Source organism: Gobius niger (assembly GCF_951799975.1).
Source record: "Gobius niger genome assembly, chromosome: 24".
NCBI classification, from domain to species: Eukaryota; Metazoa; Chordata; class Actinopteri; order Gobiiformes; family Gobiidae; genus Gobius; species Gobius niger.
Genome location: NC_136875.1, coordinates 8,226,586 through 8,462,789, shown reverse-complemented (window position 1 = coordinate 8,462,789; position 236,204 = coordinate 8,226,586). Strand labels below are relative to the sequence as shown.

General features: G+C 41.3%; 4 protein-coding genes and 1 long non-coding RNA gene across 9 annotated transcripts in view; 2 read left to right on the top strand and 3 right to left on the bottom strand.

The window, feature by feature from the left end:
• Positions 1–2,310: 2,310 nt before the first annotated feature.
• ppfia4 (PTPRF interacting protein alpha 4) lies at positions 2,311–144,516 on the top strand. Of its 4 annotated transcripts, none has more exons than XM_079582139.1 (31): positions 2,311–2,534; positions 5,076–5,389; positions 89,661–89,762; positions 92,328–92,492; positions 92,610–92,684; positions 97,118–97,180; positions 99,338–99,559; positions 100,988–101,122; positions 107,349–107,483; positions 107,854–107,937; positions 111,028–111,159; positions 112,490–112,552; positions 114,470–114,561; positions 114,646–114,772; positions 119,896–120,071; positions 123,976–124,198; positions 125,429–125,464; positions 125,553–125,674; positions 127,131–127,243; positions 127,382–127,463; positions 127,551–127,632; positions 130,209–130,409; positions 131,839–131,901; positions 134,680–134,706; positions 137,073–137,248; positions 137,398–137,495; positions 140,031–140,206; positions 141,256–141,324; positions 141,486–141,675; positions 141,979–142,075; positions 144,120–144,516. In XM_079582139.1, exons 2-30 carry the CDS (start codon positions 5,132–5,134, stop codon positions 142,035–142,037), a joined length of 3,546 nt encoding a protein of 1,181 aa, XP_079438265.1. In that variant the 5' UTR covers positions 2,311–2,534; positions 5,076–5,131; the 3' UTR covers positions 142,038–142,075; positions 144,120–144,516. The 4 variants fall into 4 exon arrangements, with proteins under 4 accessions (XP_079438265.1, XP_079438264.1, XP_079438263.1 ...); XM_079582138.1 differs by having other exon boundaries at positions 127,370–127,463; XM_079582137.1 differs by having other exon boundaries at positions 119,875–120,071.
• An 11,456-nt stretch (positions 144,517–155,972) lies between these two features.
• myog (myogenin) lies at positions 155,973–162,315 on the bottom strand (the record flags this gene model as incomplete). The annotated part of the gene is made up of 4 exons (XM_079582508.1): positions 155,973–156,217; positions 158,043–158,139; positions 161,485–161,945; positions 162,228–162,315. The coding sequence occupies 4 exons, from the start codon at positions 162,313–162,315 to the stop codon at positions 156,099–156,101; spliced, it is 765 nt and encodes a 254-aa protein (XP_079438634.1). The 3' UTR covers positions 155,973–156,098.
• Positions 162,316–196,858: 34,543 nt separating this feature from the next.
• mdm4 (MDM4 regulator of p53) lies at positions 196,859–210,009 on the bottom strand. Of its 2 annotated transcripts, none has more exons than XM_079582193.1 (11): positions 209,872–210,009; positions 209,350–209,438; positions 209,202–209,276; positions 207,041–207,174; positions 206,920–206,960; positions 206,578–206,642; positions 201,238–201,316; positions 200,930–201,090; positions 198,425–198,610; positions 198,276–198,344; positions 196,859–197,534 (listed from the first exon to the last, which is right to left on the bottom strand). In XM_079582193.1, exons 2-11 carry the CDS (start codon positions 209,419–209,421, stop codon positions 196,962–196,964), a joined length of 1,455 nt encoding a protein of 484 aa, XP_079438319.1. In that variant the 5' UTR covers positions 209,422–209,438; positions 209,872–210,009; the 3' UTR covers positions 196,859–196,961. The 2 variants fall into 2 exon arrangements, with proteins under 2 accessions (XP_079438319.1, XP_079438320.1); XM_079582194.1 differs by having other exon boundaries at positions 198,425–198,595.
• The window catches only part of LOC306982336, a 284,342-nt gene continuing 255,884 nt past the window's right edge, over positions 207,747–236,204 (top strand). Inside the window, exons 1-2 of the long non-coding RNA XR_013794189.1 lie at positions 207,747–207,790; positions 207,830–207,955. This is a non-coding gene — a long non-coding RNA (uncharacterized lncRNA). The remainder of the gene's footprint in view (positions 207,791–207,829; positions 207,956–236,204) is intronic.
• LOC306982451 (sortilin-like) overlaps positions 216,620–236,204 on the bottom strand; it is a gene marked incomplete at its 5' end in the record, with an annotated part of 38,170 nt that continues 18,585 nt past the window's right edge. The window contains 17 exons of the mRNA XM_079582387.1: positions 216,620–217,003; positions 218,547–218,673; positions 218,752–218,864; positions 219,151–219,259; positions 222,242–222,358; positions 222,494–222,680; positions 224,551–224,735; positions 224,819–224,987; positions 225,462–225,564; positions 225,634–225,746; positions 227,038–227,193; positions 229,006–229,150; positions 231,157–231,284; positions 231,353–231,402; positions 233,049–233,122; positions 233,503–233,664; positions 236,120–236,204. The exon at positions 236,120–236,204 is cut by the window's right edge and continues 18 nt beyond it. Coding sequence (XP_079438513.1) covers positions 216,989–217,003; positions 218,547–218,673; positions 218,752–218,864; positions 219,151–219,259; positions 222,242–222,358; positions 222,494–222,680; positions 224,551–224,735; positions 224,819–224,987; positions 225,462–225,564; positions 225,634–225,746; positions 227,038–227,193; positions 229,006–229,150; positions 231,157–231,284; positions 231,353–231,402; positions 233,049–233,122; positions 233,503–233,664; positions 236,120–236,204 — 2,038 coding nt within the window. The 3' untranslated portion in view covers positions 216,620–216,988. The remainder of the gene's footprint in view (positions 217,004–218,546; positions 218,674–218,751; positions 218,865–219,150; positions 219,260–222,241; positions 222,359–222,493; positions 222,681–224,550; positions 224,736–224,818; positions 224,988–225,461; positions 225,565–225,633; positions 225,747–227,037; positions 227,194–229,005; positions 229,151–231,156; positions 231,285–231,352; positions 231,403–233,048; positions 233,123–233,502; positions 233,665–236,119) is intronic.

Sequence of the window (236,204 nt, the reverse complement as noted above, 5' to 3'; positions counted from 1 at the left end):
TGTTTGGCTTAGATTTTCTTGTACAGCAGGAGTCAGGTCAGTAAAGCGTTGGCTAGTTTCTTATTCAATCACAAGTTCCCCATTGTTTTTTCCTTTTTTAGCGCAGCCTAGCCTAAATCTGATCAATTTCAAGTAGGCTATAGGCTAATACGGTCAAGGACAGGTCAATGGTACTTTAATTAATGAATAGCTAATCGTTTACAATTAAACTATTCACATGTTGTTCCTATTTTATCCGCCAGATGGAGACAAACTACTATCCAAATATTGCGCAGTTACAAAATATGTCATGCGCGCAGCCTATGAAACATTCGGATGTTTTCAGTGTGTTTCAGTCTCAATTGCGTTCATAAAAAAGTCACAATAAGTCACAACATGTACAACAACAATAGCCTTGGATTCGTCGGACCGCCTTTTTTCATTTGCGTTGTGCGTCTCAAAATGTTGCCTATAGCTCTTTTTTTCCACGCCAAGATCTTGAAGCTATGAGGTGTGATGTGAGAGTCGAACCACTGTGCGAAGCCTTCTCCAGTATAGGCTATATCTGAAAGATCAATGGGGGTTATATCATGGTCTGGACGCCGTGGTGGCCAATCCATCCTGGGGGGGAAATGCTCCCTGAACCACAATTTGTGCGCTATGAATCCTGGCATTGTCAACTTGGAATACTTAGGCTACTAGACCTAAACAACTGCAGCAACATTAGATCATATCCAAGTGGCAACCTTTGTACTGGCCAGGCAGGTTTGACTCCCTCCACATAGCCAAGGCCGTGGGAACCCAGGGTGCTGAGGGCGCTGCAGCACCCCCTGGTGGATAGTTTTACCCCAGTCCAAAAGCTTCTGGAAAAAAAGGTGTGAAAATAGCAACAAAACTGAGACGAAAACAAGGATGAAAATGTGAAAAAAGTGAAAAAACGTTGACGAAAAAGTGACAAAAAATGTAGAAAAAATGACAAAAATTGACAAAAATTGGACAAAAAAGTGATAAGAATTTACCAAAAAAAAAAGCGAATAATTTGACGAAAATGTGACAAAAAATTTAGAAAAAGTGACAAAAATGGAGAAAAATTTGACAAAAAAGTGAGAAAAATTTAGGAAAAAATGGACGAAAAAGTGATAAGAATTTAACAAAATTTAGAAAAAATGACAAAAATGGACAAAAATTTGACAAAAAAGTGAGAAAAATTTGACGAAAAATTTAGGAAAAATGGACGAAAAAGTGATGAGAATTTGACAAAAAAATGCGAATAATTTGACGAAAAAGTGACAAAAATTTTAGAAAAAATGACAAAAATTTAGAAAAATTTGACAAAAAAAGTGAGAAAAATTGGACGAAAAAGTCACAAAAAATTTAGAAAAACTGACAAAATTTTGACAAAAAAGTGAGAAAAATTTGACAAAAAAATGAGAATAATTTGACGAAAATTTGACAAAGATGAGACGACTGCCCAGCAAAACAAGTGCTGAAAAAGAATCTGATGTGAGGAAAAAGATTTAGTTTTGTAGGTGTTGCAGTGGCCTACAGGATAAAGCTGAACCGGAGAAAATCCTCTCGGTTCAGGCGGGAGTCAAGAGGTTAACAAATAGGATTTACGCACAGAAAAAGTATTTTGGGGGTAAATGTTGTCCCTCAGCGCCCCCTAACTAAAACATCTTCCCACGGCTCTGCACATAACCTATATGGACGGGCTTGTACGTGAATATTACAGCCTACTACGATTTCCACGCTCCTCTTGATCCTTTAAAATGGTGGCTACGCCCCTAAACGTGCCTCCGTTTCGTGAAGTTGACACCTCTGCGCTCTTCCCTCCCGGGGGTGTTGAAAGATGCAATGAAATCTAAAGGCTGGATAAAGTAAGACAGCAGCGCCACAAGGAAACCGCCGGTAGCCTACAAGACATGTTCTCATTTGTCGAACTCACGGCGCGATGGGGATTCTCATTCTACTAAATAAATATCCTTAGGTCCCCCCCCCCCCCTCCCTCCCTCCCTCCCTCCCCTCCCGCCCGTTACCGCCGCTGCTCCCGGTTCGCATACGCGCATATGCTGCAAGCGCTAACAGGCTGGAGGAGGGTCTGTCTCCGAGCGCACAGTGTCGCCGAGCGTCGCGAGAGGAGGAGAGGAAGGGGAGGAGGAGGAGGAGGAGGAGGCGGAGGAGAAGAGCTGGAGTCGGTGCCCCGAAGATGCCAGCGTGAAAAACGGATGCAAAAAAAAAGGGGGGTCGTCGATCGTGCTCGCTCCCGATTTTTTTTGGGGGGATCTTTACAACCGCGCATTTTGGATACGCACCGTTCGCTCCACACGCGCCGCTAATGTCGCGCGTTCCGGCCACCACCCCTCTGAACGTATAGCCTCCCCCTTGTCAATCATCCGGGAGACGCGCGCTCCACCGGCGGTCGGTAAGGCTACACGTGAGGGGGGGAGAGTGCATGGCGCGCCGGGCTGGGCCGATCCGCACAGAGGCTGAGCCGACGCTGGATGGTATGGACGGAAGGTCGCACGTCGCCTCGCCGTTTCCATCACTTTGATAAGGTAAGGCCGCGCGATGTGGTGAAGCTTATGTGCGCTCGTGCCGTGATGATGCCGACATTCTTTCGGGATGGGGGGGAGTGCGCGCAGATGCAGGCTCCTGGTTGCCACGCGGCGTCAAAAAAAAAAAAAAAAAAAAAAAGGGGACCCTGTTGTATCAGTTATTGTAACCTATGTGTAGCTATAGGGCCTTGCGCGTTCCAATCGTATCAATGTATGGAGACAGATCGTTATTGCTTTTCTGGACTTGGAGCCCCTGAACAAGCCTCACTGTCTCAATAAGTGACATTACTATGGCACATTTTTTCCCTCTGAATTCACGGGCTGTGTGGTGTGCATGTTTTATTGACGACGCGGTTCGAAGGTCAGGTTGAATCATCGGAGCGAAGGGTATGTCGCCTCGTGAGACAGTGGTCCTCAAACGTGCAGTACAGGAATCGTGGTGGTTCCTCTGATCTATTTGGAGTAGATTTTGAGTCGTATTCTTGCCCCTTCCGAGTTGTTTATTAAACATTTATATCGTTGTCCCACTCCAGGGTTTCCCAAGCGAGGGGGTCTGGGGTTCCCCGGGTTGAACGTTAAACTGTGGTCAAATTATTACAACCCAGTCCTCGATTCTAGCCATCAGCACTGGGGTGAAACAGAAGTTGGGCCTTGATGTGTAGTGGTGAAGAACTCGGATGAGGCAACTGTTGAGGAGGTTGATGAAGGTTCTCCCCTCTTCGTCATCTTCGGCTGAAAAGGAGAGAGGGTAGAAACCATCAGTTTGCCAAAAAGTAATGAATCCTGTAGCCAAGCCAGTTGTTTTGTGTAGATTTGTTAATTTGCGGAACAATTTAAATCCGATCATTTATCAAATTAATGCGAGGCTTTAGCTTTGAGACAAACTCCCTGACCTCTCCGCTGAAGTATTTACATCCGACATCAAGTATTTAACAGCATCCTCTACCAGGAACTTGCTTACCACCACGCAATAGAAAATGTGATTATTTGAATGGTTTTGAAGGGCCTATCTCGCCGGCCTGGAGACTAGTGGGAGACTAGTTGGAGACTCCAAATTTTTGAATCCAAATTTTAGCTGTTTTGACTAGGTAAGAAGTTCTTGGGCATTTGTCCTAGATTATTTCACTTGTTCTGAGATGTTTCTGACTCGTTTCGATACATTTCGTCCTTATTTCAGGTCATTTTCTTTGCCAATGGGGTAAGAAAATTGGTCTTATCTCATTGGCAATTTTACTTTCTTATTTCAAGTGAGATTTACCCTAGAACAGGTCTGAAATGTCCTCAAACAAGCAAAGTGAACTAGGTCCGATCAGGAAAAGTGTCTAAATGAGTGAAAACCGCTCAAAACAAGATACATTTCCTCAATTCAAGTCATTTAAGCCAATGCTTTTGGCTTTTTTGTAGTGAAGGAGAGCTCAAAGAGACACCATACCACTGTTTGACAGCTCTCTGAGACATTGCAGACGTCACAGAAATGTATCACAGGTTGAGGGCAACAAATAGTATTAAACACTATATACTGCATATTATTAAATACTATGTACTGCCACAGCTGCTTGAGACCACGTACTGGACCTCTCGGAGACCGCACGGAGACTCCACTGACTCACCGAGAATACCTGGAGACCCACCTTATTGCCAGGGGACGTATCAGAGACATCTCCGTGACCAGTCTCCATTTAGTCTCCAGGCCGGTGAGATTGGTTCATTGTATTTGCCAGTCACGGCATTCTCCACAACGTCTCCGCAACTGTCTCTGGTGAGAAAGGCCCTTAAGTGAATGAAGTTAAATGAAGAGGAAGTACTTGAGCTCACAACTTCAGCTCAGCTGAGCTAGCGTAGCCACATTGTGCAATTAGACAATTAGATTTAATGCGTGTTTTGGGTTGATTGGGGAAACAAGATGCAAACTAAACTCAATCTAAATGGACTGGGAGCTGAACCTGAGACCTTATAGTTCTGCAGAAAAAGCTGTTACCAATCAATCACTGTGCTATTTATATTCATTATTAAAGGAATAGGCCACCGTTTTTACATACTGAGATATGTTCTTACCTTAGCTTTGATGAGTTCTTCAGGACCTGTCTGATCTTCACCCGTGCCTTCAGTCACGTAAACACAGCACAGACGGCGTTAGCATTTAGCCTCTCCCTCTCTCCTCTATAGCTCCAAAACTGGTCAAGATAGAAGCTACCAAGCTCTTCCACGTTTTCCCTATTTAAATATGGTTACGTGAAGTGTTACACTACAAAGTATAATTACACAAAATTAAACAATGTGGATTTTCTAAGCGGATAAAAGGGGGAACTATATTGTAAGGCGTAATAATACCAGGAGTAGTTTGGCATCCGCACAGTAAAGTGAAGATTACTGCGCGGATTTCGAACTACTCCTGGTATTATTACGCATATATATCTCAGTATGTAAAAACGGTGGCCTATTCCTTTAAGCTAATGTGTCTAAAAAGTATTTCAAAAGCTAAAAATACAGTAGGTTCTTAGATGATACCACTCTAATCTGTAAAACTCGTATCTCCCGCAGTGACCGCCGCCCTTTAGCGCAGCCTTTGACCCGCGGACGTTGGGGAGGGGGGCAGGATGATGTGCGAAGTGATGCCCACCATCAGCGAGGGCGACTCGGGCGGCCCGCCGCGCAGCCAGGCCGGCGTCCCCAACGGGTCGGAGCAGGAGGCCAACTTCGAGCAGCTGATGGTCAACATGCTGGACGAGCGGGACAAGCTCCTGGAGTCGCTGAGAGAGACGCAGGAGACACTGATCCAGTCCCAGAGCAAACTGCAGGGGGCGCTGCACGAGAGGGACGTGCTGCAGAGGCAGATCAACGCGGCGCTGCCACAGGTGAGGAGAGCAGAGAGGTTTCTCCTTATATTATATTAAACAAGCGCGTGTGACTGGTTCGGCTGGATTTTTCACCAAGAATCGTATTGTAAATGGGCCTAGTTTGATTGTTTGGGATTATATTGCTTCCGTACAAAGTTGAATTGCGCTCCTTGTCTAATTTAGGTCTATCTTCCTGGTTTTAGAGCCACAATAGTTGTGTTGTTTTTATCTGGGTTGTACACCGTGTTCCAAATTATTATGCAAATTACATTTTTCTCTAATTTTCTAAATTGTCAACTCAAATGAGAGTCAGCATAATTTTCAAGTTTTTAACTGGTAGAGGATCATTTAAATGTGGTCATAACAGTATTTTTTAAAAATATATATATATAGTGAAAAAACTTGTTATGCAACTCATCATTTAAAAAAATGTTTTAAAGCTTAGAATTAACTGAAAATGGTCATTTGTTGAATTTGTAGCATTAGGAGGTCATATTTACTGAAATCAAAAGCTATTTAAGTCAAAAAAATATTAACAGGTAAAGTTATATTTTACCATGGGAGCCCTACTTTGATCAGCTTAAAAAATCTTAAATCTATTAAACTTGGAGAGTTTCTGCTTGGATTTCTTTGCAGGATGTCAGAATAGCCTCCCAGAGCTGCTGTTTGGATGAAAACTGCCTCCCACCCTCATAGAAGTTTTGTTTGTGTGGCTCCAAAGGTTCTCAATAGGGTTGAAGTCAGGGGAGGAGGGGGTCCACATCATGAGTTTCTCTCCTTTTATGCCCATAGCAGCCAGTGATGCAGAGGTTTTCTTTACAGCAGGACATGGTGCGTTGTCATGATGAAGAGGATTTTGTTCGGGAAAGCACGGCTCTTCATTTTGTAGCATAGAAGACAGTTGTCAGTCAGAAACTCCACATATTTTTCAAAGGTCATTTTCACACCTTCAGGGAGCCTAAAAGGGCCTAATGGGGCCGACCAGCTCTCTCCTCATGATTCTGGCCCATAACATGACTCCGCCTCCTTACTGACGTCACAGCCTTGTTGGGACATTGTGGTCATTCACCAACTATCCACTACTCCATTGATTTGACCATCCAGGGCTACACGGCCTCATCAGTGAACAAGACTGTTTGAAAATGAGTCCTCATGTATTTCTGAGCCACTGCAGACGTCTCTGTTCATGAACATTCAATGAACAGTTTAGGGGAGGCCCGGATAGAAGGTTTATGCACAACTGCAGCCTCTGGAGGGTCCTACACCTTGATGTTCGGGAGACTTCAGAGGCACCAGCAGCTTCAAATACCTGTCTACTGCTTTGTAGCAGCTGTTCTATTAATCTGATGTGTTTGTCTGGCAGAAACCGTCCATATTGTGCCTTTATCTGCACAAACCCGAGTGTGCTCTGAATCATCCACAAATCTCTTATCAGTATGATGATTAAGCTTAATCTTTCATGAAATATTGAAGGTTTTCATAAATAGACCAAGGCATTCAACTATTTTACGCTTTTCATCAGCAGAAAGACCCTTTTTCTTTCTCATATTGCTTGAAAATGATGGTCTGCTTTATAATATGGAAGGTCCTTTTTCAGTAGTTTTTTCATTAACTGAGCTTAACCTGAAAACTAATCATCCCAGGCGGCTGAGATTAATGTCAGTGATTCATAGAGCCCTGAGACACAAGACCATCCATGAGTTTCATTGAAAAACTTATTTTGTTTGACAATTTTCACACTGAAATACAATTTGCATAATAATTTGGAACGCGGTGTACTGTGTGAGAACCATTGTGTATTTTGTTTTGCTTTCTCGTTGGCTTCGTGGTTATCAAATTATTTTCTTGTAGTAGAGTAAACGTCATTTGGCACCATAGATCTACATTGTAAATGCGACAATTGTCAGACAATCAGACTCCGGTGCGCTGTTGTGCGTCAAAATACAACGCGTGTTTCTCCAGCGCGAACCAGGAAGTCCGAGGCTTCTTATTTACTCAAGTGGACAATCCTTATGGGGAGATCGCGTTAAACCCGGGAAGTGAAACTAATGGATTAGTTTCCTCGGTTTTACATCAACGTTGCATTTTCCAACCAACAAAGTGGAAGGTGTGTTTAACATTATTACCAAATGCAAATGCTAACAAATGGCTAACAGACAAACAGTATGACTTTGCAAAAACACAGTGAGTCCGACAATGGTTTAACCTGTTAGAAAATGCCGAGGACACTTCCAGCTTCTGTGTATTACAGGTCGTAAAAGCAACAAAAGCCCAGGAAGTAAAAGTTGGAATGATTCAGCAGCAGAAGAAACCAAATGAAACAGGATTTCTTCAAATCTGCATGAATGAAGTAAAATACTCGTACACAAAGCACGTGCTTCAAAGAGTGCATTAAATAACGTTTTAGGCAAATTTAATTAATAAAACAGTTAAGATTTATTTTAAGTAAAGAGGGCAGATAAAACACTTTTGGTTGTCTTATGCAAAGCTAATTTGATCTGTTTTCAGCCAGGATTTGAACAAACTTTTCCAGATTTCGGCAGTATAAAACTGAAAGGCAGCCTCAGTGTGTTTAGTCCTGACTCTGGGAAAATTGGGAGAAATTGTGGCCAAAATGAAGGAAAAATTGCATTAAAAAAAGAAAAAAAAAAGTGGAAAAATTGGGCAAAAAAACTGCAAAAATGGGGGGGAGGGATTTGGGAAAAATTTGGAGCAAGTTGGGAAAATACTAGTATTAAAAGATTTACAAAAATTGGGGCAGCAATAAGGAAACATTTGTAAAAAAAAAAAAAATAGAGGATGGAAAAATTGGGAAACAATTCAATTCAACTTTATTCCGGACTCGTAGGGGGACATTTATTTGAGGTGAACCATAACCATGTCAAACAGTACCTGCTTTTAATACCAGTAGTACCTAAACTCTTTTTTTTTCTGAAAGCCACACCGGTTTAATGGTACCCAAGCCCTAACTACAACCATAGATTCCTTCAATATCCTTAACCCTCATATACAGGTGATTATTATTACTTTATTACTCTATCGTATCCATACTCTGGTTGTGTATCTGTACATTAGAGTGAGAGATGAATGGTTTGAAAGCCGGGTTGCATAGTAGAGCCATAGAGAGAGACTGCAAGGTCCAGGCCACATGGAGAGAGCCACCCTTGGGCAGGACTCCCATCATTATCTGGAGCAGATCGCAGCCTCACCTCTGAAGACCCGGCCGCTGCATCTCCCCGGGGGAACAGAGCAAAATAAGAACATGATTAACTACAGTGTGCACCTCCTCCTCCTCCTCTTCCTCCTCCTCCTCCTCCTGCCGGGGCTGAGTACATCCAAGCTTATAGGTCAATATTCAAGGCTTGGGTTTGCAGGGTTTTGCTGCTGTGTGAGTGAAGAGATTAAAAAACAAACAAACAAACAAACAGAACATATATTACAGCAATTTCATTTTGAAGGGGAGACACTCGAGTTTTGGCTTAGATTGATCTGACCCAATTTTCCAGCCTTGTACTTTTTAACAAGGTTTCTGAAGTTTAGTTTAGTTTCTCTTTTCACCAAAGTTGATATACAGGTAGACTTGTTGATATATGATTGCCTTGCCTTGTGCGAGCTTTATTAAGCTTTAAAAGGCGAGGCTTTGGTCAAGCTTGTTGTTTTTAATAGTGCTTTATAAATTACCTGGATTGGAGATTTTAAAGGCCGAAAGATATAGGTTTAATTAAGGCAGATTTTAGGCTGATTTTTCTTGTCTGGTCCACAATCCTTTAAAAACTTGGTCACTTGGTCACTCCCGCAGTGGCCGATTTTATTTTTATGACTTTAGGGCAGTGGTTCCCAAAGTGGGGTCCGAGGCACTACAGCAAAGCCAAAGCTTGTCTGCAAAACAAGTACAACGCAAAAAGTTCATTTTGATGGGAAAAATACATTTGTCTGGACAAATGTACAAATTGAAACCAGTATTTAGCCGACTGTCATTACTAGATGTTACTTTTTATGTCATTATAGCTGTAAAATTATTTAAAAATCCTTTAAATGTAGTAAACTATTATGATTTGGGGGGCAACAATATAAAACCATATATTTAAACCTTGGTCAATCAATTATTTAGATTTACTTGTTGGCCATTATTATGCAGATTTTCACATTTATATTTCTAAAAAAATAATAATAATAATAATAAATAACAATATTATTTGTTCCAAAGGATCTGGTCGTCCTCTGTGATTGTGTGATTGTTGCGGTTGGGCAGGAGACGGGAAATAATGACTTTGTAATATTGTTGAATAAAGCACCATTGCTCATGTCTACAGAGACATGCATCTTCCTCCATCCCATAATTCGTCAGAGTCAGCAGCAGCAGTGCATCCCTGGCACATCGAGTGCAGTTACCCTATGACCCGCTGATCTAAATGCGTGGCATGATGTCACCTCTCTGAGAGAGAGAGAGAGAGAGATATGCAGCGTTGTGTCTTTTTCTCGTGGAGTAAAAATGGCCGCCTCTGTGCAGCGCTCGGGGACATGCATCTGCTCGTGCGCCGTCGGGAAACGAGGAGGGAGAGAGCAGCACTACAAAAAAGATCTGCTCTAGATTCATGTTCATTCATGTTGTTTTATTTTGAGTGATGATTTTCATCCTTCTAGTGATATTGTTTACACAGATTATTTACACACTGTGTAGCCTCCCCCTATAATAGACACACGACCTGTTACCTGAACTTCTGCTGCTTCAAGGAACAATCATGATTCCAAGACAAGAAGCTTCGTCAGCAACTAAAATGTATTCGGTAGCAGGCGACCCAGTGGGAGGGTCTTATCGAGTCTGCAACACTTTGACTGTCAAGTGCAGATGGCCGTTCACAAATCTCTGTCTATTCAACCGAGAACTTGCACAAACCAAGAATTAGATTTTGATTTTGCAATTTTTTGTATATAAATGTTGCATTTCTGTTTGGATTATCTGAATAAGTTTAAAAATATAACGCATCAGGTTTGTGCATCGTCCGGTATAGTGACGGCTCCGAGTCTTTGGGGATCTGTTCATTTCACTGAGCTGTTCGATAAAAGGCACACTTTTTGTTATTTAAACAATCTAAAATTACAATGGGACTGATATTTACACTGTGAAAAATGTGTTTGTGCATCTGGCTTTGACTTTAGTGCAGAAAGCTTTCACTCTGCTGTTGGGCTGATGCTTGTGTCCGTTCAGGGGAGCTCTGGTCTGGGTTAAATTGACTGAAAAAAAGATGAATCTCTTTTCACAATTGAGATCCGGGTCGAGCCGTTCACCTTAAAGAGCCTCTTGGCCATGAACGTGACATCACTAACCCTTACAGTAGTTACTTTAGATCAGGGGTGTCAAACTCATTGTGGGCCGCAATTGACCTCCCACGGCGGGTCGCAAGCCGCATAAAATAGAGAAAATGTTTCCAATAAATGAATAATAATGAGCTGTGATTTGGTCAAAGCCCCAACTTGACTGTAGCTTCATTAAAAACAACGTCTTACACTTGTATTGCACTTTACAAGCCTGTGTCACAAGTTCCTCAAAGTGCTACATAGTAGTCATTATTCATTTACTCCACACTCTATGGTGGTAAGTTGTATTTGAAGCCACAGCCACCCTGGGGCAGACTGTCCATTTACCACGTGGCTATATAATGTGTTGTTCATATCCTGAGCTCTTATTATGTCAGTGCCCTCTGCTGGACACGTGTGGAACTCTTTCCTTGTTTTAAATGTAAGGCCCCCTAGTGGCTAGAATGAGAAATATGGTTGTTCTTCAAAAAATCATAACTCCGCACAGGAATGGGCCAGAGACTTACTTTTTTTTTTTTGACATACTCTGGAATTTATGCTCTACAGGGCAGGGGCCGGATTAAATCATCTCGCGGGCCAGATCAGGCCCGCGGGACGTATGTTTGACACCCCTGTTTAGATCATTAACAAACAACGCCAAAACAGCATGCAGAAAAACAAATATATTAAAAACCAATACATTACATCATAAACATGATCATAAACGTCAAAGTATTCAAGAGCATTTTGATGTATAAGATGATGGGGATCTAAGGACACTAATCAAATCAGTAAGGTGTTGATTTGATTGAAATTCACTACGAGATGTCTCATTTATTTCTAATGATCTGTATTGCAGTTATTTCCAGAGCAGACATAAACGCCCAGTAGAACTAATCAAAATCTAACAGGCACTTCACTTGTGCTGCAAAATGGGTTTATAATATCATGATAATAAAGTTGAAATGACACAATTTATAAATTGGGAATTGCCTCGGCGACTGGATTAGAACTCCAGGGGGAGCTGGATGTGGCCCACGGTGGTCATTGATAAAAAGTCTCATTCTGATTCATAGAGAATACAGGGATGTTTTGGTCGAAGCAGAACACGTCATATCACCTAAATAACTACAGGCTTTGTCATCAATCTTCCATCGATTAACTCATGCGGCGAAAAGCGACGCATGTTTTTGTCAGATTTGGACTAACGCAGTGTTTCGTCCACGCGTCTTTTTTGGTGAAAATGCCTTCAATCAAGGCCGTGGGAACCCAGGGTGCTGAGGGCGCTACAGCACCCCCTGGTGGATCGTCAATGCATTGCAAGCAAGATTAACCTCTTTACTCCCGCCTGAACCGAGAGCATTTTCTCCAGTTCAGCCTTACCCAAATCCTGTAGGCCAGTGTAGCGCCTCATTTGAAAGCGAAGATCTACAAAACTCATCTAAATGGATCTTTTTCCTCACGTCATCAGATTTTGTTTTAAAAATTTTTGAGGGGGGTCTTCAACTAATTTTTGGACATTTTTTGTGTCATTTTTTGTCACATTTTTGGTCAATTTTTTGGTCAATTTTTTGGGTCATTTTTTGTCCATTTTTTTGTGTCATTTTTTTGTCATTTTTGTCAAAGTTTTTTTTTCATTTTTTTGTCTTTTTTTTCCATTTTTTGTCAAAGTTTTCTCACTTTTTTGTCACATCTTCATCATTGTTTTCGTCTCAGTTCTGTCGCTATTTTCACACCTTTTTTCCAGAAGCTTTTGGATTGGGGTAAAGCCTAGATCTACAAAACTCATCTAAATGGATATTTTTCCTCATGTCATCAGATTTGTTTTCATTTTTTTTCGAGGGGTGTATTCAACTAATTTTGGAAATTTATTGTCATTTTTTGGGTCATTTTTTGTCATTTTTTTTGTCATTTTTTTGGTCTTTTTTTTGGTCATTTTTTGTCAAAGTTTTCTCACTTCACATCCTCATCATTGTTTTCGTCTCAGTTCTGTCGCTATTTTCACACCTTTTTTCCAGGAGCTTTCGGATTGGGGTAAAGCCAAACTGGAGAAAATGTGCTCGGTTCAGGTGGGAGTTACGGGGTTAAACAAATAGGAAATAAGCAAAGAAATAGCGTTTTGGGGGGCAATCTTGTCTCTCAGCACCCCCTAGCCAAAACATCTTCCCACGGCCCTGTCTTCAATCCTTCATCCCTCATCCGAAAGCTCGCCGCGCTCGCTCCCACAGACGCATCGTTTTGCAGTGTACGGGAATAGCTCCTGTCATGCTTGTTTTGCCTCAGTCCTTGGCGCTTCACGCTGATGTTTTATTCCGGTGATAATGCAAGTATTAGTTATAGCGAGGCACACTTCAGGGAGCCCAGACACGCGCATAAAATCAACTGTCTGCTGCAAAGGCTCCGAGTGTTTCTGTGAACGAGAGAGAGAGAGAGAGAGAGGGGGAGGGGGGGGACTACGGGAGGAAGGGTAACCTGGAAAAGTTTGGTTTTGTACTCGAATAGGAGTCGGATTGAGTGTTAGCCATCTTTAATCTCAAGCCACTATTCAACGTCATGCTAGCAAATCAAAGATGCCGTGATCAACGCGATGTGAGGGTATTGGACACTTGCGGAGGACACTTTTGGGTTCTATCTAATACGTAACAAAATCTTTGAAAGTCGAACAAGAGCAAAAATTTAAAAAAAGCAAACAGGATTATTCAAACTTCCATAAATAAAGCCAAATACTGTTGGCATATTTTGCTCGGAAAGTAAAGGCAGTCAGTGAGGCATATTTTCTTCAAATTGAGGTGCCAAAAGATAGAAAGTTTAGTTGGCCATTTTATACTCACTGCTGCCACCTCAGGTCATACGTGTAACTGCACCTTCTATATTACCGTAAATTCTCTAATACTGGCCTGTATTCCATTAGCGGCCGGGTCTCTAACAGTGGCCGGGTTTGAGGCTGGCGGAGGCAAATTAAAGCCGGTCTCTAAAACAGGCCGGGGCTTTTATTAGAAACTATAGTGGTGGAAATATTCCCCATGTTAGGAATTTGTCTCATGCTCATGTAAATGAAAACCCACGTGCAGGAAGTAAACAAACGGGAACCCGGGCCGAGGGGGACGCTGCGGAGTTAAGCTGATCCGAGTGTAACTTTGACACAGATTTAGCCACTTTTCAAACCTCTTGTGACTATATTTGGAAACAGGGCAAACAACAAATGTTGTGTGACCCTCCAGGGTTTTAATAAAGTCACCATCGCGTCTTCAAAGCACGTCCAGCTGCTCCGTGTGCAGGTCAGTCCCACGCCTCAAAATAACTCCTCTGATCAGCGCGAGCGTCTCGTCTTCTCTCGGGTCAGTCTCATGATCGATCACAAACACAAACGCTCCGTCTTAACTCGCCTTTACACAAGATAACAACAAATAATCCGGTCCGCGGTAAAAACGAAACAGAAACCTACAGTGACATTGATGTCAAAGCTCCGCTAACAACAACGAAACACTTCCTGTTGTCCCGACAAAATAAAAGACGTCAATGTTCCAGCCGCTGGGAGAGGGTTTGAAATGTTAATAAATAAATGAATCTAATATTTTAGGTGCAAATGGACACAAATCTAGTTTTTCTTCGTTTTCCTGGTCTTCCGTTTTGCTCAAATAGAAATAAAGGCCTGTCTCTAATTGTGGCCTGGTTCCAATAAAGGCCTGGTCCTAGATGCCCTTGAGTAAATAAAGGCCTATATTAGACCATTTACGATAAGCTCGTGCATGACGCCAATTCGGACCGAAGCAGCAACGTTTTGAGTGACAGTGCAGGATTTTAGAGGCAGTTGGGGTGATGGGACCTATCCTAACCTAAATATACATGTAATGCTTGTTCAAGTCCAATTTAATTCTTTTTAGTAACATTTACAGCCATTTGCAAAATTCATTAAATGACTTTTAAAGCTTTTTTTTAATGTCTCACGGAAATCGAGATATCGTAAGAAATGTCAACATAACACGGAGTATAAAAAACTTCAGATGCCAAGCGTTGGTGCACAGGGAACGAGGAGGGTCTTTCTTGTTTCTCTCCTTCTTCTCATTCTGCAAACTTTCACATTATCACTATTTAAAGCAGCATGAATACGAAACACAAAGTCGTTCCAGGTACCAGCCACCATTAAAGGATCTGTACCGAACACATTTCTACGAGCACCCAGCCCTTGTTTTGAGTCAAAGTGCAAAGGGCCTGTGTTAACATACATTCACACCGAGCGTGGATTTAGAAACATTTGCTCCGGATTTGCACCTGAGCCTTTTGTTGTCGAGCCCCTGTTTGTGTTTAACCCAGTGCACATTTCCACCGCCGCAGAGGGAGGGGGGTGATGCAACAGTGGCGGGTGAAGCAACAGTCTGAGCTGAAGAAATAATCCTGACATATTGCTATATTTACCTTTGTCCCAGTATCACACAGTAGTCTTCGGTCTGTACAGAAAGTGTTTGTTGATGATACAGATAGAGAAAAATGTGTTTTTATTTATCTTTTTTTGTGTGTGTGTGTGTTTGGCCCCTTCCAAAACGAGCAGATTGGTAAGAGGTCTTACGCCAAACCGGATGTGCGTCAGCGTCCGCCATGATAAGAAGCGTCCGAATTGGGCTGTCAGTTAGGAAGGAGTTAGGGAAAGAAGCCTCAATGCTAACTATCATGGACACTTTAGCATAGGGACCTCTGATGCTAACTAACCGGTGATTAGGAGCTATGCAATCCCATAAGCCACTGCGCCAATCCCCCCACCCCCCTCGGCCCCGCCCTCGAGTGATTCATGCGCAACCATTGTTGATTGACAGGAGCACATTTAATAATAAAAATAAAAATAATTAAAAAAAAAGATTCTGCACAAATAAAAGTGACAGAATACATGTTGTCGTTGCCACAGCTCAGTCACATGTCAGTGTGTGTGTGGCTCAAATGAAGGCAGTTTGTGCTTTTGTTTTCATCTAGTAGAAACTTAAGCCACATGAATCATTTGCATACTGTAGTTTTATGAAACAGATGGGGAGATAGAATAACACTAAAAGGAAATGTGATGGCTCATTTGGATTTTTCTTCTTTTTTTTTGCCTTAAATGTCATTATTTTGTTGGACACTATACAGTAGGTGGCAGATGTGCTTTTGTTTGGCCTGCACTCCACCAATGACTTTAAAGAAGAAAAACAGCTGTTGGTGAAGTCACTTCCCCTTCCCCTGGGTTAGGACGGTCGAATTGGGCAAATGCTGCTGAAGCTCTAGTTCACTCACTGCATAGAGATCTAACAGTTGACACCATGAAAGGTTAAGGACTAGTTGCTAGCTTTAGTACTTAGAGGCTATAATTTAATGGTTTCAGACGCAGCCTCTGTGCTAGGCTCTGTGCATGGAATGTTTTGGCTAACTTCCTGTTGGCGAGTGAAGGGTAAAGACGACTTCCTGTCCACATTTTAATGTAAAGTAAAAAATAAAGCTAAAGTAAACCACAAACCGAATATGTTTCATAAAAATATGTTCAAATGGCAATGCTATTTTACCATTTGTTTGCGCTAGATTAACGTTAGCCTTTAGCTTCGAGGCTAAAACACTTAGAAACACACAAGTCTCCGGTTAAGCATTTACTTTTTAACATGTTGTAAGCACTTTTTCTGCCACGTATTATTGAAATATTGATATATTTCAGTAAGACACAGCTAACTCTCCACACGAATAAGAGAGAGGAACCGGTTGTTACCCTTGGACGTTAGCATCATGTGCTTTTGGGCTTAGCACCTTTCCTCAGGCCTCAATGTTATTTTTTACTCACACCAGGCTACATTACACTGGTACCTAGTAAAAAAGGCTTGTGAGAGTAAACTGAAAGTGTTTTTTTTTTTAAATCATCACGTTATAAACACACAGCGCGAGTACTTGTAGCAGGTGGTTAAAGCTCTCCCGCTTGTGTCAGCTGGGATTAGCTTGAAGTCTGTCTCCGCAGCACTCGAGTTAGCCGTGAGTGCGCGCCCCGGACCGTGATACAACATGATCGCATCACAACTGCCGTACGACAACATGGCAACAAAAAGACGCACACAAAACTGCACACTGGACTCACAACATCCTGCGGCTGTGTGTTTGGCCCCGCCACCTCTGCTGCAACCTCCCTCCAGCCATCACAGCGACTGCCTGCACATTTTGTTCCATCCTTCTTAATGTTGCTATCTGTGACCATTTCAGTTTTCATTCCAATGTGATTTATTCCTCAGTTCTAAGCCCGATTTGCATGGGATTAGCAAAACCTAAGTTAAAATTACTGACGTCCTCGTACTTTCTATGGCAGTGCCACTCCGCCATGTTGGTCTTTGGGAAGGTAAATATTTCCCAGATTCTTCCTGTGCATTTGTCAGGTATTAATACTTCTGAAAATATGACTCATTTAGATGGATAACACCTGTTGTAAGTAATAATTATAATTTTATTTAATTGAAGCAGTCATTTTAATGAGAAATGTTGGGCGAAAAGATAGATACAGACGGCATCTCTGGAATCGCCCATATATGGTCATGTTTGAAGCAGTTGAGAGGAAAACAAAGAGGAGAAAAATTTAAACTTTCTATAATTACTCCAAAACTACTTAAACAAATGCTGAATTATGAATATATAAAGATACAAAGACATGGAGAGGAGTGGTTCAACAGCCCACAAACACCTAGATAACGGAGAATGTCATGTTAGCATCATGTTACGTGCTAACGCTAGCTATGATGCCGTTTTTTGCTTCTACTGAACAATCTGCTGTGAAAAAACATCCACGGACCCGATTTAGACTTGACTTTTTTGCGTAATAAATAAGTTTATATGAAAGATTGTGTTGTGTCTTCCCCCTCGGCCACGCCCCCTTGTTTGACGCGATGCCGACTGTACATTGGCAACCGTTTAAAAATGTTTACCTCTATTTATGTCACTTCCTGTCCAATAAGGTATCTTCGTTGCAACGTAGATACCGACGGCATCTTTGGGAACGTTTGTTGTTAAGTTCCTTAGCTGCCAGAGGGAAAACAAAAGGGGAAAATAACTATTTCACCGGATGCTCCACAACCACTTTAACAAATGCATAGTTATGGATGTCTACCACATAAATATACAGAGACAAGGTGAGGAACAAAGGGGTTCAAATTTGTACATATAACCGGATGCGTTTCTAACATTAGCTTCATGCTACATGCAAAACAGCTAGCTTTGAGTGCCGACTTTTCTGCTGCAGATTTTGGACTTTATTTGTGTGTGCTCTATGATGTCAAAAAATTGTGAAAAAAAAGGAATAATTTTCATAACTTGTCACCGGTTCTGTTCATTACCTTTATGGACAGAATTTCTAGGCGCAGCCAGGGGCCGGAGGGTGTCCAGTTTGGGAGCCTCAGGATCTCATCTCTACTGTTTGCAGACGATGTTGTTCTGTTGGCTTCGACAAATCCCTAGCGGCCGGGATGAGGATCAGCACCTCCAAATCTGAGGCCATGGTTCTCCACCGGAAAAAGGTGGCTTCTCCTCTTCGGGTCGGTGGGGAGTCCTTACCTCAAGTGGAGGAGTTCAAGTGTCTCGGGGTCTTGTTCACGAGTGAGGGACGGATGGAGCGTGAGATCGACAGACGGATCGGTGCGGCGTCAGCAGTGATGCGGTCGCTGTATCGGTCTGTCGTGGTGAAGAGGGAGCTGAGTCGGAGGGCAAAGCTCTCGATTTACCGATCGATCTACGTTCCCACCCTCACCTATGGTCATGAGATCTGGGTAATGACCGAAAGGACAAGATCGCGGATACAAGCGGCCGAAATGAGTTTCCTTCGCAGGGTGGCTGGGCGCACCCTTCGAGATCGGGTGAGGAGCTCAGTTACCCGGGAGGAGCTCGGAGTAGAGTCGCTGCTCCTTCACGTCGAAAGGAGCCAGCTGAGGTGGCTCGGGCATCTGTTCCGGATGCCTCCTGGTCGCCTCTCGCGGGAGGTGTTCCAGGCATGTCCTAGTGGGACAAGGCCTCGTGGAAGGCCCAGGACACGCTGGTGGGACTATGTCTCCGAGCTGGCCTGGTGTCGCCTCGGGGTCTCCCCAGACCAGCTGGAGGAGGTGTGCATGGACCGGGAAGTTTGGGCATCTCTGCTGAGATTGCTGCCCCCGCGACCCGGCCCCGGATAAAGCGGAAGAAAATGGATGGATGGATGGATTTTCGCCCTTCCTTCAACCTCGCTAGGCCACGCCCCTTAGCTTAACGCATTTGCTGTATGTTTCTATGGAAGCTTTTAAGGGAGGGTTTGGATGCGTTGGGTGCAAAGTTAAGGATTGACGAGGCGGCGTCAGTGTGAACGGATTAAAAGGGAGCGGCAAATCCCGGATAGCGTGGATGTCATTTTGTCGTATAGTGTGTGGCTACTGCAAAGCACACACAAACCTAGCTTAAAGTAGATGTAGCGTGAGCAACATGAATATTTAAAAGAATTGTCATTATTCAGCGTCATCATCTGTTCGTATTTCAGAAAACAAGTCGGTAAGAAATGTGTGGATTCCTGACAATGCTTATCCCATGCCAATGCTGATAAAAATGACTGACATCCTGGAGGTATTTTTAGTTGTTCCTATAGGTCCCCAGGTAATTCTTCTCCCTTGCGAACAGGGCTCTAGTATTTCTCGGTGTTCATTGTTGCAGCGGAGTTCCCCTTTTTTGGTCCTGAGTTATGGAGTGATGGATTAAGGCTGGCGTGGCAGAGGAGGCTTTCTCTTTCCTCCCTCTGATCTCTCTGTCCGCGCTGAACAAACATGCTTTTCTCTTTTCCGAAGGTGCTGCTGTTACTGAACGCTGCTCTGTGCGGACTCCTGACTCTGCTCCTCTGACCCAGAACTGTCAGGTCCCACAGCGCGCTTTAAATGCCCACACATTCACTCCCGGGCAACCAGACTGTGGAAGCGTCGGAGACACTGCTCAGAGAACCACGGCAAGGACGCTGGAAACAGAGCTCGATGGTTGGAACGAAATCGAAACGAAGCAAACGTTGTCTTTAGATGTAGCTCAGAACAATGTGCGGCGGGGTCACTGCCGGTAAATCCATCATCCAAATGCTTTTGCGTAAACGACAATGAACCCACAATCCTAAGATCTGTTGGGCTGACGTTGACAATGTGTTGGACAACCACAAGTAAAACACAAGCCATAACCCCTAAAACCCACGTATTTCTCCCTCACGACCCACCATCATCCCAAAATGGCAGGCTGCGTTCCTATTAATAATGTTTTTTCATCCTTTAAAACAGTTAGAATCCGTAGTTTCCTATAAGGATTGGAAAAAACAAACAAGCAAACAAACAAAGAACGTTGCACGTGCCATTGAAACCACTGCTTTTTCAGTGGTAGACAAATATTGTTCGAAAGACTTGCCACTCACTTTGAAAACGGTCACGTGACGCACCTTTGGGTCCCCGCTCACCAATTTGAGGACCTCTGATTTAGACCAAGTGAACAAGTTGACAATCCAGTATCTCAAACAGCTCTGTTGATTCAATCATTGATCATATTCACAGCAATTTGTCAAAAATCCTTTTTTGGCTAAGGTTCGCGACCCTCTGAGACTTATGCTGCGGACCCCTTGTGGACCGCGACCCACCAGTTTCACCTGAAGTCAGCTGATATTCCGACGCAAGAAACAAAACAAAATGTTTCAATGACTGGAGGGAATAAAACTCATCTTTCAGGGGTACAGGACTGGACGATGTGTTTTTTTTAAATTCTCATATTGATCAATTTAAATTTTCGATTTAATAGACTTTTGTCATATTAAGGAAACAGGCCACAATTTTTCCATACTGAGATATGTTCTTAGCTGGAAGAACTTGGTTGCTTCTAACTTCACCCCGTTTGGAGCTATAGGAATACACTGGGAGAGGCCAAATGCTAGCAACATCTTTGGTCGTTTCGCGTGACTGAGGGCACACGCAAACACCCGACAGGTACGCATCAACTCGTCTAAGCTCAGGCAAGAACATATCTCAGTATGTACAAACGGTGGCCTGTTCCTTTAAAATAAATACATGTAACCGAGTCATGCACTTAGACACATCGCCTCAGCTCAAACAAAAGCAAATGCCTTTTCCTCCGGTTTCATTCGACCCACAAAAATCTCCCATCGTCTCATCCAAACTCCAAAACTAGGAGCTGTTTCCACAAAAGAAAAGACTGTAAACTTGACGATTATGAAGTTCGATGTCAGTTATTGAGATTGACCAAAATAGAGATTGCAATTTCAATTAAATTTTATTAATGGCCCTTCAAGGGACTGTCTCTGAAAGATCCTGTACGCCTGAGCTTACTCAAACAGGTATAAAGGGATATGTTTGCACTTTTGTAAGCCTATTCTCCTTTGTGAGCTTAACAGTTTTTATTCTTGCCTTTGTGATCTGCTCTCAACCACCACACTGAGACGCAGGCTAACCACTCTGCCACTGTAAATCTTCCCAAAACACATACATTTTCCCTCCGATGCGGCGCTGCTCCACCCTGCAGTGAGCTTTCAAATTGAACACTTTTCCACTGTTGTGAATAAATAGCCTCGTCATCTCAACATCAGAATTGTGTCGCGCTCAGCAGCCCCCCCCCCCAAACCGTGAGATGTTTGAATTTGCCACACGCGCGCCGTCCGAGATTAGGATGGATATTTTCATTAGCCGAAGAGAATGGAGTCTCAGATTAACATGTCAGGCCATTACGGAGCATAATGCCTCTAATACAGCCCATAGAGAGGCAGGGCTCGTGCTTTCTGCTTTAGACAAATGGGTTATTGCAGACACACAGAACTGAAACCAACACAGATGAATCAAAACAGCACTCCAGGTGTGTTTTTGCTGAGGGTTTACCATTATAGCATAGTCAAAACCTAAAAACAAACAGTTGGTTTTTCACAATATAGTAGTCACTTTAACACCTGTTTACAGTAAGAGTTTGTATGATTACAAAATGAGGGGAGAGACACAGAGAAATGTCAAAACTAAACATTCAAGTTCCCCACCCTCCTCTTTTCATTGGACCTGAAAGCCACTCCTATTTTGCAAATTAAGGAGAGGGAGAGAGACATCTCAAAAGTAAAGATTAAGCTCTGTAAAGAGACGGGGAGGGGCATGGGTGAGTGGGGAAAGACAGGTGAGGGAGGGGGTCTGAACATTGTTTACCACTGACACCTACAGACAAAACTAATTCCCAGATTACCCATAGCTGAAGGCAGCTATAGGTAATCTAAAAGGATTTAAAAAAAAAACGAAACATTTTCTGGGAGCAGCCCCCCTTGAAGCCCTGTCCATACGAAGTCAAGCTCCAGTGTATCGTCCATACGAGCCCGGCGTTGTGGAGGTCTGTAAGCGACTAGGTTCCAGAGTGGAAAGATCTCAAAACGCCGTTTATGTGACGCCGTTGTTACGACATCTCCACAATTTTTACTAAAACGATGACATCACAGCGCCAGAGTGGTGTTTGTTATCCATAATCTACTGACCTTATAATGACTCATGGATCTATGATGGTTTTACTCTGCTCCTCTTTGCTCCACTGCAGTCCACAAGCATAAACTGTAAAAAATAATGGACGTCTTATGCTCACTCCTCCCCGTTTACCATAATGACCACGGTCGTGGGGGAATTCATGGCGGATTTACAGACTCCCCCACCCCAGCTCTGACGAAGCATGTTCCTAAAAAGGACATACGGGCGGGATCTTCACTGTAGACTCGGCCCTTGCGTGATGTGTAGCTCGCGCTGCTCCAATGCTAACCTCATTAATACGAGATTTCAAAAATTCTTTTTACGAAAACCAGCCTGGTTTCATAAATTGTGATTAACCCAGCGTTATCTCAGGAGGAACATCTAGCCTAGTCTAGTGTTGAAAAAATTGAAACCAGGCGTTAAAGTTGTTTTTAAGGTGTCTAAACTCCAATGCTTTTCAATGGGGGCCTAGTGGCGATATGGAGGTACTACAGCAATGGCGGCCCCCAGTGTCGTGGTCATAAAGCAGAGCAGCCAGCGCCCATTGTCCACAAGCCACAGGTGACAAGTAGAAAAACACGGAGTCAGTCTGTGTTTTTGGACTGACAGCAAAAGTCACTGACAGGTTATTCTGCTTTAGTCCTGTTACGTCTGAAGAATAAACTCGTCTCTTCTGTAGATCGTAAATCCTTGAATCAGTTTCATTTTCACTGTTTACGTTCCACAAAAGTTTACTGCGCATGTGCCCTCTACATGTTGTTCTATTATCTGTGTTAGCGTCACAGCGCCTCACACAGGCCTGGAAGATGAATTGCGCTTGCAGACCTGAGACGACCCATGTGGACGCGCACGTTTACTAAGCTGCTTCGTGCTTACAAACAGTTTCTGAAAACGTTAGCGTTTTGTCTTCGTGTGGATACAGCCCAAGTCTTATTGCGTGCGTTGTGCGACACTTGTGGAAAATGGTGTTGGGGGTGAGGGTCGCCGTGGAAAAGCAAACTTGCCTCCTCCAGGCAGGGGCGGACTGGCCATATGTCCATTCTGGAAGAGCACAGAAGGGCCACTGGCTCTAGGGCCACCGGTCCCGCCTCAACCGAGCTTTACCCAAATCTAAAAAATAAAAATAAAAAAGCATCAAAATAGCGAGAAAAAGAGGATGAAAAGTCAACAAAAACATGAGAAAAACATGGACAAAAAAAACCCTACAAAAACATGAGAAAAACCACACAAAAAATGATGGAAAAAATAATTTAAAAAACAACTAAAATATGACAAAAATGTGGCGACGTGACGAAAACCTCTCCAGTCGAGAAGCTTTTAGATTTGGGCCAAAAAAAACATGAATCTAAAAGGAATTCCGTGGAGTATGGTGCACCACAGGGTTCAATTTTGGGACCATTATTATTTATTATTTATATTAATGATTTTGCTTCTGTTTCTACGACCACCTTTCCCGTTCTTTTTGCTGATGATACCAATCAAAAAAATAATAATAAAAAGCCGAACTGGGGAAAATGCACTCGTTGATGTTACGGCGGGTGGTGAGAGGTTAAAATATGTTTTTGTGGAAGTGCACAATTACGCTAATTTGGGCCAGGCTAGTCAGAGTCCAGGGCTGTTTTTCAGTCCCAGTCCAGCCCTGCCTCCAGGTGTCCGCGCTGCTTTCAACCACATTCAGCAGCGACTTGTGACAAATATCATAACGTGTCAGTAAAACCGCTGACCCTCTGATCTCCTAAATTCATTGTCATAAACCCTCTAGTGCATGACATAGACACACAGTGAAATTTGACCTAAAAAATTGTCAAACCACGTCAAGTTTGCACAGCGAATGGCCAGCTATTATGCAATTATTCAATAAAAAATAACATCAAATGCCACAGAAATAGATAATTGATGAGATAAGTAGACTGAACGACATGTCCCAACTTAACCTGTGCCATCCAGTTCAAATGAAGACGGCCCATAAACTGCCATCGGTTTGTCCTGGATCAGAGGTGGGCGCTCTGTAAATTAGTTTGGGCCTGTTTGGACACCTGCTCCAGTCAGACACAACACCGCTATTTTTAACCGTTACATACAAATACAAAACACGTACAGCGCGAGGGAACGGGATAGAGCGGAGTCCCACTGTTCTTCCAAAACAACATTTTTTTCTCCTTATGTTTTAAATTCTCCTCAGCATCCCCGCAAAGATACAGAGTAAAACCTTTTGCCAGACTTTGCCTTTTTCATTAATATTTGTGCTTTGCTCAGACTGCGCACTGGCCCGCCCTGTTTGGCCTCATGATTCCCGAGTTTGCCCCGCTTTAATAAAGTCTCGGTCTCCAGCCTCTCCCTTTGGTTTATCCAACTCATCAATAACCCAACACTCCATTAAAGAGCGCTTCACACTCCTTCAGCCGAGCTCCGCCACAGCCCCGGAGAGAGACGTCCACCATGAGAAGCTGCTAGGACTGAGGACCAAACAATAGGGCGCACCAGATAATCGCAATCGAATAGAGGCCAATAGCAAACTACAAAGATTCCAGATTTTTAGACAGTACAAATACATTCTTCAGACTCAATTAAACAAACTAAACCAATCAGCGAAGGGCAGGCGTGTGCTGGTGTTATTCAGTTCTGTGTTAATATCGAACAGGGTTATAAATCACAATATCCTTGTGTATAAAAAAGTACAGACAGGTATTAATATGGACTTGCCAGGCTGACAGGACACCCCTCTCTGTGAGGTTCTCACCGTGTTTAGTCCTGACTCTGGGACCAGCAAGACACCACTCCCTCAGGTTATCATACATGTCTGATCTGTACTCTGGTGCCAGTCCATGAAGAGACTCGTGCACAGTCAGAGCTGTTTCAAAGTCTATAAGCCAGTGCTGGGACCTGAGCACTGGACTAATGTGGTGGTATTTCCTGGTTTGCAGCAGCGTTCCGGATGTACTGCAGCTGCCTGACAGTAGTGTAACCTACTGAAGACAAATGGATTTAGTCTGGTGTAAGGCCCTTTCACACCTGGTCGGGCAGGTTTGGTCGGCGTCGGGACGTGTTTGGTGTGGACCGCACCGTCTGTTGTAAATGGTGTCTGTGGAGGTCAGTGAAGCCAGTTTTGGCTGATTGTGTTTGTCAAATCGGCGACTCTCGTCACCGCACTAGGAGTGCTGTGATCGAAACAGCTGGATATTAGAAGAAGAGTTTATGAGTGTGTTTATGAGTTATTAAACTCTCTATATTTGGCTCCTTCGTGCTAATTTTGCCTACATGCACTGCACACTTTTTTCAACTATCTGAAAAAATACAAACTTTTTTGTGACATAAACAGAAATTAAAAGGTGACGGGACTCTCTGAGAAAACAATTCACTCTCCAGAGACGACCACCACACAGCGTTTTTTTTTTTTTCAATTTACTACTTAACATTATGTGCACGCGCACAGTGCAGCTATCAGCTCGATCTGGGTTTCAGGTCGCTTCAGTGTAGATGTTGCTCTTAGCCGGTGAGACGGGGGCAGACGAGAGGAGACCTGAGCAGACAAATAGTTGCCCTGCCCCCCCTAGACAGCGACAGTACGTCGGGTTGGTGTGAATCCTCCTCTAGACACTACAGTATATTTCTAATTCTGGATATGTTTTTTTATGGTTAACAGCATTCAGTGTTATTGATTTTAGTACCTGTTAAAGTTCAGGTCAAGTTCCAGAGTCCCTTAGTATTACGCCTGGATTTCTACCTTGATTTTAAGGCAGGGGTGCCCAAACTTTTTGTCTCCGAGGGCCAAAATGTAAAAGTGCCTCCGAGTCGCAGGCCAAACACGGCGATGTCAAGCACGAAAAACACATATAACTGCAAATTATAAAGTTACTTTATTTTATTTACTCTTGATGTTTTCGAGAGCCTACATTTGCATTTGTTTCTATCTATGCAAATAACATGCTATAATAAAACAAATGGTAACAATGGCAAAAGCCTAGTTTTAGTAAAACAAAATCAACCATTGTAGCAATTTAGTGCAAAAAAACCCACCTGTATCTACAGCACCTACAGTGAAGAAAATGCCACATTATTAGATTATTTTGAAAGTGTCAGTTCAGCATCAATTCTTTTATAAGTCAATTTTAACATGTTCTGTTGTTGATCTCAACAACTTTTGCAATAAAAAAACTGAAAAACTGTGAAGGTTGATGCTACAACGCTCTGTTATTGATAAATACCAAGACACCACAGTGTTTCTTTATAACTTTGAAAGGAGTGAAACAGCGCCCCCAATTAGACGCTGGTGGTCAAAAAGTGTACTGCATCCATATTTACCATTGAGACACTTTGGGCACCCCTGTTTTAAGGTTTTAGGGACAGACTCAAGGTGACACTTCACTGAAAGATCAATGCTCTTGGACACATTTAAACAAAAAATTGCAAATAGACATCAGACAATTACGCAGCTAGCTTTGCAAAAATAGTCTTTACTCATACAGCACATGGAAAGGCAAGGCAGGTTTATTTGTAGAACAGAATTCATACACAATTCAAAGTGCTTCACAGTTGCATAATACTCCACATACTTCTAGTGTTTGTACCTTTTCCTACTCAAGTCTACAAAAGCTGAAAGATCTCTTTTGGCAATCCACATTTTTCCTTTGTGTTTGTCTAATTGCTATTTCCGCCTATAAGCCCTGCCGTACTTGTTTATGCAATACAAACCCTTAGGCGTTTTCTACCCAACCCCAGACATCGCCGTGTCCCGCTTCAATCCAATTACACACCAAAAACAACATTACATCATATTTAACAACAGCAATCAGACATCAGACCAGGCTTCCTCCTGCCTTTATGGGACAATGTGGTGAAGAAGGTTGGGCTACTGCTCTAAACATGTGGGGGCCGATTAAAAAATAAAACATTGCAATTTCTTGTGTTGGACGTTTCGCTTCTCCTCCAAGAAGCTTTGTCAGCAATGAATGATCGATGAGCCTTGTTTGGCAGCAGGCATCTCCAACCCATCACACATCGTTTCTTATGGTCAGTCTGCTGTGTGAACGCTCCAATGTCCCATGATGCTTTGTGCACGAGAGAGAGCTTGCCTGTGGGCAGTTGGCCTCATGCATGAACGCCCAGGTCGGCTTTGTTCCTCCATGATGGGGGGGGAAACAATATTGGAGTAAAGTGGAGAAGATGCATCTGATTGGTCGGTCTCCTGATCCAAAATGTGATCGTGGCTGTGGAGAAACACAGAGAGAGAGAGAATCACACACACATGAAAGTAAGGGGCTGCGGAGAAGAGGAAGGGAAGAGGGAAAACTGGGTTGTTGCGGGAAAAGTGGAGCATGAAGTGAACAGCTGAATGTCAAGGCAAGTTTTAGGAGGCAGATGTTGAGAGTGGAATTATTAACGTTGATTTCCCCCAAAATGAAATACATGGTTAAAGTTCTGATCGTTGTCCCTTTGTCAGAAACATACCTAAAGTGCTCCATCTGATAGTATTAACGTGTCACACCTTTCGGGCGACTCAGCATTGATATGTTTTGTTATAGCTTTGAAGAACAGAAGAGTGACCCTAAAACACTGAGGTCAGGGCTGGTGAAGCGTTTGCCTGGAGCTCCCCCTGCAGGCGTCATGGCGTCAGGATGAACACACATTGAGCGCAGAACTGCTCGGAACCGATCCATTGTTGGATTTTGAGCTTTAGAAATCTGGAGTTGGACAGTTTCAGGTTTATAACCAGGAAGTAGAGATGGGAGCAAAACATTAGTAACAGAAAAAAACTGTGAGAATACAGTGAAATAAGCTTCAAGGGATGTTTTTGACTTGTAAACAATGTTATAACATGGCCTGGATTGGTGCTTGGTTTTAGCAGCCTCCACAGGCAGCGGTGTGAATTGTCAGTCTTAAACTGAAAACAAGCCACCATTTTTAGCTGACGACATGCTATCTAGTCAATAGCGCTGTGAAGAATCCTGTTTGAGTGCTCAACTGCTCAGAATTCTTTAATAAAATTCTTCTCCAGATATGCTTTTGATGGGAAATACGATAAAAAATGATTTTAAAAAATGTCAATTGTGCACAAAGCCGTGGGAAGATATTTTAGTTAGGGGGTGCTGAGGGACAAAATTTACCCCGAAAACGCTTTTTCTGTGCATATTTCCTATTTATTAATATTGCCTGCAGTTCCCAAACTATTCACCAGGGGGTGCTGCAGCCCCCTCAGCACCCTGGGTTCCCACGGCCTTGATTGTGCATGATGTTTCCTATAATACCCGCAGAGAGTCCATAATGGTCCTGAAGAAAGCAGCTTATTAAAAGTAAACAAACAGCTAGCTTATGAGCTAAAGACCTACAAAATGTCTTCTTCTGAAACACTGAAGAGGCACCAAGAGCCCCCACACCTGCAGCACAGTGGAGGCGTCACAAGAGGAGCTACAGGAAACAAAAAAGGGACAAACGAGGAGGTATCCGGGCAAGACTCGCAGCCACACATGCCATCCATCCCTATAGAGTTCGGGAATGTGACGTCATATCGCTAAGCATTATGGGATTAGCAGCCATTGTAAACTAATGGAGATTTTAGAAGTTAAAATACTGGAGTTATTATTCACATTGAAACACTTGGACACTACAGTGAGTTAGATGTATTTACCAGCAGTAACTCGGCAGCTAACGGAGCTGTTCCATGGCTATTTTCTCCACTTTTTATATTGTTTTTAGCTAATGTTAGTCAATGGAAATGTATGCTAACAGCTGCAAAGATGGCGGATCTCCATGGTAACTGTGGACTTTCCCGAACTCTATTGTTCTGGCTAATGGACGTTAACTGGAGAATAAAACGCTCGTCACAGAAGATGGTGAAAGACAGTAGTGGAGCGGAGGGAGCTGCGCAGGAGGAAGAGGAAGGCGTAGGTGACCAGTGCGGGAGTCGGGACACCACGCACCGAAACAGGGACCAACCCAGGAGGCGGTGCACCGTTTCAGAGAATCATTGGAGACTGAAGGCAGCCAGCCAGGTTTACTCCGGGTGCTATGGTTTCCTCGAGCTTCAAAACCATGCTGGTCAGGTTGGCACAGTGGCACCTACCTACCTACCTACCTACTTACCTACCTACTTACTTACTTACTTACTTACTTACAATAGATACAGACGGCATCTCTGGAATCGCCCATATATGGTCATTTTTGAAAACAGTTAAGAGAGAAAACAATTTTGAAAAACTGTAAATTTTCTCTAATTATTCAAAAACTACTAGCCTGGCTAACACCAGACTAAAATCACAAGTGATATTTAGTCTGGGGACCACCAATGCATTTTCTCGTAGGAGAGGTGTGGTTTACGATCGTCCATACTGGTTTATTGGGCGATACGAAAAAAAAAGAAAGAAAAGTCTTTCATGCATCTGCACGTAGCCATGGCCAATCGTATCATCGTATGAGATGACGTATGACGTACCCGCTGTAAACTTTTGAGATAAATTAGAACAAGGTCTAAAGCTTGATCGAAAAATACCATTGTGTCTGCTGCTGTCATGTTGGATCCGTAAATAAACTTTTTTTTTTAATCCGTAAATAAACTACAAGCTTCCGTATATCGAAGAGCTTGCCGTCCCTCCTCGCTCTGTGATTGGTTCCCAAATCCACCGGAAAATTTGGGCCATGGTCCCCAGGCTGTTGTGCAGTTCGAAATAATTTGAGCGCACACAGCAGCCTGGCGTTAGCCAGGTTAAAAAACTACTGTAACAAATGCTGAAATATGAATATATTTTTCTACTAAATAATGAAACAAAGACATGGACAGGTGCAAAGTGGTTTAACAGCCCATAAACACATGAATAACGGCGAATGCTAACTTGATGCTACATGTTAGCATCGGGCTAATGCTAACGGTTAGCTAGCGCTTGCTACAACTGCCGTTTTTTCACTTCTACTGAACAATCTGTTGCGACAAACTATCCATATGGGCCCGATTTACACTTGACTTTATTTGTGTGTGATAAATAAGTTGATATTCCACCAGAAAATGGCTAAAAAGAGTGAAAAATTGTGTCTCTCTAAAGATTCTATTTTCCCCCTCGGCGAAGCCACGCCCCCTTCTATGATGAGATGCCGTCTGTATCTATACCAATCTTTTAACAGGAGTCGTTCAGGATTCCTAACAAACGGACAAATCAGCATTTGCCTTTTTCAGTATTTGTAACGGCACTGCTCTGGCTACAACAGAATCATCCAAATGACTGCTTTCTTCCCTGTGGTGTGACATATATAAATAGTTAGCATGAACGCCAAGGGAGAACTAGAGTGGAATGAATGCCAGTTTGCCTTAGCGCGGTTCAGCATGGCATGGTCTGTTTGATAATTTGGTCAAAGTGAAGGAGAGAGCGAGAGAAATGACCTCAAAATAATGTTTAATGAGCTGCTCCCCCTCTCTCTCCTCCAGCTGCTGCTTCGGTCTCTCTCCTCCCCGAACCTGACCGGGCCTTTTTTATGATGAAGTTATGTTGTCCATGATTTGTAATTGAGTGAAAAAGCGATGAAAAAGAGGCAAAAATGCGATGAAAACCCGACAAAAATGCGATCAAATCAAAAAAGCGACGTCTCCCAGCTCAGGAATTAAAGTATATACTGTCAAAAAGATTCGTATATACATCTGCAGCGCTCATTTGGACAATAACATCTATTTATAAAATGTCTCACAATAAAACGCTCAACAATATGGCCACTTGGACCCGTCTTTGAACACTAATCCCTTCCCATATTGGCCAAACCTTCTCAGGGAATCTCTATTCGGGTCAAACTGGCCCCATGGCTATGATACAGCAGCCCCTATAGCCTCCTGGGAGGTTAGCATGTGGTGTTAGCTCGTATGCTAATCTTTACCAGGGCTACGGCAGTCTGGGCTGAGCCTGTGCCAGCGCCATCTGCCTCCCAGCACCCCTCGCATTTAGCTCAGCCGGGCGCCAATTTGTTCCCCTGCTCCGGCCCACGGGGAGGACCAGGCATATATCAAATCGTTACTTTGTTTGTTAGGACAGGAAACAGTTTTGAAAATGGAGAAGAGAGCAGAGGTCGAACCGATGTGGGTTTTTCGATATTTTTAAAAATGTTAATCCTGTATATGATGCTTCCAAACTGTCAAATGTGTCAGTGTTGAACTGTGTCAGCTTTAGTAGAGGCATAGAGCTCATTTGTTCAGGACATTCATGTTTAGTAGGTTATTCTGCCTTTACTAGTGTGTCAACTAGCTCTGCAGATAGCGAACAGTCTCCAATAAAAGACCAGGAAGCGTCTTGCTGTTTTGGTGTTGATTTACTGAAAGACTGTAAATCTGCAACATACAGAAACACAAAGGGTGCATATTACAATCTGATTTGGTCAAATATCCAGTGAAAATATAAAATAAGTAGCTCAGAGATAACTAAACCAAAAAAAAAACGATCTCATTAGCGAGCACGATGCTAACTTACATGGCAGTGATAAAATCTCTTGTAAAAATGAAAGTATAAAGAATAAATATGTGATTTTGAGATGTTTTGTTTGCAGATGCATTCCCTTATATACTGTATCAACAAAAATCTGCATGTCTGTTAGTTTTAAAAAGTTATAACCTTAAGATCCTAAATCCACAAATGCTATGTCATTGGATGTACCTCCGCCTTTTTACTACTTGGTGGTAGATTACGGTTTGCCACCCAATATGAAGTGAATTAATATCCACAAAACCATTATTTTCTTATCCTGGACATTCTAATTATTCGGTGTGTTTGTATTTTTAGTAACAAAATATGACACACTATAAAATAATCATGATTAAAGTTAAGTGTCCCACTTTACCCATATTCACCCTAAAATACGATCTGAGGTGCACAAACTCGTGACCGATTTTCACCGCAATGTTTCTCAGCTCCCATGAGGCCTAGGAATTTGTGGGCGGGCTCATTTTGGCAAGCATGTGGAAAAGTCTATAGCATTGGTGGGTCGGGACCCAATAGTGGGTCACGGAACCATTTTCAGTGGGCCGCGAGCCTATTCCAGGGAACCATTTTGCATGGAAACACTATCTGTTAAGATGAATGTTGCTGTCAAAATTTCAGTCTTAAAGTAGTACTAAGTAACTCATGCCCCTACACTGCAGGTGTCGTAGCGTGTTGAGATTTTCCACCTATTAATTGTCCGTGAGAGTAAATACTACGCTGACAGAAAAGACAAAGGGAGAGACGGATATTGTACATCCAATTACACGATGGAGATCTTTTTAACTCAAACTTGGCTGTAAATACTGTTTAAGTGGCACTAGCTAGTTAGCTTTGCCCGTTAGCCTGTTAGCTTCTTCTTCGAGATTTCATTTGTGTGTATTGGTGACACCGACCCGGTGGCAGCGAAGTTGCAATTGTGGTTTTCTGGCCAGACACCAGGGGGAGATGAATTACCCCAGAGGGACTACGGAAAGGATTTATTAAGATAATCAAGTTACTTACTGCTTAAATATGCTTTAAAGCCATATTTACTGCTTGTAGAAACGTGTCTAAAGACATGTGTTAGAAATACAATAATTTATACAATGTCTGAGAAATTGCATTTTTATTTGGGTATAGCGGCTTGTAATGGTGGGTCCTGAAGCCATGAACCACTGGTCTATAGAGTTGCCTTAGACTTCTGTTTATTAATGTACGTAGCTAGCAGTTTTAGCCTTGAAGCCAGAGCCTAACTTCAATTTGACGCTAACAAATGGTAAAATAGCACCATCATCTGAACTCATTTTTAAGCTTGACGCTTATTTTAAAGCAGTACTAAGTAACTTGTTTACCTTAATAAATCATTTCCGTAGTCCCTGTGGGGGTAATACAAGTGTTTATGGGATGATTGGAGGGTCTTTCATCTCCCCCTGGTGTCTCTGGACAGAAAACCATGTTTGCAACTTGACTGCCACCGGTCCGGAGAAAGCAATACACACTAATGAAATCACGAAGAAGAAGCTAACATGCTAACGGGCAAAGCTAACTGCGGGCTAACGTCACTTTGAACAGTATTTACTGCAAAGTTTGAGTGAAAAAAATAATAATTCCATTGTATAATTGGATGCACAGTAACCCTCTCTCCCTTCGCCTTTCCTGTCGGCGAAGTATTTACTCTCCAAGACAATTAATAAGTTAAAAAATCATAACTTGCTACGACACCTGCAGTTGCGCTCATGGCCTCTAGGGGGAAGAGTTACTTAGTACTGCTTTAACTCTTACTTTGTTTTTTTTGTTCAAATTACAGTGCATAAATATTGTGGGCCGGAAGTACTTTTTACCCCATACTGGTCAACAGGAAGTTATCCAAAAACACCGTGCAGAGAGGCTACGGCCTCCTCACTGAGATACAGTGGAATTTAACAGTCCTGCTGCAATTCTTTATTAATTAATCTACATATACTTAGCTGTGTGGTAACCATCGACCGTAAAACACGCCATTTTAACTAGGTTATTTATCAGAAGAATCACGTTCAAGTATTTCACTGTATAAGCAATTGGTATTTCATTCATTTGTCTATTTTATTTGAGCACCTAGTATTTCCTATTGCAAGGTTTGGTGGGATTGATACAGACGGCATCATGTCATAGAAGGGGGCGTGGCTTCGCCGAGGGGGAAAATAGAATCTTTGGAGAAACACAATTTTCCACTCTTTTTTGCCATTTTCTGGTGGAATATCAACTTATTTATCACACACAAATAAAGTCAAGTGTAAATCGGGCCCATATGGATATTTTCTCACAGCAGATTGTTCAGTAGAAGTGAAAAAACGGCAGTTGTAGCAAGCGCTAGCTAACCGTTAGCATTAGCCCGATGCTAACATGTAGCATCAAGTTAGCATTCTCCGTTATTCATGTATTTATGGGCTGTTGAACCACTTTGCTCCTCCCCAGGTCTTTGAATCATTATTTAGAAGAAACTATGTTCATAATTCAGCATTTGTTACAGACGTTTTTGAATAATTAGAGAAAATATACATTTTTTCAAAATTGTTTTCCCCCTTAACTGTTTTCAAAAATGACCATATATGGGCGATTCCAGAGATGCCGTCTGTATCTATAATGCTAGTTTAACGTAGCAAATGTATCAAGAGAAGTTTTTATAGTTTATGTAATGAGAGCGACCTTGGGAAAGAAAACTCAGTCATGGCCCATTTGTACAGCATGGTAGAACAGTAAAAGTTAGACCTATGAATATTCTGCCCATATATTTGTTATATTCTGTACCCAAAGCTCTATAATAAGATCGCACATATGCCCTTATGAATATTTGAATTTTGGACCTCGATAGTTGGACCTTTTCAAAATGCAGAACATCGTTTCACAACCTTCCATTGACTTTTGCTTTTGGCTTTGAATCCTCTCTTTTTCGGCGAAGTCATCCAAAAACCCTGCTTTGAAATCTCAACACCTAACGTTTTTTTTTTTTCTTCTTCTTCTTTAGCGGGGCAGTGAAAATGTATAGGAGACATTTTGAACCCCACTTTCCCCACTTTTTATTGAATCTGTGGCGGCGGAGGCAGCGTCAGAAGCTAAGTCCCCGGCCGGACCCTTAACGGGATTTAAAAACTTCAAAATGCCTCATCTGCGCCATGAAATTCAGCCTGTCAGAGCCTCCGAGTGTGGCTAACCCCCCGTCGCTCACTGTCAATAACAGCGGCAGCGCAGCAGCAGAGAGAGAGGAGGGGGGAGGGAGGAGGCAGGCTATATGTGGATAAATACAACTGGATGCAGCTATCCATTTGTCCAGAGTGATAACCGTCGCAAAAGCAATTTCACAATTCTAAACTAAATTTTCTCTCTTTTGAATCATGGGAATCATGGAAGCGTGTTTCGTTGAACAATCTATCCAGACTCTCTCCACAGACACCAAGCCCGTCCCCATGTAAAAGCACTGCGTGTTGATTTGATGACATTTATTCGTCAAAACATCTATAACTTACAATTTGCAATGCGTGACGGCTAATGCTAACAGCTACAGGGGAAACACTGTTCACTCACGTTAAACTGTAATTCTGGTTCTCCTTTTTATAGCCGGGAACAACATCTGCTCACTTTTGTCGGGTTTCCGCCCCGTCTGTGTGAAAACAGCTTCTGTTCCTTTATGGCGCTACGTAAAAAAAAATATCTTATCTTTTCTCATTCTGGGGATAAAGTTTTCCGAGTCAGTGTCAGAACCACAGGAAAATGGTCAGTCTTGCTTACGAACAGTTCGCTGTTTGCATTTGGCCTAATTTATGATTCACCAAGTCTTGAAACGTACTTTAGCAATAGTAGCTAGTAGATTAGACTAGATCATGTGTTGATTGAAACATGGAAATGCACGTAGGCTAATATTTTAACCTATGTTCAATTTCAGTGGGTCGATCGTGGGCAATCTACTTCACGGTTTCCTGATGCTGCTATCGTAAGAGTCTGGAAGAAACTTAATGTGCTATTTGATGAGATAATGTCACAAGATAATGTTTTGCTTCTTCCATAGAGTCTGGGTATTGTCATATTCCACTTTGAAGCTTCCCCTTATTTTGGAGCTAAGCTTTTTTTACCAGTCTATATTAAGCTACAATGATGATGCAACCTTATGTTGGTCTGTAAATTAAAATAACTGCCTTGAATACATTTGTTCTCGCAAAATGGCGTCAGCGAACGTCTTGAAATAGGCCTCTGTCTCTTTAAGAAGGCCTGACCTTTCCGACACGCCCCCTCCACACGCTGTCTGTGCTATCATCACAACACTACTGCATGCAGTCTCTCGTCTCCTCCACATGCATTGAAACTATGATCGATTTTCTGTGCATTTTAATTTCACTTTTTGGACTTTGTGAACAATGGCCACGCAGGATATGATTTGATCCTGCGTCTGATCTACCGGAAAGTGACTTTGGAGACAAAAGTTTGAGAATTCAGAGGCTCTGTGTCCACACGGAAAAATAACTGCTGTTTGGAGGCTCTAGTCCCTCTTTGCTACTGCCATGCCCTATGGATCTTTAACTATACCCCCATGGACTACACCAGGATCTCCCCAGGGACATGGTCAGGTTACCGTTAGCATGTTACAATCGACTACGGCTCATTGTTGTTGAAAAGTCTGCAATAAACCACAAATTTGTGAAGCCTGGCTCATTGTGTGATCATCGTAAAGACTGCTTTAAGTAGTTTCCTGCTTTATTGACATTACTAGTGCATAATGCTGCTTGTTTTCTATGAATCGTTCCGAGCTAGCTGTTAGCTCCTCGCGGCTAGTAGCTTGTTAGCTCCGGGAGAAAACCACTTGGCTACGACCCATTGTAGATGAAATGTGAGCAATAAACTTCAAAATTAACAAGCCTGGCTCAGTGTGTGATCCTTCTTAAACATTTTTTTTTTTATGTAGATGGTGTTTTTTTATGGAGGCTGTACTGCCTTTGCTTAGCCTGATCCCGTCAGACCGTGGAAGCTAAGCAGGGAAGGGCCTGGTCGGTACTTGGATGGGAGACCGCTTGGTAACACAAGGAAGCCGAGCAAATGTAGTGAGTGAGTGGTTGGTGGTGGTCAGAGGGGCCGATGGCGCAGACTGGTTGCCTCGCTTCCGTCAGTCTGCATATTTCTTGTTTTCACATGATGACCGGAGCTTTAGCTTGTAGCATTAGCATTTCTCCAGAGGGAATGCTATCAGGGCATCATCAAGGCCCAAACACATAACCCAGCGCAGAAGTCTACCTTATGTGTTTAACCAGTCTTACAGTTAACCTACAAGAGCGAGAGGAAACATCTGAAGAAAAGAGTCCTCACCGTCCTCAAGTCAATTGACCCAGTCCAGTCTACGGCGTTTGAACATCCCTGTCACCTGTCTTCCGCTGACACTGCCTGGCTTTGCGCGTGTCTGCAGCTGCACCAGCGCTGGACTCAAAGACAGCGGACACAAAGACCTCCTTCAGTGAGTTTGGGACAGGGCCAGTCTCAGCCACTGGTCCGCTGCCTCTCCTCAGCGTAGGACAAACAACGGGACACCTCAGCTGCAATCAGGGACATACTCACTTTGAAAATATATCTGGAAACGCTCTAATATTTCATTGGATCTTTGATTATGGCATGTATTTGCTGTGGCGTCTAGACTCCAGATCTAGATGGAGACTTATTTTCTTTTGTCCCGGCACTGTATTTTGTTTGCTTCTTCTTAAAGGTGCATTATGTAACTTTTTATGTGGGGGGAAAAAACAGCGGCTTTGACCTTTGCTGGTGTTTTGATCATGTTTCTGCTGCATAGGGTTTGGGCGGGACCCACGGATATATTCTCTCTCTCTCTCTTGGGACATGGACAGTGTTTAACTCACAGTGGGAGAAATAGCTATTTTTTAGTCGCCTTAGCCGACTCCTTTTTTTCTCTAAGCGAGGTCCTCAGGCTACCGGCAAAAGCACTGGCACACATTGTTGCTATGCAAGATATCTATTTCGCCTTGAGCAGCGCTGTTGTTGTGCCAGGCGGAGGATCAGGCCCATTCAGTGTACGTTATAGTTTGTTGTATCGCAATAAGTATCATATCGGGACCTCTGTTTTGGGATTGTATGTGTAAGTGTATATGTCCCAGCACTAGTGGCTAGCATTGCGCCTTTACTTTCCATCCCTAGGACACTCAAGGATCAATTGTTTGGGGGGTTTTGGTTGGTTTTCTGAATGGTATTTATGTATAACCACAGAGATGGTACCATCAGCAGTGGAAAGAAACCAGAGAAACAAGTGATCCTTGAGTGTCCTAGAGGTCACTGTTATGGAAAGTAAAGACCACCCATACAGCCGCTGAATCATTGAAAAGTCAAATATGCACAATATCAACTTTTTTCCACATCTTTAAAGCATCATTATTATTTTGATTGGTGAAAAAAAACATAAAACAGTGAGATTTTAAAGTGATGAATTAAACTACATTTTGAATCTTTAAAAAATGAAATGTTGATTCGATTTACATGCGGTTTTCCCATGCAAGTGAGTCCTTAAGCTGATTTATTCTGTTTATCCACTCCAATAGTTGTGCGCGATTCCTTCGAAACACACAAAAAATGACGCCTTTGTATTGGTGGTATTCCAGAATGTGTGTGTGTGTGTGTGTTTTTTTAAGCGTTTTGTACCGGATTTAAAATATAATGTTGCTCAAAATAGCCCATTGCACAGTAATTGGGCGTGCTTGTACAGTAGTACTCATACTTGTACTCCACAGTTGTTGGAAACAGGTTGAAACTAGTGTAATTATAGTTCATTCCGAAAGTTGTCATTTGTACCAAAAGTCCATTGGTGTTTAAGTTTCAAGTTTAATGGTTTTGTATAGCCCAATATCACAACAGAAGTCGCCTCACGGGGCTGCACCAAACATCAAGGCAATAAAACAGAGCAATAAATATGACAATTAAAAGTTCAGGTGAATCCAGGCAAATATAATGTCCAATAGGAGGTAGCGACGAGCGGCGTGGGCGTCCCCCGTCCTTAGACTCTCCAGCACGGCGAGGAAAAACTCAAAAACCCGGCGGGAGAAAAGAGAAACCTTGGGGAGAACCACAGAAGGAGAGATCCACTCCCATGGACGGAAAGATTATTTTATAAATAAAAGTTAAAGCAGTACTAAGTAACGTGTTTACCTTAATAAATCCTCCCCGTAGTCCCTGTGGGGGTCATACAAGTGTTTATGGGATGATTGGAGGGTCTTTCATCTCCTCCTGGTGTCTCTGGCCAGAAAACCATGTTTGCAACTTGACTGCCACCGGTCCGGAGAAAGCAATACACACTAATGGAATCACGAAGAAGAAGCTAACATGCTAACGGGCAAAGCTAACTGCGGGCTAGCGTCGCTTTAAACAGTATTTACAGCCAAGTTTGAGTGAAAAAAATATATTTCCATTGTATAATTGGATGCACAGTAACCCTCTCTCCCTTCGCCTTTCCTGTCAGCGTAGTATTTACTCTCCAAGACGATTAATAAGTTAAAAAAATCGTAACTTGCTACTACACCTGCAGTTGCGCTTATGGCCTCTAGGGGGAAGAGTTACTTAGTACTGCTTTAATTGCCTCTGATCCCTCATCGTGTGCGGTGTTTGTATATAAACTCGCCACGTCCAGAGAAAGGAGGTGGACGTCATCAGAGAGGTCGGATATTGATTATATTTTATTCATGAAGTCGGTTGAGTCTTGCAAAAACACCGGGAGGTTTTGTGCATGACTTTTAATGAAAAAGTCAATCATCATCAAAAAAAATTAAACAAATGGTACAAATGGAAGTAAAATAAAAATCAAAAAAAATGACCCAGTAGTTGTTCTTAGCTCTCTATAATGGCTGTATGGTCTGTTGTCTGTCATGGTTTGGAAATGTCCTCAGATTTGGATAAAAGAATAATAAAACAGGAAGTAGAGCAGTAGTTTTTTGTCGGCGGTGCAGTCTGCTCTCTCCGCAGTGCTCGGCCTGAGTGTGCATGTTGTTTCTCTGCACGTGTGTGGCTTCTCTGGGCATTCCGACACTCGCACACGGAGGAGCTGAGTCAGAGCGGGCCATTCATCACGGGACGGATCCATTTTCCTATACGTTGGTTTGCCCACGCCTATAAATAGGACAGGAAGGAACTGACCAATTACATGGACGATATCTCGCGATCCCGTACAGTGACCACCAGTGCTGAGTATGTGCAGCTCTAATGGTGATAAATGTACTTTTTAAGACCTCACTTGCCATGTTATAATGTTGCATCCTCATTAAAACACGCCTAGAGTTCGGTTTTGGGTCATTCACTCGTAAGTCGCACCGGCAACCAAGAGCGGGACACTTGAAATAAGCCGCTTCAGCTTGTTTTTTAAAATGATATTACACTTCAGGGTTACGATGATTTTGGGACCACAATTAACACATTTCTAACATCCCAATTCACCACAGGGATGAGTTCATTTACATTTCCCAAGTTTGAGCGTGACACACTGCCACGGTAACGCAAACAACACCTAGTCCTTACTTGAACTACGTAGTTGCACAGCACGCAAAGGTCTTTTTTCCTACACAAATGCCTGCTGAAATTTCAGCAGGCAGAAGCTGAAATTTGCAGGTCTCAAATGTCTTTAGCTCATAAGCTAGTTGTTTGTTTACTTTTAAAACACTGCTTTCTTCAGGACCATTACGGACTCTCTGCAGTAAAAAAAAAAATCTGCCGAACCCCACAAAAACACGGCAAAGACGCACTACAGTATCCAGTAAAAACAATGTGGAACACAGAAACCACAAGTGCAGTTTGCAGAAAATAGCACAAAAAAAAACACAGTTGTACCGAGAGAGGGGGGGGTTGCTGCTTGTTTGCGCATCGCCATCATCGTTATAGCGAGAGAGTCACCAAAAATATTGTGATACTGATATTCATTATTGTCAACATCGCCCAGCCCTATTTGGCACCTTTTATCGCTGTCTTGGTTAGAAAATGTAACATTGATCTAAAACAGCTGAAACAAAAATATCCAGTCGTTTTACTTCCTGATTTTCACCCGAAATTGCCCTAAGCCCCTCCCACCCACATCCTCCTCGGCTGAGTAAAATGAGAATGACTTTGTGAAATGGCAAAAAGCCGTAAAAAGTCAATTATACTTAAACTTATTATTCTAAGCCATTCAAAAACTACCGGTAGCAATGTTGATTTATTTGGATGTGCAATTTGAAGTAATTTGCAAACAACTATGTATAAAAGCTCTAGTATTTGCTTTTAAAAGGGCTGCGTAGGACAGCAAATCTGGTCGCAAATGCAACACGTGTCATAAAAATTGCCATTATACATTCTCCGGTGATCGTGCGGCTCCAGTTCACGGTGCAAAATGATTCCGAGCGACTTGCGTTTGGCGTTTGAACTTGTGGCGGTGAGTCTCGGTAACCGCCGTGCCCTCTCGCGGTCGGGATATGAATAGGATGTGCATTATCGTCTCCGTGGTCGGACCGTGTATTGAAGGTCAGTGAACATTGCGGGGCCCATTAGAATAATTGGATCTTGATGTGGCTTCGTTCACACTGAGCTGCACTGACTGCCTGTCCGGCGCCACATGCCTCGCTCGCCTTCTTGACCTCATTTATTCAACACTGCTGTTTCGCACTCGCTCTTTCTCTTTAGACACGCTTTTCCGACGCTCTTTAAAAACAGTTTCATGATGTATCTGCGTGGGGGGAATGCTATAGATTTCGTTGAATTGATCAGAATTTGTCCCTGATGCCGAGCAAAGAGACATATCATGCAAAATCTACTTCGATAATAGCAAATATTTTAAATTTCTTCTCTATTTCTTTTGTATCATAGATGGAAAACTAAAATGTCCTCCACAAAATGTCTGTGAGCTTAAAGTCAGAGCGCCGTTGATTTGCTATTATGCCCAATAAAGTTTTCACTGTTTTTTTTGATACGTGTGGCAGGCAACTACTGGAAGGATGTTAGGCTGTTAACACCTGAGCCAAGAATATTTTCTCTAGTTTAACTTTACCCTTAAAAGCTTCTTTGTCAAAATTGGCGAAAATGTGCCAGAATAGCAACAATAACATAATAAAAATGTGACAAAAACACAAAAGTTATGTAACAAAAGAGTGACAAAAATTGACACAAATGTGATGAAAATGCAAATATAAACAACTGACAAAAAAATTCAAAAATTAGACAAAAATGCCTCCCCAATGCAACAAAATCTTTTTCAATCAGTGATAAGCCCTAGGTAGCACATTGAGTGCCACACTGTTTTGGGGATTTAGCTGTTTTTTGTAGCACTACAGCATATTCTGTGTTATAGCTATGGACACAAGCTCTGGCCCCTTTGAAATCTGAGACTCTAAACTTTCCATAGGTGAAAACTGTTTAATTCTACGTGCTTCGGTTCCTGAGAAATCTAAGCTAAACAGAGGCTAGTTTAATCAAAATCACAGATTTTTTTCTAGATTCTGAGAGAACGGGGGTTTATGCAACACTCTCCTTTCTGATCAACTCATCTCTCCTTCTCTCTCCTCCTCTGTCCTCTCTGGACAGACACTAACGTTATGGGAAGAGGCAAATGCCTAAATATCTCCATTTCATGTCGACATGTTTTGAAACACCGTGCGTTATCGATCGCAGCCTGATTCTCAGATTGAAGACTTAAACAGGATGTTTCTCAGCTGTCTTTGGACCGATTTTGGCCATTTAAAAACTCAGAGATATGAAAATCTCAACTGTTTCGATCTTTCCATGTGAAGACACGCCCCGCGAACTAAAACAAGAAAAGAAATGCAATAATATATATGAAATGTCCAGATCGTGACTTTTCACAATTTTTTGATCGTCATTTATTTCACTTCTGTTCATCACAGAGCGACCAAAATCACACGTAAGGTGCATTAGAGTGTCTAGTTTCGTAATAAAACAACAACAATGCAAAAACCTGTTTTTCCGTTTCTAGCACTCAACGCATGGGAGCGAAAAACGAGTTTGTCCATTTTTGGCACTCAGTGTGTTAAGAAGCTCTTAGATTTGGGTAAAGCCAAACTGGAGAAAATTGCAAAAATTTAAGACAATGGGGTGGAATAAGGAAATGTTAGTAATAAAAAATGAACAAAAATGAGGGGAAACCAAATGGGAAAAGGGGCAAAAATGGGGCAAAAATCTAAAAAAATGTTTTTTGAAATGGGGCAAAAAATCTTCTATTTGACCTGAAACAACTAAGTCTTTTCTTTAATCCTATCCCTGGACCAACAGCATCAAAAGTTGGATCTAAAGAGATACTTCGATACTTGCATTTTTTTGCTCGGTTAAGGCGCAGGGTAAGAGGTTAAATCGTAGCCCAGTCAGGCAGACTGCTTTACCTTTTCTTTACCAAGATGTTTAGTCTGGGACCGGCCTTGATTTGACCAATCAGAAGAGAGAAGTCGGATATGACACAAACGGCAGGAAGTTAGTGGTTTTACGATGGCGTGAACGATGTGTCACAGAAACCTGAGGATACAAAGAGTCACGAGCCGCTCTGTTCGGATTTTGAATCGTAGGAGAATTCCAACAGGTCAACGCAAATGTGCAACAACAAGAAAGAAATACTTCTGCTGAGAGTAATGAAAGAGAGTGTTGACTGAGCTCCAAACAGTGATGCTTTTGAACAGAAACAAAAGCAAGAGTAGCCTAGTTGGCCAGGTTTGTTAAATAATACTCCTGTACCGCTATACCAGTATTGGCTCTAGGAGAAGTCATCTGGTTAATCATAAAACGTTGGCCGTCGGTATCAAGAAATGTCCAGCTGTCTCGATTTGTTGCATGTTGTTCATCTGTCTTCGTGGATGAATTTGCGTAATTTAACACTTTCCCATTTTATTCCTCAAAGCCCAAACAATGAACCTGTGACTGCCTCAGCACAGCCCTATCCGACCACTGTCCCCTCATATGAATGCCGTGTATGAGTGATGAGTAAAGAGGTGGTCGAAGAGGCCATCGGTGACGTCGGTACGAGACTTCCTTGTCGCCGAAAAAGCATCAGCTCCCCGAAGGCCTCCCGCCGTCCTCCTCCGCTAAGTCCTAGTTCAAGAGTGAATCATTTATGGAACCAAAGTCTCTCGTCTGTTCGGTTCCTGTCGTTACGTAAAGGTCAGAAAGTACCACCTCTCCCTCCTCCCTTTCTCTCCCCGTGCTCTCCATATTCCCGTCTCTTCCGCCGCTCTCCGGTTTCGTGTCATGTGATCTGCACTCCTTCCTGTTCCCCTCTCCTCTCTGTGCCTCTGCCCTGAGCGTCTCCGGTTAAAATAGAAACATCCTCAAAAAATATTGATCGGGACATCGCGTTAGTGGGATGCATGAAACGGAAGGAACTGGTCCCAGATCTAAACCGATTAATTTGATTCTAAAGTATCCACTGACTTGAATTCATCGCCGTATCGTCATGTAAAGTCGAACATGTTGTAAAGTTCTCGCAAAAACAAAGTTCAAAACAAGTACATTGAAAAATACAGGGTTTGATAGAACATTTCGGTAAGTAAGGGCTTTGTTTGAAATTGTGCAGATCAGATGTTGGGTCCTGAGCTGCGACCGAGTACACCGCCTCCTGGGTTTGTTCCTGTCTCAGAGCATGGTGTCCTGCACTGGTCAGCTCCTCCTCCCTCCCCTCACTGCTTCTGGTGATGCCTCCACTGTGCTGCAGGTGTGGGGGGCTCTTGGTGCCTCTTCTGTGTTTCAAAAAAAGAAATCTGTAAATTTGTAGCGAGCTAGCGTTTACTAAAGTTGTTTCCTTTATGGCCAGCAAGGACAAAGGTTTTTATATGTATTTTTTTAATCTTACTACTTTCAATTGTTATTTAGCGCTCGTGCTTCACAGTTAGAAGGTCCGGGTTCAATTCCCACCTTTCTGTGTGGAGTTTGCAAGTTCTCCCCCGTGTCTGTGTAGGTTTCCTCTACCACAAAAAACATGTACAATAGGCTAGGATGAATGATGTGTGTGTGTGAATGCATGGTGGTGGTCAGAGGACCGTTGGCACAGATGTGTGCAGTCGCAACAGCGTTTCTGTCTGCTCCCCAATAGTATCACAGTTTGTTATTTATTAAAAAAAAGTTAAAAATCATGTATAAATTTCATTTCACTTCATGGTTGTGTGTCACTTAGTGTGTGTCTTTCACATAAAATGTATGTTTATGCTCCATAGCATGGCAAAACGTCGAAAAGTTAAAAGAGAGTTCTTCCTTCATGATGTCATCTATTTTGTGAAGTGCACCAGTCCCTCCCGTAGCAAAACAACCCCACAGCATGATGCTGCCCCCCTGTATTTCACAGTTGGGATGGTTTTCTCAGGATTGCAACATTCCCACTTTTCCCCCCAAAACGTCATTATCATTATGGCCAAAAAGTTATTCTTTTTTTCCCATCAGACCACAGGATATGTCTCCAAAAATTAAAGTCATTATCCTTTTTTTATTAAAAACTCTAAACTGGCTTTTTTGTGTTTCTTTTGGAGTAAGAGCTTCTTCCTGGCAGAGTTCCCTCTCAGCCCATGTCGGTCCAGGACTTGTTTCACTCTGGATAATGACAAACTCTTACCGGGTTCAGCATCTTCACCAGGTCTTTTGGGTTTGGGTTGATATTCTCATTTCAGACCACAGTACATTCATATCTTGCACACAGAACCCGCCTTCTTTCTAATCTGTACGATGACTGGACATTTCCATCATTGTTTTAACCACTGAACCTTCAAGAGTCTTGAAATTGCACCCAAGGATGAACCAGACTTGTGCTTCCAAGGTCATGACATCGGAATAGTCATATTAGTGTATGTAAACTTCTGGTTTGTAAAAAGTACTTTAAAAAAATGTGTAGAAAACCTTTTGTTAAAATTCAAATTGACCTAAAGAAAATAAAAGTTAATTCAGACAGTGAGAAAATGTGTCTTTTTATGAAGAGTATGCAAACATATCTCACGGTACAGTGTTACTCCAGCAGCACATGTAGGGACAAGCATGAATAGTGGGAAAATATGAGTGCACTATTTTGTTCAGGCGCCGCTACACAATGGCGTGACCCCTCTATAGTGCACTCTATAGGGAACAGTGTGGACATTCGGACACGGCCCTCGTCCCCTACTCTCCTCGCCTCCTTGTTATGGGTGACACCTCATCCCCGCGGCAAACACACAGACGGTCTGTGGGGAGAACAGCACATGCCGCTAACGCTGACCCAGTGACATCCCATGATGCTTTGCTTCTCCCTCGGGTCCCATCGGCGTGCGAGTAGCTATCACCTGCATCTGAAAGATTACAGTGTATCCAGGGCTAGGCCTTGATAATAGGACGTACCGCTACACCTAAGTCATTCATATCTTTCCAACGGAGCAACTATGCACTTCAGAGCCGCAACATTTCACCCGATAAGTATCGTAAAGGAATGCCTGAGTACAGGTTTTTTTGTCATCTTGTTAGAGGAAAATACTCATACTCTCTGAAGTTTGCGGGAAAATAACTTTGTGCTCTGTGCATTGATAGTGAGCTAGCTGTTGTTTTAATATGAGGGTTTTAATGCTTTTGAAAATATGACTTATTTAGATAGATAACATCAGTTGTAAGTAACAATTGTAATTTTTTTTCACCGAAGCAGCATTTTAAAGGAATAGGCCACCGTTTTTACATAGTGAGATATGTTCTTACCTTAGCTTTGACGAGTTCTTTAGGACCTGTCTGATCTTCCCCCCTGCCTTCAGTCACGTAAACACAGCGCAGACGGCGTTAGCATTTAGCCTCTCCCTCTCTCCTCTATAGCTCCAAAACAGGTCAAGATAGAAGCTACCAAGCTCTTCCACGTTTTCCCTATTTAAATATGGTTACGTGAAGTGTTCCACTACAAAGTATAATTACACAAAATTAAACAATGTGGATTTTCTAAACGGATAAAAGGGGGGACTATATTGTAAGGCGTAATAATACCAGGAGTAGTTTGGCATCCGCACAGTAAAGTGAAGATTACTTACAATATGTAGTTCCCCCTTTTATCCGCTTAGAAAATAAAGATCTTCTTCTTCTTCTTCTTCTTCTTCTTCTTCTTCTTCTTCTTCTTCTTCTTCTTCTTCTTCTTCTTCTTCTTCTTCTTCTTCTTCTTCTTCTTCTTCTTTACTAAAGTCGCTACTTCCGGGATTAGCGTAGCTGCTGCGCCGACGGACGTAAGCATTTTTCTCCGCTATACTCGGATGTACCGATTTTGGTAAATATTACTTTTATAGCAGTAGGTGTTGTAGGTATGTTCAGTAACTCTCTGTTGAGGTTCAAAAACATTGATGGTATTGAAGAGTTTTTTTCTAACTTCTCGCACATCTTCTGTCAATGTCTAAGCAGAGCTATGACGTCACCACTTAACAAACGTATAGCAAGAACCCGTTTTGCCTGTGTACATGTAATGTTGGCGTTTTTCTATTTTGTATTTTTCTTGAAAGCACTTTGGTCTGCCAAGGTGTAGTTGTAAACTGTTATTGAATAATCTCATCTAATCGTCTAACTTCCATAGCAGTTTGACTCAGTGATTTCCCATTGACATAACATGGCTGGCATGGCATCAGTTTATAATAGTTTGCCTCTATAGATACAGACGGCATCTTGTCATAGAAGGGGGCGTGGCTTCGCCGAGGGGGAAAATAGAATCTTTAGAGAAACACAATTTTCCACTCTTTTTAGCCATTTTCTGGTGGAATATGAACTTATTTATCACATAACTAAAGTCAAGTGTAAATCGGGCCCATATGGATATTTTCTCATAGCAGATTGTTCAGTAGAAGTGAAAAAACGGCAGTTGTAGCAAGCGCTAGCTAACCGTTAGCATTAGCCCGATGCTAACATGTAGCATCAAGTTAGCATTCTCCGTTATTCATGTATTTATGGGCTGTTGAACCACTTTGCTCCTCCCCATGTCTTTGTATCATTATTTAGTAGAAAACTATGTTCATATTTCAGCGTTTGTTCAAGTAGTTTTTGAATAATTAGAGAAAATATACATTTTTTCAAAAATGTTTTCCCCCTTAACTGTTTTCAAAAATGACCATATATGGGCGATTCCAGAGATGCTGTCTGTATCTATCTATGTCACTTCCTGTCAATGTCCAATAAGGAAGGGAAAATATAAACATCACAAAAATGGTCAAACTAAAGCGGGATATTGTCTTAACTATGTTTGAATAAAAATTGTCATATGCACTTTAAATGATCGTAAAAGAGTTTCTCTCCGGACGTTATGAAACAGGCTTATAAACTCATCCCTGTGAAAAATTGGGATGTTGTAAATGTGTTGAAAATTAGGAATGAGTTTGGGCCACAACTAATAATTTAATTTGTTAGTTGATTGATTTTCACTTTCTCCCTTGAATATTATTAACGAGCCTCCAAATTGCAGTTTTGATTTGATTTGTCATTATCTTTGCGGGACGACTCTTTACCTTTGCTACTCTGTGATGATTTATACCTCCACACTCCCGGTCTGTTCCTCTTGTGATCGTCTCTGCCTGCACTTGCGGACTCAGGGCTTTCTTCTCACCTCAGTTTGGTCTCCATGGAAACGAGAGAGTACGGAGCGGGGGAGCGAGCGCTGACTCCCTGACACCTTTGGGTCCTCGGGGACGCTGCTCCGTGAGCTGTAGCCGTGTCCGCATTTCCATAAATGTGATTAACCCAATAATACACGCGGCGTGCACCGAGTTACCCCCATGTTCTCATGGGGCTAGCATTAGCACAGGCACTCTGAAACGAAAAGAGGGTTAGCATTAGCACAGGCACTCTGAAACGAAAAGAGGGTTAGCATTAGCACAGGCACTCTGAAACGAAAAGAGGGTTAGCATTAGCCCAGGCACTCTGAAACGAAGAGAGGGCTGCACATTATTACACGGCTACAGTCTGCAGCTGAGTTATTCATTGTTTAGATTCAATTGCTTATAGCAGTGGTTCTCAACCTTTTGGAGCCGCGACCCCCATTATAAAAGTTCACCTCTTAACTCCCACCTGAACCGAGCACATTTTCTCCAGTTTGGCTTTACCCCAGTCAAAAAAAAAAAGCTGTGAAAATAGCAACAAAACTGAGACAAAAACAATGATGGAAATGTGACAAAAAAGTGAGAAAACATTGATAAAAAAGTGATGAAAAATTGGTGAAAAAGTGGCAAAAATGTCACAAGAAATTGACCAAAAAAAATAAAAAAAATAAAAATGTGACAAAAAAAATGACCAAAATGTGACAAAAAAATTACAAAAAATTGACAAAAAATGACAAACAAATGTGACAAAAATGTGACAAAAATGTGACAAAAAATGACAAAAAAGTTACAAAAATTTGTTGAATACCCAACAAAAAATTATGGAAAAAAAATCTGTTGACGTGAGGAAAAAGATCCTCTCTGTTCAGGCAGGAGTTAAGAGGTTAAAGGGGTTCGGGACCCCCCGCCCGGGTCACACCGTGAGAAATTGGAACATTAGCCGACATAATTCTGAAAAAACAAGGAAAAAAACAAATGGCTAAAATAAAATTCATCAAATTACAAACACATAATGGCACTCTGGTATAATAGCACTTAAAAAATATAAAATATAATATTCGCTAATAAAAATATGTATATGTTATCTACATGATCTGGCGACCCCCCAAATTTGTCTCGCGACCCCCTTGGGGGTCCCGACCCCCAGGTTGAGAACCACTGGCTTATAGGACAAAAAATATTTCGGTCATTTTAAGGCATGATTTGATTTGTATCTTTAGGGTGTATTTAGACCAGAAACTGCTTTTTTGGTCTGGACCAAAAGCTGACTTTTTTTTTCATTTGGTGCAGTTCGTGTTCAGACTGTACTTTTTGCAAGCAAACTATATTTTGTAAACACATACACGTCGATGCTCCCATTGGAGAGCAATGACCACAACAAATGAAATAAAAATGAATATTTGACTCTTACAATGATAATAAAAGAAACATAGGAGGCTAAACCACTGACTGTTAACCTCAGCTTCACCGGAGCAGCTGGAGGAAGAGGTGTTTGTGCAGATGAAGGGTCGTCTGCTGAGCTGTTTGTTTCTATTATGTCCACGGGACAAACTGTTGGTCTTGTTAATCCACTTTTCTTTAATGCTTCTCGTAAGTTTGGTGAAGTTTTTTCCACTTTGACGTCACGGCTGTTCAGGAGACACTCGAAGCCCCTCTCCTTCATTTGTGTGTCTTCTATAGCATTTGGGTTAATGTGTATCTGCACAAATATCCAGGAGGTCCAGTGTCTCCTCATTGCTCCAGGTGTGTCCACGGCTCATTGTTTGTAGCATCCATCCAGTATTAGCGTTAGCAGCAGCAAAGGGCTAACTTTTCCCACCGTGTCTTGCTACGGTGGCTTGTCAAGCCCAAAAAGGTGCATGTATACCGCAGTTGTTTTGGATCAACAGTGGTTTGTATTCACACCTCAAGAGAACCGCACCAGAGTCCGCTTAGAACCGGACCGAGACCACCTGAAAAAGTGGGTCTCGGTCCGGTTCTTTGATCCGCACCAGGATTTGTTTGTTGTATTCACACCTGCATCAAAGGTCCGGACCAGCGTTTCAAAACGAACACTGGTCCGTTTCAAAGTGGACCAAACAGTGCAGGTCTGAATACACAGACATTTAAAGTGGATTTATGGATTATTTAGGCTAAAAGGAACAGAACAGCTTTTCCATACTCAGAGATGTTCTTACCTCAGCTTAGACGAGTTGATGCGAACCTGTCTGGTCTTTGTGAAGCAAAAAAACAAACAAAGACGTTGTTAGCATTTAGCCTCTCCTCCTCTCCTCTATGGACCCAAACGGGGATGAATTAGAAGCGACCATGGTCTTCCACATTTCCCCGATTTTTCACGCAGTGGTTAATGTTGAGATTTTTAGGTATAGTTTTTAGCTATAGTTTTTGCCCATAACATCTTAGTTTTCCATTCTTGGACTTCATATTTTGAAGGTTTTCCTCTGAGGGATTTGCTAATATCTAATTCCTGGCCGCGGTTATTGAATATTAAATCCCCAAAACACAAGGCAAACTATGACTTTTTACCGATTTGATTGATTTGGCTTGTGATCGTGTGCTTTTATCTCGGAAATGAGGGATTTTGTCTGCGTTGTTTTTCTCGCTCCTTGAACGCCCGTCAAATCCAGGCATTTCTCTTGCACTTCTTTTTCTCAGAGGTTCGACAACACATCCCCATAAACTCACGAAAGCAGCGGCGTCGCTTTACGGAAACGCCAAACGTGCCGAGTCGCACCTGGACTCCCACGTCAACGCGGGAGTTTTTCGTACATACTCGAGTCATTTCCAGCGATGGCGCTCCTTGTTTTCCCCGACCCCGCGAGCGCTTCCAGGCTTCTGAAAGGGTTAGTGCTAGATCGTATGCTCCGGAGGGACGGTCTGCTGTGATTTTGTATAGATCTATGAGTTGGTTTGTCTAAAAATACAAATAATCCTAATCCTAGCCCTAATCCTTAAGGTTAACCTCTTAACTCCCACCTGAACCGAGCACATTTTCTCCAGTTTGGCTTTACCCCAATCCAAAAGCTTCTGGAAAAAAGCTGTGAAAATAGCAACAAAACTGAGACGAAAACAATGATGGAAATGTGACGAAAAATTGATGAAAAATGGATGAAAAATTGATGAAAAAATGACAAAAATGTGACAAAAATGTGACAAAAAATTGATTAAAAATTGATGAAAAAATGACAAAAATGGGACAAAAAATTTATTAAAAGTTGACGAAAAAATGACAAAAATGTGACAAAAAATCGACGAAAAAATGACAAAAATGTAACAAAAAATTGACGAAAAAATGACAAAAATGTGATAAAAAAGTGACAAAAATGTAACAAAAAATTGACGAAAAAATGACAAAAATGTGACAAAAATGTGACAAAAAATTGATGAAAAATTGATGAAAAAATGACAAAAATGGGACAAAAAATGTATTAAAAGTTGACGAAAAAATGACAAAAATGTAACAAAAAATCGACGAAAAAATGACAAAAATGTAACAAAAAATTGACGAAAAAATGACAAAAATGTGATAAAAAAGTGACAAAAATGTAACAAAAAATTGACGAAAAAATGACAAAAATGTGACAAAATGTGACCAAAAAAAATGACAAAAATATGATAAATAATGACAAAAAAGTAACAAAAATTAGTTGACAAAAAAAAAATGTTGGAAAAAAAAATCTGATGACGTGAGGAAAAAGATCCTCTCGGTTCAGGCGGGAGTTAAGAGGTTAACCATTTCCCATTACCTTAATTTGTGTCATGATATCTCATGTTTTCACAGCAGACCGTCCCTCCGGAGCACACGATCTAGCACTAACCTTCTGAAAGCCTGAGTGTGTCAGTGGGTCTGGACGCGGAACAAAAGGAGAGGACTTCCCCTTTGATTCTGGAGAGGAATCAAGGAAACGGCGCCCGGGAAAGAGATGAAACGGGCAGAGAGAGTGAAGATCGTTCTGTTGGATTTTCACCGTCGACAGGGAGGCAGAGATAGCGTTTTAAACATCGATTTCTCGGCTGAACATTTCGCGGCGTGTTGGCACTCGGATTGGTTTTTCATTGTTGCACTTGGACGGAAGATATTTTTGGGCTTGAGGATGTGCGGGTGTTTTAAACCTCGTAGAACGTTTTTAAAAACACAATTGTTGGCACTGTGCTGTACAATATAAAGGTCTTGTGTCTTATACTTTGCTGTTGGGAGTCGTGAAGAATAATAACCAAAGCAACCGTCGTTACTGCTTAATCCAGTGGTCATATTCTGATTTTTGCTGCAGTTTACATGGACGTGCGTAACCGGGTTATTGCTTAATACTCCGGTTATGAAAGGCAGGGCCGTGGGAAGATGTTTTGGCTAGGGGGTGCTGAGAGACAAGATTGCCCCCCCAAAACGCTATTTCTTTGCTTATTTCCTATTTGTTTAACCCCCTTAACTCCCAGTGATGTACCTGAACGCGTTCATTGAACGAAAGTTCATGAACGCGTTCATATTTTGGGCGAACGTGAACTGAACGCACAGTGTTACTGCCTGATGAACGAAACCATGAACGCGTTCATTCTGGTGTCTGTGAACGGCATTTCCCGTTCTTTTTACGTTCGTTCATCATGTTGCCAGATTTCTTATATCTGTGGTTTAAGACCGCGGATCAGTGAATATAATTATAAAACCTCGCCGTGTCGTCAGAGTTTCCCAGCGGTTCTAAACTCTGGCGGGTCCACGGTGTAGCTCTCGCGCTAGCACCGCTCCGCCTCCGCGCCCACGGCCCGACTGTGTAAAGTTCTGTGGCGGTGACTCTGCTGTTTATGGCCCCGGCACATGTCCTGGCACACCGGTAACCTGCGGGTCCGCACGGTGCCCGCGAGCAGCCACAGTGTGAGGCTACGAAGCGAGTTTCCCTTGTTTAACGTCTGTCTCTCCAAACTCCTGTCTGCTCCGCGCTGCCACTCATTTGCATAAAGTCACAATGCGGAGTTTTTTAAACTAAAAATTAGCTCCTAAAACATTTTTTTTTCCACATGATAAATTAACAAATCAACACAAATGCAATTGAGTATCTATAGTTTAATTTTCCACTAAGAATTTAAAAATATGAAAAAAAAAATATGATTAGCAAAGATATCCAAAATCCACTCCTAAAACAGTGACAGGCTGACATAAAATAGCTTTAACACTAAGTGAGGAGGCCATGATATTTTTGACTCATGGCTGAAGTCAACTTTCTCCAGCTCTCCCAAGGTTGGCAAAAATGCATCTCAAAATACATCAGATTGTTGCTTTAAGATATGGATTTTAAAAATATTTCCCTGAGAGAGGAATATACTGTACTTCTCACCTTTTTCATGCCTGAATAATAGCTCGCAGCAAAAAATAAAAAATAAAATAAAAAAGAACTATGAACTAGTTCATTTTTGGAACCATGAACGAACTATTAAGCATGAACAATTATGAACTATGAACGAACTAGTTCATTTTGAAATTTGTGAACTGAACTTTGAACTAGTTCATGTAGGAAATGAACTTTCCCAACACTGTTAACTCCCACCTGAACCGAGCACATTTTCTCCAGTTTGGCTTTAACCCCAATCCAAAAGCTTCTGGGAAAAAAGGTGTGAAAATAGCGACAGAACTGAGACGAAAACAATGATGAAGATGTGACAAAAAAGTGAGAAAACTTTGACAAAAAATGACAAAAAAATGGACAAAAAAATGACAAAAAATGACAAAAAAATGATTAAAAAATTAACAAAAAATTGTCAAAAAATTATTTAAAAAATTGACAAAAAATGACTAAAAAATGACCAAAAAATGACCAAAAAAAAGACAAAAAAATGACCAAAAAAATTACAAAATATGACTAAAAAATGACTACAAAATGACTAAAAATGACAAAAAAATGACAAAAAATGACCAAAAAAATGACAAAAAATGTGACAAAAAATGACCCAAAAAAATTACAATAAATTTCCTAAAATGAGTTTAATACCCCCCTCAAAAAAAATTGAAAAAAATCTGATGACGTGAGGAAAAAGATCCATTTAGATGAGTTTTGTAGATCTTCGATCGATTCAAATGAGGTGCTACACTGGCCTACAGGATTTGGGTAAAGCTGAACTGGAGAAAATGCTCTCGGTTCAGGCGGGAGTAAAGAGGATAATATTGCTTGTAATGCATAGACGATCCACCAGGGGGTGCTGTAGCGCCCTCAGCACCCTGGGTTCCCACGGCCTTGATGAAAGGGTTTTTGGCCACATGTAAACGCAGTCAGTGATGGTTTGTTCGTAAATTGTTTTAATCACTTGTTAGAAGTTTTTTTTCTGAAAAATTAGATGACGGTGAATAAAGTGACGGCAATAACACAAGGAAAAAGATCAGTTCAGATCAGTTTTGTAGGCATATGGGTAAAGCTGAACTGGAGAAAATGCACTCGGTAAAGGCAGGTGGTAAGAGGTGAACCAAATATGCAAATGCAGATCCTAAATATCTGATAGCGAAAAAGATTTGGAAGATTCCGGATATTTGACTTGGTTGTGATCCGTTGTTCAGCTCTAATGCACCAAAGTGTAGGATTGCGGGGACTGTAGAGTTTCTCCAAAGTGCTCCATTAGTCAAGACATATTCTTTCATCGTCTGTTCAAATCTCGACACCCCGTCTGTACTATTCCTGACGATCCCACCCTCGGCCCGGCGTGACTCACGTCGCACGCTCCCGCCTCATTACGCGCGGAGCATATATAGACACCGATGACTTTACCGGGAGAGAAGTGCGGTTGGTTGTATCGCTTAAACTTTACTTCATGATAGGATCCTCCCACACGCGTCAGTGAGAGCAAAGCAAACGCCAGTGACATGTTCTCATTAAGGGACTGGCAACGAACGGCGCTGGCGAAACCAGAGGACCCGCTGAATCATGCTAAAAGTTCACTTAAAGGAACGCGTTTGTGGTTTGTAGAGGCTTATACTACTGTGCGGAGGCGGCTGTGGGGGAGAGCGTTTCAAATTGTCCCAAAGTGATGATAGTGGTGATTAAACTACGGCATTAGCCATCTCTCTTACTGACGCATAGCTCTATAAATATAAGTGTTATATCCCTTTACGGTGCGGCGCGTCAGCACCTTCTCCACACCAGTCCGTTGCCATAGAGAACCCTCTGTCACACCTAACCGTCACCATGAAGACGGCTTTTACACAAACCTGTGCATTGCCTTGTACGCTATGGAAACACCCTGTGTGCCACACCTACATGGAGTCTCTGTCACTCCTATAGATACAGACAATTCTCTGGAATCGCCCATATATGGTCATGTTTGAAAACAGTAAAGGGGAAAACAATTTTGAAAAAATCTAAACTTTCTCCAATTTAAAAACTACTTAACAAATGCTGAATTATAAGTATAGTTTTCTACTAGATAAAGATACAAAGACATGGAGAGGAGGAAAGTGGTTCAACAGCCCATGAATACATAAAAAAACGGAGAATGCTAACATGATGCTACATGTTAGCATCGGGCTAATGCTAACGGCTAGCTAGTGCTAGCTACAACTGCCGTTTTTTCACTTCTACGGAACAATCTGCTGTGAGAAAATATCAATATGGATCCGATTTATACTTGACTTGATTTCTATGTGATAAATAAGTTTATATTTCGTCAGAAAACAGCTATACCTTTCTTAGGTATGAATTATAATTTAAAGTTTATATTGTTATTTTAGTCACTTTATTTGATTGCTACAATCAGTTTGACAAAACGTTAACGGCAGTTTGTGTTGCTGGTTTGTTTACTGATTATCAAAATTAGGCAATTAGGAAATAGGAATAATTAAAGTTAAAATATAAATATAATATAATATGTGATGTTGATGTCAAGGCTGCCATCTACTGTTTGTATTGGTCAATTACAGGTTAATTATTGGCTGTTCGATCAAAACTTCATAAAATATATATATATCATTTTAAAATGTGGCAAGAATTGTTAAGATGAGTTTTTAGATTCAGATTCAGATTCATTTATTGGCCTTTTGCAGTTTGAAAAACCACATTGGAAAAAAAATGTGCAAAGAGCTCAAAGTGCGATATGTAAAACACGTAAAAAGACACAATATAAAAAACAGAACAAACAAACAATGCCTCATTAAAAGCCTAAGGGCAAAACATTGTACAATAAAAGTCCACACAGATAAATGTAATAGAAGTGCCTGTTTAAAGTGCCTTGTTTAAAGTGATCACAGCTTGAGGAAAGAAACTGTTCATATGTCGATCAGTAGAACATATGATGGAACGATACCTTCTCCCTGAAGGAAGCATCTCAAAAAAGGCCTTAGCAGGGCGGTCTGAGGCATCATTTGCAAGTTGTAAAGCTCGATTCAGTAGTCGAGCTTTATATGTGGCCTCCAGGAGCGGCAAAGTGCAGCCAATGGTCCTGCTGGCTGAGCGAACCACTTTGTTCAAGTGTTTTAGGGTTTTATCAGAAAAAGGCCAACATTCCATTACATTACATTGGCTGGCTTAATAACATATGCTGGACCAAGATGGCGGCGTGGCGTCCATATTGCAACATTGGAACGAAGCCACTAAGGAAATTTCTTTTTATTTCTATGATGTCTCCTGGCAAAATGAAGATGTGTTTATAAAATAAGCCTTCAGAAAAAAAACAGAAAATGCATAAAAAAGAGCGACAAAACGCAAGCAAACAAGTGACAAAAAAGTGAGGAAAAAGCAACAAAACAACGACAAAAAATGGACAAAAACTACACAAAACAGAGGACAAAAAAATGTTAAAGAGCATCAAAAAGAGCGACAAAACGCAAGCAAACAAGTGACAAAAAGTGCAACAAAAGCAACAAAACAACGACGAAAAATTGACAAAAACTACACAAAACAGAGGACAAAAAACGCAACAAAACTGGCAACAAACAAGTGACGGATACGGTGACAAAAAATGCAACGAAAATTAAACGAAAAATTGCCGACAAGTCTTATATCAGTGTTGTAGGCCTACAGGCTGTCAACTCCCAGTCAAGAAGCTTTTAGATTTGGGTAAAGCCGAACTGGAGAAAATATGCTTGGTTCAGGCGGGGATTGAGAGCTTAAACTGATAACAAACCCATCTGATCACCCATCTGATAAATGATCCAAAACTGGCGAACACACCCACCCCTTCATTGCTTCACCTGTACGTTGCTGGGGAAACATCCTCGCTCCCACACCTGTCCGTCGTCATGGAGACCGATCCCAGGCTGCACGGCTGTGAGCTCAGCGCCAGGAGGGTGACATCATACTTCTTCTCTCTGCAGCGAACGTGGCTCCTGTAATATTTATAGAGGCTGAGCTCACCGGCGAACAGGGGAAGAAAAAAAAAAAACATCTGAAGTGGCAAAAAGAAGTTCCTCACGCAATCGCCGTGGCCACCACCCACGCCCACGTCAGGGCTTAGCGAGGACTTACAATCCAGGTTAACCCGTGTCTCATCCAGGACAGACTGGGTGTGTTTGACATGTCTTTTTTTTAGGTGTTTGTCCAGTTGAAATCGTACAGCAACACCAGACACCTGAACACATAAAAAAAAAAAATGCAATAAAGGGCATTAAAAACACAATAAAATTACATTAAAAATATTACATTAAAAATATTACATTAAAAATATTACATTAAAAATATTACATTAAAAATATTACATTAAAAATTACATTAAAAATATTACATTAAAAATATTACATTAAAAATTACATTAAAAATATTACATTAAAAATTACATAAAAAATATTACATTAAAAATATTACATTAAAAATTACATAAAAAATATTACATTAAAAATATTACATTAAAAATTACATTAAAAATATTACATTAAAAATTACATTAAAAATATTACATTAAAAATATTACATTAAAAATATTACATTAAATATATTACATTAAAAATTACATTAAAAATATTACATTAAAAATTACATTAAAAATATGGTTGAGGTGGTTCATAAGGCTGTAACATGTCCGAGATGTACCTTGGTGCCTGACCATGAAGAGACTTATACACAAGCAGAGCTGTTTTAAACTCTATTCTCTGAGTGACAGGAAGCCAGTGTAGAGACCGGAGCACTGGACTAATATGGTCGTATTTCCTGGTTCTGGTCAGGACTCGAGCAGCAGCGTTCTGGATGTGCTGCAGTTCTCTAACAGCTCGTTTGGAAAGGCCATTGAACAGGCCGTTACAATAGTCTAACCGACTGGAGACAAATGCATGAATTAATCTCTCCAAGTCCAGTTTAGACACTATGTTTTTTTTTTTTGGCAATGTTTTTTAGATGGTAATAGGCCGCTGATGTAATGGACTTAATATGACAGTTAAAATTAAGGTCTGAGTCCATGATTACTTTGAGATTTCCAACTTGACTTCTCGGTCCTAGTGAAAGAGCTTCAAGATGACCAATGACAACCTCTCTGTGTTTTTGTGGGCCAAAGACAATTATCTCAGTTTTATCTGTATTTAACTGGAGGAAGTTGTTTTGCATCCACACATTAATCTGTTTGATGCAGTGACACAGTTAATCTACAGGCCCGTGTTCACATACTGTCAGTGAAAGATGCATTTGAGTATCATCTGTGTAATTGTGATAGGATACATTGTTACTGGATATCAATTGACCCAGTGGAAGCATGTCCAAATTGAACAAAAGGGGCCCCAGAATCGACCCTTGGGGAACCCCACAGGTCAATGCCATCCAAAGTTTAAAAAAAAAATTGACAAAAGAGCAACAAAAAAAAGCCACAAAAGAGAAAAAAAATCAAAAATGACGACTACAGCGAAGGAAAAAAGTCAGTTTAGATCAGTTTTGTCGGTCTTTTGTCGATCAAATGAGGCGTTTCACTGGCCTAAAGGCTCCGGCCGAGGCGCGTTGAGACTTGGGTAATGCTGAACTGAAGAAAATGCACTCGATTAAGGCGGAAGACTTTAGGAGATTAGCCTTTTTGGGGGGAAAAATCTCATATCTAGATAAAAGCTCCAGAGAATGTTGACCGCCACCACACGGCCCATCGTCACATAAACACAATCGCTTTCGTGCTGGCTTTTGCTTATGACCGCGATTTTTAAGATTAATCATCCAACTCTTGCGATGTATCCAGAGCCACCAGCGCGAATACGTTTGGGATTAAAGGCGAGGGGAAATAAATGTGACTACTTTGAACGGACACAAATGCAATAAACGCTTCTATGGATCCGAACCGCGCGGCCCATTCACTGACATGTCCACAACATGGATGTGGCACTGGGGGGGGGGGATTTGGAACTGCGCTTCCTAAAATAAACACAATCATCTTCTCAGTAGTGGTAAATGTACGGCAGAGGACGACCGGACGGAGGCGAGAAGTGATGGGCGAAGGAGTGGAAATCAAATACGGTTTTAACATTCATAGGGTTTTCTTTTCACTTTACTTTTTTCATTTTTACGCTTTAGAGTTAACAGTATCTAATATCTTTAGAGTCAGTAATACCGTTTATTGCGATATTTTTCTGCCTCAATATATCGACCTTCAAATTTGATATGGTGACAGGCCTGTAGTGGGCAAATAGTTGATATGTAAGGATTAAACAACGAGGAGCCGTGCGTTAGACGGTTATAATGCACGACGCGTAGTCAAGAACACCACGACGCGCAGCGGAGTAACATTTATAAATGTTTTTTTCATTTACTAAACTCACTAAATATGCCAGACGACCGGGACTATTTTATGTGGGTTAATAGCCGGTCACTGAAGCCTCGTCTCAGAGCGAGCCCTTCTCCGCAGCTATAGAGTTCGGGAATGTGACGTCATATCGCTAAGCATTATAGGATTAGCAGCAATTGTAAACAAATGGAGATTTTAAAAGTTAGAATACTGGAGTTATTGTTCACATTAAAACACTTGGACACCACAATGAGTTAGATGTATTTACCAGCAGTAACTCAGCAGCTAACGGAGCTGTTCCACGTTTTTTTTCTCCACGTTTTATACTGTTTTTAGCTAATGTTAGTCAATGGAAATGTATGCTAACAGCTGCAAAGATGGCCGATCTCCATGGTAACTGTAGACTTTCCCGAACTCTATTACGCGGATCACAGTCAGGCACAACGAAACAACATAAGCACACGCTGCTAGAATCACAACACAACAGGACTAACCCGGCACTTTTCCGTGGAAGTAAACACCGATATGCGACACTCGTGGGCAGGAGTTATTTCACTTTTACGCTGTTTAACCTGAAGCTAAAGCTAGCTAGCTCAACGAGCTCAACTGTTTATGGAAACAGCTGCGGTGGAGTCGCTCACACCTGGGCCCCCCCAACTGAAACTTTTATGTTTGACTTCACTAATCCAGACAAATATGCTTCAATGCAGAATCATTTTATGTACGGCTGAAAATGATGAATAGCCTTAACCGTTTTCAATAGAAATGTAAAGCTCATATGTTATTAACAGTAGCTAACCTAGCTGCTCACTCTCCTCTACTTCACATTTATCAAACATTTTGTTTTGGCCAAAAACGTTGAAATTAAACAAAATCCATCTCATACGTTCCTGTCAGTCACTAATAGGTAGCGTTCACGTGACATCACAACATTCTAAAGAGCCTATAGTTTAACATTGAGGTGGAGGTCAACTGACGGTAACTATGGTAACGGTGGTAACTGACAAAATGCATATTTTTATGTCTTTGTTTTTTGGCTCATATCTCAGTCATTACTGGAGGAATCCACATGAAACAAAAACTGTCACAAAGTTCATCGTCTCCTCTGTCGGCACATATGAGCTAATGTACAATTATTATCTCTGAAAAATGTCAAAAAGTGGTGACAATATGCGAAAACATGACCATGATGTTGTCCAATAGAAAGGACTTTCAGACAAAAAAATAATATCACAGGTTTGTGAATCCAATCAGCTGAACGCTACCTATAGGTAGCGTTCACGATTTAGAATGTGATGATGTCATAATGTCAGATGGAGGGCGGGGCCAATACAACTCTATGGGAGAAATGCAGTTTTTGGAAGAAATCTCCAAAACGAAAATTGACAAATGTTTTTCTTCTTCAGTATCTGATCGTGATTGGATTCACAAACCTGTGATATTATTTTTTTGTCTGAAAGTCCTTTCTATTGGACAACATCATGGTCATGTTTTCGCATATTGTCACCACTTTTTGACATTTTTTAGAGATAATAATTGTACATTAGTTCATATGAGCCGACAGAGGAGACGATGAACTTTGTGACAGTTTGTGTTTCATGTGTATTCCTCCAGTCACGACTGAGATATGAGCCAAAAAACAAAGACATAAAAATATGCAGTTTGTCAGTTACCACCGTTACCATAGTTACCGTCAGTTGACCTCCACCTCAATGTTAAACTATAGGCTCTTTAGAATGTTGTGATGTCACGTGAACGCCACCTATTAAGCCTTTATCTGATTCAGCTGTGTCATGCGTTGCTATGGCGATGACCACAGCGGAGTGATATCCCAGTGATTTAACTACTGGACTACGTGTGCGGTTATACCAAAATAATGCACGCTTGTTAGCACCCACCAGCCAATCAGAATTGAGTATTCACCCAGACCATGGTATAAGTCAACAATGAGACAGGGTCAGGCGAGATAATTGTTCTTGAGTCATTGTCTGTACTCTGTAGTTGATGAAAAAAAGTAAACCTATACTATATAATGTGTATTAATATTGTGACGATCTGCATATGAGGCAAACTCTGTGCCAGACCAAAGCCTGTGACTAATGATTTGTTGTAGTTTTGCAGTATTTCCTATATGATCAGCACAGTTTCAAATGTTTAACTTTATTATTATTTTTTTAATCATAATTCATTCTCATACTATCAGTTGAAAAATGTATTGCTTTGTTGTTCGCGGATAATAAATATTGTTCATTCCTTAAGACGAGACACCGCAGGTGTAAACGTCGACTTTTCACGCAGTGATCAATGTTGACAATTTTAGCCACATTACTCCCTTAAAGGTGCACTTTGCAACTTTTAATGCGGAAAAATTTGACCTTGCAGTGACCCAGCAGCAGTATGAGTGCTCAGCTTGCTTTCGGTCATGGTTGTCTCTACGATACTCCAGGATCAATTGTTTTAAATGTTTTCTGGTGAGAGGGTCCGTCAGCAGTGATGACCTTCCAAATAATTGATCCTGGAGCGTTGTCGAGGCCACTGTGATCGATAGTAAAGGTGCCATGCTGACCACCTATACAGACGTTGGGTCACTACAAGGTCAAATAAGCACAAATATTAACTTATTTTTCCAAGTAAGTTGCATAATGTACCTTTAACGTCTTATTTTTTAATTTCAGTGAGCAAAACATAATTAAATAGACCAAACTCACTCTTTATGATGCTAATATTTGTGCTCAGTGTGGTCTTCCCTGTCGTCTCCCTGTGCCTGAAGCTTGATGTGAATTTCCATTGATGCTCTCTTTTTAGAAGGCAGCCTCTGATTGGCCAACTCTAGATTGCTCGGAGGCTCGGCATCAAAGCAGAGGACGGGTTGTAACACCCACCAGCTGAATGCTGATTGGCTGTCTCCGCATAAAGAGGGAAAACAGCTCCCCCTCCTGATGTCCCTGCTCTGTCTGTCAGGGTAACATTAGCATTAGCACTAGCTGCTTTTCGATGTGAAGCCACAAAACTGAAGCTGTTGAGGCCAAACATGACAGAGATTAACTTTATTTCAGTCATGAACAAAATGCTTCACGGGAGCTTTTAAAAGAATGCCCTTTTTGGCTCATGTGGAGAGTTTTCTGGCATTAGCTCCTCCTGCTTTAGCTGCTATTAGACACATACAGCTACATCATGACACAAGCACAACATCTCAGAGTTAGCCCAAATGTGGACCTGGTTTCTTTGTTTAGTCCTAGTTTGTCTTTTTTTTAGTTCAAGTTCCGTATAGTTCCAGTCGTAACCCTGTTAGTGTTTGGACTTGGTTTAGTTCTAGTGAAGTCCTAAGTCTTTTGTTTAGTTCAAGTTCCGTATAGTTCCAGTCTTAACCCTATGAGTGTTTGGACTTGGTTTAGTTCTAGTAAAGGCCCAAGTTTTTTTGTTTAATTCAAGTTCCGTATAGTTCCAGTCTTAACCATATGAGTGTTTGGACTTTGGTTTAGTTCTAGTCAAGTCCCAAGTTTTTTTTTGTTTAGTTCAAGTTCAGAATAGTTCCAGTCTTAACCCTATGAGCGTTTGGACTTGGTTCAGTTCTAGTAAAGTCCCAAGTTTTCTTTGTTTGGTTCAAGTTCCGAATAGTTCCAGTCTTAACCCTGTTAGTGTTTGGACTTGGTTTAGTTCTAGTAAAGTCCCAAGTTTTCTTTGTTTAGTTCAAGTTCCGAATAGTTCCAGTCTTAACCCTGTGAGTGTTTGGACTTGGTTTAGTTCTAGTAAAGTCACAAGTTTTTTCGTTTAGTTCAAGTTCCGAATAGTTCCAGTCTTAACCCTATGAGCGTTTGGACTTGGTTTAGTTCTAGTAAAGTCCCAAGTTTTCTTTGTTTAGTTCAAGTTCCGTATAGTTCCAGTCTTAACCCTGTTAGTGTTTGGACTTGGTTTAGTTCTACTAAAGTCCCAAGTTTCTTTGTTTAGTTCAAGTTCCGTATAGTTACAGTCTTAACCCTGTTAGTGTTTGGACTTGGTTTAGTTCTAGTAAAGTCCCAAGTTTTCTTTGTTTAGTTCAAGTTCCGAATAGTTCCAGTCTTAACCCTTTGAGTGTTTGGACTTGGTTTAGTTCTAGTCAAGTCCCAAGTTTTTTTTTGTTTAGTTCAAGTTCAGAATAGTTCCAGTCTTAACCCTATGAGCGTTTGGACTTGGTTTAGTTCTAGTAAAGTCCCAAGTTTTTTTGTTTAGTTCAAGTTCCAAATAGTTCCAGTCTTAACCCTATGAGCGTTTGGACTTGGTTTAGTTCTAGTAAAGTCCCAAGTTTTCTTTGTTTAGTTCAAGTTCCGTATAGTTCCAGTCTTAACCCTGTTAGTGTTTGGACTTGGTTTAGTTCTACTAAAGTCCCAAGTTTCTTTGTTTAGTTCAAGTTCCGTATAGTTACAGTCTTAACCCTGTTAGTGTTTGGACTTGGTTTAGTTCTACTAAAGTCCCAAGTTTCTTTGTTTAGTTCAAGTTCCGTATAGTTACAGTCTTAACCCTGTTAGTGTTTGGACTTGGTTTAGTTCTAGTAAAGTCCCAAGTTTTCTTTGTTTAGTTCAAGTTCAGAATAGTTCCAGTGTTAACCCTATGCATGTTTGGTCTTGGTTTAGTTCTAATAAAGTCCCAAGTTTTTTTGTTTCGGTCAAGTTCCGAATAGTTCCAGTCTTGACCCTTTGAGTGTTTGGACTTGGTTTAGTTCTAGTAAAGTCCCAGGTTTTTTTGTTTACTCAAAGTTTTCGTATTGTTCCAGTTAAAAACCTTATATACAGGCACATGTGCAGATGTTGTATGATGTCCTACTTTTCATTGCGCTCTTCTCCAAAGTTTGTAGCGAACTGCAGTTGCGCCGTGTTGCTAAGCAGTGTTTTATCTCCAGGAAAGGAGAATGCGGTCTTGTTCATGCCAGGGCGGTGCTGGTGTTGTTTTTTTTGTTGACAACTCGCCTTGCAGAGATCCTATAGCTGCAGTGAAAGGAGGCTCACATTCCAAAAGCATCAGGCACTGCGTGATATCTGTCGCGGCTCGTCTTTACTCGTACAACTGTTCTATTTTAAGATTCGATCGCACCTACGACATGCGCGAAATGTCGCTTTTTTGGTGGTGACTTTTTAAAATCGATTCGTGATTCGGTTTGGTCCTCTGGCCTGGTGGTTCCCGTAAGGACAAAGATGTTGTGATGTGGTGCTTTGTGTGAAAACTCTGAAGACAACTGCACATCCACCCATCCTTTGACAACACACTCCAAAAAGTAAATATCAAGCATTGGCTTAAATGACTTGAATTGAGGAAATGTTTCTTGTTTTGAGCGGTTTTCACTCATTTAGACACTTTTCCTGATCGGACCAAGTTTCCTTTGCTTGTTTGAGGACATTTCAGACCAGTTCTGATGTAAATCTCGCTTTGAAATAAGAAAGTAAAATTGCCAATGAGACAGACCAATTTTCTTAACCCATTGGCAAAGAAAATGACCTGAAATAAGGACGAAATGTATCGAAACGAGTCAGAAACATCTCAGAACAAGTGAAATAATCTAGGACAAATTCCCAAGAACTTCTTAACTAGTCAAAACAACTAAAATTTGGATTATTTTGCTCAAATTGAGATGTTTATACTGATCTAGTTAATGACTTTTTGCAGTGTAGGGACAAGAAAAACTGCAAAGCATTTTCGATTTTCGTGATGGATGACCGCAGTGTTTCTGAGTTGCTTTAGAAACATCTCGAGCTATAGGTTTGGTCAAGACTTCGCTGAAGGATTACCCAATCGCACGCGAACTCCTCTCGGGAATCCACCCCCTTGCCTGTCAGTCATTCATTCATTCCACTCTGCACTCACCGAGTCCTTGAGAGAATGAATGGGCAGCTGTACCTGTCCCGCTCCCGTCATTAATAATGCACGCTCCCCACTCCGACACGGACACACACTTTTGACACACTCTTCCTGCTCTTCCCCCCAGTCAGCTTCCAGTCCGGCGTTCGCAAAAATAGCTCGCATCTCTCTCTCTCTCTCTTGTGTGGTTTAGAGTTTCATCCTCCTCTGCAGTCTGTGAAGGGCACCGGTTTGACCTAAGCCATTTCGCACAAAACCCACTCACTGACTGGGCACACGCTAAGGCTGCTCCTCCCGCACAATCCCAGCCCATTCACTGCCTCATTTCTCTCCTGTGTGGTCCATGTGGAGATGTTTTGCTAGTTTTCTCCCTTAACGTCTTCGTTTTCATGTCAGTGTGTAAAAATGATGACAAAACTTATCCTGTAAAGATGAGTATTTTATGATGTTTTGCCCACAAGGGAGCTGGAGATACCAGGAAGTAACTCCAACATCGCACCGCAAAAGCCGGGTTCCCAGGCGTATTTATTCACAACTATAGATACAGACGGCATCTCGTCATAGAAGGGGGCGTGGCTTCACCGAGGGGGAAAATAGAATCTTTAGAGAAACTAAATTTTTCACTCTTTTTTGCCATTTTCTGGTGGAATATCAACTTATTTATCACATAAATAAAGTCAAGTGTAAATCAGGCCCATATGGATATTTTCTCACAGCAGATTGTTCAGTAGAAGTGAAAAAACGGCAGTTGTAGCAAGCGCTAGCTAACCGTTAGCATTAGCCCGATGCTAACATGTAGCATCAAGTTAGCATTCTCCGTTATTCATGTATTTATGGGCTGTTGAACCACTTTGCTCCTCCCCATGTCTTTGTATCATTATTTAGTAGAAACTATGTTCATATTTCAGCATTTGTTACAGTAGTTTTTGAATAATTAGAGAAAATTTACATTTTTTCAAAATTGTTTTCCCCCTTAACTGTTTTCAAAAATGACCATGTATGGGCAATTCCAGAGATGCCGTCTGTATCTATTGACATATTTTGTGAAGAATAAAATGTCTCAAAATCTGATTTTTGTTACACTCATGCAACAAAAGACTCCAAACTTTCCAGTCTTGAACATTAACGCTATTTTATTTTTTTCCCCAGAGGGATTTTTAACACCAGTTTTACTCAAATCTAAAAGCTTCTCGACTGGATTGAAAGCTAAGACCCACAACACACATTTTCTTCCTTGTTTTCATTATCACGTTTTTGTTGCTTTTGTGTTGCATTTTTTGTCACCTTTTCTCAGTTTTTTTGTCACGTTTTTGTCACATGTTCATTGCTTTTTCTGTTCACTGCTTTTTTTGTGTGTGGACAGCAAATGGCAAGTTTATTTGTATGGCACATTTCATCAAGGAAATCATCAAGGAGGAGAGGGAGAGGGGGAGAGGGAGGGAAGGAGGAGAGAGGGAGGAGGAGAGAGAGGGAGGAGGAGAGAGGGAGGAGGAGAGAGAGGGAGGAGGAGAGAGGGAGGGGGAGAGAAGGAGGAGAGAGGGTGGAGGAGAGAGAGGGAAGGAGGAGAGAGAGGGAAGGAGGAGAGGGGAAGAGGGAGGGGAGAGAGGGAAGGAGGAGAGAGGGAGGAGGAGAGAGAGGGAAGGAGGAGAGAGGGAGGGGGAGGGAAGGAGAGAGGGAGGGGGAGAGAAGGAGGAGAGAGGGAGGGGGAGAGAGAGGGAAGGAGGAGAGGGAGGGAAGGAGGAGAGGGAGGGAAGGAGGAGAGGGAGGGGGGAGAGAGGTGGGGGAGAGAGAGGGAAGGAGGAGGAGAGAGAGGGAAGGAGGAGAGGGAAGTGTCTCGCCTTTAACAAAAACCTTTCTAACTATATCAATATTTGTTTCATATGTATTTCGTGGGTGAAATGAACCGCAATTACATAATCCAGCCGCTGCTTCTGCTAGTATTCCACATGTGTCTTACTACAGCTGCTTTAATGCGTGCACTTGGAGCCCCCCCTGTGCATCCTGCCTGTGTGGATGTCCCGGGGGCCCGTCAGGATCCCGAGGAGGGCGTCGTGAAGGAGACAGGAAGGAGAAGGACGCAGGGACTAGGCGGTAGGAGGCGGAGGAGTCAAGCAAGAGACGTGAGCGATGAGGACAGAGGGAGCTCAGAGCTGACACAGGTGCTGTAGGCAGAAACAGGCCGAGGAGAGAGGGAGGGGCAGAGGGGGGAGGAGGGGGGGAGGGAGTGAGTGAGTGAGTGAGTAGTTTTGGGAGAGGGAGGGAAGGAGGAGAGGGAGAGGGGGAGAGAGAGGGAAGGAGGAGAGGGAGAGGGGGAGAGGGAGGGAAGGAGGAGAGGGGGAGAGAGAGGAAAGGAGGAGAGGGAGGGAAGGAGGAGAGGGAGAGGGGGAGAGAGGGATGGAGGAGAGAGGGAGGGGGAGAGAGAGGGAAGGAGGAGAGAGGGAAGGAGGAGAGGGAGGGAAGGAGGAGAGGGAGAGGGGGAGAGAGGGAGGAGGAGAGAGAGGGAAGGAGGAGAGAGGGAGGGGGAGAGAGAGGGAAGGAGGAGAGGGAGAGGGGGAGAGAGAGGGAAGGAGGAGAGAGGGAGGGGGAGAGAGGGAGGAGGAGAGAGAGGGAAGGAGGAGAGAGGGAGGGGGAGAGAGAGGGGAGGAGAGAGGGAGGGAGAGAGAGAGGGAAGGAGGAGAGAGGGAGAGTGAATGGAGGGGGGGGGGGAAATGGAGGGGAGAGTGAAGGGAGGGGGGAAAATGGAGGGGAGGGTGAAGGGAGAGTGAGGAGGAGAGAGAGACGGGGGCATAGAATGGCATAAAATTGCAACATTTAATACTTCTTGCGATAAACCATTTCAACACAGAACTTTCCATTCAATCCAAACAGAAATCAGAAGCCTTTTTATTTACTTCATTTACTGCACTTCAGATTATTTTGTAGCTTTTGCCCAGTTTCACCTGTGTGTGTAGATACTTTTGAAAAACATTGAAAGAGGAAGCGCATACAGTAACTGCTAGTTCACAATCATTTTTGAAAGTTGCCATGTTTTCGTTGTAGCATGTTAGCTAAACACGTATAAATAGTAAACATAGTGCAGCCCAGGGTGAAACTATAATGCTCCGAATGCGCTATGCTAACCTCCGTCTGGATTGATCATCTGTAACTCATTCCGTGGCCCGGCTCCTCATTCGTTCTGTAACTTCTACCGGCAGGCTGGGTGGGGAAAATACACTTTGCTCCGTGTCGTGTTTCGGTGTAAAATGGCTCCACTATGACGCCGAGTTTCAGACGAGATTATCCCCGCTCCGAAAGGGAAAAAACTAAAAAAAAAAAAATAAGACATGGAGGAAAAGAGGGAAAGGCAGACTTAAATCCAGAGGTGGTGGAGCCGGAGGTGAGAGGAGACGATGAGGTCTTTTGCAACAATAGCACTTAAGTAAAAAACTAGCTAACCATTGTGTAGTTTTTAAGTCGCTGAGCTAATTTGCTGAAAGGTACTCATTTTGTTTAAGTTGTTTGAATGTTCTCATCAGGATTCATTCTAACCTTTGGAAATACGTTTTGCGTGTGTAAAACTTTGTGTCATAACCCAACCATAATTAGCTAGCTGCTGAGGCTAACACGAAGGGGACTGGCTCCCCTCTTTAAGCTTTGAGAAACTTGTTAATACAGGCTTGTAAAGCGCATTACAAGTGTAAGGCATTATTATTATTATTATTAAGTCATAATTGAACACAGGCCTGTCATTCTTGCCTCCTCATGTTTGTCTCAACACGCGCTACACCATCCTATTGTTTTTGGCGGTTTTTCGCATTTTTTCCCCGCATTTTTATTCCTATTAAACTGGCTCCAAAAACCCAAAGCCAAATTGCTAGCATGAACAATCTTCAGTTAGCCCGCACTGAACGCTACAGGGGAGTTCATTTAGTCTATCACTATTTTACAGTCTATGACCTCAACATGACTCTTTTTTTTTTTTACTCACATCTGGTTTCTGCTTGTGTGTTTTTGTCTTGTGTTCTTCTCAGTTACTACTGTGCAAAATGGCCGTACCTTATCCGGCTGAGATCCTGTTTTAACCGATCTCTTCAAAGAGCCGTTTAAAATAGCCATGTCACACGTATGTACGGGCTCCCCATTTCTGGGACTTTCCTAAAACAAAAAATAATACATTTTTGTTTTCAAAGCGCATATTTATTGTAATTTACCTTTAAATAGTGTTTACATTTTGGTTATTTTTATTCATTATGCTTTTTATTCCTATTTTAAAGCATTTCTTTATTAATTCATTATTATATATTTTTTTATTACGAATGGATTTTCTTTGTTTCTCAAAGTAGCCTCCATATAAAATCTTTTTAAGTGCACATGACCCTTTAGACACAATCTTTGCTAAAACATAGTTAACGCAATTAACCCAGCTTTCTTTAGTTTAGTCATTTTTGTGTTGTTTTATAGTTTCACTTCCTTATTGGACACTGACAGGAAGTGACATATTTACAGACAGCCCCGCGTCATAAAAGGGGCGTGGCTTCGCTGAGGGGGAAAATAGAATCTTTAGAGAAACACAATTTTCCACTCTTTTTCGCTATTTTCTGGTGGAATATAAACTTTTTTATCACACATAAATAAAGTCAAGTGTAAATCAGGCCCATATGGATATTTTCTCACCGCAGATTGTTCAGGGGAAGTGAAAAAACGGCAGTCGTAGCTAGCGCTAGCTATCCATTTGCATTAGCACGATGCTAACATGAAGCATCGTCTTAGCATTCTCTGTGATTTATGTATTTATGGGCTGTTGAACCACTTTGCTCCTCCCCATGTCTTTGTATCTTTATTTAGTAGAAACTATGTTCATATTTCAGCGTTTGTTACAGTAGTTTTTGAATAATTAGAGAAAATTTACATTTTTTCAAAATTGTTTTCCCCCTTAACTGTTTTAAAAAATGACCATATATGGGCGATTCCAGAGATGCCGTCTGTATCTATTGGCGATTCAACAATTTTGAACTGTTGCCGTGCCAACCAGGTTATGCGAATGGGAAATGAGTGAGTCAAACTGCTATGCTAATAAAAATAAAAATAACTTTCCTTCCCAACTTTTCTTCATTTTTATTACTTACAACTGATGTTATTCATGTAAATAAGTCATAGTTAAGCATTAAAATCATTATGCACTTAAAGTAGGCTACTTTTACTACCACCTTGAATATTTTAAATTATTATAATGTTGTTGTGTTTTTTGTTTTTGGCCACATGACCGGCCTGGAAACCTATACAGCATAGAGTCCCACCTCCCTCTCGTGTGTGTGCATGTTGGCGTCAACAGGGGGCGCTGTCTCCTCGCGCTCCCAGCCCTGTGTAAATGTGTCAGCCTGGATCTTCTCCTCCCCCTGCGGCGCTGACGCTGAGGTCTCCGCGGTTACGGGAGGATGACGCTCGCTGCTGATTCATCTGTCTGTCCCTCCAGGTGCAACACGAGCTGTGCTCACAAACACTCCGGCTACATTACCGCTTATTTCTTTGTTTTCAAAGCAGGTCTGTTCCAAATCATGCACATACTTTCTGCAGCTCAGTTCAAGAGTAATATTTACTCATGTTTATTTCATACTATACATTATTTAGTTTTCTCCTATTGCATCAGCAGTTTTCAACATTTTTTGAGTCAATACTTTATAGGGCTCTGCAATTAATCGAAATTCTATTACGATTTCGATTACAACAGTAAACGATTACAAAAGTTGCATAATCGCCAAAAATCGATTATAATTATTTATTTATTTTTTCATTTTTTTCCATTTTTTTTTTCCTTTTTTTTTTTTGCAAAGCAGACTTGCGTTATTTCAGGCCGCTGGGATTATTTTCGCTTCGCTTTTCACGTGCCATGGCTCGTGCTTTTGTCTGACATAAAAACAAACAGCGCTGTGTGATGATGTCATCAGGCCGCGCTGCTCAGTTTGCTTGCGCAGGTGTGAGGGCTGGCCAGCAGGGGGCAGGTGTGAAACAGAGACCTCTCTTTAATCAAGGCAAACTTGAAATCATTTGTACTTTTATGACTGTCAAGAAAACATACAATATCATCATAGTGTTTTGATTAATAAATAAATAAAATAAAGGCAACAAATAATCGTTTGAATAATCGTGATTTCAATTATGACTAAAATAATCGTGATTATTATTGTTTCAATAATCGAGCAGCCCTAATACTTTACTCTTTCCAGCATTACATGAGAATGCTCCTCTCAGCTGAGTTTCGGGCTCAAATCCATCTGTGAATTAGACCAGTGGTTCACATAATTTGCAGCCTGAGTAACAGCCCGAATTGTGGTCTTAAAGAACCACCAGTTTGTGAACATCGTGGTCTGTTCACATAGAACAAAGAAATCAAGGTACAAGCACTGTTTGTTTCAGGCAGTACTGCATGGCCCAGAGTTTAGAAATAAGCTTTTTACCTTTGTCCCGCATACTTTACATTTTCTAAGAAATGTTTTTGTCATTCACTAAACCCGCCTAAATATAGGGTCTGTTTTATGTAAGTGTAGCCGGGTGTGCACCGTCTGATCCGTCGCAGTGAGCCGTCCTGTCAGAGCTCTGTCAGCGCACACAGAATCGCCAGAATCACGAGCAACGACACAAACAGGACGGCACTTGACTTTCTCAACTCTCTGCCATGGACATAAACAACACTCGCGAGCTGCACTTGTTTATTTCTCCCGCTTGTGTGCTCAGTTTTACCTTATTCATAGAACATTTTGTATGGATTTGTATCTCTCTATGGGCCTGATCTTGTGCCTCAAAACACAGACTATAGTGGGAAACACACATTTTCCTCCAACCAGATGGAGTCCGCGACTGGGAGAGGGGTTGTGGGGGAGTGGGGGGTGAACATGTGCATTTGTTTTGTTTCGCGTTCACGCCAATGCTAAATTCAATGTGGAAATATGTGAATTTGACTTGGATGCAGCATTTATTGCACTCTTGTTTGTAATCTTATTTTTTCTTTCTCGGGCCGATCCGCACAGCAGCAGACACTGTAGCTCTTTCTCTCTTGAGACATGAACATAGTTTAGCTCACAGTGGAGTGTTTTTAGTTTTTAGTTTGACCTGTGTGAACCTATCGCTTAAGAATGAACGCAAGGCAGCGCAATGTAACCGAGGAAGTGAATGTCAGCGGCGTTCCCATCAGTGCAGTCACCTCCTCTTGTGACGCCCCCTCACAAGTGGCGGAGGCGAATAGCGCATATAGCTCCGCCACTCGGAAAATCATTCGCCAAGAGCCTGCGCCCCTCCATGCGCCAGCACAAGATCTGGCCCTGTACAGTATGTGCAAAGTGAAGCATATTCCAGTACGTTCAAATATAGACATTTTTACTAACTAATTTGGATCACCTTTGATTCCACGCTCTATCATCGCTGATTCAGATGAATGTCCTGAGAGGGGATTGAAAAACGCACAGCGCTGAATTATGTTATTTTAACATTTTCCATTAGAATAAAATGGGACATTCTGGTCATCGCCACGGCAACACCATGGAAAATGCGGCATCTGTGGGATTGACTTGTTTGATCGGAACAACCAAATGTAATTTTGAGCCAATGGACAATGTGTATTGTCCATCGTAATTGGACAATACACATTGTCCAATTATAATGTTCCTGTGTATGTGCACGGAACATGCTCCGCTCCACGCTCTGCTTTACAATTATAAGAGGCCCCTTTCCAGCCCTGATGGCGCTCGGGCCTAATTAATTACATAAACAAAATAAAAATAAAACTTTAATGACAAACAGGACATGAACTTGCAGCTCCTGTCAAAGGATATAATGGCTCAGTCCAAAACTCTTCTACTGTGGGTGTTTTGTACAGAACAAAGAAGCAGGTCGTCCTTTTGTTTCTATAATTGTGTCACGCCTATGGATACTCAAAAAGTGGACAGGTTTTATTTTGCCGGCAACAACAAGCGCAGTGAACAACACAGGAACGCCGGGGAAACACGAAGAGCTGCTACAGGACCGCCTTTAACGGCTCAATTGCTTTAGTGTTTTTGCTACGCTTTGAGACTTAGCTGTGATTAGCTCGGCTGCAATCATGTTTCCCAAAATCATCTTCTGGGCCAGAGAAGATTTTTTACGGCCGGATTTGGGCATCAAATTTGTCCTATAATGGCATATAACTTTCTTGTGTAGTTTCTGTATTGAAACTTAGATCATCCCTTCAATTGGAGCCAGGCGGCAGTGTGACAGTGCAGTCAGAAGCGGGCTCTTAAATTGGTGTCGATTCAGCAGCGAGTGGCAGTTTATTAGCAGGAAATAGAGCGTTTAATTTCATGCTTATTCTTGGCATTAGTTCCAAATGTGAGTCAAAAGTGCCCAGAGTGATTTGAGTTGTATAACTATATTCTCTCTCCGTTTCTCTGTCTGTGATTTAAAGTTCAGAACAGTGTGAACAATAGGAACAGGTGGCACAGGCCTCGGGCAGTTTTGAACCAGGTCTACACATTCACTCTCTGTTAGTGCATCGTCTAATATAGAAAAGACAACAGGGAACCTCCCTCACCACCCCACAGACCTCCCTCCCACCCCACAGACCTCCCTCCCACCCCCCAGACCTCCCTCACCACTTCCCAGACCTCCCTCACCACCCCACAGACCTCCCTCACCACCCCACAGACCTCCCTCAAAACCCCCCAGACCTCCCTCACCACCCCTCAGACCTCCCTCACCACCCCCAGACCTCCCTCACCACCCCTCAGACCTCCCTCCCACCCCCCAGACCTCCCTCCCACCCCACAGACCTCCCTCACCACCCCTCAGACCTCCCTCACCACCCCCCAGACCTCCCTCCCACCCCCCAGACCTCCCTCACCACCCCACAGACCTCCCTCCCACCCCACAGACCTCCCTCACCACCCCTCAGACCTCCCTCACCACCCCCCAGACATCCCTCACCACCCCCACACTCTCCTCACCACCCCCCAGACCTCCCTCACCACCCCAAAGACCTCCCTCACCACCCCACAGACCTCCCTCACCACCCCACAGACCTCCCTCACCACCCCCAGACCTCCCTCACCACCCCACAGACCTCCCTCACCACCCCCAGACCTCCCTCCCACCCCTCAGACCGCCCTCACCACCCCCCAGACCTCCCTCACCACCTCCCAGACCTCCCTCACCACCCCCCAGACCTCCCTCACCACCCCCCAGACCTCCCTCACCACCCCACAGACCTCCCTCACCACCCCCCAGACCACCCTCCCACCCTACAGACCTCCCTCCCACCCCACAGACCTCCCTCCCACCCTACAGACCTCCCTCCCACCCCACAGACCTCCCTCACCACCCCACAGACCTCCCTCACCAGCCCCACAGACCTCCCTCACCACCCCCCAGACCTCCCTCACCACCCCACAGACCTCCCTCCCACCCCCCAGACCTCCCTCACCACCCCCAGACCTCCCTCACCAGCCCCACAGACCTCCCTCACCACCCCCCAGACCTCCCTCACCAGCCCCACAGACCTCCCTCACCACCCCCCAGACCTCCCTCACCACCCCACAGACCTCCCTCCCACCCCACAGACCTCCCTCACCACCCCACAGACCTCCCTCACCAGCCCCACAGACCTCCCTCACCACCCCCCAGACCTCCCTCCCACCCCACAGACCTCCCTCACCACCCCACAGACCTCCCTCACCAGCCCCACAGACCTCCCTCACCACCCCACAGACCTCCCTCACCACCCCACAGACCTCCCTCCCACCCCACAGACCTCCCTCACCACCCCACAGACCTCCCTCACCACCCCCAGACCTCCCTCACCACCCCCCAGACCCCCCTCACCACCCCACAGACCTCCCTCACCACCCCCCAGACCCCCCTCACCACCCCCCAGACCTCCCTCCCACCCCACAGACCTCCCTCACCACCCCCCAGACCCCCCTCACCACCCCCCAGACCTCCCTCCCACCCCACAGACCTCCCTCACCACCCCACAGACCTCCCTCACCACCCCCAGACCTCCCTCACCCCCCCCCAGACCCCCCTCACCACCCCACAGACCTCCCTCACCACCCCCCAGACCCCCCTCACCACCCCCCAGACCTCCCTCCCACCCCTCAGACCTCCCTCACCACCCCCCAGACCCCCCTCACCACCCCTCAGACCTCCCTCACCACCACCCAGACCTCCCTCACCACCCCCCAGACCTCCCTCCCACCCCTCAGACCTCCCTCACCACCCCCCAGACCCCCCTCACCACCCCACAGACCTCCCTCACCACCCCTCAGACTTCCCTCACCACCCCCCAGACCCCCCTCACCACCCCACAGACCTCCCTCACCACCCCACAGACTTCCCTCACCACCCCCCTGCCACCCACCGGATATTCCATGTACAGTGATGATGTTACAATATACAATATGTCAAAAGAGTACTTAAAGATTTCCAATTGTGGCCTGTTCCTTTAAAGACCATTTTTGTTCTGCTGAATGACCGAGGGACCACGGGCGTCTGCCGTGACATCATTCGCACATTTTTGGCATTCACACAATGAGTTCTTAGCGGAATGTGTTCAGACAGGAGGATTACTACGAACAAAATATGTGCAGTTTTAGAATATTATCACAGTCAAAACGGATTAAAACAAAATGTGAATAGGGCTGTTACACGTTACCAGTATGGAATTGGACAAAAAAACCTGTTAAAAAAAAAAATAGGGCAACACTTTACATTACGGGCCGGTAAGTCCTTGGTACTTACAGTGGTAATTCTAGGTACTTATTGTGGTTCTTACACTGGTACTTACGGTGGTACTTACAATGGTACTTACAATGGTACTTACAGTGGTACTTACAGTGGTAATTACAGTGGTGATTCTAGGTACTTATTGTGGTACTTAAAGGATACTATAGTGAGAATTACAAGTTATGTACTTCTAAATTCAGTGGTAACTCTTAGTAATGATGAAGGTTGTACTTCTTGTTTTCTCTAATGCTGTTTTATGTTGTTTTCTAGTCTCAAAATCCTAGAAATTACGTCTGTATGTAGAAGTACCACATTTACTACCTATGAATTGCTGCTGTAGTATTCTTGAATTACCAATAAGTACCATAGATGTATCACTGAAACTACTAGAAACTATCATTTAAAGTATCAAAGTACATAGAAGTATGACCTTCATTACTAAGAGTTACCACAGTATCTCTTAGTAACGAGAGATACAGTGGTAACTCTGTGACTCCCTAACCCCTAATGACTAGTAATTATGACTTTTAGTACCACAATAATAACCTAGAGTTATCACTGTAAACACTAGTACTTACCACTGTAATTACCACTATAAGTACCACGGATTTACCAGCCCGTAATGTAAAGTGTTACCAAAAATAGAAAAAAAAAAAGGACAAAATCTTAAAAATAAAAGGGTAATTTAGAAGTAAATGTTGGAGAAAGTGGTTAAAAACGGGGAAAACATAAGGAAAAATGTGGAAAGTGTATTAATATAGGAAATTTCTTGGTCGTTTCACCTCAAACAAATGTAAAAGAAATTAAATGGTAGGAAATAAGTGAACAATATTAATCGGTTTTATGGTCCTACATTAGCACAGGTTTCGGAAATTTCATTTAAAGCATTGGTACCAGTAATATTTGACCATTCAAAAGGCCTCCTCTGTTCCACTTCAATCATTCTTTGGTACAGTAATTCCAAAGAAGAAACCCCCCCCCCCCGTGCCTTTTCCTTCCCCATGTTGCGTGCTCCTCCGACCCCCACCCTTGCCCCACTGCGCCGCAGCCTGACAGTAGGAGCTCGGCGTCCCGGGAGGAGCAGCCACAGAAGCTTCTCTCCTCTCGCTGCCTCATACTGGGTTTTTACTCTGGAATAAACACTCTCTCTCTCTCTCTCTTTATCTGATTGTCTCGATTTGAGGATATTTGATTCCACTTTGTGTTATATGGCTAGAGCGTTGTTTGGTGCTTTGGATATGTCCGGCTTCTACCATGAAATGTACAACCAAGAGCCACCGACAGAATGGGACCCGGTTTAAGACCTACATGCACAAGGTAGGGCTGGAAGGAGTGTTGTTGTTTTTTGGCGGCCCTCTTAGTTTTAGTCTTTTGGACAGAAATGCTTTTTAGTCACAATTTAGTCATTTTTGTGGCTTCAAGACAGTTGCATTACACTAAAAAAATCAAAATGTGACAAAACCACAACTAAAACTTGATGACAAAAACGAGGAAAAAGCTTAGATGAGTTTTGTAGGTCTTAGCTTTCAAATGAGACGTTTAGAAGGCTTTTAGATTTGGGTGAAGCTGACCTGGAGAAAATGCATTCAGTCAAAGTGAGGGTTAAAACACCAGGGGCCAAATATCCCAAAGAAAAGCTTCTACAAACGCTGATAGATACAGACAGCATCTCAGGAATCGCCCATATATGGTCATGTTTGGAAACAGTTAAGGGGGAAAACATTTTGGAAAAAATGTAAACTTTCTCTAATTATTCAAAAACTACTGTAACAAATGCTGAAATATGAATATAGTTTTCTACTAAATAAAGACACAAAGACATGGAGAGGAGCAAAGTGGTTCAACAGCCCATAAATACATAAAAAACAGAGAAGGCTAACATGATGCTACATGTTAGCATCGGGCTAGTGCTAACGGTTAGCTAGCGCTAGCTACAACTGCCATTTTTTCACTTCTACTGAACAATCTGCTGTGAGAATATATCCATATGGGCCCGAGTTACACTTGACTTTACTTCCTTTACTTCTGAGTGATAAATAAGTTCATATTCCACCAGAAAATGGCTAAAAAGAGTGAAAAATTGTGTTTCTCTAAAGATTCTATTTTCCCCCTCGGCGAAGCCACGCCCCCTTCTATGACGAGATGCCGTCTGTATCTATGAAGACCTACAGCAAAGCTATTTTATAAAACTCTAGACAGGACATGAGGCCCGTTGACGTGGCAAATGTAGCGGCCATCTTGTGACTGGCCGGCGAGGCTACAACACCTATAGCAACCAATGCAAAACCAGGAGCGATATGTTCACTGATTCAATGGCAGAATGTGAGACACACTCATTGTTTGTGATTGGTTTATTATCTCAGTTTAGCCGTATTAGCTTTGTTTTCTCCATTCATTCCCAGGGTTCAGTGGTCAGCATTCACTGTATCACTGTCCCGTGTTCAATAAATATTGGTCCTGTCGTGTCAAAAAGTACAGAAATGCTGTTTTAAAGTTGGAAACAAATGTGATATTTTATTTGAATTGAAGTGAATCATTTGAAGTGTCTGACAGAGGAAAATACATCAAATGTACCCAAGTCTATGCCTCCTATAAAACTGGAATAACATTTAAAAAGAACTTGCCAGATGTGACATAAGGTCAGTCACAATTGTCAAAGAGTCATGAAATAACTCAAACAGAAACAAGGAAATACTGTAAGTGGTGTTTCCACTTGATTACATTGCACTGGGTTCGAAGAGCCGGTCACAATATGGCCGCCAGAATTGCCATTCGTTCCAACGTATTACTATGGCCACATCCTATCTAGAGTTTTATTAAAGATCTTTGCTCTATAGGCTGTTTTGGGAGGAATTGTTATCAAGATCGTGGACACAAGCGGCCGAAATGAGTTTCCTTCGCAGGGTGGCTGGGCGCACCCTTCGAGATCGGGTGAGGAGCTCAGTTACCCGGGAGGAGCTCGGAGTAGAGTCGCTGCTCCTTCACATCGAAAGGAGCCAGCTGAGGTGGCTAGGGCATCTGTTTCGGATGGATGGATGGATGATGGATGATGGATGGATGGATGGATGATGGATGGATGATGGATGGATGGATGGATGGATGGATGGATGGATGGATGGATGATGGATGGATGGAAGGATGGATGGATGGAAGGATGGATGGATGGAAGGATGGATGGATGGATGGATGGATGATGGATGGATGGATGGATGGATGGATGGATGGATGGATGGATGATGGATATGGATGGAAGGATGGATGGATGGATGGATGATGGATGATGGATGGAAGGATGGATGGATGGATGGATGATGGATGATGGATGGATGGATGGATGGATGGATGGATGGATGGATGGATGGATGATGGATGTATGGATGATGGATGGATGGATGGATGGATGGATGGATGGATGTTTTCACTGATTTTTTAAAAGGTGTTTGATTTATGTTGTAATATTTCTTAAAACCATCTTCATCTTGAGGACCATGGATTCTATGCTGGAGGGCCAGATTTTGCCCCCGGGCCTGGTGTTGCCTACCCCCAATACATGTGATAGTTTTAGTCCAGTTTCAGTCGATGAAAACTCAACAGGTTTTTTCCCAGTTTTAGTTAGTTTCAGTTATAATATACACACAATAGGCAGAAAGGTCATTTTGTCATACATCTTGCTTTATTTTATCCATGTCATCTTTTCAAGACCACTATAAGTTCACTCCTTTCATTTTTTGAAGGCGTACCTAATAAAGTGGCCAGTAAGTCCCTTCCACTTTCTTTATACTTGTTCATTCACCCAGTCACCTCTCTCTCTCTCTCTCTCCTCCCTCAGCTTTTGTGAGGCATTTGTGAAGGAAAGCGGGGAAAATTGATGCTATTTTTGGCCGAGGCTTAATGTGAAAAGAAAGGTTGGCCTAATATCGCTTATGTTGGACTGAAGGAAACATATTAGTTGTGTCCGATTTGCTTGTTACAATCCAAAAAAGGATCCAATAAATCAAATAATGAATTGTGACAAAATGCAAAGTGACATTTCTTGGATAATAGCAACATTGCTTACTCCTTTATGCCATAAATTAATTGAACACAATTCCTGCATAGTTTTTTTGTCAATTTAAAATCAGGGTGACCAGACAGTCTTACCCGGGACAGTTCCAGTTTTGAAGCCTGTCCCCTTGGATTTTTCCAAAACCATCGATTTGTCCCAGTTTTATACAAGCTCTGTCCCAGTTGTCCCAGTTCTTCACCTGTGCCGTGCCAGACATTTATTTATTTATTTTTTTACTTGAAATGTGAGGAATTTTGGCCATGTGCGCATCAAACACTAAGTTTCCATAGCGAATGAACCAATAAAACAGCTCAAAAGTAAGTCTATGGTCCATTTAATTGACATTATACTTTTTTTTTTACAAAGCCACTACTTCGCTCCTGCAACAAATTCCTACTGTGTCCCACTGTGTTGTTAATATGGAAAATCTGGTCATCCTACTTAAAATAACAACATTTTACATCAGTCCTTTTCAAAAATCTTTAGAAATGTTGTATTCGTTTCTTTTGTAGAGTTAAAATGTTGTATTTGGACATAAAAATGACTTGTATGAGTGTTTGGTGTTTTGCCGCCCGCTGCCCCATGTAACGCCACAACGTGATAGTCAAAGTGATATAGAAACGTTAGCATCTTGTTAGCTAACTGTTGAAGTATTACCATGTTGTTTACACATTTATTCAGTTGCGACACTAACGCTACCACTAACTTCCTAGACTGTTTCCTGTCATAGTTTTACTCCTATAGATACAGACGGCATCTCGTCATAGAAGGGGGCGTGGCTTCGCCAAGGGGGAAAATAGAATCTTTAGAGAAACACAATTTTCACTCTTTTTAGCCATTTTCTGGTGGAATATCAACTTATTTATCACACATAAATAAAGTCAAGTGTAAATCGGGCCCATATGGATGTTTTGTCGCAACAGATTGTTCAGTAGAAGTGAAAAAACGGCAGTTGTAGCAAGCGCTAGCTAACCGTTAGCATTAGCCCGATGCTAACATGTAGCATCAAGTTAGCATTCTCCGTTATTCATGTATTTATGGGCTGTTGAACCACTTTGCTCCTCTCCATGTCTTTGTATCATTATTTAGTAGAAACTATGTTCATATTTCAGCATTTGTTAGAGTAGTTTTTGAATAATTAGAGAAAATTTACATTTTTTCAAAATTGTTTTCCCCCTTAACTGTTTTCAAAAATGACCATATATGGGCGATTCCAGAGATGCCGTCTGTATCTTTGTCACACTTTACAGCCCTATGGTGCTGACGTCACAGCTGTACTTCTGGGTCCCGAGATGTGCGAGAAACTACAAAAATGTCTTTAATACCACAATCAATATTTCTGAAACTCAGCAGAGAGTTTCTGAACACACTTATTTATCAGGCCCATTCGCCAAAAATGCTGTACGTACTGCTATAGCATCGGGCTAATGCTAACGGTTAGCTAGCACTAGCTACAACTGCCGTTTTTTCACTTCTACAGAACAATCTGCTGTGAGAAAATATCCATATGGGCCCGAATTAGACTTGACTTCATTTGTATGTGATAAATAAGTTCATATTCCACCAGAAAATGGCTAAAAAGAGTGGAAATTTGAGTTTCCCAAATGATTCTATTTTCCCCTTTGGCGAGGCCACGCTCCCTTCTATGACGAGAGGCCGTCTGTATCTATTCTTCAACATACTAGGAGGCCGCCACCATTCGGGAGCCCGTATACAAACATGGCCGACCCGCGTTCTTGCCTTTGCCTCATTTTCCGGTTCTCCCTCCACACGCTCGTCCCGTCCCTCCGCAGCCTCCCTCCACACACGGCTCTCCCTGTCTGCGCCTCATCCTTTAATCCCAAACTGCTTGAGGAAGTGAAGGGTAGAAATCCCTGTACAAAGTCCGGGCTCAGCGCTGTTTGCTAACGCCGCTGTCTCACTCTGTGTAGCAGGCACAGAGAGTCACAAAGATCCACAAAACTCTTTCTTTCTGCACATGTGGACGGTAATAAGGCAATTTTACAAAACGAAATTAAAAGAGTTTAGTATTTGTTATATCAACACCAGGCTTGAATGACGTCACAACATGGTCAACAGCCTATCATTTAGAATTGGCCTATACACATGAAACATAAACTGTAGCAAAGTTCCAGATCTTCTCATCATCACACAAATGTTTTGGGATATTGTTTCCACTTTTTTATATCATTGTGGACACGATATATAATTTATGTTTTGCTCAGCTCCATCAGAGCATAAACACGGGGACAGGTGCTTAAAAAGTAAAATGAAACGTAGGATGTAAACTGCTTGAGTAGATTAGTATGCCGTTAAAATAATATCACTGACATATCACTGAGTTAATCTTCCCAATAGGTGTAAGGCTGGGATTTTGAAGTAATTTGTCCATTGTCAATTACATCGTCAAATATATTGGAATATTTCTTTTTTTATATCATGATATACATTTTAGGCTGTATCGCCCTGCCCTAGTGATGTCATGTCGCTAAGCATCAAGGGATTTGCAGCCGGCTTTTGCGATAATAAAGTAAAGCAAATTTATACAGTGTATTAAATGTTTGTCTATGGAAAACGTTTGCTAGTACCCACAAACATGGCGGATCTCCATGGTAACAGTGAATTTATAAGATTCCATCCTGAACTCTATGTGCTCTTGAATGTTGTGATGCCATATGTTTGTTTCATGAACTTGAGCTCGTTTTCTTGCATTCATGTGTGTTAGGTCCTTCAGTCAGCATGGTGGCACAGCGGTTAGTACTCATGCCTCACGGCTAGAAGGTCCCGGGTTCCATTTCCAGACCTCGTGTCTGCGTAGGTTCGTGGTAAAAAACATGTGCAATAGGTTTATCCTCCAGCCAGGTGTTACTGTCTGGCTCCACATTATGGAGATGGGTCCACGAGCGCCATCCCATGCTGGCAGCTCACTGCTCCTACAGGTCGCCCATCATGCGACACTGAGGATGGGTCAAAAGCAGAGAACAACTTTCTCTACAAAGATTTCTCTACAGAGATTAACCCCTTAACTCCCACCTGAACCGAGCACATTTTCTCCATCGTTACCCCAGTCCAAAAGCTTCTGGAAAAAAGGTGTGAAAATAGCAACAAAACTGAGACGAAAACAAGGATGAAAATGTGAAAAAAGTGAGAAAAAATTTACGAAAAAGTGACAAAAAATGTACAAAAAAGTGAGAAAAATTTGACGAAAAAGTGACAACAAATTTACAAAAAATATACAAAAAAATGACAAAATTTGACAAAAGTTTGACAAAAAAGTGAGAAAAAATGGACAAAAAATGGACAAAAAAGTGATAAGAATTTGACAATAAAAATGCGAATAATTTGACGAAAAAGTGACAAAAAAGTGACAAAAAAATGACGAAAAAAAATCGAAAAAGTGATGAAAAAATCAGATGATGTGAAGAAAAAGATCAATTTAGTTTTGTAGGTCTTAGCTTTCAAATGAGGTGTTACACTGGCCTATAGGATTTGGGTAAAGCTGAACTGGAGAAAATGCTCTCGGTTCAGGCAGGAGTTAAGAGGTTAATATAGTACAACTTAACTTAATTAACCACTTTATTTTCTAAAGCCCAATATCACAACAGCAGTGGGCTAGCAGGGCTGCTGAAGTGTTGCTGATGTAATGAAGCAGAAGAACAGTTTGAAAATCATCTAAGAGACAGATATCACTGAAACAGACAGTCAAATGTATTCATTTATTTATTTCACAGGGACTTTGCAATTCAACGTCGTACAAAACAAGCTTGTAACTGATACTCTGCAAAAAGAGTTTATAGCTAGTGCTAATTTTCAGCTCCAGTCCCTGCACTACAAAAAGTAAATATAAAGCATTGGCTTAAATGACTTAAATTGAGGAAATGTATCTTGTTTTGAGCGGTTTTCACTCATTTAGACACTTTTCCTGATCGGACCAAGTTTCGTTTGCTTGTTTGAGGACATTTCAGACCAGTTCTAGGGTAAATCTCGCTTGAAATAAGAAAGTAAAATTGCCAATGAGATAAGACCAATTTTCTCACCCCATTGGCAAAGAAAATGACCTGAAATAAGGACGAAATGTATCGAAACGAGTCAGAAACATCTCAGAACAAGTGAATTAATCTAGTACAAATGCCCAAGAACTTCTTAACTAGTCAAAACAACAAAAAATTATTATGCTCAAATTGAGATGTTTATACTGATCTAGTTAAATACTCTTTGCAGTGTGGTTGGGCCTTTCTACTCGACATTCAAATGTTCCACAATTGGGTACATTTCTGCTTTGATTTCCGCCAAGCCTTAACTCGAGAAGTGAACATTTTAAAATCAGTCATGGTTTTAAGTTCAGTGGGTAGTGAGTTCCTCAACTTTGCACTTTTCTAAGTAAAGGCTCTGACCAAATGAAGTCTTGCGGTTTTGGAACTGCACAGTTGTTATTGATGGAGCCTCTGGTGACTGGTGAACGTATGCCCACTGTCCAAATGTCCAACAGTGGCCGATGGGACCCTGCTCTGGGACCCTCTTTTTCCGGTAAGCAAAGGAAAGTCAACTGAACAATGTCTTTTTTGGCATCACTGCTCAGGACAGTTAGGGGTTACGATGTGTAAATGGAGGAGGGATTTAAACCTTGGCTCAGCTTCGGCGTCTCCTGCCTTTGTGCAAATCCGACAAAGTCAAACGGACCAGATGACCCAGTTTTCTTCCCTTGTCTCTGCGCCGCCGCTGCCTCCGCTCCTGTCTGCACTTCACTGTCGATCCAATCTCCTCCATCTCTGTCAGAGCGAGGATCTGTGACAACAAACAGAGCCGAGGTTGGGCTCAAAATGGGGTTTTCCTGCTGAGAGAGAGACAGCTACTGCGAGACCGAGAGTTCTGAGAGTATTGTCATGCGACGGGCGACACGGGCGTCTGAAACTATTTGGGAAGTGGTGCAATTGCGAGATCTGTGACTTATGAAACTTGAGTTACTTAGATGAAGTTTTTGAGGATCTGTGCTTTAGCTGAGTTGTATTTTGGTTGACGAAGGTGACCCTGCAAGTAGTGAAATATCCCTATGAAGAATTGGGATGCTACAAATATCTCTTTCATTGCTTGTATAGAAGAAAATCAGTTACAGGGCTTTTAGTCTCTTAAAGGTCAGCACACACTACACGACTTTTCTAGTCGTAAACGATTTTATATAGACACTACACGACTGGATTCAGTGTGATTTTCGAACATCTGGGGGTTCACACTGAGAATCGTCAGAGCGACACACTACACGATTCTGACAAAAAGCTGATGTTTTATAACACTGTCCTCTCTACGGCTTCGAAAACTGACCCCAAATCCGCAAAGACAGGCCTGTGTTTGTGAGTGTGGGATAATGTGTGTGTCCCGATTGGTCAACGGTGTCAACAATGTCACAACACCGCAGTGCTAGCTTACTGCAACTACGAAGCTTCAACTTGGCTGTAGTTCTGTCAAATGGAGATAAAAGTTGGCGACAGGAAGAAGCGGGACGTATTTCAGTGGATTTAATAAGAAAAGGAGACGGGCCTCAGGATGGAGGAGATATCGGAGGAGACGGAGGAGATAGCGGGGAGGCTAGCCGCCGTTAGCAGCGAGGTGAAGCTAAACAGTTCGTCTCCAAACTCAGTAAGTGCCGCTAAACTCTGTTCGTGGTTGAAATGTAGCTGGAAAATGTGGTTGTCGTGAACTTTTGGTGATATAAAGTTGTGCTGTTTCGTGTGTGGGGCTGTGGCCATGAAATTAGTTGTTTGTGCCGCGAGTTTAACAGAGAAGTGAAAAAAAGGAGGCGCGGCGGTGTTTTTCTGCCTTTATATCTCTCTGTCATTCACATTTGGGACGGTAAAATCACCCACGGGCTAAAAAATCAAACATGTTTGATTTCCTACGACTGACGTCTAGTCGCGTCTTTCTGCCGCCCACACTACACGATCCGAACGTCAGTCCAGTCGTGACCCCCCCACACTACACGACCCCCCCACACTACACGACCCGACTCTGTGTGACCGCCTTCGACTAGACGCGACTCGCAAAATCGGGCATAAAAGTCGTGTAGTGTGTGCTGACCTTAAAGGAACAGGCCACCGTTTATCCAAACTGAGATACGGTATGTTCTTACCTGAGCTTAGACGAGTTGATTCGTCTGGACTTGGTCGTTGTGCGTGACTGAGGGCACGCACAAAGACAAGACAGGTACGCATCAACTCGTCTAAGCTCAGGAAAGAACTGATCTCAGTATGGAAAAACGGTGGCCTGTTCCTTTAATCCTCGGCAAATCTAAAAAAGCGTCAACATAGCAACCCAAAAATAGGATGAAAACACAACAAAATCGTATGAAAAAGCGACAAAAGGCTTCAAAAATGTGGCAAAAACGTGGCGACAACATGACCGTAAAGCTACAGTTTTGTAGGTCTTAGCTTTTAAATAAGGCATTACACTGTTGCTCTCCAGTCGAGAAGCTTTAAGCCGAACTGGAGAAAACACACTCATACTTAAAGGGATATTTCAGGATTTTTGACATTAATGGCAGCGGCGGAGTCATCTGCTAGGTTACCGGATCTACAGTAGTTTGGCGTTACTACACTTGGAATATGGCAATGTTTGGAGGACGACCCCATGATTTTAAAGAGGTTTTAAACACATCGCCCATATACAGTATGGAAATGTTTGAAAACAGTTCAGGGGGGAAACAATCTGGAGAAAAATCTAAACTTTCTTTAATTATTCAAAAACTACTTTAACAAATGCTGAATTATGAAAATAGTTTTCTACTAAATAAATGCCGACCTCACCCTCTCTCAATAACCATTTGTGAACCTGAATTACGGCCTCTCCCTTTTCCCTCTCCACCGTCAGCTATACTTTTAGGTCCAGGCCACAAGATAACGCAGTCACGGTTTAGCTTCCCTGATGTCTCACTCTGCGCGCCGATGGACAAATCCTTTACTGCCGCCGCCTGACTGACAGGTGAAGGTCTGAAGCGCGGCGGCTCACGGGCCAAGCACACGTCTTCATCACTATCTCACACTTTGTTGGTTAGAAATGCAATTTCTCTACGGCTCGGCTGTATCAAAAAAGAGAGAAGGAAAGAATGATGGACTGTGTGGCTGTAGTGAAGCTATAGCGAGTGTTCTTGCTTCACGGTGAGAGGATTAAAGGGGCTAGATGCAAGTTTGCCATTTTATACTCACTACTATAATCATGTAGGTGTATAATCATGTAGGTGTGCCCCAGGGCTCAACCCTTGGCCCTTTACTATTTAGTTTATTTATCAATGATCTACCTGATGTGTGTTCTGAAGCATCATGTCAGTTAAATGCTGACAACACCATCATTTATGTTCATGCAAAAAGGAAAAAACTGGCAGCGGAGAAGCTGACATCTGCTATGGTGTCAGTCTGCGATTGGTTACAAAATTCAAAATTACACTTAAATGCTAGCAGAACTATGTGTATGTTTTTCTCTAAGTCGGCAACCAAAGAGAGCGACCCAATAGTTTTGGTGGATGGGCAAGCACTACAAGAATACAAGTATGTAGGCGTCGCCATGGATTCTCAATTATCATTCAAAAAACATGTTAAGAAACTGAGGAACAAAATTAAATTCAATTTAGTGAATTTTAAACATATTAGAAATAACTTAACGACTGATGCTTCAAAATTGTACCTAAATGCCACAATTCTCTCGCATATTAATGTTTGACGAGCTGGTCTCAGGCCAACAAGACCACATCGTTGCCTGTAGAAAGACTTTATAAGCAGACAGTAAAAACATTAGACAAAAAGAACAATTCTTATCATTACTGTAAAGTCTTTACCAAACATAATTTTTTAAAGTGGGAAAATGTGTTAATGTATTCAGATGTAACTATGGTCTATAAAACCCTAAATGGACTTGCCCCGCCCTGTTAATCCCAACAAATCCGCGCGGTAATCTTCACTTTACTGTGCGGATGCCAAACTACTCCTGGTATTATTACGCCTTACAATATAGTTCCCCCTTTTATCCGCTTAGAAAATCCACATTTAATTTTGTGTAATTATACTTTGTAGTGTAACACTTCACGTAACCATATTTAAATAGGGAAAACGTGGAAGAGCTTGGTAGCTTCTATCTTGACCAGTTTTGGAGCTATAGAGGAGAGAGGGAGAGGCTAAATGCTAACGCCGTCTGCGCTGTGTTTACGTGACTGAAGGCACGGGTGAAGATCAGACAGGTCCTAAAGAACTCGTCAAAGCTAAGGTAAGAACATATCTCAGTGTGTAAAAACGGTGGCCAATCCTTTAAGAACATTTCTAAAGCAAACGGGTGTAAAAAATCAGCCCCTGAAGGACAAATATTGAGGCGAAGGCGGCGCCCTGTGGTCCTGGCTCGACTCCTGCCTGACCCTTTCCCCGCTGCTGCTGCTGCTGCTGGTTCACTCCTGCGTTCCTCGGCCTCGGTTGCCTGGAGGCTGCTTTCTCAGACTCCTCTTTTTAGCGCGTGGCCCACATTCTCCGCTCCTTGTGACTCATGCCTTTTGAAAAGACACCCAGCAGCGGATTCAGGCCACTCCGATGCATTAACGTTGAACTAAATCCTGTTTCCGGATGCGGACGGTGCAAGAATTTCATCGGGCAGTGTCCCTTCCAAGTATAACCTTTTTTCTTTTTTTTTTCCCCCTTCATTTTATTCCAACTGCGCGTGCCTAATACGTTCTTAAAGGCACCCTCGTAAAACACACAGGGACCAATGATAAATCTTGTCGGCGAGGAAACGACAATAAATAAAAACACTATAAAAGCTAGTGCGCCGTAAAGACCGCGGCGGCTCTTATGGCGCTTTTCAATGGGCGATTTCACTTTACGGAGCCATCTTTTACAGCTTCGCACGGGCCAAACGTCGATCAAACCCCGACTACCGTCTCGTAACCGGGGGCTTTTGACGGATGCGGCTGAGCTGTGTCTGCATTAATAGGCCTTGCTTTCGCGACGGGCGGCTTGTACTTTGTTTGTAAAGCTAAGCGCTAATAGCCTTTTAGTCGATATGGCTTGTTAGCGGTCGCACTTGTGGTTTCAGAAGCGAATAGTTCAGGAAAATCACTGACCTCCGTTCTTGAACACCGTGGGGGTAATTATTTCTTCACTTACGAGGCCGTGATTAAAGTCCCACGACCAGATTTCTGTTTTGACCGAGCGGTTTGCACTGTCGAATCTCGAACCCGCTGGATTGTGTCGAAAACAGTTCCTTTCCTTCATTGTTGACCCTCATGTTGTGTCTGTGTTGTTGCAGGAGTTCGCGACGCTGACGAAGGAGCTGAACATTTGCAGGGAGCAGCTGCTGGAGAAGGAGGAGGAGATTTCCGAGCTCAAGGCCGAGAGGAACAACACACGGGTGGGTTTTTTTTGTTTTCGTGGACTGCATTGCTGCATAAATCCACTGCGTGACTCAGGAGTACATGTTTGCACACTCACAAATCCTCCCTTGGCCGTTCTTCCTGGTTCAACAAGCGCTGTCTCCCTAAGCCCCTCCCCTTCACCACAGAAACTGAGTAGGTGTTAGCATATCAGAATTAACACAGTATATATATATGTCTTTGTTTTATTTTGTTTGTTTTTAATGGTGGGATATGCTTGTAAGAGATCGTACGTTAAATAAATGAAGTAAAGCGCTTCCAGGTTGTTTTAACCTCTTAACTCCCACCTGAACGGATCCCATTTTCTCCAGTTTGGCTTTACCCTAATCAAAAAGCTTCTTGGGACAAAAGCACCAAAACAGCCACAAAAAATGAGAAGAAATAAGGATGTAAACGCAACAAAAATGTGACAAAAAAAAAAAATGTGACAAAAATTCAACAAAAATGTGACAAAATCTCAACAAAAATGTGACAAAAATTCAACAAAAATGTGACAAAAATTCAACAAAAATGTGACAAAAATTCAACAAAAATGTGACAAAAATTCAACAAAAATGTGACAAAATCTCAACAAAAATGTGACAAAAACAAAACAAATGTGACAAAAATTCAACAAAAATGTGACAAAATCTCAACAAAAATGTGACAAAAACAAAACAAATGTGACAGAAATTCAACAAAAATGTGACAAAAACCAAAAAAAATGTGACAAAAATTCAACAAAAATGTGACAAAAACTCAACAAAAATGTGACAAAAATGGAAAAAAAGAAAGAAAGAAAAAACATACAAAAGGTGACACAACACAGCAACAACGCGAGGAAAAAGATCAGTTTTGTGGGTCTTAGCTTTCAAATGAGGTGTTACACAGGCCTATATAATAGCCAAAGAGGACAGAATGCATTTGGATTAGGCGGGTGGTAAGAGGTTAAAAACTCTGGGTTTTTGATGAGGGAACGACATTGTGATGAAAATATAGCTAACTACAATATTATGCCGGTCTTAGCTTTTAAATGAGGTGGTACACGGGCTAATAGGCATCAATTGAAATCCGAACGTTGACTGCCAATGACGTCTATAGATGTCAATTAGGTTTTTCAATGGGAACAGCTGCAGCAAAGCCTTGAACACTTAAACACTTAAAATATAGCTAACTACAATATTGCGTAGTAATATTGTAGGCCCTCATTAAGTACGAGATTTCTAAAATTCTTCTTACAAAAACCAGCCTGGTTTCTTAAATTGTGACTATCCCAGCGTTAACTCAGGAGGAATATCTAGCCTAGTCTAGTGTTGAAAAAATTTAAACTAGGCGTTAAAGTTGTATTTAAGGTGTCTAAACTCCAATGCTTTTCAATGGGTGACTAGCGGCGATATGGAGGTACTACAGCAATGGCGGAGCAATGGCGGCCTCTTTGGCCCGCGGGCCATAGTTTGAGATGATTTAATCTGGCCCCCAACTTGTAGAGCACAATCCAGCCACTAGGGGGCAATTTGAATAAATAAAAAATAATTCCACAGGTGTCCAGCAGAGGGCACCTACATAAGCAGACCAGAATATAAACACATTATAGCCACGTGGTAAAGCTTAACCACAGAGTGTGGAGAGAATGAATAATGACTACAGTACTTTGAGAAACTTGTGACACAGGCTTGTAAAGCACAAGTGTAAGAAGTTATTACTTTGGTCACATTACATAATGATGTTTTATTTGAAAATATAAATAAATGGAAATTAAAACAAAGTGTGAAGACTTGATTACTATTTTTGCAAACCACTACAGTGAACCAAATATGAGCCTGAATCAAGTGTTGATCTTGTGGATATAGTTGTGGGGACGACTGTGCAGGCGAGTCATCTCTACTTCACAAAGAGACATTTTGGTCTGAGTCATACAATTCTATGTAATAGCCAGCCCGGTCCGGCCCCCCATTACAGTCAGGAACAACAATGTGGCCCCCAGAGAAAAAAGTCTGAGGACCCCTGATGTAGTGGTTTGCAAAAATAGTAATCAAGTCTTCACACTGTTTTAATTTCCATTTATTTATATTTTCAAATAAAACATCATTATGTAATGTGACCAAAGTAATAACTTCTTAAACTTGTATTGTGCTTTACAAGCCTGTTCACAAGTTTCTCAAAGTACTGTAGTCATTATTCATTCTCTCCACACTCTGTGGGGGTAAGCTTCATTTACCACATGGCTATAATGTGTTTATATTCTGATCTCTTATGTAAGTGCCCTCTGCTGGACACCTGTGGAATTATTTTTTATTTATTCAAATTGCCCCCTAGTGGCTGAAATGAGTAAACTTAAAACATCCTAACTCCGCACAGGAATGGGCTAGAGACCTACTTTTTTTTTTACATACTCAGGGATTTGTGCTGTACAAGTTGGGGGCCGGATTAAATCATCCCGCGTGCCGGATTTGGCCCGCGGGATGATTTAATAATTACCTCGGATGACAATGTGTATGTTTTCCATTTCATTTTTAAACTTTCTCTGATATTTCTTCCTGTGTGTATTTGTCTACGCCGCTCAGTTGCTGCTGGAGCACCTGGAGTGCCTGGTGTCGCGTCACGAGCGCAGCCTGAGGATGACGGTGGTGAAGAGGCAGGCCCCGCCCCCTTCCGGAGTGTCCAGCGAAGTGGAGGTCCTCAAGGCCCTGAAGTCTCTGTTCGAACACCACAAGGCGCTGGACGAGAAGGTGAGCAGACACGCCCCCAAAACACAAAACAAGAAGGTTACGCACGTGCGCCTTACATCCCAGCATTCCAAAGAGTGCAATAGTGATCAGTAAGTTTGCATCTTTGTCACTCCTCAGGTGCGTGAGAGGTTGAGGGTGGCTCTGGAGCGGGTGTCCACGTTGGAAGGACAGTTAGCCACGACTACACAGGAGGTAGGACATCTCTATTCTGCGTCTGCGGTTATGGTAATGTCGGGTTTAATGTCGGTCCAAACAGCTGCTCCACGTCCGGCTCGGTCTAAAGTGATGGACTCCTCTCTTTAAATGTCACTCTCAGATCTCGCTCCTTTGATCCACCACCTCCATAAATTACCATCTACTCAGCCGGTGTCCGAAAGTCCCCCTGCCCCCACCCCCCTTTCCCTATAGTGGCGGGTTTTACATTTGCTGACGATAACACGCACTTTAAACAGTACCAGTGGCCAGGGGCGGACTGGGACTGAAAAACAGCCCTGGACTCTGACCAGCCTGGCCCAAATTAGCGTAATTGTGACACTTCCACAAATACATATTTCAACCTCTTACCACCCGCCTAAACCAAATGCATTCTGTCCTCTTTTGGCTGTGTAACACCTCATTTGAAAGCTAAGACCCACAAAACTGACATTTTTCCTCGCGCTGTTGTTGTGTCACCTTTTGTATGTTTTTTTTTTCTTTTTAATTTTTGTCACATTTTTGTTGAATTTTTTTAATTTTTGTCACATTTTTGTTGAATTTTTGTCACATTTTTGTGGAATTTTTGTCACTTTTTTGTTGAATTTTTGTCACATTTTTGTTGAGTTTTTGTCACATTTTTGTTGAATTTTTGTCACTTTTTGTTGACTTTTTGTCACTTTTTTGTTGAATTTTTGTCACTTTTTTGTTGAATTTTTGTCCCTTTTTATTGAATTTTGGTCACATTTTTGTTGAATTTTGGTCACATTTTTGTTGAATTTTTGTCACATTTTTGTTGAATTTTTGTCACATTTTTGTTGAATTTTTGTCACTTTTTGTTGAATTTTTGTCACATTTTTGTTGAATTTTTGTCCCTTTTTGTTGAATTTTGGTCACATTTGTGTTGAATTTTTGTCACATTTTTGTTTAATTTTTGTCACATATTTGTTGCATTTTTGTCACTCTTTGGTTGAGTTTTTGCCACATTTTTGTCACATCTTTGTTGGATTTTTAATTATTTTTCTATCATTTTTTGTTGTGTTTTTTTGTCCGTGTTTTTCTCATGTTTTCATCACATTTTTGTTGAATTTTTGTCACTTTTTTGTTGAATTTTTGTCACATTTTTGTTGAGTTTTTGTCACATTTTTGTTGAATTTTTGTCACTTTTTGTTGACTTTTTGTCACTTTTTTGTTGAATTTTTGTCACTTTTTTGTTGAATTTTTGTCCCTTTTTATTGAATTTTGGTCACATTTTTGTTGAATTTTGGTCACATTTTTGTTGAATTTTTGTCACATTTTTGTTGAATTTTTGTCACTTTTTGTTGAATTTTTGTCACATTTTTGTTGAATTTTTGTCCCTTTTTGTTGAATTTTGGTCACATTTGTGTTGAATTTTTGTCACTTTTTGTTGAATTTTTGTCACATTTTTGTTGAATTTTTGTCCCTTTTTGTTGAATTTTGGTCACATTTGTGTTGAATTTTTGTCACATTTTTGTTTAATTTTTGTCACATATTTGTTGCATTTTTGTCACTCTTTGGTTGAGTTTTTGCCACATTTTTGTCACATCTTTGTTGAATTTTTAATTATTTTTCTATCATTTTTTGTTGTGTTTTTTTGTCCGTGTTTTTCTCATGTTTTCATCCTCTTTTTCTCGCTATTTTGATGCTTTTCTTTTTACCTTTTCGACTTGGGTAAAGCTCGGTTGAGGCGGGACTGGTGGCCCTCGAGCCAGCGGCCCCTCTGTGCTCTTCCAGAATGGACATATGGCCAGTCCGCCCCTGCCAGTGGCTGAGGATCGCACGACTTTTTGGTCCTCATTACACTGCTGCAACACCACCCCCTAGTGGCAACTCCAGAAATAACCTTTTAATATGGAATCCTATGGAGACTTCACAGCTCCCAAAAACAACTTAAATAAGGCCTGGCTCCACAGAATGTTGTTGTTTCTAAAGGAGTTTTCTCCAGCGACAACACTGAGGCAACACTGAGGCAACACTGAGGCAACACTTTAAGTTTGGACATGGTGCTTTTGATTGTCAGGCCCTGGAGATTAACAGTGATAATGGAGAGGAGTGAGGAATAAACGTCTACTTTAAAAAATGTCTATGGTAACACAGACATTAAGTGTAACATTTGCAAAACTCGAAAATCATCACTTCATTCAGTAGGGGATTATTCACTTTCATGAGATGAACAGATTGCGTATCTGAGTTTTAAGCCTTTGCTCTGATTGGATCAAGCTAGCCCATTAAAGCGCATGTAACACATTTGTGCTCAAACATAGTGACGTGGCAAAAAAAATGACCCTGCTTTCATTAGTCTGACCATTTTTGTGATGTTTATAGTTTCACTTCCTTATTGGACACCGACAGGAAGTGTTGGCAAGAAACCGTTGCCATGCTGACCATGTTTATTTACCTTATTCCGGAGGTTCGCGTGGGCGCCGCCATGAATTGTGCCCGCCCCTTTTCTCCTATCCGTTAACATGGGACTGGAGAAGTCAAGATAAAAATCAGTTGCTACACGAAAACAAAGCCGTTTTTCAGTCGCGCGGAGAAATGTAGCAATGTTGACTTGTTGGTGCAAATGAACGTCGGACATTTTACACAAATCAATCGACTAAACATCAGATTTCCCTTGTTCTCCATTTAAATAAACAGGCTTTGCGCTCGGCCGGAAGTGTCAATACAACTGAAGTGCTGAGACAAGGCAAAAAGAGGCAAGAATGGGTGGGGCGGAGCAAGGTGAAAACAGAAGGCATCGTGTCATAGAAGGAGGCGTGGCTTCACCGAGGGGGGAAAACAGAGTCTTTTGGGAAACACATCTTTCACTCTTTTTAATCATTTTCTGGTGAAATATAAACTTATCTTTTTTACAGCAGATTATTGAGTAGAAGCGAAAAAACAGCAGTCATAGCTAGCGCTAGCATAGCACGATGCTAACATGAAGCATCCTTTTATTATTCTCTGTTCTTTATGTATTTATGGGCTGTTGAACCACTTTGCTCCTCTCCTTGTCTTTGTATCTTTGTGTAGTAGAAAACTATATTCATCATTCTGCGTTTGTTAAAGGTGTTTTTGAATAATTAGAGAAAGTTTAGATTTTTCTAAATCAGAGAGCTCAGGATTTTGACTGTTTTTTCAAGGTCTAGGTCTAGGTCTATGTCAACACAAAACCACCAAAAGAAAGATTAGATTCTCTTCTTTCATCTAAAAAAAAGTTTGTTTGTACCTCTTTCCATTCTTTAGTAATCGTCCGTAGAAAATAGGTGAAATCACCCAAAATGTTGTTTTCTGACCAAAAAGCTGAGAAAACGAAAGAGCAATGCTGCCACCTAGTGACACCAAGTGAACTTGTAGTTCTTTTATTGAGTCACTAAGTGGCATCACAACTAAGATTTTAACACCAGACATGCCCAAGGCTTTGCTGCAGCTGTTCCCATTGAAAAACCTAATTGACATCTATAGGTGTCATTGGCAGTCAATGTTCAGATTTCAATTGACGTCTATAGACGTCATTGGCAGTCAATGAGTTAAGCTTTACCCAAACCTAAAATCTTCTCGATGCCTATAAGCCAGTGTAACACCTCATTTGAAAGCTAAGACCTGCATAACTGATTGTAACTTTTTTTGTAACGTTGTCACTGCGTTTTTATAACATTTTTAGCGCATTTTTATCGTGATTTTGTGCCTTTTTTGTGGCTTTTATGCTGCTTTTTCATCAATCTGAAGTCGTGTTTTTGACGCTTTTTATTGTGTTATTGTTACTATTCCAGCACGTTTTTGTCGCTCTTTTGCCACTTTTTTTCGTCAATTTGTTGTTTCATTTTCATCCTCTTTTTTGTCTCCATTTTGCTTTTTTCAAGAAGCTATAAAGGGACTATACGGAGTTCAAAAATAGTAAAACTAAGTATTTTCCTCCCCCTACATGTTCCAGCATGTCCTAATGTGTAGAATGAGCTCAGACCTGTTCACCACAACTGCCTCTAAAATCCTGCACTGTCACTCAGAAAGTTGTTACTTCGGGTCCGAATTGCCGTCACGCACGAGCTTAATGTAGAGGGTGCAGTTACACGTATGACCTGAGGTGGCAGTAGTGAGTATATAATGGCCAACTTGCATCTAGCCTCTTTAAGATCTGTTAAGACACTGTAGTATTTATTTTCTCCCAAAGATTTCTTTTACAGCCACATCAGCCTGCATACTCCAGAGCTTTTGAACTCAAACTCTTTCCTTTTGCTGATCACACAGTCTCTGGTTCCTCCGCTCCGTGTAAAACTGATTGGACATGACGACGTTGCCGTTGTTGTTGATATTGTCGTTGCGTGAACGGCGCTGGCAGCCTCGGAGCGAGACTCTCCTTTGGGGAAAGTGAATCCGGCGAAGAAAAGTGGACTAATTGAATTCCTTTGTGCTCGTTCTCTCCCGTGCAGCTGAGCGTGGTGCGTCAGAGGAAAGACGGAGACTCCGCAGATGGATCCAAGCCTACATGGAAGGTCTTCAGACTGTGTGATTGCTCACTATGATTTGTGATTTGCCCACTTTGGCGTCCGTTCATAAACGACAAACCTATCAAAAAGGCTCTGATGCTACTGGCTGCGGCCGAAATTGGAAAGTAGAGATATTATAAAATCTCTCAGTGTGCAAAGTGGGGCCTGTGGGCTAAAATTGGCCCTTCAGTACGTTTACTTGGACGTTAAAATTTCTGCATCTCCACAGGCCAATCACAAAGAAATAAAAATAAAAATAAAAGCAGTTGAAAATGAATAAATAAACATAAGTGTGTGTTTCAGAAGAAAACATAGTTCAGCCATTTGTTAGTCAAATGAATGTTAGAAAGTAATTTTCCAACAGCTGCTTGTGTTATAGTTTTAGCACCCAGTACTTTTACCTCTACTCGAGTATGTGCATCAGTACCTTTACTCCTTTTATGTACACCTACTTTATTATTTCGAATCATTTCATTTACCCATTTTGCTCATGTATTCTTTTTTTGTTAATAAGACTTTGTTTGTTTTTTAAAATAAAAAACACACACACATACACAAATAACACTGAGCAGACTATATAAAACAAGTTAAACATGAAATAAATAAAAGATAAACATGAAATAATCATAAGATGGGCACACCATGGAAAAACAAAACAAAATAAAATGATTCTTCCAGCACGGGCAACAAAATCAAAGTAAAACACGGTATTATTCATCTAAAATATTAGGCCACTGTAGCTGATCCTTTAATAATTGCTCATGTATTCTTAAAATATCCGGATTTTGACATTATTTTTTGTCATTTCCTCAGTAAGGACTATCACTGCATTCCAGGCAACCGATAACGGCTAATGCTGTAACAGTTAGCTAATAAGATGCTAACGTTATATGAGCGTTTCTAAACAACAGAACAATTCAAAACATGCTCAATACGTTATACTGAAAGAATAAAGCGAACATCACTGACGCAGTGGTTTTGTTTAAAGGTTTTGTTGCTGACTTCATCTCATGTCTGAACTCGGACCACCCTGATCATCTCCGAGTTTACATGTTTTATCCGTGTTGTGACGTTCCAAGTCATTTTTCCCAAATCAGTGGTCAGAAATTCACCAGTTGCCTGGCACGCAGCACAGACATGAATAGGATTTTCACATTGTTTTGAAATCTGATTTATGTTTGTGATCGATGTACTTCGTTAGTACGCAGTATTTTTTTACCAGTTACTTTTTTTATTTTACAAATAATTAAAATCATGGTTTCCACGAGGCATTAAAAAGCAGTAAGTCATTTAATGAATTATGCAATTGGCATTAAATCTACATCTATAAGAAAATAGGGCTGCTCGATTATTGAAAAAATAATAATCACGATTATTTTTGTCATAATTGAAATCACGATTATTCAAACGATTATTTGTTGCCTTTAAAAAAAAGTCTATCTTTATTTTATTTATTTATTAATCAAAACACTCTGATGACATTTTATGTTTTCTGGACAGTCATAAAAGTACAAATGATTTCAAGTTTGCCTTGATTAAAGAGAGGTCCCTGTTTCACACCTGCCCCCTGCTGACCAGCCCTCACACCTGCGCAAGCAAACTGAGCAGTGCGGCCTGATGACATCATCACACAGCGCTGTTATCTATGTCAGACAAAAGCATGAGCCATGGCACGTGAAAAGTGAAGGGAAAATAATCCCAGCGCCATGAAAAAACGCAAGTCTGCTTTGCAAAAAAAAGAAAGAAAAAAAAAATGAAAAAATTAAAGAAAAAAAAAATCGATTTTTTGCGATTATGCTAATTTTGTAATCATTTACTGTTGTAATCGAAATCATAATCGAATTTCGATTAATTGCACTGCCCTATAAGAAAATATAATTTTTCCTTGGAGACAGAGCCCACTCAATGACATACATTCATCAAAAACACAAAACAAAAAACTTTTGATTGAAATTCACACAATCTGTTGCTTAAAAGTCGGCCGTTGTGTCTAAGTCGGATTATAATATCAACATTTTCCCTCATACCCATTTGACTGAATATTTAGGCGTCAGGATGGCATTAAAAAGCATTAAATCTTCCTTGCCGCCACCTGTGGAAACCGTGTACATGACTTACTTAGCGCTTGTTCTTGAGTAAACATTTCGTCCGTGCTCCTCACAGAGACTCCCCAACGGTTCCATCGACGTCCACGACGACGGGAGCCGGGTGTCCGAGCTGCAGGAGCTGCTGGACCGGACCAACAAAGACCTGTCCCAGACCAGGGAGCACTCGGTGGCTCTGAACGCGCGAGTGTCCGAGCTGGAGGCGGAGCTCACCAACGCCCGGCGAGAGCTGAGCAGGACCGAGGAGCTGTCCATCAAACAGCAGAGGGAGCAGAGGGAGGTGAGGACACAGAGGTGGAGGCAGTGGCAGCACTAGGACAAGGTTTCCACTGGGTATTTGAAAGGTTATTCAGTTAATTGCTCAACTATTTCCACCACGCAAGTTAAAGCAGTACTAAGTAACTCTTCCCCCTAGAGGCCATAAGCGCAACTGCAGGTGTCGTAGCAAGTTTCCATTTTTTAACGTATTATTTGTTTTGGAGAGTAAATACTACGCTGACAGGAAAGGCGAAGGAAGAGAGGGTTACTGTGCATCCAATTATACAATGGAAATATTTTTTTTTCACTCAAACTTGGCTGTAAATACTGTTTAAAGTGACGTGAGCCCAGAGCCGTGGGAAGATATTTTAGTTAGGGGTCGCTGAGGGACAAAATTTACCCCCAAAATACTTTTTTCTGTGCAAAAATCCTATTTATTAACCTCTTAACTCCCGCCTGAACCGAGAGCATTTTCTCCAGTTCAGCTTTACCCAAATCCTGTAGGCCAGTGTAACGCCTCATTTGAAAGACCTACAAAACTAAATTGATCTTTTTCCTCACGTCAGATTTTTTTTCATCACTTTTTTTTTGTTGGGCAGTCGTCTCGTTTTTGTCAAATTTTCGTGACTTTTTTGTCACTTTTTTGTCAAATTATTCGCATTGTTTTTGTCAAATTCGTATCACTTTTTCGTCAATTTTTTTGTCAATTTTTCGTCAAGTTTTTCTCACTTTTTTGTCAAATTTTTGTCCATTTTTGTCATTTTTTGTAAATTTTTTGTCACTTTTTCGCCAATGTTTTCTCACTTTTTTCACATTTCCATCCTTGTTTTCGTCTCAGTTTTGTCGCTATTTTCACACCTTTTTTCCAGAAGCTTTTGGACTGGGGTTAAAGCTGGAGAAAATGTGCTCGGTTCAGGTGGGAGTTAAGGGGTTAATATTGCCTGCAGTTCACAAACTATCCACCAGGGGGTGCTGCAGCACCCTCGGCACCCTGGGTTCCCACGGCCTTGCGTTAGCCCGCAGTTAGCTTTTTTTCCATTAGCATGTTAGCTTCTTCTTCGTGATTCCATTAGTGTGTATTGGTGGCTCCGGTCCGGTGGCAGACAAGTTGCAAACATGGTTTTCTGGCCAGAGACACCAGGGGGAGATGAAAGACCCTCCAATCATCCCATAAACACTTGTATTACCCCCACAGGGACTACGGAGAGGATTTATTAAGGTAAACACGTTACTTAGTACTGCTTTAATCAAAAATACAAAAATGATGGCCCAATTGATTTTGCGATATATCACGATATTTTGCGGGATAGTTCAATACCGATACTTTTTATTCCGATATTGATGCTTTTGATGATTGACATTTCCTTTGCCAATCAAAAGAAATGTGTGAAATCCATTTGGAAACCATCTAGTCTCAGTCCCCGCTCTCTGGGTTTGCCGCTGTGTGCAGAGGGAGGACATGGAGGAGAGGATCACCACGCTGGAGAAGCGCTACCTCGCGGCTCAGAGAGAGACCACCCACATCCACGACCTCAACGACAAACTGGAGAACGAGCTGGCCACCAAAGACTCTCTGCACAGACAGGTAACACTGGTCACTCACGGCTGGGCTAGTTTACAAATATGTACATCTTTAGGTCTGTGGTGGTTTAAAGATTCTGATGGGACCAGACTCTGATTTGCTTCTGAGATCAGTAAAGGGAGCAGTGGTTTTGCGAGGGATCGTTTCTCTTCATCATTTTGACAAACAGGGTCATAAAGAATCTGCCATGAGCTATTTTTACCCATCATTAATTAATCCTTCATCCTATGCATTTTTTTTAATCGGCTCGTGAAGAGGAACACTTTATTGCGCAGCAGGAGGGGAACAAGGGGCAGAGGAGAGACATATTGATGATATAAAGTCAGGGCTGGACTGGCCATCGGGAGATTCTTGAGTTTTCCCGGTGGGCCGACGTACTTTTGCGGGAAAAGCCATCAGAATCTCTATCATTACATACTGTAGATGCAATTACACAACTCCTCCAATAGAGGGATGTGACGCCTTTTATACCCTTCTGGTGGCGCTTTCTTTAGTTATGGTTCCCAGACAATCTCGTATAATGAGCAATGTGCCTCTCGGACATAACACTCATGACCCTCACATTGCGAATATAAGAGGAAATAGTTTATTGTAACTCCCTCCAGGACCCACAGAACCTCAGACCTCTATTTTTTATACATTTTAGTTTGCAAAGAAGTGCATGCTGGGAGTTGTCAGGTGACTCTGTCTTGCCCCTCGTCGCCAGTGTGTGCCCTTTGGAAATCTTCTAGTTTCCATTGAAAGGATTTACAATGTTTGGCCTTTTTGGGACTTCTATTCTCACTACACACCTCTGACTCCGTGTTGAATTTTACCATTTCATCTTCATCTACAGTGGGATCATTTGGTTGGTTTTGAGAAGTTTACTTCTGTTGCAGTCGCGAGTGGAACTTCATTAACAGAACGCACATTTTAAGATTGTTAAGTATTTTTTCAAAAGTTCCATGAAGTTGTAAAGGACAAGATTAAAGTGTCGAGTGCTATGAGGCGTTAGCTTGAATTCGGCAGAAACAAAATGCAGCTATTGTCCTCGATTTGTAGCTTATACTGCTTTAGTTCAAGCCAAGGGCTCATTGTTTTGCTCATCACCTCAACTATTGCATTGAATATTACTTTTTTTTTTTGAGGGCCTTGACCCAAAAGTCCCGGGCCGATTTTTTCTGCCAGTCCAGCCCTGTATAAAGTTGATCCATTTTGCCTCGAATATAATCCAATCGTCCTGTCATACAGCGCATATATTCATTCTTTCTTCAAGCAAAAAACGACCACCTGCTTCAGCCGCACTCAGAGCTGCTGTTTAGACCGGCCTAAAGTGCTGCGGTTGGATTCACACTGACCCAAAAGTGCCGCTCTCAGGTCGAGTGCCCCTTTAGTTCGACTTAAAGGGATATTTCAGGATTTTTGACATAGGGCCTCATTTCCTAGTTATCCAGAGTGTTCCTGATTTCTGGAGATATTTTTTTTGTTGTAATTCATGCAGTTCTTATATTTGAAGAGTTTCGTGGTGCTAGGCTTGTGCTAGGCTAACGCATTTCTATGGTTACAGCTACACTGCATTAAAAACAATCTGACCCACTCCACAGAGCACCTGAGGCAAATCACTTATAACTCCAGACTAACCATATAAATGTTTGTGTTGATATAATCATTTTTGGAATATAACTGACCTTACATCACATGAATGATCGCATTTTGAGGGACTATTTTCTAGCAGATCACTCCGCCGCCGCGTAGCTTATACAACCACGAAGCTGATGCTGCTCAAATATAAGGTCTTTTAAATGCAAAATGGTTAAAATTACTCTATCGACACAGACATTTATATGGTTAGTCTGGAGTTATAAGTGATTTGCCTCAGGTGCTCTGTGGAGCGGGTCAGACTGTTTTTAATGCAGGCTAGCTGATACCATAGAAATGCGCTAGCCTTGCATTAGCCTAGCGCCACGAAACTCTTCAAATATAAGAACTGCATGAATTACAACAACAACAAAAAAGTAGTTGTAGCTGTACTAGTGGTAGGATTAGAACTGTAATGTCGCCTTGTGATGATTTATATCTCTCCTGTGACTCTGACCTAATGTCTAGAGGTGAGTTCCCATTTTCTGTGACATAAAAATTGGCCCCAGAGGTGAAAGCATATAAATAGATGTAAAAAATGGTCTAAACGGTTCAAACGGAGTTCAGGGTGAGAGTGAGTTCGGCTCCTCTTCAGGGAATTCTCCGCGTCCTCCTACGCTCCATCATTCTATACATGTCGACCGCCATGTTTGATCTCAGCCATTCTGATTCCTGTCACTCTCTCTCCTACAGAGGAATAGCGGAGACAGTAGAAATAGCAGCAGCAAGGCAAGTGGAGGGAGCGATGTTAGCAAAAGCCGCACACATTTGCAAAAAAAAAAAAAGAAAAAAAAGAAAAGAAATGACCATCTTAAATGAGATCACGTGACATACTGTAAAAGAGCTTGAATGAATAGAATTTGTGTTGGAATGAAAAACCATTGGAACAAGCAAGAAAACGTTAAAATAAACAAGACCCAAAACCATGTGATTAATGACAGAAAAAAAACAATTCATAAACTGCTTGTTCCGTCAAATATTTTCTATTGCGATTCTAGTGTCCTACTCAAAGTCAAGATTCATTCTCTTCAAGCCATGTTAAGTCATTTATCTGCTCATTGTTTTGCAGTTTACCACAGTTTGTATGTATATTTAAAAAAAAAAGTCACCAAGATCTTGTATTGATGATGGGAGAGTGTGACCACTGTGCAAAGCCTTCTCCAGCACATCCCAAAGATACTCAATGGGGTTCAGATCTGGACTCTGCGGGGGCCGATCCATCTCATGCTTCCTGAACCACTCGGTAATGCTTTATAATAACCACACCTTATTTAGCCTTAATAAATGATGAGTTAGCACTTAATTAATCATGAACAATTCATTAATTAAGTGTGACTAACACTTAATAGCTACTTAAGGGGAGACACTACAGGCAAAACTCAAATTTTTTCAGTTTTCAGGTTTTGGGCCAAATTGGTCTCTGAACATATAAGCTTTCACCCGGAAACAGAAAATATGCCTAATCTTCACAATAACATGTTTAAATATTGCGCTGATTCAATGTTCCCCCATAGACTTATATGGGAGAATGCAATTTCAAGGGCCTTTTTCTCAAAACACATTTTTCGGTCATTGTGGCGACACTATGTCCACGTCAGTCGGACCTAAAGACTTCAAATTTTCCAGCCTTGGACTGAACAATACTTGGAAAAAATGTTCAGAGGGATTTTTTATTATTTAATCCCTAAGCCCCATTTATTGAGTTTTGAATGTCAAAAAATAAGGCGAAAATTACATTTTTACAAATTTTTACACTAAAAAACAGCTTATTTTAAAACTAAACAAGAAATCCCAAATCCCCTCTGAGAAAGTCTTGGTAACTCATTTATCAATAAAATGAAACCATAAATTTGAATGTAGCTCTATCCATTATTCAGATTTCGTCGCCGAAAAGATGGGAAATTTGGGGCATTTTTAGGCATAAAACACCTTGTTCTTATACGAAAAGATAAAATGACAGAAAACTTTATGCCAGTGATCTACAGCAACAGTTTCAAATTGATATCTGTAAATATACATTTTTTCCCTATTCACCTGCAGTGTCTCGCCTTAACAATGAATGAGTGAGTTATGTGAAGAACTATTCATTACGAGTTAGTCATGAACTTTTGTAGTTCAGTAGTTATTAAGTGTTAGTCACACTTAACTAATGAATTTTGCATGATTAAAGCAGTACTAAGTAACTTGTGAAATCCTTTTCTAGTCCCTCTGGGGGTAATATAGTGTTAATGGGATGATTGCCTCCGGGTCGGAGTCACCAATACACACTAATAGAATCACAAAGAAGAAGCTAACAGGCTAACGGGCAAAGCTAACTGCGGGCTAGCACCACTTAAACAGTATTTACGGCCAAGTTTGAGTGAAAAAACAACAACATTTGATGTACAATATTCCTCTCTCCATTTGTCTTTTCTGTCAGAGTAGTATTTACTCTCACGGACAATTAATGAGTAAAAAAGCGTAACATGCTGCGACACCTGCAGTGGCGCTTATGGCCTCTAGGGGCATGAGTTACTTAGTATTGCTTTAAGTGTTAATGCATGATTGATTAAGGCTAAATAAGGTGTAGTGATTATAAAGTGTCGTCAACCACGCTTTCATAATGTGAGAATCCTGGCTTTGTCATCTTGGAATACGCCCGTGCCATCAGGGAATATGAAATGCTTTGATAGAACAACCTGGTCATTTAAGATGTTCAGAGCGTCAGCTGATCTCATTCTTTGGGCACAAACCTAGACCTGTCCCACTGCAGCAACTCCAGGTCACAACACTGCCCCCCACAGGCAGAAGGCGACTTTTTTGGGGGTCAGGCAGAGTAGTGACATTTCAGGGAAGCAGTAGTAGTTAGGAATAAATTTGAATGTAGCTCTATCCATTATTCAGATTTCGTCGCCGAAAAGATGGGAAATTTGGGGCATTTTTAGGCATAAAACACCTTGTTCTTATACGAAAAGATAAAATGACAGAAAACTTTATGCCAGTGATCTACAGCAACAGTTTCAAATTGATATCTGTAAATATACATTTTTTCCCTATTCACCTGCAGTGTCTCGCCTTAACAATGAATGAGTGAGTTATGTGAAGAACTATTCATTACGAGTTAGTCATGAACTTTTGTAGTTCAGTAGTTATTAAGTGTTAGTCACACTTAACTAATGAATTTTGCATGATTAAAGCAGTACTAAGTAACTTGTGAAATCCTTTTCTAGTCCCTCTGGGGGTAATATAGTGTTAATGGGATGATTGCCTCCGGGTCGGAGTCACCAATACACACTAATAGAATCACAAAGAAGAAGCTAACAGGCTAACGGGCAAAGCTAACTGCGGGCTAGCACCACTTAAACAGTATTTACGGCCAAGTTTGAGTGAAAAAACAACAACATTTGATGTACAATATTCCTCTCTCCATTTGTCTTTTCTGTCAGAGTAGTATTTACTCTCACGGACAATTAATGAGTAAAAAAGCGTAACATGCTGCGACACCTGCAGTGGCGCTTATGGCCTCTAGGGGCATGAGTTACTTAGTATTGCTTTAAGTGTTAATGCATGATTGATTAAGGCTAAATAAGGTGTAGTGATTATAAAGTGTCGTCAACCACGCTTTCATAATGTGAGAATCCTGGCTTTGTCATCTTGGAATACGCCCGTGCCATCAGGGAATATGAAATGCTTTGATAGAACAACCTGGTCATTTAAGATGTTCAGAGCGTCAGCTGATCTCATTCTTTGGGCACAAACCTAGACCTGTCCCACTGCAGCAACTCCAGGTCACAACACTGCCCCCCACAGGCAGAAGGCGACTTTTTTGGGGGTCAGGCAGAGTAGTGACATTTCAGGGAAGCAGCAGTAGTTAGGAATAATCAAGAAACATAGTCTGATTTCAGATTGGTGTTATTGGGTTGATCACACACAAAATGATATGGATGAATTTGTTACAAAGGTGAGTTAGAGCTGTGGTTTTCAACCCAGGGATTGGGACCCCCACAAGGGTCGCAAGATAATATATGATCTGGTGTTTGCCAGATCATACTTGGGCTTTAGCAAAATATAGGCTTAATCTTTGGCTTGAAGCAAAGTGATGTGCCATCCTCATAACAACGACCAAACCTATGCATGCATGATTTTTATGTACCGCAGTTTGAATGACTTCTTGAAATAAGAACGTTTGACCTGGATTTGTCAGTAAGTAAAACGATCTGCCAATGGAATTAGTCTTTTTATTCCTAAAATTAAAAGGTATGTCTTGAGATGAGATGAAATGTCTTATTGCATCTAAATATTAGTGCGTTACATTTTATTTGACATGAGAAAGAACTGTCATTCCATTGGCAGACTTTTTTTTTTTACTTGGCAAGTCAGAAATACTCAAAGGTTAAATATTCTCAATTTCAATTTGAACTCGCCGCGGTATCTTTCTTTTCTCAGCGTAGATGTTTTCAGCGTAGGTTGAAATAAATGGCTTCTACCGAGTAACTGAATGAATGGGTGAACTGTGTTGAATGAGTGCGGATCATGTGGTGACAGAGTGAGGAGGAGGTGCTGAATGAACGGGTGAATCGTATCTGTCTCTCTGACGTTTGCGTTGATGTTTATGTCCCTTCCTCTCGCTCAGAGTGAGGAGAAGGTGCGTCAGCTGCAGGAGCTGCTGGAGCTGGCGGAGCAGAGACTGGCCCAGACCCTGAGGAAAGCCGAGACGCTGCCCGAGGTGGAGGCTGAGCTCGCCCAGCGGGTGGCAGCGCTGTCCAAGGTCAGGACACATACATTTAAGTGCATGAAGATTTTAATGAGGATATATGTGTGTTTTTAAATCGAATACAGATTCCTTCGCAGTGTACATAAGAAACAACTTCAGCAGCATCAGAGAGAACTGTTTAATACAAGAATCAAATGCATTTCAAAGCAATGATTTAAAAAACAGCTCAGTTGCGGAAAGAGAAGACGAGGAACTTTGTTTGATGTGAATGGGCCCAGAGAACACGATGAGATGAACCAATATGTGTAAAAAGAATTGGGACCCTTCCTGCTCCTTCATTTTGATCTTTGGGCTCCAGTATAGAATGCCTCCTGTGCCTCCAACCCTTGGCAACACTAATGTATGTATATGTCTCCCCCTGCAGGCCGAGGAGCGCCATGGCAACGTGGAGGAAAGGCTCAGACAACTGGAGTCACAGCTGGAGGAGAAGAACCAGGAGCTGTGCAGGGTCTGTGTCCATCCACTGAGCTCACGTTCCCCCATCTTTAGTCCATCTCAACCTGGGAACCTTTTGTCCTAAACCTTTTGAGCTAAATGATGGACTCATTCCGGATCGTCCCCATAATCGATCCTTACAGTGAACACACACATATGGATGTCGTATTAAGAATGATAATTAAATACATTATGTATGTCTCATCCAAAAGGAAACATTTGGTGGTAGTCGAGGAAACCAAACCTTCTGAGATGGAAAGATAAAAACCTCATTGTCTTTAGTGGTACTTTTAACAAGTACACTTGCAGCTTTGAGAAAATCTTTCTCACCTGCAGCACAAGTGCAAATAGTAAAATGTCATGAATATTTGATAAATGGCTGATCTGAAATGACTCTGTAGAAGAGCTGAAATACCTGCTACGATTAACGGCTGTGCCACCGCACTGCACTACGCTAGCCTTGTTCTTAACTGGCACTGTATTAGCACGGCTAGTTCAGGTAAACTCAGTCAGATTAACTAAGTCTAAATAGGGACTATCACAGGACTAAACCAGTCGAAGCCTGTTCTACATCAGACTAAACCAGTTGAAACCAGTTCTACAGCAGACTAAACCAGATTAAACAAGGACGCAACCAGTTCTATACTGAAACCAGACTAAACCAGTTCTAAACTCAGATAATCCAGGACTAAACCAGTCAAACCGGTTTCACACCAGACCAAACCAGGACTAAACCAGATTAAACCAGGACTAAACCAGTCAAAACCGATTTCACACCAGACTAAATAAGGACTAAACCAGAATAAACCAGAGTAAACCAATTCTACGACCGGCTAAACCAGAATAAACCAGACTGAACCAGGCTAAACCAGACTATACCAAACTAAATCAGGACTAAACCTAGATAAACTAGTTATATACCAGACTAAACCAGCTCTAAACCACTGGATCAGGACTAAACCTGGATAAACTAGTTATATACCAGACTAAACCAGCTCTAAACCGCTGGATCAGGACTAAACCTGGATAAACTAGTTATATACCAGACTAAACCAGCTCTAAACCACTGGATCAGGACTAAACCTGGATAAACTAGTTATTTACCAGACTAAACCAGCTCTAAACCGCTGGATCAGGACTAAACCTGGATAAACTAGTTATATACCAGACTAAACCAGCTCTAAACCACTGGATCAGGACTAAACCTGGATAAACTAGTTATATACCAAGACGACCCGCACTACTCTCTGGGCCACCCTCACCCCCAACTAAAAACACTTAGAGACTAAACCAGCTCTAAACCAGACTAGATCCGGACTAACCCAGACTAAACCGTGCAGACCTCAGTCTTCCATAATTATGACATCACATCTTGCACCGCCCCCTCAGCCTCGTCACTGATTGGCTGCTATCTTTAGCCGCTGAATAATTCACGCGTGGCTAATTCCCGTCTCTCTCGGAGCTTCTCCATCACTATATTTAGCTTTAGCATTAGCGCCGCTGCAGATGTGGCTTTGTTATGGTTTCTTATTCGGCTTTTCATAATGACGGATAAACACACAGTCAGCACAACACGTCTCACCAGAGAAAAGGATCGCGTTTAGCAGAATTAATGACAGTAATTATCCACATTATGCTACATGGAGCAAAGCAAGGGCTAGGAATGAGAAACGAAACAAACTAAATATAATCTGAACTAGGGCTGTCACGGTATGAAAATTTTACCTCACGGTTATTGTGACCAAAATTATCATGGTTTTCGGTATTATCGCGGTATTTTTTTAAACGTGTGTTAATATGTTCAGAAAGCACTGATAGTCCTACACAAACTGAAATAGTTTCCAAAAAGTTTAACAGTGCTTGTTACATAAAAAAATACAGACAAAGCCTTTTCACATCAAAGTAAAGGAACTATAACGATGTGTTGTTGATCGTTTCGAGGGTATTACATGTACTATTTATAGCGTCAGAAACGAAGATAAACCGTCTATATCAGGAACATTGTTGTTGTCCTTCCAGTGAGCTTTCACTTTGCAGATTTGGGAAAATGCCATCATTATTAAATTCATAAAACTGCGGCGAGAGTGAATCTATTGCAATCTGCCACCGGGAGCCCCGTAACGCATTGTGCCATCGTGCGGAGGTATCCGGACACGGCTTATGCTGGCGGTGGCGACTCGTTACATTCTCCCTCAACCCAAAGTCCCACATCAGCATTTCAGCTAAAACGCCACCGTTAGCTTACTGCTATAGAGCTGTGGGAGACGGTCACGCAGGAGAGTCAGAGGTTCGAAGTCTTGCTGCTTTAGAGACACTTTTTCCTGCACGCTCCGCAAACTGAACTCTGAGGCTGATAGATCCTGCGCACTGTCGTGTCGGACATGATTCCAGCTTCGAGAAAGTTTGGTTTGGGCAAACAACAAAGTGCGCATGCGCGGAAACTGCAGCAGATGAGACAGTGGCTGTTGAGGCTCACCGTGCCTACACCACGGGTGCGGTTATTCACCGAGATAATAATAAAAACACATAACAAGACGGTAATTTTCACCGTCAAAATGTTTTTACCGGGGTTTACCGCTACACCGGTTACCGTGAAATCCCTAATCTGAACTTTGAGTCAATTATTTTCTTCATGTGCCTGCTACTGCTTTAGCAACAACTACAAAAACAACTATTACAATGACAATTTCTGCTACTTCAATTACTCCAAATGATCACAATGAATACTACTTCTATAAGTGTATTTAAAGTACCATTTTCTCATGATTTTTGATGTGTGATAAAAACATTGTAACATTTCTGTATTTGTGTAGTCATTTGATTTCAGATGGATTCGGAAATTAATCAACAGCTTAAAATAAGACAAAAGTGTACAGTGGTTTGGATATTTTTTCACGTCTGCGTAGGTTTCACTTCCAATAAACGCATGTACAATAGGTTTCCCGCTGTGGCCAGGTCTCTTCTAAACACATTTATTCTGGGACCTTCCCTGTGGAATAAAAGGCAAAAAAAAATAGAAATCAGACAGAAATGAATGTGTTGAGGTACTTTTACATAATAATTTGTGATGTCAATTTGAAACTTTTGCTGTTTTGGCGTCAAGGCTCGTCAGCGAGAGAAGATGAACGAGGAGCACAACAAGCGCCTGTCGGACACGGTGGACCGCCTGCTCACAGAGTCCAACGAGAGGCTGCAGCTGCACCTGAAGGAACGCATGGCCGCGCTGGAGGACAAGGTGAGAACCTCAGGACAGGAGCAACAACTTGGCTAATTACGTCAAGCGGAAAGGGGATTCAAATTACAATAAACCACATGCATCAGAAATATGGCCTTTTTCTGCTGTGTGCACTTCCTGTAATTGACAATATGTAACAATGTTCCTTTCCGCGACTAAAGATGGGAGAAATAAACAGGCACACGAGCAGACATTGCAAAACTCAAAATTAGGTTTTTATTCCACTCTTGCAACAGCATCTCCACTTTAGAAGCTCCTACAGACTTTCCAGTCTTGTACTCAAACATATTTTACTTTTTTTCTGAAAGTTTTCTTTTTAAATATAATTCCTGCCTATTTTATTGAGCTTTGAACCACTTAAAACAAGGAGAAAATTTGACTTTTTACAGATTTTTTCACTTATAAATAGTTCATTCAGGCACTAAAGAAGGTTCAAAATCACCTCTGAAAAAACATTTGCAACTAAAGAACATGAAACCATTTAAAACTGGCTCAATATTTAGATTTTCTCTGTGAAATCGTAGACAATAGGGATGGGCGATACCACATTTTTTGGAATCGATACGATGCCAATACTTTTGGGGTCATTTTTGTCGATACCGATACTGGTCATTTTATATGGCTGTCACTTTTTCGTCCATTTTTCCTCATTTTTTCGTCAAATTTTTTGTAACATTTTGGTCAAATCTTTGTCCATTTTTGTCATTTTTTGTAAATTTTTTGTCACTTTTTCGTCCTCGTTTTCATTTTTATCAATTTTTTGTCTTTTTTTGTCACATTTTTGTCATTTGTTTTGTCATTTTTTTGTCCATTTTTCATCAATTTCTTGCGACATTTTTGTGACATTTTTGCCACTTTTTCATGAATGTTTTCTCACTTTTTTTTCTCCATTTTTGTCATTTTTTGTCCATTTTTTGTCACTTTTTCGTCCATTTTTTCCTCAATTTTTCGTCAAATTTTTCTCACTTTTTTGTCAATTTTTTGTCGTTTTTTTGTAAAATTTTTGTAAATTTTTTGTCACTTTTTCGGCAATTTTTTCACATTTTCATCCTTGTTTTCGTCTCAGTTTTGTTGCTATTTTCACACCTTTTTTCCAGAAGCTTTTGGATTGGGGTGAAGCTGGAGAAAATGTGCTCGGTTCAGGTGGGAGTTAAGGGGTTAAAAAGTAGCCGCTTGGTATGGATATATCAATACTTTGGTATCGATCCGCCCATCCCTAGTAGACAATGTTGCCATTTTTTCTCTCATATTTGTATTAGTAATGTATGTTTTTTTACCTGCAGTGTCAGTTCTCAGATGAATGTACTGCATTGTTTTGTTCTCCTTGCAGAACTCCCTGATTCAGGACCTGGAGAACTGTCAGAAGCAGCTGGAGGAGTTCCATCACACCAGGGTTAGTACGAGATCTCTCCGAGTCGCGCTCAGAAGTCGAAGCAAAAACAGGCGTACAAAAGGATCTACAGTGGAATTGGGACGTGTTCATTCCTCTCTTTTATTTTTCCTTGAAGTCTGATGCTGCAAACTGCTCACATCAGGACAAAGCAGTTAAAACAAGCGGCACGTAGTAGCTTTTCATCTTCAAAAAACATCAAAATTGCACCTGAATTCCCTTTCTGTTCAGCAACACGACGGGGACAAAACCTTCTTCCTCGTGTGAATCCGGGTCGTTTGACAGTACATCTGCACAGCGCCACCTACTGTTCTGGAAGTGTGCATTATTAGGCTTTGAGAATGAACAAAAGACATGGGCAAATTCACTTTTTACTTCAGAGCGTCTATAGAAAATCCATATACTACTCGAGTACAGATTCCCAATATACACTGCGTTCCAAATTATTATGCAAATTGTATTTTTGTGTCAAAAAGGTAAAAAAAAAAAACAATATTAATGGATGGTATTGTGTCTCGGGGCTCTATGAATCACTGACATTAATCTCAGAGACCTGGGATGATTAGTTTTCAGGTTAAGCCCAATTAAGGGAAAAACTACTGAAAAAGGGTGTTCCACTTTACTATGCAGATCATCATTTTCAAGCAATATGGGAAAGAAAAAGGGTCTTTCTGCTGATGAAAAGTGTGAAATAGTTGAATGTCTTGGTCTAGGTATGAAAACCTTCGATATTTCATGAAAGATTAAGCTTAATCATCATACAGATAAGAGATTTGTGGATGATTCAGACACACTCGGGTTTGTGCAGATAAAGGCACAATATGGACGGTTTCTGCCAGACAAACACATCAGATTAAGAGAACAGCTGCTACAAAGCAGCATACAGGTATTTGAAGCTGCTGGTGCCTCTGGAGTCTCCCGAACATCAAGGTGTAGGACCCCCCAGAGGCTGCAGTTGTGCATAAACCTTCTATGGATGGTCAGATCAATGGAGTAGTGGATGGTTGGTGAATGGCCACAATGTCCCAACAAGGCTGTGACGTCACTAAAGAGGGGGCGGAGTCATGTTTTGGTTCAGAATCATGGGTAGAGAGCTGGTCGGCCCCTTTAGGCCCTTTTAGGCTCCCTGAAGGTGTGAAAATGACCTTTGAAAAATATGTGGAGTTTCTGACTGACCACTGTCTTCTATGCTACAAAATGAAGAGCCGTGCTTTCCCTAACAAAATCCTCTTCATGCATGACAACGCACCATGTCATACTGTAAAGAAAACCTCTGCATCACTGGCTGCTATGGGCATAAAAGGAGAGAAACTCATGATGTGGACCCCCTCCTCCCCTGACTTCAACCCTATTGAGAACCTTTGGAGCCTCAACAAAAAAAACTTCTATGATTGTGGGAGGCAGTTTTCATCCAAACAGCAGCTCTGGGAGGCTATTCTAACATCCTGCAAGAAATCCAAGCAGAAACTGTCCAAAAACTCACAATTTTAATGGATTTAAGAATTTTGAAGCTGCTATCACACAAGGGCTTCTTTGGTAAAATATAACTTGACCTGTTAATATTTTTTTGATTGAAATAGCTTTTGATTTCAGTAAATATAAACCTCCTAATGCTACAAATTCAACAAATGACCATTTTCAGTTAATTACAAGCTTTAAAGCTAAAAAAATGTGGTTTTCCACCACATTTAAATGATCCTCTACCAGTTAAAGACTTGAAAATTATGCTGACTCTCATTTGAGTTGAAAATTTAGAAAATCTTAGGAAAATGTCATTTGCATAATAATTTGGAACGCAGTATACTTTGTTACTGACCACCTCCGCTACAGACCTAATCTTTACGACTGAATTGTGTGCTTTATGTATTTGTCTCTCCGTTTTTGACTTAATTACCGCAAACCTTGCTCCTCATCGTTCAGGAGCGACTGATCGGGGAGATAGAGAAACTCAGGAATGAAATCGACCATCTGAAACGCCGCAGCAGTGTGTTCGGCGACGGGACACACCCCAGGTACACCCTTTCATGGAAAGATTTACCGACCCTTTAGCATCGGCTGCTTCGGTGGTTGCATTTCAGTCACGCTATATTTTAAAGGTCCCACCTGGGCAGTGCCAGTGACCTGCGCTTCTCGGTGGTGGAGGGGCAGGAGCCTCACTACAGCACCACGGTGATCCGCCGTGCGCAGAAGGGAAGGCTGTCGCTCCGAGACGACCCCAGCAAGGTAACGCCGAGGCTCTCTTCATTAGCAAATGTCAGAACGCTCAAACATCCAGGTGGACAGTGTTTCTCCAGGGCCCATGAGTTGGTGCAAAGTTGCTCCCAGAGAAACTTTTATGTTGCGTTTACACATAGGACAATGATGCGTTTGGATTTGCATTTTAGTGTCATTTGTAGTATTCATGGATAGGAATTTACCCGTGCAGTTTCCTAAGTGAAGGAAGCTTTGTGTGGTTTTGTTTTTGCTTATGAACGAAACTGCAAGGGGCTAATTTGCACAAACTCCAATAATATACTGCAAACAAGAATGGGAGCGATTTTATTTATATTCATATTGATTTATATTAAGCCGAATGCCCATCTCAACTGCGCACGCGTGGCCTAATTTCGGCCCAAACAAACCACTCAGCCATTGAAATGTGTGAATGAGTCCAGGTAGCGGAGCGTGAACACTGAAGTATATTGAGCCATAACCGTGAACTTAAGGCTTACGGGCATTTGTTTAAAGACTATAGGTCTCAAGTTTATGTTGTCAATATCTTTAAAGCGAGGGAAAAGTCAGGACGGCGGCTCCGTAGGCAGGAGCGGACCATAGCGGACCATAGTGGACCATAGTGGACCAGAGTGGACCATAGCGGATCATTGTGGACGATAGTGGACCATAGTGGACAGGGGAACGACAGGACCTGAGATATGCCCGACACAGACACCGCCACTTTTTAAATCATTTAAATTCGTCTTGAAATCACAGGGAAAAGTTTCAAAACGGTGTTGATGTTAAATACACACAATTTTAAAAAAAAAGATTTTGTTTACTGGCCACCCACTGAGGCCACAATTTCAGACCCTGGACTTTGTCCAACAGTCGCCTTAGAGCAGGGGTGTCCAAAATGCGGCCCTCAGACCAATTTTTGGTGGCCCACTGCCTTCTTGCTGAATCGGGACACATCATCAGAGATAGTCCTTTTTATTTGAACTGTAATAATTCTACACAATTCTAACCGAACAACTAACCTTTTACTGTGAGACAGAGCTGGCATGAAGGTTTTGAGCATAAATAAAGGTGTGGGGCGCAATTTAAACCTCTGCTAGTCGAAGGTTTTGCGGCACTAACCACCGATCTATGGCCCTTCACCCTGTGTACGCTTTAGTATGGGGCCCTACATGAAAAAAAGTTTGGACACCCCTGCCTTAGAGGGTCAGAAATGTTTTTCTCACATAGTTTTTCCAACTATGTGAACAAGGTTGAACGTCACTTTTGAAGCATCGCTACATGAACGGTCGTTCAGTTCTTTCAGTTTCTATCTCCGTACGCAGCCCTGGTGTAAAAATAGACTTTATGCTAATATTGTAACAGCTCTACGGTGACGACAAAAACACTTTAAATCATCAGCCTTCCAGCGGTTAAAACGGTCCAAATCAGAACTTTCTTCGCTGCTTTGCGCTAACTATCAATATTGTTTGGTAGCCAAAAGAAATTCCATTACCCATAATGCAATGGGCGACCTGAGATGGGCATTTGGCTTATTATATGTACCACATTCACCCGATTCTTGACATTCTTAGCAGATTCCTGACAGGACACGACAGTTCCCAATGTCCCGCAGCAGCCTGAAACAGCGTATAACTGTGCGGGACATAGTAACACGTGCCATTAATCGTAACACATGGTAACAGTTTGCAACACTTCGTGAAGTCTCTACATCGAATCATCAGACTCCATGACCAAATGTGGATTTGTGGCGTTCGTGGCGTTGTTTGTGTAAACCAACCATTAGGCTCTGGAGAAGATATGAATCCTGAAACGTCAACCATGTGGTGTCAGGAAATGTCCACCTGTATTGCTTCACGATTGCATGATTGGATTTATTGGATTTATGCGTGTGAAATCTGGAGAACAAAATGCATTTCTAGCAGTAGCACTTTTTAAATCCTATGTGCAAGGCAAATTAACCAGAGAGAGAAACGCATGGTCTGTCCATACCAAAACAAACATGGCGGCTCATGCAAGCACAAAGAAGTTAAAATGATCAAAACCGCACTTCTGCAGAATCATCAGGCAAAGCATTCAAACAGAAGTGAAAGGAAGTCATGGCCCTTATGAGGGATTTATGGGAGAATCTTCCGCATTTCGAGGGAGGTGTTGCAAATTGTGATTGTGGTTTACTTGGGTGAGAGAAATGACTGGAAGTGAGAAGGATCCCAGAGTGTCCCGCTTAAGAACAGAAAATGTGAGTATCTGGATGGTCAGGCGTAGGGCTCATATTGCACAAGAACCAGTCTAGTGTATGCGTTTAAGTATTGTCCTAACAGTTCTCCATGTTCACATCCGCTTCGCTAATATTTGTCAATGCTCTGCTCCAGTGAAGAACAGTTTGACCTCATGCCAATCATTCTGTACTAACCTGGTCTCTGTCTCTCTCTCGGCCGCCCGGACATGCTGTGTGATGTAAGTGCAAGTTCATCCATCTCTCCATCAGTGTCTGTATAAATGTACTTTGTTTGTGTTTATGTCACGTCAGCCTCATTATTAGGCACATCTGTTCTGCACAATGACATGCATGTATTGCAATAAATTGAACATGGAAGTTTCCACCACATTTGTTAAACTCATAAACCATCAGCAGACGTGTTCTGAGCTGCTCTGCGCTAAAAAAAAAACAATCCTGCGCCGTTAGCCTACAAGGATGGCTCGTATATTATTTATATTAATGTTAATCCCCATTGCTGCTAGAGTGCGCTCCAAGCAACACACGAGCAAGATTGACACAAGCAAAATTTACTTTTTAGAGGTTTGTACCAAGTCACAATGTTGTTCCCTCATCAAAAAGGCAAGGCAAGTTTATTTGTAGAGCACAATTCATACACAAGGCAATTCAAAGTGCTTCACAGTTACATAAATATAAGAAAACAAATACAATCAATAAAAAACATCAACATAGAATTAATCAATTACAGTAAGAGGCAAGAGTGTAGATAAAATACTTTCAGTTATATGCATTTTTAAGTCTTGTTTGGACTCGCTCTGTCTTGAGCACTATTTCACTCTGTCTTGAGCACTATTTTTAAAGCAGTACTAAGTAACTTATTTACCTTAATAAATCCTTTTCCTAGTCCCTGTGGGGGTAATACAAGTGTTTATGGGATGATTGGAGGGTCTTTCATCTCCCCCTGGTGTCTCTGGCCAGAAAACCATGTTTGCAACTTGACTGCCCCCGGTGCGGAGAAAGCAATACACACTAATGGAATCACGAAGAAGAAGCTAACATGCTAACGGGCAAAGCTAACTGCGGGCTAACGTCACTTTAAACAGTATTTACAGCCAAGATTGAGTTAAAAAAAATATTTCCGTTGTATAATTGGATGCCCAGTAACCCTCTCTCCCTTCGCCTTTCCTGTCAGCGTAGTATTTACTCTCCAAGACAATTAATAACTTGTAGTAACTTGCTACTACACCTGCAGTTGCGCTTATGGCCTCTAGGGGGAAGAGTTACTTAGTACTGCTTTAAGTCTTGTTTTGACTCGCTCTGTCTTGAGCACTATTTTTCTTGCTCGTTCACACAAAGTTACCTAACCTATGTTTTTGTCGCTCCTTCTCCTCTGGACATCAACATAAAATTAATCAATTACAGTAAAAGGCAAGAGTGTAGATAAAATACATTCAGTCAGCACGGGCAAAAAGAACTGTTTTCAGCCTGGTAATCTTTGACTCTTCTTGAATCTTTGACCAATCTGGCATGCACAAGTAGTAGGAATCCACTTTTTTGAGCTCCCGATCTGAGCTGATATTTTGACACATTATGCTGATACTGATCTGATACCGATACGTCTTTTGTATTATAACATTTTTACAATATATATACAGTATTTTTCTATCATATATATTACTAATGTATTTTATATATTAGTCTATTACAGGCTTTTATATAAATACAAGAAGTGTTTGGGTTGAATTTTAAATTAGAAGGTAGTGTTTGAGTCTAGAAAGCAAATTTTACATTAAAGGGGGGGTATTATGCAAAATCAACTTTTTCAAGCTTTACATCATGTGATTATGTCATTCCCTCATTAAAAACATGCCTGAAGTGTTGCCTCGGCACATTCACGTATTTTTGAGTCATCTGTAAAAACTCTGATGGCGGCCATTTTAGGGATAGGTTTGCCTGAGTCCTCCTAGGAACGCCCCCACCTCCTGGAGACGCCTCCGAGCTTTCGTCACCAGCCGAGTAACCAACCACTGCTCCTCAGCAGAACCCCCTCCCCACTGAGGCCACAGACAGCGTGTGGAGGGGGCGTGTCGGAAAGGCTCAGAGGTTCTTAAAGAGACAGAGGCCTATTTCAAGACATTCACTACAGCCATTTTGAGAGAGCAAAACAATACAAGGCAGTTATTTTAATTTACTGCATTTACAGACCAACAGAAGGTTTGGTCATCATTGTAGTGTGTTATAGACTGGTGCTGTGTGATTGAAAAAAAGCATAATACCCCCTCTCTAAAATAAAAACAGTTTCATAATTGCAGCATTTTAAACCCTTTCACAAAACAAAAGCAGTCGATATTATAGTTTCAGCTCTATCTGTTTCTAAAGAAAGCTTTTGGGCCAGTAAAAGACATAAACACTAGTAGGAGCACACGGCTAGTTATTATACGCCAACAAAAGTGCGCGCCTTAGAGAGCTGTTGGATTCGATTCTTTCTGGCTCCGCTTTTCCACCTGTTGAAGAAATGCTGAAATACGGATGCATTTTTTACCAAATTAAGATACAGAGACACGGAAGCCCAAATTTGTACACATATAACAGTGAACGCTAACCATAATTCTAACTTCATGCTAATGCTAACTGCTAACTTTGAGTGCAAGTGGACAATCTACTGTGAAAAAGCATCCATAATGACCCGATTTTGACCTGACTTTATTTGCGTGAGCTAAATATGCTCATAGTCTGCCAGAAAATGTCAAAAATTTCAAAAAAGGAGAGAAGTAAATTACAAATGACAGTAGAAATAACGACAGTGGTGGTGGTAGCAGTAGCCGTTTAGCGTTAGCATCACATGTACCTAGTAAAGTGACCCGTTTGTCAACATCCTCCCTCTTTGCTGCCGCAGGTGTGCGCTGTTTTCGGGCAGGACTACCCCTCCCTGCGTGGATCCGTCTCCCATCTCCTGGGCAGCGACGTGGAACCGGAGTCGGACATGGAGGACGACGTTAGCTCCGCCCTCCTCTCCCCGAGCGGCCAATCAGACGCACAGACTCTCGCGCTGATGCTGCAGGAGCAACTCGACGCCATCAACGAAGAGATCAGGTGAGAGGCCGAGACCTGGCTCAGCGATGGTCGGGTCCCAAATGTATTCCTAATGGTTTAGTCCATGGTTTAGTCTGGATTTAGACTTGGTTTAGTTCTCATAGTTGTTAAGGCGTAAATAACCCTGGTTTAGTCCATGTTTCCAATTTCTTTTCTTTCTTTTTTTTTACATATTTTATTCTAATCCATTTGGTCCTAGTGTAGCCTTAGTTTAGTTCTGGTTTAGTCCTAGATCTTTCCACATGTACAGTATCTGAATCGGTACCAATTTGGGTTTTTTTTTGGTCCATAAATAGTCTGAGTTGGCCCAAGCAAGAGATTCGACCTGTTTTTGTCTGTTGTGGTTTAGCCCTCATTTTTAATTTGATTAATTATTTTCAAATTCACTGAGCAGTTGCATCACAATTGCAACTTCAAAAGCCTAAAAAGTGTAGGCCTGGCTTATTTGCTCCTCCCACACATTCAAATGACTTACATTGATGTTACATTTCAGTGCATACAGTATGTTGTAAGATGTATTATGTATCATTCTTTCCCAAAGTTTTATAACAATGTGAATATTGTGTACACGTGGCTTTTTATGATTATGTAATGATGTCCGTGAGTGACATCCATACACAGGGTTTCCGCAGGGCACTAAAAGTCATTCAATGATTTTAGCCAAGGCCTTAAAGGAATAGGCCGCCGTTTTTACATACTGAGATATGTTCTTACCTTAGCTTTGACGAGTTCTTTAGGACCTGTCTGATCTTCACCCGTGCCTTCAGTCACGTAAACACAGCGCAGACGGCGTTAGCATTTAGCCTCTCCCTCTCTCCACTAAAAGGGGGAACTATATTGTAAGGCGTAATAATACCAGGAATAGTTTGGCATCCGCACAGTAAAGTGAAGATTACTGCGCGGATGCCAAACTACTCCTGGTATTATTACGCCTTATATTATAGTCCCCCCTTTTATCCGCTTAGAAAATCCACATTGTTTGATTTTGTGTATTATACTTTGTAGTGTAACACTTCACGTAACCATATTTAAATAGGGAAAATGTGTAAGAGCTTGGTAGCTTCTATCTTGACCTGTTTTGGAGCTATAGTAGACAGAGGGAGAGGCTAAATGCTAACGCCGTCTGCGCTGTGTTTACGTGACTGAAGGCACGGGGGAAGATCAAACAGGTCCTAAAGAACTCGTCAAAGCTAAGGTAAGAACATATCTCAGTATGTAAAACCGGTGACCTATTCCTTTAAAGCTACTCTAAGCAACTCAGTTTTGTCGGACCGGCATGGTTGCATTTCCACTTTGCATCACTAGATGCGCCACTGTCGCAAACAGCAAGTTAACTTTTCCCTGCAGAAGTACCGGACCTCCCAAACCTCACAGGACACCCCAACCATATGCCTCACCCTCACCTGCCCCGCACCATTTAAACACAAACATGTGCAGAGATCGCAAAATGTTCAAAGCAGCAGAAGCCGCAACAGTTAGCGGCTAACACAGTGTTTAGCAATAGCGGCTAACACAGTCAGAGTTTAGCATTATGACAGAAGTTTACAAAAAGATTGTGAACGGACAAACATCTGACTGACCTGCTCTGATCATGAAATGTCCATTTGTTTAATAATCCAATATCTACAGGAGCCGTCAGGTCTTTTTCCTCCTTCACAAAGCAAAGCAGCACCGGAGCATGAGGCTTTTTAAAAGCTCTGCACTTTAACTTAGTTCTAAATGGCAGTATTATGTTCTAAAGTAAAACAACAAAAAAAGATAGAATAACAAAGTTGCAGTTTAGCAAATAGAGCAGCGTGTGGTCTATGGTGTGGAGAGGAGTGAGGGGCGTGGGTGACGGGGAAAGCCAGGGTTCACTTCTGACACCTACTGACAAAAAAAATCCAAAAGGCATAGCTTAGTGTAGCTTTAAATGTCATTTAAATGCATTAAATTGGATTCAAACTGGGCATTAAATATGTATATAATAAAGATGTGGTCTAAAACATATTCAGTTGCAGTTTATTCCATTCAGGATGTGTCCTCTCCTCTCCCAGTAGCCACACAGACGCTCCTATCACTGCAGAGATCAGGTGACAATGTCCAGCTACAGAACATGACAGTCATCCCCCACAGGGAAACCAGGTCAAGGCCATAGTGAGGAGGAGATAAGACAGCAACATGACAACATAGATCTACACTGCTCTGCCAAATCATGGGCCTTTTGGACAATACTTTATTTAATTTAGTATGGCCCCCAAAGCTGTATTTTATGGAACTCATATTTCCTAATGACCAAAGGGATGTGAGCCAACCTCTAAATGGATTTAAGCTAAGATCTGGTGATTAGATCAAGCTTGCTTTTAGTGAGGTTTAATTGTATTTTCCTAATATATATATGTAGCTTCCTCAAAAGAGCTGTTTGTCAGTTAGCAGCTTAAACTAAATAGTCAGGTTTTGTTGACATAGCAAGTTCTGTGATTCACAAAAGAAAAGAAATTGGAAAGTTATTAGTAAACATATATTTTTTTATGGTTAATTTTGAGATTATTGCTTAGATTTCTCCTTTAATTTTATGATGTCTTGATGTTGAGTTTTGTCTGAAATCATTGCAACATGGCCACGCTTTACCGCACAAATTACTTGCACCGAATCCTCTTGACAAGATTCTGTAATCCATATATGGTCATTTTCTTTGTGGAAGACGTCAGCCTCCAAAGACACAAACACACAGATTTTACAAATAGTTTCCCCAAACATCTCCACTTTAGTAAATCCGACAAACTCCAAACTTTCCAGTCTTGAACTTAACAATATATATCTTTTTTTTTATATATATATATCTACTTTCTAGACTGATTGAGCTTTGAACTGCATAAAACAGGGCCAACTTTGAATTAAATGATTCAAAAACTAAACAAGATCCAAATCCCCTTTGAAAAAATCTTAATTTAATAATTTATATTTAATTGTATTTATTTATTCGAATTAGGTCGATGCATATTAATCAAGACGTCACAAAGCATCAATGTACATTTTCATCCACTGTCCTAAGAAAAAAAAACATGACGTTTTAATCATCGGTCCTAATCACGGTGTCTTACCCTAAAACATAAGAGATACCCAACATAATGTTCTTAAGGCGAGACACTGCAGGTGAATAGGGAAAAAATGTATATTTACAGATATCCATTTGAAACTTTTGCTGTAGATCACTGGCATAAATGTGAGGAAAAAAACACATTGCAAGTTTTATCTTTTCATAAAAGAACAAGGTGTTTTATGCCTAAAAATGCCCCAAATGTCCCATCTTTTCAGCAATGAAATCTGAATAATGGATAGAGCTACATTCAAATTTATGGTTTCATTTTATTGATGAATGAGTTGCCAAGACTTTCTCAGAGGGGATTCTGGATTTCTTGTTTAGTTTTAAAATAAGCTGTTTTTTAGTGGAAAAATGTGTAAAAATTAAATTTTCGCCTTATTTTTTGACATTCAAAACTCAATAAATGGGGTTTAGGGATTAGATAATAAAAAATCCCTCTGAAAAAATCTTCCAAATATTGTTCAGTCCAAGGCTGGAAAATTTGAAGTCTTTAGGTCCGACTGACGTGGACATAAAAAACAGACAGACAGAAAAATGTGTTTTGAGAAAAAGGCCCTTGAAATTGTGTTCTCCCATATAAGTCTATGGGGGAACATTGAATCAGCGCAATATTTAAACATGTCATTGTGAAGATTTGGTATATTTTTGGTTTCCGGGTGAAAGCTTGTATGTTCAGAGACCAATTTGGCCCAAAACCTGAAAACTGAAAAAATTTAGTTTTGCCTGTAGTGTCTCCCCTTCAGCTGCAGTGATTCGTGGCTCGTCCATTTTCAGTCCAAGCGCTGCGGCCTTGTCACCCCCTGTTGCTCCTCCCTCCAGGATGATCCAGGTGGAGCGGGAGTCCGCCGCCTCAGAGGGAATGGACTCTCGGGTCAACAGCAGCAGCATGGACGGCCTGAACGTGACGCTCCGCCCCCGCGCCCTCCCCACCTCCGCCACCGCGCAGTCCCTGGCCTCCTCCACCTCGCCCCCCACCAGCGGGCACTCCACGCCCAAGCACCACCAACGCAACGCAGGCCACCACCTCGGCATCATGACCCTGGTGAGGAGAAGGCTTCTTCCTCTGTTTTACCTCACTTTGTAGTCTTTTTGTAAGGAGGGGTAGTAGTAATAGAAAACTAATTATACTGCGCTTTCAATTCCAAAGTACTTTTAAACTTTTAAAGCTTTTATTGATTGTTATCGATTCAATTGATTTAAATAAATAATAACAATTACAACAGCTCTTTATAACAGGTTTCTGTGTGGCATTAAAAAGTATTAAGTTATTTAATGAATTGTGTCAAAATGAAGGCCTTGTCATTAAAAACATTGATTTGGATTTAGACTGGTATTAAATATTAATTGCTAGGAAAAAGAATGACAGTGCTTGACAAATTTAGTTTCAGATCTTCATCAAAAATAACAAAATTACGGTATGCACAAGGTTGCCCACTGAGTCCAATTTACTTTTCAATGTTGAAATTCAGTTTGATGTAACGTTTGCAAATCTTACAAATGAAAAAATGCCCAGATTTTTAGGCCATAGATACAGACGGCATCTCTGGAATCGCCCATATATGGTCATTTTTAAAAACAGTTAAGGGGGAAAACAATTTTGAAAAAATGTACATTTTCTCAAATTATTCAAAAACTACTGTAACAAATGCTGAAATATGAACATAGTTTCTACTAAATAATGATACAAAGACATGGAGAGGAGCAAAGTGGTTCAACAGCCCATAAATACATGAATAACGGAGAATGCTAACTTGATGCTACATGTTAGCATCGGGCTAATGCTAACGGCTAGCTCGCACTAGCTACAACTGCCGTTTTTTCACTTCTACTGAACAATCTGCTGTGAGAAAATATCCATATGGGCCCGATTTACACACGACTTTATTTGTATGTGATAAATAAGTTGATCTTCCTCCAGAAAATGGCTAAAAAGAGTGAAAAATTGTGTTTCTCTAAAGATTCTATTTTCCCCCTCAGCGAAGCCACGCCCCCTTCTATGACGAGATGCCGTCTGTATCTATATAGTACTGTAGTTTTTACCGTATAACCCTTGTGTAATTTATTCATAAAATGTAGTGTATAATGAAACACAGTCAGTGGTTAACAGTTATTTTCTGTTCAATATCAATTAATATTTGTTTGAACCAAGTACATTGACTAAATTCAACCTTTAGTCATGACCCTATAGGTACTCCTAACATATTCAACAACAACAAAAATAACAGAAAGCGTTCTCCCACAACATGACGTATGTGTTTGTACTGTGTTCTAGCCGAGTGACTTGAGAAAACATCGCAGGAAAGTTGCAGTAAGTTTGACCCCGTTTCACTCTTTCTTTCTTCTCTGACGTCTCAGCAGCTGGTTTTGTTAACACCGATGTTCCTGCTTGTTTTTAGTCTCCGGTGGAGGTCGACAAAGCTACGATCAAATGTGAAACGTCGCCTCCTTCGTCTCCTCGAAGTTTGCGACTTGAAACCAACTTCGCTCAGTTCACGGGGAGCCTGGAGGACGGGCGAGGGTGAGCACGCTCCCAAACATACAAAATGGAAACGTACTATACAGACGTCAGTGATGGGTTAGGGTTAGAAATATTTTTTAATATTCCAGCTGTTTTTTTTGCCATAAGCTGAAGACGATGGCTTGTATCTTGTTTATTACCATCACCACAGCATTTAACTCTCTCTAAAAGCCTTCCCATTTCTATTGTATTACTTTCAAGGCCAGACTAAGTACGCACCCGGAGCACATGGCTACTTAATAGGCATTAAAATGCAAGTGGACATACTTTTGCTCCCGATTACAGCTGTTGTGCTTGATTCTATCGAGTTCTGACTCTACTCTAAAGGTATGGAAGCACAGCAAAGGTAATTCTTTGCTTGCAATAATGATGTTTTTAGCCAGAGCAGAGCCTCCTCAGTGAGAGTATAAGCTGCTGTGCACGTTAGCACAAACTGCATTAGCATTAGCGAGTGTGCAGTGATTAGCTTTTTTATTTATTATGGATCCAAGGTTATGGCTGTACTACAGAGATGGCATGGCTGTACAACATGACACAATATAATAAATAGTGATTTAAAGTAGTAAAGTAGCAGTGATTTTAGCATCGGTGAAGCTTTGTTTTTTATTCTACTCTCCAAATCCTGTTGCATCTTAAGGCGAGACACGGCAGGTGAAAGTATTGATTTCTCACGCAGTGGTCGAAGTGGAGATTTGTATCTATTTTGCTCCCTTTACATCTTAGTCTTTCAAACGGGTATTCATTCATAAATATTGACAGATATTACATCCACGTGTCCTGCTAAGGGTCTCCGTGATGACGCTTTCACCCAAATGTGGTATTTTTCCTCCTACGAGACGCTGGAGCGGAAAAGTCGGAGAACGGGCCGCGCATGCGCAGTCGCTACAAAACTTCAGGGCTGGTTTTCTCTGAATGAGAGAAGCCGCACTCGGGCAGAGCCTGAGCCCTTACAGAAGCTCCCACAGACTCCAAACTTTACAGTCTGAGACCTAACAATATTTTGAAGTTTTTTTCAGAGGGATTTTTTAATATCTAATTCCTAGCCTGATTTATTCAGCTTTGAAACCAAAAAAAACAGGCGGAATTTGAGTTTTTACAGATTTTTTCACTGATGATTAGTTTATTGAAAAACTAAACAAAATATCCAAAATCCCCTCTGAAGAAATCTTAGTTACTAATATGTCAATAAAATAAAACCATAACATTTAATCAGGCTCAATTCATTATTATGATTTCGTTGCCCAAAATATAGGCAATTTTGGCAATTTTAATGCCCATAATGCCTTATTTTTTTGTGAAAACATAAAATGACAGAAAAAATGCAATACATTTTTTTTCTCATATTTATATCTGTAATGTTCAGCAAAAGTTTCAAATTGACATCTCTACATTTATTTTTCCCCCCCTATTCACCTGCAGTGTCTCGCCTTAAGGTGTCGCTCATTTTGTTTTACAGTAAAGCGAAAAAAGGCATCAAGTCGTCCATCGGTCGCCTGTTTGGGAAGAAGGAGAAAGGTCGACTGGAGCCGTCCGTGGGCAGAGAGGGACAACAGCTGTCCACGCTAACAGGTAGATACCACACACAGGCAGACGGGTTCAAAAGTTTTCTCCCGAGATGCGTGTGTTTACGATCACCAAAGACTCACACTACGCTTTGTTTCCCCGCACGGAGCAACAAATAGTAACAGTTCACAGTGGTGTTTTCAGACTTCGAGATGGGCGTTGGAGACACAATGACCCTGGGCAAACTGGGCACTCAGGCCGAGAGGGATCGCCGGATGAAGAAGAAGTAGGAAGAGATCTTTTTATTTGCCATGTCTTGCTTTCACATAGGGATCGCAGCTGTAATAAGAAGTACGTTGTGTTTTTTTTAAAGGCATGAGCTTCTAGAGGACGCCAGGAAAAAAGGCCTTCCGTTCGCGCAGTGGGACGGTCCCACAGTGGTGTCCTGGCTGGAGGTGTGACGTCATTTTGTCTTATTTCATTGGTCACAGACAAAACAAAAAAAACAGTCATCATGAATTATGGTAGAAGTTTTTTGTAGCAGCTTATTACACGCCTCTTCACAATGCAAATAGAACGCTCCATTGATTTGAATGGGATTTTCCAACATTCTACCGGTCATTATTTTTTGATCGAGGACGTTTGAAAAAAATGATGACCGAGTTTGTGCTTGTAATACAGGTCTTTCATATCACTCCGCGCGTACGTAGTAGTAGAGGACACTGTCTCTGTCCCCGTCACTGCGAGAGAAGTTGGGGGAATCGCTCGTGAAGTTAGCGGGAGTCCGACTTTCAACTTACCCTGAGATTCACCACCATTCCTCCAACTGCACCTTCAACTAAGTAGCTAGGCGAGCTACTAGCCTTGCTGCTTCTAAACTTCGCGTCGGGGGTCCTGACGGTACTTATTCTCCCGATAATGACCAGTGTTCTATACATTATCCCTCACTGCAAGGGATAATGCAGTAAGGGATATCATGGATGTACTGGATATATAAGGGATATACTGGAGGATGGATCAAATGCAGAGGGAGTTTAGTAAAAAACTCGCATAAAATTAGAAATGATCCCTTGCAAAAAATGAATCGTTGTCCTCCTCTGGTGCCCTGTGCTTTTCATCTGTTTCTGCATAAGAATTGTGTGTATTTAATATTGCTATCACACATTTTGCATGTTCATGTACTATGATCATAGCATGACAAAGTGCTTCTTTTTGTCCTCATGGCAGGGTGCCGACATTGCAGTGACACCACCCCCTAGTGCAGGGGTGTCTAACTCATTTGGGTCGTGGACCGAAATTCAGGTCCCAGGGCAGGTCGTGGGCCACATACAATGTAAACAGGAAAATACTATTGAGAATTTTTTCCAATTTTTCCAATAAATGAATAATTATAATGAGCTGTGATTTGGCCAAAGCCAATAACAACTGTTTGTACTTGTGTTGCACCTTACAAGCCTGTGTCACAAGTTTCTCATACAAAGTGCTACATGGTAGTAATTATTCATTCACACCACACTCAGTGTTGGTGGTGGTAAGCTGTTACTGAAGCCACAGCTGCCCTGGGGCAGACTGACCATTTACCACATGGCTACAATGTGTTGTTCATATCCTGATCTCTTATTGTGCCAGTGCCCACTGCTGGACACGTTTAAAAATCTTTCTCTTTATTTAATTTAGGCTGCCCCCTAGTGGCTGGAATAAGCATTCTGGCTATTCTTTTAAAGGATCTATATCCTGCTATTTTAGCCATTCCAAAGTTAAGTATAGGCATTTATATGAATGATTGTACCTCTACCACTATGGAGCACTCATTTTTGTGATAAATATAAGTGTTTTCTGGAGGTATTTTTCAAACCCGGAAGACACAACGCTTCGATTCAGTTAACTCCGCCCCCTCTCTCCGCACATACTTTACCGTAATATAAATAAACAGCAATAAGTGAAGTTACTTCACGATGCAGTTATACGGAGTTGACATCTGCAACACAGCTTCATAAATGGCTAACACACAGGCTAATATGCTAACACACAAGCTAACCCGCGTTTGGATTGACTCACCCTCTGCTCCATCGCTGTTTACATTATGGGACTCGCGTTGGTTATAAAAGTTAATCCACTTTGGTTCTGGCGAAGGTTCACCAAACATCCATCAGAGACAATCACAGAAAAACAATATTTTGGTGATCGCTGAATCCCGGAGAAAAAAACAACTTCTGACGGGAGTGGCCTCTTCTTTAGGAAGGTTGAATCATAGTCACGTAGCCAAACGCGCTTCTTTTTCTCTGTGACATTATCGTTAGTTCAGAATGAAGAACAGATGTGTCAGAATAGGTAACGAGCTCCATCTTCACAGCTGCAGCGCAAACATGACTGATCTGTTCAGACGCGATGTGTTTGTTTTGGCCTCAGCTGACCTGGAAGCACCTTTTTTTCCTTTTTTTTTTTTTTACCTTTTCCTTTATTTATTTATTTATTTTTTACAACAGAAATAATGAAAAGGGTGGTTTACAAATTAAAATCAGGCCGTAAGCATAGAATTAAGACATTACATTACAGACGTCGAGCACTTCCGTTCCGCTGTGACGACACAACTGAGCAGGTCAGTCGTTCACCAGGAGAGGGCGGAGCAGTTGCTCATAGAGCAGGATTCAGGAGGATTACTGAGAGCTGCGTGAATGAAGCCACAAACCACTCTGGGGGTGTTTTTGATAAGGAAATAGCATAACAACATGGCTAAAAGCTCTAAAAAGTCGATTTTAAAGTTTTTTAAAGTAAATAACGTAATTAGGGAGGAGTGAGGAATGACTACTAGGTCTATGTCCAAACCATGATCATACACAGGAATAGAAATGTGTCAAAACAGGACTGAACCTGCCTAAACAAGGACTAAACCAAGACCAGACCAGGAACAACCCGGGATTAAACCAAGGACTAATACAGGACTGAACTAGGATCAAACGAAGATCAAGCCAGGACTGAAACAGGATTATGTTTTAACTCTCTGTCTCTCATATTTGCGGTCTTCCCTCAGCTGTGGGTGGGCATGCCCGCCTGGTACGTGGCCGCCTGCAGAGCGAACGTCAAGAGCGGCGCCATCATGTCCGCCCTGTCCGACACCGAGATCCAGAGGGAGATCGGCATCAGTAACCCGCTGCACAGACTCAAACTCAGGCTGGCCATACAGGAGATGGTTTCCCTGACCAGCCCGTCCGCACCCCTCACCTCCAGAACGGTAAACATGTCAACATTACACAGCAGCGATCATAACAGGAGAGCTAATGGTGTTTCCAACATTGTGGCAACAAGTGGCAGTCGACCCATGACCAAACGCTCACTCGCTCGGCTTTTTATCATAATGTTGGAAGCAAGTTATTCTCATGCTAACCTCAATCAGATGTCAGATTCGTACTAGAAATCTCCGATGATCACCTTGTATGTCCACTAATATTGGCATGTTCTGACATCTGACTATATTGTACCACGTGGCTATAATGTGTCCCTGGTCTTGTATTATGTGCCCTCTGCTGGACACATGTGGAATTCTCTCTTTTTTATACATATTTTGGATGCCCCCTAGTGGCTGGAGTGAGCATTCTGGTTATTTCTTTACAAATTAATAACAGGAGACTTACATTGCATTTGTGCTAGCTATATTAACTAGCTAACTAACTAACTATATTTTTGGGCGAATATAATGGCATCACTCAACTATTTTGTGTGTCAGAAAAAAATGCACAAAAAGACTTGAAATTGCTGTTTTGGCTGAAACTGTACAGACTTTCTTTGCTCAAAAGTTGCCCATTGTGTCCACTTAGCTTTTGAATTAGGGCTGCAACTAACGCTTATTTTGGTAATCGATTAATCTACCGATTATTTTTTACGATTAATCGATTAATCGATTAATCGCTTGGCTGTGAATGGTGTATGAAAATTGTGGGGTTTTTTTTTTCATTTTTTTAATCACATAAAGCTAAAGTGGCATCACTTAAAGTGGCATCACTTAAAGTGAGTGTTTTTGGAGGCTCTTAGTGCCAATTCTGCTTTATGATTGGATGAGACACAGACAGATAATTATGAAATGTTCAATGTACAAAACACTAAAGTCCCTAACTTTAAAAACAAAGTTGGTTTCCATCAAAAATAAAAAAATGTTAATGTAATATTTGCTCTTTTTAAGTCTGTGTTTACTAGAAAACGATTAATCGATTACTAAAATAGTTGACAGCTATTTCAATAATCGATTAGATGTTTCAGCCCTACTTTGAATATTGACATTCCTGCAAAAAGTATTGTTCAGATAGTGGCACTGTACAGTAAACAAAGTACCGTAATAGTATGGGAATCAAAGTGACTACTAAAGCTTTTTTTTTAACTTTTTTTTTACTTTTTCTTCATTAACAGCATCCTTTTTTGGTTAATATTATAAAAAAAGAATCTTTTCCCGTCAAACATGCCAATATTAACATAGGCCACAGAGGTCAAATTGCATGTCATTACTACCAAATTTAGCATCATCCACTCCCCACCCCACTGTTCACTGCACTGTCGGACCTCTCCGGGACCGTCGGTAAAACTATTCTTGTGTTTCGCTCTGTTTCTGTGCACTCTCCCTATTACTCCCCCTGTTGTTGTTGTTGTTGTTGTTGTTGTTTTCGTCGCAGTCGTCCGGAAACGTGTGGGTGACTCATGAGGAGATGGAGAACCTGGCTTCCAACACCAAAGCGGTCAGTACCATCTGGGACATCCCCCTGCTCACGGAAACACTTGCCCCTCCCCGTCCTGCTGCACTGGCACGGCCCAGCACTGGCACGCACAACTCACGGAAAACTCCCTCCCTGACCTCACTGATGCAATCTGCTGCTGAAACTATTCCTACTGTACTATCCATATTTGTGTACATGGTTTACTAACAGGGCTTGATAATAATCGACAAAATCGGTTTCAATTTTTATTGATTTTTCAGTTACAAAGATTTTTCAGATGACATTTGAGTAATATAGTTATTGGCAAAAAAAGTCTGCAGAAATTAAAAATGTTGCCTTATTTTTGGAGATTAATAAGTTCATTAGATATGAAGTAACTCAAATTTTGTGAAAATATGACTTAAGGTTTTGTAAAGTCAGCTCAAGGACATGCTTTCCAATGGTGTCTCCCAGAAAGGAAATGATCATATTTGTATTAGTCATCTTTAAGCAGGGGCGGACTGGCCATATGTCCATTCTGGAAGAGCACAGAGGGGCCACTGGCTCGAGGGCCACCGGTCCCGCCTCAACCGAGCTTTACCCAAATCTAAAAGCTAAAAAAGAAAAGCATCAAAATAGCGAGAAAAAGAGAAAAACACGGACAAAAAAAACAAAAAATAATAGAAAAAATAATTTTAAATTCAACCAAAGAGTGACAAAAATTCAACAAAAATGTGACAAAAACTCAACAAAAATGTAACAAAAATGTGACAAAAACTCAACAAAAATTGAACAAAAATTGAACAAAAATGTGACAAAAACTCAACAAAAATGTAACAAAAATGTGTCAAAAATTCAACAAAAATATGACAAAAATTCAACAAAAAATCAACAAAAACTCGACAAAAATTTGACAAAAATTCAACAAAAACGCAACAAAAATTCAACAAAAATTCAACAAAAATTCAACAAAAATGAGAAAGAAAAAAAAACATACAAAAGGTGACACAACACAGCAACAGTGCGGGGAAAAAGGTCAGTTTTGTGGGTCTTAGCTTTCAAATGAGGTGTTACACAGCCAAAAGAGGACAGAATGCATTTGGTTTAGGCGGGTGGTAAGAGGTTAAAATATGTATTTGTGGAAGTGTCACAATTACGCTAATTTGGGCCAGGCTGGTCAGAGTCCAGGGCTGTTTTTTAGTCCCAGTCCGCCCCTGTCTTTAAGGGATAAAACTAGTAAAAAATGTCCATATTGACCAATCACCTGCCATGTCTTACCTTAAATTGTAATTTACATTTGGCTGCGATGTTACTAACATTACTAACATGCACGTGTCCAATGATGGTGTAGAATAGGGGTCCCCAACAGAATCAGCTCGAGGTCAGCAAACTTTTCTTTCGTATCTTTCGACATTTGTCCAGGGTCTCGACACATGCAGTCAAACATGAACACAGGTTGTCTATTTACAAAGCAGAGCTGATTAATTAATCTAAAATGTTCATATTGTTTAATATAGTCTCAGAAATTAAGTGGACTGAAGTATTGAGAGGATGAACAGGCTTTGAAAACTCTGAAAACTTTCCTTTTTAAGAAAGCTTATAATTGTTGATGTTTTTTAATGTGTGTGTTTTCTTGTAGCACTCTGAGATTCTCTGAATGAAAAGTGCGTTACAAATAAAATGTATTATTATTATTATTTGGGGGTCCGGGTCTGGACCCAGGTCCACCAGTTGGGGACCTCTAGTGTACAAGGCCGTGGGAACCCAGGGTGCTGAGGGCGCTGCAGCACCCCCTGGTGGATAGTTTGTGAACTGCAGGCAATATTAACTCCTTAACTCCCACCTGAACCGAGCACATTTTCTCCAGCTTTACCCCAATCCAAAAGCTTCTGGAAAAAAGGGGAGAAAATAGCAACAAAACTGGGACGAAAACAAGGATGGGAATGTGACAAAAAAGTGAGAAACATTGACGAAAAGTGACGAAAAATTGATGAAAAAGTGGCAAAAATGTCACAAGAAATTGACAAAAAATGACAAAAAAATTACAAAAATGTGACAAAAATGTGACAAGAATGTGATAAAAATTTGACGAAAAATTGAGGAAAAAATTGACAAAAAAGTGATAAGAATTTGACAAAAAAATTGGAATAATTTGACGAAAAAGTGACAAAAAATGTACAAATAATGACAAAAATGGACAAAAAAAGTGAGAAAAAATTTGACGAAAAATGTAGAAAAAATGGACGAAAAAGTGATAAGAATTTGACAAAAAAATGTGTATAATTTGACGAAAAAGTGACAAAAAAGTCACGAAAATTTGACAAAAATGAGACGACTGCCCAACAAAAAAAGTGATGAAAAAAAATCTGATGTGAGGAAAAAGATCAATTTACTTTTGTAGGTCTTAGCTTTCAAATGAGACGTTTACACTGGCCTACAGGATTTGGGTAAAGCTGAACTGGAGAAAATGCTATCGCTTCAGGTGGAGGTAAGAGGTTAATAAATAGGATTTATGCACAGAAAAAATATTTTGGGGGTAAATTTTATCCCTCAGCGCCCCCTAACTAAAACATCTTCCCACAGCTCTGCTAGTGTAGAAAGAGGAACATGATGTCAGGAAGAATAGTCCATCATATCATGTCAAAATAACTCACTTTTACCTTATAATAATAATATTACTCCTATTCAGCTCAATTATCATATTTGTATTAACTGCACTGGCCGTTTTATTTCCGCAGACCGTGACTCTCTTTTTGTTGTAACTCGTATGTTTTTGCATGTTATGACTTACTCCGCTCACTGTTGTTTCCTGCTGCTCAGGACAATGAGGAGGGCAGCTGGGCTCAGGTAGGTTTTTCGCAAACACACTCATTGAATACAGGAAAGCTATTACTGCAGTGTCATTCATTCTCAGTCCTGCTGATCAGAGCAACTCTTTATAATGAGGCATACGGCATTTACTAACCAGTTAAGGCGAGACACTGCAGGTGAATAGGGAAAAAATGTATATTTACAGATATCAATTTGAAACTGTTGCTGTAGATCACTGACATAAATGTGAGAAAAAAATACATTGCAAGTTTTCTGTCATTTTATCTTTTCATATAAGAACAAGGTGTTTTATGCCTAAAAATGCCCCAAATTTCCCATCTTTTCGGCGACAAAATCTGAATAACGGAGCTACATTCAAATTTATGGTTTCATTTTATTGAGAAATGAGTTGCCAAGACTTTTTCAGAGGGGATTTTGGATTTCTTGTTTAGTTTTCAAATAAGCTGTTTTTTAGTGGAAAAATTTGTAAAAAAAAATTATTTTCGCCTTATTTTTTGACATTCAAAACTCAATAAATGGGGCTTAGGGATTAGATCATAAAAAATCCCTCAGAAAAAATCATCCAAGTAATGTTCAGTCCAAGGCTGGAAAATCTGAAGTCTTTAGGTCCGACTGACGTGGACATAGTGTCGCCACAATGACAGAAAAATGTGTTTTGAGAAAAAGGCCCTTGAAATTGCATTCTCCCATATAAGTCTATGGGGGAACATTGAATCAGTGCAATATTTAAACATGTTATTGTGAAGATTAGGCATATTTTCTGTTTCCGGGTGAAAGCTTGTATGTTCAGAGACCAATTTGGCCCAAAACCTGAAAACTGAAAAAATTTAGTTTTGCCTGCAGTGTCTCCCCTTAATCCTGGAGTAATAATGGCAAACAATAGACTAATTATCAATAAATGTTTAGGAATCTGTGTTAATGATGTATATACTTAAAGTTGTGTGTCATTTCTAAATATTTATGAACAGGCATATTTGTAGCATATTTGTGCACACAATATTTTTGGCTAACTTCCTGTTGGCCAGTGTAGGGCACAGACTACTTCCTGTCAACGTTAAAAGGTAGATGAAAAAGAAAAATAAGATCGCAAAAACAAGAAATAAACGTAAATAAACGTCACGCCAAGTGTGTTTCAAATCATCTCGGTTTGTGGCGCAATTTGTTTGCATTAAATAAACGCTAGCCTTTAGCTTCGAGGCTAAATGGAGTCTCCTCCGGTAAAAGTTTTAGTTTAAATGATCCAAAAGCAGCGTGTTTTCTTAGTGTATTGTAGCGTGTGTTTAAATATATATTTATTTCATCACAACATGGCGAACTCTCCACAGAAATAAAACAGACAGGAAACAGTCGTTACACTGGAAAGTTAGCATCATGTTGCTAACTTCAACTTGTGCTTGCAAAGGCTTATTACTCTTTTGTAGATACTTTTTTTTTCAAGTGACAAACAATTTAAATTCATTTCATTAAGTCTTTTCTCACAAATGTTTATTCATAAGTCATTCATAGTTGTGTTTCTTTACATTTGTGTCATTATGAAGTGTTACTGACTCCATTCTTTAGCCGTAGCAAACGCTTAAACCTGGATTTGTAATAATATTGTAATAACATGTCATATATTTAGGTTTATTGCTTGTTTGTTTTAGACATGTGATAAAAACATGGGATTCAGTGGGCTTTCTGATTGGACAGTTGGCAAAACAAAGAAAATGTATTCAAATAAATCCTATTTGCAGTAGATGTTGTCTGCCGTTTGACGGTAGCAGAGCTTCTGTTTATTCCACGTAACATTTTTAACAATCATGTACAGGTTTACAATAAAATAAAAATACAAATAATGTACACAATCTGTAGCCTTTACTCATTAGAATTACCGTTTTAGATTCACCAGGTCAAGTTACAGCGCTGCCATGGCAACCAGTCTGCCGCGCTAGCATTAGCTTAGCTCGAGTTCTGGCCAACTTACTAAAACACTTCTAAATCTACACAACGGCCAACCTGCCCCACCAGTAGGTCACAAATCAAATAATTTCACACATTTATGTACTTCACACATTACCTGCGAACACAACATGACAAAAAACGTAAATGTTGTGCGAGATGTAGCAGAGCTTCTGTTTATTCTACGCAGACGCCCGCAGTTCACGTGAAGGTACCTCCCCCTTGTGGTCGATTGTATGAATTACACTTACTGCAAATCTAAAGGGCTGGCTCAGTATTAATGTACTTTAAAAAATAAATAGAAATAATACAAGGGAATAAACAATGATGAATATGACAAAAACACACCAATGATGGAATATAAAGAATTTTGAGGGGTGGCCTATTTTCAGTAGTTTCTTTCTATGTCCATTCTTTGTTATCCCCACATATGTCCTGCGTAGACTTTGGCGTACGGCGACATGAATCACGAGTGGATCGGCAACGAGTGGCTCCCCAGCCTGGGCCTGCCTCAGTACAGGTCCTACTTCATGGAGTGCCTGGTGGACGCCCGAATGTTGGACCATCTCACCAAGAAGGACTTGCGCAGCCACCTCAAGATGGTGGACAGCTTCCACAGGTGAGCGCTGGACAAATTCATCTGTGCATTTGTTTGATGGTTTATTCGTCCGGTTAGTGTGACCTCCTAGAATACTCTGACCTACAAACGTTGTACATTGTAGGTATTGTTTGTTTACGAGGGGTTTTTGTGTTCGTGTTGTAACCCAGGGCCAGTCTGCAGTACGGGATCATGTGTCTGAAGAGGCTCAACTACGACCGCAAAGACCTCGACCGGCGACGGGACGACTCCCAGCACGACATGAAGGGTGCGCTGTACAAACATATGTGTTTCACTGTGGTTTTCTGTGCACTGTTTATTTGTTTAGGTTTAGGCTGTAGCTCAGGGCCAGCTAATCTTCCTTTTACTGTAATGGAGCTCAAGAGGCCAGCCACCAGACGGCTTCCGGAAGTCAATCATTCAGAATTTGATTTTGACTTTTTTAGAAAGCTTTATAACAAGAGTTTAAAAAATGTTTTATAAATCAGTCCAGTGGTAACTCATAAACACACATTTTAAGTGAATATTTATCAAAAACAATAAAAAACAGTTCAATTTTGACAGTAGAAAAGTGGGTTTGTGTGTAACATGGAGGTATCAACTGGCAGGTCAGGGTTAGAGCTGGTCACCCTAGGTCACTGTAACTGGGACTGTAATTTGTAATTTGACAGTTACTAACAATCTCTACAGTGCGTCTGTGAACCTGTTGCCTCCTGTTTCCAGTGACATCGCATATCAGTCCTTCATGTCTGTCCTAATAAGCAGTGTTAATTTCGTCTTAATTTTAGTCAAAGTGATATTTTTGACGACTAAAATTGGACTAAACCTAAATCAAAAGTTTCTCATGAGACTAAAACTATGACTAAAATGTCCTGATATTTTAGTCGACTAAAATAAGACTAAATAAAAATGAAAGGGAGAGACTAAAATCATCCAAACTTCTATTGACCGTCTGAAAGAGCCTCAGATCATTTAAATTCTCTGCCAAATGAACAGGTCTGAGATTTATTCATGTGGAAGCAGCTCCATGAAGTCGAGGACCACAATTAAATATGATTATAATGAATATTATAAATATAAGTCGACTAAATTTGTCTTCATTTCAGTCGACTAAATTGACATGCAATTTTAGTCGACTAAAACTAGACTAAAATTGAAAAGTTTTTTTGACTAAATCTTGACTTGAATTACATTTTAGACAAAAGACTAAGACTAAAACTAAATTAACACTGCTAATAAGTCTGCTTATCTGGTGTTTGGAACTACTGAAGCCCACAGAGTAGTCTTGCAGGAAGTCTTATATTTAGAAATTCTAATTTTACTTATTAATTTGATAGCTAAGCAACACATAGCGCCATATTGGTATGTAAAAAAGAATATATATACAGTGGGGAAAAAAAGTATTTGGCCAAAATCCAATACAATGTCTATGTGAAACTGACCAAATACTTTTTTTTCCCCACTGTATATAGTTGCCAAAACTTGTATTGAGTTGACAAACGTCTACACTGTTGTTGTTGTTATTCATTCACTTCATACTTGTTGGTGGTAAGCGACAATTGTAGCCACAGCCGTCCTGAGGTAGACTGAAGGAAGAGAGGCTGCTAATCTGCATCATTGGCCCCATTCATACTGGTGGTGGCTGAAATGCCTTGCCAAAGGACACAATGACAGTCTTCACCTCCGGGAACTATGACTTGAACCAGCGACCCTCCCGTTATAAGACAACCTGCTCCTCCACCTGAGCCACTGTCGTCATATAATGAGCTCTCATGAATAATTGACTTTGATGTTCGATATCTTCAATGAAAACTCTAAAGTGACCACCCTTTCGGACGTATCGTAAGTGCCGCCACCTCCTTGTCCTACCGCAGTGTCAATTAGCCTTAAGCCGGTGGACAGCTGCGGTCCGGACTGTCCCAGCGCCAAATGAAAAAAGGCCTAAAATTGTATGATCCTAAGCCGCGCATACCAAGGCTGTGCACACACTCTTGTATGGGGCGGATTGCCCTCGCGACCTTGGGTTTGAAGCCGCTCGTGCGTTTTGCTCTCAGCTGTCCCGGACCATCACTGGGCTAATGTTTGCCCCCCCAACCCCACCCCTGGTCCCAAAGCCCCAGGGCAGCTGCACTTTAAATGGACAAAGGGAGTGTGCCATACGTCTGACACTATGTGGATATAATCTCTTTATGTCGAGCAGGGGGGGCGCAAACCACGGGCGAACTGGTGCTGCGAGGCTCACAAGTCTCTCGCCTTTTAAACTTCTAATGTGCTCAATTGACTTCGAGAGCTTTATGTGCGCTTTTAACAGAGTTTCAAGGTTGTTGGCGCTTCAAAAGCATTTTCTGGGTCACATTCACGCTTGCTGGAAGAAAACAAACGGCAAATTGGCTTTTTACTTCAAACTTTAAAGGAACAGGCCACCATTTTTACATACTGAGATATGTTCTTACCTGAGCTTTGACGAGTTCTTTAGGACCTGTCTGATCTTCCCCCGTGCCTTCAGTCACGTAAACACAGCGCAGACGGCGTTAGCATTTAGCCTCTCCCTCTCTCCACTATAGCTCCAAAACTGGTCAAGATAGAAGCTACCAAGCTCTTCCACGTTTTCCCTATTTAAATATGGTTACGTGAAGTGTTCCACTACAAAGTATAATTACACAAAATTAAACAATGTGGCTTTTCTGAGCGGATAAAAGGGGGGACTAATAATTATACCAGGAGTAGTTCGAAATCTGCGCAGTAATCTTCACTTTACTGTGCGGATGCCAAATTAAACTCACCTCTGTGTCTCCCTCTGTAGACGTGTTGGTGTGGACGAACGAGCAGGTGATCCACTGGGTGCAGTCCATCGGTCTGAGGGAGTACAGCGGGAACCTCCTGGAGAGCGGGGTCCACGGAGCTCTGCTGTCTCTGGACGAGACCTTCGACTACAGCAGCCTGGCCCTGATACTGCAGATCCCTATGCAGAACACACAGGTACTAACACTATTCATTCAAAACAACCGGGACAGATGATGACTTAAGGCGAGACACGGCAGGTGAAAGTATTGATTTTTCACGCAGTGGTCGAAGTGGAGATTTTTATCTATTTTCCTCCCTTTACATCTTAGTTTTCATGTCAGATATAAAAATGACAAAACTCACCCGCATGATGTTTATTTTATGATGTTTTGTCTGCGAGGTGGGGGCAACCCGGAAGTAGCTGCTGCGCCGCGTAGAAACGCCGTCTTTCAAGCGGGTTTTCATTCATAAATATTGACAGATTTTACATCCACGTGTCCTGCTAAGGGGCCCCGTGATGACGCTTTCACCCAAATATGGTATTTTTCCTCCAACGAGACGCCTGGTGCGGAAAAGTCGGAGAACGGGCCGCGCATGTGCACTCGCTACAAAACTTCAGGGCTGGTTTTCTCTGAATGAGAGAAGCCGCACTCGGGCAGAGCCTGAGCCCTTATAGAAGCTCCCACAGACTCCAAACTTTCCAGTCTGAGACCTAACAATATTTTGAAGGTTTTTTCAGAGGGATTTTTTAATATCTAATTCCTAGCCTGATTTATTCAGCTTTGAAACCAAAAAAACTGGCAAACAGGTTTTTACAGATTTTTTCACTGATAAATATCCAAAATCCCCTCTGAAGAAATCTTAGTTACTAATATGTCAATAAAATAAAACCATACATTTTAATCTGGCTCAATTCATTATTTTGATTTCTTTGCCCAAAATACAGGCAATTTTGGCAATTTTGATGCTCAAAATGCCTGACAGAAAAAGTGCAATACATTTTTTTCTCATGTTTATATCTGTAATGTTCAGCCAAAGTTTCAAATTGATATCTCTACATTTATATTTTTTCCCCTATTCACCTGCAGTGTCTCGCCTTAAACAACCTTACTGTAGGACTACGAATGCAAACTCTACTACTGCTTCAAATAATCCTACGGCAGCTTCAAAGCAGAATGGACTATACACAATTTTTCTGTAAAGCGTATTAAAAATAACTTTCCTATTCATTCTATTTTGTTTAGGCTCGGCAGGTTTTGGAAAGAGAGTTCAACAACTTACTGGCCCTCGGCACAGACCGCAGACTGGAAGAGGTAACCAGCCATTACGTCACAGTATTACAGTTTGTCCTCTACCCCATATTTCCACACACAATTACAAAACAGGCTTCCCTTGACTAGAGCCGACACAGAGCTTTTGAAATCGCCTGACAACATGTGTGTGGCTTGATTCTGTTTTTCTCTCCCCCCCACAGTCCGGAGACGATAAGACGTTCCGCCGCTCTCCCTCGTGGCGTAAGCGGTTCAGGGCTCGTGAGGGGGGGACCGGCCTGGGCATGATGGCCGGGTCCATGGAGACTCTTCCTGCTGGGTTCAGAATGCCCTCCATGTCCATGCCCCCCAATGTGAACTTGCACATGCACAAGAAACAGCTGCAGCCCGAAGGTAAGGCCCAAAGCGCAGACTCCAGCACAGCTATGTCGGCCATGTATAGTTCTGGTTTAGTCTTGGATTAGAACAAAACATTTTGAGTTTTGCCTGATTTAGTCCAACTGGAGAACGATCATGGTGCAGCCCTGATATGAACTCTGATTGGCCAACTGCAAAATTCACACATTTATATTCAGTCAAATAACGTGTACTGCGTGTTTAAATGACTAACCAAAGACGCCCACAGTTTTGGATTGCCTCTAATATCTCGCATGCTGTTCTGTTTTCGCTCTGGCCGCACCTCCTTCTCTCTCTAAGCCCCGCCCCCAGCTCCTCCAAGACTTGACCCCTCGGCGGTGAGGACCTACTCGTGCTAACTCTCTCCGCTAACTAACAGGAGCGCTAATGCTAACAGGTAAGCTAACTACGCGCCTGAGTCAGGGTGACTGTCTTAGTTTGGGATCTATTTATGGTTAGTAGAGTTGGTAAAGCGAGATGACGGTTGTGAAAATGTAACTTCCCACATCCCTCATCTTTCAAATCCACGTAAAATCTTATTTCGGCAGTCACAATTTGATATTAATTGTCTAGGAAGAGTCCCAAAAGCAGATATCCATGATGCACGCAAACTGCAGTCTTATCCAAAAGTGAAAGCTCAGGGAAATCATCTGATCTGACTTTCCTTTATGTCTAAATTATTGGCCAGTTCAAATACATGATAGAAATAACTTGTTAAAGATACTAAAATGTTGCCATTCAATTAAAACAACGCAAGGATAAATCATCAATCAATCATCATTATTTTAGAATTTCATCTTTGAATTCTGCCGCACTGCGCAGACACAAGGGCATTGACTTTCACATACCTCGGGGATGGGAAGCCCTGCTGTTGCCAAGATGCCGTATGGACTCTGGGATATATTTCCCGATTTGTGAATGGAGTAGGACTTCTGTTCGGTTTGGAGTTTGCATGCTCTGAACTGTGTGTAGGTGGGCTTCCTCTAAATTCTATACAATCCCAAAAACATGCAACCTCTATGGGCGTTCACAAACTAGAATGTCATGAATCTCGCATGGAGGGCAGCGGCCAATTCAACTCTATGGGAGAGAAATGTTTTCCCTGATCATTATTTGGGAATGACTGGATCCACAACCAGCCATAGATACAGACGCCATCTTGTCATAAAAGGGGAAAATAGAATCATAGAATAGAATTTCACTATTTTTAGCCATTTTCTGGCGAAATATAAACGTATTTATCACATAAAAATAAAGTCAAGTCTAAATCAGGTCCATATGGATGTATATTCACAGCAGATTGTTCAGTAGAATCAGAAAAAAACAGCAGTTGTAGCAAGCGCTAGCTAGCGTTAGCATTAGCACGATACTAACATTTTTGCTGCGTCCGAAACGAGCAGATTGGTAAGAGCTCTTACGCCAAACCGGATGTGCGTCAGCGTCCGCCATGGCAAGTTGCTTCCGAATTGGTAAATCAGTTAGGAAGTAGTTAGGAAAAGGAGCCTCGATGCTAACTATCATAGCCACTTTAGCATAGGGACCTCTGATGCTAACTAACCGGTGATTAGGAGCTATGTGCCATCCCACAAGCCACTGCGCCAACTTTGCTACTGTAGTTTTATGAAACAGCTGTTGAAATAAAATAACACTAAAGGGAAATGTTTGGATCATTTGGATTTATTTTTCTCCTTAAATGTCTTTGTTTGGACACTATGTTGTTGTTGGACACTGTACAGTAGGGGGCGACATGCACTTTTGTTTGGCCTGCACTCCACCAATAACTTTAAAGAAGAAGAAAAACAGCTGTCGGTGATGTCACTTCCTGTTCCCCTGTTTAAGGACGGACGGATTGTTCAAAATGCTGCTGAAGCTCTAGTTCCCTAACTGCATAGATCTAACAGTCGACCCCATGAAAGGTTAAGGATTTAGTTGCTAGTGTTAGTGCTTAGAGGCTACACTTTGATGGTTTCAGACGAAGCCATAGCATCATGTTAGCATTCTCCGTTTTCTCATATTTATGGGCTGTTGAACCTCCTCTCCATGTATTTTTATCTTTATTTAGTAGAAAACAATATTCATAGTTCAGCATTTGTTAAAGTAGTTTTTGGAGGAGCATAGTGGTTCAAAACCGAGAATGCTAACATGATGCTACATGTTAGTATACAAATGCTAACACTAGCTAGCGCTTGCTACAACTGCCGTTTTTTGACCTTTACAGAACAATCTGCTGTGAGAAAATATCCACATGGACCCGATTTACACTGGACTTTATTTGTATGTGATAAATAAGTTAATATTCCACCAGAACATGGCTAAAAAGAGTGAGTTAATCCACCGCCTCTTTAGAGTGTTGTGATGTGATGTTAGCGCAGTTGAAGCATCCAAATGAATCCTCTTTCTGTCTTCCTTCACATCTCTCTCTTTCTCCCTCTCCTCTTCAGTGCATTGTCATTACCTGTATGGACACATGCTTGCGGCCTTCTGAGAGTGACATGCCAAATCCGAGGTTTTTTGGGGGGTGCTCCCAGGGGGGGAAACCTTCCTGGACTCCTCCTCCGGCCCTCGATCTTTTTTCACCTCTCACCTCTCGTTTCCGGACACGTGCAATACAGCGGCCGAACCTTTTAGGGAGCGCTGGCTGGCTGCGCTCCTCTGTACAGTTCGTTTCACCCCAGTCGCCTCAGTGTTGTGGTGTTGTGATTATGTCCCCCCCCCCCCCCCCCGATTCCTAACTCGGCTGTGGGTTTTCCGATCCGGGTTTGTTAAAGTCTTAGAAGTTGTTTCCCAAAGCTCCAGGATCCTTCTTTGGACAAATCAATGTTATAGTCTACTGCTATAGGCCTAATCCATCTGGCAACTCAGAAAAAGCAAGACATTTGCACTCACTAAAAATTGTACTATTTTGTGTATAATATTGTTTATTCCCCCTGGTTCCAACAGAGGGCGCTCCGAGCAGCACATGAGAAGTCCTGACTAGAGCTGGGTACAGTCCTTTTCTTTCTTCAATACCGGTACTTAAACGATGCTTGGTTTACGATACCGATACCTGTACGATACTTTTTCCGATTCCTTTCCTATTTGTCATAAATAACCACAAATTTATAACATCGGGTTCATCTCCAGTGTCAAGAAAAGCGTGGGAAAATTGGGAATGATTTTGGGGGGGGGGGAAATTGGAAAATTGGGAGAAATTGAGGCAATAATGAGGAAAAAATTGGCAAAATAAATTGGGAAAACATTTTGAATAAATTGGGGGAAATATTAGTAATCAAAAATTGAGGAAAATTGAGGAAAATGTTGGGAAAACGGGGGGAGGGGAATCAAAAATGGGGAAACATTTTCAAAAATTGAGGGAAATGGGGAAAATATTAGTAATTTAAAAAAATAGCAAAAATGATAGGGAAAAATTTGGAAAAAGAGGAAAAAAAAATGGCAAAAAATTATTTAACTAATTGGAAAAATGGGGCAAACATTTGGGGGGATTAAAAATCTAGAAAATGGGAAAAATAGGGAAATGAAAAAAAAAAACAAATAATGAGGAAAAAAATTGCAAAATAAATCGGGAAAACATTTTGAATAAATTGGGGGAAATATTAGTAATCAAAAATTTAGCAAAATTGAGGGAAATGTTGGGAAAACGGGGGGGAAAAAATAAAAAATGGGGAAACATTTTCAAAAATTGAGGGAAATGGGGAAAATATTAGTAATAAAAAAATAGCAAAAGTGATTAAATGAAAATTTGGAAAAAGATTTAAAAAAAATGTCAAAAAATAATTTAACTAATTGGAAAAATGGGGCAAACATTTGGGGGGATTAAAAATCTAGAAAAGGGGAAAAATAGGGAAATGAAAAAAAAAAAAAATAGGACTAAAATGGGAGAGGGGGCTGTCCCTGGACCAACACCATGAAAACTTGGGTCTAAAGAGAGAAGGTCTTATTTTTCCGTTTTTTTTCGATGCCAGTAGCACATGAACTTTTTCGATACAATGCCCCTCTTGGAAAACAAAATCCATTATCAGCATTATTAAAGGCAAAATGTTTTCAGTGTCCATCCACATTGGCCGTGTCCTTACAGGAAAGCAGAGGAATCATATAAGAGTCAGGTGAACTATTCCGAGTGTTTACAATCGTAGTGGCAAAGAGCACACCGCAGAGGACATATTTAAACAAACAAAATGGAAACCTATCATCATCAAAATGTACACTTAACATAAAGCAGACGTTAGGACTTTCTCCGACTGGTTCCCCGCATCATTGTCATCTTTCAAGGTCTCAGGACTGAAGCCTTTGCCGTAGACGACTCTTTCTGAAGGATCCTGGAGTTCTGTTTAGGGAACAACCGTCCAAACCAGCCTGTCTACACTTCCTGCTCCTCTCTGATTGGTCGGACATCGAACCACATGACCAGAAGTTATTTGGACTTAACTTTTCAGAGCCCGTTGCACAGCGCCCTCGACCGGTTATGCAAGGTATTCCTCCTTTACCGTGTGTACATAAAATGGATGACTTATGTTTTTTATAGAAATATTATATATAAATATATATATATTGGAAATATCTATGGAAAATGATATACTATTGCTGTATGAACCCTGATGCCCTGTATTGATAGTGACTGTTCTTTCTCTCTTGCTTTCTCTGACTGTGTCTTTGCTGTGGCGTGTTAAAAACGGTGGAGGACTCTTCACAGGTTCATGGGTCCAATTTGAGACGTTCTTCTTCTTCTTCTCCTCTTTGCCTCCGAATGGCTCTCTCTCGTTCTCTCTCTCTTTCGCTCCTCTCTCTTTCTGTTTTTTAACACTATGTAGCCATTACCTCTCCTTTGATCTGCCTCTCACGCCTTCTGTACCGAACATAGACAGAGGAGGAGCAGCATGACGCTTTTATCAACGTAACGGTTAGTCCGAGAGGAGCCTTATCCATACATTTCAATTACGCAGGAGGAGTTACAGCACAGGCCATCTCCAGACCGTGCACGTCTTACTCTCAACCTAAATCATTCACAGGCTAAACCTCCAGCTAGCCACTCCTGACCAAAACTTTACAGTATTAGCTTTAAGACAAACTCGTTTATCTATCTCCGTCAGCCAGTGATCATCTACCAGAAACTGTCACGCCGAGTAATCATTGGAAAACATGTTTAAAGAGGCGGCGTTCTGCTTTTTCCTGGTATTCGGTCACCACGTCAAACACATCTTCATCACTATCTTACGCTTTGTTGGTTAGAAAATGCAATATTGATCTAAAACAGCTGAAACAAAACATCAGGTAGTTTCTGATCCTCGAGCGAAAATGTTATCTTTCATATTCTTTGAAAAAAAAAACAATTCTGCCAGGATATGTAAACCTTTGAGAGGTGGAGAGACCGGAGTCAGACTGAAGTAAGTGCAGCACTTTTCGCAAATAAAACACACAAAAGCCAAAAACCTGGTGTAGGTCTGGAGCAGTGTTATTTTTGACAACATATTTTAATTTAGTTTTAGTCTTTGTCTTTTGACGAAAATGTAATTCGATTTTAGTCTAGTTTTAGTCGACTAAAATTGCAAGTAAATTTAGTCGACTAAATTTAAGACTAATTCAGTCAACTTTGCATTGATAATATTCTTTATAATCATATTTAATCTTGTTCCTCTGCTTCATGGAGCTGCTCCACAAGAACAAAGCTCAGAGCTGATCCTTTGGCAGAGAATTTACATAATATGAGGCTCTTTCAGACTGTTAGTAGAAGTTTGGATGATTTTAGTCTCTCCTTTTCATTTTTATTTAGTCTTATTTTAGTCGACTAAAATATCTGGACATTTTAGTCATAGTTTTAGTCTCATGAGAAACTTTTAATTTAAGTTTAGTCCAATTTTAGTCGTCAAAAATAACACTTTGACTAAAATTAAGACTAAATATTTTAGTCGACGAAATTAACACTGGTCTGGAGAAGGATTGAACTGTTCCTGACAGAGGGGTGTCCAACAGGCGGCCCGCGGGCCAGATGATTCAATCCGGCCCATGACTTGTAGAGCACAAATGAGTATGTAAAAAAACAAGTCAGTCTCTAGACCATTCATGTGCGGACTTTTTTTTTTTTTTAAAGCAGTACTAAGTAACGTGTTTACCTTAATAAATCCTTTCCGTAGTCCCTGTGGGGGTGATACAAGTGTTTATGGGATGATTGGAGGGTCTTTCATCTCCCCCTGGTGTCTCTGGACAGAAAACCATGTTTGCAACCTGACTAACACCGGACCGGAGAAAGCAATACACACTAATGGAATCACGAAGAAGAAGCTAACAGGCTAACGGGCAAAGCTAACTGCGGGCTAGCGTCACTTTAAACAGTATTTACAGCCAAGTTTGAGTGAAAAAAAATACTTCCATTGTATAATTGGATGCACAGTAACCCTCTCTCCCTTCGCCTTTCCTGTCAGCGTAGTATTTACTCTACAAGACAATTAATAAGTTAAAAAATCGTAACTTGCTACTACACCTGCAGTTGCGCTTATGGCCTCTAGGGGGAAGAGTTACTTAGTACTGCTTTAAGAAATAACCGGAATGCTAACTCCATGTGTCCAGCAGAGGGCAGTGACATAATAGGAGATCAGGATATAAACAACTCATTATAGCCACATGGTAACTGGACAGGCTAGTATTTTCCCAATCAAAACAGGAGCTTTTGTTTATGGACCCCGGTGATACACAGGCGGTATATTTTGGCCCCCAAGGAAATGAACTTGGAGACCCCTTGCCCTAGAATATTATGTGATGACATTGAAAGATTAGCATAAAAATGAGCCTTGAACTTTCATGTGTGGTTTGTTACTCAAAAAAACAAAACAAAACATTGATTCATTGATCCATCAGAGACATTTTCAAAAGATTTGGTCAGATGATTGTAAGGATTGGTTGAAACCATATTTCTCACCATGAACTCCGTAAGCCGCGCTGCTCCTCTGCTGTCTATGGTACCACTATGTAGCCTATAGTCCTAGTGAGAATCCTTTAATCGGACGTGTGTCTGTGTGAGTGACGCGCACAAAGGTGATTCCACAGAGCTGTGCGTTGGAGAACAAACCCCAGCCATGATGTGACTTTCTTTTTGAAACTGTGAATGAATCGTGTGAACTCTGTAGCTCCACCGAGTTTTTTTTTTCTTCCTCTCAAAGAACTGTAAACTGCTGCTCGACTTCAGCCAATGAAATCACTGCTCCACCAGACGGACGGACGGACGGACAGACGTATCCGGGCGTTTTTTTTGGAAAGCGGACATGTTTGAAACTGGGCTGTGTCCGAATTCACTCCCTAACCCGTCCAAACCTGTCCAGTAGGTGGCCTGGTGTAGTGGATTTCACCATTCGATCAACGCTTTTCAACTCCTAACACTATTTGTCTCAGGTTATCATGTAAAAGTGCCCAGACGAAATAACACATAATTGTCATAACTGCCCACGTATAAAAGGTTTGTACTTTAACAACTTCGACTCAGAGTTAGTTAGCACTAGTTTTATTTTCCTTTGACAATGCTGATTTAAAACAAGCTCTACAGCAGTGGTGGAAGGTTAGTGCTAGATCGTCTGCTCCGGGAGGGACAGTCTGCTGTGAAAACGTGAGATATCATGACACAAATTAAGGTTAGGGCCAGGGGAATGGTTAACCTCTTAACTCCCGCCTGAACCGAGAGGATCTTTTTCCTCACGTCATCAGGTTTTTTTTCCAACATTTTTTTGTTGGGTATTCAACTCATTTTTGTAACTTTTTTGTCATTTTTTGTCACATTTTTGTCATTTTTTCGTCCATTTTTTCATCCATTTTTAATCAATTTTTTGTCACATTTTTGTCATTTTTTTGTCATTTATTTGTCATTTTTTCGTCATTTTTTCGTCAATTTTTAGTCACATTTTTGACATTTTTTTGTACATTTTTTATCAGTTTTTTGTATTTTTTTTGTCAAAATTTGTCACATTTTTGTCATTTTTTCGTCATTTATGTGTCAATTTCTTGTGACATTTTTGCCACTTTTTCATAAATTTTTCGTCACTTTTTTGTCACATTTCCATCATTGTTTTCGTCTCAGTTTTGTTGCCATTTTCACAGCTTTTTTCCAGAAGCTTTTGGACTGGGGTAAAGCCAAACTGGAGAAAATGTGCTCGGTTCAGGTGGGAGTTAAGGGATTAACTTTAAGGATTAGGATTATTTGTATTTTTAGACAAACCAACTCATAGATCTATACAAAATCACAGCAGACCGTCCCTCCGGAGCATACGATCTAGCACTAACCGGGGTGGAGCCAGGGATTTCCCTGGACAGGACGGGGCCTTTCTGCGTGGAGTTTGAGCTCTGGTTTTACAACAAAAAAAAACATGTACAATGGGTCAGGATGAACAATGTGGGGTCAGAGGATCGGCTTCTGTCTGTCTGCTCCAAGGGAAACTGTGGTGACATACATAAATTACCACCACGACCATGTGTGGAGTGAATCGTAGATACCAGTACTTTAACGATACTTGGTTTTCGATACCGATACTTCAACAATACTTTTTTTCCAATACCTATACTAGAATATTTGTGTAGAACAAAAAAGTTAATGTGTGGAAGATCTGCAAAATGTACAATATTGGGTTCACCTCCAATGTCAAGAAATGTGTTGGGGGGGGAAAAAAGAAGAAAAAAAAGGGGAATAAATTGGGTGGGAAATTGGAAAAAAAATAATAATAATAATAAAACAAAATTGGCAAAAAATATGGGGGAAAAAATCCAATTTAAGAAAACGAGAAAAAATTGGGACAAAAGTAAAGAAAAAATTCTGTACAAAAACAGGGACATATATAAATAATAATAAATAATACATTTGAGCTGAAACAACTAAAGGCTCATTCATACTTCACAAAACGCAATAACTTCTTGTTCTTGCACCCTGAGCTGCAGAACAAAATGAAGTCAGTTTTGCCCTGTCGCCAATGAACTGTCTTCAGTTACAAAACATTTCCACGGCGACAAGGCAAAAGTGGCTTCATGTTGTTCTGCAGCTCAGGGTGCAAGAACAAGAAGTTCTTGCGTCTTGGGAAGCATGAATGAGCCCTAAGTCACTTCCTTTAATGCTGTCCCTGGACCAACTGCATCAAAACCTGGATCTAAAGATATATTTATTCATCTTTTTCAATTCCTGCCTTCGATATTTTTATTCTTTTGACACCAGTTGTACCTAAACTTTCTTCCGACACAGAACTGGTATTGTTTAACAAAACCGAATAAAGAGAAAATTGCCTACTCTGCGTGAAGCACATTGGGGGACTTGTGTCATGTGAAAAGCGCTGTACAAATATAGATACAGACGGCATCTCGTCATAGAAGGGGGCGTGGCTTCGCCGAGGGGGAAAATAGAATCTTTAGAGACACACAATTTTTCACTCTTTTTAGCCATTTTCTGGTGGAATATCAACTTATTTATCACATAAAAATAAAGTCAAGTGTAAATCAGGCCCATATGGATATTTTCTCACAGCAGATTGTTCTGTAGAAGTGAAAAAACGGCAGTTGTAGCTAGCGCGAGCTAACCGTTAGCATTAGCCCGATGCTAACATGTAGCATCAAGTTAGCATTCTCCGTTTTTTATGGGCTGTTGAACCACTTTGCTCCTCCCCATGTCTTTGTATCATTATTTAGTAGAAACAATGTTCATATTTCAGCATTTGTTACAGTAGTTTTTGAATAATTAGAGATAACTGAAATATGAACATAGTTTCTACTAAATAAAGATACAAAGACATGGGGAGGAGCAAAGTGGTTCAACAGCCCATAAATACATGAATAACGGAGAATGCTAACTTGATGCTACATGTTAGCATCGGGCTAATGCTAACGGTTAGCTCGCTCTAGCTACAACTGCCGTTTTTTCACTTCTACTGAACAATCTGCTGTGAGAAAATATCCATATGGGCCCGATTTACACTTGACTTTATTTGTATGTGATAAATAAGTTGATATTCCACCAGAAAATGGCTAAAAAGAGTGGAAAATTGTGTTTCTCTAAAGATTCTATTTTCCCCCTCGGCGAAGCCACGCCCCCTTCTATGATGAGATGCCGTCTGTATCTATACAAATAAGCTTCCCTTTCCTGAGGGGCCACTGTCACCTTGGCCCCCCCTTCTAGCTCCGCCACTGCTCTGCTGAAGTCAATGGTAATCATTTTCCCTCCTGATACAGTAACAGTCAAAGTCATTGGAAAAGTGATTTAAGGGAAACAATAGCTGAACAATTCAGGTAAGAAATATCTTTGTTTTTGTGAAATCTAATCAACATAAAACAGACAATTCTAGAAGTATTTGTAGTTGAGGAGACAGATATGAACAGCTGCAGGCTTTAAAATAGAATAAATATCAGCTGAAATGATACTTAAACACCCTGCAGGACATTCGAATGGGGATCTAGTGCATTTAACCCTGATGTCTCAGAAGATGACGACTGTTTTACAAATGCAATAGCTCCCTGGACATCCGTGTTGCTCCACACTTTGCTTCCTGTGCGATGAGTGAGTCTGGACACAGCCTGGAGAGTTTTCGCGGGACATGCCTGAACTTGTCCCGTCACTTTCACATTGGGACCTTGGATAAACCTTTTGGCGCTGGGACCTTTTTTTGGAGCGGTTTTCCCGTCACTTCCTAAAAGAGCAGACCGTGTCACAGCGTGGTGAACCAGTGAAGTGCTGGATGGGTGTACAATTTTCAAGTTTGTTTTCTTCCTTTTGTTTGTTTTTTTTTGTTTTTTTTAAAGTGTCTAAAAGGTGTAATGTGCTATGTGGCAGCTATGAGTACCGTGTCTTTATTCCAGGTGTGAAACAAACTGCTGACAAATCAAGATTTTATTATTTGGCTATTTAAAACGGAGTGTACTGTATTTATGACACTATATCGACATAAGTAAAGCTGTTTTTTAAATAATTTGCGTGCCTTTTTTGGAGCCTTTTGGATAGAGAGTGTCTTCTTTTACCTACAGGAAACTACAATACAAATACAATGCAAGATTATAAAGATTATACTCTGAAGCTACTCCACTCACCTGGATTGGAGTGAGATTTTAATTTACAACCTTTAGATTTTGGTTCTTAGTTTTTTTTTTTTTTTTTATGATTTATTTTATTTACTGAAAGAATACAAACTCTCGCTGAGACTTGAACAAAGGCTAGGGGGCGAACAAGGCTCTCAAAACACAAAGAGAGCATTCAGCAAAGTCAAATATTTACAAGAATGGAGCAAATGCTTTTAAAATAAAAGCAGAGGCTGATTGTCCGTGCAGTTTTCCAGTCTTTTAGTGTTTTTAGGGAGCTGTAAAACATTTTAGATTCATTGATAAAGCAGGGAAAAGATGGCTTATTACCCCTCCATTTGCAGCAGTGAATATGATATTTAGCTAAAAGCACAATAATATTAACAACATCTGATAATGAAGGGTCCAAATTGTCCATATAGAGCAAAACGTGTGATGATTTTGGTTCTGAGTGCCACCATAAACCAAGAGTCTTAATTAATCTGAGCAAAAAAGTGTGGACTCCCATAACATTAAAGCCTCACTGTGTAACATTTTCGATTCTACTGATGCCAATACATATGGAAGCCCGTTTCCGCCATGTTAAAAAAATAAAAGTCCAACAAGAAGTCGAAATTTCGAGATTTAAACTCGTAATTTCGGGATTTAAACTCCTACTACGAGTTTAAATCTTGAAATTTCGACTTCCCGTTGGGCTTTTATTTTTTAACATGGCGGAAACGGGCTTCCATAAATACAAAACATGTTCCTGAGCAGATACTTTTACAGTGGGTAATCAAAAAAAACGAATTTGTATGAGGTCCTAACCTAAATGTCATATTCGGCTGCTTTCAGTGGACGTCTCCATGGAGACGAGCTAGAGACGTCCCCTCTCCCAGTAACATTATAACTGTATACAGTCAGAGGTGAGCTGCTCACGGCAAACACACAGGTTTGTTCATTTTGCTAGTTGTTTTTCCATTATTTATCATAAAAAATATCTGTAATGAAATAAATGCTTGTATTTTATTCGTTTTTTGGTTGAAATGTTGCACAGTGTGGCTTTAACTAAAAAGACCTCACAGTCAGTGCACTTATTTGGCCCAATGGTTAAGTCACAGGGCATGGAAAGTTTCTCTCCTGTTGTGAGGCTGTTCGACTCCTGCCTGTGGGTTGCAGTGCTTTTGCGATCATAATTAAATATATATAGCCAGAGCAAGGGGGCGCTATTGCACCCTTTGTCTCACTTGATCTGAGATTATGGCATTATAGCCACTGTTTGCAGTCGGTCAAGGTAAATTGATTGACCAATGAAACCTATAGCCCACATGAGTTTTTGTTTCATAGACAGAAAACATTACATTTATTGAAAATTGTCTTTATTTAAAGATCAGAAAATATCATTTCAACAATTTAACATCTACAAAGACACAACAATCTTAGATATAAAAGTCAAAAATAATTTAGCAAAACGTTAAAAAATAAAATGGCACAAACCACTCTGTAGAAAAGGGAACGTATTTACATCACTATAATAATAATAATTACCAGTTTTAAATTAAGCAGGTCTTGGTCAAAACTGCCATGGTACACAGAATATATTATTGGCCCCAAAAAATAAAACTCATGAATTACTTTAAGCATAAAAACACACACAAAATAAAGGAAAGATTTGGGAAAGGTATTGAAAAGAAAATTAAGAAAAAGCAGGCTTTGTTTGTCTGACGTGGTTTCTTAAGAGCCACACACTCTAGGAAACATTCATGCAAAGTCTTTGGATTTTTACTTGGACTGGACCACAGAATTAGGTAGGAAATAAAGGATTTTACCACATTCATGTACTCATTGGAAAGCTGGAAAGTCTAACAGAAATGAGCACTAAATTCAATAAACAAAAGATATATTTTGTGGAAGAGACACAAGTCTAGTTTTTCAGTGAAGTGCAAAATAAAATCAACTTTTTGACTAAATTATTGGTAATATTTGGCCTAAAGCTATTGGTTTCAATGAAGATCACATGGGAAAGCTTCATACTGAGTTACTGCTAGCATAGCATTTAGCATCACCACACTGTTGAAAGTTATTTTGATAAAAAAGAAGAAAGAAAAAACATTTAATAAGATAAATGTTGACAAAACTAGCTTTCTGGAAGCTAATCTTGTTAGCTACACTGGGAATTGTTTATAGGTAAGTCTTCATCGACAACGAGCTAACGCGGGTGGCCTTGTCCTAATAGTTCCACTTTTTCCCAGAGCTGGAAATAAAAATGAATAAAATAACAATAAATTAAAAATCTCCATAGACTTTTCAAACAATTTAAATATTAAGAGCATAAAGACACGACAGAGGCTAATTAGCTATGTGCTAGCATTTGACCATGGCGCATTTTACAAGAAAGAAAATACCAAATACTTGAAATATGCAGCGACATGCTTTTATAACTTTTTGGTTTGGTCTTTGGATGAAAATTCAGATTAAAATTGCATGTTTTGTGTCCATGAGTTACTTAAAGCAGTACTAAGTAACTCTTCCCCCTAGAGGCCATAAGCGCAACTGCAGGTGTCGTAGAAAGTTACGATTTTTTAACTTATTAATTGTCTTGGAGAGTAAATACTACGCTGACAGGAAAGGCGAAGGCAGAGAGGGTTACTGTGCATCCAATTATACAATGGAAGTATTTTTTTTCACTCAAACTTGGCTGTAAATACTGTTTAAAGTGACGTTAGCCCGCAGTTAGCTTTGCCCGTTAGCATGTTAGCTTCTTCTTCGTGATTCCATTAGTGTGTATTGGTGGCTCCGCACCGGTGGCAGTCAAGTTGCAAACATGGTTTTCTGGCCAGAGACACCAGGGGGAGATGAAAGACCCTCCAGTCATCCCATAAACACTTGTATTACCCCCACAGGGACTACGGAAAGGATTTATTAAGGTAAACACGTTACTTAGTACTGCTTTAATAGCTGATTAGCAGCTTTGCACCTTAAAACTTTGAAAAACCTATGGGAATTTTTGACTGCCGACACCATCAGGGTAGGCAAGACTGCGCTCCATATCTTAAAAACATCAACACAGCGCCTGCCCAGTGCAGCCCAAGTATAAACGCTTCATGTAAGTACTATTTACTGTTGGCTAGGCTACTATAGGAGTCAAATGTCGCGGTGGGAAGTCTGGAAATGCATCGACTTGATCTAAACCATTTGGTGAGCACATGAACGCGGCAAAAATGTGAAAATTACAAATCGGAATTCATGTCGTATTCATTTCTGGCAGGCCACAGAGCAGCTAGTCTAAACCTCAATAATAACTTAATAATTTGAAACATTTCGACTGATCGTTTAAATAAATAAATTAGTCCCGTGGTAAAGTGTGAGTGTTGCTTTAGCTCGCTGCCCGTGGCCCGTTGTCTCGGGAGGCTCTACTTGGGAATGTCCACGGGGAACGCCACAGAGCCGTCAGCTCCAGAGATGCTCTCGACGATGGAGGTCAGTGCGCGCATGTTCCCCTGGTCTGGAGAGTCGGCCGCGCTCAGCAGGTCTGGGAGCAGAAAAAAACACACAAAAATGGATTACAATTTATTCTGTTGGTCTGTAAATGCAGTAAATTAGAATAACTGCCTTGTATAAAATTGCTCTCTCAAAATGGCTGCAGTGAATGTCTTGAAATAGGCCTCTGTCTCTTTAAGAACCTCTGACCCTTTCCGACACGCCCCCTCCACACGCTGTCTGTGGCATCAGTGGGGAGGGGGTTCTGCTGAGGAGCAGTGGTTGGTTACTCGGCTGGTGACGAAAGCTCGGAGGCGTCTCCAGGAGGTGGGGGCGTTCCTAGGAGGACTCAGGCAAACCTGATCTAAAATGGCCGCCATCAGAGTTTTCACAGATTACTCAGAAATACGTGAATGTGCCAAGGCAACACTTCAGGCATGTTTTTAATGAGGGAATGACATCATAACATGATGTAAAGGTTGAAAAAGTCGATTTTGCATAACACCCCCCTTTAAGTATTTACATCCTGTGTGCAGCTTTTGATATAAGGGATTATTCAACAGTTCTGCCATGTAATGTTCAACTGTTCATTTATGTCAACAAGACATGGCTAACTCTCCATAGGAAGAAACACAGACAGGAAATAGTCACTACCTGAGAAAGCTAGCATTATATTGCTATGTGTCATTCCATGCATAGAGCCTATTGCAGGTCCACTTTGACTTTAAACTAAGACTTGAACTGAAATTTACAAATAGACAAAGGCACAGTAGTATTAAGTTTCATTATCAAAGTTGTTTCATTCACTGTCACTGTCTGTTTTGATCAATTCAGCGCTCAAAAGGTCTCCACTACGCACCATGTCATTGCTACACCCAGTTTAGACATCAAGAATTGACTTATTTAAATTATAAGAACCTTTTTTAGACACAGTTTAGTCCTGATTTGATCTTCACATAGGCCTGGTGTTGCTCGGAAGGTCAGATATTTTATGAAGAGGCACTCGCGGTGAAAGGTTGGAGAAACACGACTGTAAAGTAAAGCGCACTGATAGAAGTTATTGTTTTAGCCTTAGTTAAAGCAGTGCTAAGTAACGTGTTTACCTTAATAAATCCTTTCCGTAGTCCCTGTGGGGGTAATACAAGTGTTTATGGGATGATTGGAGGGTCTTTCATCTCCCCCTGGTGTCTCCGACCAGAAAACCATGTTTGCAACTTGACTGCCACCGGTGCGGAGAAAGCAATACACACTAATGGAATCACGAAGAAGAAGCTAACATGCTAACGGACAAAGCTAAGTGCGGGCTAACGTCACTTTAAACAGTATTTACAGCCAGGTTTGAGTGAAAAAAAATATTTCCATTGTATAATTGGATGCACAGAAACCCTCTCTCCCTTTGCCTTTCCTGTCAGCGTCGTATTTACTCTCCAAGACAATTAAAAAGTTAAAAAAACGTAACTTGCTACGACACCTGCAGTTGCGCTTATGGCCTCTAGGGGGAAGAGTTACTTAGTACTGCTTTAAACTGCCTGTGTGCCAGCTGAGGACAAGCCCTGGCGTTTTATATGTAAAGCGCAAAAGGCCATAGCTCTGGAAAAAAGTATTCCCAACATATTATATAACATATTTGTGCTAATTAGTGACGCATGCTGTGTTATCATTATCGCTTTTGTGAATGTAACATCACGTAATATCACTAGAAGCCACTTTACATCCCAGAGGCGTTCAATCTGAAGGCGATTTTTGAAATATTTTTTTGCTTACACAGCCAACGACAACAAACAAACAACAAAACATGCGTGCGTGATGATTTAATGACTGCTAGCTGCTATCGCTAGCCCAGCGGTGCGGCGGTGTGTGGCTGACTTGCTGCTGACCTTCGCTGCTGTAGCTCTGGCACTGCTCGGGGGTGCTGCTCCACTCGGGGCTGCTGCAACAGGTGCTGCCCGAGCTGGGCTCCGAGGAGGAGGACACCTGTTCGGGACAGACGGACGGAGACAGAAGGCACGTCAGACGCCACACACGGAGAAGACATGGGGGCGGACACTACTACTGCGACTACTACCACTACTGCGACTACTACTGCAACTACTGCTGCAACTACTACTGCGACTACTACCACTACTGCGACTACTACTGCTGGAACTACTACTGCAACTACTACTGCAACTACTACTGCAACTACTACTGCGACTACTGCTGCAACTACTACTGCGACTACTACCACTACTGCGACTACTACTGCTGGAACTACTACTGCAACTACTACTGCAACTACTACTGCAACCACTACCACTACTGCAACTACTACTGCAACCACTACTGCGACTACTACTGCAACTATTACTGCAACTACTGCTGGAACTACTACTGCAACTACTACTGCAACCACTACTGCAACTACTACTGCAACTATTACTGCAACTACTGCTGCAACTACTACTGCGACTACTACTGCAACTACTACTGCAACTACTACTGAAACCACTACTGAAACTACGACTGCGACTACTACTGCGACTACTACCACTACTGCGACTACTACTGCAACTACTACTGCAACCACTACTGAAACTACGACTGCGACTAATACTGCAACTACTACCACTACTGCGACTACTACTGCAACTACTACTGCAAGTACTACTGCAACTACGACTGCAACTACTACTGCGACTACTACTGCAACTACGACTGCGACCACTACTGCAACTACGACTGCAACTGCTACTGCAACTACGACTGCGACTACGACTGCAACCACTACTGCAACTACGACTGCAACTACTACTGCAACTACTACTGCAACTACTACTGCAACTACTACTGCAACCACTACTGCAACTACTACTGCAACTACTACTGCAACCACTACTGCAACTACTACTGCAACTACTACTGCAACTACTACTGCAACTACTACTGCAACTACTACTGCAACTACTACTGACACTACGACTGCAACTACTACTGCAACTATTACTGCAACTACTGCTGGAACTACTACTGCAACTACGACTGCGACTACGACTGCAACCACTACTGCAACTACGACTGCGACTACTACTGCAACTACAACTGCAACTGCTACTGCAACCACCACTGCAACTACGACTGCAACTACTACTGCAACTACGACTGCAACTACTACTGCAACTACTACTGCAACTACTACTGCAACTACTACTGACACTACTACTGCAACTACTACTGCAACCACTACTGCAACCACTACTGCAACTACTACTGCAACCACTACTGCAACCACTACTGCGACTACTACTGCAACCACTACTGCGACCACTACTGAAACCACTACTGCAACCACTACTGCAACCACTACTGCAACCACTACTGCAACTACTACTGCAACTACAACTGCAACTACGACTGCAACTACTACTGTAACTACTACTGCAACTACTACTGCAACTACTACTGTAACTACTACTGCAACTACTACTGTAACTACTACTGCAACTACTACTGTAACTACTACTGCAACTACTACTGTAACTACTACTGCAACTACTACTGAAACTATGTGTAACCATAGTTATATGTAACCATATGTTATTATTGCAACCACATTATCATTGAAGTGAATAGGGGGTGGGAGTTAATAAGTTTGTCTTCTTCCCACTCCTTTTCGAGCTAGAATGCTGTTTTTTTGTTGTTGTTTTTCTCACTTTTGTGTCTGTTTTGTGTAGCTCGAAATAAAATATTCAATCAAACTACTACTGCAACTACTACTGCAACTACTACTGCAACTACTGCTGCCTGTGCGCGTTTGGAAAGAGTTTCTTTGCATCTGAAATGCATTTGTAAATAAATACACTTTTGCTGCTAGCCTAGCCTTTGGTGCTGCCGCTAGGGCTCGATATATAGTATAGTTAAAAGTTACAGAGCACTTGACAGTATTGCATCGAGGCACCTGTGTAATGTATATTTTCAAATCTATTTAATATTCTTGTTTGAGGATTTACTCATACCACATCCCAACATGCAACTACTGCAGTATAATACTTAACTGCGAACCTTGAGTATGTATATTGAACACTGTATCGGGACATGCTTGGCGATACCCAGCCCTAGGCTAGTTTTACTACATACAACTACTTCTTACACTACTTCTAGGGTACTATTGCCACTACAACTACAACTACTAGCTTACAACTTTCTGCTACTACATCTACATGGAGCCATAGAGCAAGACAAAGAAACAAAAAATGTTTAGATCTATTACTAGGCTACTACTAGTACTAGCCAAATTGCTACTTTTAGCTTACTGCGGTTTCTTGCTAACTACTAGCCTACCTACTTCAAAAAGCTACCTGGACATAGATCTAGATATAGTAAATGCTACCATATTATTTAGAGCTTTTGCTAGCACTTTTACTGCGACTTCGAAATAACTAACAACTAGCTTAGGCTACTTCGAATGTTACCCCGGCCTATAGAGCTCGATACAGTAATACTATGACACGCTAAGAACACTTTGTTACTGCTAATGCTGCTACGCCTGCTGTTCAAACCAGGATGTTAAACAATCATTAAACATTACAATCAGAACTCGTGTTAAAGTCTCCACTGTGATGAAAAAACACAAAAAAACAATGACCAGAGCACGCCACAAACAAACTGGACGCACTTATTGACCGCACCGACACGCACCTTCAAAGCATTTTCCATTCTAACTAAATATAGCTCACATTCTTCCATTGCCGTCTCCCCATTGTGGCTTTTGGCTGCGACCTCAGTGCATTGTATAATAAGTCACCTTGCTTCATTATATCCTAGGTCCCTATTTCCTAGGAAGTAGCCCACTCCTATTACATGGAAGTCCTATTACAGAGAATACAAGGTTTTGTTCCTTGCTTTCTAAGTCCTACGCACTCCAGGCTGCTTCCCCATTGTCACCTCGCTCTTTGGATCCTACATGCCCGACACTGGACTGCATTTCCCAGTATAAAAAGGGAAGTCACTTTGCCCACAACACCTCTTTGATGTCCTGTTCCCTGCGGTGGACTACTGTCTCCGCGCTGCATCCCAATTGTAGAAGACATCTTTCTAACTATATCCTTCATCCTATTTCCTCAGACTGTGTTTCCTAAAATCGCCCTCACTTCGGGCTGCCTCCCAGTTGGCACCATAACCCTTTAGATAATATGCCCTACTCACTCTTGGCTGCATCCCTATCGTACCACATACATCCTACCTGTGTGTTCTTATACCATAACATTGTAGGCTGCATCCCAAATGTCCACCTTGTCCTGCTATGTCCCACCCCCTATGTCCCTTCTCCTAAGTCGTACTCACCCTGGGCTGTGCTGTGTTCGGCCGGTAGTGCATCCCCTGCTGCCCCGCCTCGTTCTCCTGCTGGTTCAGGGACGACACAAGCGCCTGCAACCTCTCGATGTACTGGATGGCGCTCCGCAAAATCTCCACTTTGGGCAGGCGCTGGTTGGGGTTCATCAGCGTACTCCTCTTCAGGGCTTCGAAAGCCTCGTTCACTTTCTTCAAGCGGCGCTTCTCTCTCATGGTGGCGGCGCGACGCCGGTCCATGGTCACCGTCTTCCGCTTGCAGAGCTTGCAGGCCCAGGGGAGGCACTGTCCCGGGCAGTGGGGCGAGGGGCTGCCGCCGCCGTTGTTGTTGTCGGAGTGAGGGGACAGGCTGCTGTTCGGGGACGCCTTGTCCTCCAGCACTTGGGGCATCCCGGCCGGCCCGCACAAGCCCATCATAGCACTCCGATCCTGGAAGCCCGTTTGGTCGTAGGCTCCTGGAACAGTAAAGAGCGATTTTACGATTGAAGAAGATCTTTGTTTATATATTTATACCCTAACCCTAACCCCTAACCCTAACCCTAACCTTAAATTGAATAATTGTAAGAATATATTATAATATATGGTAAGATACATAAATTGATACATTTTCACAAGAAAGCTTGATTTAAAAACTAGCAAACAAGCAAGTTTTTCTTTATATTTCTTATGTACATTTTAGCATCTATAAAGGTAACCATAATCTGCCGAAACACTTTTAACGTAGCAGCATGCCTTACCTGGAAGTCTGGTTTGGTAGAAGTTATCATTCCCCTCGTAAAATCTCTGATCGGGGAAGAAATACGGATTGGTCTCGAAAAGCTCCATTTTTAATTTTCGGAAGACAAAACGCTGAAAAAAGAAAGACCCGGAGCGAGTGCGGCGCTATGTGTTCCCTCTAAGCGAGTCTCGTGTGCTGTGTTGACTTGGTGGGACGTGGAAAGAACAACTGGTCTGGGATGGTTCGGACTGGCATTTAAACCCCGAGGATCACGGGGGTTAAAATTAGCCGCAGTTTTTGGGAGAAACCCGAGCCGGCGTTTAGCTGTTGCGGCACATCCACACACTTCTCTTTGGGTTTTTTTACGGCTGCTGCTGCCACTGTGGGTGTCACTCAATCCCATTACACGCAGAGCTCACTGGACAGCGGACAGTGTGGGCCTAGTGAGCCGTCTGACTGGACTACTGTGTGTGACTTTACATGGGGATCATCTATTAAATAATAGACTATACAAACAGGCAAAACTCAATTTTTTCAGTTTTCAGGTTTTGGGCCAAATTGGTCTCTGAACATATAAGCTTTCACCCGGAAACCAAAAATATGCATAATCTTCACAAAAACATGTTTAAATATTGCGCTGATTCAATGTTCTCCCATAGACTTATATGGGAGAACACAATTTCAAGGGCCTTTTTCTCAAAACACATTTTTCTGTCATTGTGGCGACACTATGTCCACGTCAGTCGGACCTAAAGACTTCAAAGTTTCCAGCCTTGGACTGAACGATATTTGGAAGATTTTTTCAGAGGGATTTTATATTATTTAATCCCTAAGCCCCATTTATTGAGTTTTGAATGTCAAAAAATAAGGCAAAAATTACATTTTCCCACATTTTTCCACTAAAAAACAGCTTATTTTAAAACTAAACAAGAAATCCTAAATCCCCTCTGAAAAAGTCTTGGTAACTCATTCATCAATAAAATGAAACCATAAATTTGAATGTAGCTCTATCCATTATTCAGATTTTGTCGCCGAAAAAATGGGAAATTTGGGGCATTTTTAGGCATAAAACACCTTGTTCTTATATGAAAAGATAAAATGACAGAAAACTTGCAATGTATTTTTTTCTTGCATTTATGCCAGTGATCTACAGCAAAAGTTTCAAATTGATATCTGTTAATATAATTTTTTTCCCTATTCACCTAAAGTGTCTCGCCTTAATATCCCTGGCTTCACCAAACAAAAGGTAACAGCACCATGTATTGTGCATTCTGCCCAGTCGAGATCAAAGTACTTGATTTCATTACTTGAGTAAAAGTACAGATACTAATTGTCCAAAACGAGTTGATCTCTCAGTTATTAGGAGAAAGTACTGAAGAAAACTGTGTCTAAACTCATCCTCTGTACGGCAACACGGCGGGGACAAACTTTCTTCTCTGTGGTGAGTCAGTGTCATTTGACAGTACGTCTGCACAGAGCCCCCTACTGCTCTGGAGGGTGCATTGTTACGCTTTTAAAATGAACAAAACACATTGACAAGTTTACCTTTCACTCCGGCACCTTACTAGAAAAGTAGTGGAGTAGAACGTATTATATTTATCTTTCAAATACGGAAAAATAAAAACAAAAAATACTATTCAAGTAAAGTACAAATCCTCAGAAACTCCATAGTCAGTGGTGGTAAGCTACTGCAAAAAGTAATTAACTAGATTAGTATAAACATAATAATCCAAATTTTAGTTGTTGTTTTAACTAGGTAAGTTGTTCTTGGGCATTTGCCCTAGATTATTTCACTTGTTCTGAGAAGTTTCTGACTCGTTTCAATACATTTCGTTCTTATTTCAGGTAATTTTCTTGGGGTAAGAAAATGCCCTGGAGTAGACGGAGGCTGACCGATAACCACCATTCTCCCATTCTGGCCTTTTTAGTAGGAGGAAAAATCAAAGCAGCTGCGAGACTCAAACAGACAAAAGCAGTGATTAGGAAGATTTATTGACATGTATATTAGTTTTGGCGATCAGACCCGGCGGTAACATCGATGTATGAAAGTCAGTATGGATGAACAGCTTGGAGTTAGGGATGTGTCTCCCCCGGAGCCTGGACACTGGTGGTGGTATGGAAGACCCGTGAAGATGCAGCTGGGAGAAGCCGTGGATGGAAGAGGTGGAAACGGGGCGGAGGTGGGTCGCAACACAGCTGGGAAGCGAACGAAACCATGATTACTGGGGCTTAAAAGCGGGACCGAGGGCGATGATTGGCTGCTATGGAGGTTCGGCTCTAACTCTAATGGCTGAGGTGGAGGTGTGTAGTCTCGCCAACCAGACTCCGCCTCTTTACAGAAGAGGGTCTGGCAACACTCCATTGCGCCCTTTCAAACACTGCAAAAAGTAAATATCAAGCATTGGCTTAAATGACTGGAATTGAGGAAATGTTTCTTGTTTTGAGCGGTTTTCACTCATTTAGACACTTTTCCTGATCGGACCAAGTTTACTTTGCTTGTTTGAGGACATTTCAGACCAGTTCTAGGGTAAATCTCGCTTGAAATAAGAAAATAATATTGCCAATGAGATAAGAACAATTTTCTTATCCCATTGGCAAAGAAAATTACCTGAAATAAGGACGAAATGTATTGAAATGAGTCAGAAACATCTCAGAACAAGTGAAATAATCTAGGTCTTCTTAACTAGTCAAAACAACAAAAAATTGGATTATTAGGCTCGAATTGAGATGTTTATACTGATCTAGTTAATTACTTTTTGCAGTGAAGGAAGTGACGCAGCGACCAATCAGAGCAGTTTTGTTTTGTAGTTTTTTTAACACAAGCAACCACTTCACGTAATGCTCCGGTTTGCTTGTATTCTTCAGTTTTTCTGACATAAACGACAGAAGTCATTTACTGAACTCCGTGTGGCAGGAGCCCTATTGTTAATGTCCGAATGACGACAACTTTCTTGGCGCTGTTTCTGTCGTCACATCCACTATGTTCTCATGGGCTGCTCTGCGCTTCGGTTTTCCCACATTAGTCCCGCCTCAAGCAGTAGCTTTTCTACGACGGGGTCCCCAGACTAGTCTCCTGTTTATTCATTAACAAACATCGGAGATTAGTCTGGATGCCAGGCTAGGAAGTGTGGCCCTCTCGGAAGCGATCATTGGCTGGAGGTGGGTGATGCTGAAGTTAGTCTACCAGGTTGAATTAACGCCTCCGCTTCATTAGACAGACATGGAGAGAACATGCAAATGACACAACTGTCCGGTCCGGAGATCCAACCTGGAACCTTCTAGCTGTGAAGCTGCTCCACCGTGCCGCCCAGCAGGACTTTACCAAAAACTGCTTTGTAGTAGTAATCAAACTAACTGCTAGTGTAACTAGCTAGAATTTAACTCTGGGCCACAATCATCTTGAAATGGAGGAGATCCTGTTGCAAAATGACAATAAAACCTGCGTGACTGCTCATAAAATTGCTAAAACTTGTCGTGAGGATCTGATCTGACCTGCAATATTTACATTGTTCCATATATTGGTTTAGCGGCAGATAAAGGTCACATCCATTCCTTTGGACGTTGGGTGTGAAGGGGTTAAAATACCCGTCCCTGTCAGACCAAACATAATGTACGATGAATGTGTGTTATGTGCGTCATGCCCTGTACTTCCCCTGTGTTTCTGTTGCTGTGGAAGAGAAGCCGGGATCAAAGATGGCCGCCTTAATGAGCTAATCCGCTAAATCACTGGCAAAATCAGTGTTGTTTACGTTTAGCTGTGTTGAGCCTGATTGGTGTCCATGTCTTTTCGATCATATTTTACTGATCCCCTGATACACAACACAGGAGCAGACAAATGCAGCGCTGTTTTGTATACAAATCTCAAATGTGATTCTAGTCTTTAAATGATCCAACTGCTAAAATGATAGATGTGTTTCAGAAAGACTCGGCTAACTCTTCATAGGAATAAACAGAGTTGCACCATAAGCCACGCCCCGGTTGTAATGTTATCATTGGGTGACAGATTTTCAATTTATCTTTCACAAGTTAATGTTTTAGTTTTACAAATGGTTAGTGTTAGGGGTTAAGGGAATAGGTTATGGGGACAGGGTTATGGTCATGGTTTAGATTAGAACAATGAAGGGGCAGAATCATGGCGGCATTGGGTTGGAAGAATTACAAACAGTAAAGGGTTCTTATCCCTCGGAAACTAGCATCATGTTGCTATGCTACAGACGATACATCGATATGACTTTAATATCAGCATCGACATTAGGGCTCAACTAACGATTATTCTGTAATCGATTAATCTATCGACTCTTTTTACGATTAATCGATTAGTCGCTAGGAAAATTTTAGTTTTTCCATTTTTTGGTAAAGCTAAAGTGGATCCGCTTGAGGACGTGTTGATGGAGTAAACCTAAAGTAAATGTTTGTTGGAGGCTCTTGGTGCTAATTCTGCTTCTGATTTGACGAGACACAAACAGATATTCATGAAATTTACAATGTACAAAGTGAACTACATACACTTGCTATAAAAACAAAGTAGGTTTTCATCAAAAATACTACATTTTCATGTAATTTTTGCTCTATTTGAGTCTGTGTGAACCAGGAAACGATTAATCGATTACCAAAATAGTTGTCGACTATTTCAATAATCGATTAGTCGTCGATTAATCGATTAGTTGTTTCAGCCCTTATCGACATAAATATAATTTTGTGATATTGTACTGACTACACATGCACTTAGACTTTTTCTTAGGTGATGCATGAGAGTGGTTTGCTGTATTTTGTTAAAGATGTTTTTTATATATTCAGTGGGAAGAAAGAGTAAGTAGGTTGGAATTTCTCACATTTCTGCCTAAATTGGTCAAAAACTGGAACAGCACATCAACATCAAAACTTACCTGGCCTGCCAAACTACATGCTTTAGATATTTCAAAGACATATAGTCTCTCCCAGACTATGATGACAAGAATGATCTCAACAATTTCCCGGTGATCGACAGACGACATCAACCAATCAGAGCAGCGTTAGATACGTTGCAGCAACAAGCGGCAGAAGCCTTTCCAAAAACGTCCTTATTTAAGAGTAACGCTTCGAACGCTGTTTCTTGCTCAGGTTTATTACATTTTTTTCCCCAAATGATTCAAAAGGGACGAAAGAGCAGAAGAAAACATCGTATCACGCGCGGCACATGCCATCTCTATTGTTTTGGTAGAGCGTGGTGACGGCTTCTGCCTCTTGGGGGAATGAAGTCCCGCCTCTCGGTGCGTGATTGGACCGATGTGGGTAAAATCGTGAAATGATCGGCTGCGAGGAGCTGACGGTTCTTCTTTTGAACAGAAAGGAGGAGTGTCCTGCAGGCCAGGCAACATCAAAACCCTCTCCTCACTGTGAAGTCTGGAGAGGAAAATCTTGGTGTGGGGCTGTTTTCTTGCCTCAGGGCCTGGACAACATGATATCATCAATAGAAAAATGTATTCACAAGTTTATGAAGATGTTTTGCAGAAAGACCTGAGACATTCACAACAGCGTGGAATAAGTAAGTGAACCCTTGTTTTAGATTAGACGTTCACATCGATCAGGATGAATCTCAGACCATCCCTCTTTACAAAACTGTTGCAGTTCAGTGAGATTCAGGTGGTGTACTTACTTATTTCACACTCTCCTGTGAATGTATACATGTTATGGCCAGTGTTAATTTCGTCGACTAAAATATTTAGTCTTAATTTTAGTCAAAGTGATATTTTTGACGACTAAAACTGGACTAAAACTAAATTAAAAGTTTTTCATGAGACTAAAACTGTGACTAAAATGTCCAGATATTTTAGTCGACTAAAATAAGACTAAATAAAAATGAAAAGGAGAGACTAAAATCATCCAAACTTCTACTGATCGTCTGAAAAAGCCTCAGATCATGTAAATTCTCTGCTAAAGGATCAGCTCTGAGCTTTGTTCATGTGGAGCAGCTCCATGAAGCAGAGGAACAAGATTAAATATGATTATAATGAATATTATCAATGCAAAGTCGACTAAATTTTCTTGCAATTTTAGTCGACTAAAACTAGACTAAAATTGAAACTATTTTTTTGACTAAATCTCGACTAAAATTAACTTACTTTTTAGTCAAAAGACTAAGACTAAAACTAAATTAAAATATGTTTAAAATATGTAAAATTAACACTGGTTATGGCCAACAAAAATATGGTAAAAATGTAAATGTTTGGGTGGCATTAGTTTAAGCAGACACTGTTTAATCATACTTCATCAGACCACATTTAGTGACCAATTTAGGCAGAAATGTGAGAAATTCCAAACGGTGAACTCACTTTTTCTTCCCACTGTATATACTGTATATACTTATTAAAAGTGGTTAAATAACTATATCATTTCTTATCTATTTCACTCCATAAATGAACTATGGTCCATACCTTTTTCGAATCATGAAATTAATTTTCGACTGCTTGAATAATGTAGATAATATGATTTATTATTATTTTTAACAGTGTACATATATGAAGTGCTGGTTTCGGGGGGTGTAGGGGAGGCGGGGCATGTGGGGGGGCAGACAGCTGTCACTTCACCAGGAGCCAGTCCGGAGCAATGACTCGAAAGTTTGTTTGGGCCCGGCCTCTGTTTGAATGAAGCCAGACAGAGACGGTCACTAAGAAGATCTAGGTCACAGCTCTATATTGGATTTCAGATCTAATGCCAATTGAATACCATTTCCTTATTTCCTTAGGGCCTCTGGCATTAAACCTGACACCCCTCTTTTAAATGACTTGGCCGTACCTCACTATGACCCAGAGATGTATCTTTAAATTCCATTCCAATGCAGACAGATAAGTGTAAGAAACATCATCAGTTTAGGTCCATGTTTGACCCAAATCGTGCACTTTGTGGTGCAATGGATGTAGCTTAGGAGCCCGTCTTTCTGAAAAGCCTGTTAGACACCTGAAAAAGTAAAGATGGCGGCCGTTATTCAAGATGGCCGACATGCACTCACTAATACTTTGATTTTCCCATTTTCTACTAAATCAATTATTTGAACTATAAATACATACATTTCACCACAGAAGTAACATCCATCCATTTTCTTCCGCTTTATCCGGGGCCGGGTCGCAACAGATGCCCGAGCCACCTCCGCTGGCGCCTTTCGACGTGAAGGAGCAGCGACTCTACTCCGAGCTCCTCCCGGGTAACTGAGCTCCTCACCCGATCTCGAAGGGTGCGCCCAGCCACCCTGCGAAGGAAACTCATTTCGGCTGCTTGTATTCGTGATCTCGTCCTTTCGGTCATTACCCAAATCTCATGACCATAGGTGAGGGTGGGAACGTAGATCGATCGGTAAATCGAGAGCTTTGCCCCGACTCAGCTCCCTCTTCACCACGACAGACCGATACACTGTTGACGCCGCACCGATCCGTGTGTCGATCTCTCGCTCCAGCCATCCCCCACTCCAGTAGAAGTAACTTTAATGTGATAAACCATTAAATAAACTAGTTTTGTATAGTATTCTTATTTAATAGGTGTAATATGAATTTTACGTTATATATAGTGGGTTGAAAAAGTATCCGTGCCCCTTTAACTTTTAAACATTTTACCACACTATGGTCCAACAACAAAAATATAATTGAAATTTTATGTGAAAGACACACACTAAGAGCCTCAGGGGTTAGGGTGTAAGGTTCGGGTTAGAGTTAGAGTTAGGGTCTTACGTCTCATTACATTATGCACCTCCAAACTAAAAATATCCATTATTCCATTGTGTATGTAACACATAGGTGCAAGTTATCACACATTGTTACAGCACATTACACTGTACTAAATTTGCCAGGAACAATGCATCAAGGGTAGTGTAATGATGTGTTAAATCACTGGTTGGTGGTAAAGGATAAACCCTGGGCCTTAACCATGGAATGATGGACCGTCTGTGGACTCCGAGACAGGTTTGCATCGACGCACAGACCTGGAGAAGGGAACCAGGGGCGGACTAGGACTGAAAAACAGCCCTGGACTCTGACCAGCCTGGCCCAAATTAGCGTAATTGTGACACTTCCACAAATACATATTTTAACCTCTTACAATTAATACAGATGCCTTAACATTAACGAGTGCATTTTCCCCAGTTCGGCTTTTTATAATTATTTTTTTGATCGGTGTCATCAGCAAAAAGAACGGGAAAGGTGGTCGTAGAAACAGAAGCAAAATCATTAATATAAATAATAAATAATAACGGTCCCAAAATTGAACCTTGTGGTACACCATACTCCACGGAATTCCTTTTAGATTCATGTTTTTTTACACTGGGCTCTACCCAAATCTAAAAGCTTCTCGACTGGAGATCAACAATGTAACGCCTCATTTGAAAGCTAAGACCTACAAAAGTGATGGAAACTTTTCGTCACGTCGCCACATTTTTGTCACATTTTTGTTGTTTTTTTAGCAATTTTTTTCTATCATTTTTTGTTGTGTTTTTCTCACGTTTTTGTTGACTTTTCATCCCCTTTTTCTCGCTATTTTGATGCTTTTCTTTTTAGCTTTTAGATTTACAATACAGATGATTGACAGTCTGCTTACTTTTCCTTTTTTAGACAAAAGTCATGCCCACATTGGTTTTCGATTTTGACGGACCTGAGTTTCAATGGGAACACGTTAGGCCCTGCTCACTCACTTTCCATCCTCGGGTAAATCGCACCACGGACAGTGACTTAATAATTGTGCAATGCGATGTTTGGATATTCGCGGCCGCTCCTGGGGACAAGTCCAAACAGGAATACGAAGCGCGCCGAGAGGAGGAAGTCCCCCGTCGTTGACACCGGCTCCTGTTACCGCGCATCACGAATCTCAGCCGGTGATATTCCAGCCATCTGAACCTCGCCCTGACCTATGAGCGCTCTGAGCGGGCGCATTAGCTTTAGCCGCGCTGCTAATCTTTCCAGGACGCAGCTCACAAATATAGAAGAGCGGCTAATTAAGACCGGCTTCCGTTAGCTCCGCGTCAGGACTGAATTAGGACCAAGCGGTTGAGAGACGGATTCCTTCACTGAACAGTGCATTTCCCCCATGAAGATTATATCTAAGCATTCATTTAATACAGGGGGAAGCATATGTTTACACACACCTTGTAAAAAGACACATTTGAATTTTTTTTCTCACTGTCTGACATGGAAACAGAATGAACTATTACCAAAAGTTTACATACATTTCATTCATATTTGGTAGCATTGCCTTTAAACTATTGTGGGTCAAACGTTTTGGATTTCCTTTCCACAAGCTTCTCACAAGAGTTAGCAGGAGTTTTGGTCCATTCCTACAAACAGAACTGCCTTTTCAGCTCTGCCCATACTTTTTCAACTGGATTCAGATCAGGACTTTGTGACGACCGCTTCAAAACATTGACTTTTTGTCCTTAAGCCACTTTGTAACCAGTTTGGCAGCTTGCTTTGGGTCATTGTCCATTTGGAAAAAAACAATTGTGCCCAAGCTTTAACTTCCTGGCTGATGTCTTGAGATGTTGCTCCAATATTTCCACATAGTGTTATTTCTTCATGATGTCATTTGTTTTATGAAGTACACCAGTCCCCCCCCCCCTTCACAGTTGGGATGGTGTTCTCAGGCTTTTTCCTCCAAATGTGACGATGGTCATTATGGTCTAATAATTTGTAATAATTTGTGTTATTTGCAATGACTTATGTAAATATATTTTGTACTTTTGTGTCTTAGAGAGTTCCCTCTCAGCCCATGTCAGTCCAGGACTTGTTTCACTCTGGATAATGACAAACTCTTCCCAGGTTCAGCATCTTCACCAGGTCTTTTGCATTTGTTCTTGGGTTGATATTCACATTTCAGACACAGCACGTTCATCTCTGGGTCACAGAAGCCGACTTCTTTCTGATCTTCAAATACAAAAAGTTTGGAGGCCGGTCATTTGCCGCACAAGGCCCAAAGCTGTGGAACGCACTTCCGGTACAGCTTCGAAACATCACAGAGCTGAGTGTTTTTAAATCACAGTTGAAGACACATCTTTTCAGAAAAGCTTTCGATTCACAGTCACCGACTCGACTGCTGTTTTTATGTGTTTTTGTATTTATTGTTGTCTACTGTGATTCTTGTTTTTATCCTGGAAAGCGCTCTGGGCACTTTCTGGTTGTTGTTGGGCGCTATACAAATAAAATTTGATTGATTGATTGATTGACTGTATGATGACTGGACATTTACATCATTGTTTGAACTAATGAACTTGAACCTTCAAGGGTCTTGAAATTGCACCCAAGGATGAACCAGACTTGTGTTTCCAAGGACATGACATCTGGGCTTACTCAAATTGTTTAAAGGTATTGCTCACCGTTTTTCCATACTGAGATATGTCCTTAGCTTAGACGAGTTGATACGTACCTGTCTGGTCTTTGTGCTTGCACTCAGTCGCGCAATTTAGTCTCTCTCAACAAAGGTACAATATATACACAATCCAAGTCAAGGGTTGTTTAGCGTTTCACGTAACTGTATTTAAATAAGGAAAGCGTGCACAGCTTGGTAGCTTCTAACTTTACCCCAGTTTGAAGCTATACCTTTGCTGGGGAGAGGCTAAATGCTAACATTTGCGTGACTGAGCGCACGCACAAAGACCAGACAGGTACGTATCAGCTCGTCTAAGCTCAGGTAAGAACATATCTCAGTATGGAAAAACAGTGGCCTGTTCCTTTAAAGGTATAATAATCTTAGTGTATGTAAACTTCTGACTTTCTAGAAAGTTGCAAAAAAGAAAAAAATGCTATTTCTCATTCTTCTGACAAAAACAAATACGAATAATTTAGAATGTGTCTATTTATATAGTGTTTGTAAACACCGTACATGGGATACGTGTTTGACGAAGCAGTTCAACAAAACAACATGCTTTATTTCCCATACCTTTGACAACACCTCGCACTCTGCAAAAAGTAATGAACTAGATCAGTAGAAACATCTCAATTTGAGCACAATAATCCAAATTTTAGCTGTTTTGACTAGTTAAGAAGTTCTTGGGCATTTGTCCTAGATTATTTCACTTGTTCTGAGATGTTTCTGATGTTTCTGTTTCGATACATTTCGTCCTTATTTCAGGTCATTTTTTTTGCCAATGGGGTAAGAAAAACGGTCTCGATCTCATTGGCAATTTTACTTTCTTATTTCAAGCGAGATTTACCCTAGAACTGGTCTGAAATGTCCTCAAACAAGCAAAGCAAACTTGGTCCGATCAAGAAAAGTGTCTAAATGAGTGAAAACCGACAAAAACAGGAGGCATTTCCTCAATTCAAGTCATTTGAGCCAATGCTTGATATTTACTTTTTGCAGTGGAACGATCCAGTCTCTGTCATGTTTGGATGACATTAGCCCCTCATGGTCCAAGTGATAACAGAGATATTAGCTATAAACAAAGACAAAAACAATGTGCATTTTGACGCTTAGCATGTAGCTTCCACCTGACTCTCAATTTTAGACAATAAGTTCTTTAGAAGGCCGTAATCTCGCGCTATAATTATTTCTGATTAAAAAGATTAAGGTGAAATGTTCAAATATCTTCACACAAGTTAATTCTAATGAGCTATTCCAGACTGAATTTGAGAGCATTTTCGCTTCATTTTGAGCACAACACTTGACTGAATAACCCTGAGTTTCATTGAACACTTTGTAAAAATATTGACAGGATCCTCGAGTTAAGGGATTAAGGCCAATATCCCCCCCAAAAATGTGAACTAAACCAGGAACAAGAGGTCAAATCTAGACTCTGTTAGGCCTAAAAGTGGGACTAAACCTTCTGAACCCAGACGTGCTGAATTAGCTTTAGCGGCTGTGCTAATCTTTCCAGGACAGGCCTCTCCGTTAGATCAGCAGCTCATTGAGACTGGCTTTTGTTGGCTCGGACTCGCAGCCAAAATGACATACTTGTGTCTAATCCAACATAACTTCATATTCTCTGAGTTGCCCCTGCAGTGATTCACAGGCTGAGACGCCTCTGTAATGGACCCTCTTTGGATTAGATTGGATAACGAAACATCAAGTAAGTAAGTAAGTAGTTGAAGTATTTGACAGTTAGCACATTAAAGCCTCCATCGTTCCTTTAACGCATGATAATAATGCACCTGTTGTCCTTACTCAGAAGAACTTTATTCATACAGCACCTTTCACAGACATAATTTAGTCACAAAGCACTTTACATGAGACAATTATAAAGTATGTTGCAAATTTCAGGTTGTCAGGTTAAGCCCAGTTAAGGAAAAACTACTGAATCACCGTTACTAAGCAGACCACCATTTTCAAGCAATGAAAAGTGCGAAATAGTTGAATGCCTTGGTCTAGGTATGAAAACCTTCAATATTTGATGAAAGATTAAGCATAATCATTATCCATATAAGAGATTTGTGGATGATTCAGAGCACAAACGGGTTTGTGCAGATAATGGCACAATGAGGACGGTTTCTGCCAGACAAACACATCAGATTAAGAGAACAGATGCTACAAAGCAGCAGACAGGTATTTGAAGCTGCTGGTGCCTCTGGAGTCCCCCGAACATCAAGGTGTAGGACCCTCCAGAGGCTGCAGTTGTGCATAAACCTTCTATCTGGGCCTCCCCTAAACCGTTCATTGAAGCTGATGAACAGAAACGGCTGCAGTGGCTCAGAAATACATGAAGACTCATTTTCAAACAGTCTTGTTCACTGATGACGCCGTGTTACCCTGGATGGTCAAATCAATGGAGTAGTGAATGGTTGGTGAATGACCACAATGTCCCAACAAGGCTGCGACGTCAGTAAGGAGGGGGCGGAGTCATGTTTTGGGCCAGAATCATGAAGGGAGAGCTGGTCGGCCCCTTTAGGCCCTTTTAGGCTCCCTGAAGGTGTGAAATGACCTCTGAAAAATATGTGGAGTTTCTGACTGACCACTGTCTTCTATGCTACAAAAAGAAGAGCCGTGCTTTCCCAAACAAGATCATCTTCATCATGACAACGCACCATGTCCTGCTGTAAAGAAAACCTCTGCATCACTTGCTGCTATGGGCATAAAAGGAGAGAAACTCATGATGTGGACCCCCTCCTCCCCTGACCTCAACCCTATTGAGAACCTTTGGAGCCTCAAGCAAAACATCTATGAGGGTGGGAGGCAGTTTTCATCCAAACAGCAGCTCTGGGAGGCTATTCTGACATCCTGCAAAGAAATCCAAGCAGAAACTCTCCAAAAAGTTTAATGGATTTAAGAATTTTGAAGCTGCTCAAAGAAAGGCTCCTATGTTAAACTACAACTTGACCTGTTAAGCACCACTCATGTCTTTGAACACTGTCGCCAATTGTGTACGCCTTACATAGAAAATAATTTCCCCTTAATATATTTGTGGCGAAAGAACAGGCATTGAACTTTGCCAAGTACTGGCTCTTAAAAATACTGTGATGTCACATGAACGGAACCTATATCGACCAAGACGTTCTGATTTGAAGCACCACGAAGTCTGACCTCGCCACCATTGTCAGCACTGTCTGCATCCAGGCGCCAAAGCAATTATAAAAAAAAAAAAAAAAGGCGATGATTTTGGCTCCTGATTAAAGCCCCGGCCCCTGCGCCCCGTGGAGAGGGGTCTGGGCTCCGGGGTCTGGGCTCCGGGTGCCGCGCTCTGTCATGCTAGCCCTCTGACGGACGGACACGGATGGTCGGAGTGTGCACAATAGTCCCAGTGTCCCGGGGAGGAGGGAGGGGGGGTCTTCAGGGGGGTCCCGACCAGACCTCTGTCCCAGTCACTCAGCCCTGTTGTCATCTGAACCTGATCTCAGCTAATAGATCTCACAGTTCAGGGGCAACATCCACTGATCAGCGCTCGATACGAAAGCCCACACTGCCAACTGTCAAATACATGGACAGGTCATCAAAACAAACGCACCTGATTTATCAAAACATGAAGGTCGGAAGGAGTTAAGTAAAATCTCAAAAGTCTCATACTTCTGCATTTGCAATTAAACTGCGGCATATTTACACAACCAAATTTACTATGTTTAAGGGGAGACACTACAGGCAAAACTCAATTTTTTCAGTTTTCAGGTTTTGGGCCAAATTGTGTCTCTGAACATACAAGCTTTCACCCGGAAACAGAAAATATACCTAATCTTCACAAAAACATGTTTAAATATTGCGCTGATTCAATGTTCCCCCATAGACTTATATGGGAGAATGCAATTTCAAGGGCCTTTTTCTCAAAACACATTTTTCTGTCATTGTGGCGACACTATGTTCACGTCAGTCGGACCTAAAGAGTTCAGATTTTCCAGCCTTGGACTGAACAACATTTGGAAGATTTTTTCAGAGGGATTTTTTATTATTTAATCCCTAAACCCCATTTATTGAGTTTTGAATGTCAAAAAATAAGGCGGAAATTATTATTTTTTTTCAAATTTTTCCACTAAAAAACACCTTATTTTTAAATTAAACAAGAAATCCAAAATCCCCTCTGAAAAAGTCTTGGTAACTCATTCATCAATAAAATGAAACCATATATTTGAATGTAGCTCTATCCATTATTCAGATTTTGTCGCAGAAAAGATGGGAATTTGGGGCATTTTTAGGCATAAAACACCTTGTTCTTATATGAAAAGAGACAATGACAGAAAACTTGCAATGCATTTTTTTCTCACATTTATGCCAGTGATCTATCTGTAAATATACATTTTTTCCCTATTCACCTGCAGTGTCTCGCCTTATTAAGGGAGGTTTTAAAAGTGTCTATGTTTGGAGCAGCTCTAATGTTTTGGGGGAGATTGTTTAATGTATTTGTATTATTTGTATTTGCCAATATTTTTGACTCAGAGCAGTGCATTTGATCTGAGACTCGTGTTTGGGCTGTTCTTGGACAAAATTCTGTTTGTACTTTATTTGAAACAAAACTTTTGAGGCCAAACTCTGACCAAGACTGGATCTTGCGCGGCGCACTGGATCTCTCACTCACCGCAGCCTGGTCATCAGCAGGACTGAGACGCCATTACAAAGTGCTTTTGGAGGATGTCACTTGTGTCTGCAGCCTTCAGTTCAGCGGTTAGTGATGATGACACACATGTGCTCTGTTTGATTTGGGTGTTAGTCCTACAGTCCAGCAATCCTAATTATTATGAAGCCTAGGCGTTAATTGAACCAGGTAGACCCATTTCAGCATCACCTTCCTCCAGCCAATGATCTCTTCCGAGAGCGCCACACCTCCACCTCAGCCATCAGTGTAAGAGCCGCACCTCCATAGCAGCCAATCATCGCCCTCGGTCCCACTTTTAAGCCCCAGCAATCATGGTTTGTTCACTTCCCAGCTGTGCTGCGACCCACCTCGACCCAGTGTTAATTTTGACAACATATTTTATTTTAGTCTTAGTCTTTTGACTAAAATCTAATTTAATTTAAGTCGAGATTTAGTCAAAAAAATCTTTTTAATTTTAGTCTATTTTTAGTCAACTAAATTTAAGACTAATTTAGTCGGCTTTGCTTTTATAATATGTATTATAATCATATTTGATAAAGCTTTTCTGCTTCATGGAGCTGCTCCACATGAACAAAGCTCAGGGCAGAGAATTTACATGATCTGAGGCTCTTTCAGACGGTCAATAGAAGTTTGGATGATTTTAGTCTCTCCCTTTCATTTTTATTTAGTCTTATTTTAGTCGACTTAAATATCTGGACATTTTAGTCACAGTTTTAGTCTCATGAAAAACTTTTCATTTAGTTTTAGTCCAATTTTAGTCGTCAAAAATATCACTTTGACTAAAATTCAGACTAAATATTTTAGTCGATGAAATTAACACTGCCTCCACCCCGTCTCCGCCTCTTCCGTCCACGGCGTCTGCCTGCTGTATCTTTTCGGGTCTCCTTTACCACCACCAGTGTCCAGGCTCCGGGGAAGAAGACATCCCAAAACTCCAACCTGTTCATCCATGCTGACTTTCACACCACCAGGGTCTGATCACCAAAACTAATATACATGTCAATAAATCTTCCTAATCGCTGCTATTGTCTGTTTGAGTCTATCCAGGTTCAAATACTATTATGGTAGCAGCACATTTGGAAACGCTCCATGACATTTCGATAAGCAACAGCCACTTAATCAATACAACTTGAACCAGAGCTGCAGGTGAGTGTGTTCTGGAACTTATTTTTGTATTTTCAACAAAACTATGCAGTAAAAATAGTCACATGGGGTCATTATTTTCCGAGAAACGTAGATTTAACGGTTGGAATTAACATGCTTTTTAACAACGTTTGAGGTCTTCATTTTGGAACAATGCCTTTAATGACAGAAACCGCAAGAAAGTGTTTGTTAAAAAGAGGTTACTGTGAAATGAAATCAATACTTTTACTGCTATTCCAGTTAAAAAAACATGAGCTTCTCTAATTGGATTTTGTCAGGTACGTGAGTGAACGCTCTGTAACCGCTTAGGGATGTGGGTGAAGCTGAAAATGATGTTTATTTTGGCCTGAGCGGGTCGCGTGTGATGTGCGGCGGCATGTGCGTGTGTGCGCACTGTGACGGGCAGCAGCACATTGTGGGACAGCTGAGGGGTAAAGGGGAGAGAGAGGAGGGACGGAGGGGAGCGCAAGGCTGGGCAAAATGATACAAGAAAGAATCAAACCGTGAGGGGGGGACCCGGTGATGGCCCGACCGCTAAGATCGGCACATTGTGATTCTGAGCTGCCATGTAACGCAGCACTCTGGTTTAAAGGGGGGGTATGATGCAAAATCGACTTTTTCAGGCTTTACATCATGTTGTTATGTCATTCCCTCATTAAAAACATGCCTGAAGTGTTGCCTTGGCACATTCACGTATTTTCGAGTAATCTGTAAAAACTCTGATGGCGGCCATTTTAGGGATAGGTTTGCCTGAGTCCTCCTAGGAACGCCCCCACCTCCTGGAGACGCCTCCGAGCTTTCGTCACCAGCCGAGTAAAGGGTCAGAGGTTCTTAAAGAGACAGAGGCCTATTTCAAGACATTCACTACAGCCATTTTGAGAGAGCAGTTTAATACAAGGCAGTTATTCTAATTTACTGCATTTACAGACCAACAGAAGGTTTCGTCGTCATTGTAGTGCTATAGACTGGTGCTATGTGATTGAAAAAAGCATAATGCCCCCTCTTTAACACTTTTATTGATACTAAAATGAGAAATAGCTTTATTGATCTCACGATGGAGAAATTCACTTGTTACATGAGCTCTCAAGAAACACTCCGGGGGTGCAAATAGACAGGAATCACTGCAATCAATGAATATAAATAGTAATTAAAGCCCAGTACATTTTTTGATTAATTCCGATTAATTAATGACATAAGGTTTAGTGCGATTAAAAAGATGAATGTAAATTAATCACACTTTACTTTAGTGGTACAGACTCTTTCAGTTTCTCTTTTCCTGCAGACGTTGCTTAGGGACGAACACGCCGTAAAGCCAAAAACTATGTTACTGAGAAACTGCATTACAGTTAAAGCCACGTAAACTTATTTACAAAGATCATTCTCCAAAATAAATCAAAGTGTGTCTGTCTTTGACGTGTTTGAAATGATCACACAGGCCTCACATCTCCACCAAAATAAGTTCAAATGTAGGAAAATACAAAGAAGTATCTAAAATACAGAATACCTCTGAAAACTAGGTAAATACAACCCCTAAATAAATGAGGCTAAAATGCAATTAACTTGTTTAAAATATTTGATCAAGTCACACCATGAATAGCAATAAATATAACAGAATATAAATGTCCGGTGCCCCCTCAGTGCAAGTACAGGTGCTCCTTCTCGCACTGAGGGTGTCTCAGTCTGCCACTGAAGGAGCTGCTCAGCTCCTCTACAGTCCTGGTGAGAAGTGTTGTCCATGATGGATGAGACAACACCATGATGACAGAAAGACACGAGGTGCCACAGGCAAACAAAAATGTGTGATGTTTTTAGTGGATTTGTGGCTTGTTGTTTTGAGATTGAGTTGCAATCGGCAAAACTGATCCTAACTGAAGAAGTGGACCTATCAGCGTGGAGAGAGAGAGAGAGAGAGAGAGATCTGGAAGAGAGAGAGAGAGAGAGAGAGAGAGAGAGAGATCTGGAAGAGAGAGAGAGAGAGAGAGAGAGATCTGGAAGAGAGAGAGAGAGAGAGAGAGAGAGATCTGGAAGAGAGAGAGAGAGAGAGAGAGAGAGATCTGGAAGAGAGAGAGAGAGAGAGAGAGAGAGAGAGAGATCTGGAAGAGAGAGAGAGAGAGAGAGAGAGATCTGGAAGAGAGAGAGATCTGGAAGAGAGAGAGAGAGAGAGAGAGAGATCTGGAAGAGAGAGAGAGAGAGAGAGAGAGATCTGGAAGAGAGAGAGAGAGAGAGATCTGGAAGAGAGAGAGAGAGAGAGAGAGAGAGAGAGAGAGATCTGGAAGAGAGAGAGAGAGAGAGAGAGAGAGATCTGGAAGAGAGAGAGAGAGAGAGAGAGAGAAAGATCTGGAAGAGAGAGAGAGAGAGAGAGAGAGGGAGAAGGATCTGGAAGAGAGAGAGAGAGAGAGAGAGAGAAAGATCTGGAAGAGAGAGAAAGAGAGAGCGAGACAGAGAGAGAGCGAGAGCGAGAGAGAGAGAGAAAGATCTGGAAGAGAGAGAGAGAGACAGAGAGAGAGAGAAAGATCTGGAAGAGAGAGAAAGAGAGAGCGAGACAGAGAGAGAGGGAGAGAGAGAGAGAGAGAGGGAGAGAGAGAGAGAGAGAGAGAGAGAGAAAGATCTGGAAGAGAGAGAGAGAGAGAGAGAGCGAGACAGAGCGAGAGCGCGAGAGAGAGAGAGAGAGAGCGAGAGAGAGAGAGAGGAGAGAGGATCAGTGGTTTCCAACTTTGGGGCAAATGATATTGCAGGAGGGGCAGAGCTTTCACTCCTCGGAGGATCATGTGATATTATTTGAGCAAATTAAAAGATATTTAAAAAAATAAATAAAACAAACATCACCTACGGCCAAGAAAGAGCAGAAAACACTCCCATTTCAGTTTGATTGGGAACCGCTGATCTATGACTTGAACTCTGTCATCTCAGCTCCACAGGAAGTCTATGAGAGCTCCGACCACAACACGAAGGCAGGAGACACTGAGAGAGGCCTGGATACTGGACACAGGCATGTAAAGGAGTCACACCAGAGCAAACAAACAGGAGAGGGACTCGGCATCGCGGGTCAAAATACTTAAGTGACTGAATGCCAATTGAATGCCATTTGGCCTCACACCCAATACTTGCTGTCCTATGTCTGAAACATTACCAGGTCTACACAGTTTCGGATCGTGTCGCCGACATTTCTGGGATTTCTGACCCATCCTCAATGCCGCTGGGGCAAACTGTGCAGCAAACATTCGAGCTAATAGCCTCTCCAAACACAAGCAATCGCACAAACAAATCACTCTTTCCCACCAGTTCGACTATTTCTGTGTTTGATTTTACTCTGTGTCCCATAAAACCAAGAATGAAGGCATATCCATGGGTATTTAGAGACAAGCACGGGCGGCGTTTCATCCTAGCGTTAGTGGAGAGTTAGCAAACATGCTACTCCAGGAAACTACTCATAGTTTGTTACCCTGCTCAGTGCATTTTTCCATCAAACATCGCAATCGTGAAAGGACGTAACACCAAGTCGTTAGAAAGTTTTTTTTTTGCTTTTTAACTCAAGACTAAACTTAGAACAACACAAAGGAAGAGGCAAAAGACGAAGAGACAAGGCATATTTTTTCCATTATTTTACAGTGGCTCTCACCAGTCTTACTTCGTTCTGTCCGAGATTATTTGAGTTTTATCCTTATGCACATTTTCATCTTGTTTGGAGTGTTCATTGGTTGTCTAATGCTAATTCATCTTGAAATTGTTTTGTCCAAATTTGTAGACATTGGGAAGAGGTAGCTCTAGGCCAGCTGGTGCGAGGCAGGCGTGATTTTAAGCCCACACCGTCCCATTGGAACTTCAAAGTTTGAGAACCACTGAAATTAACATGGTAAGACAATAGAAATTCTAATCTATTCTATTCTAAATTGTTCACATTATGAAATTCAAAACGATGGCAGACATCAGTCCCATAACGTCCAGTTCCACTTTTCATCGTGTGAATTTCTTTTATTGTGTATTGTGGAATAAACTCCCAGCCCACGTTAAAGAAGCAGACACAGTCCCTATATTTAAGACTAGGCTCAAAACGTACCTCTTCGAATTATCTTATAATCAGGTCAGTTCGGTAAAGCACTAACCCACAGCCTGAAGTAAGGCTGCCTCAGGAGAAACAGTGCTGTGGGAAGTACGGTCCACTGAGCGCCATCCTCTTCTTCTTACTGCAGACTTTGTTTTATCATGATACAATACTTAATTTATCTGTAGTCTGTTCATCACTATTCACATGGTGTCTCCTGTCCCACTCCCCCTCGGGAGTGCCTGTCTAGATCGAATGGAGGAACCTGGGTGAACGGAGGAACTGGCATTCTGGAATCTGAGGACTGGACAGTCTGTGATCTTGGCCCGTCTGCTGAGGGATCCTTCGGCCCTGGGTCTCTATAGCCTGTCCGTCCATGGGAGTGGATCTCTCCTTCTGTGGTTCTCCCCAAGGTTTCTCTTTTCTCCTGCCGGGTTTTTGAGTTTTTCCTTGCCGTACTGGAGAGTCTAAGGACGGGGGACGCCCACGCCGCTCATCGCTACCTCCTATTGGACATTATATTTGCCTGGATTCACCTGAACCTTCAATTGTCATATTTATTGCTGTGTTTTATTGCCTTGATGTTTGTTGCAGCCCTTTGAGGCGACTTCTGTTGTGATATTGGGCTATACAAAACCATTAAACTTGAAACTTGAAACTTTATTCTTGTTTATTGCTTCGTTATAACGTATTGCCGAAGTCATTTTAACGACTTCTTGGCTTCGAGGCTAAATGCTAAAAACATTCCCCATAATACCACAGGGCATGGGCATACGAATCTCCGCCCAACAATACACGCTGCTTATGACAACATGCTACGAAAAGGCTCACAGGCGTGAAAGTAAAGCAAACAAAACATATTTATTAATTGATAATGTTGTTAGTTATTTTGAACAATTTTCAGTCATTCTTACTGTAAATGTTATTTATTGAATTTCATCAAAATGTATCCGATTATTAAAGTCATAATCAGCTTTAACCCCCTTTTTATTTGTAGTGTATTTTGCCTGGCAGAGGTGGTTTCCATGGCGACGCCCTTTGCTCCTCCCCTTTGACTGCCGTGTGATGTGACAACGGTATGTAACTGGTTTGGCACTGTGATTTTATGATCACTTTGGAAATTTTACTCAACTTTATATCAGTTTCATTTGTTTTATTTGTAACATAACACTGCTAAATCTATGTTTTAAGTGATTATTTGAATTTTGGAGGATTTATATAGATACAGACGGCATCTCTGGAATCGCCCATATATGGTCATGTTTGAAAACAGTTAAGGGGGAAAACAATTTGGATAAAAATCTAAACTTTCTCTAATTATTCAAAAACTTCTTTAACAAACGCTGAAATATGAACATAGTTTCTACTAAATAAAGATACAAAGACATGGGGAGGAGCAAAGTGGTTCAACGTCCCATAAATACATGAATAACTGAGAATGCTAACATGATGCTACATGTTAGCATCGGGTTAATGCTAACGGTTAGCAAACGCTAGCTACAACTGCCGTTTTTTTCACTTCTACTGAACAATCTGCTGTGAGAAAATGTCCATATGGGCCCGATTTACACCTGACTTTATTTATGTGATAAATAAGTTGATATTCCACCAGAAAATGGCTAAAAAGAGTGGAAATTGTGTTTCTCTAAAGATTCTATTTTCCCCCTCGGCGAAGCCACGCCCCCTTCTATGACGAGATGCCGTCTGTATCTATTGTCATTTGGTCAAGTTTAGATGTTGTAAATCGTTGTCAGTTAGCTTGTCAGGGGAGTAACTGCCATCGCTCCATAGATGAAATGTACAGTTAATACTTTGTAAATAATACTCTTGTATCTGGTGTGGTTGCGTTTAGGGGCAGAAGAGTGAATCAGACCACCTGTAATCACCTGTCCTGGTTATGTGTGATTCCAGAGATTCATGTAAAGCCACAAAACCTGTTCGAGTGGTCTCATCATTGCAGCCTGGGTCAAACTTCGAGGGGTTACATTAGGACATCAGCAACACTTTAAAACCACTTTGGCAACACGTTTAAACAAGCTTTTCGAACCAGAAAGCGCATTCAAGTTGCCGTACTGCTGTAATCAACCCATTGACCACATTTAGGTGATGCCAAATAACAGTTCAAAATCACTAATCATATATTTTTTCTAGATTTTACTTGCACAAGGTACCCACAAGCAAACAAACATCAATAATGTGGATTTGAATCACCAGGCTTCTGCTCTTTGGGCAGACCTCTAGCGTCCGAGCCACTGTCGCCGTATATCAGAAGTATGTGAAAACTTTCTCCCCTCTCTGTTACAGGCTGCAGTCCAGACGCCGAGGCATTCTCCCGTTGTACCCAGTATTCGGTCTAAATCGGTCGCTGACACTGGAGAAGGTCACAATAACAAAGATAGACACACAAAACGGCACTTTCAAAATAAGAGCCCCAAAATGAAATGTGGGGAATGGCAGACACGGGAAACATGCCACCAATTTGTTTTCAAGGAGTCTTACTGGTTTACACAACAGTAGTAGTGGCCGACTGGTACTGATACGAGTAAACAGTACGGTAAGTAGTAGCATTAGTGGTGGTAGCAGTAACAAGCTCCGTTTCTAACAATCCTGAAAGGCCTAGCTTGTTATTGTGTATAATTAGTTACTAGGATTATCCTCATAAAATAACGACGGCACAAAGTTCAACGTCTGCGTGGAATGTTCCATAGCAACATGAAGCTAAATTTGTAGGTGGCACCGTGGGACAGTCCCAGGTTCGATCCCCGGACTTTCCCCGCGTGGAGTTTGCATGTTCTCTCCGTGTCTGCGCAGGTTTCCCCCACCACTAAAAACAGGTCCAAAAGGCCAGAGTGATTGTGATGTAGTGAATATAGTGAAGCGCTTTGAGAAACTTGGTAATACAGGCTTGTAAAGTGCAATACAAGTGTGAGCCATTCACAGAGCACTAACCAGGAATAAAAAGGCATTTAATGCATTAGCATCAAACATCGCATTCAAAATATTTTCAGTCGACCCTTTGGAGATTTGAAATTAAAAAGAGTAAAAGTGGCCTCTGAGTTTAAAGGCACTATACCGGATACTTTTTTTTTTCTAGTAATGGAACTAACATGTGAGGAAAGTAACAAACTAATTTGAACCACAACTAACATTTTAATTTAGTGGCTTCCCCTTTCACTGTTTGTAATAAAATAAAATGGGGTATAAGACCTTTCAATGCTAAATAAAATTTTCTTCTTTACCTGAAATGTTTTCCTTTTTTGTGATACTATAGTTAGTGCTATATCGGGTTCGGGGTCTTTAAGGACCCTTTTATTAAAGGAATAGGCCACCGTTTTTACATACTAAGATATGTTCTTACCTAACCTTAGACGTGTTAATATATCCCCGTCTGGTCTTTGTCCGTGCGCTCTGTCACGCAAACGGAGCACATACGCAGCCTCTCCCACATGTCATATAGCTCCAAAAAAGCTCACAATGAAGCTACCAAGCTCTTCCACGTGTTCCCTATTTAAATAAAGTTACGTGAAGTGTTTTCATGCGAAGTATAAAGACTTCCCCCGCTCACTTCCGTCACTAACCTTTAGGAGTTACTGCGCGGACGTTGTGCTCCTCGTATCATTACGCCTCACAATATAGTCCCCCTTTTTATCTGCTTATAAAATCGACATGTTACATTTCTGTGTAAATATACTTTGCATGAAAACACTTCACGTAACTTTATTTAAATAGGGAACACGTGGAAGAGCTTGGTAGCTTCTATCGTGAGCTTTTTCGGAGCTATGTGATATGTGGGAGAGGCTGCGTATGTGCTCCGTTTGCCTGGCAGAGCGCACGGACAAATACCAGACGGGGATATATTAACTCGTTTAAGGTTAGGTAAGAACATATCTCAGTATGTAAAAAACGGTGGCCTATTCCTTTACATGAGCTGGACTTGTCCTTAAAGCAACAGTAAGAAGCTTCAAACTGCGATCGTTAGCCCCGCCTCCTGTCTCAATTTGGAAATTGTGTTCTATTACCACAATTCCAGACTGTCTTTATATGTATTTATAATTACATAAATAAAGTCTGGTTTTATGCCAGGCTAATGACTACATGCTAAATGCAACTGTAAATCAGTTGTTACACTGCAAAAAGCTCAATTTGAGCATAATAATCCAAATTTTTGTTGTTTTGACTAGGTAAGTTGTTGTTGGGCATTTGTCCTCGATTATTTCACTTGTTCTGAGATGTTTCTGACTCGTTTCGATACATTTCGTCCTTATTTCAGGTCATTTTCTTTGCCAATGGGGTAAGAAAATTGGTCTTATCTCATTGGCAATTTTACTTTCTTATTTCAAGCGAGATTTACCTTAAAACTGGTCTGAAATGTCCTCAAACAAGCAAAGTAAACTTGTTCTGATCAGGAAAAGTGTCTAAATGAGTGAAAACCGCTCAAAACAAGAAACATTCCCTCAATTCAAGTCATTTAAGCCGATGCTTGATATTCACTTTTTGTAGTGTACTTGCTGTGGGGCAGAATAATTCCACTTCGATATTCAAAATGGTGGCCTTAACTATGCGTGAGGTCACTAGGAAGCATAACCCCTGTGTACTAGTACCTCGCCCCCTACTACCTGCATGGCCAAATGTACAATGAGATGCTACTTGGAAGGTCAAAGGAACCATGGGAGAATGAAGTTTACTACTTTCAAGAATATATGTATACGTTTCATCAGATTATATTAGCGCTTCATCAAACAAGCTAACATAGTTTTTCACTGACACCATTTCATTACTTCACCCGATGTCAAATGCCAACTTGAGGGTGCAAATGAGCTCGTAATCAAACCGGATGTATATGTGGGCGCTCCGGGATTTAGACAGATCCCCGTCCCTTTAATAACTAGTTCAACATTACATTAAGACATAAAGCGCCGCGTCTCTCCCTTCCACGATATGCATTACACACATATTCCACAGCAGTTTACAGCCCGGTATTTACAGTAAATACTTGGGCCCGCGTATGCCCACTATGCGCCTCCAGGAGAAGTGGGTTACGCTCTCGTTACGCCGGCCCGCGGGAGATGCCGGCGAAGGGATGGGCAGAGGGTTTTTTTTTCGAACGCGACACCACTTGCACTAAGCCTCGCGTGACAGCTGCGAATGCGCATGCCGGCCATTCTGTTTGTTGTACTCGGGGATTACCGCGCGATAAAAGGCCCAGGGAGGAGGGCAGCGAGCGCGGTCCGGGACAACGACTACTGTTCCCCCCCCCCCTTGCTTAAAGAGTTGAAACGCCACGGAGGTCTGGGGGGGAGATTTAGAGTTAGTTTGTCTGAAAAGTCACAGGTGGAAGAGGTTGGGGATGAATGGGAGGGTTATTCAGTGATCGGGATAAAGAATAACATAACAAGCTGTCGGTATTTCTAATTGTACAAACACGCACACTGTACTTGTTATGTAGGATTTATGTATTTTTTTTATGTATTTTACTGTATGTAGGAGAGTGCAATACCGATGTTGTGTTCATGCTCTACAATTTGATGGCGTCATAATCCAAGATGGAGGGCAGGGGCCAAAACAACTCGAGAGAGAAACTGTTTAAAACCCTAAAACTGCCATATATATCTTATGGCTTTAAGCTCTTTCAACTGACCCACATCAAGAGCATGATTTTGAATATTGTCACCACCGTCACAACTTTATGAGGAAGTCTAAATGTATTACAAATTTTATAAAATGTGCAAAATTGGCCACCTGGTCTTGCATTTTGATTTGATTGATATTTTTTTTTGTCCCTCCCAGATCTCAGTAATTAATCAGTCTGGTATCCTCACGCGTCGACCAATGAGACGAGCTTTTCCTGTGAACCGGCCTGTCAGGTCCAATCAGATGGGGACGGGGAGGAGGTTGATTGTTTACTTTTGAAAATTCTGTTCCTGTTGTCCTCATTTTGTATTCCCCATATAGTGTGAAAACATTAGCTGCTTTACCTTTAGCTCGAGCTGTTAAATGATCAATAGCTTCCTCACTGTGAAAGTAAACGTTTCTGACTAACATTTATCCATAAATATTCCACTGTTCTTGAATTTGATTGGTCTTTATCGGTCTTTTAGTTATTTATTAATTTTATTCATTCAGAATAATTGAAAAATTGAAAAAGTTCAAATCAGGCCGTAAAGCACACATGCTGAAAAGTAGCTTACATGACATTAGCCTGGCTAACGCCAAACTGTGCGCTCGAATCATTTCAAACTTCACAGCAGCCTGGGGACCATGGCCGAAATCTGGCATCCGCACAGTAAAGTGAAGATTACTGCGCGGATTTCGAACTACTCCTGGTATTATTACGCCTTACATTATAGTTCCTCCCTTTATCCGCTTAGAAAATCCACATTGTTTAATTTTGTGTAATTATACTTTGTAGTGTAACACTTCACATAACCATATCTAAATAGGGAAAACGTGGAAGAGCTTGGTAGCTTCTATCTTGACCAGTTTTGGAGCTATAGAGGAGAGAGGGAGAGGCTAAATGCTAACGCCGTCTGCGCTGTGTTTACGTGACTGAAGGCACGGGGGAAGACCAGACAGGTCCTAAAGAACTCGTCAAAGCTAAGGTAAGAACATATCTCAGTATGTAAAAACGGTGGCCTATTCCTTTAAGATATGCAAACATGTCACCACACAGAGAAAAAGAAATTCAGGAACTACAGCTAAATGATTTAGAACTTCATTTAGGTACTTTTGAATAAAATTGTTGAGCAATGTAATTTTCCAAGGAATTTAGATTATTTTTCCCAGTTTGATTCCAATTTAACGCTTTTCAATGACATTTGAGGCTTGATTTTGACTGATTTAATCATCTTTTAATGCTTTTTAATGCCAGGCCGAAACCCTGAAAGTTGAAACAGGTTCTGTTGTACAAGCAGTATGAAAACATTCGAGTAATGCTCATCGGTCGGATCCCTAGAGCTCCTGCATATGCCGACAGGATAAAATGAAATAGCATGAGGATATTCTGGGATGTACCATCACCATAGAAACAGTGCCCCTCCCTCTTGGTGCATGTTTATAATATTATTCTCCATTAACATGCGTCACTGGAATCTGACAATGGAAAACTTCCTCCTCTGTGAGTCATCGCTCAAACTGGACCTGCGTGATGGGACTTTCCAATTAGTTCAATCTGATTCTGCGAGGTCCGAGGATAAAGGCTAGACCGCAGCTACTTTGGGCCTTAAGCGCACTCTGAACAATGACTGAAAGTACCGGAGTATGTGCTGTGGAAATGTTTTCAATATTCAAAGTAGAAAGTAGGACGATTAAGCATTGTGAATATTGTTATAAGTGGTGTTGACAGCAGTGCGTCTGAACAGCGCCATCTACTGCTCTGGAGGTTCTGGTGTGAAAGTCGTAAGGCTTTAAATGAGACAAAAATATTCACATGGTTTTAACTTTATAATCATGTAATGGAGAAGATAGAACTCAAAGGTAAGTCCAGACTCTTAAAAAGACGACTTAAAGCTCCATAAGCAACAAGATCGGTGATTGAATTGTTGACTATGTTGTTTCAATGGCATGTCAAATACAGTTAATAACAGTGGCATGCGCTTTCTATGGTGTAATATCACTTGCATTCCCTCTGTACTAGGCCTAAACCATACGCATGTTAAGTGATGATGTCATTGCTCCACTTCCGGGTCCAACGGAACTTTAGCCCATAGATAGATACAGACGGTCTCTCGGGCGTGGCCTCGCCAAGGGGGGAAATAGAATCTTTAGAGAAACACAATTTTTCACTCTTTTTAGCCATTTTCTGGCAGAATATGAACTCATTTATCACACAAGTGTAAATCGGGCCCATATGGATATTTTCTCACAGCAGATTGTTCAGTAGAAGTGAAAAAACAGCAGTTGTAGCTTGCGCTAGCTAACCGTTAGCATTAGCCCGATGCCAACATGTAGCATCAAGTTAGCATTCTCCGTTATTTATGTATTTATGGGCTGTTGAACCACTTTGCTCCTCTCCATGTCTTTGTATCTTTATTTAGTAGAAACTATATTCATAATTCAGCGTTTGCTAAAGTAGTTAATCGCCCATATATGGTCATGTTTGAAAACAGTTAAGGGGAAAACAATTTTGAAAACATCTAAACTTTCTCTAATAATTCAAAAACTACTTTAACAAATGCAGAATTATGAATATAGTTTTCTACTAAATGAAGATACAAAGACATGGAGAGGAGCAAAGTAGTTCAACAGCCCATAAATACATAAATAATGCTACATGTTAGCATCTGGCTAAAGCTAACGGTTAGCTAGCGCTTGCTACAGCTGCCGTTTTTTCACTTCAACTGAACAATCTGCTGTGAGAAAATATCCATATGGGCCCGATTTACACTTGACTTTATTTGTATGTGATAAATAAGTTCATATTCCACCAGGAAATGGCAAAAAAGAGTGAAAAATTGTGTTTCCCAAAAGATTCTACTTTCCCCCTCAGCGAGGCCACGCCCCTTCTATGACGAAATGCCGTCTGTATCTATTCACTGTAGTAGGATTTTGCTGATTTTAACCTGTTGTAGAGCCGACGACAAGACTCTTTATAAACATCTGATCACATAGTACATTTACTCTGGATTTTCTTCAGTAAGTCTTCTCTGTTCAGCTTTACCCGGGGCGGACTGGGACTGAAAAACAGCCCTGGACTCTGGTCAGTCTGGCCCAAATTAGCGTAAATGCGACACTTCCACAAATACATCTGTTAACCTCTTACCACCCGCCTTAACCGAGAGCATTTTCTCCAGTTCGGCTTTACCCAAATCCAAAGGCTTCTTGACTGGAGAGCAACACCGTAACGCCTCATTTGAAAGCTAAAATCTAGAAAAAGTGATGGTAGCTTTTTGTCACGTTGTCGCTGCATTTTTGTTTGTTGTTGTTTTTGTTGCTTTTTGCTGCTTTTTCAATAATTTTTTGTGGCTCTTTGGCCTGTTTTCGTCACTTTTTTGTTGTGTTTTCGTCTCTTGTTTTTCAGGGGGGGTTTTGTCATGTTTTTGTTGTTTTTTTCACCGCTTTTTTCATTGCTTTGTCATCACATTTTGTTGTGTTTTTGTCACTTTTTTGTTGCTTTTCCAGCACATTTTTGTTTTTGGATGCTTTTCTTTTAAGCTTTTACATTTGGGTAAAGCTCGGTTACGCCCGGGGGTAAGGGTGAGGTAAAGTGAGGGGCCAGACCGGTGGCCCTAGAGCCAGTGGCCCTTCTGTGCTCTTCCAGAATGGACATATGGCCAGTCCGCCCCTGGCTTTACCCAAATCTAAACGGTTACAGCCTGTAGACCAGCTTTCCCCTCGGTTTTCATCTTTGTTGTCGTCTTATTTTCGCTGCTATTTTGACGTTGCTATTAGATTTTGGGTTAAACCGAACTACATAAAAGGTGCTCAGTTCAGGCGGGGGTTCGGAGGTTAAGGGGAGATGCTGCAAACTGTTGATAATAAACATTTTTTACAATGAGCTGTTTAATTATTACAGGGATTATACGATTTTCTAAAGATTTCTATTTGCCACATCTGACAAAGTAGCACAAATGTTATATTTCAAATACTTTAAATGTCTAATTCCTGGCCTGATTTGTTGAGCTGTTATCGAGCTTTGTATATTAAAAAAAAAACAAGTTTACTTAGAGACTAAACTGAAATTCAGATTATTCAGATTTTGTTGCTACAAATAATAATTTTTACACATTAAAGGCAAGAACAACAGCAGTAGATTCAAATTGATAAACGTATTTATTTTTCCCATTTATCTGTGTGTGATTTTTCTCAGAACATATAACCCAATAGGTGTCCTGCAGTATCAGCAGTAGCAGTAGTAGTAGTAGTAGTTGTAGTAGAGAGAGAGGGGCAGGTGTGGCTCTGAGAGGCCTGAGGACAGCTGCTCTGAGACAAAGACACGTTATTCAGACGACACAACTGTCACCGTCACTTACAGGGCGTCGCGTGTTTGTGCTAGAGTCGCTTTATTACATAAGAGGAGATGGGAATAAAACAACTACATATACTATAAAAAAAATAATACTTTTGTGTACTATGTTTGAATGTGCAGGGGTTTGGACTCATCACATGGCAGGGTGTGACATTTGTGGCCCAGTGGTTAGAGAGAGCCTGTGTTGGATCCTCAGGCCTTCGCTGTGTCGTCTGCGCGTTCTCCCCATGTATCTCTAAAACCATGTAGGATGAATCAGCGTGTTTTAGCCCACGGCTGTAACGCCCGGCGCGGTGTGTTTATGTTTATGTGTTAGGATCTCCATTAGCCTGAGCTGTTGCTGTTTCCCCTGGGGTCCATAAACATGCATGAGTCCCGTGTGTGTCCAGTAACATCACACTGTCCAGACCAAATAAATAAACAACAATAACCACTTTTAATGATACTAATTAGCAACTCGGCAGCGATAGGGGAAAAAAGTTGCTGCTACAGACTTAAAAGCATACAAAACACTTTTTAAACTACACATTTCATGGATTTGCGGTTCGTTGTGTTGAGGCTTGGCTGTGATTGGCTAAATACAAATTCAATCTCTCCCCTAACAATTTAAACCAGAGCAATCCCAGATTTACACCAGTGTTTATGTTATTGTATGTAAAACCAAGAAGAAGTGTTTAGAAGTGAAGAAATGAGAAAGTGTGAAGGCTTCCAGGCAAAGTAGAGAATATGTGAGACTAATGTTGGACTAAACCAAGACTAAATGGGAGGGCTATTGAAGGCACTAACACAGCATTACAAATATCTAGTGGTAGTGCGGTGTTCATCTTGTTTTAGTCCTACTTTACTCCTTGCTCATATTCTGTTTTGCCTGGAAGTCTTTAGGCATTCTAGAATGCATAGACAAAGCAGTTATTTCCAACTTGCTGAACCATTTGTCAATATATATATAGAGAGAGATGTTAGGGTGGTCCTTAGAATTGAAATTTAGAAAATTCAAGCTCCAACCCTTGGAATTTGTTCCAATAGAAGAGAAAACTCTCCCGATGTTTTTTTTTCTCAAATGGATAACATTTACCACTGCTTCATCCACCATGAAGTTTTACCCTTGGGAACCCATAGAGATGCTTTGTATTTGGGGACCGAATAAAGCTAATATGATTTGAAATGAAAAGAAATATAGAAAAGAAAGAATCCCCTCTGAAACAGTCTTTGTAACAAAATAAAACCATACATTTAAACCTGGCTCGATCAATTATTCAGATTTTGACGGCCAAAAAACGCCCCCTTTTTTTTGTTTTGTTTTTTTAATGAAAACATAAAATGACAAAAAAACTTGCAGTAATTTTTTTTTCTCATATTCATGTCAGTGATCATCAACAGCAAAAGTTAAAAATTGACGTCTTTAAATAAGAAAATGTTCCCTTTTCACCGGCAGTCTCGCCAAAACAAAGTGCTTTATGGGCAAACTTCAAGGTCAGTGAGGCAGGGGAAATGTTGTTGGAAACTAAAAAAATATATATCAGGAGAGTTTTTGTGACTATTCGAACAAAATTCATGGGTTGGAGTTTAAAAAATAATAGTTTGAAAATGTACATGTGATTAAGGACCACAATAACAGATATACAGATGTGGAATTTCAAGTGCTTCATCTGTAGCTTTCCATAAATACATTGGTTGAAACTAGGAAAAATCCAACGCTCAATAAATGTGAGACTCAAACAACACAAACCTCTTTGCTTTTTTAATTATATTTATTGATTGGCTAAAAGAAAACTACAGTTTGTCACTTCAAACAGCACCACTGGCTTTATTCAATACGAGGTTTCAATGGTGAACACCTTATGCAAAAACACTGACGGATTTTCTCAGGCATTTGTCATTTTTGGCGCTAATTCCGCTTTTCAAGTCGACACAGGGCCATGCATTAAGTGCGTACAAACAACAGGAAATGGCTCCACCCAGTGGCGGCAAGACGAAGCGCAAGAGGTACAACTTCACTTTACAGTTTTCTAATCGTGGAAGCTTTGAGGAAACACCTTTCATTTAAACCGTTTTAAGAAAAATTAAAACATTAAAACACAAAGACGCAAAAAAAAAAAAAGAGACTCATTACAATTGGCAGTGTAACGCTCAACCCCAACATTTAAGTACTAAGATTAAAAGAACATTTTAAATAAATTAAATTATTAATTGTCTTTTGACCGAGGAAAGAACAAACATCGGAAAAGGGGAAAAGACGAATGAATTAAATAGTTTTTCGCAGGCACGTCGAAAGCTTGGCAACAGCGTTTACATATCGAGATTCATTTGCATTCGGAGTCGGGTTTTTACAATTTTTACAAGACCAAAAAAGCCAAATTATTTACAGCGTTGGACATTCGTTTGTAGGTTAAAACTTAGGCAGAAATAAGTAACTTTTTTGAGCTGTTCTGTCATTGTTTCGAGTTATTGTTATAATAATATCGTTGTATCTTTAGTGAAGCTGCTTTTTCGAGACTTTACAAGCGCGAGTACAGATTTTGGCCGGTGTTATTTCCGATTATTCACCTGCTTCTGGTTAAGACCTGGTTTAGAGGTTTCAGATTGTGTTTTTTTTTGTGTGACTTGTTGAACTTGTGTGGTTTGGGGCTCTTGGGTCGTTTCAGCACGCGTTTTGCATAGATACAGACGGCAACTCGTCATAGAAGGGGGCGTGGCTTCGCCGAGGGGGAAATAGAATCTTTAGAGAAACACAATTTTTCACTCTTTTTAGCCATTTTCTGGTGGAATATGAACTTATTTATCACATAAATAAAGTCAAGTGTAAATCGGGCCCATTTGGATATTTTCTCACAGCAGATTGTTCAGTAGAAGTGAAAAAACAGCAGTTGTAGCAAGCGCTAGCTAACCGTTAGCATTAGCCCGATGCTAACATGTAGCATCATGTTAGCATTCTCCGTTATTCATGTATTTATGGGCTGTTGAACCACTTTGCTCCTCCCCATGTCTTTGTATCATTATTTAGTAGAAACTATGTTCATAATTCAGCATTTGTTAAAGTATTTCTTGAATAATTAGAGAAAATTTAAATTTTTTCAAAATTGTTTTCCACCTTAACTGTTTTCAAAAATGACCATATATGGGCAATTCCTGATAAAGACGGCATCTCTGGAATCGCCCATATATGGTCATTTTTGATATTTGTATGTGATAAATAAGTTGATATTTCACCAGAAAATGGCTAAAAAGAGTGGAAAATTGTGTTTCTCTAAAGATTCTATTTTCCCCCTTGGCGAAGCCACGCCCCCTTCTATGACGAGATGACGTCTGTATCTGTACATTGCAGTCCTGTCGTCTTGTTCAAACTTGATAAGATTGGATCGATTGGATGATTCCACTTAACCCAGCTGATCATTTTAAGCTCAACGTTTTACTTTTCCTCCTTTTTTTGGTCTTTAATGAACACTGTGGTCGACTGATTTAGTCCTTGTTTGGTCCACGTCGCCGATGCCTTTCCACTCAAGCGGAGGACTAAAACGGCAGAGGATAACAAATACTCCGACTAATTGAAATGCAAAAGGGAAGCTGCAAAGAGAAAACTGGTTCAACTGGAAAAGAAGTTAGTGAGCTCAACTTAAAATCGTTATTTTCACTAATATTCAGGATATTTTATGTACAGGATAAGCACGTTCACTCTCTTCTTTCTAAGTGACCCTGAAATGCCAAGAAGTGAAGGGAGAAAGGCAACTCTAGCTACACCAATCAGCCGAAACATTATGACCACCGACATCAGGCGGATAATCATAATACCCGAGCCGACTGGTGTAGTAATAGTAATAAACTTTAGGTGCTTTCTATGTACAATGCAATGGTCACTCCAAAATACTACAGGCTTCATATAAATAAATACATTATCTGCTTATTTGAATCCCTTCTTCTGTATCATACACCGAGGGGCCACACCTTTTCTAACTAAAGAACAGGTGTATCTAATAAAGTGGCCGCGGTTTCTCCATGTGGTCTGGACAATACAATCGGCGGCAGTGCGTTTAACCATGCGGCTTCGAGTGCTTTGTTTTCTTCCGGTGCTCAGCGGCGGACGATGGGAGCTAAAACGCATGCACAGACGCCATTTTGTTTCAATCATTCGGCTGCAATCGCTCGGTCTCCGTGAGGCCCGCGCTAGTCCTGGTTTGGAGGTGGTTTGAAGCCCCCACTGGAGTCAATCGGAGAGCGTTTTGTACGGGTTCAGAAGTTAAACCGGGTGTACGCCGCACAATACGTACCCGCCGCTCTCCAGAGCTATGAGAGGACGATGAGTTCCTGGTTACGATCGAAGTCTGATGGAGCAAGTTATAAGAAATCATACAGACATTTTCTTTGGCTCAGATCAGTTTCACAATAGACGGCTTTGGTCACCTCGAAAAGGACAACAGACTAAGTGCTCGTGAATTGTGATCTACGCCAAACAAAATCAAATATGACTGTCCCCGCCCATACTCGTTCTGTAGCAGCAGGTTTTGTTGAGTGCACACCCAGCGTCAGACCTCAGTGCCAGTGGAGACCTGCGTTTGTAAATTTGGTCTTGGTTCATCCCCGTTTTTACCCTATTTCTTCCAGTTCAAGAGCCTAAGATTAAGCGAGGAGGTCGACATGCCTAAACCACATATATCTTTATAACTTTCTGGATCATCTTCCCACAGCCCGGACACGGGGCGTGGAACTTGTGGAGCCTTTTGGCGCAGTTAAAGCAGGTGAGGAGGTGCGCCGTTCTGCCGTGAATTATGTTGCCGTTTCTTGGCCGCACCCGGCAGAGCTTACACGGCTCCAGCAGCGCGTCGGGCTTGACCTCCACGTCCATGTCCAGGCTCTCCTGGCTGTCTCCCCCCGCCGACAGCTGCTGTTCCCGGGGGACGGCGCACAGCCGCGGCCCCTTGCCCTTGGCGCCCGGCGGGGGGAGAGGCCGGTCGGCTGTGGAGTGAGAGGGGAGTATTACCGGGTCGGACACCGTGCGGCTGCAGTCCGGCACGTCGATGCCCGCGTCGCTGTCGTAGTCTTCGTCGTCGTGGGCGGAGAGGGAAGAGGAGCATGCTGGGATGTCGGGCACGGAGAGCGAGTGGGCGAGGCGGGGCACGTCCTTGTACCAATTCTTGCGGAGTGCCCAGCAGCGGACACAGTATTTCTGATGAGGCGTGTTGAACTTGCGGCACTCGGAGCACTGCCAGGCGTCCTGGAGGAGAGACCACGGAGACTCTTAAAGCAGTACTAAGTAACGTGTTTACCTTAATAAATCCTTTTCGTAGTCCTTGAGGGGGTAATACAAGTGTTTGTGGGATGATTGGAGGGTCTTTCATCTCCCCCTGGTGTCTCTGGCCAGAAAACCATGTTTGCAACTTCACTGCCACCGGTCCGGAGAAAGCAATACACACTAATGGAATCACAAAGATGCTAACATGCTAATGAACAAAGCTAACAGCGGGCTAACGTCACTTTAAACAGTATTTACAGCCAAGTTTGAGTGAAAAAAAAAGATTTCCATTGTATAATTGGATGCACAGTAACTCTCTCTCCCTTCGCCTTTCCTGTCAGCGTAGTATTTACTCTCCAAGACAATTAATAAGTTAAAAAATCGTAATTTGCTACAACACCTGCAGTTGCGCTTATGGCCTCTAGGGGGAAGAGTTACTTAGTACTGCTTTAAAGCCAATAAGGGATTACTGAGATTAACATGTCGACTTTTTATTTGGAGATCGTGTGGAGGATCAGGAAATAAAACTGCTGGATATTTACTTTCAACTGTTATATTGTTAACGTTCCATTTTTCTAACCAACAAAGTGTAAGACAGTGATAAAGATGTGGTATTATGTGGTCCATGTTCACCACGATATTCTCCAGTCTCAATATCGGGCTTCAAATGTTGTTATGGTGACGGGCCGAGCTGAAAATGTGTGGTTTAGTTTCAGTACAAACCTGAGTGGAGACCTCTGTGTCGGTGTCGTCACTCAGACACTGGGAGTCTTCGTCCGGATCCTCCTGCATCTGGGCACAGAAAGAAACCTTTAATAAACACGTTCATATGAATGTCTTTGCACTGTAACATGGGTGAAAACTCTGCTCACCTCTTTATCCTTGTCCTCCCGCCCCTCCTCGTCCTCTGGCGGGGGCTCGGTGTCGGCGCTGCTCTCCTCCAGCGCCGCCTCCTTCATCTCCACGCTGCGCTGCTCGCTCTCGGCCTCCGTCAGGAACCACAGGTCGTCCGTGGTGTCGGAGACGATGGCCGTGTCCTCCTCCTGAGCAGGAGACAGCTATCACAGTCAGAACAACAACCGTCAGTATTCCACTTCTGCACTTTGGTTTCACAACCTCAAACGTGTGACCACACAAGCTTAAGAAGGGTCAGAATAGTGAATTTAGTTTCCTCTTAACACTAAAGCAGCAGTTATTTAGTGATGCTTCATTATTACATTTGGATGTTTTACATTACAGGATCACACAGAGCATTCTTAAAAGTGGACATATCCTGCTCAGGGCATTCTTTTGGATACTTGAGCATTGATGCTTTACATTTTTAAATAATTATGTTAGGATTAAGCTGTGGTTGGTGAGGAGTTTGCTTGGAGCTCCCTCTGCAGGTGAATAGGGAAAAAATAAATAAATGTAGAGATATTAATTTGAAGCTTTTGCTGAACATCACAGATATAAATATGAGAAAAAAATGTATTGCATTTTTTCTGTCATTTTATGTTTTCACATAAAAATAGGGCATTTTGAGCATTAAAATTGCCAAAATTGCCTACATTTTGGGCAACAAATCAAAATAATGAATTGAGCCAGATTAAATTTTATGGTTTCATACTACTGACATATTAGTAACTAAGATTTTGGGATTTTTCAATAAACTAATCATCAGTGAAAAAATCTGTAAAAACTCAAATTCCGCCTTTTCTTTTGGTTTTAAAGTTGAATAAATCAGGCTAGGAATTAGATATTAAAAAATACTTCTGAAAAAAACCTTCAAAATATTGTTAGGTCTCAGACTGTAAAGTTTGGAGTCTGTGGGAGCTTCTATAAGGGCTCAGGCTCTGCCCGAGTGCGGCTTCTCTCATTCAGAGAAAACCAGCCCTGAAGTTTTGTAGCGAGTGCTCATGCTCGGCCCGTTCTCCGACTTTTCCGCACCAGCGTCTCGTAGGAGGAAAAACACCATATTTGGGTGAAAGCGTCATCACGGGGCCCCTTAGCAGGACACGTGGATGTAAAATCTGTCAATATTTATGAATGAAAACCCGCTTGAAAGACGGCGTTTCTACGCAGCGCAGCAGCTACTTCCGGGTTGCCCCCACCTCGCAGACAAAACATCATAAAATAAACATCATGCGGGGTTTTGTCATTTTTATATCTGACATGAAAACTAAGATGTAAAGGGAGGAAAAAAGATAAAAATCTCCACTTCGACCACTGCGTGAAAAATCAATACTTTCACCTTCAAACCTTTGATCAAGCAAGTCCACAGCGCCACAGTGAACATTATTAGATCATAGGCTTTAAAATGTGGAGGACAGTTTGGTGTTTTTCCTGTGTCTCAATGTAACCAGGAAGTACAGAACCAGTTGTTATTTTGGCAGTGGGGAATCAAAGAATGGATTTGGATGAAGACCCATTTGGTTGCCTTTAGTAACATCTCCATGGAGACGAGCTGGAGCCTGACTGCAACTTAACCGCTCCCAGTGAAGCTACAGTCAGGTCTGAGGAGAGTTGAGCCGCTCACAGCAAACACACGCCTTTGTTTGGGCTGTTTTCAAGGATTTGTGAATGTTCAAAATATCTGATCAAATAAATGCTGGTATTATTCTATTTATTTAGTGAAATGTTACGTGTGTTGGCTCTTAGGGCTGCTCGATTATTGAAAAAATAATAATCACGATTATTTTTGTCATAATTGAAATCACGATTATTCAAACGATTATTTGTTGCCTTTAAAAAATCCATCAAAAAAGTGACAAAAATCCAGCAAAAGTGAAAAAAATCCAGCAAAAAAATGACAAAAATCCAGCAGAAAAAAGACGAAAATCCATCAAAAAAAATGACAAAAATCCAGCAGAAAAAGACGAAAATCCATCAAAAAAATTACAAAAATTCAGCAGAAAAAGACAAAAATCCATCAAAAAAGTGAAAAAAATCCATCAAAAAAGTGAAAAAAATCCAAAAATTAAAAATTTAGAAAGAAAAATTGAAAAAAAAATTGAAAAAAAATGTGAAAAAAAAAAAAAATTATAATCGATTTGTTGCGATTATGCTAATTTTGTAATCGTTTACTGTTGTAATCGATTAATTGCACAGCCCTATTGGCTCTGACAAAAATCTATTCAGTCAACTGCATTTTTGGTCAATTTAGACTTGGCCAGAAAAGAACTGTTGATCCCGGACCTAAATGTGTTATAATAATCACAGCTCAATCCTCTGATCTAAAAATGTTACTTATACTTATTTGAATCATCAAGCTTGTGTTGGAAAGTCAAAAGCCTTAGAGAAGCTCCCGAGCTACAGGATGGAGACGCTACAGGGACAGAGGAGTTCAGCATCTGAAACCATCAATAGTCTCGATGGGATTCTTAAACGCCCCTCACCTGGTTAGTGTGAATGTCCGTGGACCCGTTGCTCCGTCTGCTGTAGTTGTTCCTGAGATTACCCAGAAACCACCACGGCAGGCCGGACAGGTCCCACTCGTCCAGAGTCACGTCCAGTTTGGGCCGTTTACAGGCGGAGCGCATCAGGCCATCCAACGAGTCTGCGGGACAGAGACTCAGTTAGGACGGTACAAAAATGATACTGCAGCGTTACCATAGTATTGTATAAGAGTCCTGGCTCTTAAATTTGACAAATGTCTCTCCGCTCTCACACATATTCAGTACTGTGCAGTAAATAAAGCCCTCACCATCATCCGGGTCCCGCGGTCTCCGCTGGGAGGGGGTCTGCATGAGGGGAGCCTCTGCTTTGACCACACCCCCACAGCCCTAAACGGGACGTAAACACGAAGAAGAGAGAAGTGTCAGGAGCTGAGCCGGTACTGGGCACTCGGACCAAACACTGCTCCTGTGGCAGACTTTGGAAAGGTTCAGAAATGTTCGCGATATCGGGGAAACGGGGGGAGGAGCCGATGGGGGTGGGGAGGAAATTTGTCAAGATGAAAAATATTATAAATCTAAAAAGAGATCTAAAAAGAAAAAGTGAAAAATATAGTTAAATATGCATGTACACCACCACCTTCCTCAAAAAAGTGCACACTAATATGATGAGAAGAAATTGGTGTCTCACCTGCAGGTGAAATTTCACCTGCAGGTGAGACACTGCAGGTGAAAAATACAATATATATTTTTCAATCATAGATTAGTTACAACAAAGTTGATAAAGTGATAAAAATATGTTGTTTGTGTCCCTATTTGACCAAAAAAATGTTGTTTTTTGTAGGAATGGGATGAGAATTAGATAATAAAAAGACCTGCATACAAAAAATATAAAATATATATACATATATTGTTAAATACAAGACTGGAAAGTTTGGAGTCTGTAAGAGCAACTTAAGTGGAGATGTTGCTGCGAGAGGGAAATGAAAACCTCATTTGGAAAAACAGGCTCTAAGGTTTTGTAACATCAGCCGTATCATGTGCCGTATGTATCGCTGCCTTTATTTTGCTGTCTGCTAGACAGGAAATGACCATATTTGGATTATAGCGCCATCTCGGATTACTGCATGAAAAATCAATGTTTTCACCTGCGGCGTCTCGCCTTAAAAAAAAAAATCTGCATTTTGGCCTTTTGTGTAGGCCTGCCACGATACATTTTTTTTAGGACGATATATTGTCTCAGAAAATATCGCGATAAACGATAATATTGAGTATAATGCAAATACTGTATGCAATAAAACGAAAACTGTAAGCAACTATTTTAATTGAAATGTATTGAACTTTGGGCATTCAATAAGTGCAAACTAGAAGGGCCGAAATATTCTAGGACACTGTGCATCTGTGCTTCTCAATGGTTTTACACAATTTATCATCACTCTCACCAGGTTCTGTGTTTGAACTAGGCCTGTCACGGTTTTTTAAATAGTCATTAACACTAATATTGCTATTTCATCTACATTATTCTAGTTAAAGATTTCGTTACAACTCACTTCTGAGCTAAATTAAACCTGGTTAGACTAAAATGTATATTAAATGTAATGGATTCAGATGTATTACTACAGTAGCCATATGCTTTGTTTTTCCTTTTCTTTTCAAATATATCCTCCTGTACACTGTCGACTCTTTGTCAAACCACTGCAGCATTTCTCTGGCTTTTGAACAGTGCGGGACAGTAACACGTCGACCTATCGTGCTTGTATTTGGATAGAGGCTAAAGCGGTCGGGTTCCTCTCGCTAACAGTAGCTCTGATCAGCTCCGGTGGTTTTGCTTCGTTCTCACATCGGTCAAACCTGCAGGTGCATTCATGTTGTTATTCTTTCTGTGATGAGTTCTTTTGGCTGGAATTCCAAGCGTTTTCACACGAGTTCATAGAAAGTGTCAGAATCAGCGATGCTCCGTAGTTGGACGGCACTTTGTTTACACCCCGTCTATCGATTATTTTTACGATTAATCGATTGGCTGTGAATGGTGTAGTAAAATTTATTTTTTTTTCTATTTTTTTTTATCACATTATAGCTTAAGTGGCGCTGTTTAACCTCTTAAACTCCCACCTGAACCGAGCACATTTTCTCCAGTTTGGCTTTACCCCAATCCAAAAGCTTCTGGAAAAAAGCTGTGAAAATAGCAACAAAACTGAGACGAAAACAATGATGGAAATTGCCAAAATTTGACGAAAAAATGACCAAATGTGACCAAAAAATTACAAAAATTTGATAAAAATGTGACAAAAAAAATTACAAAAAATTGACCAAAAATTGAGCAAAAAATGACAAAAATGTGACAAAAAATTTACGAAAAAATGACAAAAATATGACAAAAAAGTGACGAAAAATTGATGAAAAAGTGGCAAAAATGTCACAAGAAATTGACAAAAATGTGAAAAAAAAAGACAAAAATGTGACAAAAAAATTACCAAAAATGTGATAAAAAAAATTGACAAAAAAATATGACAAAAAAGTTACAAAAATGAGTTGAACACCCAACAAAAAAATGATAGAAAAAAATCCGTTGACGTGAGGAAACAGATCCTCTCGGTTCAGGCGGGGGTTAAGGGATTAAGGAAGTGTTGATGGAGTAAACTAAAGGGAAATGTTTTTTGAAGGCTCTATTCATGAAATTTACATTGTACAAACCACTACAGACCCTAAACATAAAATCAAAGTAGGTTTTCATCAAAAATACTACATTTTTTTGGTCATATTTGCTCCATTTTAGTCTGTGTGAGCCAGAAAACGATTAATCGATTACTGAAATAGTTGTCGACTCTTTCAATAATCGATTAGTCGTCGATTAATCGTTTCAGCCCTAGATCCACTGTCAATGCTCAGGCTGTGATAGCTTCATTCTTCTGTATTTATTTTAAGCACAGGCAGCACATGCATTTATCGAGACTAAAAATGTTATCGTCCTTCATTTTACTTACAGAGCGATAAGTCGATATAGTAACTATAGCGGCAGGCCTACTTTTGTGATTATTGTCTTGCATTGTATAGAAAAGATCAATATCTGAAGCAAACCATTTTGAAAGCATGCATATTTGTGGATAATTAAAAAGATTTAAGATTAGAAAAGCTCATCAAGGTTGAAAGTATTCAAATCAAGAAGTGGATTTCACAGATCGTCTTCCTGAATGCAGTGAGACCAGGGAATAGGAGGACGGGGAGCAGGAGAGGTGGCTGTAGTTTTTTAGCTGGTTGCAGTCTGCATTAGGAGCGGTGTGTGGTCCGGACGGATCAGAGAAGGTGACTCTGGGGACAGACAGAGACAGACTCTGCCCCCCGACCCGCCGGCTGCCCCGCCCGCTCGCTCCGGGGCAGAGGGGCGTGGCGCAGGTGGGACGGGGCTGTACAGAGACGGTGCAGCTCTGTACAAGACACAAGAGACAGCAGCCTGTGGCCTCCTGCTCTCAGCACACACAAGAGCGAGGACTGGGGGCGGGACGATGCCATTTAGTGTGTGAGCCTTTTCACAAGGCCACACTGTGGTCATCCTCTGGACATTTGTGGATTGATTTTTGCTAATTATCACTTTACGACTATCAATCTTTGGGCTTAACTAATGAAAATAAAATAAAATTACGAGGCAATGTTTGACCAAGCTAAGAACTTTATTTTCAACTATAGCTTTAAAGCAGTACTAAGTAACTCTTCCCCCTAGAGGCCATAAGCACAACTGCAGGTGTCGTAGCAAGTTACGATTTTTTAACTTATTAATTGTCTTGGAGAGTAAATCCTACGCCGACAGGAAAGGTGAAGGGAGAGAGGGTTACTGTGCATCCAATTATACAATGAAAATATTTCTTTTCACTCAAACTTTGCTGTAAATACTGTTTAAAGTGACGTTAGCCCGCAGTTAGCTTTGCCCGTTAGCATGTTAGCTTCTTCTTCGTGATTCCATTAGTGTGTATTGGTGGCTCCGGTCCGGTGGCAGACAAGTTGCAAACATGGTTTTCTGGTCAGAGACACCAGGGGGAGATGAAAGACCCACCAATCATCCCATTAACACTTGTATTACCCCCACAGGGACTACGAAACGGATTTATTAAGGTAAACACGTTACTTAGTACTGCTTTAAAACTCCAATTGAGCTTAATTTTGTTTGCATTACACTTGTGACATTTAGTGTTATAAGCCGTATTTCAGGGTGACTAGCCAGTAACCTTGGCGACAGCTACCGTGATTCAGATCAGTGATATTTCAGTGAGATAAAAAAAAAAATCCAGTGCCTGGTAAAGCTATATTAATAAAGAAATGCCTCCCATTGGATTATTCAGCTGCAGCAGCATTAAAAGCACAAAGAAAAGAGGTCAGCTGAGGACTTCACATGGCATTATCGATTTGGAATATGGCATGGGGAGTAAACAATAAAAACAAACTTGTGAGTTCCCAAAAGGTGAGGCTATATAACGACGCCTGTGAACTGAATTCTCGCGATATTTGTGAGTTCACAAAAACGGCGTTGCAGTACTGCTGTGAGAAGACAAATTTTACAACAAGCCGTTTTATCGCAGTATAGTTTATACTCCTTGACAATAAAATGGCGCTGCAAAAAATGCGAGGTAGGCTGCTACATTCTGAAAAGTAGGGCTGTACAATTAATCGAAATTCGATTACGATTTCGATTACAACAGTAAACGATTACAAAATTTGCATAATCGCAAAAAATCGATTATAATTTTTTTTTTTTTTTTCAATTTTTTTTTATCACATTTTTTTTCTAATTTTTAATTTTGGGATTTTTGTCACTTTTTTGATGGATTTTTGTCATTTTTTTGCTGGATTTTTGCCATTTTTTGATGGATTCTTGCCATTTTTTTGATGGATTTTTGTCACTTTTTTGCTGGATTTTTGCCATTTTTTGATGGATTTTTGCCATTTTTTTGATGGATTTTTGTCACTTTTTTGCTGGATTTTTGTCATTTTTTGCTGGATTTTTGTCACTTTTTTGCTGGATTTTTGTCACTTTTTTACTGGATTTTTGTCACTTTTTTACTGGATTTTTGTCTTTTTTTGATTGATTTTTGTCCTTTTTTTGATTGATTTTTGTCACTTTTTTGCTGGATTTTTGTCTTTTTTTGCTGGATTTTTGTCTTTTTTTGCTGGATTTTTGTCCTTTTTTTGATGGATTTTGCTGGATTTTTGTCTTTTTTTGCTGGATTTTTGTCATTTTTTTGCTGGATTTTTGTCACTTTTTTGCTGGATTTTTGTCACTTTTTTGATGGATTTTTAAAAAAAGATTATTTTATTTTTTAAGATTAATAGTGACAGTTTATCAAGAGACTTTGGCGGTGATTTGCCATAACAAGACACGCTTGATCCAGTCTTCTTCATTTAAGGAGACTGAGAACACTGTGTTGAATATTGTTGGCACTCTATTATGACTTTGACTTTTGCAAGGCTGCATGACATAATCAGGGAACAAAACAAAAGAAATGGAAGTTTAATAATGCCGTATATCCAGGTAGTTCAGCTGACCTCTTTGTGCGTTACTTTTGCTCAACCTGAATGCTGGTTTTGATCACGTGATCTTGTGCGTGAGAGTTCAGGGACGGCGTTCGGGTCTGTTTCTCTAAGCACCATGTTGGTTTTACCTGACCGCGGTCCTCCACTCCTCCATCTACACACTCACGGCGCACAGACATGTTCTCAGCGGCGTCTGCATTTAGGACGAGACAGTAACAGAGAGAACAACCCCTCCCTTTAATGAAACAGTTCACACACACACACGCGCACACCCTGCTGCTGCACTCTGGGCTATGCCTGAGACCCTCCCAAACACATCTGTCAGGAGGAAAAAGCATTAGTGAGAATATCAGTTTCAACAGGTCAACTTACTCGAGTGACGTCTTTGTTTCTTCTAGGCCCCTATTCTAGCTTACCCGTTTTCCAAGGTATTGTATTTACATAAAAGAGGAGATTTAAAGGGTACATACCTAGCACTACCAAGTACTTCTTCAGCATTTCATAAACAGGGCTGGAAAAGAAGAACATTTACTAATAAGAGAGAGTTCTGTGGGAGTAGAAAGGCAAAGTTCATTAAATTAAAATGCTCACCTTGGATTTTTGACGGAGAAGCTCTCAACCTCCAGCAGCTCTCCCAGCGGGTCGTCCTGACAGTGGACGATGTGCTGCCGCTGTTTGTCATAGAGCTGTTTCCCCATGATGTACTGGCCCAGGTAATGCATCACCTGAAACAATGAACCAAACTGTGGAGACTTTCAAAACAGCTTTTTGCCGCTCACTTCAAATTAGGGCTGCGCCGTTTCAAACGCAAATAATTCAAAATCACAATTTCAAAAGAGTCTACTTGACAAATCGTTTTAGGAAATACCATATCCTTTCCAAACAACAAAGTACACGGTCTCCATGACGTGTAAAGCAGTTTTAACAAGGGCCCGACCGATGTGGATTTCTGGGGTGGGATCCCGATATGACGGGGGTTGGCTGAGAGCCGATATATAGGTTGATATAAGTGATTAAATTTGATGTGTGTTTTTTGTTTTTCTCAAATAGCCTTAAAGCAGTACGTAAGTAAGTAAGTAACTCTTCCCCCTAGAGGCCATAAGCGCAACTGCAGGTGTAGTAGCAAGTTACGATTTTTTAACTTATTAATTGTCTTGGAGAGTAAATACTACGCTGACAGGAAAGGCGAAGGCAGAGAGGGTTACTGTGCATTCAATTATACAATGGAAATATTTTTTTTCACTCAAACTTGACTGTAAATACTGTTTAAAGTGACGTTAGCCCGCAGTTAGCTTTGCCCGTTAGCATGTTAGCTTCTTCTTCGTGATTCCATTAGTGTGTGTTGCTTTCTCCGGACCGGTGGCAGACAAGTTGGACAAGTCTCTGGACACCCCTGGTGTCCAGAGACACCAGGGGGAGATGAAAGACCCTCGAATCATCCCATAAACACTTGTATTACCCCCACAGGGACTACGGAAAGGATTTATTAAGGTAAACACGTACTTAGTACTGCTTTAAGTTTAACATTTATTATTATAGTAAAGGCTTCAATCACAGAAATATATAGAAAAATCTAATAGAGGTTCGGCCTATGTGGGTTTTTCTGAGGCAGATGCTGATTATTGGGGATTTTGACTGGCCAGTGGCCGATATGCACAGCTGATATTTTTGGCCAAAATGTTATAAATGTCTATAATCCTGCGTGTGAAGCTTCTAAAGTGTCAGGGGGCGCTGTATGTTCATGTTCAGTAGGTACTTCAGAGGGAGCTGGTTAGAAAGACGAAAATCAAAACAAAACAAAACAAAAAAGTCGCTTATGGTTCCGAAATTACTTTTTATCGGTTATTAATATATCGGTCTGGCCCTAGTTTTAACCTCTGTAAACATGTTCTAAAATGTACGGGATTCTTGTCCTAGTTCCTATTTCAGGATTCACTCGAATATCATTGCTCCTGAACATGCTGAAAATGCAAAGGGGCAATTATAGTTATAGTCTGAAAGGACTTCTCAATCCAATGTACTTGTACATTTGATTTGCTTATTGTACTTCAAACAATAAAGGTATTAGTTGAGGTATTAGTTTCAGCATTAAAAGAATGTTGGACTATCATATTAGACATAACTAAAAACAAGAGAAAAAGCAGAAAAAAAGACAAGTGGAACAACTTAATTAGAGGCCAAGTCATTACTGGTAAATTCCTCTAACACCCAGGTGAGTACAAATGCTTTTGAGAATGATAACTTCAGCATTTTATATTGTATTATGTATCATAGGTTTATTACACGTGGTCATACCGCCTTTGCGATGCCCAATCCCGTCAGACCTTGGAAGCTAAGCAGGGAAGGGCCTGGTCGGTGCTTGGATGGGAGACCGTTTAGTAACACCAGGAAGCCTAGCGAATGTAGCGAATGTAGTGAGTGAGTGAGTGGTTGGTGGTGGTCGGAGGGGCCGATGGCACAGACTGGTTGCCTCGCTTCTGTCAGTCTACCCCAGGGCAGCTGTGGCTACAATAGTAGCTTACCACCACCAAGTATGGAGTGAATGAATAATGCAATGTAAAGCGTCTTCGAGTGTTCAGAAAAGCGCTATATAAAACCGATGCATTATTATGATTATTATTATTATTACACTGGATGCACCAGAATCCAAGAAATCTTAGCAGTTGTGACACCGTTCAGCTCTACTGAATGTGTACTGTGATATGAACGACTTTTAATGTGTTTTTTGTTTATGGCCCGTCATCTCACTGACCTCTTTGAGAGTGAAGACTTCCTCCTGGGCCCCAGCGACACGTAGGATCTGGAGGAGCGGCGCTTTCGGTTGCACCTGCGTGTACAAAGAATGATGAGTTCTGTGCATGGCAGAATCGTACAAGTGCGACTATAAACACCGTGCAAACCTGGTTTCCCTCTCCAGGTAACGTCCTGCATAACGAGGCTGGTGCAGGAAGCTGTGTGGTTAGGGAACTCATAGTATCCCCCGTGAATTCTAGAAAGTAGTAGACAGCTGTCACTTTCCACACACGTTTTATTGAACCAAAACCTCACGAAACAATAAATAACTCAAAAATAACTCACCCAATCTATAACTTCACATTATTATTATTAACGGCAGCACACACCAGGTATTTACGTGGGTTGCGCTCGTGCGTCAATAAAAGAAAGCTAACATTAGATATTTATTTGATGCTAACGCCACGCAGATAAAAGAAACAAAAACAGGAACACAGCTGATAAATAAAACAATTTCCTTTTGACGTCAATAAACCATCAACAGTAGTCAAAGAATAAGATAGAGACGCGGCCAATGCGAATCCGTAGGTTATCAAACGTGTCAACTCAAGCAGCTAACGGGCTAACATTAGCAACGAGCTAGCAGAGCACACACAAACTGAATAACTTCATTAGAGCCGTGCCCTTACCTTGTTTCCTTATGCTGCTACATTATTGCCCTAATATATTATATCAAATTAATAAATGTTACAAAAATACGCGTAAAAGTACTGATATTAGCATTTGGAGTCCGAAAGTGCTAACACTGACAGCTAGCTTGAAATTCAAAAAAAAAACGAGCTTCCGGGAAAGACACTGGGTAAAGAGAGTGGAGCGCCGCCTGCAGGTGATTAGCTGAAGGTCTCCGGTGATCAGCGATGAATAGGTTTTCCGCCGATATTGCTATATTAATGGACTATATCGTTATTATCTTAAGCATATTTCTAAACATAAAAAAACAGAAAAAAATAGGCGAATACACTTGTAAACAAATGTATGTTTTAGCTTTCAATTTAAGTATTTACCTCGCAAATCAGAGGTCTGCACAATAAACAAGAAGCGATTTTCTTCTGGCTTCAATTATTATGAAATTTGGTAGAAAAGTAATGTAATTTCCTTCACATTGGTAGATTTTAGATGAGTTTTTATTCATTCATTCAGATGTCCAGGATTGTTTTGCCTAATCATCCAAGAGCCTCAGATCATTTAAATCCTCTGCCAAAGGAACAACTCTGAGCTTTGTTCATGTGGGAGAAGCTCAATAAAACAGAGAACCTTGATTAAATAAATGCATAATCAATTAAATGTGTCTTACATTTAGACTATAATTGCATGTAATTTTAGTCAACTAAAAGTAGACTAAAATTGAAGATAATTCTTTGACTAAATGTCGTCAAAAATGTAATTTCATTCTTGTCAAAAGACTACGACTAAAAATAAATTAAAGCCGCAAGCGGAACGCCCCCACTCGCTCTCATCCCTTGCGACCACCGCGATCGCTCTCGCTCCTTGCGATGGCCCCCGCTCGCTCTTGCCCTTTGCGACCGCCCCTGTGATCGCTCTCCCTCTCCCTCGCCCCTTCATTTATTTATTTTTATTTTATTGGTTTATTTGGTCGGGACAGTGCATGTTGATGAACATACATGGGTCTCATGCATGTAAACAAGCCACACCGGATTGTAGCCGTGGGCTAATTTCCATCCATCGTCCCCCATGCGCACTCACATTCATCCTAGCCTATTGTACATTAGTGGTAGGGGAAACCGGAGTACCCGGAGGAAACCTACGCTGACACGGGGAGAACATGCAAACTCCCCGGCCCCGTCCTTGGTGAGAATCGAACCCGGACCTTCTAGCTGTGAAGCACGAGCACTGACCGCTGTGCTACCGTGCTGTGATATAGGCTATAGGCTTTGGAGAATTTTGTAGACTGGAGAGTAGCACTCTTGCCTAACATGACAGAAAGGCCTTTATACTGACCAACATCCCGCTCATGTTCTTCAATATTGTCACCTTTTGGGACACCTTTATGAGAAAGTAATTGGACCTCAGTGTATACCTGCTGACAAAGAAGACATTCAAGATATTAGCCAAAAACTATGAAAAGGAAATCTGCATTTTGAAAGTCACCATAGATACCACCTTTGAATTGTGATGTCCCAGCATTGAGTTGAAAATTGAGGTGGAGGGCAGCTGAGAATTTTATTGTGATCACTATGGAAACTGGCAAACTGCAGAATTTCGTGTCTAGCTTTTGGCTAATATAATCTGTCATTACCAAGACAATCCACATGAAACAAAAACGGTCTCAAAGTTCAATGTCTTCTCTCTCAACACGTAAATTAAGGTCCAGTTATTTTCTCGGGAAGGTGTCCTAAAGTGATGACAATATTCAAAAACATTTACGGGATTTTGGCCAATACAAAGGACTTTCAGCCATAAAATTATCATGGCAGAATTCAATCACTTCCATGAGGAACAACATTTGTCAATTGTATTATTGGAGATTTCTCTCAAAAACTGTGTTTCTCCCATAGAGTTATATCGGCACCCGCCCTCCACCTTAAATATTGATGATGATCACAGTTTAGAACATGGACGCAACCTATTGACACATTTTACCGTGACTCAAAGCTATTACTTAAATAAATACCATTCAATACAGAGCATGAAATAATGTAGTTTTCACTGCTCCGGAGGCACATTTATGCCGCCTAAGCTTGTTGTTATGCAAAAAAAAAAAAACGCTTATGTTAAAGTACTATGTTTTACAATAAGAAAAAAACACACACACAACCACTGGTGTAAAAGAGATGTATTAATTCGTTCTGATTAAATATTTCCATTCAATAACACTGTTAAAAAAAAACTATTTAACGCAGAGAAGATCATCTCAGGTCCCACATTTCAACAACAGAGTGAAAACTGGAAAGAAGTGAAAACCAAAAACTCATGTTCTTTAAAAAAAATAAACTTCACCCAAAAATAAGAGTCTTCTAAAACGAGGAGGGACAGATGCAACCTTTTCACAGATCTGTAGTCACAGTGCAAACGTCATTCTATCCAGTAAAAAATGGTTGAAAATAGAGAAATCCACCAAACGTCCTTGAGAGCATGACCAGCTTATCACAATAGCTTATTTTACTGGGAGGGTATTGCCTTCAACAGGAGGGGCGATTCTCAACTGGAGCGTCCAAAAAGAGAAGTTCGTATGATATCCAAAACTTGTGCTACCGTATTTAACTGCACAATACATTGTTTTTATATTGCGGAGAGACGAGAGGTAATGCCAATGCCAACTTATGTCTAAAAATAAGTTGGCATTGGCAACTTATTGGCATTGGCATTCTGTAAATTTCAATGGAACGGAAGTGCATATGACACACTAGACAACACTTCAGTAAAAACACAGCTATTATATGTGAGATTTGGGAAAATGAAATCTGCATTTGCCCTTGGTTTGACTTTTTTTGTGTGCGATGTTTATCATTGATCCAAGTAACCTTAAAGGAATAGGCCACCGTTTTTACATACTGAGATATGTTCTTACCTTAGCTTTGACGAGTTCTTTAGGACCTGTCTGATCTTCACCCGTGCCTTCAGTCACGTAAACACAGCGCAGACGGCGTTAGCATTTAGCCTCTCCCTCTCTCCTCTATAGCTCCAAAACAGGTCAAGATAGAAGCTACCAAGCTCTTCCACGTTTTCCTTATTTAAATATGGTTACGTGAAGTGTTACACTACAAAGTATAATTACACAAAATTAAACAGTGTGGATTTTCTAAGCGGATAAAAGGTGGAACTATATTGTAAGGCGTAATAATACCAGGAGTAGTTCGAAATCCGCGCAGTAATCTTCACTTTACTGTGCGGATGCCAAATTACGATTACGATTGTAACACTTCACGTAACCATATTTAAATAGGGAAAACGTGGAAGAGCTTGGTAGCTTCTATCTTGACCAGTTTTGGAGCTATAGAGGAGAGAGGGAGAGGCTAAATGCTAACGCCGTCTGCGCTGTGTTTACGCGACTGAAGGCACGGGTGAAGATCAGACAGGTCCTAAAGAACTCGTCAAAGCTAAGGTAAGAACATATCTCAGTATGTAAAAACAGTGGCCTGTTCCTTTAAGACTAATTTAGTCGACTTTGCATTTATAATATTCATTATAATCATATTTTATCTAGGTCCTCGACTTAATGGAGCCACTTCCACATGAACAAAGCTCAGAGCTGATCCTTTGGCAGTGAATTTAAATGATCTGAGGCTCTTTCAGACGGTCAATAGAAGTTTGGATGATTTTAGTCTCTCCTTTTCATTTTTATTTAGTCTTATATTAGTCGACTAAAATATCTGGACATTTTTGTCATAGTTTTAGTCTCATGAGAAACTTTTAATTTAGTTTTAGTCCAATTTTAGTCACAAAAATATCACTTTGACTAAAATTAAGACTAAATATTTTAGTCGACGAAATTGTTTAAGGGACAACTGAACTTTGATGCATCATGCTATCAGGAGATGGGATAAACACTGCTGCAGACTTTGATGCTTTTATGGGGAAAGAGGCCCAGGGCTTGACCGCTTCCTTTGTGACATATATGGCTGCTAGCTATTTGTATATATCCTTTGTGTTGGCAATGGAACAGCAAACATATTATCCTCTCATTTTGGATAACATCACTTGAGAATCACCCAGATTTCAAAACAGCGGCACATTATATGATTGATTTGTTACAGTTTCTACAAAACGTAAAAACACGGCCACATGGTTTGCACTCACCTCCGCTCTAATGATTCAGAATGCAAGTTTTTTTTTCAGTCTACACCAAATAATGATTTTTTAAACAAAGACAATCTCAATGTTTGTGAGAATTACCCATAAACTCATACAAAACCATCCAGCCCAGCGTACAATGTCACACCCATGTCATGTTTATGTTTGCATTGGGAAACATTAGAAAAGGTGTGCCAAATAATGTGGCCGCATAGTGAATTTGCAGGACTTTTCTCTTACAGTATTGAACATCCAGACGGTTTGAACACTTTCTGAAAGCATTATTGCACATAATAAACGTGTATTAGTCAGTGATTTATCTAAATACATTTACGTAAACACCATTCAGCCGTAACATTATGACCACACACGGGGAATGACCCCGACTCCCTTCCTCTTGGTTGGGGAGATATTAGGTGAGCATTCAGTCCACAGGGACCCCTGGTGGTCATAATGTTTTGCCTGATGGGCGCAAGACTGTGAACATTCAAAAGGCTATTTTCAAATCATCACAAGAATATACTTCAAATTTTCTCTTTGATTGTAAAAAACTGGTTTAGTCGAACCTAAAATACTAAGACTGTGTCCAAATGTCCACCCTGACCACAACAATCACTGGCTAGTGCTGCACTATATAGCGCACTATCGGTTAAATTACACCACTGTCAACATTCAGCTACCATCAACATAGCATCGGGCTTTTATTTTTAAACTATAGATACAGACAGCATCTCGTCATAGAAGGGGGCGTGGCCTCACCGAGGGGGAAAATAGAATCTTTAGAGAAACACAATTTTTCACTATTTTTTGCCATTTTCTTATTTGCTTATTTATCACACAAATAAAGTCAAGTGTAAATCGGGCCCATATGGATATTTTCTCACAGCAGATTGTTCAGTAGAAGTGAAAAAACGGCAGTTGTAGCTAGCGCAAGCTAACCGTTAGCATTAGCCCAATGCTAACATCTAGCATCAAGTTAGCATTCTCCGTTATTCATGTATTTATGGGCTGTTGAGCCACTTTGCTCCTCCCCATGTCTTTGAATCTTTATTTAGTAGAAAACTAAATTCATATTTCGTCCATATATGGTCATTTTTGAAAACAGTTAAGGGGGAAAACAATTTTGAAAAAATGTAAATTTTCTCTAATTATTCAAAAGCTACTGTAACAAATGCTGAAATATTAATATAGTTTCTACTAAATAATGATACAAAGACATGGGGAGGAGCAAAGTGGTTCAACGGCCCATAAATACATGAATAACGGAGAATGCTAACTTGATGCTACATGTTAGCATCGGGCTAGTGCTAACGGTTAGCTAGCGCTTGCTACAACTGCCGTTTTTTCACTTCTACTAAACAATCTGCTGTGAGAAAATATCCATATGGGCCCGATTTACACTTGACTTTATTTATGTAATAAAATAAGTTGATATTCCACCAGAAAATGGCTAAAAAGAGTGGAAAATTGTGTTTCTCTAAAGATTCTATTTTCCCCCTTGGCGAAGCCACGCCCCCTTCTATGACGAGATGCCGTCTGTATCTATTGCTGCTGCATGAATCATCATAATAACCATGCAAAAGTCCATTAAAACATTTTTTTTTACTGTTTTCATTCAGGTGTGCTGTGTCCTGTCGCTGTCGGCTGTTTTACAACTCTTGCAATGCATTGTGGTCTATACTGACCAGTCAAGTGACCATCGATGCTCACTACTTTTCAAGATGCATTGTGGGAAATTTTCAGTGCAGTAGTTTTTACTCAGTGATCATTCGGACACCACTACAAAATGAATATATAGGAAACACCGTGGACATTCAGACACAGCCTGTAATAGCTGACGGCAGACCTTGATAAAAGTTAAAAGTTCAAGTAAAGATAAACACTACAAAGAAGCTGGACTGAGTGTTAGTTTCATTTCTCTTCCTCAATCAGAAACAATAAAAAAGTGCTTTGGCAAAAATTCAAGTCTTTCAAGTTCACACGCAAGTACGGGAAGGCAGAGGCAGGCTGTTCATCAAGCTGTGCTGGAAAAATGAAACATAACATAAGGCGGAGAGATAAAATCAGTCCTTTTTTTTAAAAGCTAACCTCTAGGTAAAATGCCATTCACGCTTTAAAAAAATATCAGCAAGTTTTAAAAAGTACAAAAAACGATTAATGTTTCAGTCGTATATTGTGACCTTTTTTTTTTCTTTTTTTTTTTACAGAAACCATATCCGTCAAAATTTGCACTAAAATGAAAAATATTCTGCTTTGAGTAAAATTTCACAATAACCTGAATCAAGTGTTTTACAGGAAATCTGGGGGAAATATGAAAATGATGAGCATATAGACGGTGCACAGAATGTTCCGAGGTAAACGACTGCTTCCTGTTTGAGTTTTATTCCAATGGAGAGTTAGCCGTGTCTTGCTTTAATAAATATATAGTCAAACAGTGCGTGGTTAAAAACAAAGAGCTGTTGGATAAAGTACTTACATGTTAAAAACTTGTAGCTAACGTAAATTTGATGCTAACAAATGCTAAAACAGCACCACTGCCTGAACAACGTATTTCTAATGAAACACACTTGGCTTGAATATATATTAAAGGTATTGTCTGTTTTTTTTTCAAAATGTTGACAGGAAGTAGTCTTTACCCTACACCGGCCAACAGGAAGTTAGCTAAAACATTCCGTGCACAAAGTCTATCGTTTGTAAATTCAGTCATTGATTTCCAATTTTAAGAGATCCCATCGCCCACCAAGAAAACTCGCTTGCGTAAAATAAAAACTTCAAATATGGTACATTTCCGTGGCTTCGTCATTGTTCTCTGCCTCGGTCTTCAACCGTCTAAAAACAGAAGGCTCTCCTCTGGTCAGTCAGTCTGTGTACCGTTCAGACTGCGGGTCGTGGGGGGGGCTCGTCCGGCTCTCCTTCTACAGTAAAGACCCTCCATTGTCAACAGGAACAGCAGAAGCAGGAGACACACACTGGAGCTAGCTTCAGTTAGCCACTCTACGCTAACAGGTCCTGAGGAGACAAAAACATGGCTGAAAGTCACACTTCAGAACTCGTTAGCCAGTTCAATGGATACTTCCTATCCGTTAGCATTAGCCAACAAACAATGTGAATTATGAACAATCCAGATGTTTTCAGCTGTTGTCTAGTTTGTGGTCACACTTTTGTAGAGTTCGAAACCAACTCAAACCTGTGTGAATGAAGGGAAATACTAATACATTTGTAAAAAAAGAAAAAGTGCGTCTTTGGGTCACTTTTTTCGCAGGTGCTGTTCAAGGATCCAGGTGCAACATTTGAAGCATTAAATTACTAATGCAGGTGTGTTGTTGGCATGAAAAAAACAATGTAAAGTTGTTAATACAGTAAAAAAGTTTATTTTGCATAGCATGCCCCCTTCCTGCAGCAGATTTTTGATTTTTGAAGCCCAGAAGCTTGTTTGCTTGTGCCTCATGTTTTGGTTGAGACATCAAGTTACATCGTGATCCTTTAATTGTTAACTTGACACGACTATAACCGGATGTTTTGGTAAATACTTAAAGGAACAGGCCACCGTTTTTACATACTGAGATATGTTCTTACCTTAGCTTTGACGAGTTCTTTAGGACCTGTCTGATCTTCCCCCGTGCCTTCAGTCACGTAAACACAGCACAGACGGCGTTAGCATTTAGCCTCTCCCTCTCTCCTCTATAGCTCCAAAACAGGTCAAGATAGAAGCTACCAAGCTCTTCCACGTTTCCCCTATTTAAATATGGTTACGTGAAGTGTTACACTACAAAGTATAATTACACAAAATTAAACAATGTGGATTTTCTAAGCGGATAAAAGGGGGAACTATATTGTAAGGCGTAATAATACCAGGAGTAGTTCGAAATCCGCGCAGTAATCTTCACTTTACTGCGCAGTAATCTTCACTTTACTGTGCGGATGCCAAATTACTCCTGGTATTATTACGCCTTACAATATAGTCCCCCCTTTTATCCGCTTAGAAAATCCACATTGTTTAATTTTGTGTAATTATACTTTGTAGTGGAACACTTCACGTAACCATATTTAAATAGGGAAAACGTGGAAGAGCTTGGTAGCTTCTATCTTGACCTGTTTTGGAGCTATAGTGGAGAGAGGGAGAGGCTAAATGCTAACGCCGTCTGCGCTGTGTTTACGTGACTGAAGGCACGGGTGAAGACCAGACAGGTCCTAAAGAACTCGTCAAAGCTAAGGTAAGAACATATCTCAGTATGTAAAAACGGTGGCCTATTCCTTTAAGCATCCAGGCGTGTAGCGCTGCTTATTTAAATCACAGATCTGTTATGGAACTTGGACAAAAAAAGGGGCGTGACGACAGAACGATGGCTCGTATTCAGCCAGTTTTGGAACAGGTTTGTATTTGGTGACACTGTGACAGGCAAGTGGCGATATTTTATCATAAGTTTGAAAATCTCCGCATTCAAACTAAGTAGCTATTTCCCCATTTTTGGTTTGCAAGAGTGAGTCAGAAACTTTAAAAAAATAACCATTTCGTGGCCACCTAAAAACATAATTTATGTCGCATATATACCTGATCTGAGTCTTCATTGTATTGGGCTTTCGCCGTCTCCATATAGTTCGTGTCCACGTCGTCCACTCCTTCGATTTTATTCGCTTCCACGTTGTCCCGCATCACTGAGTATCTGTGCACTAAAAACCTGCAATCACATAAATCACTGCCTTTCACAGAATTCGACTGGTGGTGACGGCAGATTAGTGAGAAATAACCCACAAACCTTCCTCCGCAAACATATTTTTTGACGAGCCAAACTCCGATGACGGCGCCGGTCAGAAGGACGGCTATGACCACCAAAACTATGAGCGCCGCGTTGCTGGAGCTGGAGACAGGCTGAAGGAACAACACAGGAAAAAAAAACACAATTCTATCTATTACGCAACAAGGATAAACAACAGCAGTAGAAGAAGAAAACAACAGCGTTTTAAAGTCGGTTTTGCAGCCATTTTTTTGATGTGGATAACAATCCTTTTTGTTGTTCCTGAACAAAAACAACCCTCAAGTGATCAAAATCCAGCAGCTTGTTTGCTTGTGCCCTATGTTTTGGTCGTGACATCCTGGAAAGTTACACTGCGCTCCTATGATTGTTTCGAAATAGATAAAACTAAAAGGCGCTGACCAGAGCGTTTGGCTGCAGGGCGTTGCTGATGCACTTCCTCCTCAGGTCTGTCTCCTTCCTGTCTGGTTGGTAGCCCCCCACGCAGCGATCCCCAGGAATCTTTCGATACCTTGAACAAAATGGACAATAAGTAAAGAGGTCTAAAAATACCGAATGATATTACCACAGAAGGTTTTCGAGGAGGAGGTAAGACTGATGATTGAAGAAACGAAAGAGAAAGGGACGAGCTTAAAAGTTCATAATGGTACAAGCCAGGTAATCCGAACTTTATTACTCTGACTTGAGGCGGTGGGCTGTGCAGTTCCTTTAAATCTGAAAAGTCATGCTCAAGTGTTTTAAAACTGCACCAAAAAATGACTTTTCTTGCTTAAATAAAGTCACTGTCATGCATTTTTGAAGAACGTTACAGTAATAGCATAGTACCTTAAAGGGGGGGTATTATGCAAAATCGACTTTTTCAAGCTTTACATCATGTTATTCTGTCATTCCCTCATTAAAAACATGCCTGAAGTGTTGCCTTGGCACATTCACGTATTTTTGAGTAATCTGTAAACACTCTGATGGCGGCCATTTTAGGGATAGGTTTGCCTGAGTCCTCCTAGGAACGCCCCCACCTCCTGGAGACGCCTCCGAGCTTTCGTCACAAGCCAAGTAACCAATCACTGCTCCTCAGCAGAACCCCCTCCCCACTGATGCCACAGACAGCGTGTGGAGGGGGCGTGTCGGAAAGGCTCAGAGGTTCTTAAAGAGACAGAGGCCTATTTCAAGACATTCACTACAGCCATTTTGAGAGAGCAATTTTATACAAGGCAGTTATTCTAGTTTACTGCATTTACAGACCAACAGAAGGTTTCGTCATCATTGTAGTGTGCATAATACCCCCTCTTTAAATATTAATAACACCGACCTTTTGCAAAAGGCCCAGCCCCTTAGCTACTGTCGCTAGCTCCTTCAAGAAGTAGTGTATAGTATAACATGTGTTAGATGCTATAACCAGGGGAAGTGCGTGTTGGATTGCAATCTGTGGTATTATTAAAAAATATGCAACAAAGGGGACATGACAACTATCGAGGCTAAAGCCCCGGTCTCACGTGAAATCAGAAAATAAACGCAGAGCTGCTGGAGCATGCCCTTGCACTACCGGGTAGGAGCCAACAGCACCAGCTGCTCAGTGCAGTTGGTACTGGCTGCAGTGGCTGTGTCTCCCCCGCAGCTGTGGTTCTTATGAGGTAACACAGCTCATGAAACTCTTGGCAAACAACAAGACGATTGCTAAACGAGTCTTAACTTGGCTTACAAGCTAGCAGGCACTGCTATTTTCTATGTCAGGAGATCCAGAGAATGACGGATAGCAACGGTTGCTATGAGGTACAATTGGACAATGACCATTTTTGGGAGTGGTGAATTAAAGGAATAGGCCACCGTTTTTACATACTGAGATATGTTCTTACCTTAGCTTTGACGAGTTCTTTAGGACCTGTCTGATTTTCCCCGTGCCTTCAGTCACGTAAACACAGCGCAGACGGCGTTAGCATTTAGCCTCTCCCTCTCTCCACTATAGCTCCAAAACTGGTCAAGATAGAAGCTACCAAGCTCTTCCACGTTTTCCCTATTTAAATATGGTTACGTGAAGTGTTCCACTACAAAGTATAATTACACAAAATTAAACAATGTGGATTTTCTAAGTGGATAAAAGGGGGGACTATATTGTAAGGCGTAATAATACCAGGAGTGGTTCGAAATCTGCGCAGTAATCTTCACTTTACTGTGCGAATGCCAAATTACTCCTGGTATTATTACGCCTTACAATATAGTTCCCACTTTTATCCGCTAAGAAAATCCACATTGTTTAATTTTGTGTAATTATACTTTGTAGTGGAACACTTCACGTAACCATATTTAAATAGGGAAAACGTGGAAGAGCTTGGTAGCTTCTATCTTGACCAGGTTTGGAGCTATAGAGGAGAGGGGGAGAGGCTAAATGCTAACGCCGTCTGCGCTGTGTTTACGTGACTGAAGGCACGGGTGAAGATCAGACAGGTCCTAAAGAACTCGTCAAAGCTAAGGTAAGAACATATCTCAGTATGTAAAAACGGTGGCCTATTCCTTTAAGGTAATTGCATTGCAACAGGGCAGACATTTAATTTATTTCATGGTAATATTATGGCAATAATATGAAAACTAAAATCAGTCGTCAAATCAAATCAATTAAAGTGGCAATTGAATATTTATGCATAAATATAAGTCATGTCAGTTTTCTTTAAATAGGGACTTTACATTAATAAAGAAAATGGTTTTGATTATTACAACGTAATAACAGGTACAGACATTAACTAACCAAGTGTGACTATGTTTCCACAAGGAGAGATTTCAATACGATGAGCTGTGCATTCCGGGAATGATCATAAGACTCAAGTCTCGGGACAATGTTAAGGGACGTGTAAGTTAAGAACCCAGTACAGCGACGGGGAGACAACATTGTGCCATGAGAAAATTGGTGTGCAAGTTAGGGACAAATTCTTTCAATTTACTTGCCAGAAAGGCTAAATCGAAACAGTATAATGCTCAGAGAGGACTACTACTGTGTATTATATATGTTGAGGACAAATTCTCCCAAGGCTGGTTAGTAGGCTTAAGACAAATTCTTCAACACAGTTTATTCAGGTTTATTCAGGAAAAACACACGGCAGTCGTTGACAGACCTGTCTCTTCTGCACCAACTTCGATCGCAATGCATTGTGGTCTTTTTGACTGGACAGAAGTCTAGAAGTCGCTACTAGTGATTCCTCGAGTCTCCACAATCACTGTAGGAGGTAGAGGTTTGATGGAATAAAGTCCCAGTGCGAAAGGCAGCGTCCCGATGTAATGAAGGATTTTTACTTTTTACAAGTCGGTTGTGCCTTGGACCTCTTCTCTTCTCTGAAAATGTATTGATTGATTTGTTGTTTCAAAGGGAGCAAGTGCATCAAAGACATGCCAAGAGAAACTATGCATAAGCAGTTTTCGATCAACGTAGCATTGTCCTAACCAACAAAGCATAAGATAGTGATCAGGACAGCTGTAAAAAGCATATAATTTTGAACATGCTCACCCACTGGTCTGAAGCTGCTCCGTTGTGCCATTTAAACAGAACTCGAGCGGTCGCCCTTTCAGCTCGTCCTGCTCCACACACTCCGAACTGTTCTCCCAGCGGAAGTAGCCAAAATCACTGAAGATGAAACATTACAAACAAAGTCAACATCGAAGAGACACCGCGGGGTAACAGGCTGCGTTTATGACATTCATATTCATATGCAATTATCAACCGTTTCCGCATGTTAAGTATGTTTTGCACAAGTCATACCAGTGATAGTCGCTGGGGGTGCAGGGACAGGGGGCGATTTCCGTCTCGGCCTCGTAGTCTTTGCCTTTAAAACAGGCGGCTCCTTTTCTCAGACGGAGAAAGGTCTCTTTAAACCCTAAAACGCACCCGTCCGAGCCGCCCGAGGGGTCTGAGTGAGAGAGCCACTCCTCAAAGTCCTCCTCTGCACCTGGACACAAGGCAAGATCCTCACTGAGTTACAGCCTCAAACACAGCCATTTTAAAACAGGATGAAGACATGTGATTGAGGCTTAAATGGATATACTCTTACTTCATTTATAAATAAAAGGGGCGCCTTGTTATGGCTTGGCTTCTACCATGAGTCATTTATGCATGTTTACGTAATGTTTGGTTTAATGTCAGGTTTGAACGCTTTTGAAAAATATTACTTATTTAGATGGATCTGTCGTAAGAAATAATTATACTTTTCTTTCAGTGAAGCAGCAAATAAACCAAGAAAGTTATTTTTATTAGAATTTTTAAGCTGCTGACAGGAAGTGACGTAGATAAAGGTAAAGTTCCAAAGCAGCTTGACTACACAGAGTTTAAAAATGTTAAAAAATAAGTATTTTCCTCCCCCTACATGTTCCAGTCATGTCCTAATGTGTAGAATGAACCCAGGCCTGTTCACCACAACTGCCTCTAAAATCCTGCACTGTCGCTCTAAAATTGGTCACTTCGGGTCCAAATTGCCCTCATGCACGAGCTTAATATAGAAGGTGCAGTTACACGTATGACCTGAGGTGGCAGTAGTGAGTATAAAACGGCCAACTTGCATCTAGCCCCTCAGCATGGCAATTGTTTAAAATTGTTTGCCTTCATCCATGTCACTTCCTGTCAGTGTCCATCGCAAAAATGGGTAATTTTTTAGCCAAACTTAACTTATGCTTTACTTTTTCTGTGTTCTCTATTCTCCATCACCCCAGAAATACATTTTACAGGAATGCAGCATCAAAATAGTGATCTCGATGTGTTTGAGGCAAACACATCGAGATCATTATTTTGATGTGTTTGCCTCAAACACATCGAGATCATTATTTTGATGTGTTTGCCTCAAACACATCGAGATCACTATTTTGATGCTGCATTCCTGTAAAATGTATTTCTGGGGTGATGTGTTTGAGGCAAAGATCAAATACTTCCTATATGTAATACCTCCACTTTAAGAGTAAAAGAAGTTCACATAGTTTCAGCGTCCCCCAAGTCAATCAAAGGTTGGCTGTTTAACCCTTGCTATAGCAATGCGTGACACTGATAGTCATAAGTCTGAGGGCCCGATCTTGTGCATCAAAACGCAGACGATAATGGAGCGCACTTTGTGATCTAAGTTTCCTTGTCGCTTTTAATCCTGGGTGTTTAGGCAAAGAAACACTGATGTGTGTCGTTGTAAAAGTCCCAGAGCTGCACTAGCTCCGGTTCACAATGAAGCTCCGTGACTTGTTTTCATTTTATTCATTTTTTTTCTTGGCCGGCATAGAATCTGCCCCGGTGGCTCGGCTACAACGTACGTCACTGTTGGAGAAAGCTCCTGATTGGTCGACGCTCGCAAATTTCTCCAAAAAGTTCAACATTTCCCAACTTCAGCGTGGGCCACGCTGGACGCCCTGGAGGCGCGTCAAAAGCTTACCACGTGCGGAAAGCTTCAAAACGCGCCGCACAGGAGACGCGTGACTCGCTGCGGGATATTTTGACGCTCCCTGAGGCGCGTCCTCCATGTATTTTAAATGTAAACCTGACGCTTTGCCGCGTTTGGTGTGAACGCACCTTAAGGCTTAAGAAAGAATGCAAGACAGCGCAATGTAAACGAGGAAGTGAATGTCAGCCGTGTTTCCATCAGTGCAGTCGCCTCCTCTTGTGACGCCCCCTCACAGGTGGCGGAGGCGAATGGCACATATAGCGCCGCCACTCGGAAAATAATTCGCTAAGAGCCTGCGCCCCTTCATGCGCCGCCACAAGATCTGGCCCAGACTGTAGATACAGTGTGCTTTACGATTTCATACACATTAACTGTGTTGGTTAATCCATGTCAGCACACTCACAGTCCTGGCTGAGGATCTTCCTGAAGTCCACGGTGATGACCACCCAGCGGCTGTAGTCGCTCCTGTAGCCCCACAGACTCACGTTCATGGAGCGGGATCCCGGCTCCGAGTCCAGGCCGCTGAAGTGGAACGGATCTGAGGTGAAGTTATAGGAGAACCAGCACTGGCCCTCGTCCACCGAGTATCTGCGAGGAGCAAGGGGGACACAAAGAGTCATGGGTTTTGAACATTGGCAAGGCCTCATAGACATAATGGCACATGCACTCACTTGATCTGGTTGACGGGTGAGTTGGTGTGCTCCACAGCCACGATCAGGCCTCCCGAGTCTAGTATGGCGTAATGATGAGGTCCTTTCAGAGCGAAGAACCAGGAATACCCTCCGTCATCTGAAATGTAGACGTCGGGAGACAGGACGGACTCACCTTCTCCAATACTGCCTGGAATTCAAATCAACATTCAACTTGTACTTTCAGTTTATCACACACATATGTGCACAATGAAGAGATACACTGAGATACACAGTACATCAGATAATGCACTAAATGATAGAAGATAGATATGAATACTTTTTAAAACCTTAAGATTGACTCTAGACCTAGAAGACCAATGAAGAGATGAATGGATATAGTGAAAGAGGACATTGAGAGAGCAGAGGATGCAGAGGAGAGGGTCAATAAGGAGCAGAGGATTGTACAACATACGTCTCCAATTTTATTGCAATTGACCTTACGCAAAACTCCACCCTGAAATGGTCATGGTCCGATCATACCTCACAACAATCGTTACAATCCGTCATTCTCCAGCTCTCCTGACATTGAAAAGAGTGAACTGCAGCATGTTTTTTCCCCTCCGAAAGCAGAAAATTCCCCCATAATTCACATATTTTTCATGATTGGCTAGCGGCGTTTTACCGTGTGCAATGATGAGGCCGACGGCGTTGGCCTGGGACAGCGGCAGCATGGGCACGTTGAGCTTGAGGCTGGTGCTGTAGGTGCCGTGGATATGCAGCCTGCACTGTAAACACCACACTCTGTCAGAGGTTTGGCTGGATGTGAGCACGTGTGCTTGAACATAGATTTTTACCCTGTGCGGTCTGTTGGCGGAGGTTTCTGAGTCACAGCGGCCGCTCTCTGGTCCCTTCAGAAGCTGCCAGCGCGCTCCCTGGTCAAACGTGATCACGGTCTCCACGGCTCCATCTGCAAAGGCAAATAACCAGTGTTAAGAGGTTTTTGGACAAGACAATAGGAAGTGAAAGGAGGTGAGAAGCCAGGATTCAAACCCGCAACGCTGAAGTAGTGATGGGCTAAATGAGCTGAGGCACCAAGAAGATGTGCCACTGTGTGTGTCGTTTAAAGAAGAGTCACGTGACCAACACTTTCACTGTGCCAGTGATTCTCAACTGGTGGGTCGGGACCCAAAAGTGGGTCGCGGAACCATTGTCTGTGGGTTCAGAGCCTATTCCAGGGAACCTGCATGGAAACACTACCCGAGTCTGTTTAGATCATCATTTCAGTTTTAAAGTTTTAAATATCTACTGCAATAAAAAAACACAATATTTGATACGATATATGACAAATGTCATCCTAGTGTAGTGTGGTGGGCCACAAAGCTGATCGATGATTGATTCCGGACTCGGGCACCAATATGAATATTTGCTCACCAGACAAATTACAAAATGATTCAATAGATATAACCTGTAAATTACGAGAACCGTCTTTTTCTTCTTATGTCCAAGCACGAGTCCATTTCATAGATATAAGTGCAGCGTCTACCTAGACGTTCCACTCGCTTGGCTCAATAAGGGGAGCACCTGACCTGGTAGCAGTAGCTTGAGCCTCATCTATTTTTTCTATTTATTTGTTTGTGGTTTGGTCCTTTGACATCCACAGGTGCATATGTGCTCTGTTACTGCCACAAGCACAAGTGTTTGTTTATCTTGATCAGTGACTTTGAGATTGTGGTAGTAACTTAATGATACTTTATTATAGTCCCATTCATTGGTTTCTCTTCTGATAGTGCAGTTCCCCTTTCACAGAGTTACCACACTCAGTTGGTTAAGCAAGCTTATTCATGATGATTTGGTTCACATTTCTGTATGAGAATAATTTAGCCAGTGTTGACTGTTGAGTTTATATTTGTCAAACTCGCTGTAATAAATTCTTCACCACCAGATGGCGCTATCACAGTGTAACCTACAAACACTTCACTATACTGAAGTCAGAAGAGCATCCTATGTACTATGTGACTTAAAGGCTCTATACTGGATTTATAAACTGTTGTGGTCCGAACTCATTCCTTAAAATCCAAACATATTTCCAACATCCAAACTCTTCACAGGGATGAGTTTCTAAGCACGTTTCACAGCATTCAAGGGTCACTTTTCAGGGTCACTGTCACCATAACAAAAGCAGGTACAGGGCCTTTAGCTCAGCATAGATTTTCTTGCCATGACACAAGCATTTTTTTGGGGGGGAGCATAATTATTACCCTGAGTGAGGACGCTGGTCGTGTAGACTCCCCTGAGTGAGGAGACCACAGTGAAGTCCGTGTCACTCCCAGTGGCGGTGTACAGGTGGCGCTCCAGAGACTTGGAGAACACGGTCCCTCGGTCGTCGGATACGTACACGGTGCCCACTCCAGAGTCTGTCAGAAATATACAAACTTTTTTTTAGGACATGTCATACAGTAAGATGAGAAAATACACAGGTCATTGGGAGTTTTGTTGGGGTTTCGGCACTTTTTTGTCACATTTTTAATGTGTTTTTTGTCGTCACCTTTGTTGCTTTTTCTGCGCTTTTTTGTCACATTTTTGTTTCCCGTTTGTTGCATTTTTGTAAATTTTATGACGCAATTTTGAAGCTGTTCAAGCTGCTTTTAGATATGGGTAAACCCAAACTGGAGAAATTGGATCCAGGAGGAACAATGCGGTTTTCGTCCTGGTCGTGGCACACTGGACCAGCTCTATACCCTTCATCGGGTGCTTGAGGGTTCGTGGGAGTTCGCACAACCAATCCACATGTGTTTTGTGGATCTGGAGAAATTGTTTCTGTGTCCCTCGTGGTGCCCTGTGGGGGGTGCTGAGGGAGTATGGGGTCCGGGGCCCTCTGCTTTCCCTGTATGATCACGGCAGGAGCTTGGTTCGCATTGCCGGCAGTAAGTCATTACTTTTATGGACAGAATTTCTAGGCGCAGCCAGGGGCCGGAGGGTGTCCGGTTTGGGAGCCTCAGGATCTCATCTCTGCTGTTTGCAGACAATGTTGTTCTGTTGGCCTCAACAAATCAGGACCTTCAGCTGCTCTGGGGCGGTTTGCAGCCGAGTGTGTAGCAGCCGGGATGAGGATCAGCACCTCCAAATCTGAGGCCATGGATCGCCACCGGAAAAAGGTGGCTTCCCCTCTACAAGTCGGTGGGGAGTCCTTACCTCAAGTGGAGGAGTTCAAGTATCTCGGGGTCTTGTTCACGAGTGAGGGACGGATGGAGCGTGAGATCGATAGACGGATCGGTGCGGCGTCAGCAGTGATGCGGTCGCTGTATCGGTCTGTCGTGGTGAAGAGGGAGCTGAGTCGGGAGGCAAAGCTCTCGATTTACCGATCGATCTACGTTCCCACCCTCACCTATGGTCATGAGATCTGGATAATGACCGAAAGGACAAGATCACGAATACAAGCGGCCGAAATGAGTTTCCTTCGCAGGGTGGCTGGGCGCACCCTTCGAGATCGGGTGAGGAGCTCAGTTACCCGGGAGGAGCTCGGAGTAGAGTCGCTGCTCCTTCAAGTCAAAAGGAGCAGCTGAGGTGGCTCGGGCATCTGTTCCGGATGCCTCCTGGTCGCCTCCCTTAGAAGATGTTCCGGGCATGTCCTATTGGGATGGGGCCTCATGGAAGACCCAGGACACGCTGGTGGGACTATGTCTCCGAGCTGGCCTGGTGTCGCCTCGGGGTCCCCCCAGAACAGCTGGAGGAGGTGTGTGTGGATCGGGAAGTCTGGGCATCTCTGCTGAGACTGCTGCCCCCGCGACCCGGCCCCGGATAAAGCGGAAGAAAATAGATGGATGAACTTGCTTTCAAATGCATTGTTGCCCTTTTTTTTAATAAATTAGTAAATGACTCTTGACTTATCTTTATAATGTTCTGTCAGTGGCAGATCACATCATTTACATTTCAGTACACACAGTCCTGCTTGCAACAGGAATAAAATATCTATTAAAAGTAAGAATGTGTGTGTGTGATTGTTTGGTCCAAGTGCTGCCCTCATCTGCACGACGTTGTTCATCATTTGCGTGACATCATTCATTAATATGCATGATGTGATCAAAATCATCAACATCATAATAAAAAGTACTGGTATCGTATCGTGCCGTAAGTAAGTGTTGCGATATGTTGCAAAATCGCTATATTGTCACGGCCCTAATGTTCTGTTGGTCTGCCAGTGGTATTAGCAGCAGCAGTAAAAATACCCCCAGGGTCGTCGACGTGCATGAAGACCAGCTCCTGAGAGGCCGAGAGGATGGAGTAGAACTGCTCGTGGTTCACTGTGGGCAGCTGGGCCATGTTCCACTGCTCCCCTCCGTCCACAGACACATGGATCATCCGCTCTGTGCCCTGGAAGACGGCACAAAAACGCATACCTGACATGCAATTTATCTGATTCATTTACCCTTTGTTCAACCAGTGCTCATTTTTAGTCTAGAAAATACCTCAGGCATTATTTGGCATGACATTTGCAAAACTAGAGGGTGCAAGGCTATCTGTAGAGGCAGTGACGTAAATGAAATGTGTGTGGTGTGACTTTTCCCTCTTCATCTAGAATGCCTCAAGAGAAATAAAACATTTAAAATCACAATTCAACCTGGGTTGCCTCAAAGCAGTACTAAGTAACTTGTTTACCTTAATAAATTCTTTTCAAAGTCCCTCTAGGGGTAATACGAGTGTTAATGGAACGATTGGAGGGTCTTTCAGCTCCCCCTGGTGTCTCTGGCCAGAAAACCACAGTTGCAACTTTGCAGCACCGGGTCACATCAATACACACTAATGGAATCACGAAAAAGAAGCTAACAGGCTAACAGGCAAATCTAACTGTGGGCTGGCGCCACTTAAACAGTATTTACAGTAAAGTTTGAGTGAAAAAAATGATCTCCATTGTGTCATTGGATGTACAATATCCCTCTGTCCCTTTGTCTAAAAAACATAACATGCTACGACACCTGCAGTGGTGCTTATGGCCTCCAGGGGCATGAGTTACTTAGTACTGGATTAGTACAGACATTTGATAGCTTTCCAGAATAGGGCCAGCCATAGCCAATTTGGCGTTCCCCACACACGCGTGCGCACACTAGACTGCTGCAACCTGACCGGAGTCCGACGGGACCCGTTGGAAACCAACGTGCTCGGTTGGACTCGGACAAATATTTAGAACTTATTTTCGGGCTCGGGTCGAACTCGGACACATCAGCGCGTTAAAACAACTGACACTGGTGTAAAGTTAAAATGGGCCCGTTTAGTTGAGGCAACTTAACGTTAATAAACTGGGCCCGCGGTGCACGATGTTGGCCGCCCCACACAAGGCTGGAGGCAGAAGCACACCACTGCTTTTACGCCCCAAGCTCAGCAAGACCCTGAGCTCAGGCCCTGCTTCGGGGAAGTGACCAGGTTCTATCTGACTTGGGCACAAATATCTTAATGCCTATCGGGCTTGGTTCAGATTCAATCACTGCTCTGTCGGACGAGGGCCGGGCTCTGACAGAAATAATACGTCCCGATCCGCACATAACGCACACAACATCAGATATATCCAACTTGGTTGTTCAAAACAAGCTAAAACAAAGACAGCTAATGCTAATGTCCTGTTTCATGGCACTCTTTAAAGGAATAGGCCACCGTTTTTACATACTGAGATCTGTTCTTACCTTAACTTTGACGAGTTCTTTAGGACCTGTCTGATCTTCCCCCGTGCCTTCAGTCACGTAAACACAGCGCAGACGGCGTTAGCATTTAGCCTCTCCCTCTCTCCTCTATAGCTCCAAAACAGGTCAAGATAGAAGCTACCAAGCTCTTCCACGTTTTCCCTATTTAAATATGGTTACGTGAAGTGTTGCACTACAAAGTATAATTACACAAAATTAAACAATGTGGATTTTCTAAGCGGATAAAAGGGGAACTATATTGTAAGGCGTAATAATACCAGGAGTAGTTTGGCATCCGCACAGTAAAGTGAAGATTACTGCGCAGTAAAGTGAAGATTACTGCGCGGATTTCGAACTACTCCTGGTATTATTACGCCTTACAACATAGTCCACCCTTTTATCCGCTTAGAAAATCCACATTGTTTAATTTTGTGTAATTATACTTTGTAGTGGAACACTTCACGTAACCATATTTAAATAGGGAAAACGTGGAAGAGCTTGGTAGCTTCTATCTTGACCTGTTTTGGAGCTATAGAGGAGAGAGGGAGAGGCTAAATGCTAACGCCGTCTGCGCTGTGTTTACGTGACTGAAGGCACGGGGGAAGATCAGACAGGTCCTAAAGAACTCGTCAAAGCTAAGGTAAGAACATATCTCAGTATGTAAAAACGGTGGCCTATTCCTTTAATGTTGGCACGCTGACCTACCGAGCCCGTCATGATGGACGCAAACACGAAGCGTCCGCCCAAGACAAAGGAGTAAACTCTGGAGGCCACGGTTTTGAAACTTCGGCCGTAGTCAGACGACCTCCTCAGCTCCAGCATCCCTTTGTCATCTGAGAGAGAAGGCATTTAATATTCACTGTTCAATGTAGCGTACAGCATAAAGCGCGTGTCGACTCACTGCATGATCCGTTGTAGTTTGTAGTGAAAAATATGCTGTTGTTTGGACCCCTGTGAGAGACAAATGTGAAGAAACACATGTGACTGAGATAAGGACAAGCAGAAACATCTTGCCAAAACGCCAGGAAATGTCTGTGGCTCTGACTGCAGACCATCCAGAGTCAGGAGATATTTTCACCGACTGATGCGTCAGGCCCCGAATGACAGCTGTGGTCACTAACTGCCCACAATGCACTGCACACAACCACAAACCAAAGCAACATCAGCCAGTGAGATCCCAAAACTATGCCTTTACATGCACAAACAAAAACCTAAGCACTGCCAATGGACGCATAATATACCATGAATTGTCGTTACCACATTTTAGTGACACAACATCCAGATCTCAAAAAGCCACGATGTTACAAAATCACTGAGGTCGTCCATCTGACTGACATTTACACACTATGCTGGCTTTTTTGTTCTCTATACAGTTACAGTGATATTCAAGACAGTTATCGTTTATCATAATTGTTTTCTCATGTTGTGCAGTTCCATTGCTGCCCTACTACTGGATAACACATTATGGTTTTAGAAAACTGATTTGATTGATTGTATATTAGATCGTTTACATAACCACACTCTTCGGGTTAATAGATTGATTAATTTACTTAAGGGGAGACACTACAGGCAAAACTATTTTTTTTCAGTTTTCAGGTTTTGGGCCAAATTGGTCTCAGAACATATAAGCTTTCACCCGGAAACAGAAAATATGCCTAATCTTCACAATAACATGTTTAAATATTGCGCTGATTCAATGTTCCCCCATAGACTTATATGGGAGAATGCAATTTCAAGGGCCTTTTTCTCAAAACACATTTTTCTATCATTGTGGCGACACTATGTCCACGTCAGTCGGACCTAAAGACTTAAATTTTCCAGCCTTGGACTGAACAATATTTGGAAGATTTTTTCAGAGGGATTTTTTATTATTTAATCCTTAAGCCCCATTTATTGAGTTTTGAATGTCAAAAAATACGGCGAAAATTATTTTTTTTTACAAAATTTTCCACTAAAAAACAGCTTATTTTAAAACTAAAAAAGATATCCAAAATCCCCTCTGAAAAAGTCTTGGAAACTCATTTATCAATAAAGTAAAACCATAAATTTGAATGTAGCTCTATCCATTATTCAGATTTCGTCGCCGAAAAGATGGGAAATTTGGGGCATTTTTTGGGCATAAAACACCTTGTTCTTATATGAAAAGATAAAATGACAGAAAACTTGCAATGTATTTTTTTTCCTCACATTTGTGCCAGTGATCTACAGCAACAGATTCATATTGATTTCTGTAAATTTAAACTTTTTCCCCATTCGCCTGCAGTGTCTCGCCTTAAACTTAAACCCGAAGAAATCTTGTTTAGGTTACAAATCTCTTTTTTCACACATTCATTAGCAGTACAATATATACTTTGTAAGTTTGCACTAATGACCGATCCATGTTACCCCTCGTCCCTCAAAGAATTTCTAAGAAAACCAAGAAAAGATGTTAAAAATATGGATTTGCAGGTGAGTGTCATTTAAAGGTGTTTAGAAGAGGTTCTAACTTTACTAAAAACAACTCCCACTAATACAAAGGCCAAACTGTTCAAAGTAGTCCATATGCACAAACATACTTTACCCACATTCATAAGATTATAATAATAAAAAGTCTTTACCATCGGACCAAACAAACACTGTCATGGATTTTCGTCCAGGTGGCGCCAAAGTCCTCAGACAGCCACAGGTCCAACTGGGGGAAAAGAAGAAACAACCGCTCTTAATGCCGTCATGAGGCATTTGAAAAGTGTTTCCCACGTCTCAGTCAACAGTCGCCCCATATAATTATTATTTCATGTTGAGTATTTCATCCTGTTTATTCTTAGAAAGAGAAACAGCACCAAAAGGAAGCTATCTATGTGTGTTAGCCTAGCCTAGCGTTTACTTTGCACTCTCACGTTTTCTCTCTCTACTTAAATAACGGTTTCAACACATTTTCCCAGACTTTTGAACAAGTATTTAACTAAAAATGTGTCAGTGTAAAGTGGAAGGCATCTCAAAAATGGTGTTTGCCTGCGTAGAATTGGCTAGATGAGTCGCTCTCATGCAAAAGCGCTTGGATAATGCTTGTACCGTGATGCTGAGGGTCAGGAGCACGTCACAGTCCACCGGGTTAAAGAGCATCTGGATGAGGGGCTCGAACGGGAGGTCCGTGGGTTCAAAGGTCAACCCAAAGTCATGTGACCGAAACAGTTTGAACCCTCCCAAATCCGACACATCCCCGGTTAGGATCACCTGCAAAAGGAGATTTTACAATTAAAATTAGGCTCCTTATGGCCCACGAGGTAATCGTCAGGGTTGTGGGAAACAAAATACAAAAATAGACAGGAAATTATATGGAAAACTGAGGCTTAGCATAGATACAGATGACATCTCTGGAATCGCCCATATATGGTCATTTTTGAAAACAGTTAAGGGGGAAAACAATTTTGAAAAAATGTATATTTTCTCTAATTATTCAAAAACGACTGTAACAAATGCTGAAATATGAATATAGTTTCTACTAAATAATGATACAAAGACATGGGGAGGAGCAAAATTGGTTCAACAGCCCATAAATACATGAATAACGGAGAATGCTAACTTGATGCTACATGTTAGCATCGGGCTAATGCTAACGGTTAGCTAGCACTAGCTACCACTGCCGTTTCTTCACTTCCATATGGGCCCGATTTAGACTTGACTTTATTTATGTGATAAATAAGTTGAGATTCCACCAGAAAATGGCAAAAAAGAGTGGAAAATTGTGTTTCTCTAAAGATTCTAGTTTCCCCCTCGGCGAAGCCACGCCCCCTTCTATGACGAGATGCCGTCTGTATCTAGAGCAGCAGAGCAGCACATGAGTGAAGTGCTGGGGGAAACTACCATAGAAGGAGAAATGGCGTTTGAGCCAAACATATGCAGACAGTCACACATTCAATTTTCCTATAGTCGTTGGTATTAGTCATCCAACATCGCAAAATTATGAAAGATCCAGATGTTTTCAGCTGTTGTCAAGCCATCGGCCACATTTGGGTGATATCCAATCCATGTTAAAAATCATTACTATACAGATCTTTTGAGATTTTACTTTCAATCAGAATTAGCGTATAAAAGCGGCCTCTGAGCTAAATGCGAAATCATATTCAGTTGAGTTTCTGCTTTTTGTTGCATAAACATCCAATGACCACTAAACATCATATTACAATATGTTGACAGAGTGTGTTTGAGTGTGGCAAACGGGAAATACTTTAATATCTTATAACTTCTCCATTCATTTGACTAGGGATAGAAAGTTCAATTCAAACAGGTTCAGGAAGTACGCATTTGCAGAAACAGGCTAATGTCGTTTCCGTGATTTCTATGGGCACTCCTGCAAACCCGTTAACATGTAGTGTGTATGAGCCTTAAAGGAACAGGCCACCGTTTTTTCATACTGAGATATGTTCTTACCTGAACTCAGACGAGTTGATGTGTACCTGTCTGGTCGTTGTGCGTGCGCTCAGTCACGCAAAACGACCGAAGATGTTGTTAGCATTTGGCCTCTCCCAGCACATTCCTATGGCTCCAAATAGGTTGAAGTTAGAAGCTACCACGCTCTTCCACAGACACGTGCAAAGACCAGACAGGTACGTATCAACTCGTCTAAGCTCAGGTAAGAACATATCTCAGTATGGAAAAACGGTGGCCTGTTCCTTTAAGAAGTAAGTGTCTGGACTGGTCAGAACTGGAGCACTCTGTTCAGCTAACGGCATGCTACGTGACACACTTTGAGCACAGAAAGTGTCCGAATGGGTCTGGTAATGGATTAGGGGATTTCAAGATGTTGAGGAACGTTATGTTAAGGTAAAACCACGCACATCCCTGTCCTGTAATTGGCATGTTGGATCCAAGGCAGGTAGTTAAGGAAAGATCCACACCCAACCGGACGTTTCGGGCCAATCCCTTCATCATATCACGCTGTTGATGTAAGCAATTAAAACTAAATCTTGGGATCAATCTGGTTGTGCAGATCTTTCCTTTATCTGAGGAATGCTGTGTTTCCTCAGTACATTGAGTTGCCTCGTGCACGAAATAAATAAAGTTGCCTTGCCTATGTGCGCCACTGTTTAAAAACGTAAAAACAGGACTAAAAACTTCCTGAATTAAATCACTACAAAAAGTAAATATCAAGCATTGGCTTAAATGACTTGAATTGAGGAAATGTATCTTGTTTTGAGCGGTTTTCACTCATTTAGACACTTTTCCTGATCGGACCAAGTTTACTTTGCTTGTTTGAGGACATTTCAGACCAGTTCTAGGGTAAATCTCGCTTGAAATAAGAAAGTAAAATTGCCAATGAGATAAGACCAATTTGAAAAAGTGAAATAATCTAGGACAAATGCCCAAGAACTTCTTAACTAGTCAAAACAGCAAAAATTTGGATTATTGTTGAGATGTTTATACTGATCTAGTTAATTACTTTTTGCAGCGATGATACTACTCTAAGTTACTTTTACTTAACAATGGAGATAAATGAATGACATATTTAAAGTTTCTGTTCAATAATTGGTCTCTTGTCGGTCTCAAGTCGATAAGAGACTGTGATGTGTCAGATTCACCACTCAGAGTAATGTTAGAAGTTTGAGCGAAGAGGATAAACAACAATAGAGCAACAAACCACGTAAGTGACCATAATCATAACCATAGTCACATAAGGTGATTTACTCACTTTGCCGGAGTGGTCGGGACTGATAGCGATGCCGAACTCCGTCTGTATAAACGTGTGGTTGATGAGGTAAGTGACATCTTCAAAC

What these genes read in the sequence shown, in the direction of transcription:
- ppfia4 (XM_079582136.1), top strand. Translation starts at nt 5,132, where the DNA reads ATGATGTGCGAAGTGATGCCCACCATCAGCGAGGGCGACTCGGGCGGC. An exon ending in AAGACTCTCTGCACAGACAG is followed by an intron (nt 101,123 to 107,348) that starts GTAACACTGGTC and finishes CCTCTCGCTCAG; the next exon opens with AGTGAGGAGAAGGTGCGTCA. An exon ending in AGAACCAGGAGCTGTGCAGG is followed by an intron (nt 107,938 to 111,027) that starts GTCTGTGTCCAT and finishes TTTGGCGTCAAG; the next exon opens with GCTCGTCAGCGAGAGAAGAT.
- mdm4 (XM_079582193.1), bottom strand. Translation starts at nt 209,421, where the DNA reads ATGAGTTCCCTAACCACACAGCTTCCTGCACCAGCCTCGTTATGCAGG. An exon ending in TTCTCCGTCAAAAATCCAAG is followed by an intron (nt 206,961 to 207,040) that starts GTGAGCATTTTA and finishes CTTCTTTTCCAG; the next exon opens with CCCTGTTTATGAAATGCTGA. An exon ending in CGGACATTCACACTAACCAG is followed by an intron (nt 198,611 to 200,929) that starts GTGAGGGGCGTT and finishes TGACTGTGATAG; the next exon opens with CTGTCTCCTGCTCAGGAGGA.